At 41.8% G+C, this 209,721-nt stretch overlaps 1 protein-coding gene across 1 annotated transcript; it reads left to right on the plus strand.

Moving 5' to 3' along the window:
* The first annotated feature begins 23,225 nt into the window (after window positions 1–23,225).
* On the plus strand, window positions 23,226–208,522 carry LOC126268096 (methyl farnesoate epoxidase-like). The gene is made up of 10 exons (XM_049973604.1): window positions 23,226–23,329; window positions 50,246–50,338; window positions 102,475–102,729; window positions 106,399–106,617; window positions 146,672–146,859; window positions 149,369–149,489; window positions 160,253–160,433; window positions 189,919–190,036; window positions 207,899–208,040; window positions 208,118–208,522. Exons 2-10 carry the CDS (start codon window positions 50,287–50,289, stop codon window positions 208,291–208,293), a joined length of 1,452 nt encoding a protein of 483 aa, XP_049829561.1. The 5' UTR covers window positions 23,226–23,329; window positions 50,246–50,286; the 3' UTR covers window positions 208,294–208,522.
* The last annotated feature ends 1,199 nt before the right edge of the window (window positions 208,523–209,721 follow it).

Raw genomic sequence — 209,721 nt, forward strand, 5'->3', positions numbered from 1 at the left:
CCCTACAGTTAGAAGAATATCAACCACGGATACCTTTCCAACAAGATGGAGCACCCCCCCTCCCCCCCCCCCCCTTCACCTCCCTCCCAGTGGGCTCCGATAGTGTCTCATTTCCTGGATGAAACATTTCCGGATTGTTGGAATGGAAGGAACGGTCCAAAACTCTGGTCACTCCGCTCTCCAGACTTTTTTTCTGGAGTTATATGAACTGAATGATCTGTAGATTAAAACTGAAGAAACTGCAAGAAGATGGAAATCTGAGGAGATAGGACCTGGATAAACTGAAAGAACCAGGGGTTGTAGAGAGCTTCAGGGAGAGCATTAGGGAATGATTGACAAGAATGGGGGAAAGAAATACAGTAGAAGAAGAATGAGTAACTTTGAGAGACAAAATAGTGAAGGTAGCAGAGGATCAAGTAGGTAAAAGACGAGGGCTAGTAGAAATCGTTGGGTAATAGAAGATATATTGAATTTAATTGATGAAAGGAGAAAATATAAAAATTCAGTAAATGAAGCAGGCAAAAAGGAATACAAACGTCTCAAAAATGAGATCGACAGTAACTGCAAAATGGCTAAGCAGGGGTGGCTAGAGGATAAATGTAAGGATGTAGAGGCTTATTTCACTAAGGGTAAGATAGATACTGCCTACAGGGAAATTAAAGGGACCCTTGGACAAAAGAGAACCACTTGCATGGAAATCAAGAGCTCAGATGGAAACCCAGTTCTAAGCAAAGAAGGGAAAGCAGAAAGGTGGAAGGAGTATTTAGAGGTTCTGTACAAGGGCGATGTTCTTGAGGACAATATTATGGAAATTAAAGACAATGTAGATAAAGATGAAATAGGAGATATGATACTGCGAGGAGAGTTTGGCAGAGCACTGAAAGACCTAAGTCGAAAGAAGGCCCTGGGAGTAGAAAACATTCAATTAGAACTACTGAGCCTTGGGAGAGCCAGTCCTGGCAAAACTCTACCATCTGGTGAGCAAGATGTATGACACAGGCGAAATACCCTCAGACTTCAAGAAGAATATAATAATTCCAATCCCAAAGAAAGCAGGTGTAGACAGATGTGGAAATTACCGAACTATCAGTTTAATAAGACACGGGTGCAAAATACTAACGCGAATTCTTTAGAGACGAATGAACAAACTGGTATAAGCCGACCTCGTGGAAGATCAGTTTGGATTCCGTAGAAATGTTGGAACACGTGAGGCAATACTGACCCTATGACTTATCTTAGAAAACAGATTAAGGAAAGGCAAACCTAAATTTCTAGTATTTATAGCTTTTGACAATGTTGACTGGAATACTCTCTTTCAAATTCTAAGGGTGTCAGGGCTAAAAAACAGGGAGCGAAAGACTATTTACAATTTGTACAGAAACCAGATGGCAGTTATAAGAGTCGAGGGACATGAAAGGGAAGCAGTGGTTGGGGAGGGAGTGAGACAGGGTTGTAGCCTCTCCCCGATGTTATTCAATCTGTATATTGAGTAAGCAGTAAAGGAAACAAAAGTAGGTATTAAAATCCATGGAGAAGAAATAAAAACTTTGAGGTTCGCCAATGACATTGTAATTCTGTCAGAGACAGCAAAGGACCTGGAAGGGCAGCTGAACAGAATGGACAGTATCTTGAAACGACGATATAAGATGAACATCAACAAAAGCAAAACGAGAATAATGGAATGTACTCGAATGAAATCGGGTGATGCTGCGCGAATTAGATTAAGAAATGAGACACTTAAAATAGTAAATGGGTATTGCTATTTGGGGAGCAAAATAACTGATGACGTTCGAAGTAGAGAGGATATAAAATGTAGACTGGCAAAGGCAAGGAAAGCATTTCTGAAGAAGAGAAATTTGCTAACATCGAGTATAGATTTAAGTGTCAGGAAGTCGTTTCTGAAAGTATCTGTATGGGTTGTAGCCATGTATGGAAGTGAAACATGGACGATAAATTGTTTAGACTAGAAGAGAATAGAAGCTTTCGAAATGTGGTGCTACAGAAGAATGCTAAAAATTAGAAGGGTAGATCACATAACTAATGAGAAGGTATTGAATAGAATTGGAGAGAAGAGAAATTTGTGGCACAACTGGACTAGAAAGGGGGATCGGTTGGTAGGGCATATTCTGAGGCATCACCAATTTAGTATTGGAGGGTAGCGTGGGGGGGTAAAATCGCAGAGGGAGACCAAGAGATGAATACACTAAACAAATTCAGAAAGATGTAGGTTGCAGTAGGTACTGGGAGATCAACAACCTTGCACAGGATAGAGTAGCATGGAGAGCTTCTAACAAGCCTACCATAACAAAGGTCAAAATATAATTATGATTGTAGTGTTGCTAACGTTGCTAAATATTGCATTTTCGGGCAAAAACAAAGTTATATTATGTGGCAGGTGTCATTGAAGCACAGTTAATAAGGTAATTTCTTGAAATAATGGATAAACTAGGCACTCATCTTTTCGTGTTTCCCACGCTTGTCTTGTTGTGAACTCATGGCTCAATAGTCGAAAATCTAGGTAGTGATGATTGCAAGCTCGGATGTAAAGAGGCCTAGGTGTTATTCTGCGACATTCAAAAGTTTTGTAAATGTGTTTCATAAACCATTCTTGAAGATTAAATTTTTGCAAGTTAGGACAATGGTGATGTAAAAAAAGTAATCAGCACTCCAAAATTTAGTTACACTTCTTTTTTATTACTTTTTTTTGCAATATCACGTAACTCGTTCAAAAACATCACTTTACAATATAAAACATACTAGAAAATATCTTCCTCACTGTTAAAGTTCACATTTCATAAACTGATTACAATTTGGGTCTTTTTAACATGACGACCAAAACTTGACTCTTTAATAACCGCTTACGCGCCCAAAAATCAGTGTTACAAGTACGTCAAAGATCATAGTGACAAAAGAAAGAAAACACATACGAATAATATCACCGCAACATATACATATCGATGTATCGAAGTACCTCTACATTAATGAAATCAAATCTGAATGTTGTCACAGAAGTATGTAAACTATTTTACAGAAACAAAGTAGAATATTGCTGGTATCGAGAGGTTGAGGTGAGGTGCGGTAATGGTTATGTAATTCAAATACCGTTACAAGTTGCATCAAACCAGTCTCTGGACTGAAGTCCTCAACAACAGAACAGAGTCTTCGTCACACCAGTTGCTGACGTCGACGAAGTGAAAGCTGTGATACAAGCTGCTGTTGGTACTGTGACGGAACACAGGTTAAGAAATACCTGGCTCGAACTGGAATACCGCCTCGATATTCTCCGAGCTACCAAGGGAACACAGGTTGAGGCTTACTGATGTAAGTGATCGTAAAAAAAATTAGTAACACTAACCTATGTAACGGGTCAAATGCAAATTATTATGTCAAATGATAATTCTGTAATAAATTGTTATAATCAGGGTAAAACTTTGTGCTCACCCTGTACAATGACTAACTTTCCCTCACAGGTAGTTAATGTGTGAGGCGACGACTATCATTGTGGAAGACTAGAGCACAGTGCGACGTATTGAGGTGCAATGCGAACTGAGCGCCGATACGACGTATTGAATTAGTGAGATGAGCGATTGAGACAGCTCGGTCGGCGGCGACGGTCTATCTGCATGTTGCTCAGGGGGCGTTATCGGTGCGTAGCCTGGGGGCGTGTCTTGGTCTTCTCTTGTCATAGGCGCGCATAGTTCAGCGCATACTATACAATGTTTCCTAGTTCCGGCCGATGTGCTGGCGAAAGCGTACGCCAGCATTGTTACACCACTAACCAAGTTGATAATCAACGTGATATTGGCCTTCATATCCTCTAGCATGTGCAGATTAAGTGCAGTGATCGCCATTTAAATACCTAGCTGTGGGAATATCTGTTGTTCGTAATTATGGTGTGCAGGCTGCTCTGAAGTGGCACATAAGTATTAGGAATGTAAAATGTCTCCATAGCCAATAGCAAATATGTGAATGGAATAGTTTGTAATGGCCTGTGTCCGTGGTCTGCAATCTTGAAATGTACACCAACCAAGAGTTCGCGACCATGCATTATATGTACGTTTTAGTGGATCGCAATGCATTGGAGCCACGTCACGTGTACTAGGGACACCACCCATTGCCAAATTGCCGGATCGAAAGACATTTGAAGGAACTCATAGCCCCCTTTGTGAATACGTGAGCTTTACGCGTCCATCGGGCACAGGCAGCGGCAGGGAGAGGGGGGGGGGGGGGGGGCGGGAGAATGTGCCGCAGCTATGATCTGGAGACATTTACGTGAAAATGTGTCGTGTCCATACCATCTGCAGTGTGTACAAGTCTTGAGTCCTGGAGATTATCCTCCAAGAGTAGCGTTCAGCCAGTGGTTCCTACAGTAATTTCTTTTGACGGTCAGCTTTGTAGCTGGTGATTTAACGCAGATGAAGTTGACAAGGAACGGACCCCATAATTCGCATAAACAGCACGTGAAAGGATGACAGAAACCCCCCATGGAACTACCCAGTCGTCTTACCAACATAATATGATCTCCATTAACATCTGGGCAGCCATTGCGGGCAATTGTTTGTTGGGACGCGACGTTCTTCTAGGGATACTTACTGTATAGAACTACACAGAGTTCTTGAATACTACATTGCCTGATTGCTTAGAAGACATGCCGTTTACATTTTGTAGACAACTATAGTCCATGCAGGATGGTGTTGCCATATATTTTACTGTATATGCCACAAAGCACATGAATACAGTCTTTCCCGAGTGATGGAGAGGTAGAGGTGGACCATTTGCTTGGCCTCTCCGTTCAACTGATTTAAGAGACGTTTTTCATCGTGTGCGGAAGTTAATGAGGCAGTGAATGATGGCCTGTTTTCAGGCAAGAGGAGGTGAGTTTCAGCATTTCGTCTGATCTGTAAACAGAGTACGCCAGCTGGCGCTATAGATGTACAGCGCAGTTTGTAGGAAATGAAGATCGAATATATCTGAAATGAGGCATTTCTGGGCTCAAGATGACACAGTCTTTTCTTCTTGAATCACGAGGAATCCGTTCCTCAAGTTTTACTGTCCAGTTCTGAAACACGCTGTATAGTAATTTTATATTGAATCATATAATTCTGTTATGCTCCATCAAAACATTTAACTGATATCACTAGCTACAATCAAAATGGTTCAAATGGCTCTGAGCACTACGGGACTTAACATCTGAGGTCATCAGTCCCCTAGAACTTAGAACTACTTAAACCTAACTAACCTAAGGACATCATACACATCCATGCCGAGGCAGGATTCGTAGCGGTAGCGCGGTTCCAAACTGAAGCTCCTAGAACCGCTCGGCCACACCGGCCGGCAGCTACAATTCATTCATTTTATTGGATACACGAAAATTTCGGAGCCATAGTGTTCTATCCTTTGATGTCAATACAGAAAGGACAGAAATGTCATGTCCATGGGGATGGCAGTAGTGGCATGGCAGTCTCTGCCCTCAACTAGGACGGGCGCCAGCTCTCTCCAACGAAAGCACGAAGCGGGCCATGACCCTACTTCCACGATACTGCTCAGCTGCCCAGAGACACTCGACCCTTACAGTGAGACTCACTGACCGCCTTCTGCCGACAAACCAGAACTAGAGACCAATCTGGGGAGACCACTCTGGAAACGCATCTTCCCAGTGAAAGAAACTCAAATCTTTTCCTCCGAAGCAAACATGTCATGTGCTCTCAATAAAGTAATCACAAAATAGCGTCAGAAAAATGAAGCAATAGCACCCAGCTGTATGTGACAGTCACGTCACGACTTTTTTATATATTAAGTTGAAAGTCACTTGTTGGATAGCCCTTCAAATTTTCAATTATATTATCACATTATTTTGCCAACTAGTCATTGCAGAATCTTTGCAAAGCTGATTCTGTACCAGTATCGACTACAGACAGTAACGATCTTAGAAGCGTTATCTATGTAAGGTTTGGCCAAAAGCTTCTGGACGTCTTAACTGGTATGCGAACATATTGCCCGGCACCCTTTCATATGACACACTAGTTCCAGTTCTATCATGACATGCAGATGACTGACTATTATTTAATGTGACTACTGCTGGTTTGCAGTTTTGGTGAAACAGTTCTATTTACTTCTATAATCCGAGGTGTTAACTCATATACAAGATTACTCTGACAAATTATAGGTGCTAAAATGTCACGGTTAATTTTTTCACCAATTTGTGTTGTTAAACTTGTTATGAATTGCTTAGGGACTTACTTCAAAACAGTTTTACTTGAACATATCTATATACTTGAAGAAGTGTGTCGAATTGCTTGTTTATAATTTATACAGGGTGTTTCAAAAATGACCGGTATATTTGAAACGGCAATACAAACTAAACGAACAGCGGTAGAAATACACCGTTTGTTGCAATATGCTTGGGACAACAGTACATTTTCAGGCGGACAAACTTTCGAAATTACAGTAGTTACAATTGTCAACAACAGATGGCGCTGCGGTCTGGGAAACTCTATAGTACGATATTTTCCACATATCCACCATGCGTAGCAATAATATGGCGTAGTCTCTGAATGAAATTACCCGAAACCTTTGACAACGTGTCTGGCGGAATGGCTTCACATGCAGATGAGATGTACTGCTTCAGCTGTTCAATTGTTTCTGGATTCTGGCGGTACACCTGGTCTTTCAAGTGTCCCCACAGAAAGAAGTCACAGGGGTTCATGTCTGGCGAATAGGGAGGCCAATCCCGCCGCCTCCTGTATGTTTCGGATAGCCCAAAGCAACAGCTGTTCGCAGCACGGATCCTGAACCGAGGAACCTAGCTAGCTAGCCACGGCACTGGAGAGTGTGTTCTTGCTCTATAGTTCTGACTTGGGCGCGAATGACCCCAGTTGTTATTTTGCGCCCTGAAACGAAACAAAACAAAACGACACTGGAGTCGGCATGGCTCTGTATCTCTGTCGGTACCGTCCAGAACCTCACTGACTCTCTCCCTGCACGTCTCACAGTGGTCCACACTCTGAAAAGTGATTATTTAGGCGTTTGACAGTTGGACACACTAATGTAACTGGACAGTGCGTGTTTGGACCCTTGCTCATGTTATCGTTTAGATCCTGTATATTACATCCACCGGCTACGTTCAGAAGTTCAAAGAGAGTATTAAAGTAAACATTGACAACAGCTTTCTCTAAGTATGTAAATGCTATAAACGTAAATTTACCTTTCCTTAACTTACCTCCTAAGGTAAGTCGTAGGGTGAGCATTGCCGCGCGTGTTCCTACATTTAATCGGAATCCAAACTGATCTTCCCCGAGGTGGGTTCCTACCAGCTCTTCCTTTTCTATGTAGAGAATTAGTGGTAGTATTTTGCAGGCGAGACTTATTAAACTGACATTTCGGTAATATTCACTCGAGTCTACACCTGCTTTCTTTGGTATTGAAATTATTACATTCTTCTGTAACTCTAAGGCCATAAATCTACCGCTATTTTTCCTTCTCATCCTTTTCCTGCTATTCAATTGGCTCTGAGCACTATGGAACTTAACATCTGAGGTCATCAGTAACCTAGAACTTAGACCTACTTCAACCTAACTAACCTAAGGACATCATACACATCCATGCCCGAGGCAGGATACGAATCAGCGACCGCAGCGGTCGCGCGGTTCCAGACTGAAGCGCCTAGAACCACTCGGCCACCCCGGCCGGAGCTATTGAATTCCCATGTCCGATGACAATTACATTTTCCTTACATTTAACCATCTGAATGATTTCCTTTATCTCATCAATCAGGTTAAAGAAATAAATAAATGCATGTATTAAACCTGGGACCTAGTAACGACGTAGAGGTTAGTCCCGCCGTAGCCCTCAGTGGTTCACAACCCCGCAACATGCCACAGCAGTCCACCCACCCCACACCGAGACCAGGGTTATTGTGCCGTTCAGCCCCCTGTGGACCCTCCCTCCCCCTCCCCCGGGAACGTCACATACCACACAAGTGTAACTCGAAATGTTTCCGTGTAAGAGAAATTATATTGACGTACGTGGAAACGGTGTTTGGCAACAACCGCCGAAACCGTGTAACTGAGGCGGAATTAGGGAAATCAGGCCGCATTCGCCAAGGTAGACGGAAAACGGCCTTAAAAACCATCCAGTGACTGGCAGGGACATCGCACCTCGAAACTAATCTGTCGGGCGGATTCGAGCCGGGGACCGGTACGCCTTCCCGCTCGGGAAGCAGCGCGGTTTTTCGACGTTTTCATCATCTGCAGAACTAGCTGACATGTGATTCTGTACTACTGTCATAGGTGTTTGCTTCGTGTTTATCTAGGATACGATCATTTTTCCGCTACGCGGTTCATTGTAGCTTAGCCGCATTCGTATTTCCTTATTGTGTGTGTGTGTGTGTGTGTGTGTGTGTGTGTGTGTGTGTGTGTGTGTGTGTGTGTGTTTGTGTGTGTGAAATCTTAAGGGACTTAACTGCTAAGGTCATCAGTCCCTAAGCTTACACACTACTTAAGCTAAATTATCCTAAGGACAAACACACACCCATGACCGAGGGAGGACTCGAAACTCCGCACAGTCCACGACTGCAGCGCCTCAGACCGCTTTGCTAAGCCCGCGCGTATTTCCTTATTCGTCATTAGACCCACTACTGCATTACCGCTATTCGATTTCTTATTTATGGGCCTGTATTCACCTGACCGGAACTCCCGTTCTTCCTGCCACCGCATTTCACTAACTCCCACTGTTTCGAATTTCAGCCTATCCATATATCTTTTTAAGTTAATTAACCTTCCTAAGCGAATAAGAGATCCAACGTTCCAAACTCCGATCCGTAGATTGCCTGTTTTGTTTTTCCTGATGATGATATCCTCCTGAGTAGCCTCCGCTCGGATTTGCGAACTGGGGACTATTTTACCTCCGGAAACTTTTACCCGAGATGATGCCATCGTCATTCAACCATACAATAGAGCTTTACACCCTCGGTAAAAGTTACGGCTATAGTTTCCCATTGCTTTCAGATATTCAAAGAACCAGTACATGATGGCTAAGGTTACAAGGTCAGACCAGATCGTTGCCCCTGACAAGTACTGAAAAGGCTGCTGGCCTTCTTCAAGAAACACATGTTTATCCGATCTCTCCACAAATACCCCAGTTTCGTGCTTCCATGGCTTCATGGGGGTGAGTGTAACATGGACACTCCAGTAATTCTGTAAAACTGCAAATTAACCGTCAATCAACTAACTTACTATTTTCATTTCTATGGAGTTAGCCATTAATTTCACTGTTCCGTTTAGTTCAGAGTTAATCACAATTATTATTGTCACTCGTAACACTTTGGCTGCTGCTGTTGACATCTTATCTGTACTGTTACTTCTCGCATGCGTTATAAGTTATGCATCACCTCAACTCCTAGAGAAGAAATTCTCAAAAAGGAAAAAAATGGGATTTAACGTCCAGTTAACAACACGGCCTTTATGGAGCTCGGATATAATAAGGCTGGTGATGGAAACTGCACGTGTTCTTCCACCGAAAACCTACAGTAGGATGGTCAAATGGTGTTTTACCACAGCACCACGTCGCTCTGTGGTTGGTCTGTTATATCTCAAAAGTTTAACGTATTATGTGCGCTGTCAGGAGTAACTTCAGGTCTTAGGTGCTGTTATAACACACTTTCAGACACAGTGTTGTAGGATCACATCCTCTTCGTTGAACTACCGATGAGCTTGAGATAAGCGCATTGGCCTGTTAGTAGAATGATATGCCACTGCGAAATTTGAAAATATACAAAAAATGGCTCAAATGGCTCTGAGCACTATGGGACTTAACTTCTGAGGTCATCAGTCCCCTAGAACTTAGAACTGCTTAAACCTAACTAACCTAAGGACAACACACACATCCATGCTCGAGGCAGGATTCGAACCGCGACCGAAGCGGTCGCGCGGTCCCAGACTGTAGCACCTAGAACCGCTCGACCACTCCGGCCGGCTGAAAAGATACAGTTTAAGTCTGTGCTGGCTGTTTGGGAACATAACATTGACTTGATGAACCTTATCAGAAGTGTCCCACTCCACTTGCCAAGCATTCATCCGTCAGCGCTTCAGGCGACTCTTATTGGTAAATCCGGCATTACACTCTGAAATATGTCTAGCCCATATTCTCAAGCCAACAAGTTCCCTCTTGACATCTGGCGGTATTTCCTGTGAGATAAAACACCAACTATGACTAGTAACAAATTTAGTGGAGTAGTTTCAAATGCTCCAGTTGGCAGCAGCACCACATCCTTTTGCTTCCTCTTTAGTGTTTTACTAAATCGAGCCTAATCACATCCTAAAGCACGTTTCTGTAAGCATTTTGATTTTTTTAAGCTCATATGCTGCATAAGTCTGTTTTCTCAGTATATATGAAATAACAATGGGATAACTGTGTGGTATTTAATGTTTCCCGTAATCGAATGGTCGTGATCTTGTTTACTGAAAATTTTCCGGTCGACTATATGTATGTTGTCTTTGCTTCTATTATCGCATGCTACATACAGTGTCTTCAGTGTCCAAACTGACAGATATGTTGATGGAAATAGTAACAAACTTACTCAACTATACGACAAATGTGACCACTGAAATAACGCAAACGTAAGAATGAAACAATCACTGTGGCTAACTGAGGAACTGACCAGCTCATGAGTCTCAGGGATGCACACATAGTGCATACAAACAGCGCCCCGTGCCTGAGGATTATATTACTTTCAAGTAGAAATGGGGCAGAGTCAGTCAAGCTGTGAGAAATGAAAAACCCAGTCAAGCCCATACATTAATTGTCAACAGAAACAGACCAGCTGTCCTACGGAATAAAACCTACACGATCTTGCTATAGGCAAAGAAAGAGCTGCATCTGATAACCATTGTCACAGCCTATGAACTGAACCGGTTCTATACATTATCTACTACGACTACTGGAGCACAAACTAATTAGACACTCATAAATTTCTTCATAGGGGTAAACGGTACAAAAAATTCTATCTACAGTCATTTCCACAAGAAGGTGTACGCCATAATTTTAAATGTGAAATCCGCAGCGATATCTCTGGTAGTGATCTCGAATCTGTAATGAATTCGCTTTTGCACAGTGTATAGATAAAGAGTGTGGGAGCTGACTGTTTTGTTTTGTCGGTCGCAGTTTAAAATGAGTGTAAAATATCTGAAGCGTCACGAGGCATTGTTCCTTGTAAATAATCCAAAAGGACCAAAGCCTTCATATTGAACTGCTGCTGAAATTCTTAGAAAGTCAGAAAAATTCGTTGCAAAGTGGGTCAAATGATATTTACAGTTCGGCAACGTCACTGATTTACCGGAGAGAGGGCTAAGGTACCAAGCTATAATTGATAATGGCGGCGGTTGGATTAACTATTAGGTAATTGTGCAATTAGTAATAACGTGTAGTTTCATGTAAACGTATGTTTATAATAGTGTCTTTTATTTCGTACAGATAACGGGGTACACTTTTTCGTGGGACTGACTATAAAACTTGTTAGTTGCAACACCATCAAAAGGGCCATCGTGCGTATAAGATCGGCGTCTACTTAACACAGTAGCATCACACACCAAATAATGAACCGGATTGTTTACCCACTACTGCCCACAATTACAGATATCTTCAAACACTCCTTAGTCACAAGCGTTTTTCCTGAGGCCTCGAAACAGATACTAGATAAGCCACTACCTAAAAAGCACTTTGACGTAGCACCTTCTCATTACCGACCTATCTGCGTTCTTGCTGATTGCCCCAAGACCTTAGAAAATATATTCCACGACCAGCTGATAAGCTGTCTAACTACAAACAACTTATCAGACGAATACAAATCATGTTCATGAGCTCACTCAAGGCATAAACAGTTGCGAAAGCATACTTAACCTCTTAGCAACAAATAGGGCGTATCATGACGAATGCAGGGATTAGCGACCACAAGGCAGTTGCTGCTGGGCTGAATACCGTAACACCCACAACCATCAAAAAGAAACGCATGGTATACCCACATAAAGTACTGATAAAAATGCTCTTAACGCTTTTTTTGAGTGACAGTTTTCACTCCTTCCGATCTGATCACGTAAGCGTAGAAAAGATGTAGAATGATTTCAAAGAGATAGAATCGACGACGGTTGAGAAATAATTACCACATAAATACGTGATGGTACTGATTCCCCATGGTACACAAAGCGGGTCAGATCGCTGATGCAGAAGCAACGAAACGAGCATGCCAAATTAAAAAAAAAAAAAAACACAAAATCCCCAAGATTGGCAAAGTTTTGCAAAAAGATAGCGCTTAATCCAGTGCTAGATGCTTTTAATAATTTCCACAACGAAACTCTGTCTAGGAATCTGTCAGAAAACCGAAACAGGCTCTGGTCATACATAAAGCACACCTGTGGCAAGACGCAATCAATACCTTCGTGCGCGATAACAATGGCGAAGTCACTGATGACAGTGCCACTAAAGCAGAGTTATTAAACACGGTTTTCGGAAATTCCTTCACCAAAGACGACAACGTAAATATTCCTGAATTCCAATTAAGAACAACTGACAAGATGAGAAACATAGTAGATATTCTCGGTGTAGCAAAGCAGCTTAAATTACTTAATAAAGGCAAGGCCTCCGGTCCAGATTGTATGCCAGTCCGGTTGCTTTCAGAGTCTGCTGATATAATAGCTCAATATTTATCAATTATATACAACCACTAATAGGAAGATCCGTACCTAAAGACAGGAAAATTTCTCACGTCACACCAATACTCAAAATGGAAAATAGAAGTAATCTGCCCGTATCACTAACGTCGATTTGCAGTGGGGTTTTGGAAGATATACTATGTTCGAACATCATGAATTACCTCGAAAAAATATATCGTTCTTGTGAAATACAACTAGCTATTTATGCTCATGAAGTAATGAGGGCTATCGGCAGGGGATGTCAAATTGATTCCATATTATTAGATTTCCAGAAGGCTCTCGACACCGTTCCTCACAAGCGTCTTCTAACCAAACTGTATGCCTATGGAATATCGCCTCAGTAGTGCGACTGGATTCGTTATTTCCTGTCGGAAAGATCACAGTTCGTAGTAACAGACGGAACGTCCTCGACTATAACAGTAGTAATATCCTGCGCTCTCCAAGAAAGTGTTACAGGCCCTCTATTGTTCCTGATCTATATTAATAATATAGGAGACAATTTGAGTAGCCCTGTTAGATTGTTTGGGGTCGACGCTGTTTTTTACAGCCACGTAAAGCCATCAGATGACCAAAACGAATTGCAAAATGATTTAAATAACATATCTGTATGGTGCAAAAAGTGGCAATTGATCCTGAATAAAGAAAAGTGTGAAGTTATTCACAAAAGTACTAAAAGAAATCCGCTAATTTCAATTACACGATAAGCCACATAAAGCTGAAGGCTGTAAATTCAACTAAATACTTTGGGATTACAGTAACAAATAACCTAAATTCGAACGATCATATAGATAACGTTGCGGGTAGAGCGAACCAAATACTGCGATTTATTGGCAGAACACTTAGAAAATGCAACACGTCTACTAAAGAGATTGCTTACAACACACTTGTCCGTCCAATTCCGGAGTATTGCTGTAAGGTGTGAGATCCCCATGCTGTGGGACTGACGGATGACATCGAAAAAGTAGGGCAGCTAGTTTTGTGTGATCGCGAAATAGGGGAGACAGCGCAAAGAAATGGTACCTGAATTGGAGTGGCGTTCATTAAAACAAAGGCGTATTTTGTTGCGACGTTTCTTATCATGAAATATCAATCACAAGTTTTATCCTCCGACTGCGAAATCATTATATTGGCAGCCACCTACGTACGGAGAAATTTTCATCACGATAAAATAAGAATAAACAGGGCTCGCACTGAAAAATTTAAGTGCTAGTTTTTCCTGAACGCCGTTCAAGAGTGGAACGGTAGAGTGTCAGAATGAACGTGGTTTATTGAACCCTCTGCCAGGCACTTATTGTGAATAGCAGAGTAATCACGCAGATGTAGATGTAGAGGTTTCCGTAAACATCACAGTACAATATCCACCTTAACAAAAGTAACAGATGACCTGAAGCTTGCATTGATCCATAAGAGGCAGCTATCATGTGTAACAGCAGGTCTTCCACAAAATCACATAAGCACCCATTCTGAGGCGGGCCTGCATTGGGCCTGCGTTCCATCAGTGTTTTGATATTACCCGGTAAAAGTGCGATAATGCGGAAATGATCGCGAAAAAAAAATGTTGGCGGTATATTCTCTTAGGTCTTGCATCAATGCCTTCAGCTGCACTGTAAACAAAATGCATGCCACGCAGTTCTATCCGTGTTTAACGCTACATGTTGTGTACTGCGACCGTCCTCCAAACACTACCGAGCTGTGTTATGTTTACGGCGTTCGATGCGAACGTCAGGACGTCACAGGACTAAACGAAAAATTGGTGTAATAATATCTGCAGGTACACCATATACGAATGCGTAGTGCATGTCTTTCGGATATGTCTGAAAAAAGAAAAAACAGACACAACGCATTCGTATAACGGAATCGCCTAGACGGGCAATGAATCCACCCTCTTCAGTTCGGACGAACAAGTACTCCGACCTCCTGCGAGAATGTAGTGGCCAGAATGGCGGAAATGAACAGAGACAGCGGATAGGTGGCGCTCTGTGGGAATGTGGGTCGGCCGTGAGGCGTGCCGAAGTAGTCCGCGGAGTTTCCACAACACTGTGTCTTGGATGGTGCAATGGTTAACGCACCTGACTCCTAATCAGAGATCTCAGGTTCGAATCCTGATCCAGTGCACATTTTCGCTCGTCGCCGCTGATTCTGCGTAATGTCCCGATGCAGCTGACATCAGTAACCCCTCCCCTCTCCTTTCTCCTCCCCTTCAACTTCAATTTACATATTAGGTACACTTTGTTCATCTAGTTCCAGTGGGCGTACTTACGGATACACGGTGCTCATTTGATATGCATTTCCGACACCTCACTGCTGAAGTAATACACTCACTGATCAGAACTGTCTGGACACCTATTAATAGACATTAATATGGGGTGTGTGCATCTTTTCCCTTTATGATACCATTAACTATGTTGAAGACACTTTCAGTGTCTGAAGTGTCTGTGGAGGAATGGCAGCCGATTCTTCTTGAAGCAGCCGAAACCAGAGAACTTAGAGATGTTGGACGCTGAGGTCTGGAGTGAAGTTGACGTTGTAGCTCATTCCAAAGAAATTCTGTTTGGTTCAGGTGGGAACTCTGGGCAGACCAGTCCATCTCAGGATCGTTATTGTCCACAAACGGTTGTTGCTTCAGATGTTGCTTTATGAGAGAGATGCTGATACAGTCAGCCATAGACTCTGAAATGATCCTATGCCCTACGCAACAAAGAATAGTGTACATTGTGTTCATATCTTTGCACGTTTGTCGTTTTCTTAAGCTCAATAAGAGGACCAAAATTTAACCACGCGATTTATCACTCCAAATAACATGTTTCCACTCATCAACTGTCCTGTGACGCCGCTCTTTACACCATCACAAGCATAATTTAACAATGATTACAGAAATGTGTGGCTTGTGAGGAGCCGCTCGACCATTGTACCCAATTCGTTTCAACTCCATACACACAGTCATTGTACTAACTAGACTTCTGGTAGTAGCACTCTGGAACTCACTAGCGATGGCCTCTTTTGATTTCATGCGATTTTTTACCACCACCTTCTCTATTTCTCAGGTGCCCGTGTCCGTCAGTATATAAGGTTTGCCTGTGGTTTTCATCTAGCTGTGATTGTTCCTTCACGTTTCGACATCACTATCACGTCACTGATAATCGACTTGGGCAGCTTTAGGAGGGTTTAAATGTTTCTAATGGATTTGTTACTCAGCTGACGTCCAATGACTAGTCCACGTTCGAATTTCGGAGCAGCAAATTGAGGAGTTTTATCGACATTGACCAGATAATTCGGTCGTGTTTGAATTAATTCGTATGTAATTACAGAGGCGACTGGAAAGTACTACTAAAATGCGAGGGCAACTCTCATAAAGATCCAGATCGCCCGCTCATATTAACATCTCAAAACTGTGGGATTTCTCTCCCCACATCCATCACTCCTGGCGGCTCACCTCCAACTGCCCAACATTACACTTTCGAATAACTTCCAACAACGAGTCCTACAAGCCACAGACTGCACACAGCGCGTCAGCGGTTTTAATACAGAGCGCTAAGTAGCGTTACCAACATAAAAACCTAAACAGCCGACTTACAGTATTGATTTTCTTGTTAAGGCAGGACATGGGTGAAAGTTGAGCCCAATCAGGCGGGGACTTAATCGCAAAGTTTAGGTTTCAAATACAGTTCGACTAAACTAAACTCCAGCCGAAGAGACCCCAGAAGACCCAACGGTGTACACCGACCGCCGCGTCGTAGTGAGCCGACACATGTACTGAATATGGATATGGAGGGAAATGAGGTCAGCATACCGTTCTCCCGGCCGTTGTCAGTTTTCGTGACCGGTAATTTCTACTAACTAGTGCAATATTTCATACCTAGATCGGTGGCGGCTCGTAACACACGTTTGCATATACAGGATGACAATTAATGGACTACATGAGTTAAAATCGTCATTACTTCTGAACGGTTTGCGTTAGAACTATCAAACTGCACTGTTGGCCGCAGGACAGGATGGGAATTAGTTGTGCATGGTTTAGCGACGAAGCTCAGTTTCAAAATGGTTCAAATGGCTCTGAGCACTATGGGACTTAAACATCTGTGGTCATCAGTCCGCTAGAACTTAGAAGTACTTAACCCTAACTTACCTAAGGACATCACAGACGTCCATGCGCGAGGCAGGATTCGAACCTGCGACCGTAGCGGTCATGCGGTTCCAGACTGAAGCGCCTAGAGCCGCAAGGCCACATCAGCCGACGCCCACTTTCGTTTGGATGGGTTGGTCAATAAGCAAAACTGGCGCATTTGGGGGACTGGAAATCCGTATTTCGCGATCGAGAAGTCTCCTCAACCTCAGGGCATGACTGTGTGGTGAGCAATGTCCAGTCACGGAATAATCGGTGCGATGTTCCTTGATGGCACGGTGACTACTGAACGGTGCGTGAAGGTTTTGGAGGAAGGTTTCATCCCCATTATCCAAAGTGATCCTGATTTCCACAAGATGAGGTTCATGCAAGACAGAGCTCGACCCCATCGAAGCAGAAGAGTGATGTTCTGGAGGAGCACTTTGGGGACCGCATTCCCGCTCTGGGATACCCAGAGCCCACTGCCATGAGCCTCGATTGGCTGCCGTATTTTCCGTGTCTCAACACATGCGACTCCTTTTTGTGGGACTATATTAAAGACAAGGTATACAGCAATAACCCCAGAACCATTGCTGAGCCGAAAACAGCTACTCACGAGGTCATCGGCAGCATCGATGTTGCCACAATTCAGCGGGCCGTGCAGAAATCCGCTTTTCGTCTGCACCACATCATCGCCAATGATGGTAGGCACATCGAACATATCATATCCTAGATCCAAACATCCGTAATGACGTTTACATCTTGAATAAAGTGTGTGCACGACGTAATTTTAATTAATTTACGTTTTTTCGACACAGTTCAATAATTGTCACCCTGTATCTCGCAATCGGTTTGTATGCGGACACATGTTTACTTGACCTCCTTTTTTGCTTGTATTATCATATACTTTTTTTAGTTTTCGTTATTAATTGCGATATTCCGTCTACACCGATGTAGACTGAATTAACGCCATCTTCTCTAAGGCTGTTAGTACAGGGTTTTTTTTCAAACTGAGACAAAAGCTTTGTTAAACTTAGGGTACTAACTAACATTTATTAATCCGTTACCATCCCATATACACTCCTGGAAATTGAAATAAGAACACCGTGAATTCATTGTCCCAGGAAGGGGAAACTTTATTGACACATTCCTGGGGTCAGATACATCACATGATCACACTGACAGAACCACAGGCACATAGACACAGGCAACAGAGCATGCACAATGTCGGCACTAGTACAGTGTATATCCACATTTCGCAGCAATTCGGACTACTATTCTCCCATGGAGACGATCGTAGAGATGCTGGATATAGTCCTGTGGAACGGCTTGCCATGCCTTTTCCACCTGGCGCCTCAGTTGGACCAGCGTTCGTGCTGGACGTGCAGACCGCGTGAGACGACCCTTCATCCAGTCCCAAACATGCTCAATGGGGGACAGATCCGGAGACTTGTTGACTTACACCTCCTAGAGAGCATTGGGTGGCACGGGATACATGCGGACGTGCATTGTCCTGTTGGAACAGCAAGTTCCCTTGCCGGTCTAGGAATGGTAGAACGATGGGTTCGATGACGGTTTGGATTTACCGTGCTCTATTCAGTGTCCCCTCGACGATCACCAGAGGTGTACGGCCAGTGTAGGAGATCGCTCCCCACACCATGATGCCGGGTGTTGGCCCTGTGTGCCTCGGTCGTATGCAGTCCTGATTGTGGCGCTCACCTGCACGGCGCCAAACACGCATACGACCATCATTGGCACCAAGGCAGAAGCGACTCTCATCGCTGAAAACGACACGTCTCCATTCGTCCCTCCATTCACGCCTGTCGCGACACCACTGGAGGCGGGCTGCACGATGTTGGGGCGTGAGCGGAAGACGGCCTAACGGTGTGCGGGACCGTAGCCCAGCTTCATGGAGACGGTTGCGAATGGTCCTCGCCGATACCCCAGGAGCAACCGTGTCCCTAATTTGCTGGGAAGTGGGGTGCGGTCCCCTACGGCACTGCGTAGGATCCTACGGTCTTGGCTTGCATCCTTGCGTCGCTGCGGTCCGGTCCCAGGTCGACGGGCACGTGCACCTTCTGCCGAGCACTGGCGACAACATCGATGTACTGTGGAGACCTCACGCCCCACGTGTTGAGCAATTCGGCGGTACGTCCACCCGGCCTTCCGCATGCCCACTATACCCCCTCGCTCGAAGTCCGTCAACTGCACATACGGTTCACGTCCACAATGTCGCGGCATGCTACCAGTATTAAAGATTGCGATGGAGCTCCGTATGCCACGGCAAACTGGCTGACACTGACGGCGGCGGTGCACAAATGCTGCGCAGCTAGCGCCATTCGACGGCCAACACCACGGTTCCTGGTGTGTCCGATGTGCCGTGGGTGTGATCATTGCTTGTACAGCCCTCTCGCAGTGTCCGGAGCAAGTATGGTGGGTCTGACACACCGGTGTCAGAGTGTTCTTTTTTCCATTTCCAGGAGTGTATTTCGTGATTCGCCACGGTAAGAACAGTGTCGCTTCATCGCTGTTACTGGTAGGTTTACCTGGGTCATTCAAGAAGAGCGGCAAATTCTGAGTTGTGACACTTTTCATTCATAAGGTAAGATGAACGAAATTTTTAAGGTCAATGATTACTACAAGGTCCGAAGAAACAGACACTATTTTGACTATTACAGCTGTTGTAACTATTACTAAATTTCGTGCGTTGCAGCTTACAAGGAGAAAATGGCATAGAACCCCTTTTCTCGGTGAAAAGTGTTCTTATAATTTATAAGCCCATTTATGATTCTATGTTTTCGTAAATTGTGTTTCTTAAATTGTACCTAACTGATGTCCTTATTAAACTGTATTAATTTTTATAAATTATAATTTTATATTTTTCTAATAAAATATTTTCAACTTGTTTTTCATTTTCTATTCTAACTTAAGTACTAATTAATTTCGCCTCGTGGAATTTCGAATATTGTAGCTTATTACGCATATTGCTGTAAAAGAGGCAAATGTGTTACGTGGGCGGTCATAACAAAAACAAAAAGTTTTTAGAAAAGCAAGAAAAGTGACACAACTTGATGAAAATAAAATAAAAATTCTTGATATCACCTGACATTCGACGAGAACAAAACTATATGTCCATGTTACTGTTGTAACAAATAAAACAGAATTTACTGCCAAAAATGCTTATTTGAAATTTGAAGGAAGCTTATAGTAATCCAACATAAGCCTTAAGGAGTTCTTTAAGTCAGTTTTTCTCAAGCATTGCGCTTTCTTTGTGTCACTGTTCTTTGCTGGGGTCCTATGTGATTTCGTTCATGACCTGCAAGGTGTCCATCTAATATATCTACTCCTAAAGCCAGCTTATTCCTTCAGTTGATTAAATGTTTCAAGGTTTATTTAGTATGAAATGAGAGATTATATAATGGAAACAAAACTATATTATGCGATGCCATGCCCTCCCAGAAGAAATAGAGGGATGAGTTTTACTAGTTAGGTAACAAAATAAGTGGTGATGACCAAAATAGAGAGAATGTAAAATACACACTGGCAGTCACAACAAAATTTGTTACATCTAATATAAACTGAAGTCTCTGAAAGTCATTTTTGAAGATTATTTCTAGGCTATATGGAGGTGGAAAATGGAAGATGAACAGTTCAGACAAGAAAAGAATAGGAACTTTTGAAATGAGGTGATACAGTAGAATGGCAAAGTTTAGGTAGGTAGATTATATTAATAATGAGGAGGTACCTGAATCGAAATGGGGAAAAAAAGATTTGTGGCACAATATGTCTGAGTTATGTTCCAAACAGAAACAAATGCTACATTTGAAGTACAACTACTTCAAGAAGAGGTTACCCAGATAGTATATAAAAAAGACTTGAAGAAAACGTAAATTTAAATATAAAAGCGGATAAAATTAATCAGGAATGAAATAATGTAAAGGAAGCAGTAATTGAAGCAGAAAGAGAAGCACTTGGCACAAGAAAGAAAAGTTTTTCAGAAGGGCCTGCTATACTGGGATGGGGAAATGCATTGTATAATTGAAAATAAGAAACATGCCTATTTAAAAATGTTAAATTCCCTAAGCGATCAAGATCTGAGGCTATATTATAAAACTAAATCATCAGAAGTCGAAAGGAAAGTCAGACAAGTTAATAACATTAACTGGTAAAAATGAAGTCGGTGGAGAACAAAACAAAGCATACACAATAATGAAATATTTCAACAATGGAGATAAGGGCAATCTGCAAATAAACCCAGTATCTGAACCTAATTCGTTACAATACTATAAATCACTGTGGACAGATGTGCTAGATATACAGGTGGTTCTGTCCGACTCTAAACCACACAGGAATGTAGAGTTAATAACGCTGGAGGAGCTACAGGATGCAGTAACGCCTATCGAGAAGAGGAAGACTCCAGGATGTGAAAAAATCAATACAGAACTGATAAAATGTGCACCAAATATTGCAAAAGTAAGAACATTAGATTTTATGAATGTTTTCTGGCGAAGTCTTTATATACCTGAGGAGTGTAATATATAGCCCAAATATGCCCAATTTATAAGAAAGGAAACAGACATGATTGTCAGAACTGCAGAGAGTATTAGCCTTCTGAATTTATGTTATAAATTATTTGCTAGAATTTTCAGAAAGCAAAATCGCCAATCGCTGACTGTGCTATATAACTCTCAAAGCGGTTTTTGAACATACAGAGCATGTTTGGCTGAATCTTTCCACGACATAACTAACAGAACATGTGAATTCAATTAACCAACGTTTCTTGCCTTCATTGACTACGAAAAGGCGTTTGATAAAGTAAATTGAAACAAAACAATGGTTCAAATGGCTCTGAGCGCTATGGGACTTAACATCTGAGGTCATCAGTACCCTAGAACTTACAAATACTTAAACCTAACTAACCTAAGGACATCACACACATCCATTCCCGAGGCAGGATTTGAATCTGCGACGGTAGCGGTCATACGGCTCCAGACTGAAGCGCCTAGAACCGCTCGGTCACAACGGCCGGTAAATTGAAACAAATTGCGGGAAATTTTAAGAAACAGAGAGATTGCGTCTCAATGAGCTCTATATGAAAAACAAAATACAATAGAAAATGGCAAGCAACAGACGTAATGTGACTGAAATAAAGCAAGGAGGTAGACAAGAGTGTCCATTCGCACCGACTCAATTAGTACTCAATTTTTTGCTGATGGCCAAGTAAATATAAGGCAAAATGAAAATGACTTACAAGAAGGTTCCTTTGATTTAATTAAAATAGCCAGAGAATATAATCTGAAAGTTTACATCTCAAAGAACAAATCAGTGTCATTTTCAGGACAACTTCACATGCGAGTTAAGATTGAAATTGATAAGTAGGTCATAGAGAAAATTAATAAATTTCAATATTGAGGGTGCAATATTACATACAGTGCAAACAATGAAATGCAGATAAGTTAGAGCTGTTTTAACTATTTGTATGAAATTTTTGGCAGAATATTGGGAAAGTAAGTTCACAGAGATACTCTACTGAAGTTCAGTAAGGTTCTGGCTACCAGCACTGCTCAACTGATGCGATAACTGGACTCTTTGATATGAGATGAAAAGAAAACAGAAGGATATGAAATGAATCACCTTAGACACGTAGCTGGGTATACCTTGATGAATAAAAAGAGAAATGATGACATCCGAGCTGAATCTGAACATGCAAAACATAATTTACATAATTAAAGAATATCAGTTAAGATGGGAAGAACATATAGACAGTATTCCAGATGGTAGAATCACTAAAACAATGAAACAATACAAACCAAGAAGCAAAAGATCTTTAGGAAGACCAATAAAGAGATGTATTGAACAATTTTTAGGGTGACGGAATGCACCAAGAGGTCCAATCTTTAATGTAGATGTACATGTATGACTAAAAGAAGGAATGGTTAATAGGAGACATTCTAAGGCATCAAGGAATCCTTAGTTTGGCGGTAGAAGGAAATGGGAAGGGAGGGATGGGTAGAGGGAGGGTTACAGGGAGAGTGTAAGGTTTGATAACAGTAAGCAGATTCGACTGAAACACGCTCGCGTCTTGTGTTTGTGGTGTATAAACGTAGATGTAGAAATGGAAGTAGAAACTGTAAGGCAGAAAGTTCGTAAATGAAAGTTCTCCACCTGTATTGGAAGTGTTCAGACTGATATGCAAACTAGGCATTGGTTTGGAGCTGACAGAGATGGATAACACGAGGAATAGAGCCATCTGTCTTCGCGAGCGCTGAAGAGTGCGTCAGCAGTGTCGGCGAGCCGTGCAGCAGCGGGATTGGGTGAGCTGAGCTCCACTCCCCGCCCCACCCCGCACACCACGGTGGCTCTGGGCTTAACTGGCTGTCGGTCGCCGGACGCGGCGTCAGTCCAGTGCTCGTCGGTCGATGGGAAGAGACGACATGCTTTCTCTGGTGCTGCCCCTGCCCCGCACTATCCCTGGCCGTGTGGCTGTGGGGGAAGCTGAGGCGCCCTCCAGGATTCCCGCCAGGTAAGGCGCCACCTGCTGATGTGGAGCGTGATTCTTATTGAAGGCCCCTGCACACACACCAATCCTTCAGCCGATAGACCTCCCGATCAATTTCATGCCCGCCTACTCACGTCCAGACCGACTGCACTCAGCGATTACAGTGCCGCAACCCCTACTGTTGTAATTTGTTCATCTTCAATTCATTTATGTTTTAAGAGGTCCCGCTTGGTTTTGCACAGAAACAAAAACGGGGGTTTCCCCTGGCTATGTTAGAGGTGACAATGTCAAACAAAAAACAGGCTGAGAGAAAGTAGTGGGCACAGAAGTGTCTAATGCAATGAACGAAATTTATCTACGTTATATTACTTAACCCTTTCAGTCCCTCTGGCTACAATTGTGTATCTTAACTTTTACTGTGTCATAATTGCAACAGAAGTAGTTTTCCCCATAAAACCTCATGTACGCATTTGTGAATGTTTAACCCGAATGAGATTTTCACTCCGCAGCAGAGTGTGCGCTGATATGAAACTTCCTCGCAGATTAAAACTGTGTGCCCGACCGAGACTCGAACTCTGGAACTAGCCTTTCGCGGACAAGTGCTCTACCAGTTGAGCTACCCAAGCACGACTCACGCCCCGTCCTCACAGCTTTATTTGTACCAGTACCTGGTCTCCTACCTTCCAAACTTTACAGAAGCTCTCCTGCGAACCCTGCAGAACTAGCACTCCTGAAAGAAAGGATATTGCGGAGACATGGCTTAGCCACAGCCTGGGGGATGTTTTCAGAATGAGATTTTCACTCTGCGGTGGAACTCGAACTCGGGACCTTTGCCTTTCATGGGCAAGTGCTCTACCAGTCCCGAGTACGAGTCTCGGGCCAGCAGACAGTTTTAATCTGCCAGGAAGTTTGAATGTTTAAACTTTTCGTCATGTGCAACTGCTGCCAACTGTTGAGCATCACTATGAAAATATCAGCAAGTCAATATAGCAATGCGCAACATCTCATAACCACCAGAGTACATGGATGTGGTTGGTTCACTATATTCCACTGTATAATTTAATATCGTTATTATTATTTTGCAGGATAACTATTGAATGATCGATTTACAATCTATCAAAACAGAGAATATTTCATCATCATCATTTCCTTGGGACTTTGTCCCACTTCAACGCGGGGCCGGCCATCTTACTATGTATGTGGCAATGTTCGTGTCAGAGGGTGGTCGGATGCCCTTCCTGGCCGGCCGCGGTGGTCTCGCGGTTCTAGGCGCGCAGACCGGAACCGTGCGCCTCGGGCATGGATGTGTGTGATGTCCTTAGGTTAGTTAGGTTTAAGTAGTTCTAAGTTCTAGGGGACTAATGACCACAGCAGTTGAGTCTCATAGTGCTCAGAGCCATTTGAACCATTTTTGATGCCCTTTAATAGGTTCCACAACGAAACATTGTCTCGAAATTTGGTAGAAAATCCGAAGAAATTCTGGTCGTATGTAAAATACACAAGCGGCAAGACGCAGTCAATACCTTCGCTGCGCAGTGCCGATGGTACTGTTATCGACGACTGTGCCGCTAAAGCGGAGTTATAGAACGCAGTTTTCCGAAATTCCTTCACCAGGGAAGACGAATGGAATATTCCAGAATTTGAAACACGAACATCTGCTAGCATGAGTTTCTTACAAGTAGATACCTTAGGGGTTGCGAAGCAACTCAAATCGCTTAATACGGGCAAGTCTTCAGGTCCAGATTGTATACCGATTAGGTTCCTTTCAGATTACGCTGATACTATAGCTCCTTACTTAGCACTCATATACAACCGCTCGCTCACCGATAGATCTGTACCTACAGATTGGAAAATTGCGCAGGTCGCACCAGTGTTTAAGAAGGGTAGTAGGAGTAATCCATTTAACTACAGACCTATATCATTGACGTCGGTTTGCAGTAGGGTTTTGGAGCATATACTGCATTCAAACATTATGAACCACCTCGAAGGGAACGATCTATTGACACGTAATCAGCATGGCTTCAGAAAACATCGCTCTTGTGCAACGCAGCTAGCTCTTTATTCGCACGAAGTAATGGCCGCTATCGACAGGGGATCTCAAGTTGATTCCGTATTTCTAGATTTCCGGAAAGCTTTTGACACTGTTCCTCACAAGCGACTTCTAATCAAGCTGCGGAGCTATGGGGTATCGTCTCAGTTGTGCGACTGGATTCGTGATTTCCTGTCAGGAAGGTCGCAGTTCGTAGTAATAGACGGCAAATCATCGAGTAAAACTGAAGTGATATCAGGTGTTCCCCAGGGAAGCGTCCTGGGACCTCTACTGTTCCTGATCTATATAAATGACCTGGGTGACAATCTGAGCAGTTCTCTTAGACTGTTCGCAGATGATGCTGTAATTTACCGTCTAGTAAGGTCATCCGAAGACCAGTATCAGCTGCAAAGCGATTTAGAAAAGATTGCTGTATGGTGTGTCAGGTGGCAGTTGACGCTAAATAACGAAAAGTGTGAGTTGATCCACATGAGTTCCAAAAGAAATCCGTTGGAATTCGATTACTCGATAAATAGTACAATTCTCAAGGCTGTCAATTCAACTAAGTACCTGGGTGTTAAAATTACGAACAACTTCAGTTGGAAGGACCACATAGATAATATTGTCGGGAAGGCGAGCCAAAGGTTGCGTTTCATTGGCAGGACACTTGGCAGATGCAACAAGTCCACTAAAGAGACAGCTTACACTACTCTCGTTCGTCCTCTGTTAGAATATTGCTGCGCGGTGTGGGATCCTTACCAGGTGGGATTGACGGAGGACATCGAAAGGGTGCAAAAAAGGGCAGCTCGTTTTGTATTATCGCGTTATAGGGGAGAGAGTGTGGCAGATATGGTAAGCGAGTTGGGATGGAAGTCATTACAGCATAGACGTTTTTCGTCGCAGCGAGACCTTCTTACGAAATTTCAGTCACCAACTTTCTCTTCCGAATGCGAAAATATTTTGTTGAGCCCAACCTACATAGGTAGGAATGATCATCAAAATAAAATAAGAGAAATCAGAGCTCGAACAGAAAGGTTTAGGTGTTCGTTTTTCCCGCTCGCTGTTCGGGAGTGGAATAGTAGAGAGATAGTATGATTGTGGTTCGATGAACCCTCTGCCAAGCACTTAAATGTGAATTGCAGAGTAGTCATGTAGATGTAGATGTAGATGAGAGAGGCTGTAAGGTGCAAGGAGAGGCTGCTAACTACATTACGACTTCTGTTTAATAGCAGAAGATAAGAGGACCCCAAATGTTGTATTCACACAATTATCTACTAAAATAATTTCTGAAACCTGCAGTGTGGTTTTTAATTGACTACGGAAACACTTCGTGGTGAAGCAGGATAGATAAAACAACAGATGTTCACGTAAACGTTAATAACTTATTTATATACGTAGCATAAAGGATGACCGGTTAGTCAAAGAAAACGTTCACATTCGAACAAGGCAGACTACACATGGTGCTGGTGCTCATCATCTAGTGGTATTTGGTAACAGTTTTAAATGGAAAGGAAGCGCTCTTTGCTCTTCATAGCACAGGGTTTGGATATAGACTGGGCCTCTTGTAACACTTACACCAATGAAGCAAGAGCGTTTATTGGATTAACGTCCATTAAATGTCGATAGGTCGGTTTCTAGATTTTGTTTCTGTCAAGTGTCAGCAATAAAACCTAACAACATAAATAGAAAGGATGGACTGACTTTTATTCTCTCTATATGCCACAAGGAACCATTATGAATGCATTTAAAAAAAGTGCTTCATTTCTTGTATCTATATTGGTATGCTTGTCGCATGACGTGTGCCACAAACGTCTCTAGTCCTTCAATTTCTTCGGAAACTCTGTCACAGTTTCGTCTGCTTCGCACTCTGTAGAGCAGCATTGAATACCGCGCACTGCGACAAAAGATGAACTTTGGTCGGGTGGTTAGCACGACAGCACTACAAACGGCATAATGTGTTAGGGGAAGTGGTGGGAGGCTTCGGCTGCCGTGTGGTCCGACTTGCGCGACATCCCGACAAAGTTAGTTCGTAGGTCGGTCTGTCAAAACACGCACACACGGCTGTTGATGTAGATGACGCTGAGAAAAGTAATTTAATATAAGACATTTGGGGCTGCAAAAGTCGGGAAATACCCCAATACTGGATAACAATTGTTGAATATGTGACATCACAACCAAAATACGGAGGGTATTCTCAAGCGAATGTGCGAAGGGGTGATTGAGCTACTCAATAATTCCATTCAAACAGAAGGTGCAAATTTCGAAAGTCTGATGCGTATATCCTTGGGGACCATGTCCACCACACGTGCATTGTGTTGTTTGCACTGCACGATGACATCTACCAACAGGACAGTACAACGCGTCACACAGCTCGCAGCGTACGTGCGTTGGTGGAAGAGCACCAGGATGGGTTTAATGTACTCACCTGGTCATGAAACTCCCCGGATTCAACCACAGTTGAGAATCTGTGGAACCTCCTCGATTGGGCTACTCGCGTTATGGATTCTCAACCCAGAACCCCAGCACAGCTTGCCACGGCACTGTAGTCGGCATGGCTCCAGCGGTTTGCATTGAAAAAGATGGTTATTCAGGCTTTTTACCAGTACAGCGTATGAGCTAGTTGTTAAAATGGCGGATTGGCTAGAACCACAATTCACTTTGTTCTCCACTACGCCCTTCCTTTCACGTCCTTCGGTCGTCATACTGAGTGGGGTGGTGCTGTGGTTAGCTCCCATTCGACAGCCGGCCGCTGTGGCCTAGCGGTTCTAGGCGCTTCTGTCCGGAACCAAGCTGCTGCTACGGTCGCAAGTTCCAATCCTGCCTCGGGCATGGATGTGTGTGATGTCATTAGGTTAGTTAGGTTTAACTATTTCTAAGTCTAGGGGACTGATCACCTCAGACGTTCAGTCCCATAGTGCTTAGAGCCATTTGAACCATTTGAACCCATTGGGGAGGACGAAGGTTCAAACCCACGTCCGGCCATCCTGATTTAGATTTTCCGTGGCCTCCCTCAATCGCTCTAGACAAATGCCGGGATAGTTCCTTTGAAAGGGCATGGCTGACTTCCTTCCACATCCTTCCCCAATACGCTGGGACCGATGACCTCGTTGTTTGGTACTTTTGTCGAATGAACCAACCAAACACCAGACCGATCGTCATAACCGCAAACAGAGTGGTATGGCGCAGCGATAAGGCACTGACCGAATTTTAGGAGGTAAGTGGTCCAAAATCCAGTACGCCCATGAAGATTTGGCTGTTCCAGGATTTCTCTAAATCACTTAATGCCAACGCCAGACTCGTTTCCTCAAAAGGCTTGGTCGCCTGAGCTTGTGTTTCGTCTCTTGACCTCGTCGCAGACAAGGAGTTAAACTCTAATCGTTCTCCCTTCTTTCTTATAACTGCAGCGTGGATTCTGTATATAATGTACTTAATTTTGCCCCCTCCTTTCATCCCTGATAACTTCAGAATCTATGGGAGTGTATTCATACCAACATTGTAAAAAAACCATACTTTACAATTGCCATAAATGTAGCTTTACTTTTTATTAACTGCTATATTCCTCCGGAATCCTTAAGTGATCTTCCCTTAGGTTTCCTCTACCAGTCGTTAGATTCTTCAGTAGCGAAGTGGTGTTAGAAGTTTGCAGCGAGAACTTATTAAACCGAATATTCGGTAACGCTCAAATTTTTTAGCAAGTGCCTTCTTCGACATTGAAATTACTAGGACCTATGTTTTTCTTGAGAGTATTATGTTCTATTATGACAAATCTTACAACTGACCTCAATAATTCTGCAGGGACATCGTGTATTTCAGGTCCCTTGTTTCCACGTAGGTCTTTCAGCTTTTAATCAAATTCTTCTTGAAGTGTTGCTTATCCCATTTTAGCCGGCCACTATGGCCGAGCGGTTCTAGGCGCTTCAGTCCTGAACCGCGCTGCTGCTACAGTCGCAAGTGGTCGAGCGGTTCTAGGCGCTTCAGTCCTGATCCGCGCTGCAGCTACGGTCGCAGGTTCGAATCCTGCCTGGGGAATGGCTGTGTGTGAAGTCCTTAGGTTAGTTAGGTTTAAGTAGTTCTAAGTCTCGGGGACCGATGACCTCAGATGTTAAGTCCCATAGTGCGTAGAGCCATTATTATCCCATTTTAGCTTCAAGCACTTCCTCTTCTTTTTCCACAATACCCTCTTCATATTTCTTTTCTTTGCATAGCCCTTCTACACATTGCTTTAGTATTTCAGCCTATTTTTTTGCCTGCCACTTGCTGAGATCTTGGTTATCATACAGCTAGTTCCCTTTTCTCTCAAATTTTCTTTAATTTACCAACATACGACTGCTATGTATCCTATAATGATACATGATAACGTGCCATAAATATTCCCCAGATCATAATCTTGTACACACCGCCTCCTCAAACAATAGCACAGTGTCTTTCTGTGAATGTTGTATGGGGACAAGCTGACATCCTTCCACCCTGTAGGCCAGGAAGCCAGATTCATTGGCGAAGGTTAACAATCGGCAGCCAATAGCATTTCAGTTTCTGAACTGTACAGTAAATTGCAGTCATCTTCATAAATTCATACTGATTAGATGGATGGATTCGCCTTCGAAGTGCCATATGCTGTAATGTTTGCGGAGCTGTTGTCATAGACAAGAGGTTGGTTGACAAATGGCCAACAAACGCTGCTACATCAAGGATGGGTAGCGATAACGATCGTATCTTTTTCAAAAGGAACATTCTAGCACTTATTCTCTCAGGTTTCCCCAGCGTCAATGGTGTACGTCTGATGGATGTTTTAATTTCATGAGCAACATTTCGATGGCCGATCCATTGCTCCTATTCCGGTTGGAGTCCAGGCAGTGAGTACACACAGCAGTGCAACTCGCAACACCTGAAGAAAATGACTGTGTCCCTCATCGAAATATTGTGCGTAGAATGAATATAACAGTTCTATTCAACACCTGGATGCATATCATTATTTCCACATTCATGCCTATACGTTTACAGAAACATAAATTTGGAAGCTTGGGCATGTGTCTGAACTGCTTTCACCACTCGACCATTTTGCTAGCTGAGAATGGGTTCCTCCTGGTTGCTTTGGGCCCTGAGATATAGCTCCGCAGCAGTCTCTACAGCTATTACTCCCAGTTTTTTTGGCCATCAGTCTACTGACTGGTTTGATGCGGCCCGCCACGAATTCCTTTCCTGTGCTAACCTCTTATCTCAGAGTAGCACTTGCAACCAACGTCCTCAATTATTTGCTTGACGTATTCCAATCTCTGTCTTCCTCTACAGTTTTTACCCTCTACAGCTCCCTCTAGTACCATGGAAGTCATTCCCTCATGTCTTAGCAGATGTCCTATCATCCTGTCCCTTCTCATTATCAGTGTTTTCCACATATTCCTTTCCTCTCCGATTCTGCGTAGAATCTCCTCATTCCTTACCTTAACAGTCCATCTCATTTGCAACATTCGTCTATAGCACCACATCTCAAATGCGTCGATTCTCTTCTGTTCCGGTTTTCCCACAGTCCATGTATCACTACAATACAATGCTGTACTCCAGACGTACATCCTCAGAAATTTCTTCCTCAAATTAAGGCCGGTATTAGATATTAGTAGACTTCTCTTGGCCAGAAATGCCTTTTTTGCCATAGCGAGTCTGCTTTTCATGTCCTCTTTGCTCCGTCCGTCATTGGTTATTTTACTGCCTAGGTAGCAGAATTCCTTAACTTCATTGACTTCGTGACCATCAATCCTGATGTTAAGTTTCTCGCTGTTCTCATTTCTGCTACTTCTCATTACCTTCGTCTTTCTCCGATTTACTCTCAAACCATACTGTGTACTCATTAGACTGTTCATTCCGTTCAGCAGATCATTTAATTCTTCTTCACTTTCACTCAGGATAGCAATGTCACCAGCGAATCGTTTCATTGATATCCTTTCACCTTGTATTTTAATTCCACTCCTGAACCTTTCTTTTATTTCCATCATTGCCTCCTCGATGTACAGATTGAAGAGTAGAGGCGAAAGGCTACAGCCTTGTCTTACTCCCTTCTTAATACAAACACTTCGTTCTTGATGGTCCACTCTTATTATTCCCTCTTGGTTGTTGTACATATTGTATATGACCCGTCTCTCCCTATAGCTTAACCCTAATTTTTTCAGAATCTCGAACAGCTTGCACCATTTTATATTGTCGAACGCTTTTTCCAAGTCGACAAATCCTATGAACGTGTCTTGCTTTTTCTTTAGCCTTGCTTCCATTATTAGCCGTGACGTCAGAATTGCCTCTCTCGTGCCTTTACTTTTCCTAAAGCCAAACTGATCGTCACCTAACGCATTCTCAATTTTCTTTTCCATTCTTCTGTATATTATTCTTGTAAGCAGCTTCGATGCATGAGTTGTTAAGCTGATTGTGCGATAATTCTCGCACTTGTCAGCTCTTGCCGTCTTCGGAATTGTGTGGATGATGCTTTTCCGAAAGTCAGATTTTATGTCGCCAGACTCATATATTCTGCACACCAACGTGAATAGTCGTTTTGTTGCCACTTCCCCTAATGATTTTAGAAATTCTGATTGAATGTTATCTATCCCTTCTGCCTTATTTGACCGTAAGTCCTCCAAAGCTCTTTTAAATTCCGATTCTAATACTGGATCCCCAATGTTTGTACTTCCTCCTTTCATCAATCAAATGAAGTATTTCTTCTGTTATGCATGGTTTCTTCGCAGCTACCTTCTTTGCACCTATGTTTTCCTTCCCAACTTCTGTGATGGCCCTTTTTAGAGATGTCCATTCCTCTTCAACTGTGATGCCTACTGCGCTATTCCTTATTGCTGTATCTATAGCGTTAGAGAACTTCAAACGTATCTCGTCATTCCTTAGAACTTCCGTATCCCACTTCTTTGCGTATTGATTCTTCCTGACTAATGTCTGGAACTTCAGCCTACTCTTCATCAGTACTATATTGTGATCTGAGTCTATATCTGCTCCTGGGTACGCCTTGCAATCCAGTATCTGATTTCGGAATCTCTGTCTGACCATGATGTAATCTAATTGAAATATTCCCGTATCTCCCGGCCTTTTCCAAGTATACCTCCTCCTCTTGTGATTCTTGAACTAAGTATTCGCTATTACTACCTGAAACTTCTTACAGATTTCAATTAGTCTTTCTCCTCTTTCATTCCTTGTCCCAAGCCCATATTCTCCTGTAACCTTTTCTTCTACTCCTTCCCCTACAACTGCATTCCAGTCGCCCACGACTATTAGATTTTCGTCCCCCTTTACATACTGCATTACCCTTTCAATATCCTCATAGACTTTCTCTATCTGTTCATGTTCAGATTGCGACGTCGGCATGTATGCCTGAACTATCGTTGTCGGTGTTGGTCTGCTGTCGATTCTGATTAGAACAACCCGGTCACTGAACTGTTCACAGTAACACACCCTCTGTCCTACCTTCTTATTCATAACGAATCCTATACCTGTTATACTATTTTTATCTGCTGTTGATATTACCCGATACTCATCTGACCAGAAATCCTTGTCTTCCTTCCACTTCACTTCACTGACCCCTACTATATCTAGATTGAGCCTTTGCATTTCCCTTTTCAGATTTTCTAGTTTCCCTACCACGTTCAAGCTTCTGACATTCCACGCCCCGACTCGTAGATCATTATCCTTTCGTTAATTATTCAATCTTTTTCTCATGGTAACCTCCCCCTTGGCAGTCCCCTCCCGGAGATCCGAATGGGGGACTATTCCGGAATCTTTTGCCAATGGAGAGATCATCATGACACTTCTTCAACTACAGGCCACATGTCCTGTGGATACACGTTAAGTGTCTTAAATGCAGTGGTTTCCATTGCCTTCTGCATCCTCATGTCGTTGATCATTGCTGATTCTTCCGCCTTTAGGGGCAATTTCCCACCCATAGGACAAGAGAGTGCCCTGAACCTCTATCTGCTCCTCCGCCCTCTTTGGCAAGGCCGTTGGCAGAATGAGGCTGACTTCTTTGCCGGAAGTCTTCGGCCGCCAATGCTGATTATTTATCAAAATTTAGGCAGTGGCGGGGATCGAACCCAGGACCGTAGACGTTTTGATTATGAAACAAAGACGCTACCCCTAGACCACGGGTACATGTATATTGCGCCCAGTACTATCATAAATTCACTGACGATATATTTTCACCAGGGAGCTTGTGAACAAAGAACAAATTTTGCCGTTTGAAAAGCACCACACATAAAGAAATGCATCAGCTCCTTGCCGTATACGACCATGATAGCAGTGAGTTAAATATTTACAAGGAAGGAAGGAACAAAGATTGGGTTTAACGTCCCGTCGACATCGAGGTCATTAGAGGCAGAGTACAAACTCGCATTGTGTCAAGGATATGGAAGGATATCATCCGTACCCTTTCAAAGAAACCATCCCGACTAATGCCTAGAGTAATTTAGGGAAATCACGGAAGATGTAATCTGGATGGCCGTACGCAGGTTTGAACCATCGTCTTCCCGATTGCTAGTCCAGTGTATTATACGCTTCGCCACTGCCCTTGGTAAAACATGTACAGATAGCCAGTTAGTACCATTACTAGCCAACTTTACTAATTCACATTCCATAACACTGTTGCACCACAGAAAAATACCCTCGCTGAATGTAAAATTTATTGAAGCGTCTCCCTGGCCATCTGCAAGCAAAGCTAAGGCAGACACTTAAGCAACGTCTGCATTGGAATGTCAAATAGATAGGGGATCTGATACTGCAAACAACATGACATACGACCGAGGCCATTCATACACATCGCTCGAGCGAGGTATCTGAATCACCAGCTCGGCAGTATGACCTCACTGTGAAGGGAGGGAAATATTCTGCGAAGTTGGAGCCTTCTGCCAGCTGCCCTCTGGAGGCCAAACTGATAGAGTTTGGTGCGCTGTTGAACTGTAACTGTTCGGGGAGGTGCGCTAGTTGCTACAACACGACTTGCATCTGTAAGCCTAGACAAGTGTCCATCGCCTTCCTCTGGTGGAAAGGCCATGCAGAGGTCCAGGGAGCTTCCTTGAGTGCGCCCTATTAAACCGAGTCATCACGCTGTTGAGCGTCACTGCCGAACGGGCAACGTCTGCCATCAACTGAACAGTCTACCTTGCTTCACGCCGCTTTTACTGTGCTGGCAGCCCTGACCATGCTGACAACCTGGAGACTGCTGAGATGGACGCATCAACGCATCCCGATCCCACATGCCACTTCTACTGTGTCCTCTGCTGCCGCAGAGAACATGATTCAAATGCAAAACTATAAACAGTAAACGTGTAAATCGCTAATACTGTTTCATTAGCACCCCAGCATGAACAACAGGCCTTTACCACTGCACTCCACACTTCGTCATCATGCAACACTGGGACTACAATCCCACCAACACCTTCAAGACTTTATTATTAAGCCTCTGCAGACGTCGTGAGAAATGCGACTCGATAATTTGAGAACATTTACAAAACTTGGGCCAAACATTCCACAGATATAAGTACATATGTACTAACAAAGGCAGTTTCTTCTACTGAAGTTAGTATTGGATTGTAACTACAGATTCACAAATAATTTGCAAACAATGACCATCGCTTTTTTTAAATTCTTTATTCGTTTACTGTAGTAGTAGTAGTGTAGTAGTGTTGGGGTGGAAATTGCATCTTGCAGGAACCACAGGGTAAAGGGTGCATCTGAGATTAATCCGTTGCACAGAATAACATCTCAGAACAACCCCACACGCTCACACCACTTGGTATTCCTCCTAAACACGAACAGCATTGCAGAGGCTTTTCAACTTTATTGGATTTGCACCTCAGACTTGAAAGGTCTCTGCAACCATACTATTCCATTTGATTAAAGCACTTACACCTGAGTTTCAGGCAGGATCCCCTGTGTAGTTCAATGCCGAGGTGCTTTTGCAGTTCAGTTGGACAGTGCAGTTGGACAGCCTCTGCAAAGCTGTTCGAGTTCAGAGGGAATACCAAGTCGGCTAGGGCGTGAATGGGAAATTGGAATGAAGAGGGAGGCGTGCTGCGGTAGTCCATCAGTTGTGCCAAGAGACTGTGCCAGGGTGGCATAGAGGTCAGTGAGTATAAGACCTCGGTTCAAATCGGCCCTGGCGCAAATTTTAATTCGTCACTTCAGTCTACATATTTTCCTTCCGAACATGAGAAAAAGTTGTGTCTTTGTCAAACTGTATTAACAGATAATACTTTACTGTCAGTTAATTCGCAGTGAATCATAAATGATTGTCATTTTCTTACAAAGCTGAATAGACGTTTAAAATCTTTAGTTTTTTAAATAAATGGTACATGTTTGAACATTTTGACGTAAAAAAGTAAAGTATCCTCCTCCTGGGTGTTGGTGCTGACACTTTAGCAGTCCTGGTCCTTTTGTCTCTGGTGTGCCCTTGTCTTCCTCTGACGTCGAGCTAACTTGTCCAGTTTAATGTGGACTCTATGCAGGTTCGTATGTTTACATTAATAAATCAATGCTAAAAGTGAAATAAGCGACAAGTAACAGGAAAAAAATGCAAAAGAATCTAGCCTCAAATCTTTTTGACTACACGTACTAATCCACCGAGTCGCTTTAGTTTTTGTTTTCCTTTTTTGCTGTGAACACTTGAATATACATCTATGTCTTTCATTTCTGTATCGCAGATCGCTGTTAGGGCGGTGTTAGTTTCAGTCTCAGCGTGTGTGCTTGTGGCCACAGAGAAGTCGATTATTAGATTGATCGCTTCACCTGCAACTTCCTGTAGAAATGCTAAATTACATTTACAGCAGTGCAACTCACCTCTTCGCTGCACCAGGTTGCGTAGGTAGGCGGAGACGTTCTGGGGCCGTCCTTCAAATTGAGGTCACGTGAGGATCTCGCATATGAGGCTCCTGATGGAGATGATGACGGTCAGGTCGCCTCCCAGATGTAGGCCCGGCAAGGGCGATCCGTACTTCTGGGCGAGATACGTGAACGCCTCGCGCTGCGATCCGAACTTTTCGCTCAGACAGCGGACGTCCCCTGTAGTTGCCCACCAGGGGAAGCCATGTCAGACCTGAGTAGGGAACCAGACAGATCTCGTTATGAGTATTCCTTAACGAAGGGATTTTAACACCTTTGTGCAATTTTATAGCTAAGCTGTATTTCTACGTTATGCCATATTTTCTTGATAGTAGCAGGAGTCTCGTGGTCGTGCGGTATCGTTTTCGCTTCCCACGCCCGGGCTCCCGGGTTCGATTCCCGGCGGGGTCAGGGATTTTCTCTGCGTCGTGATGACTGGGTGTTGTGAGATGTCCTTAGGTTACTTAGGTTTAAGTAGTTCTAAGTTCTAAGGGACTAATGGCCATAGATGTTAAGTCCCATGGTGCTCAGAGCCATTTGAACCAGTAGCAGGAGTTTACTGAAATTTTTGCTGCAATATTAAATACTGCATTCGAATATACACTCCTGGAAATTGAAATAAGAACACCGTGAATTCATTGTCCCAGGAAGGGGAAACTTTATTGACACATTCCTGGGGTCAGATACATCACATGATCACACTGACAGAACCACAGGCACAGAGACACAGGCAACAGAGCATGCACAATGTCGGCACTAGTACAGTGTATATCCACCTTTCGCAACAATTTAGGCTGCTATTCTCGCATGGAGACGATCGTAGAGATGCTGGATGTAGTCCTGTGGAACGGCCATTTCCACCTGGCGCCTCAGTTGGACCAGCGTTCGTGCTGGACGTGCAGACCACGTGAGACGACGCTTCATCCAGTCCCAAACATGCTCAATGGGGGACAGATCCGAAGATCTTGCTGGCCAGGGTAGTTGACTTACACCTTCTAGAGCACATTGGGTGGCACGGGATACATGCGGACGTGCATTGTCCTGTTGGAACAGCAAGTTCCCTTGCCGGTCTAGGAATGGTAGAACGATGGGTTCGATGACGGTTTGGATGTACCGTGCACTATTCAGTGTCCCCTCGACGATCACCAGAGGTGTACAGCCAGTGTAGGAGATCGCTCCCCACACCATGATGCCGGGTGTTGGCCCTGTGTGCCTCGGTCGTATGCAGTCCTGATTGTGGCGCTCACCTGCACGGCGCCAAACACGCATACGACCATCATTGGCACCAAGGCAGAAGCGACTCTCATCACTGAAGACGACACGTCTCCATTCGTCCCTCCATTCACGCCTGTCGCGACACCACTGGAGGCGGGCTGCACAATGTTGGGGCGTGAGCGGAAGACGGCCTAACGGTGTGCGGGACCGTAGCCCAGCTTCATGGAGACGGTTGCGAATGGTCCTCGCCGATACCCCAAGAGCAACAGTGTCCCTAATTTGCTGGGAAGTGGCGGTGCGGTCCCCTACGGCACTGCGTAGGATCCTACGGTCTTGGCTTGCATCCGTGCGTCGCTGCGGTCCGGTCCCAGGTCGACGGGCACGTGCACCTTCCGCCGACCACTGGCGACAACATGTACTGTGGAGACCTCACGCCCCACGTGTTGAGCAATTCGGCGGTACGTCCACCCGGCCTCCCGCATGCCCACTATACGCCCTCGCTCAAAGTCCGTCAACTGCACATGCGGTTCACGTCGACGCTGTCGCGGCATGCTACCAGTGTTAAAGACTGCGATGGAGCTCCGTATGCCACGGCAAACTGGCTGACACTGACGGCGGCGGTGCACAAATGCTGCGCAGCTAGCGCCATTCGACGGCCAACACCACGGTTGCTGGTGTGTCCGCTGTGCCGTGGGTGTGATCATTGCTTGTACAGCCCTCTCGCAGTGTCCGGAGCAAGTATGGTGGGCCTGACACACCGGTGTCAATGTGTTCTTTTTTCCATTTCCAGGAGTGTATATTCAAGCATGACGTCCCTACAATAGTTCAACTGCATGATGGGCGCAAAAACCAAGAAATGGGCACTTTATGAGAAAAAGGTACGATGCGCCACGAAGGAATTAACCGAATGGAACAGTAGATGTAGCGTATACGTACAGAAAAACAAATGACTGCAGTTACAGAAAAACTGGGTGATCTGTCCATGAGAAAGGGCTTTACATGTTGAGCAACTCAATACCGTGACCGTCACTGGGATTCACTTCGAAGCGGGACTCGTCACTGAAAGACTTCTACTCCAGTCAATGAGGTTCCATGCCAAAAATCTGTCTGGAGACACTCTGGACAGTGTGAGATACCAGCCCGACTATCACAGTGCCGCACAACCGGAAGTGATGGTCCACAGTGCCATTTCATTTCATAGCAGGACCCCTTCGGTTGTCATCCGCGTCACCCTTGCAGCACAGTGGTTATGTCGACGATATCCTACGCACCGTTTTGTTCCCTTCATGCCAAACCACCATGAGCATACATTTCAGCAAGATAATCCAACCGCACACAGCGAGAGTTTCTACTGCCTGCCTTTGTCCTTGCCAAACCCTACCTTGGTAAGCAAAGTTTTCGCATCTCTCCCCCCCGCACTAAGAATGTTTGGAGCGTTACAGGCAGGACCCTCTAACCAGCCTAAAAGTTCACGATTTAATCCGACATAATTTTGTATGATATCCCTCATGAGGACATCCAACAATTCTAGAAATCAATGCAAATTCGAATACCTGCTTGCCAGGGCCAGAGGTGGACCAGTGCGTTGCTCAGTTGCTCAATTTGTGAAGTTCTTTCTCTTGAATATGTCATCCAATTCTTCTGAAACTGCAGTAATTTTTTTGCATGTACATCAACATTGTGTCTATCGATTTCCGTCCCAGTTGGATAATTCCTTCGTTTTGGGTGTTTTGTTATATTGTTTATTTTTATATTTTTTGTTCTAGAGAGTATGATACTAAGATAAATATTTTCTGTACTTAAAATTGTAAGGTGTCAGGCAAATCCAACACCTTACATGAAAACCCTGACATAATAAGCAAATCTACTAGTATGTCACATAGCTCCGAATAAATCGTGACATTAAATTAACCAAAGTAATACGAGTAACGAGTGAGCAAATGGAATACCACAGACTAACACAAGAATGCCTAAATGCATGTCGTACATTCCCACCGTGAGGCAGACGCAGTTCCAAGGGGAGAAACGAGGACAGAAGCCGAGAGCAGAACCGTGGGGAGGGGCTGGGCACCCACGCCGAGAGCCTACCTGTACAACTATACAACCCGCACGTTTTAGCGTCAGGCTTTTTCACGTCTCAGGTATGTCAAGGACAACCCCCAGCCCATGTTAAAAGCTAGAGCCCTCCAGAAAAGCAGTATAGATCTTACGATAACACAAAAAGGGCCAGTACCACCCGCAAGTTTTAGCGTGAGACTTTTTCGCGTGTCTGTTACATCAGGATCATTCCCCAGCCCATGTTAAAAGATAGAGCCCTCCAGAAGAGCAGTATAGATCTCACGATAACGCTAAAAGGACCACACTAGCTGCAGGTTTTAGCGTGAGACTTTTTAGCGTCTCTGTTACGTTGCAAACTTTAAAAACATTGCCCCACCACGAAAAGTATAACGTTTCCCATTGGATAGAAAGAATTTTTGTAGGCGGAGCGTAAGGTTAACATTGAGACCCTGATTGGTCAGTTGAAAATACAGCCAGATAGCTTTTTTAAACTAACTTCGGTAAATTGTAGTAAGGAGAAGTTCGAGAGTTGGTTCCGAGACGGCGAGCTGGATGGCTGCTGCGCCGGCCGCTGCCGCCCTGACGCTGCCTAAACACCGACAAGGTAATGAACGCACGCGATGCCGCATATTTGAGCGCATAAGGCTTCACTCAGAACTGCAGAAGTCTCATCTGTTACACCCCTTTTTTTGCGTAATACTAATGGTGATCGTTAATTAAAACTCATGGTGTTCACATTTGCCACTTGAAGAACAGATCTGAAACGCGATGATTTTTCTTTTATATAGTTATTGAGAAGCCACATCAGCCACTGTAATTTACGACAAGTTAGATAAGTTATTAAAGATAATTGAGGGTCACTGTAGACCATTCTGATAGTTTTCTCTTTTGTGAAACTTAAATTAAACCTAGATTATAGATGTGATATGGCATAGGTCATCCTTCGATCGATTGTAGAACTTGGAAACCCATTTAGGGATTCGTTCACATTTTTGTTGAACGCTGTTGGTTTTTACCATCCTGTATTAAAACATTTCCTTTTATCAATAGTGCAATTTATAAACGATGTTTTGCGATTAGAATAAATTTCCAATGGTAAACTTAACTGCTTTTTCGACGTTATTTTACCAGCTAACTAAAAATAGGAAAGGCTTGAACCCTTTCCACTATATTTAGTTAGAATTAAGATTCTTTTACAGGGAGTGCAGTGGAGCTGACGCTGAGATCATTTAGTATTTGGTTATATCATCGCTAGTCTCACTGAACTCTTCTGAATTCTACATGTCATGTGTGGTCTGGCGTCTCCTTACCAGCAACAGGTTCCAGGTTCAAACTAGTTCCCTAAAAAACACGCTCAGAGCGTCGTTGCGCGAAAGTGGTTGGGAGACACGATAAGTACAATCAGACACCACCATGAATGTTTAGAAAATGGCGACCCTGCCAGGATGGTAAAATACCATGATTGAAGGTCGACCACATGCCTAACTAGGTCAGAAAAATATATTGTTGAAAAATTTTTTGTAAAAAATTTTTTTTTTCCTCTAAAGTTATACACAGTCGAAAACAGTAGCTGCAGCAATAGATAGTAAAAGTATTCAAGAAAGACATTCTACCAGAGACAATAGCATAATTAAGTTATGAATTTTAAAACTTGTTAGAATTAAGTTTTCTCTCCAATGCAAGCGCACAGGTGGCGGGTACATCGTTGACAAGTTGGTTCTGTCCCAACAAGTAAGTGAATGGATTGTCAGTCTTGGTAGTGTCAAGTCGTGTGAACAAAAAGTTTAAAAAACGTGTGAGATCGTATGAGCGCATTTTGACGCGAAGTAGGGCGTGTGCATTGCTTTTAAAACAGAAAATAAGGGATTCGGAAAGATTAGCAATGGCAAATCGAGACCTTGACCGAACTGAGGTAGAGACCCAGCATGAAAATCGACAGAGAATAGAGGACAGTACAACAGACGATTCAGTATCGCGAGAAATAGGACAGATAACGCACCATAACGAGGATAATGTACGGCAAGGCACAGAAAACCTATGTCAGCGTACGATAGAGGAGCAGGAAGGTAGAGAGACAAGCGACGAGGATTCTAACTTGCGTCTTGAATATGTAGAACCCATAGTACAAGTAATCAGAGATCCCTCACCACAGAGTACAAGGAATATGAGCAGAAACGCGTCACAGCAGAGTTCAATGCAATCGGTTGCGAACCAACACTTGGGCGAAAACACAGAGTGTAGGACGTCGGAAGAAAACGCAATAGGACCCACAAATTTGGCGGAATTATTACAACAAATTACGGAAACCATGACAAAGCAGAATAAAGAAATTGCGAACCAAATTTAAATTCAGAATGCGGAAACCACGAGACAAATGCGTGAGATTAAAGAACAAAACAAAAAAATTCAGTTACACCTAAGTCATATTGAAGACGAGGCAAAAGAATCTCGAGAAGTGATAGGAAACTTAATAATAGGTCACAATCAATTGAGAACAGACATTGACAAGGTACAAGCGGACGTACAAACATTGCGTAATGATATTCAGGACGAGATCAAAACATTACGTAACAACACTCAGGGAGAAGTCAAGAAACTAAAGAAACAGATAAACGTAATTACTAGACAAGCAGCATGTACAGCGCGTGAAATTGTTGAGAACAGTGTGTCACACAAACGTATCACAAAAGCAGCGCTGAAAAGATATGATAACCGCATAGTCAAAATAGAAGCGCAAACGAAGCGACAATTTCAGAAATTGCGAGCAGAGTTGCTGCAAACCATTGAAGAGCGTAGTGAACAGGATCGAACAAGCACAGAATCTGCAACCACATCCGTATCTGTAACAGCACCGGAGAAACAAGAAATTAACGAAGATATTACGCATTTGCGATTCCAATCACAGGCGGAAAGTAACATAAGTGAAATCAGACAGCCTGCACCGCGGGTACGCGAAAGTTACAGTGGACCACATCCAATGGATCTACCACAACAGGAAAGAACGACGGGAGAAATGATCAGAAACAAAAGTGGCGAAGAACCGCGAATTTCATATGGAACTATGACGAAGTACGACAACGACCATTTCCTCACAGTCAGAAAATTTCAACACTTTCGAGAAGGAAACTCACTACACCCACGAAAGTTTATTGATCAATTCCGAGTAGGATTACCAGAACACTGGACGCTAGCACACAAATTAGACTTTATATGTGCACACATGTCAGGAACAGTCGCAGAAACCATGCAGAACGTTGCAACGACATGCCGATCGTACGAAGATTTCAGAGAGAAGTTTCTCTCACGATATTGGTCCAGCGAAGCACAGAACAGAGTGAAGTACGGATTATTACAGAACCCATATTTTGAAAATTCAGGAGAGAAGAGTCCCGTGAAATTTTTCGAAGTAATGGCAAACAAAAATCAATGCTTAGATGTACCATACAGTGACGGAGAGTTGATTAAATTATGCACGATGAAGTTACCACTGAAATACCAGCAATCATTAGTAGGTCGCGGAGACAATGACGTCGAAGCATTTAAAGGTATTCTAAGGGAACTAGAATTCATATTTTCGGAAGATGACGCAAGAAAAAGGCGAAGCGCACGTGGAAACGAAAGCAAAAAGCAGTGGAATCCACAAGAGACAGTACGAAGAAACAATAATTACGAACCACGGGATAACTTCGCACTAAGAAACGACAATAGATTTCAACAAAGAACCGGTTATACATTTAGAAGAGAATATGGGAATAACTATAATTCACTCAGCAACGGCAACAACTATTACAGAGGGAATAACGACAACCGGAATGGGTACTGGAGAACCAATAGACCGACAAATTATCAACAAAGAAACCACTATCAACAAGCTGAACAAGGGAAGCGAATACAGATAGAAGAGGTTGAGGTAAGGCCACCAAAACCCGATAAACATTCGAATTGACAACTAAGCGCCCATGCCAAAGAGAATGACGCACCGACTCAGGACAATTGCAGCACCTTGAACAGAGAAGTAAAAATCTCATCACGAGAAGAGAAGAAGGAAGAAACAAATCCGCAGCGACCAGATGAAAACCAAGACAAGAAAATAACAATATCGTGTTGGGACGAAATTAATTGGGAGAATACTGACAAGGAAGATGAATTACCAGAGATATGCACAACGAATGTAGGAGGAAAGGACGAAGTAATGAGTATTGTAGAGCTATTTGAGATGGAAACCAGGGAAAGCGAATTCAATGAGGATAATGCGCAGTCGACAATGGTTGAAAATAAGTTACGAGTGGGCACACAACCCAACGTATATAATGAAGGAAGTTATGAAGCGATAATTAGAGCATTTAGATGCGATTATGTGGAAGTAGCGACGAAGAAGGAGAAGATAGATGAGGATGAGGAACAAGTAGAGGATGTAGAAGAAAGCGTAAATGAAGGAAGAAATAGAGAAGAGGAAATAAAAGAGAGAGAAGTAGCACTCGAAGCTTATCCTACAGAAAGTTCGAAATCACAAGGGAAATTCCTAAAAAGACTCATGTATGATTCAGTGGAGGATTCGTTGATGCAAGAAGAAGAAGAACAGAGCCAACCCTTTCAAATTCAACCAATTGTGAAGGCTGTGGTAAAGCATATCCCAGTCAATATTGTAATTGATAGCGGAAGTGAACTGACTGCGATCTCAGAAAATTTATTCATGCAGTGTAATGCCAATGAGGAATTGCCAGTTCTGAAAACACGTAAGATTAAAGTAAGAGGTCCTATTAGAAACAATGCTGCGGAAGTTACGAGACAAACAAGGTTAACTCTTTCGTGCCAAGGGCAAAAGATCGAAGCCAACTTCGTGATTATACCTAAACTAACTGTAGATTTGATTATAGGTGCAGATTTTTTAAATGGGAGACGAGCGATACTAGATATGGGGAAAGGTAGCGTAACATTCGGGAATGTCACACTTCTCTTTGAGCAAAAGCTAAAATTAGGAGAAATACCAGTTATAAACAAACAATTAAGAATGACGCGAGATAAAGAGGATGAAGAATTAGAATGGTATGCACAAAAGAAGGAATCGCCTCAACTCATGTTAGAAGTCCATAAAGAAATCGACAAAAAAATTACAAGAAGTTCAAGGTATTTCGGAACACAGTAAAAGAGAATTAGAGGATATTTTACGAGATAAAGCAGAGATATTTTTACCTAAGACTGGCAGTATTAAGCACTTTCAGTACAAGTTTGAAGTAAAACAGCACAAACCATTTAGAGTGCCACCCTATACAATCCCATTAAGCTACAGGAATAAAGTATTCCAGGAGATATCCAAATTGTTAGATGACGATATTATTGAACCAGCTATCTCCACATATAACAGCCCGCTACATATTGTACAAAAACGAGATGGGAGCATCAGGTTAGTGCTTGATTCCAGACAGATCAACACAATCATAATCACTGAGACAGATCGCCCAGATAAATTAGAGGAATTGATACAAAACTTCCACGGTGCTAAGATATTTTCATCAGTTGATTTACGGAGTAGTTTCTGGCAGATAGAATTGGCCCCAGAATGTAGAAAATTTACAGCATTTATCGTATTCGGTAGATGTTACCAGTTTAAACGATTGCCATTTGGTTTAAACATATCATCAGCAGCGTTTATTAGGGGATTTAATACTATACTCAGCCCTGAAATTTTACAAAAAATTACTTGTTATGTTGATGATGTGATTATAGCAGAACCCTCTTGGGAACATCACAACGACACATTAAATCAGTTTTTACAGATCATGAAAGAGCATGGGGTCACAGTAAATATAACAAAATCCAAATTTGGAAGGCGAGAGGTCAAATTTCTAGGACACATAATTTCCGAGAAAGGGGTAATGCCTGACCCAGAAAAACTAACGGCAATCAAAGAATTCTGTACTCCATATAATAAGAAAACTCTCAGAGGATTTCTAGGTCTCACCGGATTCTATAAAAAATTTATTTGGATCGACTCTCTCGCAACACCACGCCTGTGTGCACTGACTGGAAAAAACACGCCCTGGGTATGGGATCAACAGGCCAATGAAGAATTTTTAAAAGTGAAAAACGCACTAACAACAGCAGCGATTTTAGCACATCCTGATCTAACACAAAATTTTTGTATGGCCACTGATAGCGCGAAAACAGGTTTAGGAGTTGTGTTATTCCAAGAATACGAACAGGCAGGGCTAAGATCATATAGAACAATTGCCTTTGCCAGTCGGGTACTCACAAAAAGCGAGAAAAACTATTCAGTCACGGAGCTGGAAGCATTGGCCATTGTATGGGGCTTCCAACGTTTTCGATATTTCCTACTCGGAAGAAAAACAAAAGTATATACTGACCACAAAGCATTAGAATTTCTGTTATCCGCCAAACTAACTCATGGGAGGTTAGCCAGATGGATGTTAATACTACAAGAATTTGACTTCACTATTACACACATACCAGGACCAGCGAATGTATTAGCAGATGCTTTATCACGATGTCCACAGGGTGCATCCAAAAACATAGGTTTGGAAGCAGCAGAAGACCAGTTTACAATGTACTATATGAAACAAGTACCTTTCGAAAACTACATTACGACAGCATTGAAAAACATAGGCAAAGAACAGGACAAGGATCCCGAAATACTAGGAATCAAACACAAGTGGAGAAGTAAGGATTTTCCAGACATTCGACAGCACTATCTCGTAAAAAACAATGTTTTATTTTTTAGACGAAATGTTGCTACGAATGAATGGTTAATTTATATACCAGATGAACTAATTAATAAGTACATATGGTATACACATTTAAGTAATGGCCACTTTGGACCAAAGAAATGCTTTTTAAAAATAAAACAAACAAGCCATTTTCCTAATATGGAAAGACGAATTAGAACAGTATTAGTCAAATGCAAAAAATGTATGAGGGCTAAACACTTCACTTTCCAAACCAAACCACCTATGTTTACAATAATTCCTCAAAGATTAAAACAAATAGCTGCAACAGATTTGATGGGGCCCCTCCCACGAACAAAAAATGGATATATTTTCATATTTGTCGTTTTAGAACTTACTTCTAAATATGTTACCTTGACACCATTAAAACGGGCAACAGGTCTTGCAATAAGTAAAGCATTTAGACAAGATTTTCTCAGACAAGTAGGTCGAGTGGAACGAATAATTTCCGATAATGGCCCACAATACAAATCAGTGCAATGGCAGAACACGTTAAAACAACACAAAATAAAACCCGTCTACATATCTAAGTACAAACCTAGCGTAAATCCAGCAGAACGATCTATGAAGGACATAGGCACTTTATGTCGATTATATGCAGGCAAAAGACACAACACTTGGGATATATACCTTACAGATTTTCAAGAAGTAATAAATGAAATGCCACAAAGCACTACACTACTACCTCCAGTTACTGTACTTAAAAATATTGAACTCCCAAACATAACCAGAGAAAATGTTAGATTTCCTATTGTACCACGTAGACAGCACTAACAAATCATAGCAACAGCACTCTCCAACATCAGAAAGGCAGCCATTAAAAGAAAAGAAAGAGGAGATAGAACAGCAATTAAAAGAACATTCTCAGTAGGCCAGAAAGTATTTGTAAAAACACACCATCTCTCCAGCAAACAGAAACACAAAATACATAAGTTTTACGCTGCATATAAAGGACCTGTCATAATTAGCCGAATTGCTCATGATAATGCTGTGGAACTAATGAACCCAAAAACGGGCAAAACCTTAGGACTTCACCATGTGAGCCATATAAAAAAGTTTGAAGATTAATTTTATTACTGGTAAATAATCAGCACAATATTTCAAGATTATGTTGCAGATAAGATCGTCAGGTGAAAGAAGAATGAAGAGAGAGGAAGGTGGGAAAAAGAAAGTAGTTTCAATAATAACACAATAGTACCATAGATTAAGGTGAAGGGATAAAGCGTAGATAGTCTAACAGCATGAAATACTAAAATACTATACACCATGACACTACACAAAAATAAAAAAACGAATTTGAGGATTCTTGAGTAGAAGTTAAGACTCCGAATATTTTATAATTGTAACATGGAAAGGGCGCCGAAATTTGTAAAGCTTTTTAAGTAGGCGCAAAACAAGTAGATACTAGATATATGTTAGATGATTATAAGTAAAACTTTTTGTAAGAACCATTGTAAAAACTCCAGCAAGGAAGAGATGCAACGACCCACAAGTTGCAACGCGAGATGTATCAAGAAAGGAAAGGAAGTAATTAGCAAGACACGATTCCTACATAGGAGGAGCGTCGAGAGAAGGGAAAGGCGAAACTAACAGACGGCCCTTGTAGCGAAAGTGGGCAATAAATGTGCCCGCTAGGAGGAATCCTGCTGGGATGGAACAGGAAGCCGCACAGTGACAGCCCTGCAGAGGCGCCACGGGACGCCAGGACACCGGATTTTCACCGCTCGTAAACCCCAGGGCGCCCCCGACTCAGCGGAGCGAGCAAAAAAACGGCCGGACGAGAAGACCGCTTGGGCAAGCCACCGCTGGCAAAAAATATGCGTAAAAGTTACACTACTGCTATTAAACAGCACGCTGATGCACGAAACTGAAGAAGGACTTCCACAAAGTAAAAATGACGCGCCCAAACAGTCTATCAACTTTAAAGCGACTAATTACCAATAAATATTTCCATATCCTGCCCAGAGAAGAACCAAGAAGCAAGTAAGAAGCAGAGAAAAAGCGGGAAGAACAGAAGTTAAAGATTCGCAAGATTGAGACCAAGAAAGAAGATGGGTCAAGAATAGACGACATACCTTCCCAAATCCCTATCCTATTGTAAACTAGTCGTCTGCGAAGTATTACAACGAAAAACGACCGTTTTCAGCGACACATAACGATGACTTTCACGCACACAAAGCCAGTAAACCACGAGATTCTACACTCACAGCTCCATTCCATTATGGGACCTCATCAACAGCAACACACACTTGCAAAGCCAACAAGAAACGACGAACGAAGCTGTACATCAAATGCTTGCTCACATCCATCTCGCTCAAGTCTATCACCTTCGTGCAAAAACATTCGCCAACCTCATGCTTGAACATTCATAGGATTGTGTGAACGTGTGAAATCAAATTATATGATGTAGGAATTGTGCAAAAGAAACGTGTGAAAAACTAAATACGTTAAGCACACCATACAGCTAATAAACTACAAAATAACAGTCATTGACTATGGACTTAAATAAAAAATGGACTATCGATAAAAATAAGTCATTAGTTCTGAAATGGACAGTGTATAAAGAAACAATGTCACTTATTTTCTCCTCATAAAATTGAAAGAATAACTATATTTTACTTAGTTTCTCCTTATAAAAACAAAGAATAAAAAATTTTCTTGTTGGATGTTTTCCCTTTCTTTAACATTTGTACCATTTATTAGGATAATACCTCAATACGTGTGTATGTATATTTCTTTGCCAAAGCAATTTTTTTTAACATTTGTAACATTTAGTAGGATAATATCTCAATACTTGTGTATGTATATTTGTTTGTCAAAGCAACTCTTGGAAATAATTCTTACTTGTTAGTGTAACAATGTTGAAATGAGTGTCTAGAAACAAAAACATTTTTACTTGTACATCATACTTAAAAATGTCTTAGGAATAGATTTTACTTAATTACTATATTTATATAAACAATATTTCTAAGAAAATCGATGTGAAAGACTCCTCACTTTCGATAACAAACTTCTAAAAAAACAAACTTCACACTTAAATAAAGAAAGAAAATAATTAAAAACTAATAATAGTATAAAAATATTCTTCTCTTGTCATTTTTAATTGTAATGTGGAAGAATATAAATTAGTAATACAAACTAGCATAGAACAGAATAATGTGGCTGAACAGTGTGCTACAAAATTTAGATAAATTAGAAAATTTTTGACTGACTTAGACAACGATTCAGTCATTGCCTAAATTCAGTGCAAAAATTAAGTTCGAAGGGTGGTGATATGTAAGGTGTCAGGCAAATCCAACACCTTACATGAAAACCCTGACATAATAAGGAAATCTACTAGTATGTCACATAGCTCCGAATAAATCGTGACATTAAATTAACCAAAGTAATACGAGTAACGAGTGAGCAAATGGAATACCACTGACTAACACAAGAATGCCTAAATGCATGTCGTACCTTCCCACCGTGAGGCAGACGCTGTTCCAAGGGGAGAAACGAGGACAGAAGCCGAGAGCAGAACCGTGGGGAGGGACTGGGCACCCACGCCGCGAGCCTACCTGTACAACTATACAACCCGCACGTTTTAGCGTCAGGCTTTTTCACGTCTCAGGTATGTCAAGGACAACCCCCAGCCCTTGTTAAAAGCTAGAGCCCTCCAGGAAAGCAGTATAGATCTTACGATAACACAAAAAGGGCCACTACCACCCGCAAGTTTTAGCGTGAGACTTTTTCGCGTGTCTGTTACATTAGGATCACTCCCCAGCCCATGTTAAAAGATAGAGCCCTCCAGAAGAGCAGTATAGATCTCACGATAACGCTAAAAGGACCACACTAGCTGCAGGTTTTAGCGTGAGACTTTTTAGCGTCTCTGTTACGTTGCAAACTTTAAAAACATTGCCCCACCACGAAAAGTATAACGTTTCCCATTGGATAGACAGAATTTTTGTAGGCGGAGCGTAAGGTTAACATTGACACCCTGATTGGTCAGATGAAAACACAGCCAGATAGCTTTTTTAAACTAACTTCGGTAAATTGTAGTAAGAAGAAGTTCGAGAGTTGGTTCCGAGACGGCGAGCTGGATGGCTGCTGCGCCGGCCGCTGCCGCCCTGACGCTGCCTAAACACCGACAAGGTAATGAACGCACGCGATGCCGCATATTTGAGCGCATAAGGCTTCACTCAGAACTGCAGAAGTCTCATCTGTTACACCCCTTTTTTTGCGTAATACTAATGGTGATCGTTAATTAAAACTCATGGTGTTCACATTTGCCACTTGAAGAACAGATCTGAAACGCGATGATTTTTCTTTTATATAGTTATTGAGAAGCCACATCAGCCACTGTAATTTACGACAAGTTAGATAAGTTATTAAAGATAATTGAGGGTCACTGTAGACCATTCTGATAGTTTTCTCTTTTGTGAAACTTAAATTAAACCTAGATTATAGATGTGATATGGCATAGGTCATCCTTCGATCGATTGTAGAACTTGGAAACCCATTTAGGGATTCGTTCACATTTTTGTTGAACGCTGTTGGTTTTTACCATCCTGTATTAAAACATTTCCTTTTATCAATAGTGCAATTTATAAACGATGTTTTGCGATTAGAATAAATTTCCAATGGTAAACTTAACTGCTTTTTCGACGTTATTTTACCAGCTAACTAAAAATAGGAAAGGCTTGAACCCTTTCCACTATATTTAGTTAGAATTAAGATTCTTTTACAGGGAGTGCAGTGGAGCTGACGCTGAGATCATTTAGTATTTGGTTATATCATCGCTAGTCTCACTGAACTCTTCTGAATTCTACATGTCATGTGTGGTCTGGCGTCTCCTTACCAGCAACAGGTCCCAGGTTCAAACTAGTTCCCTAAAAAACACGCTCAGAGCGTCGTTGCGCGAAAGTGGTTGGGAGACACGATATAGTACAATCAGACACCACCATGAATGTATAGAAAATCAATATTGCTCCTCAAAATAAAGAAGTTACCAAGCCCTGATGCAACTCCTATGCGGTCTTGCAGGTAATATGATGTGAAATAGCCCCTTAGCTATCTCACGTTAATTGAGGATCGCTCGCTATAATAGACAAGAACGAAATTCAGTTATACTTAAGGTTAAAAGACGGTGTGCAAAGTTTTACAGGGTGATATAAGTGATATCCTTCTGTTGTAAGAACTTAGATTATATTCTAAGGCCTGCCGGTGTGGCCGAGCGGTTCTACGCGCTTCAGTCTGTAACTGCGCGACCGCTACGTTCGCAGGTTCGGATCCTGCCTCGGGCATGGATGTGTGTAATGTCCTTAGGTTAGTTAGGTTTAAGTAGCTCTAAGTTCTATGGGACTAATGACCTCAGATGTTCAGTACCATAGTGTCAGAGCCATTTGAACCATTTTTATATTCAAAGCTCGACCAGTATGAACTACTTTGAGAAAAGGACATAAAACACTCTTACGAAACATACTGTGCGCTATATGTCGAAAACAGAAGTAGTTTGGCCAGGGGGCTGACAGCACGTTTTGTTACTGCACGTTGCATACACTAGGGGCATGCATACGTTCAGGGGCAAGCTTGATTGATTTATGACCCCCTTCCACCCTTCTGAGAGACTCTTTGATCTCGCCGACAGCCTTCTTGCCTGGACCACTAAAATAAACCCTCCCGTCCCATTCCCTACCCTTGATTTGTAACCTGCTTCCATCTAGAGAAATTCTGTGGAAAGCCTTTCTCCCTTACACTTCCAGTTCAATTGAGATTACGCTCATCCACTTCCCCTCCCTTGAATTATGATAATTCATCTTTCTGAGAAATCCTCATCGGTATGTTTCCCCATCCCCCAGTCCCCCCCCCCCCCCCCCCCCCACATCCCTGCACCACTTACGGTCCAATTGCGCTACACAGAAATCCTCTAGCCAGCTCCCTTTAACCTATTGTGCTTTTTCACTTTTCTTCCCTGCAGCACCTACAGCTCGACTGCGATATCGAAATCCGAACAGTTTTCCAATCATTACCCAACCTCTTCTGGATGCATATCAAAACAATTTGACTGCGTTTTCATATACACGCACAGGTCCTCCGCTGGGCTGCGCCACGCATCTGCGTCCACTTCCGCGGTGCAAGCCAGTCAAGAGACCCACGCAGTCTGCTGGAAGCCGCATCGGGCTCGGGCCTGCGACACAGCGCAGCACCGCGAGGGACGCCAGCTATCGATCTTACGCGCACATCTCCCGGAATCAGCGTATTGGCCGTACAGACACTCTCAATGAATACTGAAGTTACAGGATGCATACTGAGCGTCCAGTGGGCTCCGCTGCCCGCAACAGTGGATCCAAGCTACAGTCTTGTGGCCATCCGGCCAACAGGTCACCTTGCAGGCGAAGTCCCCATTGTTGCTTTGAAATTCCAACCTCAAATGGGTACTTCCGGTTGCAACACCCGCGCCTCAAACCAGGAGACCACGCTGTCCCAGAATACTGTGCTCCTATTGACTTAAACACACTGAAGAGCCAAAGAAACTGGTACACCTCCCTAGAATCATGTAGGACCCCGAAATCACGCAGAAGTGCCGGGACAGGGCGTGGTATGGACTCGACTACTGTCTGAAGTAGTTGTGCTGGGGTTGGGTTGTTTGGGGGAGGAGACCAAACGGTAAGGTCGTCGGTCTCATCGGATTAGGGAAGGATGGGAAGGGAAATCAGCTTTGCGCTTTCGAAGGAACCATCCCGGCATTTACCTTAAGTGATTTAGGGAAATCACGGAAAACTTAAATCAGGATGGTCGGACGCGGGATTGAACCGTCGTCCTCCAGAATACGAGTCCAGTGTGATAACCACTGCGCCACCTCGCTCGGTCCTGTCTGAAGTAGTACTGGAGGGAAATGCACCATGACTTCTGCAGGTACAGTCGCAGGTTCGAATCCTGCCTCGGGCGTGGATGTGTGTGTTGTCCTTAGGTTAGTTGGGTTTAAGTAGTTCTAAGTTCTAGGGAACTGGACGTGTGTGGTGTCGCATTGTCCTGCTGGAATTGTGCAAGCCCATAGTACGTGTCACCTGTCAGAATCGTATCTAGACGATTCAGGGGTCCCTTATCACTCCAACTGGACACGCTCCACAAAATTACAGAGTCTCCACAAGCTTGAACCGTCCCCTGCTGACTTGCAGGGCCCATGGCTTCATGAGGTTGTCTCTTTACCCGTACACGTCCATTCGTTCGATAAAACTTGAAACATGACTCGTGCGAACAGGCAACATCTTTCCAGTCATCAACAGTCCAATGTCGGTGTTCACGGGCCAAGAGGAGACGAAAAGCTTTGTGTCGTGCTGTCATGAAGGGTACACGAGTAGGTCTTCGACTCAGTAAGCCCATTTCGAATATGTTTCATTGACTCATTCGCACGTTGACACTTTTTGACAGACTAGCATTGAAATCTGCAGCAATCTGGGGAAGGATTGCGCTTCTGTTACGTTAAACGATGTTCTTCAGTCGTCGTTGGTCCCGTTCTTGTAGGATCATTTTGCGGACATAGCGATGTCAGAGATTTGATTTTTTACCGGGTTCCTGATATTCACGGTACACTCGAGAAGTGGTAGTAGGGGAAAATCCCCACTTCATCGCTACGTCGGAGATGGTGCATCCCATTGCTCGTACGCCGACGGTAACATCACGTTCAAACGCACTTAAATCTTGATAACCTGCTATTGTAGCAGTAGTAATAGATCTAACAACTGCGTCAGACACTTTTTGTATTATATAGGCGTTGCCGACAGCACCGCCGTATTCTGCCTGTCTACATACAGTATCCTGTATACGCATGTCTGTACCAGTTTCTTTGGCGCTTCAGTGTATTACAATTGGAGCACGAATCTGCTGGCATTCGAGAATGAGCGAAGTATCAGAAACACTTCCTCCCCATGACACCTGCGATTCTGTGACAAATCTCGCTTTGTAATAACAATATCTTCATCATCCCTATGATTGCACATAGTTAACACATTAAATCTTTCGTACCGTCATGACTGAACATGCACGTTGATGTATTGAAATTACATTTTTTTCTCCACGAAATACTGAAGAATCTATACCACTCTCACGAGCGGACATAGGTTGATCATCCTCGTAGCCATTTCATTTTCTACGCCCATGTCGGAACGCTGGGCGTTACATGTTAAAATGTTAGCACGTCTCTTCGCAGATATCGAAATCATTCTGTCTACGAGTGCGGTGAATCACAAATCAGGTGTTTCTAGCAAAAACCTTTTCAAAGACATATCACATCAAAACACTTACATCAACGACCTCCACAGGTGTCATACATGCAGCAGGTGATTGAATTTCCACATCATCAACGAATGGCGTTTCGACAAGGATCGGAGTAAGCTCCCTACTGTAACGTCTCCTGGCAAAACATATATTATATGTGGTAAAAAAAAAAATAAAGTAATTGAACTGGATGATTATAATTTTATTTCTGCATGGACAACGATTGTGCGAACTTCATGTAATGAAGAGAAACCATTACGTGTTATGTTTTATACTTGTATAGAATTATGTATCGATTTATTAAAGATAATGTCGGTGTCGGCGAGTACTGAAACCACCACAGACGAAACTTATTAAATATCAAACAAGGATGTAAATGTGTTAAACCGGGTATAAATAGTAGTGACCGAGCATTAATTTCTCTGTCGTGTTTTTGGAGTTTCGTGAGTAGGGACAGTCTGTGACGCTATATTGTATGCTTGCGTAGCATTCTTTTGTCAGGTTTAGGAAGGACGCCATTAGTCATTGATTTGTAAAAGTGTGTAAGAATTTAATCTGTCTAAGTTTTTTGAATAGTGAAAATTTGCATTATGATTTATAATAAGCTTAGATGGTATTTTATTCCATCCTTTTAAGACACTTTCAGCTATTTAAATATTATTCGTGGTGCAGAGCTGCGCTGCGAACTAATGAGCCGCTGCCTCGACGCATTCAAACTGCATTAAATGAAACCAATCATACCACAAGAAAGCGGACAGGTAATAGTGAACTAAAAGTATTCTTTTAGCTTTCATGATTGCAGGGCATAGCAGCAGATTTTTTGATGTGGTTTACAGGTGGACGCTGGCTTCGGATGATGATATATTATTAACATTGCAAAAAGATAATTTACCTTCATGACATAAAAGAAATATAGCTGGGGGTAGTTCTGGTCTGGCAAACATTATAGTAAAAATATTCTTTCTCTGGTAATAGTCTCATATTCTCGTGTTAGTGGTGGTACTTATTAGTGTTTTAATGCTAACGAAAATCCACTGCAAAATTCTGATGTTGAACAAACATTGCGTACTGTAGCATCAGTATTGATAACGAAATAATTTTCAGTAACTTTTCAATAACTATAAAGTAAGAAAGATATGTTGAACTTTGTAGCGAGTTACAGTAACGAAACAATGTTACTTTTATAGAAAGCCAGATCCAGAATAATAAGTACGTAATATGTTCTGTTTTGTTGAAAATTAATGCTCCAAATAAAGTCAGAGCACAGCATCCCTAAAAATTATTTCAGGGCTCCTTTCGTAGCAACATATTTTATCTCATCCATTCATCAATATATTAGTTGTTACGAGAGCAATAACAAAGAGAGCGAAACTACCTCGTGGTACCTGCAAGGAACTAATTAATTCAGTCTTAAACATTAGGCACTTAGCAAATTTTTGGAACACCACACACACCAACGATGAATTCCCTCACCTATTTTCCAGAGTCGTGATACTGTGTTGGCAGGTTGAAAGAGAAGGAATACGCGTTATTCAGTCACCAGAAGGTGTATAAGACGATAGAAGTGCTGGCATACAGTAAGAGAACTTCCGTACTAAATCTTCTCAAAATTTCCATAGAGAACATTAGCAACAACGGCGAAGGCTACCCAAGCATATTACACAGAACATTATTATTATTATTATACTATTATTATTGTTATGACTATTATTATTTGACGTCATGATTGAAAGTAGTAGTAAGAATTTCAAATGTCATGCTATGTCCTCCTTTAGTGGAACAATTTGCGGGAGACAAGACAAGTTATACAATGATTTGATCAGTAACTTTATCATCATGACTGGAAGCAGTGATGTATAAACAGATTGTGAGAATTTCAAGTAAGCCACACCTATCACAAAACCTTCTCACCTTAACCTATTATTTTGTTACGCAAGACAGAGCACACTCTGTACTTCGACCAGTTCCAAAATTATGCTTCTACTGTTAAACAATCTGAAAAAAACAGCAAAGCACAAGTACTTTGTAAATCGATAGCTGTTGTCATGCTTTGATGTCTGTCTGAAAATCCAGGGTATTGCCGCGCTTCAGGTATGCTCCGCACACCAACAGTTTCACACTTATTGCCACCTACAGTGTGCGTCCTCTCTCCCTACCTAACCGGTCAGGCGGCTCTCGCCGTAAGCCGTAAGTCCCGGCCTCTCGGAACCGCAAACAATCTAGCAAAGAGTTCGGACAGCGACTGCCTCTGCTACGCACCTGCACACCAAGAGAACTTTGTCTTAGGCATATTTACAAATGTAATTATACATTACTGGTCATTAAAATTGCTACGCCACGAAGATGACGTGCTACAGACGCAAAATTTAATCGACAACAAGAAGATGCTGTGATATGCAAATGATTAGCTTTTCAGAGCATTCACACAAGGTTGGCGTCGGTGGCGACGCCTACAACGTACTGACATGAGGAAAGTTTCCAACCGATTTCTCATACACGAACAGCAGTTACCGGCGTTGCCTGGTGAAACGTTGTTGTGATGCCTCGTGTAAGGAGGGGAAATGCGTACCATCACGTTTCCGACTTTGATAAAGGTCGGATTGTAGTCTATCGCGATTGCCGTTTATCGTATCGCGACACTGATGCTCGCGTTCGTCGATATCCAATGACTGTTAGCAGAATATCGAATCGCTGGGTTCAGGAGGGTAACACGGAACGCCGGGCTGGATCCCAACGGCCTCGTATCACTAGTAGTCGAGATGACAGGCATCTTATCCGCATGGCTATAACGGATCGTGCGGCCACGTCTCGATCCCTGAGTCAACAGATGGGGATGTTTGCAGGACAACAACCATCTGCGCGAACAGCTCGATGACGTTTGCATCAGCATGGACTATCATCTCGGAGACCATGGCTGCGGTTACCCTTGACGCTGCATCACAGACAGGAGCGCCTGCGATGGTGTACTCGACGACGAACCTGGTTGCACGAATGGCAAAACGTCATTTTTTCGGATGCATCCTGTTTCTGTTTACAGCATCATGATGGTCACATCCGTGTTTGGCGACATCGCGGTGAACGCACATTGGAAGCGTGTATTCGTCATCGCCGTACTGGCGTGATGGTATGGGGTGCCATTGGTCACACATCTCGGTCACCTCTTCTTCGCATTGACGACACTTTGAACAGTGGACGTTACATTTCAGATGTGTTACGACCTGTGGCTCTACCCTTCATTCTATCCCTGCGAAACCATACATTTCAGCTGGATAATGCACGACCGCATGTTGCAGGTCCTGTACGGGCCTTTCTGGATACAGAAAATATTCGTCTGCTGCCCTGGTCAGCACATTCTCCAGATCACTCACCAACTGAAAACGTCTGATCAATGGTGTCCGAGCAACTGGCTCGTCACAATACGCCAGTCACTATTCTTGATGAACTGTGGTATCGTGTTGAAGCTGAATGGGCAGCTAGCTGTACCTGTACACGTCATCCAAGCTCTGTTTGACTCAATGCCCAGGAGTATCAAGGCCGTTAATACGGCTAGAGGTGGTTGTTCTGGGTACTGATTTCTCAGGATCTATGCACCCAAACTGCATGAAAATGTATTCACATGTCAGTTCCAGTATAATATATTTGTCCAATGAATAACCGTTTATCATCTGCATTTCTTCTTGGTGTAGCAATTTTAATGCCAATAGTGTAGTTAAATCCTAATCTATTGACATTCATCAACGAGCGAAGTATCTTGAATACTTCCTCCTTCTAACGCCTGTGGTTCTGGAACTGATTTCATATTGAAATATCAGTATCTACTCTAGTATTGCCGGTGGTCGAAATTCGATCAATGGATCTGACCTATGATACATGAAATTTTTATATCTTAAAATGATACACTCCAGGTAAAACTGTAACTGAAATTTTAGGATCAGAGGTGACCATAGCAAATGCTGTATTGTAACTACCAGTATTCTAAAATTATTTTTTGGTTACTGTTTAGTTATTCGATCATTTAAAGCGAGTTCCTCACACAGTGCATCAAAAAATAAATTTTGTGTTAACCGCTGCAAATTAACTTTTTCCTTGCGATAACACGCTGTGAATGCCATTGTATCACGAAAAGTAAGTTCGGGTGCGAAATGATTCGCGTTACAAAATCTAGTCTGTAAACTCATCAAACCGCAATTATAGCTCTCAAAATTATGTGGAATTACTTTCAGTGCACATTTAAATATATTTTTCATAATAGCAACGGAAATATCAGTATGAACGGCCACATTTTGTTTTTCCAGTTACTTCGTCTATGTAGAAATTGTCTCTCTAGCTCTTCGTTTTTCAGTGCGATACATTAATGTTCCTCTTCGAGCCATAGTCTAAAACGAATCGTAGCTATTCGAAATGAAGAAATTGAAAATTGGGAGGGCTTCAGATTTTGTTATGACGTCGGCAAACGAACACGTAGTTAGTTCTGTTTACTCTTAGGCGAAAGTAAGGGAAAAAATAAAAAAGTCTGTTGGCTCCGTCGTCTTCATTACTAAATTTCGTTATCCCGGCTGACAACATCAACGACGTAGAAGTTGTGGCATTGTAGCTGGCCATTACGCGTGTGTTACTGAAAATTGAACATCTACAGCATTTAAATATGAACGTCCCTAGAATGCGATGTCACTAAAAGTTGTTACATTTGTTTGTTGTTTCCACCATAGCACCAGAACAGCACGTGTGGCATGAACTGGCAACAGTGTGAGAGACAGAAATACATTTCTCATCTAAGAATGTCTACTTTCTTTTACCCTCCTTAATGGCTATGGACACACATGATTTTAGAAGCACATTTCGAGTTATTAGTTTCGTTAGCCTCCTTGTATTTTAAAAATTGGTATTTCCATTTTCGGTGTACTAATATTAATGTTATGATTGTTCAATAAAACAGAAGAAATTGAGACTTAGGAACTTATTTCAAATTTTCTGGCAATGGCGGGAAATGACCACAGAGCTATTCTTAGAAAAAGTAAGCGAAATAATGACAACAATATACAACGTGATTTACAGACTTCTTTACTACGATATTTTGGGTTCCACTGCGGACAACATCATCCACCTAGGAGCCGGCGCATTTTAGCTGTCTGGTATGCATTTGTTACTGCAAATCAGCCAAATAAACATGAAAGTCCCTATAATCTGATTCCATGAAACGTTTAACCATAGCACCTTATCGGTACAAGGGACTGAAGTTGGCAGCCCTTCGGTTTCGATCTTCACATTTTGTAAATTTTAATGGGTGATGGAGAAGGTATCATAATATTCAGGAATAAGGAAGAATATACCTCCTTTTACCACGCTTAGCGCCACTACACACACATGAATTCTGTCTGTGTGCACATCTATGGCAAAGTATCTTTCGAATTATGTAAGTTTCATTGGCCTCCTTGTATAATTAATATTAAAAATCTGTACTTAAATTTTCGTGTTCACTTATTAATATTATGATATCCTCCATATAGCTGGGCGTAATTTTCCACGTAAAATGTTCCTACATTGCGACTTAACACGTAGATCGATACGGTGAGATCTAGATTTTCCAAGTAAAATCGGAGAATCTATTAAAGAGCTACGAACATCAAATATACAGTAGGTCATTAAACTTTCACATCAATCAGCGAACGGCATGCTGAAAAGTTACACTATCCAGAGCCATTATACATACATCAAGTCAGTGAACTTTGACATCAATCAACGAAAAATGTATTGAAAAAAACCTGAGTAAGCTGTCTACGACATGGTATTTCCCAGGAACTCGTCAGTTCAGTCATAAACGTCAGGTGTGTCATACATTTTTGTAACTTCACATAACCCAACACTGAACTTTCTCACCTCTTTCCTACGACGTGATATTGCTTTACAAGCTCTTGTGGCGAGGAGTACGTGTTATTCAGTCTCCAGAAACGGTATAAGACGACCTCCGTGCTGACGTACAGTAGTATAATCTTGTATTCGAGCCGTTAAGCAGTGTGTTAGTACCAGTGTCAGCCTTAGCAGGCGAGGGGCCATGTGGAAAACTTCCGCTCAGGGCTCTCCCATATCCCCCCCCCCCTCTCCCACCCTCCTCCAACATAAGTTATACACCTCTGACACGTTCAGAAGAATTCTATGTGTCATCGTTAAGATACTTTCAAAGTATCAAAGTATTGTTACTACAACAGACCTACTGTTGTGCCTGGAAAATAATTAATCTCAAAAGGAATCTTAATAGGTACCGGGTATGGTAACACAGGCCAACAACGGAAAAACTTTTCTGCTAAAAATACCTTATTCTTATGTTTCTTAGGGTGAGAAATCCAAATATGATACCTAAAAAACTGTATCACCGCCATTTCTTCACATTTTACAGTAAAATTTATTAAAATAAGCCATTTTTAAAGAATTTAACAGCTTTCATATAGTCAAAATAATTTAAAAAGGAGGTGTAATGAATGTACATGGCGTTGGTAGCACTGCCAATAAACATTTGATGGCAGAAAAAGGTCGATTCTATTTTTGTGTTAACAGATGGCGTTTTATTTACTGTCAACCTTACCTCACCTTCCCGTTTCCAGTACATGTTCTCAGTACAATGTCTAATCGTGGATGTAAAAACTCTGCTGACAGTATTTGTAATATTTTTGGTGAATTTGTAATTAAAAAACACCAAAGAAACATTACAGACTTCGTGAAAAAGGTTTATCTATCATACTCTGGATCTAAACTTGGTGATCAAGATAAATCTTAGGCGCCGCAATAGGTATGTTATGTGTGTGTTAAAGATCTGAGAAAATGGTCCAAAAAGGAGAAAAAAGTCTGTAGATTTTCTGTTCCTATGATATTGAGGGAGCTAGGAAATCATTCCAATGATTGCTACTTTTGCATTGTTGATACTGGTCATAATTCGAAAAACAAGAAAGTAATAAGCTACGCTAACCTTCCGTCCACCATCCGACCAGTAGGGCATGGTGTAGATTTGCCGGTTCCTGAACCACCAGATGATTTAAGTTCTATTCCAACAGAAGTATTTTCTGATGTACAATGTGATTTAGATTAAGCAAATCATGATAAATCCCATTGTAATACAGAAAGTCTGCAGCCCAAGTTGTTTACTCAGACCGAGCTTAACGATTTGGTTAGGGATATAGGATTAACGAAAGTAAAAGCTGAATTGCTTGGTTCTAGATTAAAAGAAAAGAACTTATTGGCAGTTGGAACCAGCATATACATCTATAGAAAGAGATAGCAGCAAAAGCGAGAGCAGAGAGCAGATCCAAAAAACGTACTCCTACCACCTCTACATAAAGAGTTAGGCCTACTGAAACAGTTTGCAAAGGCTTTGCCTAAAGATGGACCATGTTTTGAGTATCTCTGCTAAAAGTTTCCAGACCTTTCCGAAGTTAAACTAAAAAAAAAGGCATCCTTGTCGGAACTGGCATTAGTAAATTGATGTTTGATGTTAACTTTGAATCCACAATGACCTTAAATGAGAGTGAACCATGGGAATCATTCAAGCAAGTCGTTACAAAGTTTTTACGACATGAAAAAGACCCATCATATGTTTTTATTATAGCTAAAATGTTAAAGAAGTTTAAAACTTTAGGATAGAATGTTTAATGAGCGTGAAATTTCACTTTTTGAACAGTCACCTTGATTACTTCCCGGACAATGTGGGAGATGTTAGTCAGGAGCAAGGAGAGCGTTTTCACCACGACATTACAGTGAGGGAAAAACGCTACCAAGGCCGCTGGAACACAAACATGATGGGGAACTGCTGTTGGTCACTTCACCGAGAAGTTCAGCAAGCGACTCATTATAGAAAAAGCTGTACAAGAATCTTTAAAGAAAAAAGATAAAGAAATTACAAACCAATTCCAGCTCACAAGTGAAACCTTTATTAACACATATCATTGTTTTAAGTAGCTTACTGTAAATACAAACCATGTTTATGTTGTAACAAAGCATTTCATTAATTTCCCCATTTACCGTATAGCATAGTATTTTTCTACTATATAGTAAAAAGCATATTGCTCAAAAACTATGGGTGATACAGAAAAACGAAGGCTAGATTTGGATTCAGCTCATAAAAATCTGTAAAGACCAACTATCAAGTAAAAATATGTTTTCAAAAAAAATTTCGTTGGCCTGTGATAATTACTAAAATATTAATAGCGAACACTAACAAAGCTGTGGGAATCCTTCCCATTTAATGAAATTCAAAATCAAATAAGCTTCCGAAGTGTTGTTCAGGATATACTTTTAAATGTTTTCATAACTTGATGGTGCTCAATATTTACAAGAAATTAAATGAGCTGCAATATATAAACACTATAGATTATCTGCTTAACACACTTTACACAAAATATTTTTTCCTTGCTTTTTTTACAACCAAATGCATCAATAATGTCTTCAAAATTCAGTTCTGGAACCAAGTCATGTTCCACTGACAGCGTCCTAAGAGGAGAAAGAAATTCTTGTGAGATGCTGCTTTTGAAATAATTTTTGATGATCTTTAAACGAGAAATGCTCGTTTCAGCGGGGGACGACAGTCACTGCCAACGTTTTCAAAATTCTTTGGTCAATATAAGTGTTGTGAAATACGTTTATAAAGTCATTCAACTATTTCAATACTAACACTGGAGTTTTCACATCCTTAGACACCATTTCCCTGAACACTTTAACTTAGTCAAAATGTCTGATGCAACAATGCCTTTTGAATATTCAACATTTAAATTTATGTTTAGCCCTTTCTCAATGTTTTTACATAGCATTTTCAGTTCTTCGTCCTGCACGTAATTTAAACTTTCTGGAGAAAATAAAAAGCCGAATATATCGGAATACTTAGCTCGTTGGCCAAACATTTCTTTCAAATTTTTCAACACTGTCTCAACCACATGGTAGAAAAAAAAAAAACGATTTTGCATTTCTCTTATAAAAGTTGAGCTCTGAAAACCATGTTGTCACCTCCATAATCAAACAGTGTCGCCTTCTTGCCAGCTCTCTTTTCTCCAAATTTTGGTTCAATCTGTGAACAGTCAGCTATCTCTATCGCTGTTACCTACGCATTAACAAAATCTTCTTCACGGAGATTCTTAATAAACTAGACTTTCCAGGGATTTATTTGCTACTTTCATGCCCATGGTGGTGGTAAGTTCCTATAGAACCAAACTGCTGAGCTCATCAGTCTCTTGGCTTACACACTGCTTAATCTAACTTACGCTAAGGACAGCACGCACAACCATGCTGGATGGAGGACTCGTACCTCCGACGGGGGAAGCTGCGCGGACCGTATCAAGGTGCCCCAGACCACGCATCTACACCACGTGGCCATACCTATGTTTTTTTTTTGCTTGAAGTGCCTTACTTGAAGCGTTGATGGCAAACAGTAGATCATACCAGATGGCGACGCCTACGATAAACTCGAAGATGTCCACAGCTCGAAGTCTAGAGGCTAGCGTTGTTGCATCTTGATCATGGGTTCCCGGTCTCAATTCCCAGCGGATTGGGGATTTTTTCTGCCCGGGGGCTGGGTGTTTGTGTTGTCCTCATCATTTCATCGTCATCACTGTCATCATTCGTGACTGTGGCTAGAATGGACTGTGTAAAAAATACGATCGTGTAAATATTGGGACTTCGTATGGGCGCTGATGACTGCACAGTTAAGCGCCCCACAAACCAGACATCGACTCTGGATGGCGAAGTTAGTGTTGACTGACACTAACTTCGCCATCTCCACTCGCCAAACTCGTCCAGTCAGCATTACTGTCAATTATTTATGGCCCCCATTTACCTGTATGTGCGTATTATCATCTCTTGACCCTCATTTAATTCTTTGACACAGTTCAAATCATCGCTCACAAACTGATTCATATTTACCTCGTCAGTGTCAGCAGTATGTGCATTATACACTGAAGAGCCAAATAAACTGGTACACCTGCCTAATATCCTGTAGGGCCCTGCGAGCACACAGAAGTGCCGCATCAGGACGTTGCATGGACTCGATTAATGTCTGAAGTAGTGCTGGAGGGAACTGACACCATGAATCCTGCAGGGTTGTCCATAAACCCGTACGAGTACGAGGAGGATGAGATCTATTATGAATGGAGAGTTGCGAGGCGTTTGGAACGTCACGTTGTCCTGCTGGGATTGCCCAAGTCCGTCGGAATGCACTATGGACATGTTGCTCACGTATGCGTCACTTCTCAGAGTTGTATCACTCCAACTATACGCGCACCACATCACTACAGAGCCTCCATCAGCTTCAACAGTCCCCTGCTGACATGCGAAAACGGTTCAAATGGCTCTGAGCACTATGAGACTTAACTGCTGAGGTCATCAGTCCCCTAGCACTTAGAACCGCTTACACCTAACTAACCTAAGGACATCACACACATCCATGCCCGAGGCACGATTCGAACCTGCGACCGTAGCGGTCGCGCGGTTCCAGACGGTAGCGCCTAGAACCGCTCAGCCACTCCGGCCGGCTGCTGACATGCAGGATCTATGGATTCATGAGGTTGCCTTCATACTCGTACACGTGCATCCGCTCGATACGATTTGAAACGAGACTAGTCCAACCAGGCAACATGTTTCCAGTCATCAACAGTCCAATGTCGGTGTTGACGGGCCCAGGCGAGGCGTAAAGCTTTGTGTCGTGCAGTTGTCGAGGGTACACGAGTGGGGTTTCTATTCTGAAAGGCCATATCGACGATGTATCATTGAATTGTTCGCATGCTGACACTTGTTTATGGTTAAAAAATGATGCAAATGGCTCTGAGCACAATGGAACTCAACATCTGAGGTCATCGGTCCCCTAAAACTTAGAACTACTCAAACCTAACTAACCTAAGGACATCACACACACCCATGCCCGAGGCACGATTCGAGCCTGCGATCGTAGCAGTCACGCGGTTCCGCACTGAAGCGCCTAGAACCGCTCGGCCACAGCAGACGGCTACTTCTTTATGGCTCAGCATTGAAGTCTTACCTGAAGGATTGCAATTCTGTCAGGTTGAACAGTTCTCTTCAGTCGTCATTGGTCCTATTCTTGCAGGATCTTTTTCCGGCCACAGCGATGTCGGAGATTTGATGTTATACCGGATTGCTGATATTCACGGTACCTCGGAGATGCTCTGTCACATCGCTAGTGCGCCGACTATAACACCTGCCTTTGTAGCAGCAGTAACCGATTTAACAACTGCGCCAGACTTAACGCATTTAGGGGTTGCTACCGTAGCGCCGTATTCTGCCTGTTTACATATCTGTATTAGAATGTGCATGCCTGTAACAGTTTCTTTGGCGCTTCAGTGTGAGGTCCCCCTAATGGAATCCTAATATCTCTCTCATTGTTGATGAAGTCATCCACATCGTCCCCACTAACAGAAGCATCTCTGAACAGGTCGGACATCTACCATGTTACTATTTACAGACTCCATTTTGTCTTAAATAATGCAACACTATTCCAAAAAAACTAAATTCATAAATTATATTTTTTTTTATTTTTCCCTATCAGTTTACACAATAGAAATTCTTTTATCGGACAAACATATGAACACAACTTGCATGAAATTTAGAAAAACTCGGCGCTGCCTCTACGGTGCCACGAAGCCGTAACCAGGCGCGCTGGTTGCTGCTAACATGCCTGTACCCCTGCGATCGCCGACGCCCCGTCTGTCCACGCACTCGTTGCCACTGCCGGACGCTGCACGGTGTTTCGCCGTCTCCCTTCCGTTGCTACAACTTCTATCAGCTGCTCCTCCTTTGGGTGCTTATATCTCGTCTTCAATGGCGTCGTACACACGTTCATAGTTCAATGTTCACAGTGTCCACAGCTCAATATTTACCATGTTCATCTCGTTCAAACACCTCGCACAGTTCAATCTTCAACACCAAAGATACGGCAATGCAGATTCAGTTTCATATGAAAATACTCTAGTCTCTTCATTGACCGGACCAACTGCAACCCGCATAGTTCCTTCCATTGCGAAATGAAATGTTCTATTCGACACTTCTCGTTCCAGTCACCAAACGATCATATTGTCTGTCAATCACTAAACCTCCCTGCACCAGTCACAAGCATGCTCGCAAGGGATGCCAAGAATAATAAAAAATGGTTCAAATGGCTCTGAGCACTATGCGACTTAACTTATGAGGTCATCAGTCGCCTAGAACTTAAAACTAATTAAACGCAACTAACCTAAGGACATCACACACATCCATGGCCGAGGCAGGATTCGAACCTGCGACCGCAGCGGTCGCTCTGTTCCAGACTGTAGCGCCTAGAACCGCACGACCACTGCGGCCAGCCCAGGAATGACACAACAATGGTGAGAAAAATAGAGAAGTGACAATAAGCAGTAGAAAGTGATGCGCGCTGCAGATTATTAAGCCTTTTTATTACTTAAACGGTGATCTTCAGGGCGACTGCTACGGTCGCAGGTTTGAATCCTGCCTCGGGCATGGATGTGTGTGATGTCCTTAGGTTAGTTAGGTTTAAGTAGTTCTAAGTTCTAGGGGACTAATGACCACAGCAGTTGAGTCCCATAGTGCTCAGTGCTCAGAGCCAGTGCCTAATAGATACTGCCGAAACTTGGTAGCCGTGCGGTTCTACGCGCTTCAGTCCGGAAACGCGAGACTTCTACATGGATGCGTGTGATGTCCTTAGGTTAGTTACGTTTAAGTAGTTCTAAGTTCTAGGGGACTGATGACCTCAGATGATAAGTCCCATAGTGCTCAGAGCCATTTGAACCATTGAAACTTGGTATGCACACTTCCGCTTCTACAAATTGCACCAGACGGCACTGAATTTCACCGATTTGGTTACACGAAGATAACGCAGACGCTGTGAAATTAAAGTCCCTAACACTGTTCTGCATTTGCGCCTTGTGTCGTCACTGGTTATTTAGAGGTGTTTTAGCTCACTTGGGGGGATTCGTCTTCTCAGAGGGTCGCGAGTTCGTTGCCCCTAAATTGATTGCTGTAAGGACAAAAAGTGGTACAATATAAAATTCTAAATTATGATCCGGCAGAAGTAAAGGCACGGACACTGACTTAGGATGCCGCAAATGCCTCTCTAAATTCATTCAGACTTTTCAGTGAAGAACCTGCAGACGCACAGAGACACTAAAAGTAAATTTTGAAACGTGTAATATTTTCTGAAAACCTTGAACAACAGTCCCATTGCACTCGGTATGCTTTAGCGTTTAGTTTATATATCTTCCGGTTATACCACACGAAACACTTCCATGTCACTCTGTGTACTATCAGTTACAGCGTACGTCTTTACACCTTTCAGCTCCTATCGCGACTCCTGCAGAAGCTTAACCACCGTTTCACGCCAGTCTCTCCATGCTCGCTTCTGTCTGGTCTATCTCAACATCTAATAAAAAATTACTTTAATTAGAACATCTAACTTTCCTCATAAAAATTATTAAAGTTACTGAAATAATGGAAATGTCGTGGGGCTAGGGCCTTCCGTCGGGCAGACCGACGAGTTGATGCCACTTTGGGAACTTTCTTATCGATGGCGATGAAATGACGATGATTAGGACAACACAACACCCAGTCCGTGAGCGGAGGAAATCTCCGACCCAGCCACGAATCGAACCCAGGCCCTTAGGACGGACATTCTGTCGCTCTGACCACTCAGCTACGGGCCCGACGTTGAAATTATGAAATGATTGTTCTCAGCACAAGCAAGACCACCAATATGATCGCAAGGTGCAGTTTAATAGTAACCTGCGAAAGCAAATTGCGAGCGATGTGCATGGTCTAGCCGGCACGGTAGCTCAGCGTGTTCGATCAGAGAGCTGGTTGGAATCTGTAATAAAAAAAATTTAAAAAAAAACTGAGTGGAAGGATCACCAAACGAACTTTAACATATGTCATGTGACTTCCGCAACAACCACACCCAATGATCAACAACGAACCAAAATTCAAAAAAGGGGGGGAGGGGTTGCGTCTTTGATTCATAATCATAAATGTCTTCGGTCCCGAGTTCGAATAACGCCGCTGCTTAAATTTTGATTAATAGTCAGCATTGGCGGCCGAAGACTTTCGGCGTAAGAAGTCATCCTCATTCTGCCAGTGGCCTTGTCAAAGAGGGCGGAGGAGCTGACTGAGGTTCAGGGCGCTCTCTTGTCGTAGATGTGGGAAACTGCCCTAAAGGCGGAAGAATCAGCAATCATCAACGGCATGAGGAAGCAGAAGGCAATGGAAACCACTGCCTTAAAGACTCGTAACGTGTATGCACAAGACATGTGGCCTGTAACTGAAGAGGTGTCATGATGATCTCTTCAGTGGGAAAAATTCCGGAATAGTCCCCCATTCATATTTCCGGGAGGAGACTGCCAAGGGGGAGGTTACCATGAGGAAAAGATTGAATAATCAACGAAAGGATAAAGTTCTACGAGTAGGGGGGATGGGGGAATGTCATATGCTTGAACGTGGTAGGGAAACTAGAAAATCCGAAAAGGAAAATGCAAAGACTCAATCTAGATATAGTAGGGGTCAATAAAGTTAAGTGGAAAGAAGACAAGGATTTCTGATAAGATGAGTATAGGGTAATATCAATAGCAAAGGAAAATGGTAAACAGGAATAGGCTCCGTTACGAATAGGGACGTAGGGCAGAGAGCTTGTTAATGTGAACAGTTAAGTGACAGTATACATGCCGACATCGCATACTAACGATGAAAAGATAGAGATAGTGTATGAGGATATTGAAAGGGTACTACAGCATGTAAAGGGGGATGAAAATCTAATAGCCTTGGTGGACTGGAATGCAGTTGTGGGGGAAGGAGCAGAAGAAAAGATTACAAAATAATATGGGCTTGGGACAAAGAATGAGAGAGGAGAAAGACTAACTCAGTTCCCTAACAAGTTTGAGCTAGTAATACCGATTACTCTGTTCAAGAATCACAAGAGGAGGAGGTATGCTTGGAAAAGGGCGGGTGAGACGGGAAGATTTCGGTTAGATTACATCGTGGTCAGCTAGAAATTCTGAAATCATATACTGGATTGTAAGGCATGCGATGGAGCAGATATAGACTCAGCTCACAATGTAGTAGTGATGAAGGGTAGACTGAAGTCAGGAAGAACCAATACGCAAAGTACTGGGATAGGGAAGTACTACGGAATGAAGAGATGCGGCTGAAGTTCTCTAAGGCTATAGATACAGCAATAAGAAATAGCTCAGAAGGCAGTAAAGTTGAAGAGGCTTGGACATCTCTAAACAGGGCCATCACAGAAGTTGGGAAGGTAACTGAAAAGAAACCATGGGTACTAGAAGAAATACTTCAGTTTATCGATGGAAGAAAGAAGTACAAAAATATTCCGGGGAACTCAGGAAAACAGAAATAAAAGTCGCTGAGGACTGAAATGGGAAGCTGAGACGAAATGGCTGCAGGAAAAATGTGAAGTCATCGAAAAAGAACTGATTGTCGAAAGGACAGACTGAGCATACAGGAAAGTCAAAACAAACTTGAAAGCAAGGATGATAACATTAAGAGTGCAACGGGAATTCCACTGTTAAATACAGAGGAGAGAGCGGACAAGTGAAAAGAATACCTTGAAAGCCTCTATGAGGGGGAAGATTTGTTGGACGTGATAGAAGAAGAAATAGGAGTCGATTTAGAAGAGATACGGGCTCCAGTATTAGAATCGGAATTTAAAAGTGCTTTGCAGGGCTTAAGATAAAATAAGGCAAGAGGAATAGATAAAATTCAATCAGAATTTCTAAAATCACTGGGGGAAATGGCAATAAAACGACTATTCACGTTGGTGTGTAGGATGTATGAGTCTGGCGACATACCATCTGACTTTCGGAAAAGCGCCATCCACACAATTCCGAAGACGGCAAGAGCTGACAAGTGCGAGAATTATTGCACAATGAGCTTAATAGTTTATGCATCCAAGTTGCTTACAAGAATAATATACAGAAGCATAGAAAAGAAAATTGAGAACGCGTTAGGTGACGATCAGTTTGGCTTTAGGAAAGGTAAAGGCACGAGAGAGGAATTCCTGACATTGCGGTTAATAATGGAAGCAAGACTAAAGAAAAATAAAGACACGTTCATAGGATTAGGCGACCTTGGGAAAGCATTCGACAATGTAAAATGGGGCAAGTTGTTCGAAATTCTGAAAATCTAGGGGTAAGCTATAGGGAGAGACGGGTCATTTACAATATGTACAACAACCAAGACGGAATAATAAGAGTGGACGACCAAGAACGAAGTGCTCGTATGAAAAAGGGTGTACGACAAGGATTTAGCCTTTCGCCCCTACTGTCCAATCTGTAAATTGAGGAAGCAATGATTGAAATAAAAGAAAGATTCAGGAGTGGAATTAAAATTCAAAGTGAAAGGATATCAATGATAGGGTTCGCCGATGACATTTCTGTCCTGAGTGAAAGTGAAGAACAAATACATGATCTGCTGAATGGAATAAACAGTGTAATGATTACAGAGTATGAACTGAGAGTAAATCGAAGAAAGACAAAGGTAATGGAAAGTAGTACAAATGAGAACAGCGAGGAACTTCACATCAGGATTCATGGTCACGAAGTAGATGAAGTTAACGAATTCTGCTACCTAGGCAGTAAAATAACCTATGACGAACGGAGCAAGGACATCAAAAGCAGACTAGCAATGGCAAAAAGAGCATTCCTGGTCAAGAGAATTCTACTAATACCAAATATTGGCCTTAATTTGAGGGAGAAATATCTGAGAATGTACGTCTGGAGTACAGCATTATATGGTAGTGAAATATGGACTGTGGAAAAATAGGTACAGAGGAGAATCGAAGCATTTGAGATGTGGTGCTATAGACGAATGTTGAAAATTAGGTGGACTGATAAAGTAAGGAATGAGGACATTCTGCACAGAATCGGAGAGGAAAGAATATGTGGAAAACACTGATAATGAGAAGGGACAGGATGATAGGACCTCTGTTAAGACTTGAGGGAATGACTTCCGTGGTACTAGAGGCAGCTGTAGGGGGCAAAAACTGTAGAGAAGAACAGAGATTGGACTACATCCAGCAAATAGTAGAGGACGTAGGTTGCAAGTGCTACTCTGAGATGAAGAGGTTAGCACAGGAGAGGAATTCATGGCGAGCCGCATCAAACCAGTCAGAAGACTGACGAACAAGAAGATTCGGCTTGGCGCCCCGTCAGAATAATTACTCGCCTCTGCTCCAACATCGGAGCCTCTGGAAAGATCCCGCACTATGTGCCCATCTGGTGTCGTGTGGTGCGAGGATAGCTACCGAATACCGGCTACTGATGCAGCTTCGCTCTGTACACTGTAGCTTATATATGTAATGTGGGATTAATAGCGGGACACAACATGGCGTAAATGCTGCAATCTGAAAGATGATGTCTATTCAAATATCACGCTAGTCACATAAAAGTGGAGGTAGTAACGCCACTATGAGGATGCAAATCGGAATTGCCTTAAATACAGGTTGTAACGGTGAGAGCGCCAGTTACCTTTGATAAGGGACATGGTGAGCTGGTATTATTCAAGATTGCCTTTAAGGCGACAAAGATACCTTTACCAACAACTCACTGAATGAAGGAGGTGGTGTAATAGGCCTACGGGAAGCTCCTTGTTATATTTGCTTTATTGCAGAAGGACTTGGCGGGTATGCAGCCACTGTACTCGATTGAAGGCAGCAGTGAACACGAGAATACGAGGGTTGGAATTTCATCAGTGCCAACTATTTATTTACAGCTCATACGAAACAGATACGTGTTTCAAAGTTTTACTGACCTTCAAAGCAGTCACCACCACTGTGTATAAACCATTGACAGCGATGTGGAAGTCGTAGGATACTCTTAGCAGTGCCGGTTGTGTTGACTGTTCGAGCGGCGCGGCCTATTGCCCGACGAATTTGTAGCAAAAATGACTCTGAGCACTATGGGACTTAACATCTGTGGTCATCAGTCCCCTAGAACTTAGAACTACTTAAACCTAACTAACCTAAGGACATCACGCACATCCATGCCCGAGGCAGGGGTTGAACCTGCGACCGTAGCGGTAGCGCGGTTCCAGACTGTAGCACCTAGAACTACTCGGCCACCACGGCCGGCCGCAGGACAAAAGGAGCACTTGCATGTTATCGCACGCGCCATGACTATAAATTTGTACGTCAGTCCGGTGATTCGACCGGCTGTGATCCCATTCATGAACACCTTTCATTAGGTGTTTCCCAACAGAATAACTCTCTTCTACATACAGCTGTTCTAACCCAACATGCTCTACACGGTGTCGATATGTTGCCTAGACCTGCTAGATCATCAGATCTGTCTGCAATCGAGAACTTGTGTGACAGCATCAGATAACAATGCCAGCGTCATCCACAAACAGCATAAACCGTATCTGTATTGACCGACCACATGCAACAGCCATGTAGCTACATCCGACATACTTATATAGCCGTAAAACACAATGCACGCGCGTATTCAACATTCTGGCGGCTACACAGGTTATTGATATACCAACATTTCACACTTGCAATAGCTTTTCTTGCACTTACATTAACTTGTGATCTTTCAGTGTTAATCAATTACATATGATATGTTACTTTGACAAACCCCCCCCCCCCCCCCCATGAACCATGGACCATGCCGCGGTGGGGAGGCTTGCGTGCCTCAGCGATACAGATAGCCGTACCGTAGGTACAACCACAACGGAGGAGTATCTGTTGAGAGGCCAGACAAACGTGTGGTTCCTGAAGAGGGGCAGCAGCCTTTTCAGTAGTTGCAAGGGCAACAGTCTGGATGATTGACTGATCTGGCCTTGTAACAATAACCAAAACGGCCTTGCTGTGCTGGTACTGCGAACGGCTGAAAGCAAGGGGAAACTACGGCCGTAATTTTTCCCGAGGAAATGCAGCTTTACTGTATGATTAAATGATGAGGGCGTCCTCTTGGGTAAAATATTCCTGAGGTAAAATAGTCCCCTATTGGGATCTCCGGGCGGGGACTGCTCAAGAGGATGTCGTTATCAGGAGAAAGAAAACTGGCGTTCTACGGATCGGAGCGTGGAATGTCAGATCCCTTAATCGGGCAGGTAGGTTAGAAAATTTAAAAAGGGAAATGGACAGGTTAAAGTTAGATATAGTAGGAATTATTGAAGTTCGGTGGCAGGAGGAACAAGACCTCTGGTCAGGTGACTACAGGGTTATAAACACAAAATCAAATAGGGGTAATGCAGGAGTAGGTTTAATAATGAATAGGAAAATAGGAATGCGGGTAAGCTACTACAAACAGCATAGTGAACGCATTATTGTGGCCAAGATAGATACGAAGCCCACACCTACTACAGTAGTACAAGTTTATATGCCAACTAGCTCTGCAGATGACGAAGAAATTAAAGAAATGTATGATGAAATAAAAGAAATTATTCAGATAGTGAAGGGAGATGAAATTCGATTGTAGGAAAAGGGAGAGAAGGAAATGTAGTAGGTACATATGGATTGGGGCTATGAAATGAAAGAGGAAGCCGTCTGGTAGAATTTTGCACAGAGCATAACTTAATCATAGCTAACACTTGGTTTAATAATCATGAAAGAAGGTTGTATACATGGAAGAACCCTGGAGATACTAAAAGGTATCAGATAGATTATATAATTGTAAGACAGAGATTCAGGAATCAGGTTTTAATTGTAAGACATTTCTAGGGGCAGATGTGGACTCTGACCGCAATCTATTGGTTATGACCTGTAGATTAAAACTGAAGAAACTGCAAAAAGATGGAAATTTAAGGAGATGGGACCTGGATAAACTGAAAGAACCAGAGGTTGTACAGAGTTTCAGGGAGAGCATAAGGGAACAATTGTTAGGAATGGGGGAATAAATACAGTAGAAGAAGAATGGGTAGCTTTGAGGGATGAAGTAGTGAAGGCAGCAGAGGATAAAGTACGTAAAAAGACGAGGGCTAGTAGAAATCCTTGGGTAATAGAAGAAATATTGAATTTAATTGATGAAAGGAGAAAATATAAAAATGCAATAAATGAAGCAGGCAAAAACGAATACAAACGACTCAAAAATGAGATCGACAGAAAGTGCCAAATGGCTAAGCAGGGATGGCTAGTGGACAAATGTAAGGATGTAGAGGCATATCTCACTAGGGGTAAGATAGATACTGCCTACAGGAAAATTAAAGAGACCTTTGGAGAAAAGAGAGCCACTTGTATGAACATCAAGAGCTCAGATGGAAACCCAGTTCTAAGCAAAGAAGGGAAAGCAGAAAGGTGGAAGGAGTATATAGAGGGTCTATACAAGGGCGATGTACTTGAGGACAATATTATGGAAATGGAAGAGGATCTAGATGAAGATGACATGGGAGATAAGATACTGCGTGAAGAGTTTGACAGAGCACTGAAAGACCTGAGTCGAAAGAAGGCCCCCAGAGTAGACAACATTCCATTGGAACTACTAACAGCCTTGGGAGAGCCAGTCCTGACAAAACTCTACCATCTTGTGAGCAAGATGTATGAGGCAGGCGAAATACCCTCAGACTTCAAGAAGAATATAATAATTCCAATCCCAAAGAAAGCAGGTGTTGACACATGTGAAAATTACCGAACAATCAGTTTAATAAGCGATAGCTGCAAAATACTAACAAGAATTCTTTACAGACGAATGGAAAAACTAGTAGAAGGCGACCTCGGGGAAGATCAGTTTGGATTCCGTAGAAATACTGGAACATGTGAGGCAATACTGACCTTACGACTGATCTTAGAAGAAAGATTAAGAAAAGGCAAACCTACGTTTCTAGCATTTGTAGACTTAGAGAAAGCTTTTGACAATGTTGACTGGAATACTCTCTTTCAAATTCTAAAGGTGGCAGGGGTAAAATACAGGGAGCGAAAGGCTATTTACAATTTGTACAGAAACCAGATGGCAGTTATAAGAGTCGAGGGACATGAAAGGGAAGCAGTGGTTGGGAAGGTAGTAAGACAGGGTTGTAGCCTCTCCCCGATGTTATTCAATCTGTATATTGAGCAAGCAGTAAAAGAAAGAAAAGAAAAATTCGGTGTAGGTATTAAAATCCATGGAGAAGAAATAAAAACTTTGAGGTTTGCCGATGACATTGTCATTCTGTCAGAGACAGCAAGGGACTTGGAAGAGCAGTTGAAGGGAATGGACAGTGTCTTGAAAGGAGGATATAAGATGAACATCAACAAAAGCAAAACGAGGACAATGGAATGTAGTCAAATTAAGTCGGGTGATGCTGAGGGAATTAGTTTAGGAAATGAGACACTTAAAGTAGTAAAGGAGTTTTGCTATTTGGGGAGCAGAATAACTGATGATGGTAGAAGTAGAGAGGATATAAAATGTAGACTGGCAATGACAAGGAAAGCGTTTGTGAAGAAGAGAAATTTGTTAACATCGAGTATAGAATTAAGTGTCAGGAAGCCATTTCTGAAAGTATACTACTGGAAATGGAAAAAAGAACACATTGACACCGGTGTGTCAGACCCACCATACTTGCTCCGGATACTGCGAGAGGGCTGTACAAGCAATGATCACACGCACGGCACAGCGGACACACCAGGAACCGTGGTGTTGGCCGTCAAATGGCGCTAGCTGCGCAGCATTTGTGCACCGCCGCCGTCAGTGTCAGCCAGTTTGCCGTGGCATACGGAGCTCCATCGCAGTTTTTAACACTGGTAGCATGCCGCGACAGCGTGGACGTGAACCGTATGTGCAGTTGACGGACTTTGAGCGAGGGCGTATAGGGGGCATGCGGGAGGCCGGGTGGACATACCGCCGAATTGCTCAACACGTGGGGCGTGAGGTCTCCACAGTACAACGATATTGTTGCCAGTGGTCGGCGGAAGGTGCACGTGCCCGTCGACCTGGGACCGGACCACAGCGACGCACGGATGCACGCCAAGACCGTAGGATCCTACGCAGTGCCGTAGGGGACCGCACCGCCACTTCCCAGCAAATTAAGGGCACTGTTGCTCCTGGGGTATCGGCGAGGACCATTCGCAACCGTCTCCATGAAGCTGGGCTACGGTCCCGCACACCGTTAGGCCGTCTTCCGCTCACGCCCCAACATCGTGCAGCCCGCCACCAGTGGTGTCGCGACAGGCGTGAATGGAGGGACAAATGGAGACGTGTCGTCTTCAGCGATGAGAGTCGCTTCTGCCTTGGTGCCAATGATGGTCGTATGCGTGTTTGGCGCCGTGCAGGTGAGCGCCACAATCAGGACTGCATACGACCGAGGCACACAGGGCCAACACCCGGCATCATGGTGTGGGGAACGATCTCCTACACTGGCCGTACACCTCTGGTGATCGTTGAGGGGACACTGAACAGTGCACGGTACATCCAAACCGTCATCAAACCCATCGTTCTACCATTCCTAGACCGGCAAGGGGACTTGCTGTTCCAACAGGACAATGCACATCCGCATGTATCCCGTGCCACCCAACGTGCTCTAGAAGGTGTAAGTCAACTACCCTGGCCAGCAAGATCTCCGGATCTGTTCCCCATTGAGCATGTTTCGGACTGGATGAAGCGTCGCCTCACGTGGTCACGCGGTCTGCACGTCCAGCATGGACGCTGGTCCAACTGAGGCGCCAGGTGGAAATGGCATGGCAAGCCCTTCCACAGGACTACATCCAGCATCTCTACGATCGTCTCCATGGGAGATTAGCAGCCTGCATTGCTGCGAAAGGTGGATATACACTGTACTAGTGCCGACATTGTGCATGCTCTGTTGCCTGTGTCTATGTGCCTGTGGTTCTGTCAGTGTGATCATGTGCTGTATCTGACCCCAGGAATGTGTCAATAAAGTTTCCCCTTCCTGGGACAATGAATTCACGGTGTTCTTATTTCAATTTCCAGGAGTGTATTTGTATGGAGTGTAGCCAAGTATGGAAGTGAAAAATGGACGATAAATGGTTTAGACAAGAAGAGAATAGAAGCTTTAGAAATGTGGTGCTACAGAAGAATGCTGAAGATAAGGTGGATAGATCGCGTAACTAATGAGGAAGTATTGAATAGGATTGGGGAGAAGAGAAGTTTGTGGCACAACTTGACAAGAAGAAGGGATCGGTTGGTAGGACAGGTTCTGAGGCATCAAGGGATCACCAATTTTGTACTGGAGGGCAGCGTGGAGGGTAAAAATCTTAGAGGGAGACCAAGAGATGAATACACTAAGCAGATTCAGAAGGATGTAGGTTGCGTGAGGTACTGCGAGATGAAGAAGCTTGCACAGGATAGAGTAGCATGGAGAGCTGCATCAAACCAGTCTCAGGACTGAAGACCACAACAACAACAACAACAACTTTGACAAATTTATTCCTGAATTTCATTACTGTACATTAATTATTTTTTGGGGCTGAGATTTTTTCCGTCAGAGTAGTACACACATCTAAGTCAATACATGTCATGTTTTTTATTGTTAATAATTTTGTGTTGGTATCTCACCGAATAAGTTGTATTCGAAACCATGGAGGCTAATAGGAGAAATGCCGTCTTCGAATGTAAAAAGAGAAACACACACACACACATTTGACTGATTTCTGGACACTTACGTACCGTCAGAAAACATGCAATGAAGACGATTTTTGAAATTTTATTTATAGTGACCGACTTAGGCCTAATATTGTACAAAATTAGGGGTGTCTCATGCAAGGCAACTCCCATTGCATCTCTTAACAACACTTGGTTATTGTCCATAGCACGTAACTTTATATTGTAAATGTGACAAAATCGTGTGAATTGCACGTACTCTATAATGATGACTACGGACATTTAATCACTATTACTGTGTCACTGCGACGTGTCAGTCCTTATTACAAGATAATTACCGTGAAGCGCCAACGAAAGTGGTATATGCATGCGTACTTAAATACAGAGGTATGTAAACAGGCAGAATACGGCGCTTCGGTCGGAAAGGTCTATGTAAGACAAGAAGTGCCTGGCGCAGTTGTTAGATCGGTTATTGGTGCTACAATGGCGGGCTATCAAGTGAGTTTGAAAGTGGTGTTATAGTTGGTGCACGAGCGATGGGCCACAGCATCTCCGAGGTAGCGATGAAGTGACGATTTTCCCGTAAGTCCGTTCCACCAGTGCACCGTGAATATTAGGAATCCGATAAAAAATTAGATCTCCGACATCGCTGAGGCCGTAAAAAGATCACGCAAGAATGGGACAAACGACAACTGAAGAGAATCGTTTAACGTGAGAGAAGTGCAATCATTCCGCAGATTGCTGCAGAATTCAATTCTGAGTCATGAAGAAGTGTCAGCGTGCGAACCATTCAACCATATATCATCGATATGGGCTTTTGGAGGCGAAGGCCCACTCGTTCACATTTGATGAGCGCGTGACACAAAGCTTTACGCTTCGCCTGGGCTCGCCAAAGCCGAGATTGGACTGTTCATGACGGGAAACATGTTGCCTGGTCGGACGAGTCTCGTTACAAATTGTGGCGAGTGGAAGGATGTGTACGGGTATGCAGACAACCTCAAGAATCCATCGACCCTGCATGTGAGCAGGGAAAGCTTCAAGCTGGTGGAGGCTGTGTAATAGTGTGGGGCGCGTGGATTGATATGGGATCGCCGATACGACTATGACATGTGACACGTACGTGCGCATCCTGCCTGATCACCTGCATCCATTCATGTCCAGTGTGCATTCCGACGTGCTTGGGCAAATTCATCAGGACAATGCAATACTCCACACGTCCTGAATTGATACAGAGTGGCTCCAGGAACATTCTTCTGACTTCAAACATTTCCGCTGGCCCCCAACCTCCACTGACATGAACATTACTGAGGATATCTGGGAGGCCTTGCAACTTGCTGTTCAGAAGAGACTTCCACAGCTTGTACTCTTACTAATCTGCCGACAGCCCTGCAGGAGTCATGGTGTCAAGTCCCTCCAGCACTACTTCAGACAATGGTCGAGTCCATGCCACGTCGTGTTGCGGCAGCTCGCGGGAGCCCTACAGGATATTAGACAGGTGTACCAGATACCTTAGCCGGCCGCGGTGGTCTCGCGGTTCTAGGCGCGCAGTCCGGAACCGTGCGACTGCTACGGTCGCAGGTTCGAATCCTGCCTCGGGCATGGATGTGTGTGATGTCCTTAGGTTAGTTAGGTTTAAGTAGTTCTAAGTTCTAGGGGACTAATGACCACAGCAGTTGAGTCCCATAGTGCTCAGAGCCATTTGAACCATTGAACCAGATACCTTTGGCTCTTCAGTGTAGACGGATGCAGCAAAAATCTTAACATATTTTTACTTTTGCTTTGTGTCTTTGTGTAACAATTCACCACTAAGACGGCGAATATTTGGTGACATATACTCAATGACTAGTAGAATGTGCCTATGCGCAGAGAAATCGACCTGGTCCAACGATGGAGCCGGGCCAGTGATAGCAACCTTCCTGCAACTAATGGGTAGATGTTGAGCCGAACGAGAAAATAAAATTGTGACACGGTATGACTAAAAGGAGAGATCGTTTTATGGGATACATCCTGGGGGGGCGTCAAAGAATCGTTATTTTGGTAATATAGAGAAGTGTTAAAGTGCGGGAAGAGGAGAGGGGAGAGAGGATGTTGAGATTTTAGAGTGAAACGAAGGTTTGAATACAGTAATCAGATTAAAAATGTTGCACATTGCAATACCTATGTAGAAATGTAGAGGCTTTCACACGATATACTAGCGTGGAGCGCCGCAGAAAACCAGTTTTTTCACTCAAGACCACATAACAACTTGTCTGAAACACGCTAGCTTTTTCTATTTTTATCTAGCACATATCATTTGATGGAGCGCAGAGAACATACTATAGGTGTAGAAACGGAAGCGGCACCTGAAAGGCACCAAATGAACAATGAGAAATTTTAGACGTTTATTGGAAACCTCCAGGGTGATCCACGCGGTAGTCCGAAGCTGACAAATATAGGGATGAAGAAGGAACAAGCGAGGAGGCGCGTTACCAACGTCGGCCTGCCGAACAGCAGCTGGGCTGGTCCGAGCTGATCTCCCCTCCCCTTCGTGGCAGCTCTCGACATACAGGTTGTCTGTCGGCAGACGCGGTGTCTGTTAGTTCCTGCCTGGCCAGCGGCCAGACACGCTAAAAAATGTTCCCTCTGGCGTTGCCTCTGCTGCTCGCTGCGACCGCCGTGGCCACCTGGCTCTGGAGGCAGCTGAGACGCCCTCCGGGATATCCACCAGGTAATGCGCCGTCTCCTAATGTACAAGGTGATTCAGCTGCCCCTATCACTGCCATAGTATGCAACCGGCAAAATTTTATTTCGCCTTCATGAACAACGCGCCAGATTTTCCATATCCTCTCGCTCGCTACGCGAAAACCATTAGCCCTACAGAAAACTAATAAACACGATCTTTTTAAGGAAATTTAACGTAGTTAAATTCTATACTGGTATACGTCTTCGATAGAGACTTCTCGAGTTGCTCACGAAAAACGTACAAAAGCGATGTTCGAACTCATCCCGACTGTCACACTCAGCTCCGACCAGTCAGAATTTCTATTACGTTGTTCATGGCGCTCCATCCTACTACCGTACAAAAATTAGCGACTGCACGAATTATTCTTTACATTCGCCCTTTCTTCGTCTTCATTGGCTGGCCTTATTATGCCACCAGGTTTGTCGAGCACTTAAAAACTGTAAAATTGACGGTTGCGTAAATTTTACCAGGCAATTTGGCGAATTTTGACACCCTAAAATTAACAATTACATCGTTGTATTCGGCATGTCTCCTGGCTACGAAACTAATGTGTTTGTAACGGTTAAGTTTAGATTGAATTGTCAACGAAATCAGTGTTTGCGTAGCGTTTACAAGGGTCGTTTTTCTTTCATTACTCTCGCGGTTTCATTTAAATTAATATTGTTGACCAAGTAACCGACTATGCTAGTGACATAACAGCTCAGTCATTTAGACCATAGAAGTCAGAATATCGGGAATAATTTATGTGGCCGCAAATTTTTCTACAGCGGTAGGAAAGAGTACCACGAACATCGTACTAGAAATTCTGGGTCTTGAGGGATGAGTGTGCGGTGGAGGACAGTTTGAAGTTGACTGTTACACGTTTTCTTTGAATAGCTAGAAAATCGTGCCCTTTAGCTTATAGGCATCTCAGTACAAAACTTAACTACATTAAATGTCCTACAAGAAGGTCCTGCTCATTTTTTCTGTACGACTAATAATCGGTGCGTACCGAGAGAATATGAAAATCTCGTATGTGGTTTATGACGACCAAATATAACACTGTGGTTTGCATAAAATGATAGCGGAGGTGGCAGCTAGATAACACTATGTAGTCGGCCTGTACGCGCAGTAGACACCTTCTGCATGAGCTGTTGACAAGTGTGTGGCGGAAAATGCATATAACTGCGTAACTGCTACAAGTTAGCAAGTATGACATGTGGGGAGGAAAAAAATCCAAGAAGGTAACAAACAGATATATCAATTTACAGACCAATACCCCTAACTTGTTTCTGTCGAAGAAACCTTGAATATCTTCTAACGTCGAACACTGTGCTCCTCCTAGAGGGGACGAAGGATTTCTGAAAGAAGCGGCATGGTTTCGGCAAGCACCATTCGAGAGAAACACAATTAACTTTTTCGGTAAACGATATATTCCAAATATTACATGCAGGTTAACATGTCGGTCGCGTTTCCCTAATTTCAAAAGCGTGTTCAACACATTGTCCCACTGTCTCTAAATAATATGGAGCAGCGATTTTATTTATTTTTATAATTATTTGTGATACACGAGTTCAAAGGCAGAAAAGAAGTAAATGTCCTTTAAAGTAAAAATATTGATTATAATATGACATAATTACCTTTAGAAGCTAACATCAAACTTATAAATCTTTCCGAGATTCTAGACTTTCTTTCGACTAAGTCATCACAATGAACTCTAACTACACTTTTAATTAGCAATAAAGGTAATGCGGTATGTCTACGCAGGAAAGCAGTACTCTGGAGATAACTTTTCATTCTTTTGAAAACAGGAAGTCACCTTTACTCGAACAAATAGGTAGTGCCAATAAAAGGTGCATTCTAAGCGCAACCAAGACATTTGCATATACATTATATGGTAAAAAGTATAGCGACACCTATTAATGGGCATTTATACAAAGTGTGTGCTGTTTGAGTCTTTCCCGACGTAGTAACTTCTTCAATGGTTCACGGGCGTCGCGTCGGATAATGTTGTGGAAGCTGCACAATGTTTCGACTAGACTGCTATTCGTCATCTTCAGGTACTTACTGACGTGTTGCTGTTTTTCTTTTTTTCTTTATTGTAATTTCATTCCCCTGTACTACATGGACAGTGGAGGGCTGGTAGTGGCACAGTCCACCGCTCTTCAGCCTATTGGCTTTACAAAAATACAGAAAGGGGGACTCTTAGATAAAAAGGGGGATAAAAAGGGGACATAAAAAACACATTAAATGGAGATGACGTGTTGCTGCAATGGCTCCCTAATATACAGGGTGGGAAACTGATCGTGACTGGGCAAAATATCTCACGAGCAAAGCGTCTAACGAAAAAACTACAAAGAACGAAACTTGTCTAGCTTGAAGGGGGAATCTAGATGGCGCTATGGACGCCCGCTAGATGGCGCTGCCATAGGTCAAACGGATAAGCTGTTTTTTTTTTTTAAAAAAAATAGGATCCCCCATCTTTTATTACATATTCGTGTAGTACGTAAAGAAATACGAATGTTTTAGTTGGACAACTTTTTTCGCTTTGTGATAGATGGCGCCGTTGTAATTGTCACAAACGTATAAGTACTTGGTATCACGTAACATTCCACCAGTGCGGACGGTATCTGCTTCGTGATATATTACCCGTTTACCAAGTGCGGAAAAGTTCCATATCGTGTTGATCTATGGCTGTTGTGATCAAAATTCCCGACGGGCGTGTGCTGTGTATGCTGCTCGTTATTCTGGACGACATCATCCAAGTGTCCCGACCGTTCGCCGGATAGTTACGTTACTTAAGGAAACAGTAAGTGTTCAGCCACATGTGAAACTTCATCTACGACCTGCAACAAACGATGATGCGCAAGTAGGTGTTGTAGCTGCTGTCGTGGCTAATCCGCACATCAGTAGCAGACAAATTGCGCGAGAATCGGGAATCTCCAAAACGTCGGTGTCGAGAATGCTACATCAACATCGATTTTTCCCGTACCATATTTCTATGCACCAGGAATTTCATGGCGACGATTTGGAACGTCGTGTGCAGTTCTGCCACTGGGCCGAAGAGAAATTATGGGATGATGACAGATTTATTACACGCGTTCTATTTAGCGACGAAGCGTCATTCGCCAACAGCGGTAACGTAAACCGGCATAATATGCGGTATTGGGCAACGGAAAATCCATGATGGCTGCGACAAGTGGAACATCAGCGACCTTGGCGGGTTAATGTATGGTGTGGCATTATGGGAGGAAGGATAATTGGCCCCCATTTTATCGATGGAAATCTAAATGGTGCAATGTATGTTGATTTCCTACGTTATTTTCTACCGATGTTACTACAAGATGTTTCATTGCATGACAGAATGGCGATGTACTTACAACATGATGGATGTCCGGCACATAGCTCGCGTGCGGTTGAAGCGGTATTGAAAGACATGTTTCATGACAGGTGGCTTGGTCGTCGAAGCATCATACCATGGCCCGCAGTTTCACCGGATCTGACGTCCCCGGATTTCTTTCTGAGGGGTAAGTTGAATAACATTTGCTATCGTGACCCACTGACAACGCCTGACAACATGCGTCAGAACATAGTGAATGCATGTGCGATTATTACGGAAGGCGAACTACTCGTTGTTAAGAGGAATGTCGTTACACTTGTTGCCAAATGCATTGAGGATGTCGGATATCATTTTGAGCATTTATTGCATTAATGTGGTATTTACAGGTAATCACCCTGTAACAGTATGCGTTCTCAGAAATGATAAGTTCACAGAGGTACATGTATCACATTGGAACAACCAAAATAAAATGTTCGAACGTACCTACATTCTGTATTTTAATTTAAGAAACCTACCTGTTGCCAATTGTTTGTCTAAAATGGTGAGCCATATGTCTGTGACTATTACAGCGCCGTCTATAACAAAGCGAGAAAAGTGGTCCAACTAAAACATTCATATTTCTTTACGTACTACACGCATATTTAATAATTATTTAAATATTTAAAAAAACGCAGTTGATATCCGTTTGACCTTTGGCAGTGCCATCTAGCGGGCCAACCATAGCGCCATCTGGTTTCTCCCTTCAAGCTAGACGAGTTTCGTTCTTTGTAGTTTTTTTTCTGTTGATCTTTATTTCGTGAGGTATTTGGCCCTGTATACGTTCAGTCGATGGAAAGACGCAGGCGCTATGGGTTAAAGCTATAACGTCATCGTAGATTAATCATAGAGCACGGCGACATTCAGTGCCCCCTGCCGTACAAACGGGCTACGGGCTTTTCATTCGCGATGCGTGACAAGCGCGGCCGTAAATAGCGGCCCAGAGCGCGTGCGGGAAGAGTTTTGGCGCCCGGTTTAAATTTCCGGACTTTGATCCTCAGATTCGTTCGACTGCGGCCGATGTTGCCTTAGCGCCGCCAGTGCTGGTTCTCATGCCTTCCTGGGTCGAAATCCCGTGTCTCTATTGATGAGGTCATTACTTATACGAAATGTTGCTGCTTCTTTAATGATGGAGTCCCATTACGTGGAACCGGACGAAAGGAGCTTTGTCTCTCCGTTACTCATGCTGTGTCCCGTTTCAAGACAGCGTTCAGCCACAGAAAACTTTTCTGGCTGACCCAGTGTAGTGTGACGACCAAGTTCAGCACATCTATCCTTAAAAATGCGACACGTCTGATCAAAGTATGATTTCATACACTGGTACGGGATTTTATACATCGCTGGTCTCCTGAGACCTAGGTCGTCCTCAACAGAACCCGGAATAGTCTGCATACCCGCTGGATGGTGGAAGATACATTTTATTTGATGTTTTTTGAGCAGCCTGCCAATCTCACAGGACGCGCCACCAACATATGGTAGAAAAACCATCCTCTTGGATTTTTCTATCTCTTCTGGCTGTTTTTGAGCTGTAGTGCGTACACGTTTAAATGCACTACGGATCTGTTTATCAGAGCGCAGATGGCTAAGCTCTGCTGATACGCTCCCTCCATCAGAGATAATTCTAGCCCTATGAACGTGACACGCCACTTCGTTGAGATGGGTGATCACAGTTCGTAGCTCGTTGGTGTAGGTCAGTGTGAGTTGGTTAGCGGAATACACTGTGACCCAAGGCACCATCTTCTTTTCTGCAGACCAAGACATCAAGAAACGGTAGATCTACATTTTTATCCACTTCCACAGTGAAGCAAATGCTGGGATGGAGGGAGTTAAGGTGCTCCAGAAATTCAGGAAACGTTGCTGCTCCATGTGGCCAAACTACAAAAGTATTGGGCACAGATCTCTAGAAACATTTAGGTTTCAACACGGCTGACTGAAGTGCTTTCTCCTCGAAGTCTTCCATAAAAAGATTAGCTACTATGGGATGCAAAGGGCTACCAATAACAACACCGTCAGTCTGCTCAAACTACTGTTCGTTAAATAAAAAGTAAGTCGAGGTAAGCATATGTTTGAATAGATGTAAGATATCCTCCTCCAACTTAGTTCCTATAAGCTGTAATGAATGCACCAAGGTTATTCCTGTGAACAAAGAGACGACATCGAAACTCACTAAAATGTCAGCTGTTTCGAGACGCAAAGTCTTCAGCCGTTTCATAAAATCTTCTGAGTTTCGAATGTGATGTTCACATTTTGCTACCACTGGGCTTAGGAGAGAATCCAGATGTTTCGCCAGGTAATATCTTGGGGCTCCTATATTGCTTACGATGGGGCGAAGAGGAATCCCCTCATTATACATCTTATGCAGCCTATAAAGTCGTGGCTGAACTGGCGCTTATACTCTTAAGCTCTTTTTAAGATGTTCAGGAAACTGGCTGGACTTGAGGAGCGCTGATGTCTTGTGCTATAGTGCGTCAGTTGAATCCTTATGGAGACGGTGATACGCTGAGTCCTACAGTAAATCCGTCATCCTGCCGAAATAGGATGTTGCAGACAAAATAACAGTAGCATATCCCTTATCAGTAGGTAAATTCACGATTTCTGAGTCTTCTGTTAAAGAACAGAGACCTTTCCTTTCTTCAGTGTTGATTTTCTTCTTTTGTGCGGGCATCCGGGTGATGGCCCTGCAAACCTCTCGCCTTATTTCTTCAGCAGTCTCACTCGGAAGTTCCAAGAAACCTTGCTCAACATCACTGATAAAATCCTTAATAGGCAAAGTCTTTGGAGTGGGCACAAAATTTAGTCCCTTTTCTCACACCGATATCGCAGCGTCACTCAATTGTTTATCTGTGAAATTAAACACAGCACGTGTATATGGTTTACGTTCTTGCGATGATTGGCGTGTGAGGCGATGGAATTCTGAAGTTTGACACGCCTCGGACTTCTGCCGCGTCCAGTCCGAAAGCGACCACGTAGCACCGTCCACCCACTCCCAGGAATCCGCTGACAGACATGACGAGATTCAGCCTTCCGTGATTTCCCTAAATCGTTTCACGTAAATCCGTGGTTGGTTCCTTTGAAAGGGCACGGCCGATTTCCTTCCTCATCCTTCCCTAATCCGAGCTTGTGCTCCGTCTTTGATGACCTCGTTGTCGACGGGACATTAAACACTGATCTCCTCCTCCTCCTGTAATGTAAATTGCACATAAACAGCACAGAGTCCACCATGTTGCCGACTGATATCTTTGTTTACATCGGAAAATTCTATGTACGGCCAAAGCTATATTTTACTTACTGGTTCTGAAAGTACTATCCCTGGTTTAAACTTCTGCTTCACTAAACAGAAAAAAATTGAAATTGTTTAGCATGAATGTGCTGAGTCCTGTATATGATTATTAAATAAGTGTAAGACGGACTGTTTAGACTATATTCAATGTTGTAAAAATAGTATACTACAATTTATATAAAAATAATCAGTATTTTAATGTTCAATTTCAGCTACACTAACTTTAATACTGTGGACGGCTTCCTTATTTGTGTAAAAACTGATTGCGACATTTGTTCCTGAAAAAAGTTTTCTACTTTATGTGACCATTTTCCTACATATGGTAGCTCGCATATTTCTTCTGTTAGCTGTGATGTGGTGATATTTAGTGTTGGTTTCTCTTTGTGATTGGTTATTGTAATGTATACCATTAAAAGCAGTGCGTAATAAATTCACACTCGTATCGACGCAAAATGCAAAACTGTAAACTTTGGCCGGCCGGAGTGGCCGTGCGGTTCTAGGCGCTACAGTCTAGAGCCGAGCGACCGATATGGTCGCAAGTTCGAATCCTGCCTCGGGCATGGATGTGTGTGATGTCCTTAGGTTAGTGAAGTTTAATTAGTTCCAAGTTCTAGGCGACTGATTACCTCAGAACGTAAGTCGCATAGTTCTCAGAGCCATTTGAACCATTTTGTAAACTTTGGCAGCCGAAAGTGTGACGCTGCAGTGCGATTTCATCGCTTAGCTTCCAAGGATAGTCAACAAAGGATATGTCGATACTAGGGTATAATATCTGTATGAATTTCATACGGTAAACACAGCTGGACAGTAATTGTGCCTAACAAACATTAGTGTACACAATATACACAGATGTCAGCATTTGTGAGGAGACATGCAGTTGGGCTCAAAGAAGGGGGTTGGAGTTATGGGCGAATCGCTTGGCTGTTTGGATAGGAGCGATGCCACTATTCAACGATTTTTTTGTTTTATTTTAGGGTGCGAAACCAGCTAGGGTCATACGCACCCATGACAGAACCGTAGAACACGAAGAGAAAAAAAATGTTAAAGATGGCTACTAGTTACTGCCGGCCATGGTGGCCGAGCGGCTATAGGTGCTACAGTCTGGAACCGCGCTGCTGCTACGGCCGCAGGTTCGCATCCTGCCTCGGGCATGGATGTGTGTGTTGTCCTTAGGTTAGTTAGGTTTAAGTAGTTGTAAGTTCTAGGGGACTGATGGTCTTAGAAGTTAAGTCCCATAGCACTCAGAGCCATTTTCACGGGTACTCGTTAAGCCCAATTGGCGCAAGGAAAGACAGCTAAAAACGGGGACATGCAGAAAGGAGCATAAAATACGCCTTAGAGAAACTGAGGTCGTGAACTAAAGATTAACTGTCCTTCGCCATATTGTTACGACGGATAAAAAGTAAAACGCTGTCGACAGAACGCGCATCGTTCGGTAAACGATCGGTGACGCAGAGGGCAAACGTAAATGAGTACGTAAGTGGTTGAAGAAGGACATTCCGTCAAGAAATGGCGAACCGCCAGAGGGTGAGGGCAATGAGCACATAGTGGTAGAGGAAGCACCGCTTAACAACTGGCTAAAAAGACAGTGCCATTACGCAAACGAGCTAAAATGTTCTCTCGGAGAGAGGGCCGAGAAGGCATCGACCAAGCTGGTGGGAGAGACTTAATTCTCCGGAGCTTGTTCCCATGAAGGGAGGAACAGTGGTGATGCCAAAGTGACACCACGTACTGACAGACGGCAACACAGAGATCATCGGAGGGAATGGAAGAACTAGCGGGCCGGGTACGTGGACTATAACGTTGGCAGCAGCGTCAGCGGCCTCGTTTGCCATCAGACCGACGCGACCAGGAAGACACAAACATCAAAAGTGAGCAAGTGACAGCTTTCCCGGACCCATTGCGCTAAGGAATGGCCGGTGTACAGTACACTGATGCTCTGAAGGGCACAGTGAGTCGGAGAAAATAACGCAATTGAAAAGGTCCGTGTTAGCCAAGCACGAACCCGCCAGAGAGAGGCGGGGCACCTGGGGGTACTATTGAACGATGCTTGCAGGAATGCCTGAAACTTGGCCGAACAGAGCGCCAAGAAGGAAGCGGTGGATGTAGAGCGACGACAGAACGTAAGGACCCATCAATCGTCAAGGAGGCACTCACAGCAGCGGATTCATCATTATCATCGATACGACGTGCAACTAGTGGTTTAATTAGGACAAGGATCATTAACAGGTGGCTCACTGAAAGCGGCTGAACTCATTACGCCCCTTGCGCCCGATAACAATAACCTCTGTGCATCAACAAGCCCGTTAGCAGTGGTGCCGGGCACGTTCGGCCTGGAATCTCACTAACTGGAATAGAATTGTCTTTAGTTATGAGTCCCATTTCGAACAGAGCCCCGATCACCAGCAAAGATGAGTCTGGAGACGCCCCAAACAGCGGTGGGATATCAGCCTGATTGCCTACCGCTATATGGCGCTACACCCAAGAGGGATGGTCTGGGATGTCATTTCTTTACATAGAACGAGTCCTTTGATTGTCAACCGCGGCACCCTTAAGGCACAGAGTCGCGTCGTCGATATTATACGCCCCTTTTCGTTGCCCTCCGTGGCAAGCTATCCTGGACTTAACCTTTCAGCAAGACAATTCCCGCCCGCATATGGCGAGAGTTTCTATTGTTTGTCTTTGTGTTTGCCAAACCCTACTTTGGTCAACGAGAGTTGCCAGATCTTCTCAAACAGAGAATGTCTGGAGCTTTATTGGCGGGGCCCTCCAACCAGCTTGTGATTTTGACGAAATGATGCATCAGTTGGACAGGATTTGGCACTATATCCCTTAGGAGGACATCCAATAACTATCAATCAGTGGCTAGCCGAATAACTGCTTGCGTAAGGGCCAGAAGCGGACCAATGAGTTACTGACTTCCCGCTGTTGAGAAGCTATTCTCTTGAATAAATCGTCCAATTTTTCTGAAACTTAAATCGTTTGTTTACCTGTATATGTACATCACATCTGTCGATTTACATCTCATTTGGGTGATGGTTTCGTGGTTAGTCGTGCTTTTTTTGTGTGTGTTCGAAAATATGGTTCAAGTGGCTCTAAGCACTATGGAACTTAACATATCTGTGGTCATCAGTCCCCTAGACTTAGGACTACGTAAACTTCACTAACCTAAGGACATCACACACATCTATGCCCGAGGCAGGATTCGAACCTGCGACCGTAGCAGCCGCGTGGTTCCGGACTGAAGCGCCTAGAACGGCTCGGCCACAGTGGTTGGATAGGGATGTGTGTCGTAGAGTGTAGTTGAACAGCAGCAAGATAAATAAAGTCTGTACACATCATTAGTAAAGGGAATTAAACAAAATGCATACTAAATACAAGCGTAAGTGAACTCTAGTATCATTATTTTCACTTAAGTTACAAGCAACAAAGAAATGCGTTCTTACACGAAGAAGGCTGCAAGACAAAAAGCAGAGACTTTGTAGTGAGGAGACTTTGTAAGTAGGCTGTTTAGGTTTTTATGTTGGTAACGCCACGTAGTGCTCTGTATGAAAATCGCTGAGTGTGCTGTGTGCAGTCTGTGGCTCGTTGGCCTCATTGTTGCAATATTCGCTTGTGTAGTGTTGGGCTGTTGGATGTGAACAGCGCGCAGCGTTGGGCATGGTGGAGGTGAGCCGCCATTAGTGATGGATGTGAGGAGAGAGATGCCAGTGTTTTGAGTGGGCGCTCTGGACGTGTGTCCGTCAGAAAAAGAAATTTAAATACGTTCTTTGTTCTCTGTCAAACACTTTCATCTTTTAGCTATGCCTATCAGTAGTTAGAGCCTTCAGTACTTAGAATATCTTATTTAGCTGGCTGTATTGCAGTAGCTCGAGTAACGAAGATTTTTGTGCGGTAAGTGATTCATGTAAGGTATAGGTTATCGTTAGTCAGGGCTATTCTTTTATTGAAAGGCAGACTGCGTTGCGCTAAAAATATTGTGTGTCAGTTTAGTGATGATCAGAATAAGTAAAGAGGGAACTGTCTGAGTACGTTGTATATTACTCTGCTGTTTCTGTATCACACAACGAAGGAGTTTTTACAGCACTGTCATTCATAATTTTTCGAAGGAGACGTTTCAAATTTAGTGCTACATTTATTTTTAAATATTTGAAAAACAAAATTACTGCAACGACTGATAAATATTAATGGAGATGCAGAAAGTTGATCCTCGACATAATGTGAAATTTGAATTAATTACATTATGTGTAATTGACTTTCGTTTATCCACATTTAACGAGTGGTCACATTCAGCACACCAAGTGAAAATTGTGCCTAATTTATTCTACAGTTTCTTGTGATCGTCCAGTGACGTTACTTCCCTGTGTGACAACGGCATCGCCAGCGAACAATCGAAGAGTTCTTATACCGTGTGACAAGCTCACTGTAGAAAACAGACAGCTCCGCAGAAGAGCAGACTGGTTGGTCTCTTTGTAACTGAATCGAGGACGGTCAGGTGACCCTGCACCGGTGAAGTAACTCGTGGTAGTGCCATTCAGTTATCTGGAATTAGTGTAGTAAGATGAGTTGACGTGGTGTCGAGACAGAATGGCTGGAAGAAGCTATAGTGAATCAAGCTGCCTGATTTTTGGTGTATCAATGCGGTCTGTACAACGTCTCCTCAAGGAACAGTCACTCTCAGTGAATGCAAATCCTTTTTGAAACAAGTTTCCAAGCTGACAATGTGAAGGAAACAGCAGACAACCTACATTTAAAATGCTAGTGTCAAGCAAAGGTCAACCGTCAGCGCAGCACACAAAGCTACACATATTTCATGGGTTAAACGACATGGAAATGGGACAGTTGTTACTGAGGGCCTGCTATCGGTTTTTCGTCGTTAGAATTGCCTCTTTAGGTACATCTAAATAAAGGAGAATACCATACAATGAAACTAAAAAATATAATTTTCTTAGAAACGGAAAAATCTAGAGAGAAGACAATATAATGTTGTACGCGAAACACGTAAGTGTCAAAAGCAACTTTAAGCGTACTAGTTAACTTATATTCAGGTCATTTACAAGAAAAGGTTGAGTGCATTGGTCGTCCCATCACTACCACTCACGTTCCACTAATTCTTGGAAATAGTTTCACGACTTTATTATTCTTCTCTTGGAGCTGACCATCCTTTATTGCCGTCTTCTTCATTCAATCTGTTTTAAAATTTGATTTTCGTCACCATTCCGGTGAATTTATTGGACTGACTGGTAATTCTTCTTCTTCTTCTTGTTGGTTGGCTGTAGAGTCCTTAAAGAGCCGTGGCCTCGTGCATCACGTGCCTCCATTTTTCTCTGTCCATCGCCTTCCTTCTCCAATTTCTTATTCCCATCTACTTTAGACCTTCTTCCATATTGTCCAGCCACTTCTTCCTGGGTCTACCTCTTCTCCTTCTCCCTTCTTAACAACAACATCGATCTGTCCAAAAAGTGTTTGTAGTTCTACATTTGTCCTTCCTCTCCAGCCATCTTCCTCTCTCACTGATCCAAAAATCGTTCTCAGCATCTTTCTTTCCTATCTCAATAGCCAGTTCTCCTCCTTTTATGTCAATACCCAGCCTTTTGATCCATATATTACTACAGGTCTTAATATGGTCGTGTATACTATAACATGCCTCGGAACGGAAAGGATTGTCTGTTGACGACTGGTAATTATGAGACATCAAATGCGCTCAACTTTTTCCTGTAAGTGATCTGTTAAAAAGTAGGTTGACTTCTGTGTTCAAATTTGCTTTCGTCAATTACGTACATTGTATACCACGTTATACTATCTTCTCCAAAGATTCTTGCCAAAATAATTCCCCGCGTGGTAATCCTTTTTATTTAGATGTACCTGAAGATGAAACTTTAATGTTGTGCAGCCGGTAGTGCTGTTAAAGGAACATACAACAGCTTTTTTCTGTTATTTTCAACAATATTGACACCGTCTTTGCAGCAACAGGAAAAAGCCTGTAATGAAACATCATCAGTGGTCTGGAATGAGAGATTTACCATTCGACTTCCTTCCTAGACCGGAAAACAGTTCTTTACAAAAGATGTTGGTTTTTAGTTTGGATGTTTCAAACTTAGTTTTTCGCTCACATCAGGAAAAGCCGTCTGCTTCCTTGTTTTTCAATTATTTATTCGATTAGCAGTGTTGGTACTGGCCTACTCCCACACTGCTATGCACAACATTAAATTATTTTTGTTAAACGTAACACAATCTAGCACTAATAATATTTCTTTCTCTCTTTCTGGCATGATATATATCGTTAAGATTTGTGTAGTTTTACAAACTTCAGTACTAAATTATTTTTATTTAAAACTGTTATTTGCTTGTGCAATTCGTTTTATGTGCGATATTCCATTTAATTATATTACTTTGTATTTACACTCCTGGAAATTGAAATAAGAACACCGTGAATTCATTGTCCCAGGAAGGGGAAACTTTATTGACACATTCCTGGGGTCAGATACATCACATGATCACACTGACAGGACCACAGGAACATAGACACAGGCAACAGAGCATGCACAATGTCGGCACTAGTACAGTGTATATCCACCTTTCGCAACAATGCAGGCTGCTATTCTCCCATGGAGACGATCGTAGAGATGCTGGATGTAGTCCTGTGGAACGGCTTGCCATGCCATTTCCACCTGGCGCCTCAGTTGGACCAGCGTTCGTGCTGGACGTGCAGACCGCGTGAGACGACGCTTCATCCAGTCCCAAACATGCTCAATGGGGGACAGATCCGGAGATCTTGCTGGCCAGGGTAGTTGACTTACACCTTCTAGAGCACGTTGGGTGGCACGGGATACATGCGGACGTGCATTGTTCTGTTGGAACAGCAAGTTCCCTTGCCGGTCTAGGAATGGTAGAACGATGGGTTCGATGACGGTTTGGATGTACCGTGCACTATTCAGTGTCCCCTCGACGATCACCAGAGGTGTACGGCCAGTGTAGGAGATCGCTCCCCACACCATGATGCCGGTTGTTGGCCCTGTGTGCTTCGGTCGTATGCACTCCTGATTGTGGCGCTCACCTGCACGGCGCCAAACACGCATACGACCATCATTGGCACCAAGGCAGAAGCGACTGTCATCGCTGAAGACGACACGTCTGCATTCGTCCCTCCATTCACGCCTGTCGCGACACCACTGGAGGCGGCCTGCACGATGTTGAGGCGTGAGCGGAAGACGGCCTAACGGTGTGCGGGACCGTAGCCAAGCTTCATGGAGACGGTTGCGAATGGTCCTCACCGATACCCCAGGAGCAACAGTGCCCCTAATTTGCTGGGAAGTGGCGGTGCGATCCCCTACGGCACTGCGTAGGATCCTACGGTCTTGGCGAGCATCCTTGTATCGCTGCAGTCCGGTCCCAGGTCGACGGGCACGTGCACCTTCCGCCGACCACTGGCGACAACATCGATGTACTGTGGAGACCTCACGCCCCACGTGTTGAGCAATTCGGCGGTATGTCCACCTGGCCTCCCGCATGCCCACTATACGCCCTCGCTCAAAGTCCGTCAACTGCACATACAGTTCACGTCCACGCTGTCGCGGCGTGCTACCAGTGTTAAAGACTGCGATGGAGCTCCGTATGCCACGGCAAACTGGCTGACACTGACGGCGGCGGTGCACAAATGCTGCGCAGCTAGCGCCATTCGACGGCCAACACCACGGTTCCTGGTGTGTCCGCTGTGCCGTGAGTGTGATCATTGCTTGTACAGCCCTCTCGCAGTGTCTGGAGCAAGTATGGTGGGTCTGACACACCGCTGTTAATGTGTTCTTTTTTCCATTTCCAGGAGTGTATTTAATGTGCAAAGGAAATGAAGAAGTAGTGATGGAGTTGAAATTGTGAATGATGAGAGGGAGGAGTGAGGAGGGGGGGGGGGGGGGGGAAGATGAGTGAATAGTGAGTCCCAAGCAGTGAACTGGAGGAAAAGAGGTGAAATGAAAGGGATGCGGGAAGGAGACGGGAGCTAGAGAGAATGAGGGACTGGATAGGGAAACTATGTTTTCCATTACGTGATGCTTCGTTTCTCATGATACTTCGTTTCTCATCTAAAGCTACATGGACAGTATGCTATAGCCACTTCCAAAATGACTACAACCGTGTTCACAAGGCTGCACGTAAACATTTCTGATTTGATTGAAAGTCACAGAGTGTGAGGTGATAGGTGGTACTCAACCTTGCAGCTGGTTCGCTTGGACACCGTAGTCCCTGAGTGTCAAGCCACTGTGCTCTTCTCAAAATTTATTTTGACATTAAAGCAAACAGCGCATACATCGGTACTTGAACAATACGGGAAAGACATAAATAAAAACTTTTCTTCCTAAAAAAACAATAAGATAAACGCTATTCATTCCAGAAATCAGTACCAATTAAAATTTTTGTGTTAGAAAATACAGAACATTTTTATTAAATCAGTAGCCGCCCTGTGTGGCCGTGCGGTTCTAGGCGCTTCAGTCTGGAACCGCGCGAACGCTACGGTCTTAGGTTCGAATCCTGCCTCGGGCATGGATGTGTGTAATGTCCTTAAGTTATTTAGATTTAAATAGTTCTACGTTCTAGGGGACTGATGACTTCAGATATTAGTTCCGATAGCGCTCAGAGCCATTTGAACCATTATTAAACCAGTACTTGCATGAAATCTATCTCAAGCAAAATCCAAAACAATTAATTCTTTCATAAAAAGGATTTGGGACCACAAATACCAGAGAGCATGCTTAATTATATTTCTACATGGATATTCCAAATTATTTTCGTCAAAATTTTTCGTTGTCCCCAGACGGCCATGGCTGACCAACAGTAAAATGAACAAGATAAATTTAAAGTAGTTACCGTTAGGCGAGATTGCCAGGGCTGACTCAAGTCCAGCTGCCCAAATTTTGTTAGCTGTAAAACACAAAAATCTCCTTCGGCCTAAAGAGAGCGACGGCCGGAACCGTTAATAACACCAATTTTTTCAGAAAGTGGCCGGTGCCCAAAATGTTAAACAGGCCAGTAATTTCGACGGAATCTAGGCCGTAATTTTTCTGAGAGAACGGCCGTGATTACCTGGCGGTCGCAATGTATAAATATGCAAATTTTTGTTAAGAAAGGATGGCCGTGAGTGGACAGTAAAAAACCAATTAAATACTTGGAAAGTAAATATAGCATAATATTAAGTAAGTGGCGGTTATTAAGCAACACCTAAGTAAGTTACATAATAAAAGACGTAATGCTACTGAGAGAATACCAGCGCTTGTGTGGCAGTATCAATGTATGAATATGCAAATGGGCCTGATGGGACTTACGAAGGCAACATTAGCTCTTGAGCAGTTCCTCGGAGATCCCGCCCAAAAGTTTTTTTATATTTTTTATATTCGCCGTCACCTGTGTGCCAAAGCCCAGCTGAGGATTCCAAGACGGCTATGCACAGTAAATGTCTGAAATTTATACGATCTGTTCCGAACAACCCATCTCAAACCAACAAAATTTTAGGCACCTTTATCAGTCTGTGAGATGAGAGCCTCAAAGTTACCCTACTTGTACACTTAAAATACGCACGTAAAATCTGGTTTCTGTCGAAAAAATAGTTTATAAAGTGACGTAGCAAGGAGAAATTTGATGTAAAGTTCATCCGTTATCATCGAAGGATTCTGGGAACTCCATGTTGTAGCACTAAAGCATGTAATCTTACCCTCTCATATATCACTATTAAAATTCTCATTCTTTGCACAAATTTGAAAGATTCCAGAGGCGTAAGATATACAAAAGAATAACTTTGTAGTTATCTTCATTATCTCGTTGCTGTTGTCGATGGCTCGAAGTCTTGACTAGTGGTACATTTTTGTAGCTGAAATTTCGATTTTATAGGTTCTTGATGACTAAATAACTGATGAAGAGTTGCCTGTATTAGTATTGAATTTTATTCTTTGTCACATCTTTCAGCATCACATCGATTTTACATTTTCCACATTCGAAAATACCAATAACTACATTGTTGATGACAAACTTAGAAAACGCGTACTTCCATCAGAGGCATGCCCACCATTACCCACATTCGGCGGTACTCACATTATGCCGAAGAATTTGCAAAGCAAAAGAGTTTACAAACTAACTTTACGAAAGAAGAATTTTCGCTATAATGTATCATTATTCTGTAAGTCAAACTAGAAATAAATTTAATAATTAGAGTGAGATTGTTCAATTAATTACATGAATTTTAAGTGTGCCAGAAATTTTTATAAGGAGTAGTTTTAACTGTCAGTACATACTGATTGTAACATATTTACTTCGTTTTTTATACTTTTTAGCCTGAAATATAATACATCGTATACAGAATCATATGAAATATTTTAATGCAACAGCTGAGATAATTTTAACCTATGTAGGAATTGATAGTATACATGGTATCGGTTATCTCTATATAAAAAAGGTAAAGTTAGAGGAAGGTGATTCATTATAACCACATGCAAAATTTTTGGGTGCGCAAAATCCGTCCCGATACGTAAAACTAGTTTTGCGTTATTTCGGTTTCACAAAATGATTTTGCCAACCGATAGATTTCTTTTCATATGAGTTAAATGCTCTGTTGAGGCAGGTAAAAGAAGGAAACGTCTGAGACTGCTAATAAAATGTAACAATCAACATACCTGCACATTCCAGCTCTACTAGCAAAAACTTTACAACTTAAACTTTCATAAGTAAATGTCAGGTAATGAGTATTTAAACATCCCAAGCATACTGTAAACAAAAGGGGGAAGTAGTACAAGGAGAGTAAGAAGGACAATTTACTTTCAAATTTAGAAGCTAACTGATCCCCACAGGTCGTAAATATTACAAACTGACAAGTTACTATAGTTAAAGATTTATACGAAATATAAAAATATTCTGCAGTTCAAATCAATATACACATTACCTACAAGTGGGTACTATTATCCCCTTAAACGTCATGCAGACAGTAGCCGCCCCTCGGGCTGGTAACATTGGAACAACCTTAAAACAGCAATTAATCTAAAACAGAAAGAGAAAACCGTGTACACTCTTGCATAGATAAAAATTTCACAGAACATCAGTTATTTAAATGAGGTTAAAGCTCGAGCGAACTTTACGACTTTTGTTTTGTTTTACCAACTGCCCTATGCATGAAAAAAGTGGGAGTAACTACCTTGGTTAACGTTTATTAAAATAATGGAAGTACTTAACTAAGATAAAATCCCAACGGGACAAACGAACTATTAAAGATGAACACAATAAAATTTCGCTTCCTATATGAAGTACTGAGTAATATATTCGAAATTTGATACCTAAACATTACAATGCTGTAGCTTTAAGGCAGTTTACAAGAACAAAGGTAACGGCCCATTAAGAAACACACTCAAATTGTAAAACTCAGTTCTTGCTATTTAACCAACCGGCCCTAGAGGCGCCACTGAAAGTTATTAGTAAACAGGCATCACGTACTCCTTCCCGTGAGATTACAAGAACGGATGTTCACCATGATATCCATTTAGGTAAGAACTCCTTGGTTCTGTTTCTCACAAAGCTTTCCATCCACCGCGAAGCCAGTTGGAAATTTCAGAGGAGTGACACCTCCTTCCGTGGTGCGGCCAACGTGCGTTTCCGACAGAACAGAACAACACTTCACCAGGCCGCACTCGTCCGGCTGGAATGTAGTATTTACTTCCACGCTCCGCCCAAGCTCTGAGGCATAACTCTGCTTTTTAACTGCAAGAGCACACAGCGACAAGTCCATCTTCTTCTCGAAAGGAAGTCATTGTCAATGCCACAGGCGGTGTTACGCGGTGTTAAACTGATGTCTCCTAAGGGCGAGTGGGTTTTGTCTGGCGTGTTTACGAATCCCCTATTCGTAGTTCAGTACATCCACCTCCGCATCTGAGTGGTCATCACGGCTGGCTACCCTGCAGAGGGCCCGGTTTCGCTGCGCTGTGCTGCCAGTGATTTTTCGTCAGTGAGAGGACTCAACCTCGTGAGTCCACCTGAGGACATACTCGACGGATTACTAGCAATTATAAGCCAAGAAACCTGACAACGACTCCGAAAGCGTTGTGCTAACCGCATGTCCCTCCATAGCGCATCCGATGACTCCACTGACAGAGGACGACACTGTGGTCGATCGGGGCCGATTCGCAAGTCTAGGGCCTGAACTCTGAACTTTATTGCCCGCATGTCGTGGTCGTGAGGTAGCGTTCTCGCTTCCCACGCCCGGGTTCCCGGGCTCGATTCCCGGCGGGGTCAGGGATTTTCTCTGCCTCGTGATGGCTGGGTGTTGTGTGATGTCCTTAGGTTAGTTAGGTTTAAGTAGTTCTAAGTTCTAGGGGACTGAGGACCATAGATGTTAAGTCCCATAGTGCTCAGAGCCTCTTGAACCTCTGAACTTTATTTACTTATCTGCATAGTTCAGTATAACGTACTAGGTTCTATTACTCAAATGTTCTTCGAGCCAATCATTTATTTGCGACGCCATCCCCTCATGAACGTATCTTAGTTGCAATTGATGGTATGGTACAGTGTCTAACGGCTGTTGACAGTTCTACACGAAAATTAGTCTACTTTTGCTTATTTTCATTCGCTTATGACGTTTGGTTTTATGTTTAGGGATAACTCTTCCCATTCTCAAAGGATATTCTTGGCTCAGAAACGGGCGGTTCGGGCAGTAACTGGTGTAAAGTTCGTCAACCTCCCGTCGATCTCTGTTCGCTAGTCTGGATATTCTGACATTGACCTCTCAATATGTCTATTCTTTACTGTCGTTTCTTGTTAATAATATCAGCTTGTACCCAAGGATTAGCAGCTTTTACTCAGTTAATACTACGCAGAAATCCATTCGGCGTTTGGATCGCACTTCCTTCACTCTTGTGCAGAAATGTGTGCAGTATACTGATGCATCCATTTTCAATTAACTACGATAAGAATTCAGAAATTTTAGCAGTAATTCTCATAGGTCACTTCTTCTATTCTGTCGAGGGGTTGCTTGAAAAATTAAAGTGATTCCTGTGTTATATTGTTTATTGCGTTTACATAAATTCATGACTTGTCTTTTTTTGGGTTCACAGACATTTTATTTTGCCTGTTTCACTTTTATGTTGTAACGTCAAGTACTGACATGTTCTATAACCTTGGGAATTTGCTCCACAGTTTGGTTCTGAGGAACGTGACGTGTAAAATAAAATTAAAAAAACTCAATGGACTCTGCCTATTCACCTGCGGCTTTTCCCAACATGTAGCACGCACTGTGTTTCAGACGAGTGGTTTTTTTCGGTTATCTGCATTTTCTTTCAGGATAATTTCCTTTCCTCAAGGTAGTTTATATTATTAGTATTTAGAATATACTATAAATTCGTAAAACAGAGGGACCTTACTGATATTGGTCTGCAATACTGTGTATACCTTCTCTGAATTTTGCTCTTTCCCTAGTACACCAAGAGAATCCCGATTAATATCAATTAGCGAAGGGGTTATTTCACATCATATTCCCTGTAAGACCTAATAGGAATCCCGTCAGTGCCCGGTAATTTCTCTGAGGAAAATTATTTATTTGGAGTACAGAGAACACTTATCTTACTTTCATTCTTTCTATGAAAAAGAGTATAAAAATAAAGAATATAAAAGCAAAGAATTTAAAAAAAACACGCACCACAAAAGAATTATGCGAGTGGAACTCAAATCAATGGATATAATGTTGATGCAAAGAAAAACAAATTATTACAGTGTCAGAAGAATTGGATGATTTATTCAAGAGAAACAGCTTGACGAATTGAGAAAGTCAATGCTTTGGTCAACTTCTGGCCCTTATACAAGCAGTTATTCTGCTTGCCATTTATTTACAGTTGTTGAATGTCCTCCTGAGGGATATCACGCGAAATTCTGTCCAACCGGCGAATTATGTCGTCAAAATCCAGAGCTGGATGGAGTGCCCTGCTCATAATGCTCGAAGCACTCTCAATCGGGGAGAGATCCGTCTACATTGCTGGCCAATGTAGGGTTTGGCAAGCACGAAGAGAAGCAGCAAAAACTCCCGTCGTATGTGGGCGGACATTATGTTGCTGAAATGTAAGGATGGTTCCCCGCGAAACGCAATGAAACAGAAATGGCACCCCGGACCATCACTTCTGGTTATCAGGCCATATGGCAGGTGACAGTCAGGTTGGTATTCCACCACCGACCGAGGTGTCTCTAGTCAAGTCTTTAGCATGGAACGTAATTGAGTGGTGAGTGGAGTAGAATTTTTTCAGTGATGAGTCCCTCTTCGAACTGAACCCCAGTAACAAACGAAGACGGGTCTGGAGAAGCCACTGGCAGTGGTGGCATACCAACCTGACAGTCGTGCGCCACACGGCCCGACAGTCTGGAACGCCATTTCTTTTCGTAGCAGGACATCTTAGGTCGTCATCCGAGGCTCCCTTACAGCACAGCGCTATGTCGGCGATATTCTACACTCCGTTTTGTTGTTCTCCATGGCAAGCCATACCGGTTATGTATTTCAGCAAGGTAATCCGCCTGCAGACTGCGAGAGTTTCTGTTCCTTGTCTTCTTGCTTGTGAAACCCTACCTTGACCTGGAAGGGCAACTCATCTCTCGCCCCACTGAGAACATTTGGAGCATTGTCAACCGAGCTCTACAGACTTCATGAGATTTTCATGATTTAACCCCAAATGGACAGACTTTGGCACGAAATCCATAAAGAAGACACCCAACAACTTTGTCACTCAGTGCTAACCGAGTAACTTCTTGCATGAGGGCCAGAGCAGACCTAACGCGCTATTGGCTTGCTTAGTATGTGAAGATCCTTCTCTTGAGTACATCATCCAGTTTTTCAATAATGATAATCATTTTTTTTTTTGTAAATGTACGCCACAGCTACCGGTATTCGACCCATTTGGATGACTCCTTCGTCCTGTCATTTTTTTTCTTAGAGTGTAAATTTTTGTGTTTCTGCTACCATCATGCAGTTGTAGGAGCCTCAGTCTTGAATACATGTTTGAATGTAGTACTTAATATTGCAGCGAGAATTTGAACAAAGTCCCTCTACTAACAAGAAAATAATAGTATAATTTAGAAGACTGCTTAGCTAGAAAGGCCTTCGTGTATACATCTGTCTGGTTTTCTCTCCAGGTCCAACATGGCTTCCACTGGTGGGCAACTACTGGGAAATCCGCCGTCTGGGCGAAAAGTTCGGATCGCAGCACGAGGCATTCGCGTACCTCGCCCAGAAGTACGGGTCTCCCCTGGTGGGCCTTCGTCTGGGCGGCGACTTGACCGTCATCGTCTCCTCCAAGGACCTGATACGCGAAGTGCTCACGCGACCCGAATTTGAAGGACGGCCCCAGAACTTCTTTATGAACCTGCGCAACGTGGGGCAGCGAAGAGGTGAGTTACACCGCCGTAAATGTAATTCAGCAATGCTGCAAGAAGTTGCAAGAGACGCAAACAATCTAACGTTCGTCTTCACTGTGAGGATACGCACTGAGACTAAAACTAACATCGCCCTAACAGCAGTCTGGGGTACAAAAATAGAGACAAAGAGGTATATCCGAGTGGTGACAGTTAAGAAAGGAAAACAAAAAAATAAAGTGACTCAGTGGATAAGTGTATGGCGTTAAATGCAAAGATCTGACGTTAGACCTCAACCTGCCCTGTGTTTTTCCTGTCACTTATCGCTTATTTCACGTTTGGCATTGATTTATTTATGTGGAAATGCCAAAATGCTCTATAGTGCGGAGTCCACGTGAAACTGGGTCTGTTAGTTCTGGGGTCAGAAGAAGACAAGAGCAACACGGCCAGAGGCGACAGGACCGGGACTAGTAAGGCACTGCGTTGTTCAAACCAATCCTCAGGAGGAGATCGCACTACTCTGTCACCTCAAAGTGATCAAGCGTGCAGCTCTTGTTTCAAAAAGCAAAGAATTAAAATGTTTCCTCTTCTTTGTATAGAAATGACAATTATTTACGAATCACTGCAAGCCCAGTGTCAGTAAAATGTTTTCCTTTAATATAATTCGACAGAGCCATGTCTCATGTTATGAACGAAAATATGCACACTGAAGTGAATAATTAAAATTTGTACCAGGGCCGCTTCGAACCCATGCCTGCTGCTCACTGGACAAGTGCGCTAACCACTTCGCCACCCTGCCAGAGTGACTTTGCTGAATTGCATGGACTACCGTATCAAGGGTCGCTCCTCAGTTCAAATTCCCATTCACGCTTCAGCCCACTTGGTATTCCCTCTAAGTTCGAACAACATTGTAGAAGCTGTCCGACGTTACTAGAATTGTACATCACCATCGAGCTGACGGGTGATCTTGTCTGAAACGCAGGCGTCAAAGTTTTAAGCAGATGGAACTGTATGGCTCCAGAGTCTTTTTAAGTCTGAGGTGCTATTCCAATAAACCTGGGGAGTTCCTGCAAAGCAGTTCGTTTTTAGGGGAAATACGAAGTGGCTAAGGCGTGAATGGGAATTTGGAATGAGGGCGGAGGCGTGGTAGGGTAGATCGTGCAGTTGTAGAAAGCCAGTGTGCCAGGGTGGCGTAGTGGTGAGGTCACCTGCCTAATGAGCAGGCGACGCTGGTTTCAATCCTCTCCTTGGTACAAATATTCATTCGTCAGTTCAGTCTGCATTTGTACATCATAAATGTTTCAGAATTTAAAAAAAATGCCCTGGAACCAAATAGTTTCATTTGATATATTTGATTTGTATTAATCTGTTTTGCCTGATTTCAACGACAACGTTCCTCTGACTTTAAGCTAAAGCGTGGCCTTCACACCTGTCCATGCTTTTCGAACAGTCTCATCATGTTCAAACATATATTCTACTTACTTTTTACACAATTCAGCTTTAAAAGCAATCTCCGAGTGATGTTGAACGGAGGATCTTGACACAGAGGTCAAGTCTAGCTTGAACAGAATTTTATTAACGCTTAAGTATCACAAAGTTTCACCAAAAGTTATCAGAGATACAAATAATGGAGTTACAAAACTACATTAATAAAAGTAACTTTACCACTATGGGTAGTGTCAAATTAAAGGATGAGTGCATATCCCTATTTGTACAGCTTACGAATACCAAATTAAAGAAACAAAATACAAATCAGAATTAAATCTGGAACTCAGGTTGCATACCTAAAACATGTGAGAATCGAGCCGATCATATTACATATCACTCTGTAGCCGATTGTGAAAACTTACATCTCGTCAATATCAGTGACGTGTGGCAAACCGCCCCTGATGGCGTGTAGCTTCTGACTCCTCCGACAAACTGTCCTCCCGAATGTCAAAATGTTTCTTATTCCTACCCATCTCCTAACCTTCCAAAAATTAAACGTCGAGAGGACGACTCCAAACTATCTCCAATGTGACAGATCAGAAATACAACAAAATAACGAAAAATCGGACAAAGGAAAGCATATTTTCAATTTTTGCCCACAATGGCCCATTTTACCACTGCCAGGTTGGTACTAGGCTCAAGTACAGTTACCTTGATTGGTCTGCCGGTGGGTTTCATGCACTGAACCTCTAGGTGGGCATGGAGCTGTCTCTCCAAGTGCCCACAAATGTAACCAAAAAATAGTGGTAAAAATGAGTAGATATTCTACAGCAATTTGTGACAGTAATTTAACACACTGTTACTAATTTTGAGGTTTTGTTCTCTTATAGACCAAAGATGGTAGTGGATTTGAAGCAGTTATTTCCTTCTCTGCATTTCTAATCCCTCGGAAGCACATGAAATTCTTGCGCTGCCTGCTCAAGCTGAGCAGGTGAGTATGTACAAAATGCGCTGTCTCTCTTGATCCGTTGTGGACATCTGACAGCGGCTAGTCAAATATTTAATAATGAAACAGTTTTTCAATTGAACTGTTGTTTTATTTTCGCTAAAAGTTTCGGCAGTTCATTATACCATCTCCAGGCCCCAAATGCACCTCTCAGAAACAATAGATATTGGTATACTGGGGCCACATGTTTCTGCATGTCGTGAGTTCGTAGCTCAAGTGCTTCTTTCGAAGACTGGACTACTGCTTCATAGAAAATTCAATACTTTATGAAGTTTATTCTAAATAATCGACTACAGCTGTAAAGGAACAATGATGTATATAATTACAATACCAGAAGGAAATGACATTCTTTACTTCACATTAAGGTTATCTTTATAAGGGCTTCACAAGTCTGCAACAAAAATTTTTGATCACTTTCTCAGTGATATAAATTGTCGCGCATACAGCAAAGTAAAATTTGAAAACAAACTAAGAAAGTTTTCCCTTGGCAATTCTTATTCTGTGGAAGACTTTCTATTACTAGCTTACAGAATCTGCATATCACTTCATTTTTTGTAGAGGGGGAAACTAAAAGTTTAGTAATATTAAGACTGTAGCTGTATGTGCGGTTTAATTTGCTATGGGAATGTGAAATGATTCGTTTGACATCATTACGATCTATCGTGCAAAATAATCCATGGAGTATGAAACCTAAACTGATAAGTCTTTCGGCAAATTCTTCCGATTACTTTGCTGTTGATATACTGTCAAGCCATAAAACAGTGTAAAGCAAGTCGATCTGTGCATATTATGTCGATATGAAGGTAGTTTTAACTGAGTAATCAAAACAACAAACAAAATGCACATCTTATAGTTTTTGGTCTAACACAGAAATATAACCAGGAACTTTATGTAATATTTTTACGGAAATAAATCAAGAACTACAGAGAATGACCCAGAGTGTCGAACACATTTGGTTGAACAGGAAAAAGATATGCATTACCTTTTGGAGAAGACGGAGATGAAAACGCAAACTTAAATCGCAAATATAAAGGAAAATCAGCAGGAGCTTCCATCCTCAGTAAGATCATTAACCGATAACCGAGATGGTTACTTTGAAAATGACAAGTTAGACTTCTCCCCCTGTCCCCCTGTGCTCTGTCTCGAGTGACCTCGTCGTTGACACGACGATGTGCCCGAATATTCCTTCCTTTCTTTCTACTTATTTGTGTATGCCGGTTTGGGTTGAGCGTGCAACAATGAGCTGGTGGAGAAATGGTTTGGCTGCGCAGGTCTTTCGTCGGTTGACGGCCAGCTGTGGCAGGAACAGCGCGCTTTCGCAATGCGCCACCTGCGTTCGTTGGGCTTCAATGGGGCAGCCATGCAGGCTCAAGTGGAGGAGGAGGTTCGCACCCTGCTGGAAGAACTGAGCGACAGCCGTGGGAGGCCGACACAGCTCAAGAACTTGCTGCCGCCCTCCGTGCTCAACGTCATTCTCCAATTCTGCGCTGGTAAGTACACCCAACCACTCAAGTACTGCTACTTAGAGTCTACTGAGGTGACGTAAGTCATGAGATACCTCCTAATATCGTGTGCGATCTCCTTTTGGCTGGCATAGTGCTCGACGTGGCATGGACTCAACAACTCGTTTTAAGTCCCCAGCAGAAATATTCACCCATACTGCCTCTATAGCCGACTGTAACTGCGAAAACATTGGCGGGGCAGGAATTAGTGAACGAGCTGATCTCTCGATTATGTCCTATGAATGTCTGATGGATGGCCAAAACATTCGCTCAAACTGTCGAGAATGCTCTTTCTAATCGTAAACAACTGTGGACGTGTGACATGGTGCATTGTCACCCATTAAAATACCATCTTTGTTTCTGAACATGAAGTCCATTAATGGCTGAGAAAGGTCATCAAGTAGCCGGAAATAACTATTTCCAGTCAATGATCCGTTCAGTTGAACCAGAGGACGCAGCCCATTCCATGTAAAAACAGCCCACACCATTCTGGAGCCACCACCAACTTGTCCTTGTCGACAACTTGGGTGCTTGCCTTCGTGAGGCCTGCGCCACACTCGAACCCTACCACACCACCGCTTACCAACTGAAATCATGACTCAACTGACCAGGTCAAGGTGTTCCAGTCTCTAGGGGCCAACCTAAATGGTCACAGGCCTAGGAAGAGCGCTACAAGCGATGTCGCGCTGTTAGCAAATGCACCCGCGTCGTTCGTCTGCTACCATACCTCACTAACACAGCATTTTCCCGCATTGTCCTAATGGATACGTTCCTCATACATCCCACATTGATTTCTGCGATTGTTTCACACAGTGTTGGTTGTCCGCTAGTACTGACAACTCCATGCAAACGCCGCTGCCCTCGGTCGTTAAGTGAAGGCCGTTGGCTACTGCGTTGTCCATGGTGAGCGATAATGCCTGAAATTTGGTATTCTAAGCACACTCTTGCCACTCTGGATCTCGGTATATTGAATTCCCTATCGATTTCCGAAATGGAATGTCTCATGCGCATATATCTGCATATAGCTACCCCATTACTTTTTTCACTTCACTGTACATGCAGGTTTATTCATCGGTATCGAAGAAGCCTGCACGAAAACAAATGACACAGAAAAATGAAACAAATGACTGTGTAGAGATCCCTTCAAGTTTCCAATCTTAATACGCTCCGTGGCGTAGTTGCAGAGCGTGCAGCTATTAGGCAAGAGTTCAGAACATGGGGACATATAATACACTCTGTACCGTCGCGTCAAATTGGCCTGTGTCCGCAGCACAGTGAACAAGTTTTTAAATCAATTCCGTTGACGCAGCGCCTTCGCGGGTAGCAGCAGCGACTTCAATGAATTCCGTACAAATGTTACGTTTGCAAAGTCACAAATAGCGCCCATTTTGAGCATCTGTGATGTGCGTTAAGAGTTTGCACAGATGCTGTATCCACTGATATGCATCTATTTTTTGTATGTCTTTCAGTTTTTGTACAGTGGTCTTCTGAAACCGTGGAGCTATTTACGAAATTGCTGTGTCAATGATAAGATTCACTGATGGCATTGCTATCCTCAGTGAAAGTGAAGAGGAATCACAGTATGTGTTAAATGGAAAGAACTGTTAAATGAATACAGAATACAGGTTGACAGTAAATCGAAGAAATGCGAAAGCAACGAGAAGTAGCAGAAATGTGAACAGCGAATGTGGATCAGGAAGTAGACGAAGTTAAGGAACTTTTCTACCTAGGTAGATGAACCTAGCAAATAGGACATCAAAAGCAGACTGGCTCTGGAAAAAAGACGTTCCTGGCCAAGAGAAGTCTGCTAGTGTCAAACACATGCTTTAATTTGAGGAAGAAATTTCTGACAGTATATGTTTGGAGCTCAGCATTAGTGAAACGTGGACTGTGAGGAAACCGGAACAGAAGAAAATCGAACCATTTGAGGTAGTATAACGTTTTCATGACTAGGAGAATGGGGAAACAAACTTCTCTTTAAGTAACGGTCGAATTTGTAAGTAAGACATAAGAGGGTGGAAACGTTGCAATTGGCAGTCCCGTTACGTAACTTCAAAGTAACTACTTTGGCTTCAGTTAGACACAAAATAACTAAAATTTTAAATGATTCCTCAACTGATTAATTTCATGGGAAGTTCTATCCAGCTATGCCCGCCCAGGCGTAAGATACATACATACTTGGCAGTACGACAATAATTGACTACGTGAGGGAAATTTAAACTGCCGTGCTGTTTGAACATGACTTCGAAAAGATCTTATTAGTATCTTCTTCGTAAAAATTGAATTTACTTTTTTAACAAGGTTTATAGTTCATGAAGATTCTATCTGTGGCTGTTGTCGTCTGACCGAATGTTCAAGTCAACGTAATGCTACCAGACACTGATGACCTCCAAAGAAAGTCTTTATAACATTTATCAAGAGGATGTTCTGTACTCTTTGGAAAAAAAACAAGTTATTATTTGAATTAATCATTATTCAACTAATGGAATTACACTAGTGGATTAAAACAGATGCTTACATGCTTGGCTGAAGATATGGAAGGTAAGAGAATAATAGTCGGTAGATCAGCCATAGATACGATAGAGTTCACTGATACTACATCAATAAATTATTCCTTTGAATTTCATAGAATTACAATTCATGTTTGGGAAAAGTGATGAAACTAATAATTATCTCTGTGCAATACAGTATTCATAACCTAAGATGTTGTAGAGAAATGTCCAAGTACATTTATAGGCGTTACGTAGCCCTCTGAATGGCAGAGGCAACGCACGATCTTAGTGTCTTCTGTGCTACCATTCACCTGTGTCTAGTTGTATTACTGTCACTGTATAAGTCACTATTTGATAACTCCTTCATAATCACAGTGTGAAACGCCAACTGAATATACCATTACGCATACCATCACTTCTGTGTTAGTATTTGGAGGCATAAAATTTACCATAAGACATAGCGCACTTTTACTACGAACAGCTACTCTAATTTGCCGATGGGTTGCTCGAAACTATCTACAAATATTACTACTTTAGTTTTATGTAGAGGCATAGACCCTTACATCTTAGGTACTGTCATGTATAACACTATACCAACAATGTAATTGTAGCTCGGTTTTACAAGTTAATTCCTTTGAGATCGAAAATGATTTGCAAAATTCGCCATGGTTTTATCCTGTTAGCTGGTTTCTATTTCCAAGTAAGAAATTATTCGTACCAATTATTAGATTACGTAGGGTAAGTTAGTGCGTTTATCATAAAATCAACAGACAGATATCAGAGAATTCTGGGCTGGTTTTACACAGTACACATATTCGGATTTGTAGAGCAATAAAATTTCTTCCAGATATACAGCTAATTTCATTTGTTTCAGATTCATAAGTTTAATTTGGTCAAGGTAAAGTCATATTAATTTATCTCATATGCCTGTTTTTTTATCAGAACATTCCGGAAATCAATGTAGAGTAATTTACTTTAGTCAAACGGTTATGAAAAACCACATTTACCACAGATTTTTAACTTTTTCGTTGAGCAAACAAATTAAACTGACATTATAATTGAGCGTTCACAAAATTTCCTCAAAAACCTGTGTGATTTTAACGATCCTATAACAGTTTCTGTTTTAGTATGTGCAGTTATGAGTACATAATTTTAACATGTTAATTTCAACAGTTCACATTCATGAAATGGGCTGCATTGAACGGAAGGCTCCTCTCGCAAATCAGTGGAGCAGGAGGACACTCACTTGGATCAGTGCGCCGTGGAAACTGACGGCTGAAGGCGTGCGAGTAAAGGCTCAGCAATTTGCACATATCCTGGGCTACGACGGGTTTTCCTCCCATTGATAGATAACTCATCTCGACTCAGCACGTCTATACAGTATATGACAAGTCGCCGTCACCGCTCATAATCAGCCGTAGAGTCCATGTAAAATTACACAGTGTCATTAATACATGTAGAATAATTCTCACAACATATTTTGATCTGAGAGAGGACACGTGCTATCACATTAAGTCCCATGGATACAACACATGACATCATTATTTTATGTAATACATGGTATAACAGCGTGAGGATTTTAGTCGTTAATATTTTTGACTGCATCACACATATAATTAAGCATTAAGAAGAGTTCACTATGATGCTAACATCCATTCTCATCAAGACATGTACATAGTTCAAATTATATTGTATATTGTGAGTCGGTTCCCAGCGGGCTGGCTGTGAAGACTGAACTACTGTTCCTGTAGCTCTCCGAAAACAGTCTGCCAACAATCACTTTAATTTAACTTCCCTGCTCTTATTATGTATTAAGAAAGGTTCATTTCATGCTAACGTGCGTGATTGTCAATATGTGTGCATAGTTAGGGTTACATGGTATACTGTGAGTCGGCCCAAGCCGGCTGGCTGTGACGCTTGAATTATTCTTTCTGTCGCTCTCCGAAAGCAGTCTGCCAATGATAACTTTAATTTAACTACACTGGGCTTCACCACCATCTGCTTATGTCCATCACAGGGCATGGCAAAAGTGTAGTGCACTGTAATCACCACTATAGATAACACTCTCAGTTATATATCAGGACGAAAAATATCTTTCCAGCAATTCTCACATCTGCAGTAACAACTTCATCTCATGTCAGTCTAGCATTACACGTCTACTTCTCATCTATTACTTTCCGTTTAGCACGTTGAAAGTGTACCGCTTCATTCATCCTTATAGACTTGTGCAATCGTATGCTGTTCAGCGTCTTTCTTGTTTACTATCTTTAAACTTGTGACTAACCAGTAAGCAAAATCTTACATGTCGACAATATTTATAGACATTAATGATCGTCAAACTCATCGGTTTAATCGGTATGTTTTACGGGAAATTTACATATAATTTATGCAGTATTAATCATGTGCTATGCTGGCGGAAGGCAAGAATAACTTCATCCTCAAGAGCATACACCCATTCGCCTGTGACGCTTTTACCCTCAGATATTTAGTTGAAAGCATGAACTGCCTACCACAAGTAAAGTCACTGTGACATAAAATATTTCTTCTTAACACAATTATGCTAAGTATGGACGGTGGATGACAATATAAGTAAGAACTGATTGCTTAAAATTATGTGAAGAGTAATACATCTTAATATTCTGAAAGAGATATTTTCCTTTTATTCTCTTAGTTTTCAGTAAACCCAGCAGGTAGCTGTCACTATCCGATTTTCGAATGGTTTCATCCGGATCAGTGTATAATAAGGATCACTTCTGTTGTGGTTGACCGGAGAGCCAACCGTATGGTTAAAGAAGGCCGAAATGCACGCGTTTCAACTCACGCAGGCTGCCGTGAGGTCTGGAACATGACAAGGGAATTAGAATTGAGAAAAACGGAGGTAGCTGGTGGAATACTTAACTTTAATCCATTAATGGAGAACGTCGCTCTTTATGGTATACTATTCACAATATCAATAGTACGGATACTGGCGCCTTGCTAGGTCGTAGCAAATAACGTAGCTGAAGGCTATGCTAACTATCGTCTCGGCAAATGACAGCGCAATTTGTCAGTGAACCATCGCTAGCAAAGTATGCTGTACAACTGGGGCGAGTGCTAGGAAGTCTCTCTAGACCTGCCGTGTGGCGGCGCTCGGTCTGCAATCACTGATAGTGGCGACACGCGGGTCCGACGTATACTACCGGACCGCGGCCGATTTAAAGGCTACCACCTAGCAAGTGTGGTTTCTGGCGGTGACACCACAACTTCTTCATGTTTTGACCAAGGAATGGAGTAGTGTCTTTTTGCAATAAGTCTGGTATGCAAGTACATTCATATGATACAAAAGTATACATGATACTTGGTTTTTTTCTCAAACACGGGTAGATATGACAACAACACTCGCTCTAGATCATTCTGTTGGGTCCTATCAGTTCTACATCTACATCTACATCCATACTCCGCAAGCCACCTGACGGTTTGTGGCGGAGGGTACCCTGAGTACCTCTATCGGTTCTCCCTTCTATTCCAGTCTCGTATTGTACGTGGAAAGAAGGATTGTCGGTATGCTTCTGTGTGGGCTCTAATCTCTCTGATTTTATCCTCATGGTCTCTTCGCGAGATATACGTAGGAGGGAGCAATATACTGCTTGACTCTTCGGTGAAGGTATGTCCTCGGAGCTTTAACAAAAGCCCGTACCGAGCTACTGAGCGTCTCTCCTGCAGAGTCTTCCACTGGAGTTTATCTATCATCTCCGTAACGCTTTCGCGATTACTAAATGATCCTGTAACGAAGCGCGCTCTTCTCCGTTGGATCTTCTCTATCTCTTCTATCAACCCTATCTGGTGCGGAGCCCACACTGCTGAGCAGTATTCAAGCAGTGGGCGAACAAGCGTACTGTAACCTACTTCCTTTGTTGTCGGATTGCATTTCCTTAGGATTCTTCCAATGAATCTCAGTCTGGCATCTGCTTTACCGACGATCAACTTTATATGATCATTCCATTTTAAATCACTCCTAATGCGTACTCCCAGATAATTTATGGAATTAACTGCTTCCAGTTGCTGACCTGCTATTTTGTAGCTAAATGATAAGGGACCTATCTTTCTATGTATTCGCATCACATTACACTTGTCTACATTGAGATTCAATTGCCATTCTGTGCACCAAGCGTCAATTCGCTGCAGATCCTCCTGCATTTCATTTCAGTACAATTTTCCATTGTTGCAACCTCTCGATACACCACAGCATCATCTGCAAAAAGCCTCAGTGAACTTCCGATGTCATCCACCAGGTCATTTATGTATATTGTGAATAGCAACGGTCCTATGACACTCCCCTGCGGCACACCTGAAATCACTCTTACTTCGGAAGACTTCTCTCCATTGAGAATAACATGCTGCGTTCTGTTATCTATGAACTCCTAAATCCAATCACACAATTGATCTGATAGTCCGTATGCTCTTACTTTGTTCATTAAACGAATGTGGGGAACTGTATCTAACGCCTTGCGGAAGTCAAGAAACACGGCATCTACCTGTGAACCCGTGTCTCTAGCCCTCTGAGTCTCGTGGACGAATAGCGCTAGCTGGGTTTCACACGACCGTCTCTTTCGAAACCCATGCTGATTCCTACCGAGTGGATTTATAATCTTCAGAAAAGTAGTTGTACTCGAACATAATACGTGTTCCAAAATTCTACAACTGATCGACGTTAGAGATATAGGTCTATAGTTCTGCACATCTGTTCGACGTCCCTTTTTGAAAACGGGGATGACCTGTGCCCTTTTCCAATCCCTTGGAACGCTTCGCTCTTCTAGAGACCTACGGTACACCGCTGCTAGAAGGGGGGGGGGGGGGGGGGGGCAAGTTCCTTCGCGTACTCTGTGTAAAATCGAACAGGTATCCCATCAGGACCAGCGGCCTTTCCTCTTTTGAGCGATTTTAATTGCTTCTCTATCCCTCTGTCGTCTATTTCGATATCTACCATTTTGTCAACTGCGCGTCAATCTAGAGAAGGAAGCACAGTGCAGTCTTCCTCTGTGAAACAGCTTTGGAAGAAGACATTTAGTATTTCGGCCTTTAGTCTGTCATCCTCTGTTTCAGTACCATTTTGGTCACAGAGTGTCTGGACATTTTGTTTTGATCCACCTACCGCTTTGACATAGGACCAAAACTTCTTAGGATTTCCTGCCAAGTCAGTACATAGAACTTTACTTTCGAATTCATTGAAAGCCTCTCGCTTATCCCTCCTCACACTACATTTCGCTTCGCGTAATTTTTGTTTGTGTGCAAGGCTTTGGCTATGTTTATGTTTGCTGTGAAGTTCCCTTTGCTTCCGCAGCAGTTTTCTAACTCGGTTGTTGTACTACGGTGGCTCTTTTCCATCTCTTACGATCTTGCTTGGCACATACTCAACTAACGCATATTGTACGATGGTTTTGAACTTTGTCCACTGATCCTCAACACTATCTGTACTTGAGACAAAACTTTTGTGTTAAGCCATCAAGTACTCTGAAATCTGCTTTTTGTCACTTTTGCTAAACAGAAAAATCTTCCTACCTTTTTTAATATTTCTATTTACGGCTGAAATCACCGATGCAGTAATCGTTTTATGATCGCTGATTCCATGTTCTGAATTAACTGATTCAAATACACTCCTGGAAATGGAAAAAAGAACACATTGACACCGGTGTGTCAGACGCAGCATACTTGCTCCGGACACTGCGACAGGGCTGTACAAGCAATGATCACACGCACGGCACAGCGGACACACCAAGAACCGCGGTGTTGGCCGTCGAATGGCGCTAGCTGCATCTTGACAGCGTTCAATGCAGTTGCCTGTGGAGCAGCAGCAGCGCGATGGAAGCCCTGCGCGGCGCTCGCTCGCTTATATACAAGTCCGAACACGCGTGACCTTGAGTCGGACTAGGCGCTCGCGTCCGCTGTGCGCTAAGTCCGCCGGCGGCGCGCTGCCAAGATTGCGTAAGCTGTTCGGCGAGTTGCGTCAGCCGTACAGAAGATATCGCCGCCGTTCCAAACAGACAGTCTACAAGACCATCGAGAACATCGAATTTTCTACAACAGCTGGTTTAGTTTAGATATAAATGGTATGTGCGAAAAGCAATAATGTCTCTGTCGACAAAACTTTCAAGTCCGGGAACATTTGGTACTCCTGTACCACCACGCCAAGATGCCGTACAGAAGATACCGCCGCCGTTCTAAACAGACAGTCTACAAGACCATCGAGAACATCGAATTTGCTACAACAGCTGGAGACAAGAAGAATCGTATTCCAGTCAAGTCCGTCGCTGCTCAAGCCCTGCTGGACGGCCCATCTGTTTTCTGCAGTTGCAAACTTAATTTTAGTTTAGATATAAATGATTCATTTGGTCATGGTAACGGATGGTTTACCGTAGCCATTGTTCGTGGTGGTACAGGAGTACCAAATGTTCCCGGACTTGAAAGTTTTGTCGACAGAGACATTATTGCTTTTCGCACATACCATATGGCTGAACTGGCAGTTCCTACAGACTCTGATACTTTCTGTTTATTTGTAATTTTTAAGTCTTCTACCTTATAGCTGCTACCAGGTATATCCCCATGTGATACTGTTTCAGTTTTTATAAATTTAATTTTTATTATTTGACAATACGTCCCATGTAAAGCCTCAATAAATGAAGAATCTATTAACATATCTTGGTCCTTAGCTAACAGATGGTATTTGTACGAAGATAAGTCAATCTTTGCATCCCTCTCTCTATGAAAATCAACCCCAAAACTGCAGCATGTAATCAATTTACCTATGAGAGGGAATGGGATTCAGTTTCTCCCATTCCCAGTGCTACCTTTATCCACGCTTGTCACTTTACAGGTTGTAACTGATGCGAAAAGCACCAACAACTCGACATTTCTGTGCTGGATACTGAGGGAATTCAGTACTATTATTTGGTGAAATAAGTCCTGGGGAATCAGACAGACAGCTTCACGTGTATTGAAAACGTCAACTGTAGGGAATATTGCCCACCACTGCTTTGATACTTACTTGCTCAATATTTTTGGGTTTGTCTACAATGTTATTATATCCTTCCAATAATTCTTGTCTCATATTGGCATTGCCAAAGATGAAGCTCTTTTGGAATTTCGCACTCACTACATTCCTCGGCCACATATGAGGGCAAGACATGGCCTACCTTAGCTTGTCCAGTTAGTGACCTGAGGATGTGACTCCTCAGCCACTTCAATTATGTTCATGGGCTCACTGGGAGTTCTCCGGTACTGATTGTAATTGTTGATCGTTACTGGCTTATTAACCAGGTGGACATTACTATTATTATTGTTGTTGCATCGTGGACTCCCTCCAGAAAGACCGCAGTTTTGATCATAATTATCATTGTTACTACAGCTGTACCATGAACCGCCCCCAGTTTTGCGATATCGTGGTTAAAAAATATTGTCGGGTCTACGTCTTTTACTAAGGTTCCCTGGATAAATCGAGGGAGATTTGAATTTTGTCACCATTCACACTGGGGAAAGGTTGTCTATCTTGATTTTCACGTGTTGGATGTGGAACATTTTTGTAATCTGAACCATTTCGAACATCTTTGATATCTACATTATACCCATCAAGGCAGTCAAGCACAGAAAGAAAATGTTTCACAATCGCTGCGGGTACATTGATGAGCTTTCCTTGATATAAAAGGTGGATTAGTTTTTGGTATCCTATAAAACATCTCGTTGTGAACTGGGTTCACTCCAGTACATTATCTTATTGAGATACTTCTCCAAATATTTACGCAAATTACCATTCTTGCTATTGTACCTCTCAGGATTGAACACCCGTTGACGCAATCGTTCCTGAATACCTTTCGACCGGCACTTAACAAAAAACCTTGCTCTAACTGTTCAGATGTTTTGCTGTATTCAGTAGCTTCAGTTCCCAGAGCGTGCAATCACCTTGAGAAAGTCGTTCCACCTGTTGTATTTTCTGTCGCTCTGACCATGAATTTGGTAAAATAACTCTAAACGATCGTATGAACGCTGCAGACTGTAAATTACATTTTGAGGTATGAAAATTCGTGTTTGCCGAATCTTTAAAAGAGTAGACAGTGTTTGCTCTGCCCACATTCAATATGCAGAAAGCGAGCACCAGATTTTATTCGTCTGCTGTTCCCCTTGGGTACGCTCACTCGGTATCACACCATCATTTAAATTCCCCGTTCTGTTTGCTGAACTGGGACTGTCATTACCTATTTCTCTAACACCAAATAATTTCTTTTGTAAATTATCGGATTGAGTATTAACTCTATCTCTCCATTCCGCTATCTTTTTATTTAAAGTTCCCCTAATATGATTGAGATCCTCCCTGAATGACTTCTGTGTTTCTGTCTGTTCTACGGGTATCTCATCAACCGAATTGCGTGCACCTTACTTTACCTCTCAAACAACTACCTCGTTGAGTTGTTCTGCTTCAAGAATTCATTAAATTTTTGTTCTTGATTAGCAGAAAGCCGTTCTAGCATGTCGCTATATCCCTGAATATTAGTTTTTATCGATTGTTGTTCGGTTTGTATAACACTCACCTCTTTTATGACTGTTTCCCGAACTTCACGGTACGCACCTTGGAAATTCCACATATCAGTTTCTACTGCATGTTGCCTGACCATGAGCCTGAGCAGTTCTGACGGTGACGGGTTCATTTGGGCTGACATAGTCTGTTGTTCCTTGTCAATTTCCGCTAACTGAGATGCCATGTCTGTCCGCGCGGCTGTTAATGGGGCAAGTTCAGAAGGTACATGTTAAGCAACCTGGTTATTTGCAAGTTCGGTTAGCTCATTTTTTGTTTCAATTGAGAATCCAAAACATGTGGAGGTATCAGTTTCAAAATGTTCCAACTGCTTTCTACTTTAATTTCTGAAATGATTCGACTGCCGGCTGCGGTGGCCGAGCGGTTCTAGGCCCTTCAGTCCGGAACCGCGCGACTGCTACGGTCGCAGCTTCGAATCTTGCCTCGGGTATGGTTGTGTGTAACGTCCTTAGGTTAGTTAGGTTTAAGTAGTTCTAAGTTCTAGGGGACTGATGACCTCAGATGTTAAGTCCCATAGTGCTCAGAGCCATTTGAACCACATTTTTTATTCAGCTTACTTTCATTGGGAAATGATCCAGCTGTTGTCTTATCTGGTGTGACTGCTGCCTAATCTGATGCAACTGTTGTCCCGTCATTCCTATTAGAATTACCAAAGGAGAATACTGTTCGGTGTTCGAAGTATCTTCAGGTAAAATCAGAACTGAGATTTGCTTTTGCTGTTGCAACGTGATCGCTATCTGCGAGTGATTTACATCCATCCACAGTAACATCCATGTTATCATTCCTAACATTCGTGAATCCGCTATCTGTTGCGTCAAGATATCAGAATTCGACACTTGAAAAATCACTGCTATTAACTGCCTGTGCATCCTTACCGTACACATAAACACAATATCAGTACACAAATATTTATTACTACAGGTTACGTGATTGGAATGTCAACAATTTCACACACGTTTTCTCCACTATTAACATGTAAATCAACAACCTAAATATTCTCTCTAGCTGGACACTGCAATAATATCTCTGATCACTCTCCACACATTACTATTTCTATCATATTGTGGAAAGCAGATATATCAATTTTGAAACATTAAAATTTCGTACACAGTCACTGTGAGCACTGACAAATTATTTTCCTAACGCTTTCTCCTGACGAGAAAAGCAAAGAAAAACCAGACGAGAAGTTATTCTTAGCATCGCGTCGTGCCGCGACGTTTTAGCCAGATAAATTTTCTGCCTGAGACACTCTTAACAGTCGTCCAAAATAATCCAGTTGCTCAGCTTTTTATTGTCTCTCACTTCTTGCAACGATACTGTGAATCATTTCCCGATAATGGTTACAGCTGCAGAGCATGAAAAATGGGAGTAAGTTTTAGTACAAAGACAAGATAAAATTTTATAGACGCTTAATTACATAAGGTTACCTATGTGAATCGAGTTCCACACTGGGCGCCTCTTGTACGTTCCCAGAAGGCGGAGACTAGGGAAACAAACTTTTATTTAAGTAACGTTTGAATATGTATTTAAAATATGGGGGAGGGGGGCGGAAAAGTTGTAATTAGCAGTAATGTTACGTAAGTTCAATTTATCTAATTCGGCTTCAGTTAGTCAAAGAATAGCTAAAATTTAAAATGATTCCTCAACTGATTATTTTCATTGGAAGTTAGAATGAAAACTCTGTCTTGTATTTATCCACCTATGCCTACCCAGGCGTAAAATACATACTTGACAGTATGTCAATAATTGACTACTTGCGGGATATTTAAACTGCCGCGCTGTATGAATATTGATTTAGAAAAGATCTCATTATTACCTGCTGCATAAAAAGTAAAGTTACTGTTGTTGAAACAGTAGGTTAACTTTCTGTGCAGCAGCTAATAATCAGATCTAAGCAGATTTACGCTTTAAGAAGATCCGATCTGTGGCTGTCGCCGTCTGACCAAATGTTTTAGTCAACGTAATGCTAGCAAATACTGATGAGCTGCAAAGAGATTCTTGTTTAAGAAGAGGATGCTGTGTCACACTCCTTGGAATAAAACAAATTATATTATGAAATAATTATTTTTCCAATAATGAAATTATACTATTGGATGAAAGCAGACGCTTACATACTTGGCTCAAGATACCGAAGGGAAAAATTCAATGGTCGGTAGACGCTTTTTATCATCCATCAAAGATATTATGGAGTTCACGCTTTGATACTACATCAGTTACATTCTTCCTTTGATGTTCATAGAACTACAATCCATGTTTGGGAAAAATGATAAAATTAATAATTATCATTGTCCATTACAGTATTCAAAACCATGATTTTGCAGAGAAATTTCTAAGTCCATCTGGGGGCGTTACAATGTGGTGCTACAAACTGGTATGATAAAAAAAATTTATTTTCTCCACTGAATAGGCGAGAAAACAAATATAAGGAAAACACTGACAAGAAGAAGGGATAGGGTGGTAGAACTTGTGTTAAGACATCAAGGAGTAAGTAGAAGGAACTGCAGAGGGTAAATGATGAAAAATATTATTTTAAAGGCAAGAAAACATTTTATTAACTTTATAATTATACACTGGATACGAAAAAAACACATTTACTGAAAAAAAGCACGGAAGTTACACTAAAGCAAAGAATAAACATGTTGACAGCAGGGTCATGGAGCAGCACATAAACATAGACCTCAAGGATTTTTTTCTTTTCTTTTAACACTTCCTCCAAAAGGAAAAAATCATGAAATTATTGCTTTACTTTCTGCAACTGACTTGTCCATGACACTGCACCACCTGAGTACTTTGCAAGAATTCCAGTTGTTGAGCGCCTTGTCCGGTTATCACCTGCGAAATCTGCTTCAGCGTAGATCTTTAACTCTTCTTCGGTTTTGCAATACTTCGGCATTCTTCGGACGGTCAACCTGCACCCAGATATTGTTTTTCTTTAGTGATTGAGGTTCTTCACTGATAGCTTGCATTCATTCTTCCTCCTCGTTTGACCGCAATATTTCTGAAAAACAGTTTGGATCTTTGTGTTCAAGTGAATCAACTTTTGTTGCCATACAAAATTCACTATTTTCCATCCAGGTTGGTTTCCTTCGTTGTCTATTATTCTTCTGTTTCTCTTCATTAGAAGATTCAGCAGCTTTTGCTTTTAGAAATTCTGTTAATTCTTTATTTTCATCAGATTCACTCGACGCTTGACTTTCTCTATAATCGAGAGTGCCAATTTTTTCTTTAGTTTGAGTTCCTCCAGAAGTGTACAGCCTAGGAGATTTACATTGGTCATCTTTAGATAAATTCGGATCATTAATTCTTCCTGAGGGACTTTAAATTCAACATGATCACTATGTAAATCACAAACAATTTCTGGCTTAAATTTCACATCGTGACTCAACACCACTTTTCTTTTAGATGGAATCCAAACTCTAAACCCATCCTTGTCATTAATATATCCAACAAGTCGTCCAAACACTGCCTTATCATCAAACTTGGAACGGAATTGTTTGTTAATGTGAACATAGCAGCCTGTGCCAAAATTCTGAGATGATCAATTCGTCCTACTGGTCGATTAAACCATAGTTCATAAGGGGTTTTATTTTCAACTGAAGATTTTCCAGTACGATTTATTAGGTATACTGCTGTGTTACTTGCCTCTGCCCACAACCCTTTAGCTAATGTACTCTGATTTGGCATTGACCGGGCAGCTTCAACAATGATCCTATTTTCCCGTTCAGACACACCATTTTGTTCGGGAGTGTAAGGAGGAGGAATCAGAAGCTCTATTCCCCTGTCTGCAAGCAGTTCACTGACATTCTTATTGTTAAATTATTTGCCACCATCACATCTAAATTGTTTGACAACATGTCCGTTACTTCGTGCTTCATTTAAAAACTGCTTAGTACAGTACACAATTCTCTTTTGTGTCTTACAAAGAAAATTCGACGAAATTTACTCAGATCGTCTTTGAAACATACATAATAATGCTTACCTTCAAAAGATTTCGTGCTCATTGGTCCATTAACATCCGCGGGGATTAATTCACCAGTACTGGTAGAGCGGATTGTTCGTGTTTTGAATGGCAGCCTATGCATCTTTCCAACCACATGGCCGTCACAAAATTCACTCTTGGCATCTTCCACATTAATGTTCATTTCTTTTAAAATATTCTTCACATGTTGCTTATTTTGATGACCAAACCTTTCATGGTACATTTGCAATGTTTCGGATGAAGTCATCAAGTTCACATGATTCATGTTTGCACTTCTAACAACACGCATGTTCAACACGTGAAGTCCATTTTTCACATAACCTGTCATAACAATATTGCCATTGGCTTGTTTTCAAACACAGACATTATTATAACTAAAATTAGTACTGTAGCCTCTGCAGGCAATGGCTCTCACAAAGAACAGATTAGCACTTGCATCAGGGACGTACAAAACATTGTCCATTCTAGCATTGTACCATTTATTGTTTCGTCGAATTTGAATTTAAACTGTTCCTGGTCAATTTTGACGTCTTGTTTTCCCAATGTAATTACTTGAGGAGCATCAAATTCACTATACGAAACAAAATACTGTTTGTTGGTAGTGATATGATTTGTAGCGCCACTGTCGCAATACCATTAATTTGGGTCACTGTGATTACTGGTACACACACGCATAGCGTATGAAGTAAATGCAGCGTGTTCACCTTCTCGCTTCTTCTCTTTTCTTTTATTGCTGTCACGAGTGTTCTGTGGACACTCTGCTGCCCAGTGACCTAATTATTTGCATATATTACATGGAAACTTCTGTTTTAGTTGTGACTTCGTCATCTTTACTTGCAGATTACTTGTTTACCGTTTTCTTGTTTTAGAAAAGACGAAAGCTCCACTTCCATTAATGCCTTGTTCACGCAGTTCAGTAGTACAGAGTTTTTCAATTAATAAATTCAAGCTTTGCTTTTCTGTCGGTATCGTATGCCAGAGATCCTTAAAAATGTCGTGTAGACAAAATTCGACCATTTAAGATTCTTTCAGATAGCGTATTTCTTCATGTTTTAATAATTCATCGTTCAGGTCCACAAATAACTTTTGCAGTTTGGCCACATGTGCACTAATATCTTCCGTTTTATCACGTTTAACACGAAAAAAGATTTCAATCAACATATTCAAACGCAGAGTACTGCTACGTTCAAATCGGGCCCGTAACTTGTCCCAGATTTCTTTAGGATTCTTGTACGTTAAGACGAGTTCTGCAACAGGTTTCCTTAGCGCACTTGCTATAAGACTTACTGCCTTTGCGTCGTCCTTGTGCCATTCCAAATATGATTCTTTTTGTGCACTTGTCGCATCTTGCGGCAACTCTACACGTTCACACGTACCATTAATAATATCTTCTAGTCCATATGAACGCAGCACCATAGAAATATGCCATTTCCATTTCGCCCAGTCCGCAGGTCCTTCAAGCTTATCAATGCTGACCTTATAATCGCCGCTAGCAATCTTGTTTCTTTACAGACATAGGCTCATTTCAAATATTGTTTTAATTAAACTATGTTGTTTGCCTTTACACGTGTACTGGGCCCATAACCTGACGAAGAATATTATTTGAAAGGCAAGAAAACATTTTATTAACTTTATAATTACACTCTGGATACGAAAAAAACACATTTACTGAAAAAAACACAGAAGTTACACTAAAGCAAAGAATAAACATTTTGACAGCAGAGTCATGGAGCAGCACATAAACATAGACTTCGAGGAATTTTTTTTCTTTTCTTTTAACAGTAAAGACTGTAGAGGCTGACCGAGATTGGAATGCATCCGGCCAATAATTTAGGATGTAATTTGCAATTGGCGCTTTGAGATGAAACGGATGGCACAGGAGAGGAATTTGTGGCGCGCAGCAACAAAGCAGCCACATGACTAATGACTCAAAATAAATAAATAAATAAAATAAAACAAAAAATAATCCAATTAGAAAGTGTGGGGAGGTCATGCTGTACTACAAACGGAAGTTGCGATGTTAGAAAACTGTAAAATCTCCATTTGGTTTTTCTCGTTTAGTTATTTCATGGTTTCGGTAAAGCGCTCAAGGCAAATATCGGGATGATTTCTTTTAACAGGCTTGGCTGATATTGCCCCCCCCCCCCCCCCTCACCCTCCTTTCTCCCTACTCGAAATTGTGCTCCATCTTTAATGACATCATCGATTTGACCTAAACCTAAAATGATCTGCTCAATCTTCCGCTTATTTCATTCCCTCATGAATTTTATCGCTAGTTTAATATTGCTCTGGATTTCAAGCCAATTTCGATCAGAGTTTAGAACTCATTATTCCACCTTAAAAATTGGTGTTTCTCTAAGGTAACAAATTTTATATGTGTATTTGTTTGCTTGCACTACAGAGATGGTAATTAATTTCTCCGTGGTATGTTTTTCTGCATCTGAATGGGTCTTAAAGGAATTTCCCTTCTTATTTTTTCTTTCCGTTCGTCCATACTCTGTTCTGATCAGCATTTTTCAAGCGTGAGGTATCAAGTTTGTCGCTAAGACGTTTTTTATTTCACACCATTGCGTTTCCTCATAACAATAGCTTCATTGCCCACACTTGCTTGAATACGAGCCACAACCGATCTCTCACATGACACACCTATCAGTACCATCGAAACATCCAAATCCGGTCCACACATTACTGCAACACACAAATCTCTCCTTCCACACCTCAGTATAACGTATAATCACCTCACTTGTCCACATCATGGAAAGCTTTTAGTGAAGTTCTTATGGGTTACATTACCAGTACTGATACACAAAGGAGGTAATAACTATGTAATGCTTCTGGTATACTTTACATACAACCAAAAAAGTCTTTGGATTTTCTGCCAGTTTTTGAAACAATATTTCATTATGGAAAATTGTTAAAGGCATCTCGCACTGAACTTTCCAGTGTTTAGAGCTTCTGTAAACTTTCGTGAATCATAGAGAGGGGTGTGTTCTTATAAAACTGGTACGCTTTTATCGTTGTTACTGCAACACTGTCCTGGCCTGTTTTATGTGCCATGAGGGATCTGTCTTGTCTCTTATTAATTTACTTCGTATAAAACTCTCGACTGCTGTCAATACTATTTCTTTGAAGCTGAACCCATATTTGTTGAAACTTACATAATTAGTGTGGAAGAACTAGTGACTGACTCTGGGGAAAGCACCAATTTGTCTCTATTTGGTGGATTTGGATAGTTCAGTATTCCTTCTCGATACCACTACCTACTGTTCATTAATTCCTTTTTCCGTCATGTGGCTCTCTAGTTGCTCAGAACTATTTGTCGTTAGCAGGCCTCGTGAGTCATTGCAACTGTTTACACTTTGTCTCTACTCCTAAACTAATAGGTCAGTGTAATTTAGGAGACAGCTTCGAGAATAATGCTGGACGATGTTTCACGCCTACCACTGACTATAAAAATTTGTTTTCGCCAACAAATCTACAGATGATTGAAGTTCCCATCAACGACAATACCGTGAAGCAGTTATCTACGGGAAATGAGGCTTAAATATCCCCTGAACTTTCCAGCGACTTTTTGTCTGAGTCAGGGAATCGGAAAAAGAAACTAATAATTTATTTCGGTTGTCGAGTATAGCCTTTACCCGTAATAACTCACAAGGGGACTACACGACAATCGAGTTTTTGTAATTTTTTGTATTTATGGTACAAGAAGTACAGAAATCAAATGCATCTCTCCCAAAGCAGTTCGATGCAGCTCTCAGAGTACTCGAGGAAATCGACTCTGAAGTTTTCCGACCACTTTTATTATGCTAAACTAAGGTGGTGTTCTTTTGACAAGCAGAGTAGAGTGCTCATCTGATGTGTGGGCGGCCTGGTGCCGAATCCTGGCAGAATTAAATATTTAAAGTAACATGTTAAGTCCCATAGTGCTCAGAACCATTTGAACCATACTACGTTAATTGGACACAATTTGGCACGATATCGGTCAGGAGGACATCCAACATCTTTATCAATCAGTGCCAAGTGCTTACATAAGAGCCACAGATAAGCCAACACGTTAATGACTTACTCAATTTGTGAAGCTCTTTGTTTTGAGTAAATAATCTAATATATCTGAAACTGTAATCAGTTGTTTGTCTCTATCACATTAAGATAATTCGTTCTTGGTGAAACTACTTTCTTTGTCTTAGAGTGTAATGTGCGCTTCAGGGGAATGTTTGTAGAACATGGACTTTTCTTTAGGCTCTAAGCACTATGGGACTTAACATCTATGGTCATCAGTCCCCTAGAGCTTAGAATTACTTAAACCTAACTAACCGAAGGACATCACACAACACCCAGTCATCACGAGGCAGAGAAGATCCCTGACCCCGCCGGGAATCGAACCCGGGAACCCGGGCGCGGAAAGCGAGAACGCTACCGCACGACCACGAGCTGCGTACATGGACTTTTCTTTAAAATTTTTATTACACCTGGATCGAACACAGCCTCCCGACACATCGAGGAAGCATTTTGTCGCAGAATCACATTGCTAGTCGAAAATTATGTGCGTTATTTTGGTGTGCTACACATGTTTGGAAAACTTCAAAGTTGATTTTCCCGATAGTTTCCTCCGTTCTGAACAATAAATGTAAAAATTATTAAAATGCGATTTCTGTGTGGCCCCCTTGTCAAAGCAACTACCTCCTTCAATTGCACAGTCACATAAACTTCAAATACGCCACTACCACCTGAATTCAGTCTGTCATTTCTGTACACAATTGGGTGCGTGTAGAAAACAGCAGTTAAATTGTCATCAGCATTTGCAAGTTTTTCAGTACCTATGACGATTTTGACGCTGTACCCCTGTTTGAACTTTCCCAACATGCCCTAACCTAAAAAACTCCCAGCCCACTCTACAAAGCTACCTTGATTCTGCTATGCACTTCTGATCTGTTAAGCACATCCCAACACCACTCCAATCTGTGACATTAATCAAGTAATCTACAGCATATACAGTCGCAAAAACCGTCTGAGATCCGATTTAGTCTCAGCAAACTGACGGGTCTCTTTTGTCGTGATCGACTTCTGCAGTTGGGGTATGCGCTATTTTCTTATGTGAAAAGGTAGGGAATGTGGGGCAGGCGTACAGGAGCCATGTCCACACTTTTCTGCGTTTTGGAAATATACATTTCTCTAGGTCTGTAGGTTGACAAGGGTAGAGAAAAGAACTGGGACCTTTATAGACGGAATCTATTACTAAGGGTTGGCAACCCCCACAGCCACAAGATAACACCGAAACCGGTGCCGTGACAAGAAAACGGTATAATTTCCCGTAAACATCCAAACACTCGGGTTTTGATGGAGGACATGAAGAGGGACTCCGGGTAGTTGGCGTCAGGTAGAAATGTGGATCAGTAAGGGAGCATGCCGAGATAGTCGACACATCTGCCATAAACACTGCGTCCGGATGGCGTAGTGGGTAATGCAACTGTTTAGGAAGCAGGAGATACTGGGTTTGAGGCCTGGTCCGTGTGCTGCCCCTGAGTAAAAATTCGCTTATATTTTATCAGCACAAGATGTACGTAGCCTCAAAATACGCAAAGTGGTTGGATAATAAATATATAGATTTTACTTGTTAAAAGGAATTCTGTTATATGTGATAGGGAGAACGACAAAGAGGTGGGCTTGGCTGCCGATCGCGGTACAACAGCGACCTGGCGTCTAAAGAAAACAGAATACAGAAGGCCAAAGAACAGTTAATCATTTAAAACAACAACGATGTAAGAGAATAAGAATTTTAATAGTATGTCCGAAGTAGGTCTGAAGTAGACACAGAGATCGTCGTTTCTTCATGGTTAGGACACTAGTTCGGCGTTTGACGCTTAATTAATATTATATCTTGCAGTAGAAGAATTTATGATTTGACTTATGTATTTACATCGATACGTAAAGAAAGGAAAATTAGCAAGATAATATTGGATTCTATCCTGATTGGAAAGTTTGAAATTTGTCATCACTTACGTAAGGCTCATGTTTTCGTTTAATTCTGAAGAAGATATGTCTGCTTTCACTTAAGGTGACTGAACAACCATATAAAGTTCGTTGTAAAAAAAGGGAATAATTCTCTGTCGGAGATTGTTCTTATGTTGATTGTAATGGGAAGTTTTGAAGCTACATGCTTCCAAATGGTTTATAAAGTAAGGACTGAGCTGTCCTAGAAAGTTGTACAGAGGTTCAGTGTACTATCTGAAGTTAATTCCAGAATAAATTTTGTTTGGGTTGAAAAGTGATGCAGGTGATTTTGGTTGAATTTCCGTTGTCTTCGGGGTAGTAGCTCTATATTGTAAAATACGCGAACCCATCAATTGATGAGAAAGTGACGACAAGCATAAGTGAAGCCTCGATTTATTTTGATGCTAGATGTCGGTATATGTATGGTATATTTGTTGGTGGTAGTGACTACTATCCCCTGTGGAAAGTGTAAACGATTGTGTGATTAAATGCTGGTCATTTCACAAAAAGAATTTATACTATTGTAATAGTTGTTCTTCCCATTTCATACTGAAATAAGCAATTGTGAGTTCAATAACTGTGAGCACTTACGGTGATGACATTACTGTTGGATAGTAAGTAAAGTGAACAGTTACCGGACAGACAAAAAAAAAGTTCTCATTCTACATTGCTGGAAAAAAGATATTTTAAAAAGGGTTAGTAACCAAGAATGTCAAATGCCTGAAGAGGTTGAGTCTTGTACATCATTTCATACAGGGGCAAAAGTGGCGGTGGAGCTTAGTGATTTGTTTTTCTTTATTTTTGATTTATTATTCAATACCGAAAATAGGGATTTTTAAAAAATCAATTTCCAGCAAAAGATTATATAACAACTGAAATTGTTGAAACATAAAAGACTGAAATATTCTGTAACATTCCTTAAGGACAATAAATTAACGTTCAGAGTTAAATTAAAATCAAAGTTCCACTGGTGTCCGAACTTACTGAGTAGTTATTTAATACTACTATATTCTTGTGTCAATGTCTCTGAGCATTTTAAATGCACAAATAATAATACAAATACTTCTGAAGAGTAATATTAAGTAACGTTTTTCTCTAAAGTGAAAAGAAAAGCATAAGTTTGATTTTAGACAGTTACGATATAAAGTTTAAGCTGTCAGAGAGGTTAACTGTCTCCGGTAGGAAAGATATATTTTATCACATCGAAACAATACGCAAACAGTAGTCATTTGTCTATCAGATCAGATGATCTCAAATAGGCTTTCTTGTGTCGTTAATTTTCTTTAACGATGGTTTAAGAATCTGATGGAAATAACGATTTATTTTATTATCTAAAGAAATACCTTTTTATGTTAATCCTCTTCAAATACAGGGCACAGACATAGGATTGTTTTATCGTAACAAACTATATTGGCATTTACTTGAGCGAAAGTTATAACTAGGGCAGTAATTTGTGAATTTGTGATTTGCCGGCTTGGAATTACAACGTTGTGAGTTTTTATTTGGGTGTTGAATTGAGGTGGAGCTGGGCATCTTCTGAGAAGAAAAATAAACTATTGATCCATTGTGTCGGTGTCAGATTAATTATGTTGCATATAAGATACGCGTACAGGTTGCCTACTCTTTTCAACACTAACGGCCTAAATAAAACTGTGGTGTTACACTACTGAAGGAAGTTGTTGTTACCAAAGTATAGGCCCAACTAACATACATTAGTTTAGAGGATCCATCTCTAAAGATTCTCTGTAGCTTACTTAAAAGTTTTCTTATATATTGTGGATTGATTTACGATATTGATCTTGAGAGGTCACAACTGTACATCAATATATCTTAACACCGCTCATCGTTTCTACAGATTTCACAACTAAGAAAGTAGATTGTATTATGTTGTGATTGCCTATTGACATTATTCTTTGAAAATCTGTTTGATACGCTAGTCGGGTTGTGTCGTCAATTTATGGTGTTATACCCTGTCAGTATCTTCTCTTGATATCTTCACCGGATTCGTCAGATAAGTCAGTCAGGCAACCACAGCTCAGCAGTGGTGTACTGTTTTCCTCAAAATTGATGTTGTACTTTAAAGCGATTATCTATTGCCATCGTCTTTGGGATCTTCTGTTGAACACTGGCCGGTAATAACGTTTCTTCAGGGGTAGCAGTTCATCCGGTAAATATTTTCACTCGTCGCTGGTAATTCCGCATACTGTCCTTACGCGGCTGATATCATAACTTCGCAATTCTTCCATCATTTTACAATTTCAGTGAGATATCTAAGTGGCTAGACAATTTTTATAGCAATATTACGCTGGACAGCTAGAGAAGACGGACGCAGTATATTTTTCGTTTTTTGGGAACCCAATGTAGCACCTCTCCCTGGAGAGGCCATGATGGCTTCTCTTTTCCCTCGTTGATCGTTGCCGTAGGGAGCTTGGGGGACCAGTCTGAATACTGTGTAGTGTCCAAAATCGACTCCCTTCTTAGTATCACAAGTTGTGTTGCCAACCCTGAAGCTTAACTTCTCACTCCTTTTTAACGCTGCAAAATGGCTCCCTGACGAAACTCTGATCGTCTTCTGAAGAATCACAAACCATATTCCGGAGCCCGGGAGGCTAGTCATATGGGCATCGTGTTTCGCTGCAGTCCCGCTGCCTCTGATTGGCCGGGCAATAGGAGCGTCAATTCTCGCGACCCAATGCTCCCAGATACCCTTTGGAGAAGTGGAACCTCAGTCATTTCTGTTCTGTTCCTGCTCGCTGGTGGAGGACTGAGGTCGCGATTTTGATTTCGCTAAGCATGTGTGTACCCAGTGAATGCCCACTTAGTTGGCAATAATGCACTTTGAGCACTAGGGATTCGTTAGTGACAGAGCGCTATTTTCTTTTCGTTTCTCATAAATTTTGTTTCGTAAATTCGATAGTTCGTGAGTAATGTTGGATTTAGCATCTGATCTTTGTGCATTACGAGCGCGAGGTCAGCTATGGATCATATCAGAGTAAAGGTTGTGGTCCTCAAAGTTGCAGAATCGCCTTCAGCATCTCTTGTTTAGTCTTTTTGTTGAGATACGCGTGTGAATTTAAGTTTCTAGATTGTAACTTCCCGAACTAGACTCATGGTCCTTTCTGCTAGAACACGTGACGACTAGGAGAGCGGTTGGTCTTGCATACTGCTAGTTCCAAAGCAACTTCTTAGCCTTGCAGTAATTTTATTTTATTTTTCTTCCCTTAAACGAGTATTGCTATGACGGATATTCCCGTGAGTTACCTGGTTTTCGGTTGTAGACCACTTTGGCACTTCCTGATTCTGGTATTTATCCCTTGCTCTGTTTAGTCTACGGTAGTGGCGAGTGCATTATGGAAATTCCACTCCTTTATACAAATGATAGCGCAGTATTTGCTTACAACGATCAGAGCCCCTGTTCATCTTTCCGTCACACCTCTTTCTTCGCTATTGTGGAGAGGGAAGACTGCTGGATCAAGCTTTCCTTCCTCCCGCAAAATTATGTTCAATAGCATCTGTATGAGCGAAAATAACGACATTATTTTCTTTGTATTTATGCAAGTTCTCCCTTACGTCTTTTTTATAATAAAGATGTCATACTAAAGTCTATCTGTATTCATCACTTCAATGAAACTTCACTCCGACATAATAGCAGCTGCCGCCCGCGATGGCCGTGCGGTTCTAGGCCCTGCAGTCCGGAACCGCGGGACTGCTGCGGTCGCAGGTTCGAATCCTGCCTCGGGCATGGATGTGTGTGATGTCCTTAGGTTAGTTAGGGTTAAGTAGTTCTAAGTTCTAGGGGACTGATGACCACAAATGTTAAGTCCCATAGTGCTTAGAGCCATTTGAACCAACCATAAGAGCAGCTTGTAACCCCTGCTCTCTTAATCCTTATCACCAGCAAATTATCTATCAATAAATGCTTTGCTTTGTCGGCCTCCGTAATGTCCTGCCGATCTCACACTTCCCTTTGTTGGGGCTGAGTTTGTTTTCACAGAGCCGTTGCGACCATTGTACTTACGGAACCGCTGATAACTAAATCAAAGTCTTCCCTTCCGATTAAGGGAAAAGACATGGCGCACTGAGAGTCACGAACTAAATTCCTCTTGTCGTGGTGCAAATTGGTTGCCTTATCCTGAATAGGTGACAGAGAGTTTGAATTAAGTACCTATGGCTATTCACTGAATTTATTTGTGGACAAGTCGTTTTCCAATTCCCATAGAAAAGGCCTTGAAACAAACAAGACACCGCTTTTAATTGTCCATACACTTGCCATAAACACTGTGTCCAGATGGCGTAATGGTTAACGCAACCGCCTAATAAACGCAGTCGGCTCTCAGCCGTGTTGTGAAGAGGACGTGCGTGGGGTCCTGTGCGGCGTTCCGCGAGGGCCGTTGTTTACTCGCGCTGGTATTGGTGTTGTACTGTCAACAAATCACCTCGAACGACGATGGCGGCACGACTAAATTTAATGTTCGATGCTCAGTACTCACGGCCCAAGGCATACGAAGTACAGCGTTTTCTGCCTCAAGTAAAGCACGTCGATCCACATGAACTTCTCGGACTACATCTTTCGTTCGTATCCAGTACAATTTACCTGAAATTTTTCGACGAATCCGCGTGCGAACCGTTTATCCGTCGTTCAGTAAATGGATATCATTTCCACCACTCGAACGCCAACGTGGGTGTAGTGACTGTCGAGCGTGCAGGAGTCGGCGTTCGGACTATACGAATCTTCGAGCTGCCACTTGAAGTTCCGCCCACGCTTGACGTGAGCGTGGTGCCGCCTGACGGGGAAGTAGTAAGTCACGTGGAAGAAAAGTAGCATACGTTTGAGACGTATCCTGTTCTGAACGGAGTGCGGCAGGTGCGAATTGAAATGCGCAAACATATCCCGTGCTACGTGACCATTGATGGCTGTCGAGCGATCGTCATTTATGACGGTCAACAGCGGTCTTGTTCACGGTGCGGGCAGGAAGGCCATGTTCGCTCCGAATGCCTGCAGACACGCCTGGTCCAGCTACCACATGCACACACGACTCCTACAGCGCAACCGACGACGCTGCCTGTTACGAGTACATACGTTGAAGCACTGGCGAACATGACGGTCGCGGACGTTGTTCCATTATCGACCCCCCCCCCCCCCCCCCCGCCCCTCCGGGCCCAGTTTCCGAACCCACGAGGACGCAGTCTGCTTCGGAGCCGCCGACGTGCTCTACAGCGGCGACCACGTCTGCACTCCAGCCGTGTGAGGAAGGAGAGAATCACCAAATCGATTTCGGCTCCGACACGGAGATGCAGGAGGTGCTAACTGTTTGTCGTGATCCACAGGATGCGGACACGCGTTCACGCAAGCGGAACTTGCCCAAGTGACGAAAGAAGAGGAGGCTGTCCGTGAGAAATGCTCCGCGTGATAGCGACACGTTGTAGGATGATGAGGAAAATCCCTCTGCGGCCCGGGCTGTGGATCTCATTCCAACAGTTCCTGGTTCGTCGAAGGACAAAGACAAGCTGACTGTACTCAAACCACCGACGAGCCCCATGGCGATTTCGCAGCTCCGTCGCCTAACGTGGCACACCTCCAGCCTGGTCATTTGGCGTCCGAGATGGAGACAGATAGAATAATGTCAGACTCGAGCGACAAACTGATACCCGCCGTCGGAGAATCTTGGGACGGACATATTGTCTCTGCCGATCAGGGACATTTATGGTGCGGTTACCAGGGACGGTCAGACGGGCGACGTTATCGTGCTATCCAATGACACAGGTGTATCGGATAGGTACAGTCAATGTCAACGGCATTAGTTCCACGATCAGAATCAAGCTGCTAAATGACATGATTCGGACAGCGATCTTTGTGTTTCTTCAAGAGGTGAGGCCTGATCTGCGTCTGGATGTTTATGGATACACGTGTTACGTCAACACAACTACCAACGGTGTTAATGGTACGGCCATACTACTAAGCGATGGCATAGAATCAATGAATATTCAATATTTGCCATCAGCACGAGGCGTTGCGCTCACCTTTGACGCAGTCAACCTCGTCAATCTGTATGCCCCGTCCGGTACTGTGAAGCATCGAGCGCGAACGCTCTATTACAGTACTAAGGTAGCTCCGCTGTTCCAAGGCTCTACAGAGCACTTAATGTTGGGCAGGGACTTCAACAGCATTTTACGCCCTAAGAGTCAGATCCCTCACCATGTCCCATGTCCAGCCCTTCATGCTATGGTCTGGGACATCGCTTTGCGTGGTATATGGTCACTACTCCACCGTGACAGACACGGATATAAAATTTCACCAGCCACTCGGCCAGCAGCTTGGACAGGATTTACGTTTCCCGAGGTCTTCAGGCATCGGCTGTCGGTCCCGAGCTTTGGTCCTCTGCATTCACCGACCACCAGGCCTTCATCTGCGCTATGGCTCTGCCACGACAACAGACGACCCACTGTAAGGACCTTTTTGCGGGAAGAGGCTTGCCATATAGCCGTCACTGATACCTGGCACCAATGTGAGCGACGACGTCATACCTATGATTATCTGACACGATGATGGACACAATGCGCCAAACAAGCTATTCGCCGCACGCTCATGGCCTATGGATGAGACAGGGTGCTTTGGCCCCAATCGACCTCTGGGTTTTACTATACGACCTTGCAAGAACTAGCGTCGCAACAACCTTCGCCAGAGCGCCAAACGGATGTCCACTGGACACAGGCACGGCTTCTGCAGATCAATGCTGACAGATTGGACAGCACGCGAGTTCGAACGAGACTGCAAGATTCCATCCCAGAGGAACGTGCCTCTCTCTATCACATCGTCAGAGAACGGAGACACCATAAGAGGCGACTCATCACGGCAGTAGTGGACGGGCAACGGTAAACGCGCAGAGACAGACGTCATCTCCAGTGCCCTCACAGATTATTATCGCACTCTCTATATGGCAGGTCAACGGCTAGTAAATGACGTTGCGGACGTCCTGCACGGCCTGCCACTTTCGCGTAGGGCACAAGGCGACTTCACATTCTCGGAGGTCCTCACGTGGGAAATAAAGTGCATAGCCTTGTCGTGGGGCAAAAGAAACAAATCCCCTGGACCTGATAGTCTTCCGCTTGAATTTTGTAGCACCTTTCCTGACATGATGGGGAAGTTTGGCAGCACATGTGCTGCGTACTCTTTGATCCAGTCTTTCCCGCCTCCCCCCCCCCCTTTCCAGAATTTTTGGAGGGAATGATCATACCAGTGCCAAAACCAAACGGAGGTGTGCAGACCGGAAGACTTCTGGCGGCTGACATTAGTGAATTCGGATTACAAGCTGTTCGCCAGGATACTTCGTGTTCGTCTTCTTGTTACTGTCAAAGATGCCATTCAAGCCGACCAAACATGCCTGGAAGGTGGTAGTAAGATACACACAGCGTTAAGCACTTATAGAGACGTGGTGGCGCTCATATCGGCGTGCCACTTAGAAGGCGCTCTCGTGGAAGTTCACCTAGACCACTCGTTTGACCGAGTTGAGCACCATTTCTTGCAGGCCGTCTTAAAGAAGATATGCCTGTCCCCAATATCGGCAGGTGTCGCTCTCCGTCTCATCCACGAAGTCCCTTCCACAGTCCTGACCGTGGCTACCGCTCGTCATCAGTCACTAGTGAGCGCTTAGTGCGACAAGGATGCCCTCTGTCAGCCTTTCTCTTCGCCGTCGCCCTCGAGCCATCACTATATAATCTATGGTGTCGTTTGGGCGGCATTCACCTCCGCAAACTGCATTTTAAATGTCCTTCTTACGTGGACGATGTAGTTTTCTAGGCGAGGTCGGCATAAGATATATGTACGGCAATCGCTTGGCTTCAGCGATACGGCGAGGTGGTTGGGAGCCGTATCAAGCTGCAGAAGTCACAGTACATGGATGTGGGCAGGGAACTGAATATGAGTGAGCCAGTGCCCTTTATCAAGGTCCCAGCAATGAAATGTTAGGGAGTGACCTTCCATGGGAACGTGCAGAGTACTGCAACAGCTACATATTGCAAACTACTTAATGTGACCCTCGCGCAGGTTCGCCTCCACACCTTTCAAAATCTTGACTTGATCATGTGTGTAGATTTTGTCAATGTCTACCTCGCTCCGAAACTTAATCACTACACACGCGTTCTCCCAATGGCCGCTACAGTAGCTGCGAAGTTCCAGGCGGCCTTAGCTCATTTCGTCAGCTGTGGTAGGGTGTTCAGACCTGCTGTGAGACACTATTGTTGTTCACACTTGAGGCGGCATTGGAATGATAAACGTGCACAGTAGGGCTCGCGCTTCTGCCGACGATGCATCGCCTACGTACTTCGGACGAGGACAGCCCTGCGCCTGCTACACGGACGTCTGAGTCACAGCTCTTGTACAAGATAAGTAATTTAAGTAGTAATAAACTGTTTTTTAACACTTTAAACTAATTTATTACGTTAATTATAGTGCTCTGCAAGCATACCATTAAAGGTTTTTGTCTTACTCGCGTATTTTCACAGTAATCACGTAAAGTTCATTTTGTTTACATATCGCGGCCAGGCCGAACTTTTGAGTTTTCAGATTAAACTTCATACCGCAATCTTAAGTGCATTTACTGATAGTTTAGTGTGCTAAATACGTTTGCTGCCCATTTATATCTGTAGAGTATCGTCATCTCTTAAGTAATTTCCAGTAAAAAACTTCTGAACCACTGTTTACATAGTCGCGAGTAGGCCTAATTTTTCGTACACGTATTTTCATTGTTTTCCGGTAACTTAATTGTCTTTCTGTCACTAAAGTAGATTTGTACCATGAGTGTAAAGTGCCTGACGTGCCGTAGGATCGTTAGCTCCGGGGTCTGGTGTGATGGATGTAGTAACTTTTTTCATTGGTGCGACTGTAGTGGCGTGGGAATTGGGAAAATGAGCGAGACTCATCAGTGGTTCTGTAGGCTATGCAGTAGAGATAGGAAGATTGTGGAACAGGAGGGGAAAATTGCTGCCCTTCAGGCTGAGTTAGATGAGGCTAGGCGAGAACTGGGCAGGTTAAGGGGGGAGAAGGGTAAACAGGGGTGGGAAGTGGCAACAGGCATGAGGAACAGGCCAAGAAATTCTTCTGACCGCTTTGTTATTAATGTACAAAATAGGTTTGACCTGTTGCCTCAGTCAGAAACTGATGAGCCTCTCACAGAAGTAGATGTACACAGGGCTCAACAAGCTTTCAGCAGCAAATTGATTAAGAATGTAGGGAAGTCTGCAAAGAGAAAGAAAGTCTTGTTGCTAGGTAGTTCGCATGCTAGGGGTGTGGGCCAACTTCTGCAGGATGAATTAGGGTTGGATTACCAGGTCACAAGTTTTTTCAAACCTAGTGCTGAACTTGGGCAGGTTACAGAGGATTTAGGTTCACTATGTAAAGGTTTTACTAAGGAAGACACCGTGGTTATTGTGGGTGGGCCGGGCAACAGTATTGACAGAGATCCGGGGTACAGCATAGAGTGTGACCTGGCAAATATTGCATCGGCATCGAATCATACCAGTGTTGGGTTTGTGTCGGTTCTGGAGCGCCACGACCGACCTCATTTGACCTCTTCTGTCAGGAGAGTTAATTTGGAGTTGGAACGGCTACTTGGATCTGATGCGGGGTCACACATTGGTGTGGTTCGTGTTGATTCACTCTGTAGGTGGGACTATACTAGACATGGCCTACACCTCAACAGGAAAGGGAAGGGTAAACTGGCTGGGCTGATAGCAGGAAATTTAAAGGGGGGAGGAACTACATCTCATGGTGGAAACTCTTTTTTAGTGTAAGATCAGTGTCCAGTGGGAAACTCAGCCATGCAAGTACTAAAGATGTCAAAAAAGTTCAAGATAGTTGCAAAAGTAAAATGAAAAATGTTAGTATATTTCATCAAAATATTGGGGGATTGAACAATAAAATTGATGAGCTTCTGCTTTGTTTAGAAGATATAGAAACTGAGAATGTAATAGATGTACTATGCCTGTCTGAGCATCACATTGTCACTGATATGCAAAAGGTTAGCATCAATGGGTACAAATTAGCTGCACATGTAAGTAGAGATAATATGATGAGAGGAGGAGTTGCCATATATGTCAAAAGATTCCACAGTGCAAAAAATTTAGAAACTAAAAAATTTTGTGTAGAGCAACATATGGAAGCATGTGCCACTGAACTTAAACTAAAGGATGGCACTTTCATAATTGTAACAGTGTATAGGTCCCCCTCAGGGAATTTCCAGCTATTTCTGGAAAACTTGGATGCTTTGTTGTGCTATCTGTCAGACAGGGGGAAGCAAATTATCATTTGTGGGGATTTCAATGTTGATTCCCTGAAAGAGTGTAATAGGAAGAATGACCTTTTAGTATTACTCAGTTCTTTCAATTTGAGCTCCGTCATTGATTTTCCTACTCGGATAACAAAGAACAGCAGTACATTGATAGATAACTTTTTTATAGACCAAGATAAGTTTAAGGACATAAATGCTTATCCTGTTGAGAATGGTCTTTCAGATCATAGTGCACAGCTTGTTACAGTACATGACATAGCTCCATGCAGTATAATAAATCAGACTTTCAAAGCAGTGCGTTCAATTAACAATATAAATATTGCAAACTTTAGGGAAAGCCTACAGCAGCTAGACTGGGATGAAGTGTATAAGGAACCCGATGCAAACTTGAAATATAACTTATTTCACAATACATTTTTAAGGGTATTTGAAAATTGTTTTCCCAAGAAAATAGTTAAACATAATTCCAAGAAAACATATAAAAAACCTTGGCTAACTAAAGGAATAAGAATATCTTGCAACCTTAAAAGAGAACTGTATCTAACAGCAAGATGGAGTACTGACCCCGAAATTGTTCAATATTATAAAAACTATTGTGCGGTACTAAGAAAAGTTATTAAAAAGTCCAGAAGCATGTGTATCATGTCTGAGATCAGTAACTCTGATAATAAAATTAAAGCAATTTGGAATATTATTGAAAGGGAAACAGGGCAACCAAGAGCACAGGAAGACTTTAGTGCAATAAAATTGAATGACAAGTGCACTAACAAACAATCAGAAATTGAAAATATTTTGAATAATCATTTTTTAAATGTTGTGGAGAAAATAGGATCTAGATCTTCACTAGAAGAGGCAAGGCTATTAATAGAAGAGGCCATACCTGCACAGTTTGAAACAGCTGTAATTCCACCAACCTCTCCCTCTGAAATCAGTAAAATAATAAACTCACTGAAAAGTAAAAGCTCTTACGGAATTGATGGCATTTCCAGCAAAGTACTTAAAGCTTGTTCCCCACAGATAAGTAGAATTCTCAGCCACGTATGTAATAGCTCTTTGGAGCAGGGTGTTTTCCCTGATAGACTGAAATATGCCATTGTAAAACCATTGCATAAAAAGGGGGATATGTCGGATGTCAACAACTACCGCCCAATCTCTCTTCTGACAGCTCTATCAAAAATTTTTGAGAAAGTAATGTATTCAAGAGTAGCCTCCCATATTTGTAAAAATAAAGTACTAACAAAATGTCAGTTTGGTTTTCAGAAAGGCTTTTCAACAGAAAATGCTATATATGCTTTCACTGATCAAATATTAAATGCTCTGAATAACCGGACATCACCCATTGGTATTTTTTGTGATCTCTCAAAGGCCTTTGATTGTGTAAATCATGGAATTCTTTTAGATAAGCTAAATCATTATGGTTTGAGTGGGGCAGTGCACAAATGGTTTAATTCATACTTAACTGGAAGAATGCAGAAAGTTGAAATAAGTGGTTCGTGTAATGTTAAAACAGCTGATTCCTCAAACTGGGGTGCTATCAAGCACGGGGTCCCACAGGGTTCGGTCTTAGGTCCTTTACTGTTCTTGATATACATTAATGACTTACCATTCCACATTGATGAAGATGCAAAGTTAGTTCTTTTTGCTGATGATACAAGTATAGTAATAACATCCAAAAACCAAGAACTAAGTGATGTAATTGTAAATGATGTTTTTCACAAAATTATTAAGTGGTTCTCAGCAAACGGACTCTCTTTAAATTTTGATAAAACACAGTATATACAGTTCCGTACAGTAAATGGCAAAACTCCAGTAATAAATATAGAATTTGAACAGAAGTCTGTAGCTAAGGTAGAATTTTCAAAATTTTTAGGTGTGTCCATTGATGAGAGGTTAAACTGGAAGCAACACATTGATGGTCTGCTGAAACGTCTGAGTTCAGCTACGTATGCTATTAGGGTTATTGCAAATTTTGGTGATAAGAATCTCAGTAAATTAGCTTACTATGCCTACTTTCATTCACTGCTTTCGTATGGCATCATATTCTGGGGTAATTCATCGTTGAGTAGAAAAGTATTCATTGCACAAAAACGTGTAATCAGAATAATTGCTGGAGCCCACCCACGGTCATCCTGCAGACATCTATTTAAGGATCTAGGGATCCTCACAGTAACCTCACAGTATATATATTCCCTTATGAAATTTGTTGATAATAATCCAACCCAATTCAAAAGTAATAGCAGTGTGCATACCTATAACACCAGGAGAAAGGATGATCTTCACTATGCAGGGTTAAATCTGACTTTGGCACAGAAAGGGGTAAATTATGCTGCCACAAAAGTCTTTGGGCACCTACCAAACAGCATCAAAAGCCTGACAGATAGCCAACTAACATTTAAAAATAAATTAAAAGAATTTCTAGATGACAACTCCTTCTACTCATTGGCTGAATTTTTAGATATAAAGTAAGTAAAAAAAAAAAAAAAAAACTTAATCATTAGTGTCATGCAATATTTTGTGTAATGTAATTTCTTGTACAGACATCTTTTATTAACCTGACACGTTCCACATCATTACGAAGTGTCGTATTCATGATCTATGGAACAAGTATTAATCTAATCTAATCTAATCTAATCTAATGTCATTGGTTCGTTGATTGAGTGGGTGGTGTCTCAGTCCCTCCGGCCGCCGATTCCTGTTGGACATACCGCACAGCCACTGTGCCACGTTCGCACCTATCTGGTCAACATGAGTTATGTGTTGAATGTCCTACGAATCAACCGCGCTCCTAGAACCAAGGACTTCTGGTGCTACTTTGAGCGGACACAGCCTGCTACTGTGATTGAATGCCGACATCCAACGGTTGGCTGGAAGCGTGTGTGAAGTAACAAACATTCGCCTTTCCTTCCCACCGCGGTGATGGAGCTGTGGTATTTGATAACGTTTATACACAATACATTTTGCCAAGGACCCTTTCTGCCCCAGATGCGCCGCTGTAAACACCGGAATGCACCGGTTCGTTTGTGATACGGCTGCCGACTGCTAGCTCCTCAAACGTGGCAGTCCGTAGAGCCATCCCGACCTCAGTTATTATCCTGCTACTTGTCATAACGCTACGGTTTGGTTTAAGGGTATCGCATAGTCATACCTTTTTAGTGAGGGCGTTGCAGGATTGCTAGATTTTGGCACTATTTAACGAACAACTACACGGTTTTAAGGCGCAAGGCGTCGTATTGTTCGCTCTTTGCGCATTACTTGGGGTCGTTGTTTACGCGACTTCAAACCATTGGGGTATACCGGGTGCGAGAAGAGATTGATGATAAAGCACACGATGGACTGATAAGAGACGCCAACGGTAATTTGAGTGTTTCACCCTGGCTGAAAGTAAAAGACGACCTGAACATCCCTTCGTCTGGCTGGTTTGGATATCCCCGAGAGAAGATAGAGAAAAGGAAACATAACAATAAAAAATGAAACAAATAAAATATAATAAAAGTATTGTACCCTTTCCTTTAGCCTTTTCTTTTCATAACAAAACGATCAAAGGCGTAATTAATTTCTGTTCATGGTTGTAGCCTGAAGTGGTGGAAAACAACCGTCCTAGTTAGCTTTTATGATGTAAGTGGTGGTGGCAACACTCATTTACTGTATATAGAATCATATATTATTCTATTTTTCGTTTCCCTTAGCCCTGGTAGCTCTGTGTGTCTCGCCTGCTGCTTTCCCTTAATAATTAGCGTTATTGGGCTATTTAAATTAAAAATAGTGATTCGTACTTAGTATTGCAATCATTAATTTATTAATAATGGTTAATTAATTAATACTAGTAATTATACATGGCTTCATCGTATATATGGCTTCTATCCTAGATACCTCCAGCAGTGAAATATGGAGAGTGGCGTGAAGATGATACGGGTCTTGCCTTAATTGCAGTTCGAAATGGTGATATGGGCATCAATGCGGCCGCCAGAACTTACAGCGTGCCGCGAGCAAATTTACAAAGGCGTTCAGCAGGGAAAACGTATTTGACTGTAGAGAGAAAAAAAGTTATTGGGAATACCCTCCTGAACTGCACGTGGCAGCGGAGAAGAAATTAGGTGCGCACATCCAGGAGCTAAAGGAATTCATGTGTGGCGTTTCGCTAAAAGAACTGCGTTCACTAGCTTTCGAGACAGTGGAGAGGAACGAGATTGCACGGAGGAAAGAGCATCGCCGGGAAAATATAGTTTTGCTCATGTATGAGTCGGCGCCTGGAGCTTAGTTTATGTCGGCGAAATCGACTTCGTTTGCTCGAGCAAACGGCTTTATTAAAAAGAGCGTTAGACACCTCTTGGATATACCAGTTAACACTATTGATGAAAACCCGCTCGACACAATACGATTATTCAAGATAGTGGAGACAGGTTTATCAACGGCTCAGAAGAAACCATGAAAGATGCTTGCCCACAAAGGTAAAAGGGCTGTTGGGTCAATAGCCAGTGGCGAAAGATGGAACTCTACTCATTCAGTTTGCTGCACAAGTGTAGCTGACTTTAATGTCCCACTTTAAATTGTTCACAAACATTCACGTTCAGTAGAAGAGTTATAAGATAGAGCTCCACCATGAATCACTTTTGCCAACAATCCAGAAAGTGGTTATATATCAATAACGATATATTTTTATGGTGGTTAAGGCATTTCATCAATACCGTTCATCTCACACGGAAGAGAGAAGGTCAGTATTGCTTCTACTTGATGGCCATTCAACTCACTCCCGATGCCTTTGATACCGATCGAAAAAGTGAAATCAACCTAGTGTCACTGCCAGGCCGTACTATCCACAAGTTACAAAAATTGGTCGTTTCGTTTTTTACGCCTGTGAGTAGTTACTTCATTGCAGAGATGAAGAAGTTTCTCAGAAAAAACGTAGCTCTTCAATAAAGGATATGGACAGGCTGCAATAATAGGGACTGCAGTGAATGACTTTTCAAAATGTAAATACGAACGCTTTTTCAAGACTGCCATTCGGAGTCGTGATGCAGTCTGAAATGGATGATGTCATTTCAAGAGAAGCACATGTCAATGAGCTAAATCTGGAACCACTTAGGCCTCGACCCAATAGTCTCGACTCATCATCTGGGGTCAAGATAGGCCCGAATCTCTTCCAGTAGGTGCAGCAACATTAGCATTATAAGTTTTCATGAATGAAATCTCCCACACTGGACAAACTCGTTCGAAGAATAATCTTGAATAATGCTCAGAAAACCTTATTTATCACAAGCAGTCCATACAAACAGAGACAGCAAGAAGCGGAAAACAAAAATAGGGTGGAAAGGAAAAAACTAAATAGATCTAAAAAGGAAGTGAGCTAGAGTTCAATTCTCGTTTCCGTCAGATGTTTCAGAGAAGTCTGAGTCTGGATCCTGGAAGGAGTCATGGTTTTAACGCATCTGTTGCAGCGACATAAAACAAGAGATGATTCAGTGTTTGTTATGTAAAGAGTGGGCTGATGGAAATCGTGCTGGCGTTAGACAAAGGACAAAAATGTTCTGTTGTGGAAACTGTAACTAAAGTCTGTGTGAAGAATGTCAAGAAGTGTAGGCCTATCTCAGTTTCGTTTTGTCTAATCCTAATAGTTTGTAATAAACAGCCAAATGTTTCTTTTTCACTTTTTTCCCTTGAAAGGCGACGTTTCTACTTTTGGCCTCCATGGGTTCCACTACTTGTGGTTTGCTTTCAGGTGCCAAAAAAACCTTCTAAAATTAAAAAAAAATCCGATGCATTAATATTTATTTGTATGTGTGTAATGTTTAGTAGCTATTACAGTATACATCATTAGTGGAAAATGCCTGGCCTGATGAAGGACACCAATGCTCTCGATTGGACCGATGACACACTTTTTATTTCTAAAATATTTTATTAGCATTGAATATTGACTTCTGTGTGCACTGTAGTGAAATACAAAAGATAATGCTCAAGTTACACTGAAAATAAAATATCTGTTACAAGAGCCCAGGATTTTATTACATATTTTATTACACAATTCCAATACACTGTCACTCCTGGGATATGATTTCGCCTACCAAGGCCGTACTAAGTTAGAGTTCCAGATACGACATTCATATGTAATCGCAATCACTCTTAATAGGCACCGTATGGTTTAAACCCTGACCTGTTACTGGAAGAATACACACAGAAAGTATGTGCATTGCATGCTCGCTCCGTACTCTCCAAACGGATGGCTTCGAACTTCCACTTTCAGGTTACGATCAGTGCAGTATGCTACGCAAATAGGCGTTATTCACAAAAAAGGGTCACAGTTCACACAGCAAGTTCACAGTTCGCACATTCATCTTTGCTGTTTGTCCGTAAACATTTTCTGACCACATTCTTTTTAAGTTAAAGATCGCCCAAAATTAACACATCTCTTCAGAGCTCTGTGCTAACACGTCCAACCGTAATGATGTTCCATCCCTGCATCCTCCCTGACTCCAGCACAGACTGCCTCTGGCCATACAAAATGCACACGAAAACGCTCTCTACCTATTGGCTTCGATCGATCACAGCCATTCAGTTTACTCTTCTGATTCTCACTATCTCGGGTCTTCTACCTTGCACCAATCACATTATCAACATTTCTTTAAATCAATTTATTAAATAATTACTTTTGCAAAATTAATTCCTTCGTTATCATAGCTGAACTACCGCTGTTAGCTATTGACACACGAAAATACAGAGTTTTGTTCTGTTTGGTCTATGGCATGTACTGCATTTAATTTTACAACCGTATACATAATATTTCATTGACTGTACGGCAGTGACAAATGGAGAGTCCACGTGAAGTGGCAGTCGAGAGTGAGGCCTAGGTATTTTAGGGTGAGAGTGAGGTGAATAGGACAACCATAAATGGTTAGGTAGAAATCATGGAGACAGAAGGAGCGAGTGGTGTGGCCTATGATGATAACCTGGGTCTGAACCACTGGTTGCATTAAGTGGTGAATTGGTCAATATGGGTTTGGAGGGTACATTGGGACTGTTGAAGGACAGGATAAAGAGCCAGAAAGGTGGTGTCATCAGCAAATTGAAGGAGATGAATAGGTGGGGGGAGGGGGCGGGGGCAGGTGGGCATATCAGCAGTCCACAGGAAGTAGAGGAGAGGGGAAGGGATGGAGCCTTGGGAAATAGAAAGTACAGGAGCTGGAATTGAGGATAGTGACATAGGAAGGACGATGGGAGAGGAAGGAAGCCACGAGACAGACGAAATTGATAGGGAGAGCATATATCTGGAGTTTGAAGAGGGGCGTGGGATGCCAAACACGGTCGCAGGCTCTCTGGAGTTGAGGGTAACAAAGATAGCGGAGTGATGGGAGTTAATTTGGAGGGAAAGAAGACTGGTAAGGTTAAGAACCTGGTCGTCAGCTGAGAAGGAGGGCCAGAAACCACACTGGGTAAGGGGAAGGAGGTGGTGCAGGTTAAGGTGGATATGAATACCGTGGGAAAGGACGGATTCGAAGACCCTACTGAACATGGAGGTGAGGCAGATGACATGATAAGAAGAGGTGTCAGAGGGGGGTTTATTACATTTAGGGAACAGCAGGACATGGTAAATCTTCCACAGGTCAGGGTAGATGCCAGTGGAGAGGAAGATGTTGTACAGTGTATCAAGGATAGCCAGGAAGGGTGTGGGTATTCCTTGAGGTAACAGCAGATGACACTGTCATGACCAGGGGTAGTGTTGCGTTTGGAGTGGGGGATGACTGGGATGCCGTGTGCAATGATGGTTGTGTTTACGTTTGAGGAGGGTAATTGATTCAAGTGCCAGAAACTGGAAGCGAGCAGTGGGGCAGAAGTATCAGTGCATTCAAGGATGGTGGGAAAGAGGGAGTAATCAAATGAGGATCGTCAGGAGTGGAGAAGATCTCGGTTAGGTGGGAAGCAGAATGGTTAGCCATACTGAGATTGTCAGGGAAGGGGCAGTTGTCATGGAGAAGAGGGTAATGCAGAGTGGTATGGCTACCAGTAAGGCGGTGCAAGGCTGACCAGTACTTCCAGGAGTTGAGAGGGAGGGTGGAGTTGAGGCTTTTACATGTCTGGCGCCAGTGCCGGCGTTTCTTTGCTTTAAGGAGGTTCTGCATGTGTCGTTGTAATTTCCAGCGGTGGAGGAGTATATCCCAGTCACAGGTGCGGAGGAAAGAGCGGTAGAGCCTCCGGGACTCACGAAGAAGGAGAATGGCCCATGAGGAAACTGTAGTGTGGTGAGGGTGGATGAGTTTGGTAGGAGCCTGAGCCTACACAGCGTCATCTATGGTCTTCTGGAGGAAGGAAGAGGCATGGGTGATGTCAGCAGGATGGTGAAAGGAAAGGGGGTGCCTTTCAGTCTGTGAGGCAATGGAGTCAAGGTAGGTATCTCAATCGGTGCAGTGGTAGTCATGGATGGACTTCGGGGGGCGCGTGGAGGGCCGCAGTGGAGGAGATGATGGTGAGAAGGATGAGGAGGTAGTCACTACCAACGGGATTAAGGATATCCACGGCGATACTTTCTCTTTTCTTTGTTTTCCATTTAAGCAGACTCAGCAACCACAAAGCATGGCTGGGTACAGCTCGTTCTTCAACGTGTAAAGTACACTCCCTAACTTTACCAATGACGTTTTACATAGGAACATAAAAGGAGCACACGTTCTCCTCAGAGTGAAATCGGTACTGGTATGAACGCTGAGTGCAAGGTGAGCTGAGGTTTGGCCGTCGAACTGTGCAGGGTACCGCTTCACGCGCGGCGACCAGCGCCTGCAGACGCTGCTCAATCTAGTAGAGACTCGTTCGCGCGCCTTCGACATGGCTGGAGGCAAACTCAGCGCCATGCCGTGGCTGCGATTCATCCAGCCCGAGGCAACGGGATACAACGCACTCATCAAGTTCAACGAGATGGCGCGCGCATATTTTATGGTAAGCACTACAAGTCAATGCTCACTAAATTTAAGTACACATATGCACTACTGGTTTCAGCAGAAAGATTTCTCAGCCTGATAGCGAAAGATAGTATTTGTAAGTTAAAAATAACTTATTATTTCGAGGTAGTTCCTATTGAGGTCTCTACACTTTGTCGCTCAGTGTTCCAATCAGTATATACCGACATAATCACCATTTCTGTCGATGCATTTTGTTTTTAGACGCTGTGACAGTTTTTTTTATGCCCATGTCATACCAGCTCGCCGCCATGCTCTTCAGAAAGCTATGAACCTTTCCTTTCACCTCGTTGTCGGAGCTGAATTGCTGGGACCACAATTAACGGTGACAGGTACTGTGAGTCTCTGAAAAAACTCAAACGGGCAATTCGGAACCGGAGAACACAAATGTTGAGCAAGGGCGTACACATTCTCCATGACAACGCTCGCCCAAACATCGCTCGGCAAACCGTTGCTCTCCTGCAACAATTTCAGCGGAACATAGTCACCCATCACTCTACAGTCCTGACTTGGCGCCCAGTGACTATCACTTGTTCCCTAGGTTAAAAGAACATTTGGCCGGAAAGCGAGTCATAACTTTCTGAACAGTATCGCGGCGAGCTCGTATGACATGAACATACAAAAACTGCCACAGTGTCTACAAAATTGCATCGACAGAAATGGTTATTATGTCTAACATAGCTAAATGTTCAAGCTGTAAACTGATGTAAACTATTGTAGAAATAAACAGGTCTATGCACTTATAAAAAATAGGAGACTCTACTTTTGGGATTACCCTCGTATGAGGCACTAGAGAATGTAATCTGAGGAGAAAGAAACTACTGGCACTTACAATCGGTCAGTTTTCGCAGTGTCGAAATACCTTTGCATACAAGTTCACTGACGTCGAGCTTTTTTCTGTAAGCCTGCTACATTTTGTACCAAGAGAGGAAACCCTCTGTTGCCAGCTTTGAACAGGAAGCACACAGGCTATCTGCAGTACAAAAGTTGCTTATTTTTTGACAATATTTTCATGTGGTAGCAGTGCTTCACAAATATACAAGGGTGCAACCGGTATATTTCTACTGGTGACTGAGTGCGGCGTACTGAACAATATTACATCAGTATTTACGTGAGTTACAGAATAATAATTATAGCTATTACAAGCTATAATTATAGCTATTACAAGCTGTATGTTTTTAGGTTGGTTAGTACCTCCAAATATGTGTGGCAAGATGAAGCCATTAATGTTTACTTTGTTTACTGTTGAAATGTGGACACGTTGACGGAAAACAGTTAGTCTATACTGACAGCCGTAGTCTGCATAGTGGTCTAGTAATGACTCTGCAGAAAACATCTGGCCCTAGAGTTTGTGAGATGTTTTTTGGATGACTGTTCGATACAGAGAAAAAACAATAAACAGACTGATTCGTGTACATGTGAAGGCACCACACGTAAAAATATTTGCACTTATACCCTTACACCTACTTTACATTTAATGTATACATCTATATATGCGTCGCTAGTAGCAGCAAAATTCATGAAACCTACAAATGCAATGTCGACAGAAGACCTTACATTTTAAAAAATAGGAGATTTTTGTGTGATGTGCCAGGAGTGTCCTATGGAGCACTGTCACCTCTTTTTTCAAAGTTGAGATTACTGAAAATCGTTAATCTGTGTCTGTATGTTTGCGGAGCTTACATCAAGGGCTATAACGAACAACGTGTAGTCTGGGAATAAATTCGCCATTATGATTCCAGAAATAAAGCAAATCTGGATATACCAAAATACAGGTTAGAAAGTACGAGAAACTCATAAAATAAATCTGCGAAGAATCTTGAATAAATTGTCAGTGCCTATTCGGTCTCAGCCTATAATAATTTTTATGCAACCAAACAATCAGTTTTATAATTTGAAATAGTCTTCCTAATATCCCACATAATCACATTAGGTTTTAAGAACTTTATTGCAATTACTGAATTTGTCTATAACAAAAGTACTTATTGACTTAATTAATAGTAATACTAACTGCTAACGATTTAGAATTTTTCCATGCAACATTGTGACACTTGATGTAGGCGCTGCGAGCTCCATATATATATTGTGTGTGCTTGCGTTTTAGTGTGCAAGTTTGTTTACATATTTTTGTCGTGGAAATACTGGAAATTACACCAATAAGGTATTATCTTTTTATAAATAATACAGGTCATTCGTATACTTCTGAATACGGCGCAAAATTAAGGCCATTCGGATACTTTGAACAAGTGGCTACATATTGGTTGGCTGTTCCTTTTTAATGGCTGTGACTGGCTCTTTCATCTTAATGAATGATAAAATAATGGGCTGCTTAGTTTTTGTGGCCTGTAAAATACTAGGCTGTAATTGCCTGTTCGTTTTATTTTAAACAACATTTTCTTTTATTATCTCTCTTATTCTTATTGATCTGGATATACTTTTAGGTTACAATTTCTTCTCAGTGTTATAACAAAAACCTTTTTCTTTTTCAGACACTAATCGATGACCATAAGGCAACATATACGCCAGGGAAAAAGAGAGATCTCATAGATGCATTTGTCTATGAAATGGCGAAAGCAGAAGAGGAGCAAAATAACAATACAACTTTTACTGGTGAGTGATAACTTTCCTGCGATATGAGATTTGTGTTGTACTGTAATAAAAGAGGGCTGAGTGGATACAAAGTTGTATCCAGTCTTTCACCACCGTGCTGCATGACACGCAGTGCTTTCGGACTTTTCGCCTATGCCCTCAGGCGCCCGAGAGGTAGTCAAGTAGTATTGATACTTGCCGCCTCCTGGAATCTAGCGACAGACTTTTAATTCATTACGCATTTCTAGAAATGACTGCTATTGCATTACTCCTCAGATTTAGCTCTGCTGCGGCGAGAAATGCTGTAGCTGTACCAATCTCTGGTGACTTTGATTTCTTTGGTTGTCACACTCTTGACGGAAAGTTACGTCGTTTCCCCATTCCCGTGACGATGGTTGCGGCCATGTCCTGCGGTAAAAGGAAACGGGATCATTGGCCGAACATTACTGGAATACAGACCACTGTCACTTCACCATATAGCCCGTTACCGAGATGCACAAAAAGGGTCGAACCAGCATCCTCGTGCATAGAGGCCAATTACATGTCTCAGCACACTCCTCTCCTCCGTACAACGGTAAAACATAAACACCTGGCAGACATGCGTCTCCACAGCACAAGCTACTCGTCGTACTGGTATACCTTTTTGCGGCCACGAGTGACGTCTGGGCCCGAATTCTGAGACTACATTCAGTTTAACACGTCAGAGCGATTGCAAAAGATTCTGAAGATCGTGGACGTGAAACTCTGAAAGTGTGACTGTTTATGCTACGTCTATGGGCCTGAAAGAGAAATAATCCTGTGTGAGCAGTAACCTGATACACAGATTCGTCAGCAAAAATTCTTCATTGTACCAAAATAAGATTGTCTGCATTATAACGCAAGGATTTCGTGTACAATTCATTCGTGACATTACAGTTGCAACTGAATTGTTCTACAGCAGTGAAAAAGACGAGCTCGTGTATTGACACTACCGGTCTAACTTTCATGTTAAACTGCACTTGGTTAGGACTGCCTTATGCTGTCACACAGTCCAAAAAACAAGGTTCTTTGATGAAACAGAATCATACACACATAGGAAAGACAGAAGAGTTGCTATGTTTTCAAGTTTTCACTTTCAGCTACTTTTCAAAGTCACCCAAAAACTATAGTGCCTCCATGATAGTGTTGTTGTGGTGGTGTTGGTGGTTGTAATGGTTCTTTATTTACGTAACCATTACGGCACTCCAACCTCAGTCCTCGATACCAGAATATCATACTACTTTTCTGGAAGTAACAGACATATTTTTGTGACGATATTCACATTTGGTTTTATTTATGTATAGGTACTCCGATGTATCGATATATTACAGTGATATGGTTCTTGTGTTTATTCATTTCTGTGAGACTATGATAATCTTTGACTTAGTAGTAACCGTTTTGGCGCAAATGCGCACAGAGCAGTCTTTCTTTCACTTTGGCAGAAGTTAAGTTGTTATTTCTCTTAGTAAAAGAACAGTCAAGTCTTGTGTTTGGTTAAAGTGGAAATCCAATGTATAAAGATTGACAAAAAACTGCTTTCTTGATAATGTGACAATTAAGAAGAAGTATATTTGAATTTACAAGAATTTTAATAAAAATGTGGATCTTGAACACCAAGTCAAAAATTATTTCTACCGTACTATTGTTCTGATCTGGGATTGTTTGATCATTAAGAATTTCCTGAAAAACGCATTTGTTAGGTCTTCAAATATTGATAAAATTCAGATCTGGACCTTCTAGCAGTCAAAGTGGAATCCCTTAGAATCAACAAGATGAGCCATAACGACTTCGACGAAATCTATGTGATAATCCCTTCAAGATAAGTGCCAAATTAATGATTTTTTTTACAGTGACCTCATTATTTCCATTCTGACGATACCACCAACAGTCAATGACTTTGTTGTTGCCCGATAAAGCAAACATATGCTGTGTGAGCAACATTATTAATTTGATTTCTAATCTACTTTGCAAGTGGTGGTATTGTTAGATGGTGCTGGTATTCTCCCGAGACTGGTTTGATGCAGCCCTCCACGCTACTCTATCCTTTGCACGCCTCTTCTTCTATGAATAACTACAAGAGCTACAGCCTTCCGAATCGCTTATTGTATGTATCTGTTGGTCTCCCTCTAAGATTTTTACCCCCCTTCCACACTTCCCTCCAATGCTAAGTTGGTGTCCTATTATCTATACCTTCTTTTACTCAAGTTGTGCTACAAAGTTCTTGTCTCCTCAGTTCTGATCAGTACCTCCTCACTAGCTACATGGTTTACCCGCCTAATCTTCAGAATTCTTCTGTAGCACCACATTTCAAAAGCTTATATTCTCTTCGTGTCTAAACTGTTTATCGTTCATGCTTCAGTAATGTACATCCCTACAATTTAGACAAATACCTTCAGAAAATACTTTCTAACATTTCAGTCTGTATGTCATAGCCCTGAGCACTGTGGGACTTAACATCTGAGGTCATCAGTCCCCTAGAACTTAGAACTACTTAAATCTAACTAGCCTAAGCACATCATATACATCCATGCCCGAAGGAGGATTCGAACCTGCGACCTTAACGATCGCGCGGTTCCAGACTGAAGCCCCTAGAACTGTTCAGCCACACCGGCCAGCCTGTATTTGATATTAACCAATCTCTCTTCTTTAAAAACGCTTTTCTTGACATTGCCAGTCTGCGTTTTATATCCTCTCTATTTTAACCGTCCTCAGTTACTTTGCTATCCAAATAGCAAAACACAGCTGCTATTTTCAGTGTCTCGTTTCCTAATCTAATTTCCTCGCCATCACCTGACTTAATTCGACTAATTCCATTATTCTTGTTTTACTTTTGCTGACGTTAATCTTACATCCTCATTTCAAGAAAATGTCCATTCCGCTCAACTGGTCTTCCATATCCTTTGCTGTCTGACAGAATTACAGTATCATTGGCAAACCTCAAATTTTTATTTCTTCTCACTGGACTTTAATTCCTGCTCCAAATTTTTCTTTGGTTTCCTTTACTTGCCTTCTCAGTGCACTGACTGAATGACATCGGTGTAGGCTTCAAAATTGTCTCGCTCCCTTGTCAACCACTGCTTCCTGTCCATGGCCGTCAACTCTTATAATGTCGTCTGTTGTCTATACAAGGTGTGACTAGCCTTTCGCTCCCCGTATTTTACCGCTAATAACATTAGAATTTCAATGAGCGTATTCCAGTCTACATCGTCAAAAGCTTTCTCTAAGTCTACAAATGCTATAAACGTAGGTTTTCCTTTCCTTGACCTATCTTCTAAGATAAGTCGTACGGTCAGTATTGCCTCATGTGAAAGCATTTCTCCGAACTTTAAACTGGCCTTCACCGAGACCCGGTTCTACTAGTTTTCCATTCTTCTGTAAGGGATTCTTGTTAGCATTTTCCATTTACGACTTATTCAACTGACAGTTCGAAAATTTTCGCTCCTCTCAGAAACTGCTTTCTTTGGAATTGGAATTATTACATTGTTCGTGAAGTATGAGGGTTTCTCACCAGTCTTATACATCTTGCACACCAATGGGAGAGTTTTGTCATGAATGATTTTCCCAAGGCTATCTGTAGCTCTGACGGAATGCCTGCGCCTGGGGCGTCGTGTCGACTTATGTCTTTCATTGCTCTGTCAAATTATTATTATTTTTTTTTCTTATGGGGCTAACTGCTAAGGTGATCAGTCCGTAAGCTTACACACTACTTAACCTAAATTATCCTAAGGACAAACACACACACACCCATGCCAGAGGGAGGACTCCAACCTCCGCCGGGAGCAGCCAAACATTCCCTGATGTCAAATTATTCTCAAATTATCATATCTCCCATCCCTTCTTCATCTACATCCTCTTCCATTTCTATACTATTACCTTCAAGCTCATCTGCCTTGTATAGGTCCTTTATATACTTCTTCAATACTTCAGCTTTCCCTGTTTTCCTTACGACTTGTTTCTGACAGAATGTCTACTCCTGGGGCCATGTTTTGACTTACGACTTTCAGTGCTTTGTCAAATTATTCTCACAGTATGATATCTCCATCTTCATCTATATCCTCTTCCATTTCTCTAATATTCCCTTCAAGCACACCTCCCTTGTAGAAACCCTTTATATATAGTACTTCAATATTTCAGCTTTCCCTGTTTGCTTGGGACTGGTTTTCCATCTGAGCTCTTGATATTCATAAAGCTGCTTCTCTTTTTTCCGAAGGCTTCTTTAATTTTCCTGTGGGCGGTATACATCTACGTTCCCATCAATTCATTAATTATAATTTTGTACACCCTTTCACCTGCTTCATTTGCTGCATTTTTTATTTTCTCCTTTCATCAATTAAATTCAATATCTCTTATGTTATCCAAGGATTTCTACTAGGTCTTGTCTTTTCACCTGCTTCATCCACTGCTGCCGCCACTATTTTATAACTTAATGCTATCAGTTCCTCTTCTACTGTATTTCTTCCTCCTGTATTTGTCAACAATTGCCTAATACTCTCTGTGAAATTCTCAACGATCGCTTCTTTTCAACGTATCTATGTCCCATCTCCTCAATTTCCTAACTTTTTGCAATTTCTTCAGTTTTATTCTATGGTTCATAACCAATAAATTGTGGTCAGTGTCCATATCTGCACCTGAAAATGTCTTAAAATTTTAAATCTGGTCCTCAAGTATCTGTCTTACCGTTATATAATCATTCCGAAACCTTTCAGTGTCTCCAGGTCTTTCCCTGTGTACAACTTTCTTTCATGATTCTTAAACGAAGTATTAGCGATGATTAAATTATGCTCTGTGCAAAATTGTACCAGATGACTTCCTCTTTCATTCCTTCCCCCTGTCAATTTTCATTTACAATTTTTCCTTCTCTGTCTTTTCTTGCTATCGAATTCCAGTCGACCATCAAATTTGAATTTTCGTCATCGTTAACTATCTCGATCATGTCTGCACCTACATTTGCATCTACATGGCTACTCTACTGAGCACAGTTAAATACCTTTACCACAATTCTCTGTTATTCCACTCTCTAACAGCGCACGGAAAAAAACCAAAATGCCGGCCGGTCGCAGGTTCGAATCCTGCCTCGGGCATCGATGTGTGTGATGTCCTTAGGTTAGTTAGGTTTAAGTAGTTCTAAGTTCTAGGGGACTGAAGACCTCAGAAGTTAAGTCCCATAGTGCTCAGAGCCATTGAACCATTTTGAAAAAACGAACACCTGTATCTTTCCTTGTGAGCTTTGATTTCTCTTAGTTTAATATGATGATGGTTTCTCCCTAATAGGCTGGCGTCAATAAAATATTTTCACATTCGGAGAAGAAATGTGGCGATTGAGATTTCGTGAGAAGATCCTGTCGCAACGAGAAACCCCTTTGTTTTATTGATATCCGCCCCAAATCCTGCATCATTTGCGTGACACTCTCTCCCTAATTTTGCCCTTCTTTGAGCTTTCTCGACACACCACACAGCAGTGCCCCTAAAAAGGGCAGGCAAGCATAGGGTAGGCAGTCTCTTTAGTATATTTATTGCGTCTTCTACGTGTTCTGCCAATACAATTCAGTCTTTGGTTCACCTTACCCACAATATTTTCTATGTGATCTTTCCAATTTCCGTTGTTTGTAATTGTAATTCCTAGGAATTTAGTAGAGTTTATGTCCTTTATATTTGATAGATTTATCGTGTAAACGAAGTTTAACGGATTAGTTTTAGCACTCAAGTGGATGAACTCACACTTTTCGTTATTTTGTGTCAATTGCAAATTTTCGCGCCATACAAATATCTTAATTAAACCGTTTTGCAGTTGGTTTCGATGTTCTGATGACTTCACTAGACCACAAACGATAGCATCATCTGCATACAACCGAAGTCGGCTGCTCAGGTTATCACCTAAATCGTTTACGTAGATACGGAACGGCAGAGGGCCTATAATATTATCTTGAGGAACGCTAGATATCACTTCTGTTTTACTCGATGACTTTCCGTCAGTGCTATGAACTGTGTCCTGTCACAGAAAATCACGAATCTAATCACATAACTGAGACAATATTCCTTAAGCAAGCATTCTGATTCCAAGCTGCTCGTGCAGAACGGTGTCAAAAGCGTTCTGGAAATTTCGAAATATTGATGCAATTTGAAAACGTTTGTCGAGCTCTCAACACTTTGTGTAAGTAAAGAGCTAGTGTGTTTCACGAGAACGACCTTTTCTAAATCCGTGTTGACTGTGTGTCAATAGGCCGTTCATTTCGAGGTAATTCGTAATTTTCAAACGAACCATATGTTCCAAAATCCTGTTGCGAATTTAACGTTAATGACATGGACCTGTAATTTGGCGGATTACTCCTACTGCCTTCCTTGGATATTGGTGTGACCTGCGCAGCTTTCCAGTCTTTGGGTACAGGTCTTTCGTGGAGTGATCTGTTGTGCATGAAACATTTCTTAAATCTCTTCATCATTTGTGGAGCTAGCTAGTATATTAACATGCACTGGTAGGGTAGGTGTTGATTTTGTGTCTATCGTGGTGTCAATAGCTGTTCATAGTAGCTTACTTGCATTCCTATTTTCTTATTCATTCTTAAACCTACTCCTGCGTTACCTCTATTCGATTTTGTATTTGTAACAGTCTGTTCACCTGACCAGAAGTCTTCTTCCTCCTACCACCGAACTTCACTAATTCCCTCTACACATAACTTCAACCTATACATTTCCCTTTTTAAATTTCCTAAGCTACCTGCCCGATTAAGGTGGTTTTATTTTTCCTGATGACAACATCCTCTTGAGTATTTGTCACTCCGGAGATCTGGATGGGGGACTATTTAATCTACAGAATATTTTACCCAAGAGGACGCCATCGTCATTTAATCATACAGCAGGGCTGCATTCCTCGAGAAAAATATACAGCTGTAGTTTCTCCTTTGTTTCAGCCATTCACAGTATTAGCACAGCAAGGCCATTTTAGCTGATGTTACAAGCCTAGGTCATTCAATCATTAAGAGTGTTGCCCTGGCAACTACTGAAAAGGCTGCTGCCCCTCTTCAGGAACCACACGTTTGTCTGGCCTCCCAACAAGTACTCCTCCATTGTGATTGCACATACGGTATGGCTATCAGTATCTTTGAGGCAAGCTAGCCGCCCTACCAACGGCAAGGTCCATGGTTTGTGGCTGGTAATGCTAAGTTATGCTATTACTTAGTGGAGTCTACGTAATACTTTTCCCCATACATCATCATTATACAACGAAATTGTAGCAAATGGTTCCCATTTTATATTCAGTTACAGATGAGAATTAAATGATACTGTAACAAATTGCTCCCTCAATCACCATGTTACACTAAAATAGTAACAAGTTCCCCCATGTACAAAATGTATGCCATCCTCTGAGGATAATGCCAACATATACTGTCACACAGTGGAAACCTCATTGATAAGTAGGCAACGAAGTGACAGTTTAAACAAAAAATAGGTATCAGGAAATGAAGTAGTATTCTAACACCATCCAGTGAATGTGTCATGATTTGAAAGTAGGTGTCAGCTGCTGGATCTTATAACTCTATTATAACACTACATCCTGACAATGTGTGTGCCATATGTTAAGAGTTGGGGTCAGCTACTAGATCTCAACTGGTACTATAACACCATAAGCTGACAGTGTATATTGCACAAGCTGATTAAAAAAATACATCAAAATAAAATTAATAAATAAATAGAAATGGGTGCATTATTTATCAAAATCTAGCCCCAGTGAAATTATAAAACCTTAAATATGTGTGTGTGTGTGTGTGCAATTGACAACCAGTCTCAGCTTGTCTGAGGAAGTGCACACACATTTACATTGACCCAGTAAAATAGGACATGCTTTGAGATTGCTTCAATGTGAATATGCAGATGTCGGCCATTCTAATCGTGATGTCACTGTTGGTTACACATTTTAAATTTAGAACAATTCTCCATGTGCCTGAGAGCTTGCTGATTAAGCATACTTACACATCTTAGCACAATCCCACTGATGCTGGATTCATGTGGTCTGGAGAGTGAGGAGTAGTGGAAGGGGATGGGAGCATGTCTCTAATGTCAGAGGGGGGAGGGGGAGACTGTGTTTATGTATTGTAAGACACCTTTGCCTCCATCTTACTCTCTTATACAGCAGTACTATTCCATCTGGTAGTATCCCCATATATTGTCATGTAATAAATTCTTGAGTTAATGATCGAGTTTATAATTTATTATGTTTATTGTTCGCCTTCAAAGCACTAATCATCACCTACAGTCATCCATTCATTACATCAGGTTTCTTTCTCCTTACCACCATAGCTAATTAAATAATGTATCATGACGTGTTGTAGTTGATAATGTGCAGATGGTGACTAGTTATTTTTCCAGATAAATTACTTCAAACGCATCATGTGCAGCAGTCTGCTATGTGCCACTGTTATCGTCCAAACATTTATACTGACACTTTATTTTTAATTACGCTAAATAACTGCAGTTGTTTGCATACCACTCACATTTTTAATCTTCTACATTCTTCATTATTTAATATGATACTAGAAAAAAACATTAACCAGTTGATCCACAAATTTTTTGCATAGCTGAGCACGCCCACCCTGAACCCACGATTCTTGGCTCCATAGATTTAACAGATATGGGATAATGTCTCAGAGATTTATTATCCATTGTGAGTAATCCAAACATTATTTTGGGGATGATTCTATTTATTACAACTCCCCTGCGCTTCAGGAGTGTATTACACAATATGAAGCTTTAAATTTGAAAAATTGTAAATATCCTGATTTTCTTCTAATGTCACAAATACAGGGGCAAAGTACAACCATAATCACAAATATCAGTCGTGACTGTACATTCCACAAAATACCAAAGAGAATGATTGATAAACTACTGTGCCTAAACCCATTAACAATGAGAAGTTTTGCGGCAAATACAGGCAACATAAGCTCAACCCTGACGATTCAGGCACCTCGGCTTCCCAAACACAAGAGCCCCATTTGATTTTTCCAATATGGTGGTGGGAAACCAAATATTAGCTGCAGCTGGGAGTTGAAAATGATTTAATTTCGATCTACTCTATGCATTTGGCATTTTCACGGAAGTAACTGTGACAGCGTTCAACGTTCCCTACAAGTTTTGAAATTATGTATTTTTTATCATTTGGTGCACCACTATTCATGCATTCCAAGCTGATACTCGGCACAGTGGGTGATGGGAACGTCCATAAAGGCATGTCCAGTTTACAGTCGTTCACATCAGCTAGACCACTGAGTCTCAACTTGGACTGCGCAAATAGTTCTTTCACACATGATACAGTCGCCAATTTGAGATGACACTGTGAGCGATACAGTGATTTCATTCTTAGCCACCCAAGCATGTGCTCTGTCACTAATTACATCAACAGGACATTCAACTTTCCTTCCATTGATGAAATCGCAGACTGTATTTCATTATTGGAGAAAATTACTCACCGTTTCTAATAAAGACCCACCTCACTTGCCGCTCACCACTGCAACATTCAAAGACCTCAGAAACACTCTTAATTGTTCCCAGAAAGAATTTTCATGCTGAAACTTACTCAGATTAAAGCTGTGCGTGGGGCCGGGACTCGAACTTTGGAGCTGTGCCTTTTGTGGGCAGGTTTACTACTGACTGAGCTACATTCACTCTGGAAATAAACGCCTATAGTCCAGATGGAATAAGATGATCCCTGACAGATTGCAGCACTGTTGTCAACTTTCGACTGTAAAAGCTACAGCCAAAACAATAGCTGTCTGTTGAGCCGCAGTAACACTGAGACGTTGCCATAGAGACCTTCAAAAAATCGCATTACGTGGCTGTTTGAGGTAGACACACAAAGCACCCATGCCCAGCCCATTGTGTCACTGAGCTTCTTACACCGGCTCTACTACAGGCTGTAGCTAAGTCATTTCTCTCAAAGTCTTTTCCTCCAGGAGTGTTAATCATGCTGCGAAGTTTGTAAAGAGGAGAAAGGTACCGGCAATTGTGAGGCTACGAAAACCTGTGCGCTTAGACAGCTTGGTAGGTGGAGTGATTATCTGCAAAAGACAACGGTCTTTGGTTCGATTTCCAGGCTGGCATACAATTTTAATTTTCCAGAAGGTGCACTTTTGAACATGTTTCGAGCAAAGCCGGGTAAACAAATAATGAGATAATATGATAAACTGCTTTTTTATGTCACAATATAAAGCGGGAAAAATGAGGGAGATCGAACTGGCAGGATCAGAGAGGGATAGAAGGTTAAGCATCTCATGAGAGATATATAACGTACATATACTCAGATCTATGATACTGTGAAGTAAAAACGTCAGAACAGGGCTAAACAAAACTACATCCTTAGTGGTAAACTCTAAGAATAAACTCTTAGAGTAATATACGAGAAAACGTCATAAATCCTTGTCAGATATTGCAATTCAAATGCAATGACCATGACGGAACAAACCGTCTGAAGGAACAACTGAAACTAACAGTGCGTCATCACAGAGTACTACCTGGATGGCCACTTTCAAGGATTGAGATAGGATTGAGCAGCAATGTCTCGAACAATGTACCAATATCGATCACGATATGTTACAGCCAATTAGTTGTAGGTATAGAGTACTCGAATGTGCCTCATTTTAGCAGACGTTCAAATACGTGCACTTTCCACCAGTCTGTGTTCGTTTTATCAATTTTCTGCTTTCATTTCACTGTGTTTTAGTTTAGTTACATAACCTCTTCAAGACCAGTTTGGAGTATTGTTCTTTGTTTTCCAGAGAACCAGCTTCTCATGCTGTTATATGACATGTTTGTCGCTGGCTCAGAAACGACAAGCAACTCTCTTCGATTTGCGTTTCTTATGATGTTATGGTATCCTGATGTCCAGGAACGAGTATACCAAGAGATAAAAGAAGCAGTTGGTAGTGATAAACTTCCAACTCTTGAGGACAAAGACAGGTAATTAGATCGTTTATACACTGCTGTAAGTATAAGAGAACATTTTAAGACTTGGTAACTGCAAACCATTCGTAATTTTGTGATATATCTAAACAATTAATCTTAATATCTAGAATTGATTTACTTCACAATTTATCAGACGCTAATATTATCATATGCTTTGTTTAAGCTGTGAAACTAATTAGCTGGTATTGACCATTTACAAATTTAATTTTAAAACGTCGTCTTGCTTTTCAATCATTTGTTTTCAAATTTATAATGTCTTTGTTGTATACTTTGCTTTATCTGTACAGTTACCTGTTAACTACTATCAGTACCATTGTTCTCCTGTTTTGTTCCATTATCGAGAATGATTCAGCTGTCTCTATCGATCATTTTATTCAACCCACAACGCCTTCGAATATCACGTGTAAGATTCTCACATTCTCTTACTTGCTAGACACAAGCTATTAGACTTACAGAAAAACATGAACAGAACATTTCTGCTGGAAATTTAATGTAGTTCTCGCTGGATGCTACGGTTTTCGAGTTAATCAAGAAAAAAGCCTTTGAAGGTAACTCTCGTTCGTTTTTCTGGAATAATTCGAGAACTAAAACCTCCAGGGAAAACGTATCCCAGTTCAAAATTTAACTACATTAAATTTCTTAGAAAAACGCGCTGTTCATTTTTTTATTTTGGGCTAATATTTCGCACTTAGCGAGCGAGAAAATATAAAAATCTTTCAGACGTTATTTGAAGGCATTGTAGGTTGCATAAACCCAGTCAGAAGGGGAAGCTGATTCACAATGTACAAGGGGCAGTCAAATGAAAATCAAAACCAACGGGAAAATGTTATCTTAACTGTTTGCTATTTAAAAAGTAATCACCATAATTGTTAATACATTTATCTCACTGGTTAATATCGTCAGGAAAAGTATTTGCGGTTGTCTACAGAACCATAATTGTACTCAGGCGTTTACGTCTTCACATGAAGCAAATCGATGGCCACGAATGTCTTCCTTCAGGGCTCCAAAAACATGTAAATTGCATGGGGGTGGGGAGAAGGGGGAGCTGGGGGGGGGGGGGGGGGAAGGTTTGGGCGGCGAGTGAGGTTTGAACTGTATGCAAGATGTGTAAGGGATTCCAAACGAAACTTGTGCTGCATAGTTGGGACAATGTTGACAACATGTGGGCGGGCAGTAGCGTGGAAGTACCGAATGGAGCATGTATTGCAGCAATGGCGAGAAGAGGATGTAAGCAGTCATCTACCGGCTATGACTTTCTGACAGCCACTGCGCTAAAAACCAAAATACTGAGCTGGATGACACCTGAAAGTGTCTAATTTTAATAGATGTGTAAATATGTGTGTGAGGAGTAGATTGAATGCCTTACGTAAATCCTAGATTCAAAATGTCTATCGTGAAGTACAGCAAGTAAGTGCCGTGCTTTAGTAAGATCTCATCCCTAACATTCTGCAAAGCTGGATCGAATTATATTGAATTCGATGGTAACAAACAGAATTAATCTGTTTGAGGGCTTCCGCGTTGATACTAGTAGTAGAGACCATTAAGGGGTTCCAGCGAAGATAATTATCCAAGGACAAAGGTCTACTTTTAACAAGGAGTAAGATGTGCTTGTTCAGAAAATTAGATAATCAGACAATAGTGTCATATCTGAAGAAGAAAATTGAAACATTTAACTCTGGGCGGGAACATACAGAAGAGCTTGGACTTACCTTTAGACAAATAGTTTGTTTAGCAGCTAGTAAACGAGTTCTTGATGGGAATGATATTCTGTGTTATTCAATCTCTGTAAAGGAGCACAGAAGAAACAGTAACAACTGCCCAATAGCTCTGAAACAAAGTATAGGACCATAGACAGAGAAATGCTAAATGAAAATCGTTTGGCTGCCGTAAAGGCAACGAGTAAAGCCTTCAATGAGTACCGTAGCAGAAACGTTTCGAAAGTTGTCTCGCAAACCACACAGAAATTCTTGTCGTATATAAAAGCTATCACTGACATCGGAGTTAGTGTCCAGACGCCCATGGATGACACAGGAATCGAAACTGAGTACAACGAAGCTAAAGCAGATATAATGAAATTCGTTTCCAAATGTATTTTTTTTTTCTTTTTACAAAGGAAATTCCAGGAGTACTACTGCAATTTAACTGTTTATAGAAGAAATTACAGGCCGGCACACGAGCCAAAAGGGTAGCGGAAGCGGTTCACGAAACAACTACTGTCCAATACCCTTGACATCCGTCTGTTGTAGAATCTTAAAACATATTCCGAGGTACCTCCAACACAATGACCTCCTCCGTTCCATATAGTACGGATTCCGAAACTATCGGTAATGCGAAACCTAACTCGCACTATTCTCACGTGACATACTGAAACTTTTAACCAAGGCAGTCAAGTAGAAACAGTATTTCTTCTTTTTCATAATCAACACTACACATACACTTATTATCGAAACTACGATCGTATGAGGTGTCACGAGAAATTTTTGACTGGTTGAGGATTCCTTGGTAGTGAGGACAAAACATATTATCTCGAATGGAGAGTCGTCGACAGATCTACATGCACATCTACGTGATTACTCTGCTATTTACAATAAAGTGCCTGGTAGAGGGTTTAATGAACCACCTTCAAGCTGTCTCTGTACCGTTCCATTCTCGAACGGCACTCTGGAAAAACCAACACTTGAATACTTCTGTGCGAGCCCTGATTTCTCTTATTTTATCGTGGTGATCATTTCTCCCTAAGTAGGTGGATGCCAACATAATGTTTTCACAATCGGAGGAGAAAACTAGTGATTGAAATTTCGTGACAAGACTCCGTCGCAACGAAAAACGCCTTTGTTTTAAATATTGCCATTCCAATTCATGTATCTTGTCTGTGACACTATCTCCCCTCTTTCGAGATAATAAAAAACGAGCTGCACTTCTTTGTACTTTTTCGATGTCATCCTTCAGTCCCATCTGACGCGGATCCCACACTGCACAGCAATACTCCGGAATATGGCGGACAAGCGTGGTGTAAGGACTTTCTTTAGTAGACCTCTTGTACCTTCTAAGTGTTCTGCCAGTGAGTCGCAGTCTTTGGTTTTCTCTACCCACAATATTATCTATGTGATCGTTCCAAGTTAGGTTATTTGTAACTGTAATCCCTAAGTATTTAGTTGAATTTACAGCCTTCAGATTTTTGTGGCTTATCGCGTAATCGAAATTTAGCTGATTTCTTTTAGTACTCATGTAATAACTTCACATTTTCCTTATTCATTGTTAATTTCCACTTTCCGCCCCATACAGATATCTTATTTAAATCATTTTGCAATTCGTTTTGATCATCTGATTACTTTACAAGACGGTAAATGAAAGCATCATCTGTAAACAATCTAAGACGGCTACTCAGATTGTCTCGTATGTCGTTAATATAGATGAGGAACAATAGAAGGCCTATAACAATTTCTTGAGGAACGCTGGATATTAATTCTGTTATACGCGATGACTTTCCGTCTATTACTACGAATAGTCCGTACCTTTCTGACAGGAAATAACGAATCCAGTCGTACAACTGAGACGATACTCCGTAGGCACGTAGTTTGGTTAGAAGACGCTTGTGAGGAACGGTGTCGAAAGCCTTCTGGAAATCTAAAAATATGGAATCAATTTGGCATCCCCTGTCAATAGCACGTATTACTTCATGAATATAAAGAGCTAGTTGTGTTTCACAGGAACGGTATTTTCTGAAACCGTGCTGACTATGTGTCAATAACTCGTTTTCTTCGAGGTACTTCATAATGTTCGAATACAGTATATGTTCCAAAAACCTACTGCACATCGACGTTAGTGACATAGGCCTGTAATTCAGCGGACTACTCCTACTTCTCTTTTTGGGTATTGGTGTGACTTGAGCAATTTTCCAGTCTTTAAGTACGGATTTTTCTGTGAGCGAGTGGTTGTATATAACTGCTACATATGGAGCTATTTTATCAGAATACTACGAGAGGAAACTGACTGGTAAAGAATCTGGACCGGAGGCCTTGCCTTTATTAAGTGATTTAAGCTGCTTCGTTACACCGAGGATATTTACTTCTATGTTCCGCATCTTGGTAGTTGTTTTTGATTGGAACTCAGGAATATTTACTTCGGCTTCTTTGGTGAATGAGTTTCGGAAAACCGTGTTTAATAACTGTACTTTAGTGGCACTGTCATCAGTGACTTCACTGTTGTTATCGCGCAGTGAAGGTATTGATTGCGTCTTGCCACTGGTGTGCTTTATGTATGACCATAATCTCTTCGGGTTTTCTGGCAGATTTCGAGACAGAATTTCGTTGTGAAAATTATTAAAAGCGTCTCGCATTGAGGTACGCGCCATATTTCGAATTTCTGTAAAACTTCGCCAATCTTGGGGATTTTGCGTTCTTTTAAATTTGACATGCTTTTTTCGTTGCTTCTGCGACAATGATCTGACCCGTTTTGTGTACCATAGGGGATCAGTACCATCACTTATTAATTTATGTGGTACATATGTCTCTATTGTTGTCGATTCTATCTCTTTGAAAACGTTCCACAACTTTTCTACACTTACATGATCAGATCGGAATCAGTGAAGACTGTCCCTTAAAAAGGCGTTAAGAGCATTTTTATCAGATTTTTTGAATAGATGTACTTTGCGTTTCTTTTTGATTGCAGTAAGTGTTACGGTATTTGGCCTAGCAGCAACTGCCCTGTGGTCGCTAATCCCTGTATTCGTCACAATACTCACTATTTGCCCAGGATTATTTGTTGCTAAAAAGTCAAGTATGCTTTCGCAACCATTTACGCTTCGAGTGGGATCATGAACTAATTGTTCAAAATAATTTTCTGAAAAAGCATTCTTTACAATTTCGATGACGTTTTATGCCTGCCGCCGGCTTTGAACGCATAATTTTTCCAGCATGTCGACGATAGATTAAAGTCACCACGTCCGCAGCTCATGGTCGTTCGGTAGCGTTCTCGCTTCCCGCGCCCGGGTTCCCGGGTTCGATTCCCGGCGGGGTCAGGGATTTTCTCTGCCTCTTGATGACTGGGTGTTGTGTGATGTCCTTAGATTAGTTAGGGGACTGATGACCATACATGTTAAGTCCCATAGTGCTCATAGCCATTTGAACATTTTTTTAAAGTCACCACCGACTATAATTGTATGAGCGGGGTACTTACTTGAAATGAGACTGAAGTTTTCTTTGAACTGTTCAGCAACTATATCTTCTGAGTCGGGGGAGCGGGGGGGGGGGGGGGGGGGGGGGGTCGGAAAACGGATCCAATTATAGTTTATTCCCATTGTCAGGTATAACCTCTACCCATACTATTTCACACCAACTATCTACTTTAATTTCGCTACGAGGCAAACTACCTCTGACAGCAATAAATACTCCACCAGCAACTGTATTTAATCTATCCTTTCTGAACACTGTCAGATCGTTTGAAAAAATTTCGGTTGAACTTATTTCCGGCTTTAGCCAGCTCTCTGTACCTACAACTATTTGAGCTTCAGTGCTTTCTATTAGGGATTGGAGCTTTGGTTCTTTCCCAACACAGCTACGACAATTTACAACTACAATACCGATCGTTTCTACAACTACCTTACTGTGTTTTACCTGCCCACTTTTAGACGGACGTCCCTTCTGTGGTTCCCTGAGACCCTCTAATCGGGTGTACTCCAGGTAAGTGTGTTGTGATCCTTCCTGTTAATGTTGAATATCAATAGCTTTGTATATGACGTTCACATTAACATCAGACTTTTTTATGGATGGTGTGGTAACTGTGATGAAGTACTGTCTGAAAAAAGCTGCTCATGTATTCTGTCGAACTTCAAAACATGGCATCAACGGATCACAACTGGAATCGGTGAAAGTAGTACATTTATAGGGTTTTTGGACCATGATTAGTAAGTTTCAGTTCAACGCCTGCCTATAGTAACGTCCTCGTGACGTCACGGGACGCAGTTGCCTGCATTCTGGGGGAGGGGGAGGAAGGGAAGGAAAGTTGGTGCATACACTAAATGTTTGGTACATTTTATGCCTAACTCACTGAACATGAAAGACAATACTGCTTATTACAACAATATGGGGCAACGTGCCACGCATCTAGGTATCCCTGGAACGAGTCTATAATATCTTCACTGAAGAACGAACCGTCAACAAGTATTTATGGCCACCAAATTCGCCGGATAGAACAGCGTGTGATTTTTACCTGTGGGGACACTTGAAGAGCAAGCCCTGTGAAACAGATCCACAAACAATACAGGAACCGATAGACAATGTCAATTATGAAATTGTCAGCATCAGTATCCGAACTTTACGCAGGGTGTATCTGAATAATCTTAGACGTGCACAGATGTGTATTGATGTTGCAGGGGGGTGCACTCAACATCTCCTCATATAAAAGTAGCCCGTCTCCCTTTTGAATGCGAATGCAATATTTTGAGTTCTGCAATAAACAGCTACAACAATGGACAATTTTATGGAATAATCGATTGTTAGCATTCTTCTGTCAGCATTTCAGTCTATTTCTTCAGTGAAGTTAGATGTCCGTCTTTACAATCTGCAAAATGACTTTCTCGGCAGAAGAAAGAATTGAAATTATATATATATATATATAAAAGAAAGATGACATAGATAGGTCAAGTGAAGACGTCTGCCTCAAGTAAACAATCTGCATTAGTTGAGAAAGTGAAACGCTTGCAGGGGGATGATAGAGAGGCAAAGGAATGTTCATTACTGCAGTTCATGGATGTGTTTGATCCGAGTGGTCTGTTAGCCGCAACGGTACTCACGCAACAGAGAATACCATCGTGGAATAATGTTCCACTGCGCAAGAACCTATATCAAGTTCCAAAGAGTATGCAACCAGTAATAGATGATTCTTCGACCAGCTAGCTCATGGTATTATTGAGTATAGTGGTAGTCCCTGAGGGCACCCGTAATTTTAGTCTTGAAAAAGTCACCAGATGACCCCAAAACATACAGATTTAGCTGTGACTGCTGATACCTGAACACATGATTGATAATTAATGCGTATCAAATACCAAACATACCAGGGACTTTCGATAACTTGGGTGGGTCAGTGTAACTCTTTCGCCACAATAGATTCAAAGAGTGGATATCATCAGACCGAAGTCTGATCTATCTGGATGACATAACAGTGTTTTCAAAGACGTGGGAGAGCATGAACAATGGTTGGAGGAGGTATTCAAAATACTGAGAACAGCTCAACTAACGCTAAGCATCGACAAATATAATTGTGCAGCAACGGAATTAAATTATCTTGGGCTTATAACTAGCAAGGAAGGTATGAAAACAATTCCACCCATGGTCTCAGCAGTTCAGGAAAGGAAATGACTAGTAGTGGTACTGGATACACTCTGCCACGCAGTGTGTTGTGGAGTGTGGAATATCTATGTACATGCAGGTAAAGAATTTTTCGCCACAGAAGATAGTTAAAAAGTTGTCGAGTTTCATCAGCCTCTTTAATAATTATCATCGATGCATAAACGACTTTGCTGAAACTGTGAGATCTTTTGACTGTTTACTACAGAGAGGTGCAAATTTGAATGGTCTACTGAATGCCAGTACTTTAATGTGTGGAATGATTTCGGACTCAGTTCTAATACTCCCCGACTTTGAAAAAGGATTTATCCTGTTTTGTGATGCAAGCAATTTGGCTCTGGAGGCTGTCCTAGGAGAGAATACTGTCAAAGAGCTTCCTGTAGCATGTACATCCAGACACCTGAACAAAGTAGAGCAACATTATTCTACAACTGAGAAGGAGATGCACGCAGTTATCTATGGTAGTATGCCCTTCCACTGTTATTTATGTGGTAAAAAAATTATGGTCGCGTTGCATCAAACTGCTCTTACATGGTTATTAGGACTGCAGGACTCTTGCAGTGGATTACCACACATTGTATGTTTTACCACCATACAGCGAGACCTTCAAATGTTGGTCCGGATTACTGTACACACCAGTACCTCTAATACCCAGTAGCACGTTCTCTTGTATTGATGTATGCCTGTATTCGTCAAGGCATACTATCCACAAGTCCATCAAGGCACTGTTGGTCCAGACTGTCCCACTCCTCAATGACGATTCAGCATAGACCCCTCAGAGTGGTTGGTGGGTCACGTCATCCATAAACAGCCCTTTTCAATTTATGCCACACATGTACGATAGGGTTCATGTCTGGAGAGCATGCTGGCCACTCTAGTCGAAATATGTTGTTAACCTGAAGGAAGTCATTCACAAGATGTGCACGATGGGAGCGCGAATTGTCGTCCATGAAGACAAATGGTTCGCCATTTGTCGTTCGGAGGATGGCATTCACGTGTCGTGCAGTAGTTACGGCGCCTTCCATGACCACCATGACATTATGTTGGCCCAACATAATGTCACACAAAAACGTCAGGGAACCTTGCTGCACTCACTGGACGGTGTGTATAAGGCGTTCAGCCTGACTGGGTTGCCTCCGAACACGTCTCGAACAGTTGTCTGGTTGAAGCCATATGCGACACTCATTGGTGAAGAGAACGTGATGCCAGTCCTGAGCGGTCCTTTCGGCTCGCTGTTGGGCCCATCAGTACCGCGCTGCATGGTGTCGTGGTTGCAAAGATGGACCTCGCCATGGATGTGCGGAGTGAAGTTGCGCATCATGCAGCCTACTGCACACAGTGAGTCGTAACATGACGTCCTGTGGCTGCAGAAAAAGCATTATTCAACATGGTGGCGTTGCTTTCAGGGTTCTTCCGAGCCACAATTAGTAGGTAGCGGTCTTCCACCTCAGTAATAGCCCTTGGGCGGCCTGAGCGATGTATGTCATCGACAGTTCCTGTCTCTTTGTACCTCCTCTATGCCCGATCAACATTTCTCTGGTTCACTCCGAGACTCCTGAACACTTCCCTTGTTGAGAGCCCTTCCTAGCACAAAGTAGCAATGTGTACGCGATTGAATCGCGGTTTTCACTGTCTAGGTATGGTTGAACTACAGACGAGCCGTGTACCTCCTTCCTGGTGGCATAACTGGAACTGATCAGCTGTCGGACCCCTCCATTTAATAGGCGCTTCTCACGCTTGGTTGTTTTTCTTTGAGAGGGTTTAGTGTCATTTCTGAACAGTCAAAGGGTCGGTGTCTGTGATACAATATCCACAGTTAATGTATATCGTCAGGAGTTCTGGGAACCAGGGTGATGCAAAAATTTTTTTGATATGTGTAGTATGTCTTCACCGGTCACTGAGGTTCAATTCTCATCACCAAAGACAAATCTTCTCCAGTCACTGAGATTCCTGGCTGAAGCTGTGTCTGTTGGCGCCCTGTACAATCGTAGGATACCTACCTGACTGTCGCCGACCATACTGCATGACAGCCAGAAGCGATGGTCTGCGCTGCCAGTTCATTTCATATTCAGAACCCCTTCCGTTGTCATCCGTGGCACAGTAGCACGTCGACGATATTCTGTTAATTTTGGTTGTCTTTCATGGCAAGCCATCCTGGGCTTATATTTCAGCACGATAAGGTTCACCTGGATTAGGCGAGGGTTTGTATTGCTTGACTAATCTCTTCCAAATCCTATCTTGACCAATAAGGTCGTCGGACCTCTGCCCAATTGAGAACGTTCGCCGCACTATGGCAAGGGATCTCAAACCAGCTCGAGATTTTGACAATTTAAAGCACCAGTTTGCCAAAGTTCGCCACGATATCCCTCAGCAGGACATCCAACAACTCTGTTAATCTATGCCAAGTCGAATAACTGCTTGCATAAGAGCCAGACGTAGGCCAACGCATTGCTCACTTGCTCAATTTGTAAAGCTTCTTGTCTTGAATAACTCATCTAGTTATTGTGAAACTGTGTTCAGTTGTTTGTCTGTGGAAGTTCATCACACCTAGCGATTACCGATTTCTGTTCCCTGTTCCACTCGAATATATATATATATATATATATATATATATATATATATATATATATATATATAATTTCAGGTGATTATCACGTACTTCACATAATCTATACTGTGGTGACCACAGTGTCTCTAAGGCCAAGAGATCTAGACTGCCTTCTGACACTTCAGCTCCTATGTCAATGTTCTGTACCGTTTACTTTGCCCAGGAATCAACGCTCTGTCTCTGCATACGTTTCTGCAATCTCGTGATCTACTGGGACTGCCGTCCGACGAATGAGGCACGCCATTCCCGTTTAACGACCGATTATTAGGACGCTGCTTATCCTCTGGTTTCTTCTGACAGTCACGAGCTTTTTGACCCTCCTCCCCACATTCATTACATTGAGGCTGACGACATTGTTTCCTGATGTGGCCAGTGCGCCCTTATTTAAAACACTTCGCTTCAGAAGAAAAAGCACCACGATCACTCTCTCCTCCTCTAATTGTGTAGCAATCCTAATGGCAGAAAATAAGACACTTGGGTTCTCCCTTCTAACCGGCCTTGACATATCAGCAAGAAAACCTCTTAGAAACTGATCCATAGCCCCATTCTGTGCCTCACACGGTATCATTGTATCGGATTCTGTGTTCTGCGTTAGTTCATACGTTTGCGAGTTCACTTTCCTAATCTGGTCAGAGAATGATTTCACTGATTTGCCGTGCTTCTTCGATAGTCCTTTGGGCTTTTTCCTAAAGAAAGTCGCGCTGTTCTGCTTCCGATAGCGCTGTGTTACACCGTTAGCCAGTTCATGACATTTTTGGGCCTTACTGAGGGTCTCGTGCTACATTACGTACGCCATTGCGTCATCCAGGAACTTTAATTTGGCCATGTTCAATTATGTTTCTTCCGACGATTTTCCTAATTTTGTTGTAGTTTTTACATCACCAATAAAGACAGATACATACTCGTTTGCCAACCTCTGTATCGATGGAACGGGTAGATACAGTCAACCAGGTTTTATTTGACCCTGAATCAAGGAGTCATTGGCTCCCAAAGGCTACCCATTGCTCTTTTCGCCTATGCAATGCTTCATTATGTTGCCCTGTTGCGTTGTAATTTGTAACCACGCGGATATCTGTCCACTCAAAGCTTCTAGCGTTTCATTCAGGACTTAATTCAAACACGAAGCACAGCCTGGTCTCGAACCAATGGCTGCGGCTCGTGGAGCCTATTCGTCTTGCTGTCTGGCATTGTTGTATTGTCATAGTGGCATTGCTGGTTTCTGGCAATAACGAGCGATCCCTGCCTTAAAATCAAGACTAATTTATATGATTCCGCCAATTTGTTTTGTTAAAACCCAGCACCTAGTCATGTTGCCAAAACAGGAGATGTGACCTCAAGTGGTGACACCACTTCACTTGCTACACAGTTATAATGATGCAGTACCATTTACCACTAAGCTCTGCTATCCTCTCTGTGCAATACACTGGCACATCTGTTACTGTAACACACATGGCGCCACATTTTCAGCAAAAGACCCACAACTGTTGGAGCAGTGCACCACGATGCTTACATTCTACTTTTTCTTACTATTTGTTAAAGATTAACAATTTTCTGACCAAATACTGAGTTGTGGCGGTACACTGCTACACTGCCCTCCCATATTGAGTAGACCCTGTCCTCTGGGTCTTATCCCAGCCCATGAACTCTACAGTAATTACATCCACTCATAATCCATAAAACTAGTGCCTAACACTAAACTGGATACTCTTAACCACTATGCAAATTAGTGTGCTCATTCATGACTTCATAAATTTCCCTTTCATTCGTTCTTTGTGGCATCCAGTCTATGTGATCTGGAAATACGTCAGAGTCACCTTTGTGCATGGCCTGTCATTTCAGATACGTGAGAACTAGGCACGTCTAAATCGGAGTTACCACAGCACTAGGAAGTGCCGTGCTCAAAGTAGCGATTTCTTGACGTTTACCATCCTGGTAGTGTTTTGCATGCTGCTACAATTGTTCTGGAGTGATGTGACCCTCCTACGCTGCCAACATTTAGCTTAGTAAATGGTCAAGGTTAAGTTCCCTGGTGCTGTTAAGGTAGGTGAGGTTTTTTTGGACAACATCTCTGTAGGTTAACATGGCCAGTATACCTGTATAGTCAGGGTGATTTGTGCTGGTTTTTCACATCTCTTAATCACAATGACATCACATCCCGAGAAATATGTGTTGTACAATGATATACTATTGATCATACATTCACTGACATAGGTGGACACTGTCCAAAACATGTTTTTGCGAAAAGAGTTAGTGGTAAGGGAGTAATAAACTAAAATGTAATGCCTGATATGGTAGTTTTAATTCACGAACAGCGAAAATGTTGTACAAAATAAACTTTTTTCCTTTCATCATCTGGTGAGAGGTGTCAGCTAGAAAAAGAAATGGAAGGTTTCAACTTTTATATAAAATTTGTTGCAAATGCATAAGTGCTTTCTTTCTCTAATACTCAATGAGTATAGTCTGGATCTTAGTATGCAGTGAAATGCATTGTCCCAAGACATATATATATATATAGTTTCAAATTATAATACTTGTCTCACTGCTGCAAACCCTTAACACAAGATTATAAATCTTACTGAACCAATTATTACAGCATTGTAAATTTTTAAATTAGCCATTAATTTTGTGAAGCACAGAAACTCAAATCTTTGTTACCCTCGAAAGTGATTTGTATGCAACCTGTAAATGGGAGCAGTAATGTCATAACCATTCATGTCTACCTAGAACTGGCGTAGCCCCACTACTCTCTATCAGTGAGTTTTCACATATATTAATCACAATGACATCATATGCAGAGAACTATGTGTTGTACAGTGATATAATATTGATCATACATTCAGTGACATAGGTGGATTCTGCCCGAAAAATGTTTTGTGAAAAGAGTTAGTAGTAAGGAAGTAATAAACTAAAACGTCATGCTACTATCAGTGGAAAGTCATGGTCTCTTCCCCCTCTCCCTATCATCAGCCTATCATAGCACAGTATTAAAAATGAAATAACAAATAAAAAAAATCCAAGATGGAGGAAAGAGCCCAATTTTATTCGTGGGAAATCACTGTTTCCAATTCACATCTATTCTCCTATTCTAACCAATCATAACGCAGTATTGACATGAACAAAGTCCAAGATGATAGAACTAAACCAATCGTTCTTTATACCACACCTCCTCCTCTTTGTAACCAATAGGAGCATATTATTAAAATATGTATTAAATGGCGTCCAGTTATATTATTTCCAAAATACATTATAAGCCATATCCATTCCCCTTCCCCATCTTCCCTAACACCAACGAATCCACAAAATTTCAACTTACTATGTCTGTTGTGCTTTACACCCCTCCCCCACCTCTTTGCAACCAATCAGAGCATAGCATTAAAAATTGTGTCAGATATGCAATAAAAAAGTCATGTAAACAAATGTTCTTGAAAGTCAAAGATAATCATTGTTTCTGAGATAAAAATCAAGCAACATTATTTCGATACAGACCAATTGTTTGCTTTCTATGGTACTCCCCTACTACCTATCACCAACCAGTCAGACTGTAGTGTTACAATGGAATGTGAAAAAGGCGTCAAGATCCATTAATTCGCTATATAAGCAAAGATACTTATGTACACATACACAACTCTGTTTTTAATCAGCATTGTATTAAAATGATGCTTCACATTGGAATAAATCATCATTAAAACGAAAGAGCCAGTTACATTGAAGTCCCATCTGCATTGTGCTCAAAAGTATCCAAATGATCTGAATTATTTGCCAAAAATGTGTCATACACTTCGTTTTGCTTTCCTGCATTTAGAGCAATTACAATGCAGCCCCGTCTGAGCTGTGCTCATAAGCATCAAAATAACCTCAACTATTTGTAAGAGAAATACCTCACACACTACCCTTCTCCTCCTCCAAACAGAACCTAGTATGTTAGATACGATTAAAATGAAAGGGCCAGTTACAGTTTATCCTCATCCAGGCTGTGCTCAAAAATATTCAAAATAATGACCAAAAAATACATCAAAGTATCTGAATTGCAGAAAATAACGAGCTGTGTTTCCATTACTGAATTCAAAAAATCTTTTATGGACTAGCTTACAAACCGTATCACTACAGTTCGTCCAAATCTATATATCATTCACTATGAAATATTGGTAGGAGTATACAACAAATTCTCCATAAATAATTAAAAACCAATGTTTGCTTATTCAACGTAATTAGCCAATTAGTAATATGTAGTTTAAAAACCAATGTTTGTTAATTGAATGCAATTAACAAATTAGTACTACTTAGTTTCTGAGGAAGAGTGTTACTTTAAATTTCATTCCCCAAATCCTGAGAACTCGAAATAAAACAGCTGATTTATGTTTCCATTATTTACTGTCACTAACAGATGGCCGCACTGGTAAAGCATTTAAACTAGGATCTGAGGACCACAAGTTGCTTACTGTCACCGACAAATGACAGCACTGCTGAAAGCGCTGTATAAACTATCCTTGTACCTCATAACAGAGTCTCAAATTAATTTCTTTTTTCACATCTATGATGCTTGTCAGGTGTTGCAACATTCCTTATAAGTCTAAATAGCTGCAAAAATACGACTGAAACACAAAAAAGTGCATCATTTACGTAAAGTAACGTATCATTATTTTCCACATACACAAAGTTATCACAATAGTGCTTAGAACGGGGTTGTCAACTCTAAATTAAGTACTCCAATGCTATTTCCATGCCCAAAGGGTACTTAAAAAGAACATGGTCAACTAGCAGTTGACTTTCTAGAAGTTACACCCAAGTGGTCGATACGGAAAATTATCCTGACCGTGTTTGTAGCCTCAGAAAATACTTGGTACCTACAGTACTATCCTAATCACTGAAGCATAAAAACAAATAGACAATCTGAATGTCATTAATTAAGCCTACTTTTGTATAAGTCACAACACACCCTCAAATGAATTACATACATATCTAAATTGTTCTCAAGCACCATTTTAGAAGGGATAAAGGAAACGTATCACTATAAAAACACATAATCAATGACAATTACTGCTTTTATTTCAAATGATGCACGCCTATTAGAGGTTACATGTCCACTAAAAATTCTTGCTGAAGTGTGCAATATTTACCAATCAGATCTATGGTGTCACAGCCCTCTAAAAGGTTTATAGAGTGTATTTCCTAAAATCAACTATTAAATAACACCATCATGTACTAAAATTACACCACACACACAACAAGGTTTAATTATTTCGTATCGTCATAACACTATGTATTCTTACACACATACAAAATAGAAAAACGACAAACAAAATGAGAAAATACCATATCAGAAATGAGGGATGGTAGAAGATGTTCAATTTTAGAAAGGAAGAAATTGTTTTATTGTGATATATCACTTAAATTGTAGACCGACATGCTTTACTTATACACAGTGATGAGACGAGCAAGGGTTGTAACAGAGTGTTGTAATATCTCTAGAGACAATGTCAGAGTCGATATCTAGAAAATAAATAAAATTATCATCATTTATTGCGTTATAAATAAGATTTCACACACTTGCTAGTAAATTAAAAATTTTCAAATTTAAGTTGGCTTATGGCCACTAATGATAAAAACTGTTAGCTATGCTGCACTCGTTTTTGATGAAGTTCAATAGGTGCATCACACTTTCAAGTTCTGTGTTCCTCTAAAGTAAATTTTTGCGCTTGTAAAGTGCCTACACAACAGGCAAGATCACTACAAAAATTACAGCAAAACAAAATTGTATTTTCCAAATATTTTGCACACTTTGCAAGCATAAGTTTTCAATTAAACATATCTGCACCTGACTTGAATGTTTATATCTCATTAATATACACACAAAATTAAATTCATCTGAATCACTACTACAACGTAACTTACAGCCAAGAATTAGGAAAGTAAACAATGACAACAGTAGAAAAAGCACTTCATCTTCCATCTTGGAATGTATAGTAAATGTCTACCACCTCTACATTGTAAAACGCTTTGCTGTAACAGAGTGGAAAACTGTATCCACTCTGTAATAGAGTATAATGTTATTTCCCTATTAAACTAATCACCACAAATTTTCGTCCTTCTATAATATATAGGGCAATGTCGTTGCCTCATTACTGAGAGAGAGACCTTAATTCATCACCACTGTGTTCTATGCACTCAGTAAATAAGTAGCCAGATGATTAGCTTCGTAACATATGGTGCTGAGGGATATGGTTCCATATCTGGTATCTCCTCAGGTTTATTATTGGCTAGGGAGGTGTAGAAATGATTGCACAGCTTAGAAAGGTCTGGAACCTGGCTACACAGGAATCTGCGATGTTTACAGCTGCAAGGATGTAATAGAAATTTCGAAGGATCTTGATACATTTGAGGAGCAATTTTGTACCATTTTGAAGAACGTGTATATGTTGTTGTTGTTGTTGTTGTTGTTGTCTTCAGTCCTGAGACTGGTTTGATGCATGCTACTCTGTCCTGTGCAAGCTTCTTCATCTCCCAGTACCGACTGCAACCTACATCCTTCTGAATCTGCTTAGTGTATTCATCTCTTGTTCTCCCTCTATGATTTTTACCCTCCACGCTGCCGTCCAATGCTAAATTTGTGATCCCTTGATGCCTCAGGACATGCCCTACCAACCGATACCTTCTTCTAGTCAAGTTGTGCCACAAACTTCTCTTCTCCCCAATCCCATTCAATACCTCCTCATTAATTACGTGATCTATCCACCTTATCTTCGGCAATCCTCTGTAGCACCACATTTCGAAAGCTTCTATTCTCTTCTTGTCCAAACTAGTTAATGTCCATGTTTCACTTCCATACATGGCTGCACTCCATACAAATACTTCCAGAAACGACTTCCTGATACATATGTCTATACTCGATGTTAACAAACTTCTCTTCTTCAGAAACGCTTTCCTTGCCATTGCCAGTCTACATTTTATATCCTCTCTACTTCGACCATCATCAGTTATTTTACTTCCTAAATAGCAAACCTCCTTTACTACCTTAAGTGTGTCACTTCTTAATCTAATTCCCTCAGCATCACCCGATTTAATTTGACTACATTCCATTATCCTCGTTTTGCTTTTGTTGATGTTCATCTTATATCTTCCTTTCAAGACACTGTCCATTCCATTCAACTGCTCTTCCAGGTCCTTTGCTGTCCCTGACAGAATTACAATGTCACCGGCGAACGTCAAAGTTTTTACTTCTTCTCCATGAATTTTAATACCTACTCCGAATTTTTCTTTTGTTTCCTTTACTGCTTGATCAATATACAGATTGAATAACATCGGGGAGAGGCTACAACACTGTCTCACTCCTTTCCCAACCACTGCTTCCCTTTCGTGCCCCTCGACTCTTATGACTGCCATCTGGTTTCTATACAAATTGTATATAGCCTTTCACTCCCTGTATTTTACCCCTGCCACCTTAGAATTTGAAAGAGAGTATTCCAGTCAACATTGTCAAAAGCTTTCTCCAAGTCTACAAATGCTAGAAACGTAGGTTTGCCTTTTCTTAATCTTTCTTCTAAAATAAGTCGTAAGGTCAGTATTGCCTCACGTGTTCCAACATTTCTACGGAATCCAAACTGATCCTCCCTGAGGTCTGTATCTACCAGTTTTTCCATTCGTCTGTTAAGAATTCGCGTCAGTATTTTGCAACTGTGACTTATTAAACTGATAGTTCGGTAATTTTCACATTTGTCAGCATCTGCTTTCTTTGGGATTGGAATTACTATATTCTTCTTGAAGTCTGAGGGTATTTCATCTGTCTCATACATCTTGCTCACCACCTGGTAGAGTTTTGTCACGATTGGCTCTCCCAAGCGGTCAGTAGTTCTAATGGAATGTTGTCTACTCCCAGGGCCTTGTTTCGACTCAGGTCTTTCAGTGCTCTGTCAAACTCTTCACGCAGTATCTTATCTCCCATTTCCTCTTCATCTACATCCTCTTCCATTTCTATAATATTGTCCTCAAGTACATTGCCCTTGTATAAATCCTCTATATACTCTTTCCACATTTCTGCCTTCCCTTCTTTGCTTAGAACTGGGTTGCCATCTGAGCTCTTGATATTCATACACGTGGTTCTCTTCTCTCCAAAGGTCTCTTTAATTTTCCTGTAGGCAGTATCTATCTTGCCCCTAGTGAGATAAGCTTCTACATCCATACATTTGTCCTCTAGCCATCCCTGCTTAGCCATTTTGCACTTCCTGTCGATCTCATTTTTGATACGTTTGTATTCCTTTGTGCCTGCTTCATTTACTGTATTTTTATATTTTCCCCTTTCATCAATTAAATTCAATATTTCTTCTGTTACCCAAGGATTTCTAGCAACCCTCGTCTTTTTACCTAGTTTATCATCTGCTGCCTTCATTACTTCATCCTTCAGAGCTACCCATTCTTCTTCTACTGTGTTTCTTTCCCCATTCCTGTCAATTGTTCCCTTATGCTCTCCTTGAAACTCTGTACAACCTCTGGTTCTTTCAGCTTATCCAGATCCCATGTCCTTAAATTCCCACCTTTTTGCAGTTACCTCAGAGTCCACATCTGCCCCTGGAAATGTCCTACAATTTAAAACCTGATTCCTAAATCTCTGTCTTACCATTATATAATCTATCTAATACCTTTTAGTATCTCCAGGATTCTTCCATGTATACAACATTCTTTTATGATTCTTGAACCAAGTGTTAGCTATGATTAAGTTATGCTCTGTGCAAAATTCTACCAGACGGCTTCCTCTTTCATTTCTTAGTCCCAATCCATATTCACCCACTATGTTTCCTTCTCTCCCTTTTCCTACTGACGAATTCCAGTCACCCATGACTATTAAATTTTCGTCTCCCTTCATTACCTGAATAATTTCTTTTATCTCATCATACATTTCATCAATTTCTAATATCTGCAGAGCTAGTTGGCATATAAACTTCTACTACTGTAGTAGTCATGGGCTTTGTGTCTATCTTGGCCACAATAATGCGTTCACTATGCTGTTTGTAGTAGCTTACCTGCACTCCTATTTTTATATTCATTATTAAACCTACTCCTGCATTACCCCTATTTGATTTTGTATTTATAACTCTTTATTCACCTGACCAAAAGTCTTGTTCCTCCTGCTACCAAACTTCACTAATTCCCACTATATCTAACTTTAACCTATCCATATCCCTTTTGAAATTTTCTAACCTACCTGCCTGATTAAGGGATCTGACATTCCACACTCTGATCCGTAGAACGCCAGTTTTCTTTCTCCTGATAACGACGTCCTCCTGAGTAGTCCCCGCCCGGAGATCCGAATGGGGGACTATTTTACCTCTGGAATATTTTACCCAAGAGGACGCCATCATCATTTAATCATACAGTAAAGCTGCATGTCCTCGGGAAAAATTACGGCTGTAGTTTCCCCTTGCTTTCAGCCGTTTGCAGTACCAGCACAGCAAGGCCGTTTTGGTTAATGTTGCAAGGCCAGATCAGTCAATCATCCAGACAAGGCTGCTGCCCCTCTTCAGGAACCACATGTTTGTCTGGCCTCTCAACAGATACCCCTCCGTTGTGGTTGCACCTACGGTACGGCCATCTGTATCGCTGAGGCACGCAAGCCTCCCCACCAACGGCAAGGTCCATGGTTCATGGGGAGGGGGGAGTGTATATAGTTCCCAGATACTTTGATACATTTTAGGGGCAAGTTGATACACTTTTGGTGCCACCTGGTACAGTTTGCGGGGTAATATGACACACTTTGGTGGCTGTTGATAATCGTTTGAGGTGCACTGATACATATTTGGGGCAATCTAATACAATATGAGGGCTAATTTAATACACTTTTGGGAGGTGTTTATGGGAAAAATTAACACACATGGGGGTTGAGGTAAATTGATACACCTTTGGGATAATTTGATGTATTTTGGGAGACAGATTGATGTAAGTTTATGGGTTTGTTGATACAGAGCACAAAACATCAAAAGATTCCATAGAGTATTGCCACATCTGCTGCATCATCGATCCAATTTATACATCAAAATAAAATTTCTGGGTCTCTCTTTCTTTGCGGTGCTGATCACAGTGCTATAAGGTTTGGCTTGGTAAATCTCAACTTGGTGTTGCTGTCAACTCGCTTAGTCAGCATCATGCTGACATACACATGTGAACTGACATGTTTGAAACGCAGATAGAATAAGAGTGTTGGGACCAGCCTTCGAATAAACATCATTTAAAGTGTAAGAAGATTTATTTAAGAAAACCAGTTCTGCACATTATAGCAATTAAATTCTAAAAGATGACAAAATAATTGGGTTTCATAATGATATGAATGTGGGTAGGACTTCAACCTGGCACCAGTTCACAATACTGGATGGGCCATTCTAGAGGATACGGCCAAGTAGCACAATATTTCTTAAACACGGAACTCAAATACATTTAATAAACAAGTTCTTAAATTATTTGAGCCCACATATAAGAACAAGAACAATTTAAAACTGTAATGTTCTCATGGAACTCCCTCATATTGTCTACTTAGGGTGGAAATGGCGCTGCTATTTGCCAGCTTGAACTTTTCCTCTGGACTACGAGACCAAGACTTCACCTTACTAGACCTATACACTCGTAAAAAGGCTAGGAACTTTATATGCTCACCATCATGTGGTGTGATGCACAATGCCATTTTTAGCAACCCTAAGTTTATGCAATATTCATAGGAACTCACATGACTCAGCCTCCCACCTTAACACAAAACACTCTAGGGGGTGGGGTTTACCAAATTTTAAGCTTGAGGACCAGCCTTAATATACCTTACGTGAACTGAGCTGTGTTCCCCATAGACTTGTTCTCAACGAGAGGGCTGTCTGGGGTGTGGATTGTTGTAATCTTACAATGTTCCACATAATGGGGAATCAGTTACTAGAAATTTTGCTATCAACTTTCCCTCGTTTACTGAAATTCTTAATAAAAACTACGTTTCTGTATTCAGTTTGGTTTGGCACCTCCCCTGGTTGTATCACTCTGCCTTCCTCCAATGTGTATGGTCATTATTAATCTTCGCGCAGATCCAATCATCTTGAGTGCCTTCACGAGCCACGTGCTCAAGACAGAGGTCGTTCACTGACCAAAGATTTGACTAGGGTAAATTGATAGGAAAAACAACAATTAAAGCTGCCAGGATCATATTATGTGTTTTATTAGTGGCGGTGTTAAACTCTAGCCGGCCGCGGTGGTCTCGCGGTTTTAGGCGCTCAGTCCGGAGCCGAGCGACTGCTGCGGTCGCAGGTTCGAATCCTGCCTCGGGCATGGATGTTTCTGATGTCCTTAGGTTTGTTAGCTTTAAGTAGTTCTAAGTTCTAGGGGGCTGATGACCACAGATGTTAAGTCCCATAGTGCTCAGAGCCATTTGAACAATTTTGTTAAACTCTAGGTTAAACCAAGGAATATAACTATCTAAGTTTGTTTCAACTCAAGAATGGAATATTATTAGGGTAGACTTCAAACTATGATTCACCGTCTCAGCGATGGGTAATAAAAGATGGTTGTCGAATGAGATATACTTCATTCTGAAAACAAAATCTCTTAAACTCCCTTGAAACAAATGCAAGTGCAATGTCGCTCACTACGGACTTATCCGTTGAAAATATGGAAAGTATTTAAGTAAAATGCCCAGTCTTCAGCCCAGCTATTATTCTAACATTAGGGATCATCAACAAAAGAAAACGTGAAATGGCATCAGTGATGACGAGTTTATGTTTACTACAGTTTTGGGTACTAGAGAGTGGAGTGTGGCCCTACATAATCAACAAATACAGCCCAGGTAGTATAAAGGAATGTGTGTCCTGGCAAACTTACAAGCTTCACATTGATTCACCAACTTTCTCACATATTTGTTCAATGGTGGCCAATTGAGCCAGTCCTTAATCTTATGGGACTGTCTTACATATTCCCAGATGTCTGGTAAGCACAGGCTTTTGAAAATATTTGGATCTTCTAGCACTAACGCCCAAAGAAGGAAAATTGTCGACCTCTTATCCTAACAAGTAAGAAAACAGAACAAGCCTTTCTGTAGCTGGTAATCAGGCTCTTCCTCCCCAACGGCAGATGTTTGTTTCAACTCTTGAAGTTTGGGTCTTGTTCTTGTCTTTCCTCGAGATCTCCAAATAAAAAGCGTATTTGAGCAAATACCATGGGAACCCAGGCCCTACTTCCAATGTTTTCAGGGTTACCAGGACCGTCAAAGTCCTCCTCAAGTATGTGGCTTAGAGTATCAGCCACCAGATTTCAGATCCTTTCATATGTTTCACAGAGAAACGAAGTGCTGAAATATCGATGGCATGAAAGGCAATGTGTCCTCTTTTACGTGGTCGAGCAAGGACGCAGCTAGAAGCTTGATTACCAGTGTGAGTGGTAAATTCTCGACGCTCACGATAGAAATTGAATGTTTCTAGCGCAAACAACACCTCCAGCTCATAGAATAAATATTTTACCTTAGCAGTAGACAAAGTCCTGAAAGCGTACGTAGTAGGACATCTGTCATCGTTTGGTTTCTGCGGGAAAATCTGGGATCATCAGAACGGGTATATTATTTAATGCGGATCTCAGAATGGCACAGGATGTCTGCTGGATTGCTGTCCATTAAAACGCCTGCGCTTTTTTATGTAACTGATTCAAAGGGTTGGCAGCTGAGAAAGTCCAGGTATGAACTTCCTAAAGAAATTCACCATTCCCTTCTTATCCTTGGGTGGTCAAAACTTCTGTATAGCCTAAGTTCTCTCCTGGTCTACCTGGACCCCAGTGGCCAACACTAAGTGTCCTCAAGGACCAGATTAACATAGATGGATTTACACCAAGACTAGCACTACACACAAACAGTCCAATGCTTGGTATACATATTCCGTAAGATTAGTAAATATGCATCTCTCTCTCTCGCGCGCGCGCATGATTAGCCTACAGAACCAGGAAAAATGGCTCTGCGAAAGGTGAGGTTGATGGCCTAATCGCATCATCAGCTAATATCTGGTCAATCAAATGGCACATATCTTCATTTTCGGCAGTAACAGCCGATAAGGGGCTGACGAATTGGTATCTGATTTGACAACTGTATTTTGTTCATTACCCATAGTTAATCTTTAAAAACATCACAAATCTCCCTCAGCTCCTGGAGCACTATATCGACGCCCGTCAGCAGTTGAAGGTATTAATATAATTCTAATAATTATGACATACAGTCCTTGTACATACTTTCGTCTATGAAGTTGTTATCACCAAAACACATATACAGCACCTTTCTCTTAAGTAAATCCGTAACGACTGCTGCTAAGAAGATCTTTAGAAAATAGATTCTGCATAATCCTGTTAAATAATACACTGAAGCCCCAAAGAAACTAGTATAGTTATGCGTATTCATGTACAGAGATAAGTAAACAGGCGGAATACGGTGCTGCGATTGGCAACGCCTATATAAGGCAACAAGTGTCTCTCGCAGTTGCTAGATCAGTTACTGCTGCTGCAATGGTTGGTTATCAAGATTTAAGAGAGTGTGAAGGTGGCGTTACAGTCGGTGAACGAGCGATGGGATACAGCATCTACGTACGACCATTCACAAGTATTCTGTGAATATCAGGACTCCGCTAAAACATCAAATCTCCGACATTGCTGCGGCCCCAGAAAGATCCTGCAAGAACGGGGCCAACAACGACTGAAGAGAACCGTTCAACGTTACAGAAGTGCAACCCTCCCGCAAACTGCTGCCGATTCCAATACTGAGACATCGACAAGTGTTGGCGTGCAAACCATTCAACTATACATGATCGATATGGGCTTGCAGAGCCAAAGGCCCACTCGTGTACCCTTGATGACTGTCTGACACAAAGCTTTACACCTCGTCTGGGCCCATAAACACTGTACAAAAATGTTGCCTGGTCGGACGAGTCTCATTTGAAATTGTATGGAGCAGATAGAAGTTTACGGGTACGGAATCATCGTAATGATCCATAGACCCTGCATGTTAGTAGGGAACTGTTCAAGATGGTGGTAGCTTTGTTACGGTGTGGGATGTGTGTGGTTGGAGTGAGATGGGACCCCTGACACATGTTGATACGACTCTGACAGGCTCACATACGTAAGCATCCTGTCTGGTCACCTGCATCCATTCATGTCCACTGAACATTCCGAAGGATTTGGGCAATTCCAGAAGTATAAAGTGACACCCCACGCGCCCTATTTGCTCCACATTGGCTCCAGAAACACTCTTCTTAGTTTAAACACTTCCGCTGACCACCGAACTCCCCAGACATGAACATTATTTTGAGCATATCTGGAATGCCTTGTAACGTGCTGTTCAGAAGAGATCTCAATGCCCTCGTAATCTTACGGATTTATGTACAGCCCTGCAGGATTCATGGTTTTCGAGTTTGTTTCACATTGTGATTCCTGTAACAGACGGAATAATGTAGGAAAAAGTAGAGAACCATTGCAAGAACTGCCAGAAACAAGTGGACAATTGGAACTAGTAGACTAGGACCGTTACCTAAAACTAAAGATGGAAACAAATACATATTGACAATGTTAGATCATTTCTTGTAGATGCCTTCTTATGATAGCAATACCTGATCAGAGCGCTGAGACTATAGCTAAAGTTTTTGTAAAAAAAAAAAAAAAAATGGATTCTTACATTTGGATCACCATTAAGTATAATTAGTGATCAAGGAATTACTTAAACAGACTTGTGAGCTCATGCAAATAACTCAATTAAGGACAACAGCAGCACACCCTGAAGGAAATGTAAGAGTCGAGCGACTCCACAGAACAATTATTAAAATGGTTAGCCATTATGTAGGCAGCAACACGACGATTGGGATATCTGTTTACCGTATTGGGTAAGTTGTTACAATGCCAAAATGCACAGCTCAACTGGCCTAAGTCCATTTGAGATTGTCTACAGAAGAAGAATTCATTCATCCTTGGACTTTGCGCGGTCGACTACCAGAATCAGCAACTAACACGTAAGGGATCTAGCACGCAAACTAATGGAAGCATGGAGGGGAGTGAAACAACGAAATCATCAATCCTTTCTTCAGCAAGCGAGACAACACGACCGCCATGCAGCAGTACCACCGTATCGAGCTGGAGATCTTGTCTATTTGAGCAACGTTGTGTTAAAGAAGAGTAAGGACAAAGTTTAAAAAGTTTTAGAAAGGACCATATCCAATCTTGGAGGTGTTGTCGCCAGTCACTTTTAAGCTCCAACTGGCCAAAGTTCGATTGCCGTTCATGTCAGTCGTATAAAGCCGTTTCTGGGTAGATTTCCTGTAGCATCGCAAGACGACGAGGAGCGACCGAGAGGCAGACCTGCTGTTCTCAAACCCTGAAAGCGAGAATCGCGCGGTCACAGTCCAGACTTCGAGGCCGAGGCATCTCCACGCTCCAAGCGATCCTGTTCCAGACACCCCTACAATCTGTGTAAATGTGTGTAGTGTGAGAAAGTGCAATGCGTGTGTTAATTTCGGCCATGGGCTTATGTGAGTGTGTTGTGAAAATTTAGTATTGAAGCTATTACACTAGTGCAAAAATGAAGCTAAAACTTTTATTCTACAGGTTACCACAAGCACTTCATTTATTTTATGTTCATTGTTAACTCTAGTATTTAGAACTAATTAACCATGTTCATTTTTATTCTAATGTTTGCTATGGTAGCATATTCTACTAATGCTGTAGTAATAGCACCACAGAGTACAGGTGTTTTCTTTGAAACACGATCAGACATGGTAGTTTCAACAAGTAATCCAAACTTGTACTCAAGTACAATCTGAGTGAGATCCAGCAACAGTTCAATTCTGTAAAGAAGCAAATTGATCTAAATCGTTCTGTTAAGGGTAATAATACAATTTTGGAAATGGTATAATAACTGGATCACAGCCAAAATGCACGTAGTGTCTACATTTGCTAATTATGAACAAGAGATTTACTGTTTTTTAAAGCTTTTGCTTGTCATCCTGAAAGCTGGCTTCTCAGTACCGAAAGTTACTGTGTCCACAAATGAAATACATGTTGCAATGTCTTCTGACGCCATGAATGGCGAAATAAATTCATGGCGCCCAGGAGGTCGTTTTGAGTCACCTATGGTCGCTCTTTTTCTCTGGGGAGAGTGATGTAAGGATCTACGGGTTTGCACGTAGTCGTGCAGTATGTAACAAGCGCTCGACAGCCGACCTATCTTGGAATGCTTACAATTTGCTTCGTCAGTAGACGTGCATCCGGATGCAGTGCGCCACAAGAGGGTAAGCCACTGGCCGTCATCCGCAGCGCGCCATATAACTAGCGCGGCCTTGGGCGTGAATATGTCTCTTTTCTTAGCTCACCATGGAGCCTTTCGATACGCCTGTAGTTAGCCGGTGTTAGATGTCAGACACAGTGATGACGGGTACGTGTAGAATGCGTGTTTTATAGTCAGTCTTTTGTTAATAGTCTGTTTGAACTTACTTCTCGGTGTTCGCGTATTCTATACCTCAGGGACCCACTGCTTACGAATCCTGACAAATATTTCGTGTAATTATTATCTGGAGCTAATAACAACACAACCAACCTTCTTATAATATGAAAATTATTTTGAATATCTTGTATTGTGATAGCGTACATCACAGTTCACCTGAAACTTGTTTTTGTCATCCCTAACAAAAACTATTCAGAGCACATGTTTTGCGAAACGAGTGAAGAAATCCAAGAGCTGTAAAAAGCATTCTACACAATTAATGTTTATCTACTTTACATGATAATCTTGCTGTTCAATTTGGGTGAATAAACACTTTATTTACTGTAAATTCCCTGCCTCATAAGGTAATTCGTTATTAGGTAAACAGGCTCCATTTAACACGATCATTCTCAATTTCACATAAAAATGCATTAACTTCTTTATGGTGTGTAGTAGGCTATAAGATATATGTTAGAGAATAAAGGCAGCTGCCTATTTTGGTAGACTGTTAGAGAGAAACGATTTCTGGTGGCTGAAACTTTTCCAAGCCAGTCACACAAAAGTTCAACAGAATCCTGTGAACAACAATGAAAACAACAGGAAAAATTAAAGAATTGATGGTAATAATAGAAGCACCATCATTTAAACAGAACTTATAATGTTGTGCTGTGGAAATTTATTACTATACCACTTATCACAAATCTTTCATAATCAACTTTATTTAAACTAATTCTTTGCTATGGAATACTGCGTAAGGAGGAAAAGAAGTTCAGTCAGCTTAAAAATATAAGTCATAACACAGTTTTAAGGAAAACAAATCTTGGAAACTGCAGCTATGTGCTACATGCTGAAACCAGTATAAGGCGTTAATTTACCATTTGCTAGCAACAGAGATACAAGAAAATTTAAACAAAGGTAGCAAAATTTAGTATTTTATTTCACACAACCAAACACAATAGTATAGTTCAGCTATAGGTGACTTGACCTCTGAGCCTCTAGGTATCACCACATATGTATATAATTCTATTTTAAAAAACAAGAATATAATTCTTAGTTTTTTAATATAATTATTTTTGTGTAGAAACTCTTAATCTGAGCATTGTGTAGCTTCTCACTGTGGAGTCTTACTCCGTAACGCAGTCTTGTTTTGAAATACTCACTGAGTACATCTTTCCTCAAATGAGAAATGTGGCTATTGAGGAGATGGCTATTTGAAACATGTTCATTAAGCTGAAGAAAAACCTCCCACAAAGCTGAGATAACTAATTTTTAAAAGGGTTTTTCACATTAAAAACCGACATTTGTCTAGTACTTGCTGGCATATTTTGCCTAGAACACATCATCGTTCAATATAATGGAGAAGCTACCTTTGTTTTTCTGTTCAAGACACCTGAACTTGAAATACTAGAACATAATGAAATTTTGCGAAAGTGGCGATTCATCGTTTTGAGCCGTTTGCTACGCAAACACAGAATGAAAGAAACTGGATGAAGTGGGAACTCACATCATAGTTTTTACAATGGCAGTACAATTAGCACTAGTAGCTGTTCATATCTGAATGTTTCCAAAAATCTGTGCCAAGCAGTTTCAAACTACTGCACTTGAGATTCGAGTACGTGTTCTGAGTATCCTCTCTCGTAACTACTACTACATCAGTTTTCTTGGGACTGACGCTTAGATACTATTTTCTGAAGCAGTTTTTCATAATGATCAGGGCCGTTGTTTTAACGGTAATACCAAATTTGCCAAGTATTACTAAGACTAAATCGTCAGAGTATCTTTGCTTGTTGTTTTGCCAGCCACGACTCCTTACAGCAGTAAGAACACTTTCAGTTGATCTTGACTCAGTAAATGTTAGTCATAACGTCATACACAGGTAAAGATGAATATCGGCTATTAATTATACCTACAAAACCGGTTCTTGTTTTTCAGTGCACTAGTAACGTTCCACCAGTAGCTTCTTTTAATGTAAGTAGTCAATTAATTGCTTGCTTTACGTATCAATATCAGTGTAAATGGCAAAAGTCAAAAACTATAAGCGTTAATTTGGTGTAAAAACCCGACTTATGGATATAAATGGATTTCATTTCGTATAAAAAAAATAACAAAATAGTTCAGACGTATTGTTGATGAATTTACCAAAAACGTAATGCTGCCTGCCAGATGATATTTTGTCTCCTACTCCTGTGGAAGCGGTGAACTACAAGACAGTGCATCAAGAACAGATATTCACTGAAGAAGTGTAATTTTGTTGCTTATAAAAAGAACTGTCGAAATGTTTCACCTGCTCATTTGTGAAATCGATAACCATTGCATTACTATTAGGAATTTCAGTGAAATGAGATTGATTGTACTATTACTTGTGTAAAATCAATACGACAATTCGTTTAAGTGTTAAAGTCATTGATTGATTTCAGATAATGAGAAAAACTGTAATTGTCATATCCACTCAATACAGCACGTAGTAATAGAAACTTGCCTATCTGTCCCTAGTCACGTGACTTATTGTCGTTTTTTAGCACAATGACGTCATGCACAGTTGTGTCACGTATGGGTCAAATTCTGTTGCACAGAGCATTCCATTGTTTCAGCGACCTGCGATAGGCTATCGCTGAAAGAGGTGCTTGTTCTTCCGAATTTTCGATACAAAATGTAATGCGACATTCTGTCATTTCTGCATCCATGCGAAGATCGAAAGTAGGAACAGTGTTTGATAATCTTCGATGAAGTAATATCGGTCAGCAGAATCGAATATCTGGGTATCATCATCTTTTGTGCCGGTGCCATGATCAATATGCGTTTTGAGAGTAGTGATATTCTTTTTATGTGCACGACTCAAACGAGAGCGCAAACTAAGCGACGTAATCGTCCTGTAGTTTGAAACATTTCTGCTCTGGCATCTTTAAAACAACGTTTTAATATATTCTTTTGTAAGAAGAATTTATGTGGATATGATTCATAAATAAGCAAGACGTTGACCATTGTCACATATTTTTATATAATTCACATTAATTGTTGTATGAAAATCAGTATCTATGAAATAATAACAGGAACGTTTGTTGTTTGTAGATTGGTTTACACCAGAGCTGCTCTTATGGAATCACAGAGAATGTGTTATGTCATACCAACACGTGGAATTCGACGGGTGCTAAAAGACACCATCCTACACGGCTGTAAACTTCCAAAGGTTGGTATAATATTTTGTCGCATTGACAAAAAAGACGAGGAAAAATGGGTGAAAATCTTATTGCTGAGAAATTTTTTCAGAGTATCAATTTTTTCCATACAAAATTCCGGGATTTCAATAGTTAACTTTTTATGTACAGATAGTTATTGTGACAGCTGTTTCAGTAGACGTGTATGATCTGGCTAGCCAACGATAGCCTAGCGTTAACTGGACTAAAGGGTTACAGCGATGGTCAACATCTTGGGTAAAACGACATTTCCTTTGCGGAGACGATAATTTACTTATTGTACGGTGTTATTTTTTTTATTTTTTACACATTCACTTTCTTGTGTTACAGTCACATCAGGTTTCGGCCTTCAAAGGTCATCTTCAGATACTATGGGCGGCATTTAATGAGCAGGTGTCCTTGCGTTGGTAGCTCACGCGTTGACAACTAGCTGAGATCCGACAGATATCCGTTCTACATTCTCAAGTTACCCTGACGCCGTAGAACAGCGAAAGATAGAAACTGAGTTGGAGTAAACATGTTGTCATCTCTAAGAAGTAACAAGGTTTTTTTTTCATGAATTTCATTTGTCACAGCATACAGAATAGGGGCACAAAGAGACACTATAACAAATTAACACCTTTTTTTCACCCTTAATTGGAACTCAAATTTACCTAAAATGGAACTGCGCAATAACGCAAACCAAAGAAGCTATTAATGAGACATTAGTAGCAAACAGAGGAACGAAGAGGACTAAGAAAAGCAGAATTGGTGAGCTGAAAGAGATATAAGTAGTTCATACGGTAATCAAAGTAACGTATTACCATTCGATTTCTCTTAAAATATACACTGATGAGCCAGAATATTATGACTACCGACCTACTATCGATACAAACCCGGCGATAGCATCGTCACGTGGTGAGGGATGACTGCTAGTCAGACACACGCGCTGTGTCTGTAGTATCAGTGAGCATGCTGCCATGTGTATAATGGGGACGGCGTATGATTTGTCTGAAATTGACTGAGGACAGCTTATGATAGTCCGCAAGCTCGGCACGAGCATTTCGGGAACTGCTCGATTTGTCGGGTGTTCGAGGAGTGCTGTGATGAGTGTCTTCAACACGTGGCTAAATCGAGGTGCAACCAAGACCAGACGTCGTGTGGTTGGACAACCACCCCGCGTCAAAGATGTCGGATGTCGTAGGCTGTGCAGACAGCTAAAATAGGACAGGCGACGACCTGTGTCGGAACTAACATCAGACTTTAATGCTGGGCAGAGTAAAAGTGTGAGTGAACACATAGCACACCGAACACTCCTAACGATGGGCCTCCGCAGCCTCCCATGCAGGTGCTCAAGTTAGCAGCACGACATCGGCACGTGACCATTGGCACTGGATGTTGGCGCAGTGGCAGAGCATTCCATGATCTGACGAATCTCGAAACCTTCTTCATCATGCCAATGCGAGGGCACTAATTCGTCGACTTCCAGGGGAACAGCTCCTTGACACCTGTCCTGCAGGACAGAGACAAGCTGGCTGCGGCTCCTTTATGTTCTGGGGAATATTCACATAGGTACTCATGGGTCCAGTGGAGCTCGTGCAAGGCGCCAATAGGGCTAAGGAGTAACGCACACTTTGCGCAGACCACGTACACTTCTTCATAACAATCATGATTCCCGACAATAGTTGCATTTCCCAACAAGACAGTACGCCAAGTCACAAGGCCAAGAGTATGATTGGGTGTTTCGAGGAACACGGGGGCGAGTTCCAATTTATGTGCTGACCCCATCCCCACTTGCTCAACAGGTCTAAACCCGATCAAAGACATCTGGGATGTGATTGAACATGGCGTTAGAGTTCATCGCCCCCCCCCCTCCCTCCCTCGAATTAACGAGAGTTAGGTGACGTGTGTGCGCGCGCGCGCGTGCGTGTGTGTGTGTGTGTGAGTGTGTGTGTGTGTGTGTGTGTGTGTGTGTGCAGATGTCGTACCAACTCCCTCCAGCGACCTACCAAGGCCTCAGTGTTTCCAAGCCACGACGCGTCGTTGCTGTTATCTGTGTCAAAGATGAACATATTGGGTATCAGGTAAATGGTATAATGTTTTGGCTGGTCAGTGTAACTGATTTGAAGGCTGAAACCATGTTGTCCATCCATCGCTGGGTATTTACTTTCTCAGAACAAAATGAACTTTTACTTCAGTATTTGTTTTGCACATTAGCCAGTCTCCGTTTGCTGCGATTTCAAATGCTGGTGTAATATAAAACACTGACGTTTATTGTTGTTGATTGTTACAGCTACACTTCAAAATGGTCAAGAAACGAAACTGAGTTATATACTAAACGAATGTTGATGACATAGTTCGGCTTGCATAATAAATTGTACAGCCTATGATGTACGAAGTGGTTTTTGACCTGCATTAAATATCTTGATACTTAGCATCCGAGTGTGAGGATACTAAATAACTGATTTGGCTTATTTGATTTTTCTTGTATTTATCCGTTCCATGCCAAATAAAAGCATGGCCCGTTGTTCCTAGGTGTTGTGCCAGAGGGAATTAAACGAATCACCGTAACACGGGATATTTCAGCCATTTGAAGGAGATCCCTTTCTGCAATTACAGCTAGAAGAACACCCAAAAGCCATTGAAGGCCTTTTTCGTTTGTATAACAACCTTTTTAAAAACTTTACAAAAGCATTCTCGCAAGGACAAGGAGGGAGCATGACCACACCCAAACAACACATGATAAAAACCTTTTTTTCATAGTGACAATCTCCTTGGTTTTACGTTGTGTTCCTATGCTCGCAGAAAGTAATAATTAACAGAGATCGGCTTTTAAGTTTATTTTCACGACATGTTGCTGCACAGCTTAGCAAACTGAATTAAATATGCTCACAGTGTGTAAATAAATTTATTCTATTTAAGGCATATAAATTAAAGCTATACACAGTATACAAATTAAAAAGCAAAATCTCTTACAAATTCATTGCAACTAATGTGAGAGCTGCACTCTCTTTTGCGACGGTAACAAGTTTTATTTGTGCAAGACATTCTGAACTTTATGTAAAGTATCATGAGCGGTCAGTTTTGTCTCCTGCACTATTTTCACGTGATCTTCTATCCACAGGCGTTTGTTTTATTTATAACACACTACACTGGGATTACATACAATATTTTCTCGTTTACATTTTTGTATGTATCCACATTTACGTCGTGTACTTTATGTAGGTACTTTGCTTTGATCCAGAGGAATGCCATCACCTATCGTTTTGTTGTTTTGACTGTGGCAGTGTATACTAGTTCGCTATGTGTTCCAAGTCCATTAGGACACAAAGCACAGGAGTTGAATGTGGATATACATAACCATGCAAATGAGAAAAAAAATTCTGCCAGTGCAGTTCAGTGTGCTAAAAACTGAATGCCTGTGTGCAGAAGAACGCATGGAAATAATGTAAGTGACAGAAAACTGACCGTTGAAGATTCTTTACATAAAGTGAAACGCCTCTGGTCCAAATAATACTTGATACAATCACAAAAGTCGGAATAGCTCAAATATTACATATGAAACTGGACTGTGCAAGACAAGCCTCAAAGACAAAAAGACAACATGCAGATTAATTTGCAATAATAATGTAGCACACAATGTAATCACATACTACTTGTGTTATATTTATAAATCAATCCCTTCTGTCTCTTACAACCACTTACACGCTTTAAACTGTTGCGGGTGCTCCACCCCACACATTTTTGTAGACAGTAATTTTTCTATCTTTCTCCTTTTTTTTAATAGCTCAAAGCGTTCCAGAGTAATGATTTAAATGTCACTACTTTCCGCAGTCACCCTATCCCCGGGGCTGAAGTGTCAGCAACGCCGATTTTACACCAATACAGCTCTTTTCCACTCTTTTTTTACGTGTCTTCCTCTTCATGTGTCCACACCATTGTTAAGGCTACTAGCGTCTTTTACTCCAGCAGTACTTCTTCCCATATAATAATTCACACATGTACCAAAACTGTTTCAAATTGTTTCAGGCATTCCAGAGTTACACTGGAACACCCAAATATGTGTATTTTCGTACATAGACGACATTTTGTTTTTTCTGAGAATATCTATTACATTCACGAGTTTATACCGACAGCGTTTTGAAGCTTTGTCCCAGATAGTGCACTGTCTCTTGACTAATTGTTTCACTGGCCAGACTCAGGTGAGAGTATTCAGATGAAGATCTATGTACAAAATAAACACTTTATGCAGCATTTCGGATTCACTCGATCAATTTCAGGTATTGTGAAACATGGAGAGGGGGGAGGAGGATAAGTAGGGCACTGGCCATCCTGGCAAAAAATCGCTTAGTCAGCATCAATCAGACAGCTGAGGCAATTATGAATGTCATATTCCGCTTACAGCAGCATCAGTACTTCCTTATCTTGAAGAGAACTACACACCAAAGCCAAGAAGGGGAGGGAGTGGAGAAGGGGAGGGGTTGGAGAAGGGGAGGGGGGAGAGGACTGGTACTTGTGTCGTATCAGCATCAACAGGACCTTATCCTCCAAGGCCATACCAGGAATCAAGACTTCAGCAGAAGCACATCTAGCTATGTGTGAATGGCATGTAGTGGGAGGGAAGGCAGAGACCTCCACGACCCACCCCCTCCCCTCTGTCTCATACCATGCACCTATGTGACAACCAGATATGATAAGGAATCTGCCTAAAGCACAGAATAATTTTGTCAACAAAGTTTCCATTATTGTCTGCCAAAATTCGTGGGTCATGAGTCACATTAGTAAATTTCATGAGAAGCTGTATATTATTCGCCATGGAAATTTGGAATGATTAGATAACATATTCCTCTATAAATAATTAAAAAACAACATTTGATTATAAAACACAAGTAATAAATTAGGAATTCAAGTTTGTTAAAGTGATTTTCATCTTTAATTCTAGCCCATAAATAATGGAAATGCAAACAAAATCAAGTCCTGTATCACATCGCAGATTCTCTTGTCACCAGCAGGTGGCTACACTGCGACAATATAGCACAGTTCAATCTTTGAAGCACAATTTCTTCGAGGTTAATACTGCCACCAGTAGGTGGCAAAACTGTATAAATGTGGATAGTTCGTTGTTTTGTACGTTGGGTATTTCTCATTATCACCAACAGAAGTTTCAACTGTTAAAAACGCAACAGAGTCGAAAATTAATTATTTTCAGTATCAAAGATGTTGAAATATTCTAAAATGTCTGCAAATTACATAGGGGGCGAACAAAGTGCGATGTTTACACAAATTATCCAGAGCCCAGCTGAGGTCCAGTACATGAAACACAATTAATGTACACAATATTGCAAAAATATGTCTCCAATGTGAAAGAAAGAGCAAGTTAATTCCATATACGCACATATTTGACCATTTAGTGCCCAAAATTGTGTACTCCAATGCTAGATATCCACACTTAACATCAACTGACATTTTATAAGATAAGCCTAAGGATTCAATATCATAAAAGTAACCTGACCAAACTTACAACTGCTGGAAAATGTGTGTAAGCTAAAATACTATGCTAAGCTAACAAACATGCAAAAAAAAACTCACAGCCTGAGTGTAACTAATTACATCTAATTTTGATGTAAATCATGTTAAACCCCCAGATTAAATATTTCCGCATTTAAAATGTTCGCAAGCACCAGTTTAGGAGGGACAAAGATAATGCATCATGTTATTCACTAAAAAAATATAATTGATGCTATTGATTTCCAGTTATTGCTATTATTCTAGATGAAAAATAGCTCACTGAAAACTACGTATAATAACAGCAATTTGCAGTCAGATCCATGGTGGCAAGGGTCTTTGAAAGCTTTGTAGGTTGTGTTATTTTCTGCAAATATGAAGTCACAATATTCCAAAAATTCATCAAAATGTTTCAGCAACACAAAATGTGTGATATTTGCATCGAGTATATCTATGATGGCACAATATTCTAAAATGTGCTGAAAAATGTACTATTTACGTTGTAGGAGTATCTAAATACAATACAATTGTCTACCAAGAGAAGGAAGAAATAAATTGCTTTATTACAATATAGCCGTTACACTACAGAGCAAACAGTTTATAAACACTCGACCAAAAGTAGTAACAACTAGAGATGCGACATTTCCAGAGATAATCTCAGAGTTAATACCTCTGAGATAAATTAAACTATTTATCGTTTATTATGAGATGTTTCACACTTTTCAAGCCCAAATAAGCTCCAAAACTTAAATATTGCTACATCTAAAGCGTCAGTATAGCTCATGAACATGCATGGTCATCGCAATACAAGCAAGACTTCTAGGGAAATTCAAGCAAAAGTAACATCGTATTACAAGCAACACTACTCATCTGGCAAACACAATGAGGCATCAGATATGCCTAAGGCCTATTGCAAGACATTTTATGATCAGCAGCCACTGCTATAAATGAATTCCGAAACTCACATCGAAGAGAGGTTATTCGCTGTAATGTACAGATATGTAAATGTAGATTCAGAATTATTTGGGTTCTAAAATTTAATGGGTCATGAACAGAAATTATATTAGAAATTCTACTAAATCTTAACGCCGCCTCAGCTGCAATACACAAACAACATCAAGTCCTCAACCACATCGCACATGTTAGGACCTCCTACAAAGGGATCAAACACGTGATCCATACTGCAGCGGTCTCCAGCATAGTATTACCACGTTCTTTAGCCAAGGGAGGTGTAAAAGTTTTCTGTATCTGCATGTCTGAGTACTTTATAAACTCTATATGTAGGTTAACAATAACTTTGTTTATTCCTGCGCTTATGATTTGACATGTAAATGTATAATATAGGTTTTACTATAAAACTGGAGGTCATTCAAATTAAACACTCAACTCCAATTGCATCATCATATAACATATCCCTATGTGTCGCTGTATATCAAAGGTATCACCTTCAAGTGCCCAAGTGCACATCGCTCTCCACCTAGGAAGCTTTATAGGCCCACCAAATCAGGCTGGTTCTGCTAATATAGATTCATAATGCAGTGTCCTGAGACATGATAGTAATTGAATCCGTTGATAACATATTCCACAAAAAGTGGGGATGAATAGTAATGTAACAGAATAACTTAATGGTAAACTCTGCGATTTGTGTGTGAAAGAGTGCCAAATCGCGACAGTCAGACTCCCCCACTGACAGTATTGTGAGGAGCAATATTTCTCCATTTTTTAATATACAGTCGACAGGCAGCACGACTATAATAGAACTAATACCCTCACAGAAACCAACTACATCATACAACATTTAAAGACTTTTTGGGGAGTTCGTGTGATCATTGGTCGTTTCAGAGAGACGAATGTGTGGGCAGGACACTTGCCTAGAACTTATACTACCGTTTATTTCAGTATCCTGCAGAACCCAATCCCCCAGATCTGGTGTATGCACAGTCTGCCACCTAGCATCATCTGCTGTAAGGACTGATTTTCACACGAAATTGCAAAAATGGCTTCAAATGTTGTGTGATGTGGTTTATGTCTATGAGGATTCTTGTTTTGGTATAGCCGTGCTGCCTCTCGACCAATTCCATCTGCTTGGCCATATGCAAACACCATCTCAGCTCATTCGCAATATAATTAACAGACCATTTACGCTGCTTACAGTACGCTGCATCTGTTATACAGCCTGCAATTCACAAGGACTACACAGAACATGATCACAGGAAATTTCATTTGTCAGCTCCTCCTACCATGGCAATGGCGCATTTCTGGACAAATGTTCATAGGACAATTTTTCTTCACTTTTCAGTTCGAAGTCTGTCCCTGAAATTTGTCGGTTTTGTTAATGCTCATCCTCTAAGAACACTGTAAAGAACTTACCACCAGGCAGGACTCATGATTAGCAACTGCATAGCATTTACTCGAGACTTGAACGCCAGAGGGCCCCCAGCGCTTCTGTTGAAGTATTTTACTCTTTAAATGAAAAATAAACTTTTGTTTAAAAGAGGGCAGTTTATTTATTGGTGGACTATGTGATGATACTTTGCAGAAGCAACTACACGACTGCCGACCTCATGCATTTTCATATGGTCACATTCAGCCTTCCCACTCGCATTTAGCACAACACACATAACAGCTAACACCTAACATCTGACACCTAACCCCTGATACCTAGAACATAATGCCTGATGCTTAATGCCTAACGCCTAATTCCTGACACAGTATATTGTCCGTAAATGCACCGTTATATGACCAACGTGCAGTGCTTTAAATGTTACACAAAACATGCAGCTTGTAATAAAATGATATCTAACAGACATGATATGATCTATTTTCTATAAGCACACACTCCTTCCATCGCTATTCATAACATTTCTGGCCTCTTTTTCTCCAAATACTCCATATCTCCATTCTAAGATACGTGAGTAAACACATGAAATGTTGTAGCACTGTTCAATGTTTTACCACAAATACACCGCTAACACACACTAAAACGAGTAGCACAGCATGATAACTTCGTTGAACATTAAAACCATAAGGTGCAGATAGATGCTTGCTAGCCACTAGATAATATATATATATATATATATATATATATATATATATATATATATATATATATATATATATTGACACTTATACAGAATACATGCCTCTGAAAGTCATCTACACACAGCTGCTGCAATTGTCAGAGCCCTCTCAAGAAAGTGTTAAGCTGACATCAGCGAAAATCAGTTTGTGCTGGGGCTATACACAGCAGGTTATCTACCTATTCAGATTAGTATTCCGAACCTAGATTGTCTGACGTGGAACAGCGGCATTCTGGTAATAGGGAACACCTCATCCTGTCATGACAATACATGCCAATATTCCACATTCTACATCTACATCTACATCCATACTCCGCAAGCCACCTGACGGTGTGTGGCGGAGGGTACCCTGAGTACCTCTATCGGTTCTCCCTTCTATTCCAGTCTCGTATTGTACGAGGAAGGAAGGATTGTCGGTATGCTTCTGTGTGGGCTCTAATCTCTCTGATTTTATCCTCATGGTCTCTTCGCGAGATTTACGTAGGAGGGAGCAATATACTGCTTGACTTTTCGATGAAGGTATGTTCTCGAAATTTTAACAAAAGCCCGTACCGAGCTACTGAGCGTCTCTCCCGCAGAGTCTTCCACTGGAGTTTATCTCTCATCTCAATAACGCTTTCGCGATTACAAAATGATCCTGTAACGAAGTGCACTGCTCTCCGTTGGATCTTTCCTATCTCTTCTATCAACCCTATATGGTGCGGATCCCACACTGCTGAGCAGTATTCAAGCAGTGGGCGAACAAGCGTACTGTAACTTACTTCCTTTGTTGTCGGACTGCATTTCCTTAGGATTCTTCCAATGAATCTCAGTCTGGCATCTGCTTTACCGACGATCAACTTTATAAGATCATTCCATTTTAAATCACTCCTAATGCGTACTCCCAGATAATTTATGGAATTAACTGCTTCCAGTTGCTGACCTGCTATTTTGTAGCTAAATGATAAGGGACCTATCTTTCTATGTATTCGCATCACATTACACTTGTCTACATTGAGATTCAATTGCCATTCCGTGCACCAAAAGTTAATTCGCTGCAGATCCTCTTGCATTTCAGTCCGTATGCTCTTACTTTGTTCATTAAACGACTGTGGGTAACTGTCTCAAACGCCTTGCGGAAGTCAAGAAACACGGCATCTACCTATGAACCCGTGTCTAAGGCCCTCTGAGTCTCGTGGACGAATAGAGCGAGCTGGGTTTCACACGACCGTCTTTTTCGAAACCCATGCTGATTCCTACAGAGTAGATTTCTAGTCTCCAGAAAAGACATTATACTCGAACATAATACGTGTTCCAAATTCTACAACTGATCGACGTTAGAGATATAGGTCTATAGTTCTTCACATCTGTTCGACATCCCTTCTTGAAAACGGGGATGACCTGTGCCCTTTTCCAATTATAACCATTGTAGCATTAACACAGGTATAAAGCAGGCACAGAACCAAGGCATCCAATGTAACTCACAGGTAGGCAGATCGAACTAGAGAATTTGAAGTCAATGGTCATGTGATCAGTGTAGTAAAGATACACTGCGGTTCATAAGGCTTGAGACACAGATGAAGGCATCTACCTGTAATGTACAGTACGTTTATACCACGATACCCATGCAGTCTGCAGTTTTCTCGACGAGTATGGAGGTGGGGGTTCTTTAACACAGAGAGCACCTGTACACAAAGATGTCATGTATACTACTGGCCATTAAAATTGCTACATCAAGAAGAAATGCAGAAGATAAACGGGTATTCAGTGGACAAACATATTATACTAGAACTGACATGAGATTACACTGTCACGCAATTTGGGTGCATAGATCCTGAGAAATCAGTACCCTGAACAAGAACCTCTGGCCGTAATAACGGCCTTGATAAGCCTGGGTATTCACTCAAACAGAGCTTGGATGGCGTGTACAGGTACAGCTGCCCATGCAGCTTCAACACGATACCATAGTTCATCAAGAGCCAGTTGCTCGGCCACCATTGACCAGACGTTTTCAATTGGTGAGAGATCTGGATAATATGGTGGCCAGGGCAGCAGTCGAACATTTTCTGTATCCAGAAAGGCCCGTACAGCCAGCGGTTGTGCATTATCCTGCTGAAATGTAGGATTTTCCAGGGATGGAATGAAGGGTGGAGCTACGGGTTGTAACACGTGTTAAATGTAACGTCCACTGTTAGAAGTGCCGTCAATGCTAACAAGAGGTGACCGAGACATGTAACGAATGTCACCTCATGCCATCACGCCAGGTGATATGCCAGTATGGTGATGACGAATACACGCTTCCAATGTGCGTTCACCGCGATGTTGCTAAACACAGATGCAACCATCATGATGCTGTAAACAGAACCTGGATTCATCCGAAAAATTTACGTTTTGCCATTCGTGCACGCAGGTTGGTCGTTGAGTACACCATCGCAGGCGCTCCTGTCTGTGATGCAGCTTCAAGGCTAACCGCAGCCATGGTCTTCGAGCTGATAGTCCATGCTGATGCAAACGTCGTCGAACTGTTCGTGCAGATGGTTGTTGTCTTGCAAACGTCCCCACCTGTTGACTTAGGGATCGAGACATGGCTGCACGATCCGTTACAGCCATGCGAATAAATTGCCTGTCATCTCGACTGCTAGTGATACGAGGCCTTTGGGATCTAGCACGGCGTTGAACCCACCGACTCCATATTCTGCTAACAGTCATTGGATCTCGACCAACGCGAGCAGCAGCGTCGCGATACGATAAACCACAATCTCGATCGGCTACAATCTGACCTTTATCAAAGTCGGAAGCGTGATGGTACGCACTTCTTCTCCTTACACGAGGCATCACAACAACGTTGCACCAGGGAACGCCGGTCAACTGCTGTTTATGTACGAGAAATCGGTTGGAAACTTTCCTCATGTCAGCGCGTTGTAGGTGTCGCCACCGGCGCCAACCTTGTGTGATAGCTCTGAAAAGCTAATCATTTGCATATCACAGCATCTTCTTCTTGTTGGTTAAATTTCGCGTCTGTAGCACGTGATCTTCGTGGTGTAGCAATTTTAATGGCCAGTAGTGTATATTCCTGACAAAATACTCCAACCTCCAAACTAGTCGGGAAAACTAAGGGCTGCATGGTTATCATGGTATAAACATTTGTTACGGAGAGATGCCTGCATCTATAGCTCGAGTAGCTCGAGCCTTACAAACTGCAATGTATCTACTGCTACACTGATCACGTGATCACTGCCTTGCAGTTCCCTATGTGGTTCTGGCTACCTTTGCGATAAGAGCAAGAGATTTAAATTCATATGTGGCAGAGAAGATTTATAGGGTATAATGTATTGGCTGAGTGGATCATGTTCGAATACCAAAACTCAAATAAAATTAAGAAGAAAACAGAAAAACGCACTTGATGTAGATGTGTAGTGCCTGATGGCACTCCTGTTGTTAAGCTTAGTATGGACAGATTCATTGTTTAGACTCATTGCAGCAATTTTGTGTCACAGACGCTTTACAGCAGACTTTCTCGCCACTCCATCCGAAGAATCGTAATCACATCAATATTTGATTGAAGGAAAGCAGATACCGGTAGCTGAAAGTTGAGTCCTCGGTTGCGATGCTGCAAAATTTCGTTTATATAAACTAACCAGGGAAAGGGGAACTACTATGCACTGTGGAATCCGAACCACAGTCTAATTGTGCTGTATCCCCACGTCCTTCACGGGTGAATGTTAGGTTTAACGGCAAAGTAAAAACAAGTGCCTATACTGGGATTCGATCCCACAACTTTCCGGCAACTAGCTGCCATATACAAATTTGTTTGCGCTTGCTGCTTTCTCGCTTCACTGCTTTTCCCTCGAGTTGAGACAATTGATCGCTAGGTGGATTTGGCATCGTCATCGTTTTCGCAATGGCGAGATACTTTAATTCACATAATTCAATCAATTTCTACGAAATATTTATAAATTTTATACAGATACCTTTTTGATGAGCCGGTTTATCGAGTAGTCAAACCCAGATCAAAAGCCGTACGCCACTTCCTGTGATTAGCCTCCATATACAGAAGGAAGCGAGCAGGCGACTTCGCTTTATACGGCGTGAGTCAGGAGGAAAGGCATATGCTTTGAGGGTCATAGTGTTAGTCATTCCGAACAAAAAACCTTTAAATGAACGTATGTCCTTTTCTTAACTACGTCCAAGATAGAGCTGTTTGAAAATCGTGGGTGTTAGTCGCATGTAACGTCCTTCACCGACGCTCACAAGTAAAAACAACCAAAGCGAGAAAAGGCCACATAGCGTTGTCTTTCCTTTCCATTGGTCATTTTTCTGAATCCGAACTTTTTTTCCACACACACACACACACACACACACACACACACACACACACACACACACATTGATTTAGTGAGCCCACTGCTTCCAGCAGTAGTGTTCCGATGTATCTTCATAGCAACTGACTTGTACACCAGTTGGGCTGATGTATCTCCAATTACAGATATTTCGACGCAAACAATGGCCGAGACATTCTTTACTCCATGTAACTTTTCGTTCGTATTTTATGTGCATGTGCTCAAATAAAGGACTTCATGAACGAGCTCAGATCAGTTTCACATTTGCTTCCTACAAGGCTTGCAAAATGTGTTGTAGTTTACAGTGGACCTTTTTAACAACCTTTGTGCGTAAATATACACAATTAAACATAACATTATATCAAAATGTCTCATTAGCCGGCATCTGCATTTGTTCTGTTCCCAATTGTTTTCATTAGTTTCTCCTGAAACTGTTAAGAACAGGACATATGTTCAGAGGACACTTTTATGTTCAGAATGACTTATTCTAACACCACTTAAAGTATGTACCTTTTTCCCTCTGACTTACCTTCTATACACATTGAAGAGACGCAAAATAAATGTTTGAAAGTTTTACTGAGCTTCAAAGTAGTCGCCGTCGTTTTTTATAACCCGCCGTCACCAGCGTGGAAATTGTAGGATATCCTTAGCAGCAGCAGTTGTGTTGATGATGAGAGTGGAGCGGTCTATTACCCGAAGAACCTCTGAAGATTCTCAAGCGAATACCATGAAATTCTCCTTCAGTTTAGGATTCAAGCTGGAGTCGTGGCCTAGGCTGTGTTACAAAAATTAACAGCTTTAGAGAAAGAAGCGCCGATACTTCCTGCAGTACCCACTCTTCATTTTGTATGACAATGGTGAGGCACAAGTTGTGACTATTTTGTACTGTCGATTGAGCTGGGAAGTCCTGTACCATCCACCGCATTCTCTGGAATTAACCCCTGGTGACTTCAACCAGATTGAAGAAAGCATTCGCTTTAGAACCGTTACAGATATTCTTCGGTTAATAGACCGCTCCACTCGCACTATCAACACAACTGGCTGTACTAAGGGTACCTTACGACTAACACATCGCTGGTAAGGGGTGGTACACAATACTGGATACTATCCGAAGGACACTAAAACTTTGAAACTTATATCTGTTTTTATGTGTTGTAAATAAGTGTAATGCCACTATTGAAGTTCCAAGTTCATATGTCAGAATTGTTCCACAGGTTTATATTCAAGAAACAGGTTATCATTGCATATTTAAAGAGTATGGTCCGTCAGAAACAAGCTCATATGCGTGTTAAGGTAATCATTATCAATAGTTCACTGCTGCATAGCAACTAGTTCGTCAGAAAAGTGTCCAGTCTTGTTTTATTGATATTATTTACAAATACTTTTATGACTTTTACTATATTACTGTGGTTTCTTAGACGTCACGTCTGGACGTTCGCTCCCAGGATTCGGCCCCAGATCGAAGCCAGCATGCAGATTAGCGCCAAAGGCCAGAGTGCCAGCCTGTTTGGATGTGACTTTTAGGTGGTTTCCCACATCCAACTTACCAGGAAAGTACTTGCCTTGAACAAACACAAATACACCAAAATCGTGTGAGAAATAATGCAAGGGTATCTTATTGCACTAGTGATACTTCAGCATCTGCAAAACTCTGCAGCTGTCCGTTAGAGGCCTCTGCGTATGCCATGCCGCATTGCACACTGACCTGCCGGTACGCCAGTCGGGACCAGTAGGAACGGTGCAGTGTGCCTCTGAAGTTCTGTTTTGTGACTACATTTGTGTATTGGCTCGGTGATTGGTAATCCATCCTGCTACTGTATTGTGATTGGTTGAGATGAAGTTACGAAGAACCCTTCTTCGTAAAGATGGTGTTGGTGTAGAAGACGAATCACTCGCGTGTTTTCTGGTATCTCCTATAGTGCAGAAATATGATTATAAGTTAGAAACAGATACTGTTGTAACACTAACACATAATGGTGATCATAGGGATGATAATGACGAACAAATCATTGCAAACGGTAGTACTACGGCAAGTGCGGGAAGAGGCGATGGAAGCAGTGATAGTGAATACCAACCGTCTGCCAAGAAGAAGGTTAAAGTTGCAAGTATCATCACGTCGTTTGATGACAACACACTGAAGAACAGTACGATGATGATTATGTAAGAGGTTTCGACACATACGACAAGCTACTAAAAATATACCCTAAACTGAAGTCAAAAAGCAATACTAAAAACACACTGGTTTACGTGGCAAAGAAAAGAGGAGGAAATACAGTTTTCAAAGGAAATCGTACACTGCTGTTTAAGACCATCAAGGAGCGTGTAATGGTGAAATTCGATGAAGCGCGAGAATGCGGTTCCGCCGTTCATTATTGGCATTTGCAACATTGGGCTTTGGACGTAGCCAGAAATCTCGGATGTACAAACTTAACAGCTTTATTAGGATTGATTACTAATTTGAAAAAGGAGTTTAGGATAACATTACGCCGTATCACTATGCTCCAAGCACGAAAAGATAAGGATGACGAAGAAGAGCTGATTGAAAGAGCTCAAACATTTGTTGCTCATGTCAATGAGCATATCACGAGAGAAAACATCTATATTAGTTCTGTATGGAACTGTGATCAGAGTCAGTTCAACTATGAACTTTCTTGTGACAGAACACTATCCATGAGATGGGAGAGAAACACTGTCGCGATGTTACAATCAGTTAACTGTGCAACACATAGTTACACGATCGATGTTGCTATATCAATGGATGGACAATTGGCAGACAAACTCCATATTTGTTTCCTAGAATCCAGTTTAAAGTTCGGACCCCGAGTGTCAAGGGAAATAGAAACGCGGTGCCCTCCAAATCTCGTCGTCGATGCAAGTGTGAGTGGGAAGATGACGAAACAACATATGAAGACGTTTTTTCTATCAGTTTAGAATCCACATTTGTCGAGAAAGTCATTAGTACTTCGTGACTCCTGGTTTGGACATAAGGATGAACGAGCATTACTGGAAGCATCTGGCGGAAAACATGTAGATTTAAAAATCATTCCACCTAAAACTACAAAATATGCACAAACTCTGGATGTGTATTTCTTCAGGCAGTATAAAATATAAAATATAAAACTTGTAGGTTCGCTGATGACATTGTAATTCTGTCAGAGACAGCAAAGAACTTGGAAGAGCAGTTGAACGGAATGGACAGTGTCTTGAAAGAAGGATATAAGATGAACATCAACAAAAGCAAAACGAGGATAATGGAATGTAGTTCAATGAAGTCGGGTGATGCTGAGGGAATTAGATTAGGAAATGAGACATTTATAGTAGTAAAGGAGGTTTGCTATTTGGGGAGCAAAATAACTGATCATGGTCGAAGTAGAGAGGATATAAAATGTAGACTGGCCATGGCAAGGAAAGCATTTCTGAAGAATAGAAATTTGTTAACATCGAGTATAGATTTAAGTGTCTGGAAGTCGTTTCTGAAAGTATTTGTATGGAGTGTAGCCATGTATGGAAGTGAAACATGGACGATAAATAGTTTGGACAAGAAGAGAATAGAAGCTTTTGAAATGTGGTGCTACAGATGAATGCTGAAGATTAGATGGGTAGATCACATAACTAATGAAGAGGTACTGAATAGGATTGGGGAGGAGTTTGTGGCACAACTTGACTAGAAGAAAGGATCGGTTGGTGGGTCATGTTCTGAGGCATCAAGGGATCACCAATTTAGTATTGGAGGGTAGCGTGGAGGGTAAGAATCGTAGAGGGAGACCAAGAGATGAATACACTAAGCAGATTCAGAAGGATGTAGGTTTCAGTAGCTATTGGGAGAGGAAGAAGGTTGCACAGGGTAGAGTAGCGTGGAGAGCTGCATCAAACTAGTCTTAGGACTGAAGACCACAACAACAACATATAAAATATATGCCAAGAGAATAACAGACTTCATTAAACTACGTTCCAGTAAAATGCAGCCGAAATTGCACGACAGATTCTTTATCATGAATATGCATTTACAATCAGTTTTCTGCGGGAGTATACAGACCAATGCTTCGTTACGCGTGGCAGAACGCTGGCTACGATATTGGTGAACCAGTGAACAACTTCAAAAGTGTCATTGACGTGGCGTTCAACGCTGGTGTTATAGAATGTGCAAATACGCCATGCGATCAACTAACATTTTCTCACAGTGTGTTTTGCAATCATTCGTATTTCTCGGAGCATTTTATTGACATTCGGCATTTACATTTATAGTTAAGATTGCTGCATTGCGTATGGCGTCTACAATTACATCTACAGTGATATCTACAGCATGACTGCAGAGTTTTGCACAAAAACGACACCCACCAGCACATTCATAGGTAGATAATGGTCCTGTAACCAAACGTTCATACAGATCTATTTGTTCGAGCCCAAGTACCTTCCTGGTAAGTTAAAACCGGACTGGTAGTCACCTAAGCGGTTCACAATCATTTAGAAGCATTTATTCACTTACACTTGGGATAACAATAGGCACAAATGTTGGTTGCACAAATTACGTACTAGGCGGGAAAGCGATGGGGACAGAAAGGACATTCAGCCACTCTCTTCTATTAACACTGCTAAATCCAGTAATTAACATGTCCACATGGTGAAGAAATGGCATGCAAGCCAAGAAAAAGAGGAATCCCACGGTTTCATGGAGTTGAAACATTGATCTTTTTAATACAGTAAGTAAATTTCACAAAAGCAAGAAATCTACATAAATATGACAAGAGTGATGGCAAATCCTCTGTGTTTTATTTCGATTACCGCAATTCATATTGCAAATAGAAATTACTAAGATCAAACCATCTCGTGTATGTTGCTACTTACAACCTGAGAAATAAGGTCAATAAAAATTATAGTGCTGTCTCTAAAGTGTACCAGAATAGAGCTATTTCTTATGCTTTCCAAATTTAGAGATGTTAACATGAAGTAATTGATGCATTTTTATATGCAGAATACAGTTGTCCTGACGAACATTTGGTCATTGCATATGGATAAAGACCACTGGGGCGATCCTGAAGTGTATCGACCAGAACGTTTCATTACTGAAACTGGAAAGCTTAGAGAGGATGATGCATTCTTACCATTTGGTCTTGGTGAGTTATTGCTAATTGAATACGTAATGGTAACATAAATTGTAACTGATATCTGACAGCTTCAATTTGACTTTCAGGTCGACGTCGGTGTGTGGGGGAGCAATTGGCCAAATTTTTGTTATTCCAAATGTTTGCTGGAGTCTTGCAAAAATTTCGTCTTGTTCCTGCTAATGGTACTGGACTGAAGCACTCTAATGTTGAGGGCGTTAATCTTGCACCGAAACCTTATGACATTATTTTCAAACTTCGATAACATTGCAAAGATTGAAAAATATAATTACTTTCATTACTGAAACAACAACTAATAGACGAATATATATATAAATAAATTAAGCTGACAATAATCAGAGAAATTAAATTTCATTAACTTAGTTGCATACCAATCCTTTTTTTTAAGTTTGTGAAATCGCACAACAGTATTCAAAGGAAATGATGAAAAGTAGAAATAAGATTGCTAAAAACTTATTATTTGCGAACAATAAGGGGAGTGTTTACATATTTCCTTGTATCAATATGTAAATTATAGGTGTCATCTAACGATTAAATTTTAATTTAGCTGTTTTAATTCAATTCAGTAATGTACTTAACATTTTAATTATGTGTATCTACACTCAAGTAAGTAAACCGATTTATACATGTCAGTCTCAGTAACAATTTGTCGATCATAAATTCTGCTATAGTTGTAAAAATTATTTATTTCTAAAAAGGAAAGCATACCGACTTTCAGGGTATAAGTCCCATCTCCAGGTGCATGTGCAAAATTTTTAAAATGAATAATAATACCTATGCACCAGGTTAAGATAATCATAGCTAAACAAAACAAACAGAAACTATTAGAAAAATTCTATACTGACACTACAATTTGACTCAAGAAAGACTGCATAACTTAAGTTAAAATAGTTTAAAGAATGTTAAAGTAGTATATCCCTGGTAGAAGATATGAAAGAGGATATCCTCATATCTTAGGTCTGCCAGAAAACCTCTCACACCGGAAGACATACATAAAAGGACAAAGATTTCCAATTATAAGAGCGGAAATCTCCGTTTCCTAGAATTAAATATGGAGAGAATTGTAATTTTGTCAAATCAAGACATGGTTGGAGACTGCAGCTGTTATATGAAAAAACTCTTGGTGCTTTCATACAAACAAATTATTCAGTTGCTTCCAGTTGGTTGCCATAGGAGAAACAATAATTCACATCCACGAATGTGTAATCAAAATGGTTGCCCTACAATTTGTGTTGGAATGTAAGTTACATAAAATGTACATCTGTCACATTTGTTTTTGATTTTTGTTGCAATGACATACATTCTCAAGGATTTTTGTATATCCACAGTCCCAAAACATACACTACATTGTAAACACTTTTGTTCGATCACAAGAGAATTTTCAGTGTGCTTCACATGTTTTGATTTATCTTGTGAACTGTGTTTTTGTTTCCATATGTTGCAAATCAATTTATGTGGTGTGCATCGAAAATTTATTTCGTGACCGAACGAAAGCGATTTACAAGGAAGGCCAGTGTTTGTGACTGCTAAAACACAAACATCCTTGTGAATTTGTTTCATTGCAATAAAACTGTGAAAACAATACTGCAGATGAACATTTCAAGCAAGTTGCATTCCAACACAAATATTAGCCCAACCATTGTAGTTACACATTAGTAATTATGAATTATTT

Source organism: Schistocerca gregaria, chromosome 4 (assembly GCF_023897955.1).
Source record: "Schistocerca gregaria isolate iqSchGreg1 chromosome 4, iqSchGreg1.2, whole genome shotgun sequence".
Lineage (NCBI taxonomy): Eukaryota > Metazoa > Arthropoda > Insecta > Orthoptera > Acrididae > Schistocerca > Schistocerca gregaria.

Bases quoted from the DNA above. Each gene is read 5' to 3' on its own strand.
- LOC126268096 (XM_049973604.1), top strand. From the start codon at position 50,287: ATGGCTGCTGCGCCGGCCGCTGCCGCCCTGACGCTGCCTAAACACCGA. The intron at 106,618-146,671 runs GTAAGTACACCC...CGAACTGTGCAG, and splicing joins CATTCTCCAATTCTGCGCTG to GGTACCGCTTCACGCGCGGC. The intron at 149,490-160,252 runs GTGAGTGATAAC...TTTGTTTTCCAG, and splicing joins TAACAATACAACTTTTACTG to AGAACCAGCTTCTCATGCTG.